At 45.5% G+C, this 261,964-nt stretch overlaps 3 protein-coding genes and 1 long non-coding RNA gene across 25 annotated transcripts; 3 read left to right on the top strand and 1 right to left on the bottom strand.

Moving 5' to 3' along the window:
* The first annotated feature begins 1,195 nt into the window (after nt 1-1,195).
* On the top strand, nt 1,196-61,576 carry WDR44 (WD repeat domain 44). Of its 2 annotated transcripts, none has more exons than XM_037908274.2 (20): nt 1,196-1,412; nt 17,905-17,938; nt 24,298-24,372; nt 25,080-25,737; nt 29,827-29,909; nt 31,060-31,155; nt 33,594-33,730; nt 35,270-35,353; nt 36,101-36,207; nt 40,763-40,914; nt 45,171-45,309; nt 45,444-45,508; nt 47,339-47,452; nt 50,856-50,978; nt 51,739-51,930; nt 52,189-52,290; nt 55,220-55,335; nt 57,693-57,820; nt 59,782-59,913; nt 60,458-61,576. In XM_037908274.2, exons 1-20 carry the CDS (start codon nt 1,336-1,338, stop codon nt 60,550-60,552), a joined length of 2,709 nt encoding a protein of 902 aa, XP_037764202.1. In that variant the 5' UTR covers nt 1,196-1,335; the 3' UTR covers nt 60,553-61,576. The 2 variants fall into 2 exon arrangements, with proteins under 2 accessions (XP_037764202.1, XP_037764201.1); XM_037908273.2 differs by having other exon boundaries at nt 1,223-1,412; nt 17,902-17,938.
* Nucleotides 61,577-75,189: 13,613 nt separating this feature from the next.
* DOCK11 (dedicator of cytokinesis 11) lies at nt 75,190-203,990 on the top strand. 18 transcript variants are annotated; one of them, XM_043523008.1, is made up of 55 exons: nt 75,194-75,345; nt 116,164-116,280; nt 116,529-116,618; nt 118,211-118,293; nt 120,977-121,046; nt 122,791-122,886; nt 127,119-127,253; nt 128,877-129,054; nt 129,408-129,487; nt 131,175-131,258; nt 133,775-133,915; nt 135,379-135,594; nt 136,470-136,604; nt 137,695-137,777; nt 139,665-139,787; nt 139,961-140,037; nt 140,585-140,769; nt 140,860-140,925; nt 141,369-141,461; nt 141,867-141,990; nt 143,020-143,141; nt 143,846-143,932; nt 145,592-145,681; nt 148,066-148,184; nt 150,869-150,938; nt 151,026-151,151; nt 151,863-151,934; nt 152,358-152,504; nt 154,436-154,519; nt 155,009-155,120; nt 157,098-157,136; nt 158,764-158,942; nt 160,125-160,241; nt 161,589-161,664; nt 162,924-163,036; nt 164,688-164,799; nt 165,843-165,909; nt 166,448-166,495; nt 167,164-167,306; nt 168,019-168,134; nt 170,367-170,504; nt 175,425-175,607; nt 177,182-177,295; nt 178,703-178,918; nt 179,012-179,069; nt 181,420-181,526; nt 181,684-181,806; nt 183,380-183,493; nt 184,404-184,550; nt 185,762-185,972; nt 187,797-187,987; nt 189,342-189,442; nt 194,147-194,285; nt 202,743-202,761; nt 202,865-202,991. In XM_043523008.1, the coding sequence occupies exons 1-54, from the start codon at nt 75,244-75,246 to the stop codon at nt 202,746-202,748; spliced, it is 6,165 nt and encodes a 2,054-aa protein (XP_043378943.1). In that variant the 5' UTR covers nt 75,194-75,243; the 3' UTR covers nt 202,749-202,761; nt 202,865-202,991. The 18 variants fall into 18 exon arrangements, with proteins under 18 accessions (XP_037764094.1, XP_043378944.1, XP_043378943.1 ...); XM_043523005.1 differs by lacking the exon at nt 202,743-202,761 and having other exon boundaries at nt 136,470-136,592; nt 143,849-143,932; nt 202,865-203,990; XM_037908164.2 differs by lacking the exon at nt 202,743-202,761 and having other exon boundaries at nt 136,470-136,592; nt 202,865-203,990.
* Nucleotides 194,641-202,979, bottom strand: LOC122461842. Its single transcript, XR_006284054.1, has 2 exons — nt 202,850-202,979; nt 194,641-197,048 (listed from the first exon to the last, which is right to left on the bottom strand). It is a non-coding gene; the product is annotated as an uncharacterized LOC122461842 (long non-coding RNA).
* A 7,916-nt stretch (nt 203,991-211,906) lies between the features above and the next one.
* On the top strand, nt 211,907-247,644 carry IL13RA1 (interleukin 13 receptor subunit alpha 1). Of its 4 annotated transcripts, XR_005226788.2 has the most exons (11): nt 217,888-218,148; nt 227,245-227,402; nt 229,264-229,399; nt 235,101-235,221; nt 237,416-237,597; nt 239,167-239,318; nt 241,177-241,312; nt 242,269-242,365; nt 243,310-243,394; nt 245,156-246,036; nt 246,483-247,644. XR_005226788.2 is itself a non-coding variant. In XM_043523003.1 (10 exons), the coding sequence occupies exons 1-10, from the start codon at nt 212,035-212,037 to the stop codon at nt 245,300-245,302; spliced, it is 1,254 nt and encodes a 417-aa protein (XP_043378938.1). In that variant the 5' UTR covers nt 211,907-212,034; the 3' UTR covers nt 245,303-247,644. The 4 variants fall into 4 exon arrangements, 3 of the variants coding, with proteins under 3 accessions (XP_043378938.1, XP_037764951.1, XP_043378939.1); XM_043523003.1 differs by lacking the exon at nt 217,888-218,148 and adding an exon at nt 211,907-212,074 and having other exon boundaries at nt 245,156-247,644; XM_037909023.2 differs by having other exon boundaries at nt 217,879-218,148; nt 245,156-247,644.
* The last annotated feature ends 14,320 nt before the right edge of the window (nt 247,645-261,964 follow it).

Genomic DNA, 261,964 nt, shown 5'->3' with positions numbered 1-261,964 from the left:
CACCGTTCCTAGGTGTTGGTACAGCGCCTAGCACAGCTCTTAGCACCGTTCCTACGTGTTTGTACAGTGCCTAGCACCGCTCCTAGGTGTTGGTACAGCGCCTAGCACCGTTCCTAGGTGTTGGTACAGCGCCTAGCACAGCGCTTAGCACCGTTCCTATGTGTTTGTACAGTGCCTAGCACCGTTCCTAGGTGTTGGTACAGCGCCTAGGTGTTGGTACAGCGCCTAGCACCGTTCCTAGGTGTTGGTACAGCGCCTAGCACAGCTCTTAGCACCGTTCCTATGTGTTTGTACAGCGCCTAGCACCGTTCCTAGGTGTTGGTACAGCGCCTAGGTGTTGGTACAGCGCCTAGCACCGTTCCTAGGTGTTGGTACAGCGCCTAGCACAGCTCTTAGCACCGTTCCTACGTGTTTGTACAGTGCCTACCACCGCTCCTAGGTGTTGGTACAGCGCCTAGCACAGCGCTTAGCACCGTTCCTATGTGTTTGTACAGCGCCTAGCACCGTTCCTAGGTGTTGGTACAGCGCCTAGGTGTTGGTACAGCGCCTAGCACCGTTCCTAGGTGTTGGTACAGCGCCTAGCACAGCGCTTAGCACCGTTCCTACGTGTTTGTACAGTGCCTAGCACCGCTCCTAGGTGTTGGTACAGCGCCTAGCACAGCGCTTAGCACCGTTCCTATGTGTTGGTACAGCGCCTAGCACAGCACCTAGGTGTTGGTACAGCGCCTAGCACCGTTCCTAGGTGTTGGTACAGCGCCTAGCACAGCTCTTAGCACCGTTCCTACGTGTTTGTACAGTGCCTACCACCGCTCCTAGGTGTTGGTACAGCGCCTAGCACAGCGCTTAGCACCGTTCCTATGTGTTTGTACAGCGCCTAGCACCGTTCCTAGGTGTTGGTACAGCGCCTAGGTGTTGGTACAGCGCCTAGCACCGTTCCTAGGTGTTGGTACAGCGCCTAGCACAGCGCCTAGGTGTTGGTACAGCGCCCGGCACCGCGGAGCCCTGCCCGAGCCGGGGTCGCTTGGTGCCAACCCCAGTGAGCAGCAGCCCCGGCCCTGACCACGGGCACAGCAAAGCCCCAGGCGGGATCCAGGCGAGCCTAGGAGAGCCCCGGCCCCGCCCAGGCTCTGCGGGGAGCACGGCCCCGCCCCCGCTCGGGCTACGCCGCGGCGTCCCCCGCCATTGGCCGACTCGCAGCGGCCCCGCCCCCGCCGGCAGTGGGCGGAGCCTCCGCCGCGCCCGCGCCGCTCGCGAGACTTGTGCGGCTCCCGCTGCCGCCGCCGCCGCCGCCAGCCTCCGCCGCCGCCTCGCCCGCTGCCTGCCGGGGCCCGGCCCATGGCGTCCGACAGCGACACCGAGGAGTTCTACGATGCGCCCGAGGACGTGCACCCGGGCGGCGCCTCCCCCGCGCCGTGAGTGCCCGCCCCCCCTCCCCGGAGTGCCGGGCCCCCCCGCCCCAGCGGGGCCCCCCACCGGAGTGCCGGCCCCCCCCCCCGGAGTGCCGGGCCCCTGTTCCAGCGCCCCCCCGCAAGCCCCCCCGCGCCGTGAGTGCTCGCCCCCCCCCGGAGTGCCGGGCCCCCGGCGCCCCCCCCGCCCCGCCGGGCCCCCCCGCCCCGCGGCCGCCCGCCAGCCGCCCCGCGCCGTGAGTGTCCCCCCCCGGAGTGCCGGGCCCCTGTTCCAGCGCCCCCCCGCCAGCCCCCCCGCGCCGTGAGTGCCCGCCCCCCCCCCCCGGAGTGCCGGGCCCCCGGCGCCCCCCCCGCCCCAGCGGGCTTCCCCCCCCCCCGGAGTGCCGGGCCCCTGTTCCAGCGCCCCCCCGCCAGCCCCCCCGCGCCGTGAATACCGGCCCTCCCCTCTCCTCCCCCCGCCCCCGCCGCCGGCAGTACGGCCCCTCCCCCCCCCCCCCCAGAGTAGGGCCCCATTTCCCCGGGCTTCTTCCCCTCAGCCCCGCCCTGCCCCCCCTTCCCCTTGCCCCTGCTGCCCCGGCCCTTCAGCTCCCCATTTACCGCCCGCTCCCCCCCCCCCCGTTGGGCCCTTCTGAAGGGGGGGGCGCCTGGGGCTCCCCCGAACTCCCGCCCCCGCCCGGTGCCCTCCCCCTCAGGCGGCGGGGGCTGGGGCGGCCCCTCCCCCGGGGGGACCCGTTCGCAGCGAGCGGTGCGCTTCCCTTTGCACCGCCCCAGCCCGGGGGGGGCCGGGTCCCCCGGGGCAGTCCCCTAGCTCCCCTGCGCCGCCGGCTGCCGGTGGGGAGATGCCGAAGGGTTTAGCCAAGCGTTTTTGTGAGGGAGGAAACAGCCCCAAGTCTTCAATCTGTTCGTCAGTGGGTGGGACGCCTCGGGTTCTTGGGGGAGTAGCTGGTGGTCACAGCTGGATGGCCCTGGGATGTTAGATAAGGATCTGACTTTACAAACTTTTAAAAATGTATTTTCCTAACTGAGGCTGCTTCCAAACTCTTCTGTCAAAAGGTCCTTTGTTCCTTGAAGAACCAGTCATGTTTGCTTTGGTGATTCAGATGTATGCAGTAGTAAAAACAAATGCAATAGAAATGGCTTCCTACAAAATAAAAAATGGGGTGAAATTAGCTATTTAAAAAAAAAAATTCCCTGCAATGTTTGCAAGTCAACCCTTGCAGCATGGTGCCAGTAGATGAGATCATGAAAATGGCACTGATTGGTTTGTATTCATTGTCCAAACTGAGAGAGAATCTGCATGTGAAAAGCAAATTAGATATTTATAAAGGTCATGGAAGGGTTAATAACCATGTAAGAATTAATAACATGAGTACTAGTTTTTAAATGCATAATTTTTAACTTCATAGTGTTCAATTTAAGGCCGCCTTATGAGCTGAGATGCAGAGCGTGAAAACAGTTTCGTGTTTATAAACACAGAGCTCATACCCAGGAAATACAGAGTTCTTGAGGCAAGCTACAGGTTTTGTTGACCTGCTTCGATATCATGTTTTATGCTTTTTTGTTACTTTTCTTTTATGTTGAACCTGGAGTTTAAGAATGCCTGTACACGCAAACAAGCCACGCAAGACTCTGCAATTTAGATGATGTCATCTTTCATTCTAGAATGTTTGTGCTACGTCATCTAGTTACTTATTTCATAGGATATACTCTTGCTAATGCTAGTTCAGTGTCTATTGTCTTGAATTAGAGAGGGTACCGTTATCAGTGTTACAGTTCAAACCATTACTGTTCAGTAAAACCAGGTTGCCGACAGTTGTAACCTCTGCTTGTTTGTATCGCGGGGTTCTTTTAAATTGCTACAGCTGCATACTGTTTGGAAAAACTCATAGGTCTTATAGGTTTGCTGTGCTTCAGAAACCGTTCTCTGCTACTGAAAACTTTAAGCATTTTTGTTCTACCAAAACCTATAAAGTTTTCATTTTTATCTTGAATATAAAAGCTCTTTAATTGGCTGCACTTGATTACACAATTGCTGTTGGGGAGAAAAATATCACACAGATGACAAATGGGAAATCAAAAAACTCTAACCCTATTCTTAATATCCATTACATATTTTTTTACATGCATATTGAGAATCGTCTCTATAAAATCATGTTTGTGTGCCCTGGCCAAGTAATGCATTGCCTTATATAAGGACAGAAATATTTTTATTACATCCAGTAGAAGTTGGTGGTAGGCATTACTTTTATATATAATCTAGGAACCACAGTGAACCATAGAAGTAAGGCAAAATCAATTATGTAGAAAATGAGGCTTTTTTTATGAAGTTAGTTTTATGCTATATGAACTACAATGTGCATGGTGCTTCATACCACGGATGTATACCAAATCTTTCTATAAACTGGTGTAGTGCTGTTCAGGCATTATAAACCATCTTATGGATTAAATAAAAATTTTATTTAAATGTAAAATCATAAAATGACCATCTGGAAATTAAGTGTATTATCTGCAGCAGGGGTAGTTGTGGCTTTAGCTAAGTAAGCTTTTATTACAGTTACTTGTCACAAACACCTTTTTTTTTAACTATATTTTAAATAGTTATTAGCTGGATCAGTTCTGTTTTGCACACAGTCTGAACCAAAAGCCGTGCTCCCTTTGACCTTGCAGTGGAAGACTTGTTGAAAGAGCAGTAAGATATGGAATCAATTCCATTTTTAAAACTTTGAGTTAGGGTTTTAGTTTTAACAGTCTGTATATCAACAAGCAGCCAGGTTCCAGAGCAAAGCAATTGATACTGAGTCCACTCTGTCTGCGCGCGCGCGCACACACCCATGTACTTTTGTCAAAGCTAGTGCATTCTGCAATATCAGCTTTTTACATGCACTCTGTCCTGGGCTATCTTAATGTCATAAAGAAGTATATTAGGGTTACTAGAGGGGGTCAACAAGCATGCGGACAAAGGAGATCCAGTGGAAGTAGTGTATTAGATTTTCAGAAAGCCTTTGACAAGGTCCCTCACCAAAGGCTCTGAAGCAAAATAAGCAGTCATGGGATAAGAGGGAAGGTTCTTTCATGGATTGGTAACTGGTTAAAAGATAGGAAACAAAGGGTAGGAGTAAATAGTCAGTTTTCAGAATGGAGAGAGGTAAATAGTGGTGTCCCCCAGGGATCTGTACTGGGCCCAGTCCTATTTAACATATTCATAACTGATCTGGAAAAAGGTGTAAACAGTGAGGTGGCAAAATTTGCAGATGATACAAAAGTACTCAATATAGTTAAATACCAGGCAGACTACGAAAAGCTACAAAAGGATCTCACAAAACTGGGTGACTGGACAACAAAATGGCAGATGAAATTTAATGTTGGTAAATGCAAAGTAATGCACATTGGAAAACATAATTCTAACTATACATATACAATGATGGGGTCTAAATTAGCTGTTATTACTCAAAGAGCTTTTGGAGTCATTGTGGATAGTTCTCTGAAAACATCCACTCAATGTGCAGCGGCAGCCAAAAAAGAGAACAAAATGTTGGGAATCATCAAGAAAGGGATAAATAATAAGACAGAAAATATCACATTGCTTCTATATAAATCCATGGTACGCCCACACCTTGAATACTACGTGTAGATGTGGTTGCCCCATCTCAAAAAAGATATATTGGAATTGGAAAAGGTTCAGAAAAGGGCAACAAAAATGATTAGGGGTATGGAATGGCTTCCGTATGAGGAGAAATTAATAAGGCTGGGACTTTTCAGCTTGGAAAAGAGGCAGCTAAGGGGGGATATGATAGAGGTCTATAACATCATGAGTGGTATAGAGAAAGTAAATAAGGAAGTGTTATTTACTCCTCATAATACAAGAACAAGGGGCCACCAAATGAAATTAATAGGTAGCAGGTTTAAAACACAAAAAAAAAATTTTCACGCAACGCACTGTCAACCTCTTGAATTCCTTACCAGAGGGTGTTGTGAAGGTCAATACTATGACTGGGTTCAAAAGGGAGCTAGATAGATTCATGGAAGATAGGTCCATCAATGGCTACTAGCCAGGGTGGGCAGGAATAGTGTCCCTAGCCTCTGTTTGCCAGAAGCTGGGATTGGGTGACAGGGCATGGATCGCTTAATGATAACCTGTCTGTTCGTTGCCTTTGGGGCACCTGCCATTGGCCACTGTCAGAGGACAGGATACTGGGCTTGATGGACCTTTGGCCTGACCCAGTGTGGCCGTTCTTATGCTCTTAGAGCTGGTATGTGATTTTTCTAATGTCACTAACCATGGTCATGCCTAGGCTGGATGTATAATTTAGTGGCCACCTTTAGGAAGCCTCTATAGAATAACTGGGAGACCTAGAGAATTACTGGTCTTACCCCATCTTGCTAATTTAGTAACCAGTTGCTGTATGATTTCCATGTAGAGCTGGTTGGAAAATTTTTGACAAAATGGGTTTTCATTGGAAAATGCTGATTTGTCAGAACTAAGGTTTTTTTTACAGGGACTTATCAGTTTTGGGAAGGTTTCTCTGGCCCAGATTGGATTCAAGAGAGACTGACCAATGTATAGTCAGTCCAGAATAGGCCATAGCCTGGTAGTTAGGGCACTCAAGTGGAATGTGGTAGATCCAGGTTCAAGTCCTTGTCTCCAATTTTTTGCAAAAATCTGTGAAAGATCTTGGATTCATCCCAATGCAGAAATATAAATTCTTGAAAAATTTTATGGGATGTAAAAACAGTTTCCCACCCAGCTCTAATTCCATCTCTATCATTAGGTAAGGAACATGCAAAACAGTAAAATAAAGGAGAAATATGATTTCTCACAATTTCTATGATCTGTCATTAATGTTTGTAATTAATACTTGGGCTCAGGAGTGCAAAACAGGAACTAATTTACATGGTGGAATACTCCAAATACATGGTTTTTCTTTAGCAGCAGGAAACAAGAGGCATAGCCTAATAAGTAGAACATGGGACTGAATTCTAATCCTCTTACTGATATGGTACCTCTGGCCTTGGACAAGTCACACAACCTTTCTGCTTTGCTGTCTGAAAATCAGGGATTATACTGCCTGCCCAGGTCACAGGAGTGTTGTGAAGACTGTTTTAAATAAGCTTTAAAGTGCTAAGTATTATTACTAGCAAAACCAAGTATGATTTGTTAACTAGCTGTATTTTCAAATAATATTCCCACTGTATTTAGCAGTCAAAATGCCTGCCATTATGTTTGACCCTCTCTGGGCACAAATAATTTAGAATTAATTGTAACATCTTTTGAAATTGGGCCCACTCCATCTGGCTCACACAGCATTTTTTGTTGCTACCTATATGATTCACGTGCTTCTGAGGTTGGATAAACATATTTTGTTTTAGGTAGTGTTCTGCTGTCCCTGTTGCTCTTGGAGATTTCTGTGCATGTGGGAGGAACAGTATTTGAGTTGAGATCCACCAAAGAAATACTGAGAGCGTAAGAACTGATTGGAGGCTCTTCCCATTCAGGGTATGTCTACACAGCAGCTGGGAGTTGTGGTTCCCAGTGCAGGTAGACATCTATGCACTAGCTCTGCTTGAGCTAGCACCTAATCATAGCAGTTTGGCCGCAGAAGAAGAGGTTAGCAGAACCATTCAGTACGAACATACAACGCCCAGGTAGTTCCTCTGATGCTTTGTTGGAGTTCTCTGCTCAGCATAATGAGTCCTGTGACAGCTTCTGAAGACTGATACTTCAGGCTATTTTTCTTGCTAATCTTTGCTAAAAACTTTTTCATGACTTAGTTCATTTGATCCTTGGAAAGAACTTTAACACACTTACACACAAAATATTCTGCAGTGCTTTACAGATCTAAATGTGTACGTATATCCTTCAGCATGGTGTGTGTGGGTGTGTGTATTTAACAACTTTAATGTGTCATACCTGAATTTTTTTAAAATGTTGTTACTAATACAACTTTCTGTGCTTATAAAGGTCAAACATAGCATAAAGTTGGGCCTGATGTGAACAAAAGTGGACAAGTAAATGGTCACTGCTGAGTCTGACTTAAACACAAACGTGAATTTAACAACTTAACAAAATAGAGGTTTAATGGAAGCAGACACATCACGTCTGTCTATACAAATGGCAATGTTTTAATGCCACTAACTTACCCACTGGGACAGCTATATTTAAATCCTCTTGTAAAGCTGTGCAGAACTTTGTGATTTTATTGCCTTTCCAGTAGACCGTATCTCTTGTTTTTTAGCCTTCTTATCAAATAGGACATCAACATTAGATAAATTTACTCCATGTCATCAATAACATGTCATATCAAGTTGACATATTGACCTTTTTTATATGACCTAATGTACTTAGTCAATTTAGGAATGCTTTTATTTACATCTTGCTTATATGACTAGATTTTTAAAAATTGTTTAAAAACCTGTGTAAGTGTAACAGACCTATGTAAATGTTATATACAACGAGAGAGAGAGTGGCTGTATACTTTCATGTTCCATTTTTTAATAGCATATCAGTAAGGGCAATATCCTCATATCGGGGGAAATGACTTAACCTCCCACCCCAAAATAGTTAATTTAGACATTGCAAAACATTCATGAGCACCCGTATCATTGCTGGGACAGACCTTTTCACAGTTCCTTTGTATTCTGTTTCTGCCAAGAGTAGGAATACATTTGAAGAGGGTTGGAGTTGTCCTTGGGGAGCATGACTTGGTCTGATTAACTGCATGTTCATTCATACACGTGCATTCAAACCCCAGGCTCAAAGTTAGGATGGTATTCCAGTGCTTCTGAGGGGAGACCCATCAGTATATGCAGGATTTATTAACAAAAAAAAGTTAGTGTTTATGGTTACAGGGATATGTTCTGAACATGAACCAGAGTCGTGCTGTCTTGCTGAGACAGCAGACAGAAGGTCAAACAGTAGCTCAGATACGTAGACTACACCACTTATATCAGTTGAATATTGACTCTCAAGTTTAATAGTGGTTTAAATGTCATTGCTAACAATTTCACTTCTGAACATGTCAGCAAAATAAGACTGACTTTAGAGGTGGGAAAAATGTATTAGGCCACCTACTTCTTTCCCTGAGGCCTGAATAAGATTTTCCCAATGTGTGTGTTCTCATGGCTTTTTCCAGACTAATTAGAAATGGCTCAAGCAATGTGGTTTCCATCATATAGCTAAGAAGACTGATCTTTAGAAGTTTTCCTGAGCCTAATTCTTTTTTTCCTAAATTAATACCATTATTCTTAGTTTGATCCCAGTGCTGAAGATGAAAGGATGTAAAGAGGGGAAAAAGCTACCTGTGGAAGGGGTGTTATAAATTGGGCATTGGTTTTCAGTTTGACACCTGTGTGGACTGCACACCCCACTACACAGGTGACAGTTCTTGTTGCTGAGTGCTTGCAGTGTAATCTCTGCAAAAGTTTGGTTTGGTCAGATTGCCGTAATAGCCTCAGGTTAGGTTTTTCACTGTTAAGGGTGTCCGTGTGTAAGTGTCTAGCTAAAACTTGGAGCTGATGGAAGAAATATGTGTAAATCAATAAACTTAACGTTTGATTGTTTCATATAACCAGCTCCTTCCCTCAGTTCGCTGGGCCTTGGGGAGCAGTGGCTTTAGCACTGCTCCCCTACTTGAACTGGACTTTGACATTAATTTCTGTCATTACCAATGAAACTTAGTCTAGTGACAACCACTGGTGTTTGAAAACCCTTTAAGTTTTGATGGTGGAGAAGAAAACACCCCAAGTCCTACTTGTGATTAAATTGTGTTGCTAAGCTAGAATTCTTTAGATCTAATAACTTAATAAAGATGAGTTCAAGCTATTTATTTTTCACTTGTGAGCTTGCTTGGTGTGTTAATTTTGTTTTTGAGCTCTAAATCTTAGTGTAATGGAAGGGCTATTGTATTGCCTAGAATGCCTCATGTAGCTTTTAAAAAAATGGTCTGGACTAAGGTATAAGCAGAATAGCTTTGAGGAATAGCACAAAGTTTCTGTTTTATTGTTGAAAATATCGGAGTAGTTATTTTTAGAGCTGTTTGTTTAAGCAGCTGTCAAGCTTCTTATTGCAGTACTATGTAGGAGTAGTTTGTATTTTGGAGAATGGAAAACTTGTTTTTCCACATCTGGCAGCACTGTTGGGCAGGCTGGGTTTAAACACCCCATACTGCTGCTCTTATTGATAGGCCAACTTTTCTGCAGATGTCTTCACTTATGATTTGGGAGGAGCATCTAACATTCCACAAAAGCCAGTAATTGGGATGTATGACTCTGAAGCACAAAGCCAGCACTTCAGGGAAAGCAAAAATACAAGAGGAGTCTGAGTATGCAAGGCCATTATTACACTGTAAATTCTTCAAAATAGTGACTTGATTTGGTATTTTTATCTGTTGCGTAGTGATATTCATAGTAACAGCATAAATGATTTTAACAGGAATCACAATTAGCAATAAGAAAAGGAGTACTCTTGGCACCTTAGAGACTAACAAATTTATTTGAGCATAAGCTTTCGTGAGCTACAGAATGCATCCGATGAAGTGAGCTGTAGCTCACGAAAGCTTATGCTCAAATAAATTTGTTAGTCTCTAAGGTGCCAAGAGTACTCCTTTTCTTTTTGCAAATACAGACTAGCACGGCTGCTACTCTGAAACCTGACTATTAGCAAGGAGGATTTTGTATGACTACGCTATTGTGCATAGTCAGTTGAATCTCACTTATGGGCTGCATACACTGGTGGCAGTGTTACTTGAAAACCTTACTATTCCCTCAAAAAATAATATTATGACTCATGGCTTTTAAAATCTTGTGGCTGTCATTTTGTTTAACACAATTTCAAGAAAAACCTTCTGATTGCAGCCAAATGTTAAGTGATGTCCTTAAAGAATTGTCTACTCCAATATCACTAAGACCCTGTGTGCATAGGAATATCTTTCAAAAATTTCCCACCACTGATGATAGTGGTTCAATTTTCTGTTAGCAATTTTGTGGAATGCAACTGCTGCTGTTTTAAGCACCATGTTGTCTTAACACTCAACTGGGGTCATCTCAGACCTCATTTCTTGCTTTGCATGCAACCGTGAATATCTTAAACAATGTCCACTGTGATTTATGTGGCAGAGTACAGGAACCTAACAGTAAGGATAGACTGGGTTTGATGACTGCAGACTCAGGAAACCCAACCAGTCTGGGAAGTATTGAGTTAAAATGGATGTAACATTTCTAATTCTCTGTGTGAGAAATCTATTGAGATGAGTTTGAAAGTGCTGGTCAGTATATGAAGTAAAAAAACGAGGAGTACTTGTGGCATGTTAGAGACTAACAAATTTATTTGGGCATAAGCTTTTGTGGGCTAAAACCCACTTCATCGGATGCATGCAGTGGAAAATACAGTAGGAAGATATATATACACAGAGAACATGAAAATGGGTGTTGCCGTACCAACTGTAACGAGATCAATTAAGGTGGGTAATAGTTTGTGATTCTATACACTCTTCTATGACAAACATCAGTTTTGCCTCCCAACACCGCTGTGGGATGTGTTATCTCCATTTTACAGACAAGGAGGCTGAAGCATAGAGTAAGTGACCTGCCCAAAGTTGCTCCCACCTCTCCTGCTGTGTTCTGCACACTTTTCAGGCCTTGTCGCTCCCTTTGTCACCTCATCCCACTCTCGCCTTTGTGCTTCTTGACGTGCTGCTCCTTATGTCTGGAATGGCATCTGCAAGTGTATCAGAATTTGTAACTTGCCCACTATATAATTGCTCAAATTTTTTCTTTTAACCTTTGTCTCTCCTTTCCCTTGCCCTTCCCTTTGTCATCTTGTTGTGACCTAACTTCTATTGTAAGACTGAACTTTTCAAAGGAGACTTGGGCTTCCAACTCCCATTGCGAGTCAGTAGGAGTTGGATGCCTAAGGCCCCTCTGACAATCCGTCTCAACTCCCTTGGGAAGCATCATGCAAAACAATGGTGCTATGTAAATGTTTAATATGGATAAAAATCCATACAAGTAATTGCATAGAATGCAATTTATCCTGGGGATTTAAGTGCTAAACTTGCCCTTCCGGATTGGGGACTTCAGTAACATTAAATATTCTAAACCAGATGTTTAGGGAGCTAAGGCATTCCCTCTAGCTGAGCCTATATGCTTCATTGCCAAAGTATATCTTCTTTCATTTTATTTGTAACTATGCTTCTGTGATGGGACATATGGAGAGAGTCAGTCTCTCAGATAACTGGGTCCTGGACTGAGTCCTGGACCATGTCATCGCCTATGAGAACATCTGCTCAGTGTGCAGCTAGGGTCAAAATGCCTAGATGATAGGCTGTATTAACAGAGAATAAAACTGAAAATATTGTAATGACCCTATATAAACAGATGAAATGCCCTTATCTGGACTACAGTTTTTAGGTTTGGTCACCCCCTTTGAAAAAGGGTATAGTGATAAAAGGGGTTCCAAGAATGGCAATGAAGAGTAATAGAGACATGAAGATTTTCAGGAGAGGAAAGTGATTCAGGCTCTTCAGTTCAGAGAAGAGGCAAGTGAGATGGTAGAGATAATGAATTGTATAGATAGGGTAATAAACGCCTGTGAGGGACTTTATCTCATACCATGAGAAAAAGGCGTCACCCAATGAAATGAAACAGTAGCAGACTTAATACTGATAGGGGGATACTTCTTGTGATCTACACACAAGAAACTTGGAACTTCTTGTTACAGGAGATTGGGGTGGAGCATAGTAGGATTTTAAAAAGGGATTTGACTTCCATGGACTATAAAATATCGTCTGTTACATTAACTAGGTAGGGTAAATATTTGAGGGTTTCAGCGCTCATGCTTTTAGGATGTAAGCCAACCACTAGTTTTCTGGGGTTACTAACTATCCCAAGGCTATTCTATTTTTGGAGTTTTAATCTTTGAAGCATCTCGTACTTACCATTATTAGAGACTAGGTAAAACGCTGATGTGACATGTATGGGAATTCCTTTGTTCCTATACTTATTTTAACCAGTATCTAAAACTGCACTCAGTGAAGAGGTAGCCAGTGCAGTGTATGGTGCATTAATTATATCCTTGTACTTGCTCGCCCTTCCTGAGACAAGCTTCTTTGTTCTCTATCAACTGACATTTCCAAATGTTTTTCAAGGGTAGTCCGGTAGAGTGCGTAGGAGTGATGTATCCTTGTGATTACAAAGGTGTAGACTACTGCAGTAAGATCTGCAGATAGAGGCTGCAATTATTCCTACCAGCCATAGGTCATAGGAAGGAGGAAAACATTACATGTCATTGGTGTCACATGGAAATCAAAGAGCAGCAGTGGATATGATGACTGGACTGGGCTGACTGAGGTCAAACATATACCTCCTGTACAAGATGGTCTTGTGGCTTCAGTCCAGTCCTCTGTTTCCCTCTTCCTTCCAGCCTCATCTTCCTCTTACCTAGGCTTCCCATCTAGTGTCCCATCACCAGCCGTTGGAGAGATTTGCTACTAGCCGTCGCAGATTAGCTACATGCCATTGTAGGCACCGCTTGCCATACCATCACCTCCATAAACTTATCAAACTCAATCTTGAAGCCAGTTAGGTTTTTTGCCCCCACTGCTCCCCTTGGAATGCTGTTCCAGAACGTCACTCTGACAGTTAGAACCCTTCGCCTAATTTCAAGCCTAAACTTGTTGATGGCCAGTTTATATCCCTTTGTACTTGTGTCCATATTGGCACTTTCCTAAAATAGCTTTTCTCCCTCCCTGGTATTTATTCTTCTGATGTATTTATAGAGAGCCATCATATCTCTCTCAGCCTTCTTTTGGTTAGGCTGAACAAGCCAAGCTCCTTGAGTCTCTTCGCATAAGACAGGTTTTCCATTCCTTGAAGCATCCTGGTAGCCCTTCTCTGCACCTGTTCCGGCTCAAATTCCTCTTTCTTAAACATGGGAGACCAGAACTGCACATAGTATTCCAGATGAGGTCTCACCAGTGCCTTGTATAATGGTACTAACACTTCCCTGTCTCTACTGGAAATACCTCCCCTAGGACTGCATTAGCCTTTTTCATAGCTACATCACCTTGGCAGCTCATAGTCATCCTGTGATGAACCAAAACACCCACGTCTCTCTCCTCTTGTCACTTCCAACTGATATGCCCCCAAGCTAATAGGAAAAAAATCTTCTGGTTAGTCCCTAAATGCATGACTTTGCACTATTAAATTTCATCCCATTTCTATTACTCCAATTTACAAGATCATCCAGATCTTTTTGTATGATGTTCCAGTCCTCCTCTGTGTTAGCAATACCTCCCAACTTTGTGTAATTTGCAAATTTTATTAGCGCACTCCCACTTCTTGTGCCAAGGTCAGTAATAAAAATGTTAAATAATATTGGTCCCAAGACCAGTCCCTGAGGAACTGCAGTAGTAACCTCCCTCCAGCCTGACAGTTCACCTTTCAGTATGACCCACTGTAGCCTCCCCTTTAACCAGTTCCTTATCCACCTTTCAATTCTCATTAATCCCCATCTTCTCCAATATAACTAATAATTTCCCATGTGCAATTGTACCAAATGCCTTACTGAAATCCAGGTAGATTAGATCAACTTGATTTCTTAGACAAAGGAAATGCAGTAATCTTCTCAAAGAAGGTGATGTATCATTGACAATGCAGGCCTAAATGTCTCCTGTTTTCACTTGCACTGAATTTGTCACGAAGCTGTTCAGTGGTGAAGACGTTAATCTTCATGAAGTCTCCACTCTTAGCTTGACAGTCTACTAGCTTGGAGCTGCCCAATAAGGGGAAACAGGGAGGAGGAGGCCTTCTGTAGCCTGGTCAGTTTTAGGATGAATAGGTAGGTTGAATGGATGCAAGAGCAAGTTCTGTAGGAGGCAGCTGGTATTTTCAGTTTTAGATATTCTAATAAACTGGTTATGTTTGTGGCTGTCCCACTGGCTCATTCTTTGACTCCTGCTTTGCCTATTAAACCCTTTTTGTTTAGGTGTAGTGACGATGGCAGTGATATAATAACTTAAGCTACTCTCTAAACATTTCATCTGTATTTAACTGAAAATCAGTTTTGTTGGAAAGAATTTTTATGAAATCTGTTACGCGGGGCTGAGCCTCTAACTGCTAAATATCAGATAATGGGATTATAGAGCTGATAAATTTCCTGGAGGAATATCAGATTATATTCAACAGCACATTCATAACAACAGTATTCATTTGCCTTATGCTTTTGTTTAGTACATGACATTTCATTGTTAATATAGCATAAAGAGACTTCCTAATTGAATTTTTCATGATGGCTCAAACTTCTATAATTGATTAATATTTGTACCAAATAAATTTCATGTCTTCCGTACATGTATTTATGAAATTGCTGCTGTTCAGATACAGAATTTGTAAAATCAGTGTCTGATGAAATAGAATGGATAGTTAATTTTAGGGGGCTGGAAAAGAAGGAACCCATTACAGAACAATATTAACAAAACCTCTTATTGGTAAAGGTGCCTACTAACAAGTTTTTTTTGTGATTGTACTTGTTACGCTGAGTTATAAAGGCTTAAAAATGTGACCCACTCATGCCCTGGAGGGACAAGTTCTGACATTAATTAATAATTGAAACGAAGTACACACAAGCCTAATGAACAGGTTTTTTTATTCTTAGTGCACCACAGATTGCTCTGAGAATTATGCCACCACAACCAAGAACCATTATGGCAGATCTGAATGCCTTATTATGTTGAATAGATGCCACAGCAACAAAAAAATTTTATCTTTAATGTGACTTTTATTCAGTAGCCTTATCAAATACTTGTTGTGTTATACCTTGTGATACCTTTGACATTCTTATTGTATTGTCTTTGTAGGCATTCTGTACGCTTCAGTAATACATCAGAAGTGGAAAATAATTAAATGGAACTTGTGTGTGTTTTCCCGAGAAACTGCAATTAATTATTTTGAATCTAAAAAAATCTACCCACGGAAGGCGGGAAGAATTAAATTGGTTTACTGTACTACTTACTTCATATAACTAGTGAAGGAATGTGAGGGGGGTGTTTCCCTGGTGTGTGTCCTTGCTTAGAAATAATCAATGTTAGCACTGATAGTTACATACATATATAACTCTGTTTAGTATTACTTTGTAAGAGGTAGGGTGTCCGAAATATCTTTGGCCAGAATGGTCATTTAGATTGTAAGTTCTTCAGGGGAGGGACTGTCTACTGTTGTGTTTGTACAGTGTTTAGCATAGTGGCCCCCCATTCTTGGTTGGTCCTTGTACACTACCACAATAAACATGTTTAATAATAATATTAAGGAACAAAATACTTCTTAAGATTTATGGCTGTAGTGACATGGTACTGCGTATGTCAATGCTCCTTTCTCCTTTTCAACTTAAAATCAAGGGGTTATAGTACAAAGTCCTACTAATTGGAAATACAAAGTGGTTAAGGATAGCTGCTGGGAAGAGGGAGTGAGGGAGGAGAGGGAAGTGAGTGAGTGAGCATCTTCCCAAGCAATATGTTAAGAATAGCAGTAAAAGGCACATACTGATATTTGAGTGAAGTATTGATTTATTGACCTGAACACCTTGGTCAAAATTTACTTCTAGTAATTGTACATCATAATCACTGAAATAAGTTACTATCTATATTACTACAAATATTCTGTATATCTCTGGAAATCTCTCTCCAATGCACAGATGAATTTCAAAAGCATATTGTTTTTTCCTATTAAAGAGATGCTGTCAACTTGAAATCTAGCCAATTTTTAAAAAGAGCTGAAAGTAGTTTTGTGTACTGTACCTTACTTTAATAATAATAATAAAAAACGCCACAGAAATCCCAGTCCATTCTTTGAAGGGCCTTCTTAACTAAAAGCAAAAACTTGACTGAAGTAAGCCGAGTAAATATTTTTCTCTGACCTTTCAGTTTATTTTTTTAGTTGTCTCTGGTGTAACAATGGTAGTCTTTTTAAAAACGAACCAAAAAAAGATGGTAATTACTTGTTTTTCAAGTTGATAGTGTCCCTTGAAACTGTCATTCTGGAAAAAAGATGAAGAAAAGGGTCTGGAAAAAACTGTTCTTAGGTCTTGTCTACAATAGAAAGGATTGGCTGATATGGCTGTACCAGCAAACCCTCCTAATGGAGTTGCAGCTTTTACTGCCAAGAATTCTTCTGCAGGTGTTATGCCAGTTTCTTGAATTAAATAAGCTATTACCAGCAAAATAACTCTTTTGCAGGCATAACTATGTTTACAATGGGGCTTTTGCTGGCACAGCTAGATTGGTTTAGGGATGTAATTATTTTTTTTCACACTCCTAACTGACATAACTAGGCCTAATCAATTAGCAAGCAAGGATTTGATGATGTATGTGGTTCATCAAAGGTGTGGTCACTGATCTCTGCAGCCAGTTAAAATTCTTGAGCAGTCTTTTTACTGTTGCTTCAAACTTTGATACTCTCATTGGAGGAAGCAAACTATGGGCAAACAGCCCATAATAGGCAGAGGTTATGGTGTATGTAACTTTAAGGGCCCTGAAGTCAAAACACTGACGCAGCACTATTCAATATAAGAGTATCTTCTGGAACACCAAAAATCAAGAACAGGTTCAGGAATTTGGGTACATTGCAGAAGTAAAATAAACCAGTGAACTTTCCATTGCTGTCAGCCTGAAGTATTTTTAAACCAGTGACTTGAAGATGAATAGCTCTCTGGTGCCCAATCCCTTTCTCTAATTAGGTTTATTAGAAGTTGCGCTTCAGATTGGAAGCTAATGTAGCTCTCTGGCTCTGAATGTAAACTTCCAGAGGCCAATTGTCCAAGCTGCTTGTCTCAGTCCTGTGGCTGGTGGGAAGGTGTTCTTATCACAGTCCATGCTAGTTGGAACTCTTGGTTGCTGCCTTTATGGAGAGGCTGAAGAATGAATGGACTTGTCAGAGATGACACACTCTGGGCTAAGGCACTTGACTGCTGTCTCTTGGAGTTTGCACTACTTTTCCTTTTAATGAGGGCTTCAGTTTTCAGTGATGCTTCTCTGTCATCTTTCATGAGCAATAACTCTATTAAAATCCCTCTGATTAGAAATGATAGCCACAGAGATGGGATAGCATCAGTTTTATAGAAGGGATGGAGGGCAGGAGAATCCTATTTCGGTTCTTAGAAATTGCTTTTGGCTGAGCATTTCAAAGGAGATTTAGGGAGTTATTTTCCCAGCTGCTGTCAAATTTCAAGTGACAATTGAGCATTTAACTCCCTTCAGCTTCTCTGAAAAGTCTTCACTGTGAGTGTTGAGGAACCTGTGGTATAATCACTTGGTCTTCGTGTAGAAGAGGCAGACACAATATTTTTAAACTGAAAATTCAGAGTAAACCACCAGTTTAGAGAAGACCTTTGTCATTGTGATTTTTGTGTAGTGAAACTTCCACTAAATTATCAAGGGAAGGATTCATTTTTGGAGCTTTGGGATTTTTTTGCATACTTTCATCTAAATCTTTTTTCCTTTTTTTCTAGCAGGTCACCGACAAAAGTTGGGTCCGATGTATTAAAGGTGTGTCTCTCTTTATATAATCTTAAATGTTTGTAATTTGACAAATGATTATGTAACATGCCTGACCTTAAGTCCATAATATTGGGTCATATTATATAGTTGCATGCGTAGGCAGAAAATGGCAAACTAAGGATGAAGCTTTTTCCCAAATCATACTTTCCTTGTTGTGGGTTTGTTGACGTTTTATGCTTCCACTTTTATTAAGTTTAAACTTTTCTTGTTTCCTTTGGCTTAAAAAAAAAAAGAAAAGAAAAATGGACCCGCATGCTTTGACTAAAGAGCTAATAAATGGTATCCTTAAATTTGCAGAGTTTTTAATTACTCAAAAAGTATGTAGAGGAACTGGACCCATCTTTTTTTTGTTTTATATTCAGATACAGGAGTATGTCAGAGTTTTGGTCACCTTGATTATATTGACTTATTTCAAATCATTGACTAAAATTTCTATTTGTATTTTGGTGACAGAAGGCAGTAAAGTGTTTTATGCTTCAAAAGCTACCACTTCAGGTTACATGAAAGCAAAACTCTAAATTTAGCTTATCGAGGCAGCATCACCACTTCCCACGCAGGTAATTAGTATGCTGTTTCTCTGCACAATGACAGTGCAGCTGAACCTCTGGCATTTATTAAGTAGGTCAGGAATTGGTATATGTACGGATACAATTCATTATACGGGTTGGGAGAAGGACCAAAGGCGACGCTATGCAATAATCTTTTATGTGGAGTAAAGCAGGACTGGCATTTTCTGTCCCAGAAGTGCTGGGTAATCCGTAGTGAAAATAGAAATATTTTGATTCATCAACAGTGGTAGAAAGTAAGTCATAACACTGTCCCACAGATAACAGCATATCTTTATTCATTCCACTGTAATGTGATTTAGGAGGAGAGATTTAGAAAAGTCATTGACTTAATTCTGTCATTACATTTATAGGTGTCTCACCTGATATCCTGCTTTAATTTCAACGTCTCCTTGACAATATGGTGTTAAATGTCTAAACTTTTCAGTAAATGTAGTTCCATTTAATTCTGACAGAAAGTAGTATGTGGATGTGGATTGAGTTGGATTCCATGTATCACTGGCTAAACTTTGAGTGAGAATATTTGGCTATAATCTAAATTTTTAAGTATATGCAGTGGCTGGGCACTACTGTTAGTTGCTTATGGGGTCCTCACCATGTTACTAATTTTCATTTTTCATTAAGGAGTATCTTCCTAAATCACTTCACCTTCAAAAGTCAGCCTTGTATAAAAGCAGACTATCAGTTTCACCACTTGGTACCATTATCAGTTCATTAAACTTGTGACCAGCCGTACAGTTGAAGGAGTTTGGGATCTTTCACAAGTCCAAAGTCTACTGTGTTAATGTCAACAAAAGTGGAAATTAATCTAGCAAGCTTGTTGAGGCACGGACTACAGTGGGATGTATTTGTGTCAAAATGTGTTTGCTTCTTGTCACCTTGTCAGTATGCATTTGAATAGCCTAAATTAAAATGTTGTAGGAGTTTATTATATGATGTCTTGTCACTAAGAGTAATTAGAAAAAGTACATTAAAATATACAAATATTTCTGTTATGGGGAAAATGCCTATATACTCTCCTGTTGAGTAATATTGCTCATTAATTAATTTTTGATAGAATAACGGCAGGTGCTTCTTTATTGTATATTAATGCACATTTCTGGGCCAACACTTAAATGTGTGTGCCTAAAGTTAGGGTTTCAAAAGGCAGCTGAGCTCCGCTGAAGTCACTGGTAACTGCTGAGCGCTCAGTAACCTCTGATGTGTAACCAAGCTGATTTGGGAGCTTGAAATCAGGCTCCTACTTTTCAAGAATTTGCCCTTATTTTCTAACTTTTCCAATTCTGATTGTTGGCGTGTATTATAGACAATTCTCCCTGTTCCTTCTCCGGCCATAAACATGTTGACTTCTGATTTTTAACTGAGATTAGTTAAGGGGTTTAATTGTAGACCAAACTGGCTCTCATTCAGCGGTTAAAATTTGGTCTGATATTACAATTTTTTGACAAACTTGATATTGCAGTAAAAGCTTTGTTATCCGGCATGTTGTGGGAATGGGGGGTGCCAGCCAGTTAACTAAGAGTTATACTTACCAATGGATTACCAATTTTCAAAGAATTGGAATACAATAAAATGAGTAAACATTCCTATTCTTGCCCTTTACAAGATGTGGACAAATATCTATTTTCTGTTTTAATGTCAACACAACTCTCTTAGGCTTCTCTCCTTTGCTTTTCACTGGTATTTTGGATGCTATAATGGTGGTGATATTTTACGATAGACACAGGACAATACACCAAGTAATAAACCAACCAATCGCAATGGCGGATGCAAACAGAACAGCATTCAGCTCTTCTTGGCTAAGCCCTACTGCTCTCGGAAATACTCGGGTTCCGAATAGCTCCGGCATTGGTCCTGGTTACTAGATGAAAGATTTGTGTTGGGAGGTATCAGAAATGCCCGTTTCTCGACCTTTGCAGTTGGTAAAGTGCCGGATAGCACAGCTTTTACTGTACTAGGTTACTAAAATCTAGAAAAAACAGACCAAATCTGCTTGCAAATTCATACCAGAATGGTTGTCATTTCAAATCTTTATCAAGGTACAGTAGTCTGCAAAATAAAGGGCCTCAGCCTCTGTCAAGAAACAATAAATATTGAGGTGCTGTAAAATGCAAAGTGCATGTACATGTTAATATATATGAAATGTCAGAAATCTTTTCACTTTGGCTCTGAATTCCAGATGAAAACTTCTAACAGTTCGAAGGCTTAATGAAATAAGAGGCCTGGATGGGGATGGGAGGGAGCGCTGTTCAATTCACATGAAAATCACTGCTTCCTCGTTTGCTCTGTCTTCAGACCAGAGGCGTAGAATAGCGTTGACTGCATCCGAGTTCAGAGAATCAAGTGTGTTCATTTTACATTGGCCTGCCTTCGTTTTACCTCTTTGCAGGTTAATCATTAAATTAATGGCTTGTCAGATGACTCTTCTCAGCCAGTCGTGCGCCAGGATTTGTCTCTTCTGTGTAAGAATAGCTGATACTGGCCTTTGCCTGTGGGTTTGGGCTTTCAGTGCCACTCTTTCTTTTTTTCCACACCATTGTAAGCCATATAGTATGTGAGTTGCAGAGTATCTAAAAGCTTACGGATCAGCATATGATCAATATTCTGTCAGCTCAAATGAAAACTAGCTTTTTTTGTCCACTTAGTGGTGTTGAAGAGGAGAGAGTGAATTCCTAATAAATTGCAATAGCAGATGTGTAAGGAACACTTCGACTGATTATACTGGAAAATTGATGTCATTATCTTTTTTCTATTCCTGAAAAATGTTCATTTTTGCTCCCTGGATTAAGCTTGAACAAATGGTGGTGGTCTCCTGAAAATACTGCAGAGAATGCCATATCAGAACAGCCAGTAACTATTTAGAAATGCTGTTCAAAATGTAATGACTATAATTAACTCGAATAGCATATTTAAATTAAAGAAATACTTTTTCTATTGGTCATTTTTTTTGTCATTGTATGAAAAGTCAACACTTTTAACGTTCAGTTGTAGGTCTTTACCCAATCTCTAAAATGTTCAAAATTAAGGTTAGTTACTTGACCTAAATAAGTGGCTAATATTTTAGAATTGGGTTCCAAATGTTTGCTTTAAGTTTTAGTGTATTTAATACACTTAATATATAACTTCGTTGTGTCAATTACACTGTTTTCATGGAGCTGCTGCTATGTAAACTTGCTAAAATTTATGCTACATTGTACTTTCTTGGCTAAGTGTGACTGGGGGTGAAACAAGGTGCTCTAAGGGTTGCAATGTATGTTTAAGATTTGCTCATAAAGTTAAAATATAACCAGTGGAAATGCTATTCAGATGAATGGTGCAAGATGCAAACTGCCCTACCTGTGAAAGTATTTTCTAACCACAACATTTCTTATTTTTGTAACAAGCAAATATCCCATATTTGTGATCCCATAAGGATCACACTTTTTTTTTTTTTTAGAAGGTTAGGGTTGGAACGGACCTCAGAAGGTCATCTAGTCCAACGCCCTGCTTGAAGCAGGACCAATCCCCAATTTTTGCCCCAGATCCCTAAATGGCCCCCTCAAGGATTGAACTCACAACCCTGGGTTTAGCAGGCCAATGCTCAAACCGCTGAGCTATCCCTCTCCCCAATGACTTAATGACTTTCATTTTAGGGTGGAGCAGTTTTGTCTGTCTGTGGAGTGGTAAACAATTGCTTAAGTATTTTCTTGTTTGTGTTCATTAAACTTCGTAATGAAATGAGTGTAATATACTGTTCTGCAGTTTCATTAGATTCCAAAAGCATCTGAGTGAACATACCTTTGTATTTAGCTGTATTAACTAGTATTGCTATGCCAGGTGTTAAGCAGTTATAATTAGGACAGAATACGAAGTTGTGAATTTTCAAGAGCTCAGAGACTTATTTGTGATTGCCAGATGTGATTTAACCTGGCAACTGCTAATCACATTACATTTGCTGTTGTGAGTGATGGTAGTACTAGGTTTTAAAAATGTGAAAATTCTGCAAGTACCTACAGATCACTTGTATTGAGCTAGTTTTGCATAATCAAGACAAACTTTATGTAAACTATTATAAATATAGCTGTGTTGATCCCAGTATATGTGGAAACACAAGGAGGTAAGGTAGTGTCTCTTACTGAAACGAATCTACAAATGACTATATACAAAAACCCATGTATCACCAAACTTACCTTCGCAGATCCAGCAACCGCTTCAGACACACCAAAAAAATCTGTTATCTACAGCCAGGCACTTAGCTACCACTGAATTTGCTCTGAAGAGAGAGTCAGGGATACACACACCTAAACATACTTAAAACTACCTTTACCAAGAGCAGTAGGTCGCATAATGGAAAGGGCCACCCAAATACCCTGGGAGAACCAACTTCAGTAGATGGGGGGGGGGGAAAGCCACTGACGGCTCACCCCTAATTGTCACTTACCACCCCACACTGGAGCCCTTATGGGGAATCATCATCAAACAATTACAAAACCATATTTTATGGGGACCATATCCTGAAAGAAATCTTTCCTGAACCCCCTTCTCCATCTTTCAGACAACTCCCAAACATTAGTAAGCTCCCCACGGACCAGGACACACCAAATCAAAGTGGCACCAGAACTTGCCAGTACAATGGCTACAAAACCTCCAGACATGTCTCCACTCCTATGATGATGAATACCACTCACAACGCACCTTTCAAGATTTATGGATCCTATACGTGCCTGTTACAACGTGGTGTACCTCATCTCGTGTCAAATGCCCCAGTAACAACTATGTGGGTGAAACTAGACCATGTCTGCCCTCTAAATGAACTCCCAGAAAAATAAGACGACAATGCCATCTCATCCATCAGCGAACAGTTCACAAAGTGATCGCTTCATATCTGACCTCTCGTTCCTCATCCTGACACATACACAACACCTTCAAAAGCAAGCCTGGGAACTTAAATTCATAATGCTGCTAGACACAAAAAGACATGGACTTAACAGGGACACTGTTTTCATGGCTCATTCCAACAATTTGCAACATACACCTGCATGCTAACCCTTACTGGTCCACTTCAAACCCCTTTTGCATAACAATCTAATCCTTATTGCTCACTAATCTCAAGTGACCTGCAACATGTTACCCCTTATGCTTACTGTCTGTCCCACTCTGATTTTTTTCTCTAGACCTGAAGAACTGTGTGTGGTTCAAAAGCTTGTACATTCCACCAACAGAAGTTGGTCCAGTAAAAGATATTACCTTACCTACCTTCTTATAAATGTTTAATTTTCCTAATTTTCATTTATTGCAGATTAAATATGCTTGCATTTCTTTCTCATAACTCAACATTATCTTCAATTTGGTTATTTTAGCAACCAAGTCAGAATATTATTTTTTGTGACATTTCAATGGGAAAACACTGGGTTTCATAAGCACAAGATTCTAATGTCTGTGTAGGATCATTTAGATGGAAGGAGTTTCTTGTGATAGGCAGAGATCTTATCAAGCACACCTAAAATAGCAAGAGAATAGAAAATTACTGAAATTAAGTGACTTTTTTTATTTCTCAGCATAGTGTATGTTGTCTATTTCTGTGATAACTCCAGTGTGACATACCTTCTCCAGTTTACTCTATGAACTACTACTTAAGCTTGTCAGTATGACAGCAATAAAACTGGTCTTCAAATATAGCGCGGCATGTTTGCCCCCTTGGGATATTTTGCTGCTTTGCCATTTAATTTGTATCTTTGCTAAATTACCTTTCATATGGAGGAATTTTATTCCATTCCTTATTACTGATGGTTGTTTTTACAGGAAACAGACAGCAATATACACAGAGTTGCAAATGAGGCCCTGATACAGGAAGTAAAACAAGATGACTCTAAAGAGGTTGGTTAAACATCTGTTTAGCAGTGTGTATAAAAAGTCTAAACTTAGATTTAAAGTCTTCTTAGCTGAATTAAAATATTTTTAAAATTAATTTTTAATATTTTTAGCAATATATTGAAATTGGAATCAGTAAGTTTTAAATTACCTTAATATAAAGTTTTTAGAATTAGTTATTGTAAACAGCCCAAATGCTGTTCATTTAGGGGAAATCAAACTAAATATGTTCAAATAAAATCAGGATTTGTGGTCACTAAATCATTTGGCTACTTTACGGTATAATAAATAAGGGGAGTGAGGGGGATGATAAATGTAAAAAAAAATTAATCAGATTTGATTTTTCTGTGTTTTGTTACAATCTTTTTAAAAATATAAACAACACTAAAAAGCAAGAAAATGCAGTTTACGTTTTCTGAAGTCACTTGACCCCATTACCACTCGAGTGGGTGTATTTCTGTATCCAGCTTCTAGCCCCCATAATTTTGTTTAAAAAATGCTGGAGGGTAATAATTATATTAATACATTAATATTAATATTTAATATATTATATTTATTGATGTCCTTATTTTCATTATAAAAGTGAGGTAACTTTTCCATAGACACTGAGACTTATCCTATGCTTGGCATGGACTGCCTGACAAGTGTGCTTTAGGAACTCTTCCTTCCTATATTTGTATGTCTTGGCAAACATATGTTTTGGGTTTTTTTAGATTATTGACAGTATTATAGAAGAAAGCCAAAAGGTACAACAGCTAGAAGATGATCCTTTGGCTTCCCAAGGAAAAGAACTAACTGATCAAACTTCAGATACAAATACTTGGATTCCTGGAGCAGATATCCTTAGTAATATTCCTGAACTACTAGCTACTGAATCAGCATTACAAGATGATACTCAAGAACCTGTGACTCAGAGTACATGTAAGGAGGCAGAAGTGGAATCCAGAGGGTTTTTTTTGCCTTCTGACCATACTGTTGAGCATCAAGAAGGTGAAACCACTAATAAACTAGCAGAAATAATAAATGCAGCTGAAGAGCTTAAAATCACTGAATCTTACTCACCGAAAGAAACATCTAAAAATGAGGAAGTAACAGAAGTGAAGCAGACAGATATTTTAGAACAGGTGACTTCCGATTTCTTACCTACCAAAGATCTTACAACAGAAGAAATGCCTCCAGCCAAACCCCCAAGGCAACTTAGTGTAGAACCTGATATAGTTGCTAGCACTAAGAAATCTCTTCCAGCACGCCCACCGCCTCCAGCAAATGTTCCTCCTCCTAGACCACCACCACCTGCTCGGCCCGCTCCACCACCACGGAAGAAAAAGAGTGAATTGGAGTTTGAGGTGCAAAAATTATCTGGTTTAGAAGGCAAGTATATGCTTTGCCCTAAGGTATTCTGTCCAGATTAGAGCACCAACTTTCTGTCTTTAGACAGTTGCCATTTTTCTGCTTTTCAGAAGTTACTGAACCTCTTGCTTTTCTTTTGGCTAGCTATCCTTGAATTAAAGAGGAGCAATCAACTGAACAATCACATGGCATTTTCAGATATCTACGTGAGTTAGGACCCCGAGGCCCTTTGAAAGTCAACAGGATTCGGGCTGTTAACTCACATATTTTCTTTTGAAAGTCTCACTCCATACTTCTGTCAGAATTTTTCACCTGCTTTTATTCAGAACAAATAAAAACAGAGCAAGAGAAAGCAATGGAAATATTTTCTCTGTTTTCTTTTCTGTGTTTGCACCATTTTGTGATCAGTTTCACTGTTCCTTTATCTTTTCCCTGCTTATGTCTCTTCTGCACAGCAACAGGAGTCTAAATGTTTTTTAAAAAGTAGTGATTATAAAGCCACAGATTAGATGTGGCATTCAGTTCTGTTTTTGGCTAGATGGCTATGTTTATGGCTAGATCTTTAGAAGTAATGTCTTTCTTTAGTATTCATATTGGACTTTTTAAAACTCTGTACACATGACTTTTAGTTATGGTTGTTGCCCATACTGTAGGTATCTTACTATCTCCTTCTACTAATGATGGTTGGATGTGCATATGTATTGGAGTGTCAGAAGTAAACATGAGACGCGGTCCTGAATCTAGCACCATGCCACTTTATACTAAGTAATTATGTACTGTCCCAGAGAATTGCCCAGCAACAGTGAGGACAGCTGATTAGAAACAGTAATCAGTTCACAAAGATCACATTAAACCTTCAGTACTAAATTTCTGATGCAATGGCTGTCAAAAATAATTTTTAGTCCGAACCAAAAGAAGCTTGATCTTCTGGCACTCTGTCAACTATTTCTGCATAGAAGAAGGCTGTCTTTTATGTTGAGAATAGTGTAGGACAGAAAACTGCAAGTTTGATAGGCTATAAAATATACTTTGAGCAAGATAGAACTCTTGTGGTGAAAGGTAAAACACCCAGCATAGTACACATGCATTTGTGTATATACATATAATTATAAATCATAAATTTTAGTTTTCCAGTAATGATTTTCCCCATATGTATTGTCTGAGGATTTGGTTTTTAAGCAGGGCACAGCCCTAATGAAACTCTTTGATGAAACATTCCATTAGGAGGAAAATTAACCTTTGCTCCAGCAAATAAAGAAATGGTGTAGTTTCAGTATGCCAGAAGTCAACTTAGATAAATTTTTGGGTGAATTTTAACCACTGTATGATGAAGAGAAGGAATTAGAGATGTCATATTGTAACTGTATAATTTTATATCATTACAGATTATTTCAGTTCCTGCTAATTCTAAAATTATAAATGACCTGTAAAATATTCTATAATAAATATTTATTTTCAGAGATTACTATGGGGGAAAACAGTTCAAGAGAGTTGGAAATTTTTCAAAGAGACATTATTAAGGGGACAATAAGATCAAACTATCCCACTGTGTAGGAAAGTTAGGAAGTAAGGATCTGAAACTCAAGAGAGTCTTGCAAAAAGTGGAAATAACACAATGAGATTAAATTAGCTAGAGACGTAAAGCATAACAAGAAAATATTCTACAAATACATTAGAAGCTAGAGGAAGTCCCAGGACAGGGTAGGCCCATTACTCAATGAAGGGGGGAAACAACAGAAAATGTGGAAATGGCAGAAGTGCTAGAAGACTTTTTTGTTTCAGTCTTCACCAAAAAGGTTGTTAGCATTGGATGTTTAATGTAGTGAATGCCAGTGAAAATGATGTAGGATCAGAGGCTAAAATAAGGCAGACATCTAAGTAATGTTTCATTTGTTCTTTCAAGTCACCAGGGCCTGATGAAATACATCCTTGTATACTCAAGGAGCTGGCTCAGATATCTCCTCAGTCATTAGCGATTATCTTTGAAAAGTCATGGAAGATGGGAGAGATTCCAGAGGACTGGAAAAGGGCAAATATGGTGCCAATCTATAAAAAGGGAAATAAGGACAACCAGGGGGAAATTGCAGACCAGTCAGCTTAACTTCAGTACCCAGAAAGATAATGGAGCAAATAATTAAGCAATCAGTTTGCAAACACTTAGAAGATTATGAAGTGATAAGTAACAGCATGGATTTGTCAAACCAACCCGGTAGCTTTCTTTGATGGGGTAACAAGCCTTGTGGATAGCCGGGAAACAGTAGATATGGTATATCTTGACTTTACTAAAGTTTCATAATGTCTCACATGACCTTCTCATAAAGAAACTAGGGAAATACAGCCTCGTTGGAGCTACTGTAAGGTATAAGTTCTGGGTCTGGTTCTGTTTAATATCTTCATCAGTGATTTAGATCGGGGTCTCCAAACTTTTTGAATCGTGCACCCCCCCAGGGCCAGCTCTAGGGAAGCAAAAAAAAAAGAAAAGAGCTGCTGAAGAATCAAAGGTCCAGGAGCACTGCTGCCTGCCGTGCTGGCGGCGCTTCTCCTGCCACGTGCCCCCAGGGATGGTCTTGCGCACCCCCTGGGGTGAGCACACCCCACCTTGGAGACCACTGATTTAGATAATGGCATAGAGAGAACACTTATAAAGTTTGTGGACGATACCAAGCTGGGAGGGGTTGCAAGTGCTTTGGAGGACAAGATTAAAATTCAAAATGATCTGGACAAACTGGAGAAATGGCCTGAAGTAAATAAGATGAATTCCATAAGGACAAATGCAAACATCATTTTGGGCTGTACTTGCAGGAGTGTTGTACGCAAGACACAAGAAGTAATTCTTCCGCTCTACTCGGTGCTGATTAAGCCTCCACTGGAATATTGTGTCCAGTTCTGGGTGCCACATTTCAGGAAGGATGTAGACAAATTGGAGAAAGTCCAGAGAAGAGCAGCAAAAATGATTAAAGGTCCAGAAAACATGCGAGAAGATTAAAAAAATTGGGTTTGTTTAGTCTGAAGATTGGGGGGAAGAGGGGCATAAGTTTTCAAGTACATAAAAGCTTGCTACAAGGAAAAGGGAGAGAAAATTGTTCTCTTTAACGTCTGAGGATAGGATAAGAAGCAACGGGCTTACGTTGTAGCAATGGCAGCTTAGGTTGGACATGAGGAAAAACTTCCTAACTGTCAAGGTGACGAAGCACTGGAATAAATTGCCTAGGGAGATTTTGGAATATCTGTCATTGGAGATTTTTAAGAGCAGGTTAGACAAACACCTGTCGGGCATGATCGTAGATAATACTTAGTCCTGACATGAGTGCAGGGATCTGGAAGGATTCTAAGTTTAAAGTAGCTGCTACATTATTGTGTCACTGGAGTGCGGTGTCTGCACCTGCAATGCCTGTCTTCCTCAGTAGAAATAGTTTCCTAACATCATCTTGTACAAGGGACAGAACAGCGAATATGGTGTATTCAGCAGCGTGGTCTATAGCAGGCTTCCCAGAGTTGTGCACATTGCAGCTGAAGCATGTATAATCTATATCTCCATGCTAATAAATAGACAAGAGCTGCTCAGGCCCTGGGGGGGGCGTTGGGGGAAACAGTAACATAAACACATGCTGAATCATAGAATATCAGGGTTTGAAGGGACCTCAGGAGGTCATTTAGTCCAACCCCCTGCTCAAAGCAGGACCAATTCCCAGTTTTTGCCCCAGATCCCTAAATGGCCCCCTCAGTGATTGAACTCACAGCCCTGGGTTTAGCAGGCCAATGCTCAAACCACTGAGCTATCCTCCCCACCCCGGTAGAGGGAGTAGAGATTAGTAGCAAAACTTATTTTCAGGCTTAAATGATCCCCTTTACTGGTGTTGGATTTGTTTGCATAAGAAATCTAATTGGCAATACAGATTACTAATACTGTTTGATATTTATTTCAGTTTGAAAAAGGTGGTGTATTAATGTAACTTTGACTAAATTATCTCTATCCTGGTATTGCAATTTTAAATAAAAAAATTTCTAGGGCATATAATACTATCATGATGCACCTTTTTCTAACCTGCAGTTGCTTTATAGTTCCTAGAGAGAATTTAACAACTGGTGGTCTCTTTGCTTTGAATACAGTGACAGAATGCATGGCCAAAGATTCTCAGCCTTCTTTGGATCTGGCAAGCGCAACCAGTGGAGATAAAATAGTTACTGCACAGGTTAGTGAACTGTTTTATTATTATGCATTGTGGTTATCTGGAGTCGCATTCATGTATCCGGGCCCCATTGTGCTAGACACTGCATGTGTGTGTACACAGACAAAACGAAAAGATAGTCCTTGCCTGCAAATGAAGTAAAATCTTTGGATGACCTTAATAAAGTATTTAGAAATCATACCGAATGGGTTCATTTAAATAGGCACTTTCACATCATAACAAACTTGGAGGAATCAAAGGTCTACATATGTGAAGCTAATATTGTATAAAATACAATGCAGCAAAAGGAGAATTAAAATAATAGTGACAGCATGTTTTTAATTCTTGACAGTCCTTTAATGCAGATAGAGCCTCCCACAAGTGTCTCCTGTGTCCTCGAGCTGACTACAGGTAGCAGCGCACTTAAATGCTTTCCCTTCCTTCTCCAGGTTCTCTCTAACCCCACCTACCTTCATCCCAACTAGTCCTGGGGAGAGCCAATTACAATAGAAAATACATTGACTTCGTCAATATTTTTTAGTACATCTCTTGCCAGTGAAGGGTTTTTTTGTCTGAATAATTTTGTCTCCCAATCCACCTTTTGTTTGATTATACAGTAGATTTTTGACAAAGTTGCTGCAGCTGAAATTGTGTCCAAATTCACCTTAGAGTTAACTCCATTATAGCCAGTGAAGTTGCCCAGGGATTTGTTTGATCCTGAACTTTCACCACAGGACGTAGCAAGAGAAAATGAGAGAATCGGAAAGTCACTTAAATATAAGCACAATCACCCTTGGGTGGGATAAAGGCAAGGGAAGCTATTCGATCTTGGGGCCCCATGTTTCACAAGTGCTCAGCATCCACACCTCTTTAATAGAAGTCAGTTGGAGCTGCAGGTGCTCAGCACTTGCAAATACCAGTATTGTGTATGTGGCAGGCAATCTGTATAGCTCTTCGTTCAGAGTTTAATTTCAGAATACTTTATTTATAAACATTACATGTACGTTTTTCAAATGGAAAATGATTATCTTTATTTTTCTGGAAATATCCTGTAATGTAATTGCCGATTTGCACTTCTGGAATTATAGTGAAACTAATATACTGAAAGAATGTTTGAAGTAAATACATATATTAATATGCATATATATATATCTATGCACACACACAACTGCAGGAAAATGGAAAATCAGCTGATGGACAAACAATACCAAATGAATTGCTTGGACCACAAAGACCCAGATCTAACTCTGGAAGAGAACTCACAGATGAGGTATTACTAGCACTTCTACCCAGTTTTCTTATGTGTGCTTTTTCTTTGCAATTTCAGAGATGGGTTAGAATAGTCATGTTTCATCACCCCTGCTCATGCACTGTTGAACCATGGTATCCTGAGGTGGGGAAAAGGAAGGCGCGGTAGGAATGGTGCAGAGCAACACTATTTTTCTTCACAGGTTAGGCGTTCCAGTGAATCAAGGGCTGTGAATGCTCACAAAGTGTTTAAATGTTTCTGGTTGAGCGTACTGGAATTCCAAGAGTGTTTGGCTGCATATTTTATTAGAAGATAGAGTATTTTCTGTTATACTTATGACTAAGGGTATGCTTATGTTATGGAATCCGTGACTTCCAAAGACCTCTGTGACATTTTCTGCTTCAGCCCCTGGGGCTGCGGGACAGGAGCTGGCAGCCAGCGGGGCCCCGGCAGGGTTCCAGTGACAGGCAAAAGCCTCCTCAGGGTCCCCCTTCAGGTTTCCAGCCACAGACAACAGCCTCCTCAGGGTTTCCCTGCAGGGTTTCAGTGATGGGGGGCCCTCTTCAGGGTTCCAGCGACTCACCGGGGACAGCCTTGCGGGGAGGGGGAAGAACCCTGCAGTTCCCAGCCACCATGGTGGCAGGGGAAACCATGGAGCTGCAGCAGCAAAAGTCACAAACAGGTCATGGCTTCCCTTAATTTTTGTTTATTGCCCGTGACCTGTCCGTGGCTTTTGCTAAAAATAACCATGACAAAATCTTAGCCTTACTTATGACTTATATTCTTGTGTGTATTCTTGTCCGTTCTGACGTTATAGGATTCCCTCCCCTCATAAATAGGCACTAGCTGTCTTGTTGTTGGAATAACACTGTAAGCTTTGTGTTTTCTTCATGCCTGTCCCTTATGTATCTCTTTCTTCATTCCATACCTTAAATTTGTACTAGTTATTGCAGCAAAATTTTAGATTCCATTCATAAGAGCATAAGAATGGCCATACTGGGTGAGATCAATGGTCGACCTAGCTCAGTATCCTGTCTTCCGACAGGTTTCAGAGTAGCAGCTGTGTTAGTCTGTATCCACAAAAAGAAAAGGAGGACTTGTGGCACCTTAAAGACTGTCAAATTTATTTGAGCATAAGCTTTCGTGAGCTACAGCTCACTTCATCGGATGCGTGCAGTGGAAAATACAGTGGGGAGATTTTATATACGCAGAGAACATGAAACAGTGGGTGTTACCGTACACACTGTAATGAGAGTGATCAGGTAGGGTGAGCTGTTACCAGCAGGAGAGAGAAAAAACCTTTTGTAAGTATAATCAAGGTGGGCCATTTCCAGCAGTTGGACACTTCCGACAGTGGCTGATGCCAGATGCGTCCAAGGGAATGAATAAAATAGGGCAATATATTGAGAGATCCATCCCGTTGTCCAGTCCCAGCTTCTAGTAGTCCAAGGTTTAGGGACACCCAGATCATGGGGTTGCATCCCTGACTATCCTGGCTAATAGCGATAGGTGGACCTGTCTTTAAAATTATTCTTTCTTGGATTGCTTTCCCCCACTCCATTCTCAAACAAAGTAGCATCATGAGTGGGACTTCCAGCAAGTTTAACTTGTCATACATCTAAAAAAGATGGAGGAAAATCTTTCTTCAGATCAAATTAACATCTTCCTAGTGTCATTAGGAAACATATGGCTTATTAATAAACTAAAAAAATGAATGGTGGCATGAATAAGCCAACCTAGAACTTAATCATTGCTGTCATGGGATGACAGCCCATGTCTAGGACATCAGTAGGTTAAAGTGCCTTTCAAAAGGTGTCCTTGTTTTGTCCTGACTAGGACTCAACTGTTCTAGCCCACAGGGCCCCCTGGTGAATAGAAGTTGGTAGTAGGCAGATAAGATGGTCCTCTCTCTTTTCCATTTGGACATAAACCTAAAGTAAAGTTTGAAGAGAAGGATTTCAGAATTTTGGAATTTGCATCTTATCCAATCTGCTCCCTTATTCAGTTTTCTAACTGTATAGTGGTACAATTGGCTATTAAATAGGGCAGTATCAGTTACCAAATATCGATTCAGAAATTGAAGGTAGTTGAGTTTGCATGTTGTAAAACAGAAGACAAGTTAGGTCTGTGTTCTGCAGAGGTCACATAGAATGCTTCCCTTCGCATATCTAAAATCTGTAACTCTACCCGTATAATCCAGTTAGTTGTGTCCTTTCTTTAAAGTGCTATCATTAGCATTCTACATGTCTAAATCAAGACAATTTAGGAAAAAATGGTTCATATAATGCAGTATTGTAAGGCATAGAGTGTACTGCAGAATTTCCCAGTAAAAACCACATACAAAATATTCTGGTATATAAGGTGTCCTTTTTTCTTTAGAATCCTCTAAAATCATTGTTTAAGTCTTAGGACTTAAGGCACCCATTAATGTCAGATTCTTCATATTTTCTTTACTGCAGGAAATTCTAGCGAGTGTAATGATAAAGAACCTTGATACCGGTGAAGAAATACCATTGAGCTTGGCAGAAGAAAAACTGCCACCAGGCATTAACCCCCTGACGTTACATATCATGAGGAGAACTAAGGAATATGTCAGGTATGAATGAAAATGGCTTCTAGCTGTTCATCTTGGATAGCTTGTGATATATTCTAATATTGCTGTTTTGTTTCTATACTCATTATTTTGTTTAAAGCCTTTTTTAACGGAAGTAAGGAAGTATGTTTCAACCCATCCATCTGTTTGTGTTGTGTATAATTTGAATGCTGTTACCTGGTTCTCTCTGACATTAGCTTATTTAGTTAGGTAACAGAGGATATCGAATGAAATACTGTATTTTTAGGATAACCAACTACTGGACAATAAATCTCTGACTGGATCTGCAGGTGTTCAGCATCTCTGAAAATCAGCCTTAACTCCAAACCAAACAGCAGTAAATATGCATAATGTTGTTTTGCTTCTGACCTGAACTGAATGCATTTTATTATATCCCAATAATAGGTGCCTAAGAAGTAGTTAAAATAAATTTATGGGAGAATAAATATTAAGAGGTCATTCATGCTTTGAAATTCTACGGGCACAATTACAGTTGAGTATTCTACAGTCTCCATCCTATTTAAGCAGGTTTATAATTTCTCCTTTGAGTTCTTGAATAAGTTCGGAGATTGTCAGTTGACCTTATGGTAAACTGTCGCAGATCATAGAATCATAGAATATCAGGGTTGGAAGGGACCCCAGAAGGTCATCTAGTCCAACCCCCTGCTCGAAGCAGGACCAATTCCCAGTTAAATCATCCCAGCCAGGGCTTTGTCAAGCCTGATCTTAAAAACCTCTAAGGAAGGAGATTCTACCATCTCCCTAGGTAACGCATTCCAGTGTTTAACTTGAATACACTTTGTATTCACAAATACACTGTGTATTTAACTGTGTACTTAAATACTTGATGCTGATCAGCAAGTCATATTTTAATGCAGAGATCTCTAAGCCCTTAGCATAAATGTCAGGAATTTGAACACTTGTCCTGTTTATAAATACGTATAACATTGGACAAAATAATTTTCAGACAGCCACATAAACTTGTGTGCGAAATTTTGCTTTGCATTATTTCTTCCTTCAGTATTGGCTTTCTTAGATACATATTTGCTTAACATCTACAATTGGAAACAAAGTACCATAATGGAACAGAAGCATCCGTAACATGTTGTGAAACAATAAAAAGTTGTTATACGTACAAATAATTCGTTAGCCAATTCATGTATTTAGTCTGCTTCAGACATTTTTCAAAACACAGACGAGAAAGAATGTGGCCTTTCAGGATATTTGAATGTACATAAGGTAATAGATAACATGTACCTTGAATTGGTCGCTCTGGAGAGAGATGTGTATGCAGTTTGTCTTAATCAAGGTACCTAATGCATTGTATCTGCTGACTACAGCTATTGCTTGCTGAACACGATGCTGAACTTTATTGGAGGATGTTGAACTTACTAATGGACTCCTAAATCAAGAGCTATCAAGATGTGTGATATAAGTAGGAATCTAAAGATATGGTTTAATGCTTAATAGAATGATGCTAACACTTTAATTTGTGTTAAGAGCTGTTACGGTATTTTGCATATAACAGTGTATATTTCACAGCAATGATGCAGCACAATCTGATGATGAGGACAAAATGCAGACACAGCAAACTGATTCTGATGGAGGAAGGTTAAAACAAAAAACGTAAGACTTTAGGCCTCTTGTTTCACTGTTTTATGTAAACTACCAGTGTCTTTAGAAGTACAAATGTTTTGTTTTCATGTAATCTGTACTCTGGTCACAACTTGTCCCCCCCTTTCATGTTTCAAAATGACTTCAGGACACGGATCTGAAATCAGTTATGACTACTACTACATATTAAAAATAGGTACCTATATTTTACCCTAATTAAATTACTGATGCTTACGAGCAAAAAAGCTGAACCAGCAGGTTTAAGACAAACAGAAGGAAGTTCTGCTTCACACAACACACAGACAACCTCTGTTACTCATTGCCAGGGGATGTTGTGAAGGTCAGAAGTATAACTGGGTTCAAAAAATAATTAGGTAAGTTCCAGTATAGGTCCATCAGTGGCTGTCAGCCAAGATGATCAGGGACGCAACCCCATGCTCGGGGTATCCCTAAGCTTCTGACTGCCAAAGCTGGGACTGGACAGCAGAGGATGGATCACTAGATAACTGTCCTGTTCTGTTCATTCCCTCTGAAGCATTGGGCACCAGCCACTGTTGGAAGACAGGGTACTGGGCTAGATGGACCATTGGTCTGACCTAGTATGGCTGTTCTTTATATTAAGATGTAAAAATACAAATGGAAAGAAATAACACTTTATTTCAAACCCAAAATGTTTTAGGGTCATAAATTGTAAATACTATATGTGATTGGTTTTCTGTGCATGGCATGAGTGGTGAAAAAATATCCTTGCATTTTAAGGACTCAGCTGAAAAAGTTCTTGGGCAAATCAGTAAAGAGGGCAAAGCATCTTGCTGAAGAATATGGTGAACGTGCTGTAAATAAAGTTAAAAGTGTTCGAGATGAAGGTCAGTGAAATAGAATCATTATCTAATAGATCTGAATCTTGTGTGTCCCTTGGGACAAAAGCCAGCTGTATAAGGGAATCTGGGATTTTCCTTTGAGGGGAAAATTAAAAATGAATTATGCTCCCACCAAATAGCTTCAACATAATGCGGGTTCTCGAGGCTGAGGTCTGTCTTGCAGTTCTCTGTATGATCTGACAGATGAATACTTCAGGGGTGGTTTTGTTTGCTTCCTTTGTGGTGTTACTGTTTCTTACACAGTACAAACAGCTGTAGGGAGGATGGCAGGAAAAGCTGTGGGGAGGGCAGCAGGAGCTGAATAATGATTTTAAGTGTAGCATAAAAACTAGCCTGTAGATGTACAGGAAATACAGGGGATTTAAAGACATTTAATCAATGTATATACTTAATAAAAATATAAAGAATTATGCTTGGTGGTTCTTCTAGTGCTGGTCCCCATGTGTATTCCACACCGGGTGTGCATGCACCCGGGACTAGAGATTTGTAGCAGGGAGTGCTCTTTGATCTGTGCATGCACAGTTGGTTTCCCCATGCTCCAAACCCTGGGCATAAAGGGTGGCATGGACCAATGCCACTCCAATTCCTTCTTACCACCTCACGGCCTGAGTCAGAATTCTGTGTTGACTATGGTCTTCCTCTGCTTTCAATATCTATAAGTGGTCTCAAACTGTGAGCAGCATTAACCTGGAGTAGAGGCCAAATCAGTTAAGCCTAAGAAACCCTCTCATAAGAGTGAGGAGTATAACCACAGGCATAAGGACAGATTCCCCATCCGCATCTGCCCCTAAGAGAAAGCATCCCTCCCCATCCCAGTACAAGCTGGGTGAGTCTGTGTGTGCAGATCATAAGGAATTAGGTCCTCCTAAACCTATCCAAAAAGGAAAGGTGCAACTGAAGAAGGATCTGACAATACCGGCTCTGGCCCACAAGCCAAAAGATCAGCACCCACTGCTCCTGTCTGGGAGCTTCACGCTGGACCCCATTCGACAGTTCTGGCACACTCCAAGTGGGATCCTCAGATTACCAGGTCATTAGAGGCTCTGGATCTGTCCGTTCCCATCTCAGGAGCTCCAGGTAGGAGTAAAACCTTTTCCTCGCCCGAAGATCTTTTCCCTCTGCCCTATCCACAATCTCCTCTTCTGTCAGCTTGTTCCTCCTTAGAGACATTTCGACACCACAAGAAACCCTCTGAGAGAGAAGATCCTCCCCTACTGCATCCGCAAGTCACAGTATTCTCCACCGGCACAGTTGGTAGAACAGGAGCCTACCCTTTCAACAGATGGAGCCAAAGCTCCAGATGAGCACACCCGATTACACAACTATCAAGCACTGTTAGCAAAGTACAGTTTCCTAAATTATTCTGAATTTCTGGAATTCAGAGACAAATATCCTCAGGAAGGCAGAGCTCAGCTCCAAGCTCTTATTGATGAAGGCAGGTTGTTGGCATCATTCCAAGCAGCTGTGGATGCAGCTGATACTGTGTCTATTGCCATCTCCACAGCCTTAGTCATGAGGCATGAATCGTGGCTTCGCTCGTCAGGATTCCCCATGGAGGTCCAGAATACCATCAAGGACTTGCCCTTTGAGTCTAATCTCTACAATGAGAAGACCAACGAATCACTACACTCTCTTAAGAACTCTAAATAAGCAGGAAGCGGAGGGTTTTCCTACACCCTGGTCCCAAAGAGGAAACACTTCAAGCAAACCTACAGGCCATGACCTCCTCCCCCACAAGCATTTATCACCGGCTCCCTTATGAACTACCACTCAAGCGACAGGGTTCAGGGACCCAGGTACGTGGCTTCTTCCACTTCTGTGATCACTGCCCAGGCCCACCTACCATGTAAGGATTTCTTTGATGGATCACTCAAGGACTGTATAGCAATATTTGATGCCATGACATACTGCCCCCAATCTTTTGGTGGCCGCCTTACCTACTTTGTTCACAACTGGAGGGCAGTAGCAAGAGACAAGTGGATATTAGATGTCATCCACTCCAGCAGCACAATCAAATTTATTTCACCTCCCACCACAAACCACCTTCCCAGCCTCTTCTCAGGGATCATACTCATGAGAAGATTCTTCATCAGGAGGTGAAACTTCAGGAAGGGACCATAGAACAAGTGCCACCACAACATCAAGGGAAGGGGTTCTACTCTCTCTATATTTCATAGTTCCCAAGGAAAACAAAGGATGAAGACCAATTCTTGATCTACATCAACTAGATATCTTATTTGCAAATCAAAATTTCTCATGGTAATCCTGGCAGAAATAATTTCCTTGCTGGAGAACACATGGTTCCTGGCCCTTGACATGAAAGATGCATGCTTTCTTGTGCATATTTACCAGTCCCACAGAAGGTTTCACAGATTCATGATAAGACAAGAGCACTACCAGTTCAGAGTACTCCCATTTGGGCTGGCAACAGCACCCAGGGTCTTCACAAAAGTCCTCTCTGTGGTGGTGGCAGAGTATGACACCCTGTAGCTCATGTTCACCACTTGCATGGTTGGTATGTGCTGTACAAAGCATGCCTTATGAGGTATCATTTGAAAACTCATAAGCTACTGAGCATCCTTAGCCTGTTAATGTGTATCGTATACGCAGTTATGAGACTTTGCTGTAATGTACTGAAACATGCGGTGAGTCTGGGGAACGTCCGCAGACTAGGTCCTTAAAGATAACAAAAGGACTGTCAACAAAGACCTTGCATGTTGTCTCTGAATATGCCTCAAAAGTCCTTGCTCACACCTTCTGTGTAACGAAAGTGACCATTCACCTGAAAGATGTCTCGACTCGCACGTACACCACAGACTGTCTGCACCCCAGCAGGGGGTGGGGGTGTTAAAATAAGAGACAATGGCTTCCCCATTTACCTCTCCTCCCCCACCTCAGACGCATGGAAACAAGATCATTCAGAAGACAAAGAGAAGCATCACTGATGTGTGAGGGGTGGTCCCAGCCTGCGAAATGTGTTGCAGCTTATGGTAGCCTGGGTAAAGTTTAGGAATTAGATTGCGATTTTATCATTTTATTTCCTTTTGTAACCAATTCCGACTTTTATGCCATTATCACTTACAATCTATCTTTCTCTAGTTAATAAACTTGTTTTAATATTTTAATCTAAGCCAGTGTTTTGAGTGAAGTGTCTGGGGGAATCTCTACTCAGGTTAACAGAGGCTGTGGCATGATCATTTCCTTCAATTAAATGAACTAATTAATGAGCTTACAGTTACTCCTACTTAACGTTGTGGTGTTGTTACGTTGCTGATCAATGAGGGAACACGCTCGTTTAAAGTTGCGCAATGCTCCCTTATAACGTTGTTTGGCAGCCGCCTGCTTTGTCCACTGCTTGCAGGAAGAGCAGCCCATTGGAGCTGGCTGGTGGGGGCTTGGAACCAGGGTGGGTCAGCCGCCCCCCTGTCAGCTCCCCTAAGTTCCCTGTGCGGCAGCCCCCCAGCAGGCTATCGATTGCCGGCAGTTCAGGTGTCCCTCCCCCATTGCCCTGTGCTGCTCCTGCCCTCTGCCCTGGACCTGCTCCCCGGAGCCTCCTGCTTGCTGGGGGCATGGGGGAGAAAGAGGGGTGCTAATGTCAGGGTGTCCCCCTCCCCCTGCTCTTGTACCGCATCTTTACAGAGCCGGGGGGACACAACAGGGCTCAGGACTGAGGGAGCTTGCTGGCAGCAGCTGCTGTCTCAACTTGCTGATCTACTTAAAAAGGCAATGTACTTAGAGTGGGGTCAGTGTACTTAAAGGGGTAGTGTGTGTGTGTCTCGCGTGCTCTTTCACACTCTCAGCCACACAGCACTTTGGAAAGTGGAGGGAGTGGTGCGCTCCAGGGGGATAGCGTGGGTTCATCATCACATTCAGTTTCCACAGGGAATGTTTGCTGCCACTGCCATGCGGTGTCTTCTCCCTCCATTCGTGCTGCCTTGTAGAGCGTGAGGCTACATTAACAACAATGTGTTAATCCCCGAGGGCTCAGCCAAGAGCTAGTTCATCATTTAGCAGTAAGGCATTCCCTGGGAAATATCCCACCCTCTGACTCCACCACCTCAACCAAGCTTCACAATCATTGCTGTGTACAGTATCACACAGTTTTAAACAATTTTTGTGTGTATAAATAAAATATAGCATTTTGTCTGGTGAAAAAAATTTCCCTGGAACTTAACCCCTCCCCCCCCCCATTTACATTAATTGTTATGGGGAACTTGGATTCGTTTAACATCATTTCGCTTAAAGTAGCATATTTCAGGAACATAATTACTGCAACGTGAAGCGAGGAGTTACTGTACTCTGATCAAGGGGGTGTTCAGCAGTGTAAGCAGATTAGTGTTCTTCCTTTCAGATTAGATTTAGACACACTAATACAGTAATAACCTTGTCCTGTTTGTAAGATCTTCAGAACTCATTGCTAAAAGAATCACAATTAATTCAAAAGCAAAATAATCTTCTGTTCCAAGAAAAATGATTGAGAAATGCACGCTGCTGGGATCATTGCTATCTAATGTACACAGTTGTGTTGTGTTCTGCTTAGTGTTCCATACTGACCAGGATGATCCCTCTTCAAGTGATGATGAAGGAATGCCATATACAAGGCCAGTTAAATTCAAAGCAGCACATGGTTTCAAGGGACCTTTTGACTTTGAACAAATAAAAGTAGTTCAGGATCTCAGTGGTGAACACATGGTAAGTTTATCTTTTTGGTGTCAAGTTCCACTTTGATGTAAATGGAGAGAATACTTCTGCTTGCTGAGTGTGGTCAGTGTGAAATCCAAGTGTATCTTCAGATTATGAAATAACAGAGTAGGGAGACAGAGCCTTTAAGACTTATTTCTTCTGTCTTATCTATGGGTGAGATTCTGCAAATGAATTTGTCTGGACTCATTCCTAACCCCCCAAGGAGCTATTTGCAGGATGTAGCCCTGTATATGCAGCAGTTAATGCAGTTCCGTTGCTCCAGTTAGAAGAGTATTATGCTGCTTTCTCATTCTCTTGATCTGAATGTTCTTGTGGGAACTGAGAGGCAAGAATCTCCTTCCCTTTCCAGCCTTCCTGGAGAGCCTTCATGCCTCAGGTCAATGTTCTATTTGAGTGCCACTGAATTAAGTCTTCAGCCTAGCATTGTAACGCACTGGTATTGGCGCAGTTCTTCAAGTGTGTGTATTATAGCGTAATGATTGCCCAACTCTTCCCTTTTAAAGACCTTGTTTTCAGTAGCTTATAACTTTGCCAAACTTCAACTGGGCTGAAATGCTGGGGGTCTCTATCAGGCTGCCTTTTTTTAAAGAAAATTTCAGGCAAAATGGTTAGGCAGTTTCCTAGAAAGCTACTAGGAAAACATGTTTTACCCATGTTAAAATTTTGACTTTTTTTTTTTAAATTTGAGATGCTCTCGCACCCTGTGTTTTGGAGCAGGGACTTTAAATTCAGGTGGCCTTTCTGTCAAGGATGTGCCTTTTGCCGTCGCTGGGAAAATCCACCCAAATTTGGCCAAGTTACAAGCTTCTGAAAACTTGCAGTTTGCACATGTTCAGTAGAGATTTGCTAGCGCTTCTCAGCTAAGTTCCCCAAATATGTCATCCGCACTTGACATGCTCCAGCCAAAGGTTGAGCAGAAATTTCCCTGTAAGTGCCGCTGTGGGCTGTTGCCTAGGTCCAACCCTGGTCTGCACTAGAACTGAGCAGGGAACTTGTCTTGCTGTGCTTTCAATGACCTCTCACTGTAAACAGACATCCAGGTTGCGTGGAGGAAGAAGCTGTCTGATGCAAATGCGGAGAACAGAAAATCTTGACTGTGACAGAGAAGAATAGATTGGGAACAGGTGCAGAGAAGGGCTAGTAGGATGATCTGAGGAATGGAGAACCTACCTTATGAGAGGTTTCAGAGTAACAGCCGTGTTAGTCTGTATTCGTAAAAAGAAAAGGAGTACTTGTGGCACCTTAGAGACTAACCAGTTTATTTGAGCATGAGCTTTCGTGAGCTACAGCTCACTTCATCGGATGCATAGCATATCGTGGAAACTGCAGAAGACATTATATACACACAGAGACCATGAAACAAAACTTCCTCCCACCTCACTCCCCCGCTGGCAACAGCTTATCTAAAGTGATCCTCAAGTAGAGCCATTTCCAGCACAAATCCAGGTTTTCTCACCCTCCCCTCCCCCCCCCCCCCACACACATACAAACTCACTCTCCTGCTGGCAATGCAGGAGAGTGAGTTTGTGGGGGGGGGGGGGGGGGAGGGTGAGAAAACCTGGATTTGTGCTGGAAATGGCTCTACTTGAGGATCACTTTAGATAAGCTGTTGCCAGCGGGGGAGTGAGGTGGGAGGAAGTTTTGTTTCATGGTCTCTGTGTGTATATAATGTCTTCTGCAGTTTCCACGATATGCTATGCATCCGATGAAGTGAGCTGTAGCTCACGAAAGCTCATGCTCAAATAAACTGGTTAGTCTCTAAGGTGCCACAAGTACTCCTTTTCTTTTTACCTTATGAGAGGAGACTAGAGGAGCTTGGTTTGTTTAGCCTAACAAAATGAAGACTCTGGGGAGATAGGATTGCTTTGTATAAATACATCAGAGGAATAAACACCAGGCAGGGAGAGGAGTTATTTAAATTATGGGCCAGTGTTGGCACAAGGAGAAATGGATATAAACCGGCCATCAATAAGTTTAGGTTTGAAATGAAACAAATGTTTCTAACCATCAGAGGAATGAAGTTCTGGAACAGCCTTCCAAGGGGAGTAGTGGGGACAAATAACCTAACTTGTTTTAAGACTGAGCTTGATCATTTTGTGGAGGGGATGGTATGATGAGGTTGCCTACAGTGTCATTTGGCCCTTCCATGGCTGCTATTAGCAAATATCTCCAGCAGCTGGAAATGGAACACTAGGTGGGGAGGGCTCTGAGAATACTATAGAGAATTCTTTTTCGGGTGTCTCACCCACATGCTTAGGATCAAACTGATCACCATATTTGGGGTCAGGAAGAAATTTTCGTTTAGATCAGATTGGCAGAGACCTTGGGCATTTTTCACTTTCCTCTGAAGCATGGGGAATAGATCACTTGCTGGTTTGAACTAGAGTAAATGGTGGATTCTCTATAACTTGAAGTATTTAAATCAAGACTTGAGGACTTCAGTAACTGAGCCAGAGGTTATGGTCCCACTGTAGGAGTAGATAGGTGAGATTCTGTGGCCTGAGATGAGCAGGAGGCCTTAAAGACTGAGACTGGAGGCTGGCAGGCAGGAAGGTGGGGGACGCTGGGCCTGGCAGCAGGGAGAAGCAGGACCCTAGAAGTCAGTGGATGAGGGGAGCCTGTAACTGGCTGTGTAAAGAGACTGGAGAGAAGGCGCTGGGGGAATGTGAGCAGAACTGGGTATGGCTGAGATGGGGAGCAGGGAGTCTGGAGGGGTGAGTAGGATTTCCTGGGTAAGGAGCTTGGGACGGGGACAAGAAGCCTCAGGAGTGGAGACTGGAACTCACTAGATGAGGAGAATGGGATTGGGATGAGGAGCCTGGGGTGGGGAGGAGGTGGTACAGAGGAGATCAATCTTGAGTGGGGAATGGGCAGAAGAGTACCCACTACAACAGCCCCCTCTCCAGAGTTTGGCATGGAACCCATGATTCCCAACTCTCACTAGGCCTCTGCTGTTAGCAAATGGCTGTGAAACCCACTGACAAGGGGTGTGTCTGAGTCCCCTGCAGCGCTCATTCACCCAAAGGATGAGAACCTACTTTGTCCTCAGTAACTCCATTAGCTCAAGTGGCAGAAGTTTGTGCAGTGAATCTAAAGGTTCCAGACCTGCTGACAAGCCATGTGGATGTCAATAAGGTGCCACATGATGGAATTGTTTTCTTTGTTTACTTTTTTAAAAACTAGGAAAATTACATGCAAACTATGTTACAAGAACATTAAGATTGGAAAGTCAAAAGTTGGAAAATGTCAGAATTAAGGTTGTCTCCCCAACCTTAATTCAGCCCCCTTGTGCGCATGCATTATGGTACGGTCGCTAATTATGTGATCACATACTATTTTTCCTGCAGGACCCCTGCTCATGTAGTACACAGGTTGGAACTGCTCTGGAGACGAATCAGGGTTGTGTAGTGAAGGAGGCTGTTGTCTCTAAGACCTTTGCTTCATTTGTTACAGAGGTGTAGTGCACGTGGCAGGGGACTGTAGAAAGAAAAAGGAGTGTCTCATAAGGCAGTTGAATGGTGCCCTGGAGAACTGGATTCTATCCCTGCCTCTGCCACAGTGCTCCTGTGTGGTGCAAGTCAAGTCACTTAAACTAGACTCTTCACGGAGGGTCACTAATTGTGCAATTTCCCTGTGCTTTGAACATATCAAGTTCTGTATAACACTATATATTCTGAAAAACCAAGTGGTAGTTATCTCAAATGGGGCACCCAGAATTAGTGGATACTTTTGGACCTTAATATCTCTCTGCCTCTGTAAAATGTGTATAATAATAACCACTCATCTCCCAAGGGTATAACATAATTTCACCAATGTTTGTGAAGCACTCTGATAGAGTGGTGATGCCATAGACAAGCTGATGAGAAGTTGTTAATTCTGTGATCCTCGCGGAGTTTGAATAGCAAGCAGGAAATAAGGCATGCGGCCACATATTGAATAATGAGGAGAAGTAAAAATTGAATAGCTGCACTTCAAGTGAACACTGTCCATCCTATGCACTGAATGAAGCAGAGGTCCTGTGTAAAAAGTAGTATGTGATGATGTAATTACAGACACTGTCATAATGTATGAGCTCAGGGGGAAACAAATTAAGATTGCCCAGGCAATCTGGTGTTTCCTAACTTTTTGGGGCTTAATAAAATGTTCTTTTAACATGATGGTGTGTATATATGCCTATTAATATGCTAGTTCTGGTATGGAAAAAGATACTTACATTGTTTTATTGTGAACTCTTATTTTGACAGGGTGCTGTTTGGACAATGAAATTTTCTCACTGCGGCCGATTACTTGCATCAGCTGGACAGGACAATGTAGTGAGAATATGGGTTTTAAAGAATGCTTTTGACTATTTCAATAACATGCGACTGAAATACAATACAGAAGGTACCTCTCCATTTCTCACTGGTATTTTAAGGGCATTAGAAATTCTAGAACTGTCTAGAGTTTTTCTTGTATTTGAAAAAAAAAAGTTCTACTTAAATAGTTTCTAACTTGCTGGCTTTTAATCTGTGTTCTAGGTCGTGTGTCTCCCTCCCCATCTCAAGAGAGCCTGAATTCTTCAAAGTCTGATACTGATGCAGGGGTATGTGTACCAGATAGTGTATGAGTTTTGGAAGCAATGTGTTTCTCTAATGCTGTAGATTTGCACTGCTTTAATCCAGAAAGCATGCCCCAGCTCCAGAGGAGTTCAAACTCTGAAGTCTCAATTCTTCAGTCTAATTCTACATGGTCTTCTGCGGGAGTTTCCCCTCAATAAGAATGCAGGCTTGGATCCTATGTGATAGGACTCAAACATTTATTCACTCAGTCAAAAACTAAGATCTGATTGAAGATGTTTAGTCAATGTGTGCATGTGATACAGGCAAAAAATAAAAGCAAAACTAGATAACTTGTTACGGTCTGCACATCTTCATTTTGATATGTTATTAATTAAAGCTAGTCCCTCAGTGGATCTTTGAGCTGAATGCTGGAAGTAATTAAATACAGATAACATTGAATTTCTCACCTGGCAATTTCTTTCACAACTTTATTTAAAAATTAGTCTGACACTGTATCCTTAATTCTCACTTAAGACTAAGATTTAGTCATGGGCATTTTTAGTAATAGTCATGGACAGGTCATGGGCAATAAATAAAAACTCTCGGCCCATGACCTGTCCATGAATTGTACTATAAATACCTCTGAGTAAATCTTAGGCGCTTTGGGGGGCGTCCCAGGGCCCCGCCGCTGCTCTGCAGGGTGGGGGGCAGCCTGAGCAGCTGGCTCCACAGTGCTGCTGCTGCTCTGCGGGGGGGGGGGGGGGGGGTGCGAGCAGCTGGCCCCAGGGCCACCCTTCATTCTCACGGGTGTGTGTGTGGGGGGGTGTGTGAGTGAGAGAGAGGAGGGAACAAAAAACAAGGGAAGTTTTAAGAATGGTGTATGTTTATAATAGATAGGTGTGCATACCCATTGTTTCATTTATTTATACAGTTACATAAACTGAATACTGCTTAGCCAATAAATCAGAATTGACCTGCCTTAAATATGCAGTATGTATTTAGACAATGTCATTTTAATCTATTCAAATCAGTTAAGTACAATAATAAGCATTAAAGTCCTGTGATTGACATTTGAGTTTTTACCACAGTTACTAACTAAGTATACTGCAGTAACATTAGTTCATGCTCAGTTTCACAGTTTGTCTGTAACTGCACTGAGTGTTTTAAAATCTTTTCTGAAAATGTATTCTAGTTTAAAAAAAGGGAATGTCATCTTTTGGTAAATCCATACCAGCATCGTAGACCACATCAGTGCTCCTGTGGGGGTGTGTTCTGAGACCTAGCTTTTAATCAAAGGTCCTATGCAGAAGCCAACTATTTTCCTTTCATTTTGCCTTTGTTTATTGCTGAAAAGCTCGCGTATCACTGCAGTCTCTAAATACCCCTTCCCAGTAAGCACTAGGAACCTTCATGTTTTTTATTTAGAATTTTTTATCCTTAATTGGGCAGTGAAAAAGTACAGTCAGTGAAATGTTAATAAAACACAATGTCTAAAACCCCAGGTTATGCATCCTAAAAAAGTATTTGATTAATGGAATTGCTTATCTGCCTTCTCCCCCTGTTGTAATGAAAAGCGCTGCAGTGTTTGACACTTTAGAATAACCAAAAATTCGAGATGTATGGCAGAACTTTGTGCGTTTTAGAGTAGTGTAGTTGTAAACTCAGTACACTGCTTATAGCACCATGTAATTTATTTTGAATGTTCAAATAACTGACATGAATCACTTATTTCTCGAATACTTGGTACTTAGGTTTTATATCTGTGCTCAGATATCTGCGGCACATCTGCATATCAGAAACAGTAACAATATGTTCTGTTACCATGGGTTTTTTCTGCTGCATTGATTGATTTTTGATATATTTATATCTGATAGGTTTGCAGTGGAGCTGATGAAGACCCTGATGATAAAAATGCACCATTTCGGCAGCGGCCATTTTGCAAATACAAAGGTCATACAGCAGATCTCCTTGATCTCTCATGGTCTAAAGTAAGACAGCTTTTGTGTAGACTATACAGAACTTTCCCTTTTCCCCCCGTGTTTTGCTGTGTTCCTTTTCTTGCACTTGCCTTTGGCACTTTATATCTAACCATTGAAACAACTGATTATTAGCCTGTGGACATAGGCACAGCCCATTCGTGAATTTGCTGATAAATGTCTAAAACACTTTGTAGCTGGTTTCCTCTTCTCTCATAGAGTATCCAGCATAAGAACATTATCTCTCATTCTAGCTCCGCTGCAGTTTTTAGGGGGCCAGATTCTGAGCTGGTGTAAATTGGCATAGTGTCATTGGATTCAGGGAAGCTGTGCTGGTTTACTCTAGATGAGGATCTGATCGCAGAATATTCAGTACCTTCAGATTGGCCATCTCTGTGAGTTCTAGCTGTGTTGTCTGTGTTATATCTAAAATGTGATCTTAGCTGCTGTTCTGTGAAGAGCTTAGTTTATTGCACCCTTTTAATTATTATATTATGGCTCAGTCTGTGTTGGCAGGAAGCTGAGTCCATTTGTGGCTTTACGTAATCGTATGAAAGATGGAATGTCCCACCACTACTGGCTGTAGTTTGGTTATCTGAAAATGTTGCTCTTCCTCAGTCTCCCCTATTTTTTAAAAGAAGAAGAAAACTGGTTATTTCAAACCTTTTTGACTGTTCACTGAAGAGCTTAGGCTACACAGAGAGGAGGCAGGAATGATTGTTACTATTTTTCAGAGGTTGACTGGCACTGGTTGAATGAGTGTGGTTGAATAACAGCTAATAAAAAAAAATTAAGTTGTAAATTCTTGCAGCTAATTGTGTAACCCTACTGACTTGTGTTGATGAGATCTTACTCACCATGGAGCTACTCATGTGTATAAGGGCTCAATAGCATAAGTAAAGGTGTTCCAATGCAGTTGTTAAAGTTTTCCCAGTTTCCATATTTATTATTGGATTGTCTGGAAGCAACTTAGATTATAAAGATTCAGAAATCAAGATTTTAAATTTACCATTGTCAAATCAAACACCTTAATTTCTGGAGACCATTACATTTCTTACTCAGTTAAGGGCCTATATTAAAATCACAGTAGTATACATTCAGTACCTGGTACAGAACACACCTCAGGGATCTTCCCAAGATACACAAACAAAGGAACCCAGGAAGACCCATCATATCTGGCTACAGTACTCCTACTGAAGGAATATCACGACTCATAGAAACTATCCTCAAACCACTCACCACCCAAAGAGCCAGCTTCCTCCAAGACAAAACTGACTTTCTCCAAAAACTCCACAAATTAACAACCTCCCTCAGAATTTATGTACAAGATAATAGACAACCCTCAGATATCCACCCAAAACACATCGCCAAATTCATCCATTTCATCCTCACCCATAACAATTTTATATTCAACAACAAATACTTTATTCAAACCCTGGGAAGAGTCATGGTTACTAGGATAACTTCTCAATATATCAACTTCTTCATGGCCCACCTTGAAGAATTTCTAGACAAATGCACCACAAAACCAGTAATATACCTGAGATACATCAGACGTTTTCATCCTCTGGACAGACGACTTGAGCTCCCTCATAAATTTCCACCACAACTTCAGCCACTAGCCATCCATTAAACTTTCTAGAACACCCACACTAGCATCAGCTTCCTGGATGCCACAATCCACTTCAACAGTGGAACCCATGGATTACCACGCCTACCTTTTACAGATCCAGTAACCACTCCAAACAAACCAAGGCATCTCTTATTTACTGCCAGGCACTCAGAAACCACAGAATAGTCTTCCAGGAGAAAGTCTGGAATATATACCTTAACACATTTAAAACTGCCTTCACCAAACAAGGACACTCTACCAGAGAAGTGTAGAGCATCATGGAACAGGCCACCCAAATGCCCCGAGAGAACCTACTTCAGTACAGAAATAAACCCCCCTCCAACCACACGCCCCTAGTTGCCCCCACCACCCCATGCTGGAACCCAAACAATGATACCCTCCACTTGATGGGTACCCCATCTGGAAAGAAATCTTTCCTGAATCCCCTCTTCTGTGATATGTAATCAGTACTGAAATAAACCTGAATTTGAGATGGGAGGGAAGGGGAATTTCCACTGATCTATTCTGTGGTTTCTGGTTCCTGCATTGTTGCTATTTTTGTCATCAGTACAATCCACTGTTCTTGTGCAAATTGTATAGTCCTTGAAGCCACTGCTGTATGTCTGCAGTTAAAATGAGAGAATCACCCAACCTTCAGCCTTGTATCACATTTTTAAAACCAAATTAACTTTTCTTGAGTTCTCTATACTGAAATTACAGAGCAACCTCTTAGGAATGCAGACATCTGGCCAAAGGAGACCAGGCAGTAGTCTCTCTGCCATCACCCTGGAGTTTGTTTCTTGTACCCAGGCTGTTTTTTCCCCAAATACTTTTTTAAGAACTAATTGTTATAACCATTTCATTGCCACTTTCATTGATATTTTTTCCTATTTTAAAAAATAAATTCTACCTAAATTTCTTTGTGCACTGATTTAGGTAAGGCACAAATCAGTAAGTATTTTGGGTGAAAATGACATTTTTATGAAAAGATCAAATGTTAAGCATGATAGGAGGAAACGATTAAGTGGTCTGTGGGAGCTTATAAACAACTTCACTTGGTATCATTTTAGTCTTGAAGTGTGAAATTTACAAAGGATGAAACCTTATATGCATGCTCTCAGTAATCTTGTTTGGTAAATATCTTAAAAAACCTACAGGCTGCACCTTTCAAATGCTGTGAAAATTATTCTGTTTAAGAACTGAAAATATTATAAAGAGAGAGTATTATTTTTCTTCAGTTTCGGTGAAAAGGAAAAGTTTATTCCTGATTATTCCTCTCCTGCAACAGCAACTTTGCAGTTCGTTTCTGTGGAGGTTATTTTGATGTCCTAAATGGGAACAGTTCTTGACTTTAAGGTAGGGAATAATCAGGAATAGATAAACTCTAAAATTTTCGTCCACATTTTTCTAGTAATAAACAAAAGGGGGGGACAGAGTATGATATAGAAAAGGTTTTTAAGTGATTTTCAGAATTCTTCAAGAAATGTAGGATACTTAAGAAAATAATTGTCGTTGGTAGGTGCCTCTGCACCCCATTTAGTAAGCTACTTGCTACTTCTGTTGTCTTTCCAGCCCCCCTCTGCCCCCTCCCCCCCAAAAAAGGTATTGTATTAAAATAAGTGTTTGAGCATTAGCATTTGGGGCGGGGGGCCTTTCATTAATACTGAGTTTCTACTGGAGTGCTGTTACCTGGAAATCCATGTTATAATCTGAGCAGGAAATATTATATACCAAACTGCAGTTGTGCTGTGTACAAGTATATCTGATAAACCTTTGAATTATTTTGTGCAATTTCTGCCACAGAACTACTTCTTGCTTTCTTCTTCAATGGATAAAACAGTCAGATTATGGCACATATCCAGAAGAGAGTGTCTCTGCTGTTTCCAGCATATAGACTTTGTCACTGCGATAGCTTTCCATCCAAGAGTAAGTAGCTGTATACTCTTTCAAATGAATAGAGGGGAATATTTTTGAAAGGGGATTTAGGCACCTCCCATTAACTGTCAAACCTAAAAATTGAGTCTCTGTAAAAGCTGGGCACATGAGTGCTCTTTGTGCCTCTTGAAAGTATTCCCTGTGCCCTTAAAATTCTGTCCTGAGCACTAGTTATTGCTAAACCCTAGTCCCAGTTGGCTGGCTGACATGATATAGCACATGAATTGTTCTTGTCTGCACTGACCGCTAATATATGGCTAGTACTGCCTTAGCTAACTTGATTGTAAAATAAATCATGTTTCAAACTGATAAAATTTCCTAATGTTGACAACGGAGTGGGAACACAATGCAGCACTCTCTGGAAATCCATCCCAAGCACTTTTGAGCTTCATCATGGACTCTGGAAGCAGCTGTGTCCAACCAGCCAGAAAAACATCAGTTCTTAGCAGTGTATATCCGAGAGTAAAGAACTCTAAGTAACACATTGCGCCTCTCAGAGGGAACAGTTAGACCGTCTTTGGATAGAAAACATTGATTATGTTGCTAAATTTAAAAAAAAAAAAACAATCTACAGGTGTGCATTGTACATCGAATGATATTTCAAATAGTGTCTGGGTCTTAATTCTACTAATTGATCTGTCAGTGAATTCCTGTTTGGGACGAATGGTGGGGCCGGGGATGGGGTTTCCAGTATGTATTTCAGTGCATACACATCCTTTTACTCCACAGCTTATGGTATCTGCCCTTTTAGGATGACAGGTACTTTTTAAGTGGCTCATTGGATGGGAAACTCCGACTTTGGAACATTCCTGACAAAAAAGTGGCATTATGGAATGAAGTGGATGGGCAGACAAAATTGATCACAGCAGCAAACTTCTGTCAGAATGGCAAATATGCAGTGATTGGTACATATGATGGGCGATGTATTTTCTATGATACAGAGGTAAAAACTTCTTCTGTTTTGTATACTGAGTTAATAATTACAGCCACAGCTTCCATTTATTGATAGGACAGTTTCACTTCTAACTTACATTATATTAGGTAAACAAGTTAGATTAAAGCCTTTTTTTAACATTCATTTACAGAAATATAAGCTTTCTAAACAGTTACTATTTTTCAAGTTCTAGCAGACTTCTTTATGCTGCCTGCAGTTTTATCTAATACTTTCCAATAATTAAGAATCTCAGTGTAATTTCTCTAGCACTTGAAGTACCATACACAGATACATGTGCGCTCCACCAGAGGACGGAACAGAGTTGGAAGAAAAATTACTGGCATTGAACCTTTGCCTGGAGAAAATAAGGTACTGTAATATAGTCCAAACAATCTTTCACATGCATGTTCAGCGAGGTGTTAGTCTCAGATACTCCGTATTCTTCCCAGGGCCTATGCTAATAGTTATTTTTCAGAGGTCCTGGATGCACACTGCCCCCACTGTCTTTTTGAATAACAGTTTCTGGGCACTACTGCGGTATAAACGTTTGCTGAGATGTAGTTCAGTTGATAATATGGTACCACAATCACAGCGGAGAGACAAATGCCATATTTAATATGAATATTGTAGCAATCTAAAATACTGAAATTGGCTGCTGATGTTACCCCGGGAAGTGCTTATATCTTACCTTTAGTATGCCTAACTTGTTTCCCATTAATTGGGTTTATTTTTGGAAAATTTGCTGAAATTACATGTGATTTCATACAATTTACTTAGAAAAGTTGTTAAACATGACTTAGAAGCTGCTATTTTAGGGAATAAGTTACCTTTGGTGTGTCCCTAGTGGGTCCCCTTGTTCATCATAAGGGATAAATTACCATGAATCAAAGAACAACACTACAGACTATTCAGCTTAAAATGAGAGAATTCTCAGCTGCCACGAACATCTGCTCCATCAGGGCTCTGATTTTCTGCTATGTCAACTCCTGGCTCTGGCTTAACTATTTATCACCTGCTGCTCTGTTGCTTCCATGGATGTACTCTAGACGTATACCAATGCTGTACGCAGCAGCAGCCCATCTCAAGGGAGTGCAGAAACCTCAGAAGTCTTTGGATCTGGATTGGGCAATGTTATGCTCTGGTTAATGAATTGGAGCAGTGGGGGGAGGTTGGTGATGAGCTATGCATGAGTTGTAGAATAATGAGAGCTTATCTACATGCACATTCATTTATTAACAGGTTACTCCCAGTTGTTCAGATATCCCAGAGATAACCTTTGAATAATCTGAATATAAAAAATGTTTCTATAGCAAGATTTGATGTGAAGGACATATCTGAATTTAAAAACCAGGGTTCAATTAATTGGAGTTTCTGTACTTCGCGTGAAAGGGACAAGAAAAAATAAATATGAATACTACTAAACAGCCAATAAATCTGACTTCAGGCACCTGCCTTACTGAAGGGGAGATTATTTTCTGAAATCTGGGGTCAATGCAAGTCTCTAAATATACTGCTCTTATGCAAAATAATAAAAGAAAAGTGTTTTAAAAAATGTCCTTAAATTCTCTAGGCCTATTTATCAATAATTTGTTGTCATTCTCTCCCATGTTTTCTTGAGACTGTCAAAGCCTGAACGATTTGTTCAAGAACTCTTGTTGATAGAAGTTAGGTTTTCCAATCAGGTAGCAGAAACCATACCATGTGACTTGAGTGAACAGCATACCTCACAGATATTAAATGGTGCAGTAGAATATTCTACTGAGTTACCTATTGATGCCAATCTGCAAGAAACCAAATTAAACAGATACATCTCGCGCTGTGTCCTGAAGGCTCCCAGATCTGGGCATGGTCCGTGGATGCTTTATAAGCATAACAGACAGGGAATAGATGAGCACACAGTCCCCACCTAAAGTACACCTGGCTTGTTGTGAGAGTTCATTTCATTCAAGGACTCCTTTTTAACTGCCACGTGGCATAGTGTGAGGAAACTCATAGACCAGATGCACCTGCTCACTTGCTAATGCGGTGGTTAACACAGAGTGCTGAATCGCCTCCCCCAGGCTCTCCCACTGCCTCCTTTCTCAATCACTATGGACAGTGGCACTATTCTGCCTGTCACTCAGGCCCATAACCTGGCTGTCCTCTTTGACTCAGTTCTCTCTGGGTCCTCACATCAAAGCTGTGTCTAAATCTTGTAGGTTCTTCCTGCATCACATCTCTCTAAGATACAGCCTTTCCTATCCCTCTGCAGAGCTAAAGCGCTTGCTCAACCTCTCATCTCGATAACTGCAGCAGCCTTCTCTCTGGCCTTGACACATGCAATCTTGCCGTATTCATATCCATTCAGAATGCTGTTTAAAGACCCTTTTCCAAGCCCGTTGCTTTGGCCATATCACTCCTGTCTTTAAATAGCTTCCCTGCCTCCCCTTTCCCTCGCTGATGAAACATAAGTTTCTTGTCTTCACTTTCAAGGCTCTTCATGGTCAGTCCTCACCCTGCTTATCTCTCCTTTGCTACGGAGCTGTGGACTCCCACCTCCAACCAGCCAAGGGTGCCAGCCTTCATCTCCCACGTGTTCAAATGTTCACTCAGGCACCTGTGTGCTTTCTCCCATGTTGGCCGTCATACTTTAGGAAGAGCCATTCCTGTAAATATTCCTCTGATTTCTATAAACATCACCCGAGCTGCCTCATTAACCTCCTACAAATCCCTCCTTAAAACCTCTCCTTTGACGTGATCCAACAAAAAACTTGACAATAATTATGCCACTGGTATGCCGAGACTGCTGCCTATCATGCTGGTCTCGTATTGTCTCATTGTTTCCTTGTATTCCCAGATCTGTCTCTTTGTTAATCTGTTCTCTTGTTTTATACTTCAGTTGTAAGCTCCTTGACGCAGGGCTTGTCTTTCTGTTCTGTGTTTGTACCTCGCCTAGCGCAGTGGGGTCCATGACTGGGACTCCCAGGTGATAAAGTAATACAAATAATGTATTTGGCTCAGTCTATAACCAACATGGGTGGGGATGTCCTGTATGTGCTGTTTGACATAAGACAAAAAATATGGAACTATCATTGTACCAGTTCTTCTGGGATGAATGTAGGTGACAACAAGGAAAGTGTCAATCTATTTAAGTACCTGGATATTCTGCTGCTGTGGTTTGAATCAGCTATGATGATCTTTTGGGTATGCTGCATTGTTTGCATGAAAGGTTTGTGCTTAGTATAATTTACCTTTTTCTGTTTATTTTCAATTGGAAAGCTGTTTCTAAACCTTTGCAACATTTTTATTTAACTTCTAGATATTAGTGACATCCAATGACTCCAGAATCAGACTGTATGACCTAAGAGATTTGTCCTTGTCCATGAAATACAAAGGTTATGTCAACAGCAGCAGCCAAATCAAAGCCAGCTTCAGGTAAGAAGTGGGAAAATTTAGAATGTGTTATAGCAATACACTTTGTGAATCTCCTAGAAATCTGTTAAGGATAACGTACAAAATCATCTTGTTGGAGGATATCTGTATGTAACCTAATATGAAACGGAGCAGCTTGAATGCCGGGTTGCTAGAAATCCCAAGTGAGTTGTAGGGGAGGGGAGAACCAAATCCACTCTGCAGGCAGGAGTGGTGGAGCTGCTCAGGGATAGAGAGCTCATGTACATAAGCTAATCTCCTTCCCTTACCTGCACCATTACTCCCAGTTCTTGAGTCATGTCCCATAATTGCTTCTACAGCTGGCACGCCACAGGCTCCAGAAGCCTCACACAGAAGCTAGGAAAGCTCTAGGGCTGGAATAAGCACTGTACTTAAAGAGAGGCTCTCTGAGGTGTTCCTTCGTTTAATGAAGAAAATCTCTTGGTGGCTGTTGATGTCTTGGTTCTTCCTTCCCCATCTGTTGTAGGGAAGCAAAAGGCTCTTGATCACTGCTATTGGTGCGTCCATCAGCAAGTTGCTTCCATTTCTCAAGTGGGGGAAATTCTCCTTTTCTTCCCCCACCTCATATTGCATTGGTGAGGGGAGGAGCATTTGGCCCAATAAGTATAATATACTCTCCCTGACTAAGCTCCTTTGAGCTTCTGAGTCCGCTTGGGCATGGAGGTGTCAGTTTCCTGCTAAAAAAACTGGGGACCTTGAAGGAAGAAGAAAGGGGGCCTTTACATGTATCATACATGGTAGTCAGGCCAGGCAAGTTGCAGAGCCCATCCCAGCGACTGCCAGATGCGGGGACTAGACGACAAGGAATGGATCACTTGATGGGTGACCTGTTCATTCCCCTTAAAGCACCTGGCATTGGCCACTGTCAGTAGACAGGATACCTGGCTAGATGGACCATTGGTCTGATCCAGTCTGGCCACTCTTATGTTCTTATACCTGAGAAGGGGGGTAGGTTTGAATAGCTGCTTAGCCCAAAATCCGCGCTGGGATTCTTATCTGATGTCAAAGGTGCACATCTGTACAAAAATAATAGGTATCCCCTTGTGGTGGTGGCAGCAGGGGGATGAATGAAGTTCCTAAAGCTGAGACGTTCATGCTAACAAGCCTGTACATTGTGTGAAGTTTAAATACGCTTACATTTAAAATCCAAAACTATGCAACAGGAATAGAGGGGTAGCACAGTTAAGTACTCTGGTTAGGAATTGCTTGTACTCCATTCACTGAGCCTGTTTTCTATATCATAGAATCATAGAAGATTAGGCTTGGAAGAGACCTCAGGAGGTATCTAGTCCAACCCCCAATCAAAGCAGGACCAACCCCAACTAAATCATCCCAGCCAGGGCTTTGTCAAGCCAGGCCTTGAAAAAGGCTGCATTATGACAGTCTGTCCTCATATGATCACATACTATTTCTCAAATGTCTGTAATTTTTGCAGCCTTTCATACCCAAAATTTGTGCTTCTAGGTACTGATCTGTTTGACAGATCATGAATATCTATATTGTACGATAGGCTGCACTGTCACTGTGTATCTTAAAAGTTGCTTATTTCAGGTTGCAGCCAGAAGCAGAAGAAAAACAGGACTGTTTCTGTATGAATGAATTTCCTCCCACTGAATGTAGTGAACTAGGATTGTGTAATCTCCTCCAGTTGCAGTAGCAGCGGGAGAGTAATTTCTTTGCAGCTGCCATTGTCAGCTGTTGGAGAGCATTTTGCGCAGAGGAGGCTGGCTAGATATCTGTCACTGTGCCTCGAAGGCGAGTGGACAGTGTCAGAAGACGGGTGGCGTACTTAATCCACCTCCCCGAGGGACAGTAGCTACATCAAGAGGAGAAGCTCTCTTGTCAACATAGCGCTGTCTACACCAGGGTTAGGTGGATATAACCATGTCGCTCAGGGGGGTGGATTTTTCACACCCCCGAGCGATGTAGTTCTATCCATTTTAAGTTTGTAGGGGTAGACCTGGCTTTAGACTCTGGGTTTCTTGTTTTAGGTGGCCGTGATGCTGCCACTGAAGCAAAGGAGCTACTTTGATTGTAACTTGTTTTTCCACAGTTGCTTACATTAGTTCCTTAATGTTCTAGTGTCCAAATCCTTTTCTGGATTCAGGTCTAATCACCTGTTACAATCCAGCTGCTGATAGGATGTATTTCTTATGATTTGACTGGTAACTAGCTTTATAGATGGTATTGGAATAATTTCTGATTTCTGTTCTGGACTAGACGAACAGAAAGGTGTATGCTCTTCTGCGATTTCATGTCCTTTTCAGGAAGGCAATGCAGTGTGCTGAGTGGAAGAGCCAAAGATTAAGGGAATAAGTCTTTCTCTTTTGTATCTTCAGCCATGATTTTACTTACATTGTAAGTGGCTCAGAAGATAAATATGTTTATATCTGGAGCACCTACCATGACTTAAGCAAGTTTACTTCAGTAAGGAGAGATCGTAATGACTTCTGGGAAGGCATTAAAGGTAAGTTACTGGATCTTTTATATATTTTGTTTTTTATCTAAACTTGTACAGTTTTAGGGATTGAATGTTTTTAATGTCTTTTGGCTTTTACTTTTGCCCGCAACAATTAAAAACTGTAAGGAAAGTCACACAGATTTTATTAACCTAATATAACAAGCATTAAGTTTATAGAAGCAAGATGTAATATGTAACTTTTGAGCGTTGTTCATAATGAAACTTTTCACTTGCAGAGCTGAAGAGACCCTTCAGAATATTTGACTGAGTACAACTGAATAAGTGGTGTGATAAGAGATGGATTTAAATTTTTCAAATAATCCATAAGGGTCAATCCAACTTCAGTCAGGGTCTGGACTTAGTTTTCTAGATGCACTATAATAATTCGTGCAGGTCAGCAGAGCTATTAGCTCAGTTGTAGAACTGTAGGGTCGTCAACATTGAAGAATGTGTTGCTTGGTGTCTAATTTATTTAAAATCCCAGGGGTTTCTATTGTATGGAAATAGCAAGATGACTCTAAGCAATTCATTTTGTTTTCAAACTTTAAGCTTTGTAACTTGCCTCTCCTTAAAATAAGAAAACATGACATCAATATAAAGAAAGTAAGAGCAGCAAAATACCCATCTTCTCCCTCTCCCCCCAGACATCTTGGTCGGGAGGGGAGTTAAAGTAAGAGGAGTTTCTTGTATATATGTTGTTCTGTCTGGGCAGTCATTCACATTGTGCATCTTAATTAATGGGATGGGTGCCTACAGAGACATTTTATTTCCTCAGATTTTTAAGATGTCAACAGTATTCCCTGCCTAGCCCCAGAATTCCCTGAAAATGCAGGTGATGACTTAGTTCAGCTTACATTAAGCTACTTGGGCACTCTGGCAGGTTTCAGAGTAGCAGCCGTGTTAGTCTGTATTCACAAAAAGAAAAGGAGGGCTTGTGGCACCTTAGAGACTAACCAATTTATTTGAGCGTAAGCTTTTGTGAGCTACAGCTCACTTCATCGGATGCATTCAGTGGAAAATACGGTGGGGAGATTTATATACACAGAGAACATGAAACAATGGGTGTTACCATATACACTGTAAGGAGAGTGATCACTTAAGATGAGCTATTACCAGCAGCAGAGCGGGGAGTGGGGAGAAAACCTTTTGTCGTGATGATCAAGGTGGGCCATTTCCAGCAGTTGACAAGAACGTCTGAGGAACGGGGGGGAGGAGAATAAACATGGGGAAATAGTTTTACTTTGTGTAATGACCCATCCACTCCCAGTCTCTATTCAAGCCTAAGTGAATTGTATCCAATTTGCAAATGAATTCCAGTTCAGCCGTCTCTTGTTGGAGTCTGTGTTTGAAGTCTTTTTGTTGAAGAATTGCCACATTTAGGTCAGAAATCGAGTGACCAGAAAGATTGAAGTGTTCTCTGACTGGTTTATGAATGTTATAATTCTTGACATCTGATTTGTGTCCATTTACCCTTTTACGTAGAGACTTTCCAGTTTGGCCAATGTACATGGCAGAGGGGCATTGCTGACCCATGATGGCATCTATCCCATTGGTAGATGTGCAGGTGAACGAGCCTCTGATAGTGTGGCTGATGTGATTAGGCGCTGTGATGGTGTCCCCTGAACAGATATTTGAACACAGTTGGCAACGGGCTTTGTTGCAAGGATAGGTTCCTGGGTTAGTGGTTCTGTTATGTGGTAAACACCCATTTTTTTTCATGTTCTGTGTGTATATAAATCTCCTCACTGTATTTTCCACTGAATGCATCCAATGAAGTGAGCTGTAGCTCACGAAAGCTTATGCTCAAATAAATTGGTTAGTCTCTAAGGTGCCACTAGTCCTCCTTTTCTTTTTGGGCACTCTGAAATTCTTGGTATTTTTTACTGTATTTACACAGCTGTATTTTAGAAAATTGATGTTTCTTGACATGAATAAATCTTAAAATGTATTTTCCCCTCTTTCTTTAGCACACAATGCCGTTGTCACATCAGCAATTTTTGCCCCAAACCCCAGCTTGATCGTATCATTGGAAACCTCTGAAAAACAAGAAACTGAAAGCAAGGGAGATGATCCTGAAGCATCAGACACTATACCTTCTGGTAGGTTGCTGATGTCCACCTGTATTTGGTACCAGCCAGAAAGATTAGAAGCCAGATTTGATCCACAGTGTATAAATGACTGGTCAGAATGTTCTTGAGGAAAATTGTATTTCATCCATTGGTATGGACATTTTTTTAATGAGGTGCTTTAATAGATATATTAAACTATTACTCTGTAGAAGCTGTTTAGCAATGTGCAGATGAGAGGAATCCCAAGTTCCTCATTAGGAACATATCACGGACATCCAGTCCCCGTTAGGAAGATGCATTTTTTTCCATTCAGACTGAGGACAGTGGGGCCCCATTGTGGTAGGTGGCTGTACAAACCCATAACAAAAAGACTGTCGCTTACCCAAAGAGAGCTTATGATCTTGGCAAATAACAAGAGGCAACTGCTGACTATAACAAATGGGGAATATGGAGAGGACAAGGTATGTTGTACCTGGTCTTCAGTTGAAAACTGCATCTTTCATTACAATTGGTAGCTTTGTTTTAATAAGCAGTTTTCTTTTAAAATCAACTAAATTCTTTCTTTTCCCTTAAGGTGCTTTGAAGACTGATCACACAGAAGTGCTTTTATCGGCTGACTTTACTGGAGCTATCAAAGTCTTCATTAACAAAAAGAAAAATGTATCTTAATTATTTGTAGCTGATAGCATTAAAATATGGTACCCTGGAAGTAAAATTCCACAGATGACATGGACAGAAGCAAAGTATCTACTGTAATAGCATCATGGGCTGATTTAGTTTAAAATCATTATTTTAAAGCTACTCAGTTATCAGACCTCTTGGGAAGCAGTCTCAACCTATTAACACCTGGGCTTGTAGAGTAGAAAGGAATGTGTAATAATAACCTTGCCAAACAAATAGGCTCAACGTTTTCTAAATACCATTGTTTTGCTACATAATTGTGAACATGCACAGATTTCTGCATGAAAATATGTTAATATATTCACACATGTGTGTGCCTTTTTGGTTACATGCACTAAATTGAACATAAATCGAGTTAATTTATTTAGTGGTGCTTATGGCCACTTGATGGGGGAGGGGAAAATAAATTTTAAAAAATGCTAAATGGTCTAGCTTGAAAAGAAAATGCAATCTCTTTGCACAAAGTTCCATTTCTAAGAAAGGTGATCTATTTTGAATTTGCGGTAGTTATGGTTCAGAATATCTAAGTTATGCAAGTTTCTGATGGGTCAGCAACCATGTGTTAAACGTTTTTTATAAATTTCTCAACTTTCAGGACATGTGAAAATTTTTGTTGTCTTTTAATTGTGGATTTAGATTCCTTTATATATATATATATATATATTTTGCACACTGGAGCACAATATTTCTATGTAAAGAATTCTCTCATTCCTTATTCACGAGCATCATGCTATGCTCACCTAAAATTAAGCTGCATTAGAAACAATTCTTATATTTTACAACAATGTAAAATAAACTGTTTACATATTTTTTTTAAGCATTGTAGTTTAAAAAAGTTTTAAGTTGTCTTTTTGTTTAGAGCTACTGAATTTGAAAGTCTTTGTAAATATTCATATAATGTACCAATGAAATAACGTTCTGGGCAACGTAACCCATGAAATGTTATTGATGGTTAAAATTGTTTCAGAGAACAAAGATGTATCATTAAAATTGGTCACAAATACTTGGAAAATATCATTCATTTTCAGATATTTTGTATGTTTGCCTCTTTGCCTTAATACAGTTTCCACCTGTTTTTTCTCAGATGAAAATTTTTTGGTTTAGTCATTCACTTGTCCACTCCACTCTCCGATTTTTTTTTCCTCATCTGATTTTAAATGGTAATTTCAGTTTTCTTCTTGAAAGAAGCAGTAGGGAACTGGAAATGGGTATTGCATGATCCTATACACACACTTCCCTTATGAGAAATTCATGAAGTCTTGACATTTGTAGTAGCATGGGGAAAGGAATGGGAAAGCCATAAAGAAAAGGAAACTGCATGCTTTAATTGCTCCAATTTCTTATTTCTACTTTGCCACTACTGCTGCTGTGAGTATGATCACAGTTTGACTGAAGTTAATATTGGAGGCAGTGTCTTAAGCAAGAAAGCTGATAGCTGAAAAGGACTATCATAAAGAAATCACTGCTTCTGACATCCCTGTTTACTAAATGCTAATATGGGAGACATGCTGTGGCATCAGGTTTGCCTTCAAGACGCTGTCACTTGGGATAAGCATGACTTACTACTTTGAAAATAAGTACTTGGGTAATGTAGACCAGCTAAAAGCCATCTTAAGTTAGGATGTTCTTAGTGGGTATTATTTATTCTGGTCTTTTCCACTACAGTTTCTTAATAATTTGAGGGAAACCTGAAGAACATGAAGAAAGCCGCAGCTTGTAATTCCTAAAATGAAATGAGGAGCCACTGTAATGAAGAGGGTGAATACACACTCTGTTCTACAAGACAGTTTTGCTTCCTGTAGCTAGATACTGGACTTAGTCTGTGACAACTTAGATTCTACTAGATTTTCTATAGCTTGTATGTTTTGGCAGTATAGGAATACCAAAATCCACTTGCTCACTTCTCTAACTGTAGTGCTATACGTCATCAAGCATGTTACCCAGATGTGAACACCGTAGGAAGAGGAATGCACCACTGACAGAGTCTCCTCCTTTAGGGAGCCTGTCCTTGCTAAGTTGCTGCAACCCTTTAATTCCAGCAACTTTACTGGATGACCAGGGAAGAGTGGTTCATGTGGAGGGAGCTCATTCATGCATCTTCAGCTGTGGTGCAAGCAAAAAGCCATCTAGTTAAAGGCTGACCTTGGTCATTACAGGTAAGTAAAAGAGGAGGATAAAGTGCTTCTTTAGTCCCTATGTTTCAGTATTGTTCAAAGACTAGACATGAGCAGGGAACAGATTCTTGTCCTGCAAGAATTTTTGACATTTTGAAAATTGCTCCTGTCCTGAATCAGAGGGAAAAATCAATATATTGAAACCTTGCACAAGCTGCTGATAATCCAAAAAATTTCAGCTTGGGTCAAATAAAATCTTGTTTCAGTTTTGATCTTTTTTTAAAATTTAACCACCTTAGTATGTGTTAATTAAAATGTCAAAACACCGTCTCCTCAGATCAAAAAATGTTTTGAAAAAAGGCTAAACGTTCCATTTCTGCCATTTTAAAACGCTGATGTTCTAATTGGGAGATTTGTTGAAACTGGCCTTTTCCCTCCACCGGTTTGTTTTATTGAATCTGCTTTTCTGGACAAAAAAGCATTTCGTCAGAAAATCCCCGACCAGCTCCGTTGGACAGCTCGTAACTGAAACAGTGTTGCTAACTTTACTTTCAACATCTACTTATAACCTCATTTGCTAGGATTTGTAAATAACCACGTGCTGCAAACTTAAGGGAAATAGTTGATTTTTTTCAGTCTCCCATCATCCAGCAACTGGAGGTGAATAGTACCTCAGCATCTTGGCTTCTCGCCAATATGTATTAGCCATTTGTACATGTAATCCCACTGAGCAATATCTAGCAACAAGTGAGGAACTGATTCTTTTTAAGTTACTTATTCTCATGCCTGAGAACCAAAGCTGATCTGCACAAACCACTTCAAACCTTCTAACTCTTTAAATCTCCATCTTTCCTTAAAGATCTGGAGGAGGAATTTTAACGTGATTGGGTTGTCGTTAAAACATACCATCCACTTTGGAATTTGATGAATCAAACATTCATTTTTCTCCTTAGCTGCTGACGACGCCATTAGAGAGTCATGGAGCACATCAAACTTAAGTATTTAATACCCCTTCATAAAAATCACTGATTACAGCGATCTTTAATTATCCAGTATCTGGCAGTAAGCGAAATAAACTCTCTCAAACAGACTATTTCTGATTGAGACAGTCTCATCAGACACCAGACACCTTTTAGTTTTGCATTCATTGCTATATATCTACAGTAAGTGAGATTGTGAGGTTCAGCTCTCATGGTTTCTGAACTATGTTGAGATTCTTTGAATAGTTTAGGTACATCAATTTAAAAGAAAAAAACACACGGCTTGTTACCACCAAGCTGTGCCCACATCCAGTCTGTTTATGCCTTGTGCCTTTGTTTTTTCCCTTGTTCTCTTGTCCCTGTTCCTTCCTACATCCATACCCGTTGCTGCATCTTACAGGGCTGGGCCTGTCCTCTGTACAGTGCTTGGCACAGAGTAGCACCTACATGCAAGATTGGGGCACCAATCAGAGAACTAATAAATATCAGAGCTACTCATTTTCACACTGCCTGAAGTTGGTGGATCGCTGAGTACTTGGCTACAATGTACACCAGCAAAATAACATACAGTTTTGTCCCTTCAGGCCTCTGCTCTTCGCCTCAGCACCACAGAGCTGTGGAGTGTACCAGCACCTCAGGCAGAAGTAATCTGGCCTCCCTCAGCAGCGTGAGGGTATCTGAGGCATCTGAGAAGCTGACAAGGAGGCACTTCCTGTCATTCCTGAGGTCTTCCTCCCATGACATACATCTCTACCAACAGACTAACTGGCTTCCTTTCCTCAGCAGTGGGATCAGTTGTGCAGGCAAAATCCCACCTAAAAATGGCAACTCTCAACTCCTCCCTGTCAAGCCAAACAAATCACGAGAGATGGATGGAGGAGGAGGGGAATCATCCTTGTGGGAAAGAACTTGTACTCAGAGGAAATCCCTGCAAAGAAGAGACGAGCTTGCCCCTCCGAAGAATCAGTCGAACAAGCCAGCTTGATCACAGATTCTAGAACACTAAGTCCCCTCTCCATCTCTGCTGCAACCAGCTCCTACCTTTAGACCGTGGCTTTTGCCTACTGCCTCCCAATCAGAGGGCAGGCTTTACGCAGCAGCTCGAGTGGGTGGCAAAGGTGCATGTTTCTCTAACACTTCTGTTGTCTTTCAGCGGCCACCATCACTCCCAACGAGCGTAGCGTCAGAGAAAAGAATTCACGTTTGTTTGAGTAATGTTAACAGGGTAGCCTGGAGCGGGATCTGGGTTTTCACAACCTTTGAACTGAGAAGCACTTGCATTTTGCTATGGCTAATTTAGGACCCGCCTCTATTCTAGTGGAGAAAGCGTGTTACGCTATTGAGCATTCAGGAGCCATGGGTGCCTCTTCCACAGCAGAAGGTGCCTGTAACCAGGCAATTCCTGGAGAGGAAACTGTTGCCACCATCCACTCACTTCCCAGATGTTCACAGCTGGATGGGAACATGCTGCTCTTGTGCATTAATCATAGAGAGATTTCAAGGGTGTGGATGAATATTAGGTTGTTTATTCTTTCCTTTTAAATAGTTTATCCTCACAGGGTGGATGGTAATGCAAAGGAATACTATTTACGCAATATTTGTTATATTACCCCCAGGACCCCATTGTGCTTGGTGCTGTACAACCACAGAACAAAAAGACAGTCCTTGCCCCCAAAGAACTTACAATCTAAGACAGGTGACAACAGATGGGGAGTAGAAGGAAACAATGGGACAATGGAACCAGGAAGCTCTTTACCCAAAGAAACATGTATACAGAAGAAAATAACTAAATCAATGTAGACAAAAACTTGTCCTAAACTCTAAGTAGCTGAGAAACTAATCTCCATCCAGAGTGTCGGTGTGTGTTTCAGGTGAGTCTAGTTTGTCCAGTCACTGCCCTTCTCCTGATCAAATGTAGGATAGTGCCCCAATTTGGATTGCTGTTTGAGTGACGAGTAGTAGGATTTCTCCTTCCACGATGCCAGGTCTTTAAAGCACAAGCCCAGTCTGATCTCTTAAGCTCCATGCAAACATGTCTCTGTCTCAGATGCCCTGACTCTCCCCTTTCCCTGTCAGTTTAAAGGCTAGCACAGTTTGGTGTGTGAACAGGACAGGCTTACAATATCATCCTTTGCACTGAATACAATCCAAGAAAGCTACAGCCCCTTATGGCTGAACACAAAGCCCTTCTCCTGCATCACAGGTATGTTGTCTGCAAGCCTGAACTGTCTTTTGTTGACAGCCATGGGACTTCTCACATTGCCATGATTTATTATTTGCATCCCAGTAATATTCACAATGCACTGAGCGCTGTCCCTAACACATGACAACTAAGTTCCTGCTTACTTATTCTAAGCAGCACTGTATTAGAAAATACAAGGAAAAGCATTAAATCGGATGCAATTACTAGAGGCACCAAAGACCTGTATATGCGTCTTTTCATTTATTAAAAAGAAAAGGGGTACTTGTGGCACCTTAGAGTACACAAGTCCTCCTTTTCTTTTTGAGATTACAGACTAGCACGGCTGCTACTCTGAAACTTTTCATTTATTGTGTCTTGCAGAAGGAGGAAAGCAGACTGGCTGTATGTTTCTAGGGTAACTATTTACATGATCTGCATAGGTGAGGTTCAGAGCCAGACATAAGTTATTAGTGAATATTCTACTCAATTTTTGTTTGAAATGTGTATATTTTTGTGAATATTGATGAGCTGTACGAGGTGGGGGGGATCAGTGCATAATTTATTAGAGAAACTTCATGAAACTTGGCAAATTTGAATAATAGTTGACCATCTAGCATTACTGCTGATGGTTGAATAATTAAATTATTTGGCAAGTTTTATGAAGTTTTTGTAATAAATTAAGCACTGATTTGGCTTATAGAAAAACAAAGAATATTTCAATAGCTGGTGTGCCTAAATAATCTGCATGGATAATCTGTAGATTTTATACAGATGGTAACTAGCAGTAGCGTCTGTGCATGAGAATTACTGGAGAAACAAAAAGAACAGGAGGACTTGTGGCACCTTAGAGACTAACCAATTTATTTGAGCAAAAAGAAAAGGAGTACTTGTGGCACCTTAGAGACTAACCAGTTTATTTGAGCATGAGCTTTCGTGAGCTACAGCTCACTTCATCGGATGCATAGCATATCGATATGCTATGCATCCGATGAAGTGAGCTGTAGCTCACGAAAGCTCATGCTCAAATAAACTGGTTAGTCTCTAAGGTGCCACAAGTACTCCTTTTCTTTTTACGAATACAGACTAACACGGCTGTTACTCTGAAACCTGTCAATTTATTTGAGCATAAGCTTTCGTGAGCTACAGCTCACTTCATAAGATGCCTGCAGTGGAAAATACAGTGGGGAGATTTATATACACGGAACATGAAACAATGGGTGTGACCGTACACACTGTAATGAGAGTGATCATGTAAGGTGAGCTATTACCAGCAGGAGAGACGGGGGCGGGGGGAAGAAACTTTTGTAGTGATAATCAAGGTGGGCCATTTCCAGCAGTTTACAAGAACAGTAGGAGGGGAAATAGTTTTACTTTGTATAATGACCCATCCACTCCCCGTCTTTATTCAAGCCTAAGTTAACTGTATCCAGTTTGCAAATTAATTCCAATTCAGCAGTCTCTCGTTAGAGTCTGTCTTTGAAGTTTTTTTTGTTGAAGAATTGCCACTTTTAGGTCTAATCGAGTGACCAGAGAGATTGAAGTGCTCTCCAACTCGTTTTTGAATGTTATAATTCTTGATGTCTGATTTGTGTCCATTCATTCTTTTACGTAGAGACTGTCCAGTTTGGCCAATGTACATGGCAGAGGGGCATTGCTGGCACATGATGACAGCTATCCCATTGGTAGATGTGCAGGTGAACGAGCCTCTGACAGTGTGGCTGATACGATTAGGCCCTATGATGGTGTCCCCTGAATAGATATGTGGACACAGTTGGCAACGGGCTTTGTTGCAAGGATAGGTTCCTGGGTTAGTGTTTTTGGTGTGTGGTTACTGATGAGTATTTGCTTCAGGTTGGGGGGCTGTCTGTAAGCGAGGACTGGCCTGTCTCCCAAGATCTGTGAGAGTGATGGGTTGTCCTTCAGCATAGGAGAAACAAAGCTTGTTTCCAGTAGATGGTGCTACGAGCTTAGAAGCTACAACAAAGATGCCAACCATTCCTTGCATTGATGGCACAGGCAGGCAATGGTTAGGTTGTTTGCTCGGTAGAGAAGGAACAAAGCTTAATATTTGTTATACACAACTTGGAGCTTCTGAATGGTCTTGACTTGCATCCCTGCTACTATTGACAGTTGCAGGCCATACTATACGTCACTGAAAAGTAATTCCCCCTGGATTTGTGCTAGGCTCTGTGATGTGAATACGATCGTACGGATGAGGTATTCATGATTTCCAGACAGCTGCCATACAAATCAATAGGTGCTGGTTTGTCCATTTGGTAGTTTGTGATTTTCAAGGTTAAACTCAACTCACTGCTCAAAATTTAACTTTCCACTGATTCCCCCTATTTCTTAGCAAGGTTTAAACCCTCCAGTATCTAAATACTGAGAAACCTGTTTGAAATCTAGATATATGCTCTTAGAGAAGCAAAGCGAGTAAAAGGCCCTCTGCCTAAATACTGGACGCTCATTTATCCCTTCCCATGGATGGACCACACGTGCTTTACAGCTATTGATTATCACTTGTATTTATTGTTTGCATGGCAGTAGTGCCTAGCAGCCCAGCCATGGACCAGGACCCCCTTGGGCTAGGAACTGTACAAACACAGAACAAGAGTCGGTCCCTGCCCCGGGGATGAATTTATCCACAACACCCCTGTGGGGGAAAGAAGTACTAACTAAAGCATGGAGAGGTGAAGTCCTCCAGGAAGTGTGTGGCCGGGCCAGGTGCAGACTCAGGAGTCCTGGGGCCCAGCTCTGTGCTGGGGCCACACATCCATTCCTTCTGGTATTTGTTAAGCAGCAGCGCTAAGGGGCGGGGCCTGTTTGCTTCCGCACTGGGCAGGCCTGGGAGGCCTCTGGTGGGAGACTGTAAATGTCTGAGAGTTTCAGTGCTGGGTTATTCAGTATGTTAATCACTGGTCGAAGGAGGTTACAGAAGTCTTCTATGGGTAAAAAGGAATCCACTTTAATGTATCCGAGAGCCCCTGCAGCAAAGGACAGGGTGGCCTGTCTAGGGAGGGAGCATATGGAGTCAAACCCTCAGGGCAATGCCTGAATTTCTCCCTCTCATAGTTCTAAGTAATGCAGTAAACGCTACGTTTTCAGCAGATAGTTGAGGTGGAGGTGGGGGGTTTCTGCCTGTCTCCTTCACGCTCATGCTGCTATTTGCCCCCTCGGGAACTGGCAACAAGAGTAGGGGGGGAAGACGGGATTCCTTATTAAACAGCCTTTAGGAAACGGAGCACAACCCCCAGTGCCGCTGCTGTCAGTGTGACCCCTGTGCCGTCGCAGAAATCCAGCAGGACTTGCACCTGCCTTGTACATGATGTAAAGCCCTTGTGGAGCGAATTCTTTGTTGGTGCTCATGAAAGCTGCCTCCAGGACAGCCCACCTGACACGTCCATGGGGGGGAGAGAGCCCAAGCGGCAGCAGGGCAAGGCTCCTCACGCAGTACAGTCACTGGGCCTCAATCTGTAGGGACCATCTCTGGGGATGGGAACAGGCCTCAATAAATCGGTCTCCAGGACCCGTTCAGCCCATGGCTTCCGGGCCAAGGTCACCAGCAAAGGAGCCAACTGGGATAGTGGTTTCTGAGAGACAGATACCACACACAATTGGACAAGGATCACCGTGCCCATTTCTGATGGTCCCTGAGCAGCTGTCAGATGGTGACGACTTATCAGATATGAAGACTTTTTAATTCCAGTGGCTGCTTTCCTGCATCCAAGCATCACATTGACCAGGGCAAGCTTTAAACAAGCAAAGACGTTGGGGGGAGGGGGGTGTAGCTTTCAGCTAGCGAAGAGCCAAACCCAGGATGCAGTGCACAGTGACAAAGATCTAAAACCAGTGTTACACAAAGATTGTTCCTTCAGGAAACTTCTATGCAGTGGGGCTGATTCATTCACTGCAATCACTCTATAGACTGAAGTCCATGAGGCTTAACTCCTGATGTAAATGGTACCCACCAATAAAAGTGAGAGGGCACCATTCTGTGTGGAAGGTAGGCAATTTGGTGACAGCAAAGGAGTTACACTTGAGAGCCATTCTTGGGACTAAGTTTCCTCACATCGGCAGGACTGGAGGGGGAGCTGGTTGAAAAAATGGAAACACATTTCACAAGGGTTTTTTTTTCATATTCTTCATTAAAAGTTTTCAAAACTTTTTCATGACAATCATTCGTCAAAATGTGGGCTTTTCCCCCCAACATTCTGACAACTCTGTGAGTTGGTTTAGGGGAAAAAAAGGCAAAAAAGTCATCAAATTTATTTATTTTGCCAAAAAATATTAACATTTTGAAAGTTTAAAAGATTTTGATTGGCTCCTACGTATTTGTATTTTTAATCCTGCCATATGTCAGAATGACACCAATGTCCACAGGTCATCAGAGAAAACTGAGAGGGAAATTTTGAAAAGGCTTGAAAATCTGGAGTATGAGATTTCCTTGGTTGCCCCCAGCAGGCCAGGAGCAGTCGGGTCAATAGTGTCAGAGAGATTTGCCACTCCGATCTGTGGAGACCTCTTTGCACTTCCCTGCTTGCTTACGTTGTTGCTCTCACCAATGGCCGGTCTTCCCCACTCCTTTCCCTGTCTCCCGTAGGTGGTTGAAAAGTACATCCCCTTTGAGGGGCCCCTGTAGCTCCATGTTGCTTCTGCTGCTCTCCTGTCTTTTGTCCACCATGGTAGCGTTCCATTATGCCTGTAGCTCTTATCCATTCTCATGCTGATTCCTTCTGGGGGAGCGTTACCTGCGGAACACGTCGCATTGAGACGCCACATGTGGGAGAACGCACCCCATCTCTTCCCTTTCACTTATGTTATGTTCATCTCCCAAGGACAGCCCCGTTGTTCCCTGTAGCTTCAAGGACTATTTAATCCAATTGCAGCAGGAAGCTGATGTGCAGCTGAGCTGACGCTCAGTAACTGGCCTCATGCCTAGCTGGTAACTCCACGAGAGACTTGGCACCTCCCTTTATAGGAACTATGGATGCTGTGGTGCTGATTTCCTGTCCAGTCATGTGCCAGAGCACAAGGAGTTGTGCTCCTTCTTCTCATTTTTGCAAACAAAGTTACACTGGGTCAACACACTTCAGACACTAAAGGGTTACGGTACAAAAGCAGCCCTCCTGAGCTTTGACGTAACAGCTAACCTCTACGTAAGAATGTACGTATGCCTGGGAACACTCTACTGCACATAGGAGCCAGCTCCCTCCTTTCCCCCGGGGGTGCTCAACTGCCACTCAGCCCCAGGCCCTGCCCCCACTCCACTCCTTCCCCCAAAGCCCTGTTCCCACCCAGTTCCGCCCCCTCTCCAGAGTGTGTCCCGTGTCTGCTTCCCCCCCACCCCTAAGCCTCTTGCATGCCATGGAACAGCTGACTGCAGTGGGCAGAAGGCACTGGGGGGAAGGGGAAAGCTGCCTGCTGATGGGTGCTAAGCACCTACGCTACTGGAAAAATTTTAAATGCAAAATATTTGTCTGTCATAAGTTCACCATTTCTCCCTCAATACTTTCTACATTTGAGGAGGTTAAAAAGAAAAGACCATTTCTTCTTTGAGATGGGTGTCCCTGTGGGTGCTCCACTTTCGGGGTCGGGGTATCCCGGTGCTGTCGGTCAGAGGTTTTTGGTAGCAGTGTCCATCGAGGCCACATGTGCATAGTAGTTGTCTTGCAGTGCCATTGGTGCCTTGACCAGCGTGCGCACAACTCGATCCCCTTGGTTCCTTCTCAACCGTCCTCTGCCTGAGTCAGAGCTCCATAGCTGTGTCGAAAAATAATTAGAAACAGAATTATTTCAGTTAGGTTTTTGTAGGTTACTAGTTTAGATATGTCACATCTTTTTGTTCTCCTTTAAAAAAAAAACAAACTTTCATTTATTATATTTTAAAAATGACCTTGGCGAGGGCCATTAAAAACATGCCTGGTTCACCAGGTTTCAAAAGCTGTTCCTTGTGCAAGGATGCTGTGCCGATTTCTGACGGCCACTCAGGCTACGTCCATTGCTTAGGTGAGTTGCACATACCACAAACATGCACTCACTACAGCAACCTCAAAGCTAAAGCCAGACGGGATAGAAATCTCTGCCTGAAACTTCTTCTCACGGAGAAATCCCTTCAGCCAACTTCTGACCCCAGGCAGCAGACCCCCTTAGCCAGGGCCTCTCTGGGCACATCGTCTTTGGAAACAAGTACTCACTCCTCCAAGAAAACAAGGAGAAGAGAGACATCGTCCCAGCAGAGAGAACTGTTGAAAAGAAAATGATCTCCTGCAAGGTCACTATCCTTGGTGCCGACCAGGCCAAGAGTGAATACCTCTGATGCACCAGGAACCTCCAGCACTGCCCGCCCCAGGGCCTCTGCCGGGAAAGTTAGGGCGTCGCGAGGGAAACACAAGCCAAACTCCTCCTTTACGGCCTGGACGATGCTGGTGAAGAGGACAGCACCACAGTCTTCTCCAAGGCCGATGCCCCCACCACCAGTGCCTCTAACAGCATCGGCACTGATGGAGAGATCCACATCAGCGACACCGGCATCGACCGAGGCACCACGTAAACAATCGTCACCGATCACCGTTACTGCACAAGGAGGCGTAACCTTCTCTTCTGAAAATGCTGAAAGGCCATTAAATAACCTCCCTGTTTGTCTAAACCTCATGGACAATATCTCTGAGAATCGGCAAATGGGCTTGCATTCTTCACTCATTTTTCCTTCCAGAGACTCCAAGCACAGAAAAGCAAAAGCAGTATTTCCTATGAAATGGTACTTCCTGCCCATTTAACAAACTGCTTAAAAGCCAAATAGCAATTGAGGGCATGCTTTACAAGTTACTAATAATGTTTACAATTATTTCAACTATAAGCGCTGCACTTTTGACCCCTACAGATAATCTAAATAATTCCTTTGTACCTGGAGTGGTTGGTAATATGAATACAGTAACAGAGAACGTCCTCTTCAGTTGTGCTTAAATGACAATACTGCAGCAAGCATGGGAGCTCTCTGAGTGCAACTCTAGCAAAACTATCCAGTTCAGGTTTGATACTTTTCATATCCTTAACTGTATATTAATTATATGGCTTAGCCCTAGGCCCCAGACACAATAAACTAAACACAACATAAATATAAATGTTAACATCAGCACAGCTTGGTAAAATAAATACAATTTTTTAAGACATACCCCATAAAAATACAAGCTCACCCCTTCTCCGGGGATCTATTACACCTTTACAGTCACAACCCCTAACCGGATCTACAAACCTAGACCAAGGGTTAGAAATACATTAGTGCAGTGAGCTCCTAAGGAGCCTTCTTTCACCTACTTTTTTCTTTTTTGGGGCCTACCCAGCAAACTGGAGGACAGCCCATGTTATCAAAGCACTAGTGTGTCACGGCCGCGTGTGCATTCGCACCTCCATGAGCGGAAGGCACTGCACCATCACACTGGAGCCCTGCACCTGTAAAGCACACCTGTCCTGGCTGAACGCTGGAGATCTGCCAGGGGCGGGAGGGAATATGGGTTCTGGGGCCAGTTTCTGGATGAGCCAGAGAAGCCTTCAAGCCCCACCGAGCTCTTCTTTTCCGCCTTGTCTCTCTATTATCCTGGGAGGAGAGGGCTACAGCTCCCCGGCCTGTGCATAGAGCGAACCGGGAATCCAGGCTGTCACCTTCCCCCTGGGGGCCTCTTCCTCCCAGAGCAGCCCTGGCCCCCAGCTGCCCGGCCAGCTCCCCTTCCCCCGGGGCCCCTTCCTCCCAGAGCGGCCCTAGCCCCCAGCTGGCCGGCCAGCTCCCCTTCCCCCTGGGGCCCCTTCCTCCCAGAGCGGCCCTGGCCCCCAGCTGCCCGGCCAGCTCCCCTTCCCCCTGGGGCCCCTTCCTCCCAGAGCGGCCCTGGCCCCCAGCTGCCCGGCCAGCTCCCCTTCCCCCTGGGGCCCCTTCCTCCCAGAGCGGCCCTGGCCCCCAGCTGCCCGGCCAGCTCCCCTTCCCCCTGGGGCCCCTTCCTCCCAGAGCGGCCCTGGCCCCCAGCTGCCCGGCCAGCTCCCCTTCCCCCGGGGCCCCTTCCTCCCAGAGCGGCCCTGGCCCCCAGCTGCCCGGCCAGCCCTCCTTCCCCCCGGGGCCCCTTCCTCCCAGAGCGGCCCTGGCCCCCAGCTGGCCGCCCAGCCCCCCTTCCCCCTGGGGCCCCTTCCTCCCAGAGCGGCCCTGGCCCCCAGCTGCCCGGCCAGCTCCCCTTCCCCCTGGGGCCCCTTCCTCCCAGAGCGGCCCTGGCCCCCAGCTGCCCGGCCAGCTCCCCTTCCCCCTGGGGCCCCTTCCTCCCAGAGCGGCCCTGGCCCCCAGCTGCCCGGCCAGCTCCCCTTCCCCCGGGGCCCCTTCCTCCCAGAGTGGCCCTGGCCCCCAGCTGCCCGGCCAGCCCTCCTTCCCCCCGGGGCCCCTTCCTCCCAGAGCGGCCCTGGCCCCCAGCTGCCCGGCCAGCCCTCCTTCCCCCCGGGGCCCCTTCCTCCCAGAGCGGCCCTGGCCCCCAGCTGCCCGGCCAGCTCCCCTTCCCCCGGGGCCCCTTCCTCCCAGAGCGGCCCTGGCCCCCAGCTGCCCGGCCAGCCCTCCTTCCCCCCGGGGCCCCTTCCTCCCAGAGCGGCCCTGGGCCCCAGCTGCCCGGCCAGCTCCCCTTCCCCCCAGGGCCCCTTCCTCCCAGAGCGGCCCTGGCCCCCAGCTGCCCGGCCAGCTCCCCTTCCCCCTGGGGCCCCTTCCTCCCAGAGCGGCCCTGGCCCCCAGCTGCCCGGCCAGCTCCCCTTCCCCCTGGGGCCCCTTCCTCCCAGAGCGGCCCTGGCCCCCAGCTGCCCGCCCAGCCCCCCTTCCCCCTGGGGCCCCTTCCTCCCAGAGCGGCCCTGGCCCCCAGCTGCCCGGCCAGCCCTCCTTCCCCCCGGGGCCCCTTCCTCCCAGAGCGGCCCTGGCCCCCAGCTGCCCGGCCAGCCGCCCTCCGGCAACACGAGCCCCCTGCTCCGCCGGGCTCGCCGCCCGCCGGGGAGGACGGAGCGAGCTGGGGATGCACTGGCCGGAAAACGCAGCCCCTGTGCGGGCCTGGGAAACACTGGGGCAGAGACCCGCACGTGGTGCGGGGGGAGGGCGGGGGTGTCAGGGTTGGGGGCGAGACCAGCACGTGGGGGGGGTGTCAAGATTGGGGCAGGCGCAGTAACAAGGCGCGGGGGGGGGCACCGGACCGCCCCCCCCCGCCAGCTCCAGCGCCCCTGCCCTGCCTCCCCGGGGGGGGTGCGAGGCGGGGGGGGCCGCGCCCCGCTCCCCTGCCCAGCCAGCCGGGGGAAGGGGGCGGCCCCCCCCGCCATCGTGACCCCGCCCCCGCCCGTGCCGGGGCGGGGCCGGCGGCGGGAGGGGCCCCTGCGAGCGGCCGCCGAGCCGGGCACCATGGCCGAAGTGAGGAAATTCACCAAGCGGCTCAGCAAGCCGGGCACGGCGGCCGAGCTGCGGCAGAGCGTCTCGGAGGCGGTGCGCAGCTCGCTGCTGCTGGTGAGCGCGGCGCGCCCGGGGCGCACGGCAGGGCGCACGGGCAGGGCGCGGGGCGCGCCCGGGGCGCACGGGCAGGGGCCGCCCTGCCTGGCCGAGCGGCGGCCGGGGGCGCCCTGGGGGGCCGGGGGCGCCTGGCCCTGCGGCCCGGGCACTGCCCCAGCCCCTCCCGGGGGTGCCCTGTGCAGCGCGGGCTGTTGGGGGAGCCCCTCCCCGGCACCCTGGGCGGCTCCCCGCGGGTGCGATGGGAGGGGAAGGGCCGCGCCCCGCCGGCGCTTCCTGCAGCGGGCGCCTTCCCGCCCCGATCCGCTAAGCGAGCCCTAGGCGGGGCTGCCTGGGTCGCCCCGGGCCCCGGGGCCGGGCGTGCCCTGGGGCTCGCACAGCGGACGTTACCCCTGGGCCGGCCAGAGCCCGGGTCCGCCCGCGGGTTCCTGGCCCGTGGTGCCCCCAGCCGGTGCCCTGGGGGAGAAGGGGCCGCCCTGCCAGGCTGCGGGGCGGGTTCCCAGCGGCCGAGCGTGGCAGTGGGGCTGCAGTGGAAGTCCTGGGCAGAGCCCAGCCTGGGCCACCCGGTTGGCCAAGCATCTGCAGTCTCCGGGGCCGGGCGGAGCTGGGTGACCTGCTGTGGGGACGAGGTTTTGTAGGGTGACTCTCCCGAGGGAGCCCGGGGTTCGAGCCAGACTCTGGCGTGGAATGACCAGTGTTCCTTTGAGCCGTCCCTGGGCTGGGGAGATTTTTCTGAAGGTATATGTGGCACTTAGCACATGGGCCAAAAGCTCTGCAATGGCCGGCGCGGGGGCCAAGTTCAGCTCAGTTGATGACCCTCAGTCCTTACTGCAGCATCCCTGCTCTTCCCGCCCTGATCCTCACCTCTCAGGCAGGAGTCGCCAGGCTGGATCAGACCAGTGGTCCAGGCCAGCGAGCCCAGTATCTCATCTCAGATAAAGGCCAGATGCTTTAGAGGAACCTCTCGTTAGGCAGAGGTGGGATAATCCGCCCCCACATTAGATATATAGCTTTTAAGGCCAGAAGGGACTGCTGTGCTCTTCTATTCTGGCCTCTGGCATAACTTGGCCAGAGCAGTGCCCTGAGATCATTCCTGTTTGATCCAGAGCAGATCTTTTAGAAAAACAGCCGGTGTCTATCCATCTATCCACCCACCATGCACTCACCCCCATATCCCCCCTCACTCCCATCCATCAACCCATTGCTGCACTCGTGTCTCACTGCAGTTCCCGTCCCTGTCCCCCATGGCGTCGACCACGCTCCGACTGGGAGCTCTGTGGGGCAGAGCCTCGTGCAGTGAGGCCCCACTTCCTGATGGGGGCCTGTCAGGGTTCCCTCCCCACTCTGAACTCTAGGGTACAGATATGGGGGACCCACATGAAAGACCCCCTAAGCTTATTTCTGCCAGTTTAGGTTAAAACTTCCCCAAGGCACAAATTCTTTGCCCTTGGACGGTACGCTGCCACCACCAAGTGATTTAACAAAGAATCAGGGAAAGGACCACAAGGAGTTCCTATTCCCCAAAAATATCCCCCCAAGCCCTCACACCCCCTTTCCTGGGGAGGCTTGAGAATAATATCCTAACCATTGGTCACAAGTGATTACAGACCCAAACCCCTGGGTCTTAGGACAGTAGAGAAATCACTCAGGTTCTTAAAAGAAGGATTTTATTTAAAAAAAAAAAAAAAAAAAAAGGTAAAAATCACCTCTGTAAAGTTATTTCCCATCCTGATTTTACAAAGTAACAAAAGATTCAAAAACACAGCAGAACTTCCTCTAGGCTTAGTTTCAAAGTTACAAAAAACAGGAATAAGCCTCCCTCCAGCAAAGGAAAAATTCACAAGCAAAACAAAAGATAATATAACACGCCTTGCCTGGCTTTTACTTACAATTTTTGTAATAAGAGAGACTTTTAGGATGGTTTATAGGAGAAGGAGTTTTCTGATCTGATGCTTCTCTGCTTCCCAAGAAAACACACACAAAAAAAGCCTTCCCCCCGCCAATATTTGAAAGTATCTTCTTTCCCAATTGGTCCTTTTGGTCAGGTGCCAACCAGGTTATTTGAACTTCTTAACCCCTTACAGGTAAGGGGGAATTCTAGGCTACCCTTAGTTGTATGGTTATGACAGGGTCCTGGACACTATCTCAGTACACCCAGACATCAACGAGGGACCACTTCTTCCTGCCCCACTAGGCACTCATTGCCCGTGGCGCTGGGACTGTTGGGGTGTCAGAGAGCCTGCCCTGCTTGGCACGTGGCTCGGGCAGGGCTGTTTGTGTCCTGCTGTCCACGGTGACTCCTGGGTAGTTGTTTCAGGGCCAGGTGTGAGTTGAGGTTGTTTATCCCTTGGGATGGAGGCTGTTGTGGGGGAGCTGGTTAGGGGTGTTGGCCATTGATCTTCCAGTACTTTCCAGTGGATTGTGTGTGTTTGTACTTCCAGAGCCACAGTAGACCCCAGGAATCCCGGCTCCCAGCGCTTCCACCAGCTTGAACACGTTACACCCCCTGAGCTGGGGATAGAACCCAGGAGTTCTGGCTTCTAGCCTCCCACCCCAGCTCTAACCCATTAGACCCCCACTCCTATCCCCAAGCTGGGGACAGACCCTGGGAGTCCTGACTCCCACCCGCTCTAAACCACTAGACCCAAGACTCCTCCCAGAACTGGGATAGAACCCAGGCATCCTGACTCCCAACCCCCTGCTCCCCCTGCTGTGATCCACTAGACCCCAGTCCTCTCCAGGAGCCCTAATAGATATTGACTTACATCCTCGCGCTCCGTCTCAGTCCTGGTTTGCAGCCCCCTGCTCTGCTGGCCTCTGTGGAGCAGCCCCAGCTAACTGCCCAATGGCAGGTTAGTCTGCGTGAGGGTCACAGGAATCGGCACCTTTGTGACCTATTCTCCTCACAGTTATGGATTGTTATTTCTATTGTGGGAGCTCCAAGCGGCCCCAAAAGGGAGCAGGGCCTCCTTGTACTGGGCACCAAGCAAACCTTACACAGAGGCGGTCCCTGCCCCAGACAGCTCACAGCCTAGGATCGAGACAACACGCAGACAGAGGGAGAGGGCTAGCAGCAGAGAAAGATGCCCGGAGATAAGAGGGGAGTCCCAGAGGTCTCCATAGTCACAGAAGATCAAGTGTCCAGAGGCGCCACTTGCCCCTTTTAAGTTTTTAGACAATAATCAGAAGAATTTTGTGTTCATTTTCAACAGCCTGTACTCTAGACTTGGGGAGCAGGCTGTCCCTGCCCGCCCCGTACTCTGGATATCTCTACTGTGTTCACTTTTTAATGTGTCTCAGGTGGCACGTCACCAGGATCCATCACCAAATTTGCTCCACTGGATGGATCATTAGCTTCCCCGGCCGGGGCCGGCTACTGACAGGGAGCGTGTCATGAACTCTGTCCCCTACTGAGTGTGTAGGCTATGGACTAAACATTAACAGCAGGGCTGTGGGTGATCCAGCATTTGACATTAGGATCAGATCAAAGCCTCTCTGGCTTAATTTGATCTGCTGCCCTATTCCTGTTTGAATTACATTAGGAGACAATTAGGTTTGACCTTGAACTTGACAGAGTGTTAGTCAATCCTACATACAACAATACAAGTACAGTTTGTACAGACGCTTCTCAGTACAGATTGTTTCTACGAATCCTAGCCTGACAGACATCTGTGGAATAAATGAAGAATTTTAGACAAATCTTTTAAAAACAAAGCGGCCAAGATTGAGATCTTTTAATTTAACAATATCTTCACGGACTCAGAGATTTTAAGGCCAGAAGGAAGCATAATAATCTAGCCTCGCTTCCTGCCGAACGCGGGCCAGAGAATTTCATCCAGCGATTCCAGCATCAGGTTTAATCTACGCTTCTTAGCAGGCTCCCATTCATTTTGCTCACTGTTTTTCAGGAACAATTCAGATGTACAAATGTTTTATGAAAGCTGATGGAACTTTTCTCATTAAAATAGTGATTATCTCTCTATTGATAGTCTGGTAGGTACCCGACTGCCTAGTAAGGACACAGTCCCTGCCCTCGGGGACTTACAAGCAAAACAGACAATGGATGAGAGATGAGATGAGAAAAAACCCAAGTCACTGAGCCAGTAATGATGTTCAGCACCCATCTGGCATGTTCTTTGTTTGGCTCACGCTCACATACACTCTCTCCCCCAGCTCACCTCTCTCTCTCTCTGTGTCTTTCACACACGTGTGCCCCAGAGCCCATTAGTGCGGGTTTGAGTGTTCACAGCCAAGTGTGGGGGGAACAGGCCGTTGGATTCCACAGGGCTTGAACCTGCTGTTTCTGCAGAGAGCCCAGCTCCTGGCAGCCGAGCAGCCAGGGACACACAAAGCCAAGGCTGGAAGTTGGGTCTCCTGTAGCTCTAACACTAGATCAGCTGTCAAAACCGGAGTTCCAGGCTGAATTTGGGACAATCCCATAAGCTGAAGCCACCTTCCCCCTGGGACTTGGCACTCTGCTTCTGGCTGGGAGCAAGCCCCTCGGTTACGCGAGGGGAGAGACTGTTCCACTCTCCTCCAGATCTCCCCTAGCTTGGGAGGGGATATCGCTCACGCTGCCCATAGCGATCAGGAGGAGGAAGAGAAGCAGGTAGCAGAAACTGGCCAGGAGGAATGGCGAGAAAGGGGAAAGCCTGAAGGGCCTGGGGGGTGAGGAGATGGGCGGGAGCCATAAGGTCTCCCGGGCGTGCAGGCGAAACGGCCTCATGTAAAAGCGAAGCACAATGTGAAGCTGCTTGGCCCATGCTGTGCCTTTTGGGAATGGTGTGAACGCACTTACCTGGCCTCCTCCGGCACTCACCATATGAACAGCTTTCCGAGGAGATTGTCATCACGGGCTCCGTATGGCGGGAACTGCATTTTGGGCTCAGGCATCAGCAATGGTTCATTGTAACAAGAGACACACAGTGAGCCTGGGCACTCGGACGGCTCGCAGGTCCTGTAAAAGGTGCCGGTACTGAGAGCTGCTATCTCGGAGCACAGCGTAGGTACAGCATGGGCCGGGGCAGTGCCTGCTTCCCCACGCAGCCCTCCGACCGCGCCTAGCTTGGCAAACCCAGGGCTGGTCGGGCACCTCAATGGCTGTATAATCCTAGGCCTGTCTGAGGCCGTCAGCCTGAGTGCCAGGGAGGTGGGGGAGCTTGTGACGCTGACACTTCCCATAGGAACTGGCCTGAGACCTCACTGTCACACAAACCTTTTTGGATGCTCTGAACCAGACCAGATTCAGACTAGTGACTGCGGAGTGCAAAGATCCACATCTCGTTACCCGTGCCATCAACCACCCACTGCTGTGCAGTTACAATGCAGGAAGTGAGGATTAGCCAGTCAGAGCTCTCACCTGAGTTCAGTACTCCACACAGCACAGAACAGCTGCAGGGGTGGCTCTTCCACCGGCTGCGGGGAGATGCGCCCTTGGAGAATTTCTGTTTGTGAGCCCTTGAGTAACCCAGTCTCAGAATCGCTGCCCTCCCATGCTGGTCTAAGCAACATCTGAGCATCTTCAGATCAGTCTTAGCACTTAACCACCTTATGATCCCGTAAAGGACAGTCATACATAGGGACTTGGCCCATTGGCCACAGCAGCTGACGGGAGTCTTTCCAGCGAGCATTGATCAGGCCCCAGAATAGAAAATACACTGTGCCTTAGAGTTAAATTTATCCCCCTGGAGGAGCTGACTGCATGGGTACACCAGGGAGAGTCCGTCTAATTCGCCTCCAGCACTTGGTGAATATTTCTTTGTCACATAGCTTCTGCAAATAGGTTTAAATGCAAACATCTTACTGAGGGTTACAGAGCACCTGGCACTGGCCGCTGTCAGAAGACAGGATACTGGGCTAGATGGATCATTGGTCTGACCCAGTAAAGGCTCAGTATGGCTGTTCTTACGTACAGAGCTTTTAGCAGCAGGAAAATGGTCTGGTTTTATTGCGGCATAACACTGCTCAAAAGATGACATAACTCCAGCTTGACAGGGACTGCTGAGAAATATACCCCTGTGTAGGCTAATCTCTCTGTGTGCGTCTCATGTTAAGTAGTGTGTTGGTTAAACAGCACCCTCAGTGTTCTTGCATTGTTGGATTTTAAGGCAGTATTGTTTCCATTTTCACGTTTCCAATGAAGCCTAGCTAGTAGGGCGAGAGTTTGAATGCGTGTTGTTCCTTTTGTTTTGTGGTTGAACTGGGGTGAGATCCTGCCTTAGCGAAGTCAGTGGGCATTGTCATTGCCTTCAGTGGGGTTGGGACTTCACCCCGGGCCTGTGAAAGGGAGGAGCTGCGTACTGCCCCAGCCACCATCCGGTGTAATTCCAGCTTCCTCCCCCAGCTCCGCTCTAGCGGGACGCAGTCTTGAGTTCAGGATTCTTGCTCCTCCAGTGCTGGGCTCTGGCGGAAGCAGTTCTGCATTGGGTGAGGAAACCCCCCAGAGTCAAGCTGGAATCCTTACGAACAAAACCCAAAGAGCCCTGACCACCTTGGGCGGTGGAGACCTAGGGGAGCCCTCATTCTTTCTGCAGGCTTGAGGTTTTTCACACAGCTGTAGGGTGAGATTGTATCAGTTACAGCCTTTAACATTCCCTGTGTTTGTCAGGCTGTAAATGCATGGCTGGAGTCTTGGCAGGGTGACTTATAAACAATGTCACTATTTTAATGCTTTTGCTGTACTTATTTAGTGGTCAGGCTGCGGTATAAATGGCATGCAATGGCAGAGCGTGCTGCTTAAGTGCTCAGTAGTTCAAACCCCTCTTAATCAAATGTTTGGTCGTGAAATAAATCCTGGGCCCCCAAACAGTAACATGTTGCCTTCTGAACTGCAGCTTCACACCCAGGATGTAAAGCGAGAGCACCGTGCGGTGAGGCTAAGGGAGGAATTGTAGAATTCGAGCCTGAACACAGTGAAAAGAGAGAGCCAGGGTCTCATGCGGACCAGGATTGTTTTGGCTGAGCTTATCTGACCTACACATCATAAGTGCTAGTATGGTAGTGTCTAGGGTCTCTCTTCCCCCCGTGCTCAGGATGTAACTTACGCAGAATGGGAGAGTCCCCCAGCCAGCAGGGAAGGAGAGACCCTTTTGGCCCAGCCCTGCTTGGGGCTGTGAAGAAGAGCACACAAGAAAACCGGCCGACAGCAGTAGGAGCAGTAGAGGAGAACTGGGTACTTCTGCTGTAGGAGTTATGGAGCGGCATAGGGAGACTTGGATCAGGCTTGCCAAGCATGGGCTGCAGACAGGTTCTTGCTGACCATTTCAGTGACTTCTGTGTGCCTCTCCTCCCCCCCTTGGATCACATGAGTCTTGGCTTCACCATGGGAATATTGCTGGCCATTGCAAAGAGCCTCGCACTTAGTTTAATAATGTAAAAGTCCTCAATCAGAATAGGATCCAAAATGCTGTTCCTGGTGGCAGGGGCAGCAAAGTGTACAGAGGTCTGTCTTAGGAAAGCAAATCAGCTACCCCCAGGTAATCGGTTTCTCTTTGTGAAACTGTGGTATGGTGCTGAAATCCTGATGGTCTCAAAGTTCATGCATCTCGTTCCCCTGGTGAACACTAATGTATTCTGAAGGAGCAGAGCGCTGCAGGGATGGGGGAGTAGATAGCTGTTCCTGAAGCACGTTTCATGTCTTCCAAAGCGGCTGTCCCGTGCGGTGAGGGAGAAGTAAAGTATAGGAAGTGTTCAGATCAGGAAAGGAGGAATTTGGGCAAGTATAGACAAACTGTTTCCCTGATGGTGTTGCCAAAAATAGTCGTCTGGTGGCAACTTTAACTCTGACGGCATTACTCCTACTTTTCTTCACGTCGTTCTGCCGTGGAATGAATTGAAGACACAGTCGGTATGTTACCTTAAGGATTTATAAAATACATCATGGTTGTAATACAGCATATTAGCTGAGAACCAGCAGCTGCACCAACCCGTTCAGAAACCGCAGCCAGCCTCCTCCTCCGACTACGGTGCAGTGCTTTACCTGAGCACGCTGGGTGGTCATGCACACGCCTACGTGCACACGCGTGTCTGCGCGTTTGTGAACATCTCTGCTGGCAGAGGGCTGCGTGGGTTTTTGCCATATTAAATCCTGCATCTACTCTCTCAGCTGTTATGTAGATGCCTGAGATGTGCTCCCTGACACCTGGCTCTTAGAGAAGTGGCAGAAAGCCAAGGGAAGGTCATTTTTGTTCGATCCAGCCTGGGCTCGGTTTGTACATGTGGCTCAGTTTCCAACAGAAACAATGTAGGAGACCAAACCGGCCTGTAATGATGGTGTTAGGGAAGCTTTGACTAGAGGCAAAAACATTTTATTTTTTCTTTGTGCGTCTCTTTCAGTTTAATCTGTGTGATTGGCTGCAGGATTTACACTCATTATATAGTACACTGGAGAGCCCGTCTGCAAAGAAAACAACCTTCCAACTGCGTAAACCCTTGTTGTAATAAACTAACCCCACCGTGAACGTAGACGGTGCTGGCAGGGTGCTAGGCTGGTACAGACAGACAAGCGAACGTGGAGCCTGCCCTGACGGATTTACTGTCTGAGCAGTCACTAGGTAGGTCTAATATTGACAGCAAACGGGTGCATTACAGACAAAGGGTGAAATCCTGGGCCCATTGAAATCAATGGGAGTTTTGCCAGCCATGTCAGCATGGCCAGGATTTCACCCACCCCCTACACATCAAAATAACGGGGGGCCCGATTTTGCCACCTTTACTCACTCCGAGTAACACCTTGCTCCAGGGGTGGTCCCACTGACTTCCATGGGGTCACTCGAAGGGTAAGGCCACTCAGAGACCCGGATTCGGGAAAGCACTGAAGCACACGCTGAAAGTTAATCACACGCTTTCCTGGCTAAGGGCCGCAGTGAGTTAGGGTAGCGGAGCGTGCTCTCAGGCGATTGACACAACACAGAGGGGCAGTTTTGCCCTGGCCTCCCCGTCCAGTCTGAGCACCGTGGGGGCAGAAGGGGTGTGTGCGCACTGCGGAGGTATGAGCTAGCGCTGCTAACATCACATCCCCCTAGTGCCGTTCAGCTTGGGTCCCACCTAGAAACAGCAAAACACCACCCCCAAATCTGCCAATTGGCGAAACCCCTGGCTGCCACCACCACCTTCCCTGGCCCTCTGCTCCCTTCTGGGACTGTGCCCCCTCACAGCTCTGCCCTGTGTGTGAGATCGAGACCCCTCTCTGCTACTGCAAGAGGTTCCACCCCCCGGCCGCCTAGGCGGGCAGTAGGCCGGTGGGTGGCCGTGACGGTGCACGACCTGGTGAATGGGCCCTTGGTGGTGGTTTTGGAAGCTGGAGCCAGTTCTCCAAAGGTGCTAAATCTTATCCCTTCCTAGCATGTTTTTCAACTTGCCCCCGGGACAGGAAACCTCTCAGCCCCGGGAGCTGAGACCCTGACTATCCCGGCTGAGAAGAGAGCCCGCCCCAGGAAGCCCAGAGGGCTGGATGTGACAGGTGTACCTGGGCCTGCCTTCTCTCTGCTGGCTGCATTCACCTGTTGAGTTCCGGGAGGTGGGAGGGCGCAAACCCACCCACCTCCAAAGCCCCCTCCCCCAGCCTAAGGGGAGAAGCTACCAAACCTGAGGCTCAAGCAACTTCGGGGGACACCTAATGAGAAAACAGGGTCAGGAATGAGGGTTACAGGTTCAAAATCAGGGATCTGGAAGGGGGGCATCAAGCAGAGAACCCCAGGCAGTGCCCACTGCTGAGTTTTGGTTAACAGCTGACTGCACCACAGAGACACCTGGGCGAGAGACGTGGCCAAGGCGTACAGCCTGAGCAACGTCCCCAGGTGGGCTGGAACCACCAGCCTTTCCGTTAATAGCTGAGTGTGTGGCCTGCCAGTGCACCACAGGGACACCTAAAGGCACCAGCATCTCCTATTTCCTAGGCAGGCATGTTAGGCAGCTTCGCCCTGGCTGTGTTCACGTGAACAAGCAGGGCACTGAGCCTGACCTGAGTGTCGCCTCACCGCTTCTGAGAGAAGGATTCTGGTCTGCAGCGGTTCTCCTGCACCTAGGGACAGGAGGGCAGAGGGCATGGGCCCTTCCCACCCATGCACATACATGTCCCATCATGTTTTGCCACCCAGGATGAGACTTCAACATTGCTGCGGCCTGGGTTTTGAATGGCTGAAGGCTATAGAACACCCGTCCAGGCAGTGGGGTGCACACCGGTGAATTGCTACTGATGGGCTCTAAACAGACTATTACTGTTAGTAAAAGGAAGACTCTTCTCCTTGGTTCTGGCTAACGCTGGTGACTGTTTTGTGCACTGATGAGCAATGGGCTCAGGCTGCCAAATTCCATTCTGGATTGGAAGCACCCAATAGCCAGGGAGGCATTTGGATCTGGGGTGTTGGTCCAGCTCATTGTAGAACGTGGGGCCATTGGTAGAATCCCCCCAAAGATCGAGGGTGTTCAGACCCCACATGCTCAGTTCTAATATAAGTCGTGGTGGCTTTTTTAGTGTTTCCTTTAAAGCCTAACGCGCTGCTTTATCATCTCTAACAGGGTTGTAAAATTATCTCATCCTTATTATTATTATTGGCAAATATCTTGGCAAAATGGTGAGAATCTTTTCAAATCTCTGTGGTTGGGAAGTGCAATCCCAGTCCGAGAAATCATTTGGACAGCGACCAGTTTTCAAGTGCAAGTCGTTTTCTAATCCCTTGGTTAATCCGTCTCCTTGTTCCCATTCTCTCCAGAGCACAGGAGCAAACTCACACGCTTTCCTGCTGCCTTTTCAGAAATGCTGGGAATTCTCTGTTTCCCTGCAGTTGCCTCCTTCTGTGTCTGGTCTGGCTTCATTCTCTCATTACCTTAAAAATACCACTCAGCGCTCTCTCTTCCTGGTTCCAGGGTCCTTGCTCATAGCTCAGACTGGTCTGCACAGCACTCCCCTGGCTCCTGCTGTTTCTCTAATGGTGTCTAGTCTGTTCTTGCCTGCCCCTTTCTCACCCGCATTAACTCCTCTCCTGGTGCCACGTGAAATAGCTTTGTCTCTGGCCCTATTCATTTCTTGCTGATCTAGCGATGATTCAATACCAGAGCTCTGGGGGCTTCTCGGGGGAGCAACTGCAGAGGGAAAATATTCTCCCTCTTCCAGAACAGCTGTTGCACAGAGCTTATGCTCCCAGCATAGCAGGGCTCCAGCTGCTTCTGGCACCTCTCCCGCAGCCTCCATGGAACCAGCCCAGGCTGACCCATCAAGTCCTGCCCATAAACCATGGTGCTCTGCTCCCGAACAAAGGGAACAAAAGCAAAGCCCAAGTGAGAGTAAACCCTTGACATGCTGTGGCCAGCACCTCGGGCAGGAGCAAACAGCTGCTGGGCCCCCATGTGATTTTCAGCGCTCAGGTCATCTGAGCCCAGTGGCTTGAGCACTCGGGGGTGGGGAGCAAAGGCTCTCCTGGGAATTGGATGGGGCCCAGCCCGGGTTAGGGGAGCAGCGCTCAGCTGGTGTATTCAGAAGGGCTGCATTTCTTGGAGAAGGTTGTGATCAGCTAAACAATGAGGTGTCCGTGGAGGGATGGTTTAAAATGGAAGTGACTTCCCAGTGACCGGTTTGGGTCCAATTCTCCACTCCCTCCTATCTCAGTAATCATTTACCCCTGCAAGCTGCTGCTAAGTCAGAACAATTTACTGCTCCCTTTGCCTGCACCCAGTGCTGGTCAGGAGGATCTGGCTCTTTGTTCACCCTCAGGAAATGCTACGACATGCACAGCTACTTGTGTTGTTTGGGAGAGAGATGGAGATTAAATAGCTGCAGAACCAGCCCAGGGTAAGGCCGTTTGCTCTCCAGCTGCAGACAGGGTTTTCTTAGATCAGCCATGGGCTCATGCCCGTCTGTGTCAAACTGACTTTATTAGTTTCCAAAAAGGCTCTCTCCTTTTGGCCTAGCTCTGTCACTTTGTCAGGGAATTGCAAAAGGGGTTTAGACCAAGCTGGTCCCATGCCTCCTGGGCTCCTGACAAAACACGGCTTGATCTAATAGTAACTTTAGTAACATTAAATCTTTTAAATTATGTGTCTTCAAGAACCAAAGTAGCTAACCATTTTCCAGCCCATTGAAAACCAATTCCACTGGAGATTTAAGCACCTGATTTCTTGCCATTGAAGTGAATGAGAAAACTCCCTTTAAATCAGTGGCAGCAGGACTGGGCCGGAAGTAACTGGGAAAAGCTCTTCACTGCTGCACGCAGAGGTGAGCTGGCTCTGCTGGGTGAGCTGTCCAGGGAAGTTAACGAGAATCTAGATTTTAAAAATTATGATCTGTGTTTAAAAATAGTAGGTAAAATGTAGTGATGGTAACAGAGCATTATCAGAAGCAAATACAGAATAAAACAGTGTAAACTCCCCTATATTGTAACAGGACTTTCCTTTTTCGCAGTACCGCACAAGCATCCGTCCTCACAGCACCCAGGAGGAGGGAAGTAGTAGTATCCCCTCTTTCTGGCTGAAGAAACAGAGACACAAAAGGTCAAACCCTGTTTGCCCATCTCTTATATTGTCTCCGGGGAGCTGCTCTCGAGAGTAAGATGGTCATGCCTAGGCCCCCAGTCAAAGATCATGCTAAGTGCTGTCGAGATAGAGAGCCGAGGGCGGTCAGTGCCCAGAGAGCTCACAGACAGACTAATGCGGGGGAAGGCCTTGGGAGGATGAGATCGTTGCAGAGCAAGCAGAGTTGAGCAGAAAAGCTGAAGTGGTGGCTCACCAGTGTCGAACTCACGCCGGTTGTGTGTGATTTGTAGGGATCAGAGATAAGTGTGGCCTTGGCTCCGCCCCCCCCATGCTCTGGTCTGTGCATCTCACTTGGCTCCATGGAGCCGTAATTTGCTGCTGGGTCCAGCTGTGATTCCACTGGGCAGAACGTGGCCTTTGTGCATTCCTGATACATAGAGATTTTGTAAATGGGCGAATTGTCTGGACCTGGAATAAGCTGGTAGCAGGAGCATCACCACTAGCACTGTAACACAAGCATCAAGCCCTGGCATCCTGCTTCCAAAACCTTTTCTTCATCCCTGCCATGAGGAGGGCATTGAAACGGGACGGGGACACATGCCTGGCCGGATCCGCATTGCTGACAATACGCAGCGGGGCGGTCAACCGTTTCCTCGTGGTATTGGGGATATTTGCCATTCATGCTCCAGTTCTGGGCTGCTGTTTTGTTTGGATTTTTTGCTTCTGGTGAGCTTTGCAATTTGTTTTTAATTGAAATGTACGCTTCCAGTTGTCACAGAAGAAACGCAGCATCTGGGTGCCAAATGGATCTTCCTGTGGTGTGTGAAGAGAGTGGCATTTTGGAGACGCACAGGGGTGTCCAAGACCATCTAGCGTGACCAGTCTCTTTCCTTGCCGCTGCCACAGTTTGCTCTGCAGCGATGCCCTCCTGAAGCTCTAGGTGTGGCCTGTAAAGAGAAATGACACATGAGGAAGGCTAGCAAACCGCTTCAGTGGCAAGGCTGCCAGGGACTCAGTGGGCATGGAAGGGGATAATAATGGGGCATCTGAACCCACAGTCTCGGCAGCAGCCGTGCTTGGGGAGGTGGAGTTAAAAGGATGAGTGAATCCTGGTAAAGGGAGGGGGACAGGGAGGTTTAATGGGGAGGGGGAAGGGTGGGTAGAGTTCAGTGGGGGAAGAGAGATCAGTGGCAGGAGAGGGAAAGAGATGGGGAGGTGTGCGAGAGACAGTGGGAAGAGGAAAGCAAGGGCAATGCTCAGCAGAGGGAAGGGACAGGGTAACACAGGAGAGAATACGGGGTTAGGTGGAGGAAGAGGCAGATGAGAGAGCCCGGAGAGGAGAGGAGAGAGGGGCTGCATTTTACAGGGGAGAGGGAAGAGCTGCAGACGGGTCTGAGAGACCAGATGGAGACGAGACCAGAACAAGGCGGTGGGGGGAACCAAACACCGAGCCAGGCTCTCAGGTCAACAAACTGCAGTTATTTGTGCTCCTCTGCATGTCCCACGCGTCTATGTTCAGGGGACAAGGGCGGATTGCCCCTTACGTTGTGGGCCTGTAACGGGATTCACTCACCGCTGTGGCACCTCCTCATGGCTGGGTCTGGGGATGAGCACTCATCCAGACTAGCGCCCCCTTCTGTTGCTCACTGGCCCCACAGCCCTCTCGCTCTCCAGGACTCGGGGTGCTCTCTCTCCGGGACTCAGCCCTCCAGCCGGGTCACTGTAGATTTCCCCTTCTGGGGGAGCCAAGTCCCACCGGACAATCTACCCGTGTGCTGTCTCAGGCAGTCTTCAGTCATTCCCGCCCTGTGCTACTTTCACAGTGGCTGGTAGGGGAACCCAGGCCTGCCCGCTGCTCCGGTTCCAGCCCCGGGGCCCTGTCAGTAGCCACCAAGTTTGCACAGTCTCCACACTTGCTGCTCTTTCCTTGGGCTTCCTCCTACCCACCTGTTTGTGCCCAGAGGTGAAAGCAGGAGCACTCCCTGCAGCCTCTTTCTGCCCTCCACTTCCAGGCTTTATTCAAGTCCACCTGCTCCTGCCCAGCTGGGCTTCATCTTCAGTTAGTGCTTATTGGTCAGGCCTGACTCTGCCCCACGTGCGGTCAATAAGGTCCATGACCCTTTCTGAGGCACTTTAACTCCATCAGTGCTGGTGTGGGGTAAAGACCCCATCACAGGGCCCGACCCAGCTCTGATTAACAATAGTGGGTAATTGAGGCATGGGTACTCATCTCCAGACCAGTTCCCTACACAGCCCTGCCTCGTTTACTGCCCATCCTGTGGTGCATTGCAATGCATTTGCGCGAAGGGTGAACGGACACCCTACACGCAGTCGTTTTCTGACTCTGCGTGCTTCATTTGGTGGCTTGAACGTTTTTGGTGGTGTTTGGACTGGAACTTCGTGAATGCTTCTCGCAATCCAGCCCCTGAAGGGTTGTTCACACGTGCCTGCAGTAGGAACAGAAAAGAAAGGAACATTGTTGCAACTAGTATTCGGTCTGCACCTGGATTAATTTAGCCCGCAGACCAGGCTGGGCAGGCCAAGCAGCAGCTGGCATGAGCAGCTTCCTGGAGCTGGGTAAATTGCTCTCTCTTCTGTGAGATCTTATTTTTGTGCTGCAGTTTCATGGACGTTAAGCATGCTGTTAAGGCAGCCCGTGTGTGTGTTTCCTGGCTTCTGCTACAGTCTTGCGTATAACCTTGGGAAGTCACTTAACCACGCGATGCTTCAGTTTGCACAGCTGCCAGGGAGATTTCTGTCATGTCACCTACCTCCCAGGGGGGGTCAGCTAGTTTGGAGAGCTTCCGGGCCCTTTGTTTGGCCAAGCTTCTGAACAGCTCCTTGACGGGGAAATGGGGGTTTTCTGTAACAAGCGGAGGGTCAATGTGTCATTGATCGTTCGATGATGTCTGGAGCTTGGGTGCTTTGGAGCTGAATGCTAAATGTAAATTCCAAACCACGTCAATAAATGATGAGGCATCATCAATGTCTGTAAAGCTCTCTGGGATCCTGAGATGGAAGAGCTTTCCTAAGTGCAAAGTAGAAGTAGGAGTACTGATGATGATTTCCCTGATACAGCATGCTTCTGTGTACAAAACCAGATTGAAAAATCAGCCCTGACAGAGATCCATGTGTCCAATGGAAACACAGTCATTTGCCAATTTCTAATCCTGGCCCCGCTATATCCAGAGGAGACGATCAAAACAGTGTTTTGTTTACATTCCTCTTTGCTCGAAATAGCTGTAACTCCACTCAAGTCAGTGGAGATGCACTGATGTTCACCAGCTCAGGATCTGCCTCTCTGTCTTTGACCTATACAAGCGGGAAAGCCATGTTTGGTTTAGCTGGGGGCCAGATTCTACCCTGGGATATGTACTCTTGACTTCGTGGGAGCCAGACATTGTGTCCGAGAGCGGAAGATGCCATAGCGATTGGTGACTAATGGTCATTATTATCTGTGCTGCAGAAGCGTTCAGTGACCCTGCTTGGGACGAGTGGTGCATTGTGCTGGGTGCGAGGGAGAACAAGTGAATGCGATAAAGAGGAGGGTGAGGGTAACAGGAATAGGATCACGTGGTCACATTGCTGAGCTGTTGGACAGCTAGAGGTACCACATCGTCTCAGATACACATTTAAAACCGAGACCTTGTCTGTGCCAGGGATTTTCCATGATTCCAGCACTGGGTGCCAGCCAGTGATGCTGATTCGAGCTTAACCTAGGCCTGGTTCTCCATTCATCTTGTGCAGTCATTTTCACTTGTGCAAAGTGGGTGTTGAGCACGGTGGCGTTTTAACTCACTTTGCCTTACTCGCAGTGTTGCCAGTTCTCACCATTTTATCTTGAGTCTCTCATTATTTGTTGTTTTTTTTCTTAAAGCCCCAGCTCCTGGAGTCAAGTGATTGGGTGAGAATCTCTGCAGTCATTCGAAAAAAAAGTGAGGTTCCAGCCTTCCTGGTTGTGGAAGAGAGCCCCCAAATCAGAAGGGAAATGAAAAGAACCCCACACTTGTTATTTTTAAATCTCATGACTTTAAGCCAGTCTCTGGATGTTGTGATTTTTTGAATGCCTGGGGTTAGCCCCACTTCTGGTGTAAACAGCCACACAAGGTGCAAGACAACAGAGAGTTTGGCTCCTAGTGTAGACTGGCAAGGAGGTTATTTGCAGGGGAGGAGCTTAGCCCAGCTTGGAACTAGAGTAAATACGGTGAGTATGCTCAAGGTTGTGCTGGGCAGTTACATCGCGGCTGCCATCAATGTCTGTAACCAGAGCGGATCCCCAGAGTAGACAAGGCCTGACTGAATCGGATCTGCTCCTCAGCCTCACCCCCATTGGCTAGCTGGTTTTTTTGAAGGCATCCTGGCAGAAGCGGGTCTTGAGGCGAGTCCTAGGACTGGCCCTTAGTGCCCCCCCCTTCTGCTGTACTGATAGATTTGCTGCTTCTGTGTAGAGAGCTGTTTCTGAAATTAACCAGAGAGAGAGGTTTGGTGGTGAAGGACCAAGGCTTCCTCTTGTTCCAGGGCTTTCTGTGTCAGCTCTGTGCGGCTCCTGTGCCTAGGAAGGAGAAAGTGACTCTCTGACTTTATACCATGAGGGCAGCATACTGGGGGCTGTATCAGCCTCTCGGGGTCTGTCTACACTACAGTTAAAAACCCACATCTGGCCTGTGCCAGCTGACTCAGGCACGCAGGACCCAGGCTAAGGGGCTGTCTAATTTCAGTGTAGATGTTCTAGCCTGGGCCCGAACATCTGCACTGCGATCAAACAGCCTCTTAGCACGAGTCAGCTGGCAGGGGCCAGCCATGGGTGTCTAGTTGCAGTATAAACACACCCTCTTTCTCACCACTCTTCGAGTGTGATGCTCCCAGCAGCATCTGTGCAGACAGAAAGGGGGTGGTGAATGTTTTTAGATCTTTAGAAGATGTCCCTGAAAAGAAATATTGTGAATGGCTGGTCTGAGATGGCCCAAAGGAGAGCAAGAGTCATCTCCTGTATTGTAGATTAAATATTACCAACCCCAAACATGCAGAAATCATGGGTCAGGCTCCCAAAACATGGAGAATTTAAAAAAAAAAAAAAGTGCATTTAGGTGGTTCTTATTTGGTTCTTGAGTCTTTAGGTCACACTCTAATCATATCGTCTGCAAACGTGAGGGCGAGAAACTTGCTTGTTTAACTGACAGCCGAGATCCCCACATTTTAGTGGGCTAGCAGTGGTGCCACTCTCTACCGTTGAGACGAGCTCACAGTTTAATTGATTTTTCTAAGTGTTCTAATATCCACAGCTTTAAACAGATTTTCTTGAAAACGGCTCTGGCTCCTGGGAATCCAGGATAGTGTTGGTGATCAAATTTGAGGTCATTCAACCGAGCGATTCCTGACATACAGCCTTCATAGAATCATAGAATATCAGGGTTGGAAGGGACTCAGGAGGTCATCTAGTCCAACCCCCTGCTCAAAGCAGGAGCAATTCCCAACTACATCATCCCAGCCAAGGCTTTGTCAAGCCTAACCTTAAAGACCTCTAAGGGAGGTGGTGGAATCTCCTTCCTTAGGTAACCCATTCCAGTGCTTCACCACCCTCCTCGTGAAAAAGTTTTTCCTAATATCCAACCTAAACCTCCCCAACTGCAACTTGAGACCATTACTCCTTGTCCTGTCATCTTCTACCACTGAGAATAGTCTAGAACCATCCTCTTTGGAACCACCTCTCAGGTAGTTGAAAGCAGCTATCAAATCCCCCCTCATTCTTCTCTTCCGCAGACTAAACAGTCCCAGTTCCCTCAGCCTCTCCTCATAAGTCATGTGTTCCAGTCCCCTAATCATTTTTGTTGCCCTCCGCTGGAAGCTTTCCAATTTTTCCACATCCTTCTTGTAGTGTGGGGCCCAAAACTGGTCACGGTACTCCAGATGAGGCCTCACCAATGTCGAATAGAGGGGAACGATCACGTCCCTCGATCTGCTCGCTATGCCCCTACTTATACATCCCAAAATGCCATTGGCCTTCTTGGCAACAAGGGCACACTGTTGACTCCTATCCAGCTTCTCGTCCACTGTAACCCCTAGGTCCTTTTCTGCAAAACTGCTGCCGAGCCATTCGGTCCCTAGTCTGTAGCGGTGCATGGGATTCTTCCGTCCTAAGTGCAGGACTCTGCACTTGTCCTTGTTAAACCTCATCAGATTTCTTTTGGCCCAATCCTCCAGTTTGTCTAGGGCCCTCTGTATTCTATCTCTACCCTCCAGCATATCTACCACTCCCTCCTTCCTAAAAAAAATCACGCAGCTTCAACATTTAAGTGTCGTTACAACTTTCTGTGCACAAGCCTTGGGCTCAAACTATGGCTCTGATCCTTCCCAAATGGATTTCAAATGGCTGCTTTGGATTGATCTCAGCTAGTGTCTGGCCACCGCTGCCCCTCTCAGGAAGCAGTATTTTTAAACTTTAATCTGTATGAGGAGAGATTACCAAAACTGGGACTTTTCAGCTTGGAAAAGAGACGACTAAGGGGGGATAGGATAGAAGTCTATAAAATCATGACTGGTGTGGAGAAAGTAAATAAGGAAGTGTTATTTACGCCTTCTCATAACAAGAACTAGGGGTCACCAAATGAAATTAATAGGCAGCCAGTTTAAAAGAAACAAAAGGAAGTATTTTTTCACACAACGCACAGTCAACCTGTGGAACTCTTTGCCAGAGGAATTTGTGAAGGCCAAGACTATAACAGGGTTCAAAAAAGAATTAGATAGCCATTGGTGGACCTATCCTCTATGAACCTATTAGCCAGGATGGGCAGGGATGGTGTCCCTAGCCTCTGTTTGCCAGAAGCTGGGAATGGGTGACAGGGGATGGATCCCTTGATGATTCCCTGTTCTGTTCATTCCCTCTGGGGCACCGGGCACTGGCCACTGTCGGAAGACAGGATACTGGGCTAGATGGACTCAGTATGGCCGTTCTTATGGGGCAAAAGTTGGATCTAAAATGTGGCTCAACTCAAACTGACAAACCAGGAAAAATCACTTCCCCGTGTGCGGTGGCACAGGGATTCTGCTGCAAGTCCGAGTATGTGCAGGCAGCCTGTGGTCACAAGCAGTGTGTGGTTCAAGGTGACATACTGTGGCTCTTAAATCTGGGGGGCTCTGCCATCCACAGACTCCCCTGGGGCAAGGCGAATGCCCGGCAAGCTGTCCGGTTTTGACTGCTCTGAATCACTGGAGCAGTGCAAAGCTGTTGGAGCTGAGGGGTCGGGAGAGATCATCAGGCCTACAGTGGCTGCAACCCAAGTCCTGCTAGCTGCGGGAGGCATTGCTGACACTCTGAGCAGACTCACTGCCGTAAAGAAGTGCTTTTAAAAAACGACTCCCAGAAAAAACAGCGGCTTGGCCTCAGCACAAAGGCCCCACGCCTTAGCAAGTGCTGTGCCAGGTTCCTGTGTGCGCCATAAAGGCATAGCACTGTCTCTGCCTGGTTCCTAAAGGCCGTGACTGAACGAATACCAACCCCACTCCACGGGTACTACAGCAAGCCCTCGCTGTGTAATTAGACGTCAGCACTGTGTTTAAAGACATGGAAAAGCTCCAGTTTCTAGAATCCCCTTTGGGGTGTGGTTCTGAGCAGGGCTTCGCTGGCTGGTACTTTGTGGGCTGCTTTTCAGTCGGAGTCGGCCAGGGAGTGCCTTCAGCTCGGCGCTGGCTCTGCCTGCCTGGGGCGCTCCCGGGGTGAAACGAAGGCAACGTATGGCCCCGTGCTGTGGGCCACATCCTGGCCGGCATGTGCCTCTATGCATGTGCTGGAAAAGAGGCAGCCAGCTGGGTTAGGCTGGGGTGAAAATGCTCCGACTCCCCACAAACCTGAACTTGTAAAAGGTGCTTTAGGAGTGGATCCCTGGAGAGGATTTCCAAGTGGACTCCGGTATCAGAGGCATGATCTGCTCCTTTTAGTCAGCGTGTCCCTGCTCTGGTCTCAGCCCCGTGTCCTGCACCGGCTGTTTACGCCGGCAGGAATCACCCGGACCGGGGGGGAGGTGCTGAGCAGAGATCGCGGCAGGGCGGGGCATGGGTGCACCGTTACAGCTGTCCTTGCACCAGGCATGACCCCGCTGGGGACGGTGCTGCTGCAGATGCCAGGATCTAAGCCCGTGTTTTCAAATGGAAACCGAGAGTCATCGTCACTGGGCAAATTCTCTGAAACTGCCCCAGCTGCCCCCCTCATCCCAAAGCAGGGACTTTCCATCCCCCTGGAGGCACCAGCCAAAGCTGGCCATGCTGCTGCTCGCGCTGTCCAACAGGAACCTTGGAGGAGAACAGGAAAGCTGTTGTGTTTACTCTGTTCTCATTAAAATCCAGGCCTGGGAAGAATAACACAGCAGGCTGCAAGCATGGGGTGAGGTGAGCTGGGTTAGCCAGCTGGTCTCCGTGACCCCGGGCACTTGAGCCTTGCGTGCCCCGTCAAGTCCCAGCTTAGCCCTCTGCTCCCTGTAGTCTCGGCTCGGGGGAGCAGGCAGGGTAGGGTTACAGGGCGTGAGGGGCAGGCAGGAGAGCTGTACAGTCTGTCGGGGCCAGGTGCTGGTATAAAAGAAGAAGGCAGGGAGTGGTGACAGTCTGGGGTGGGAGAAATGGGCTGGGGGGGATACTGCTACTTGGGCCTCCGCTAGGGGGAGTTTTTGTGTTCAAAGCCCTGGGAGAAGTCCTGCAGATGGCGAAGAGGTGCCCAGATCAGATACTACAGTGATGGGCATGGTGTAAGACCTGGAACAGAGGGGAATATTTGCCATCTTACTGTGCCCCGCCCAAGGGAGGACTTGGTTTATATGGTGCTTGGTGAGGAGAGCCATCCTGTGGTGACAGAGGAGAGACATGCTTTCCCACACTTTAGGCAGCAGAAAGTCCAGTTCCCAAAGCCCAGTTTTGGTGGCATGTGGATGGGCTGCCAGAAGGCTCACAGGTGCCTGAGTTCCAAGCTGTCTGCAGTCCCTTGCACTTCCCTTTCCAGCCCTGCTGTAGACCACTGCCCAAGACACATCATCTCTGTAAGGACCATGGGCAGGGCTCTGGGATTCTGTGTATAAATACAGGCCCCTAGCTCTGCTCCACGTTGTCCCAATTTGAGGGAGCCTGTGCTCTGGCCTCTCTGCAGGTTTGGGGGGAGATGGGACAGGAGCAAAAAACAGGGTGCACCCATATTTTATAACTGGCCACAATGGTGATTGCTTATGAGGCCCTGCGCTATACAGCTGTGTGGATGCTTGTTTCACATCCTTAGGATCCTTTGGTGTCAGTAAGTGTTGTTAAATGACAGTGGGACAAGGTGAGGGAGGTAATATCTTTTATTTGACCAATGCTAGTGAGGGAAACAAGGTTTTGAGCCACATAGAGCTCTTCTTCAGGTCTGGGAAAGGAACTCCCAGCATCACAGAAAAATGCAAGGTGGAACAGTATTTAGCATAAGAAGTTATTATATATTGTAAGGGACTATTCAAGAAAGAATGCTCGTTAACACCTCTGCAGTCAGAGGGCAGAAAGAGGGGGTTAGTGGGTTACAGGTTGTTGTAATAAACCATAAATGCAGCGTTCCTGTTCAGTCCATGATTTTTGTGTCTAGCAGAGTAACCAATTTAAGCTCCCAGGCTCGTCTTTTGAAAGTGTTGTGCATTTGTGGGGTTTCCTTTGGGGATGAGGACTGAGAGGTCAGCTATAGAGTGATCACTTTGTGAAAAGCGTGCACCCACGGGTGACAAAGTGTTTTTGTCTTTTATAATTTTCCTGTGCTTCAGGGGGTCCATTAAAACACCTGGAGCGTATAAAGGATGGGGTTAGGCCTATTTCAAGTGGATCACTACTTCGGAATCCCACTTTCCTTTTCTAGAATGTATAATCCCTTTGTAGGAAGAATGATGCTGTACTGCATGCATTGCATAGATGAATGGGTGTTGCCAACTCGCATGAGGCTTGATGTTTTTCTTTCAGCCCCAGCTGCTGGAGTCAGGAATTATATAAGAATCTCAATTTGGTGGTGGTGGGTTTGGTTTTTTGGTAATGAAAGTTTTAGCTCTAATGGCTGTTGTGAAAAGTTTGAAAATGTGACTAGAGTGACCAAAAGATGGCTCAGGAAGCGGAAGGCGAATAAAAAGAACCCAAAACTTAGCAGTTTTGTAAAACAAAACAAAAACCTCGTGATTTTTAATCCAATCCCATGAAGTCTGCGGAGCCTGATTCAGTATTTCTAAATGTTTGGTGCTGGAGATACTTTTCTTCTGTTATGATTATTTACTTAAAAATGCCTCACATTTCCGTAGTGTACTTGTTTAAAGGTAGATTTCCTCGGATCTCGATTCAGTGTAAACTCTTTCTTTCACAAACAAATTGCGTAAACAAAAGCTGAGATGTGATGTCTGTGGTTTTTATATGCTTATCTATCCAGGTTAGTTACCTCTCTCGGAAGTTGTTCCCCTTCTGAAATTCGAGGTTGCAAGTTTCAAAACCAGTGTGAGTGTATTATGCATGCATACGCCTGTTCTTTCTTGAGCATCACTGACTGGGCCACTGCGGTTAGTCGGTCCAAAATGTTTAATTATATGTTGTCATATATAATATATAAAAATGCACCCTTTTCAATCTGTTCCTCAGCTTAACTTCTGCCTCATGTTTCGTCTAGTTGGTCCTTTGGGATCTATTTTAAAATTTAGTTTGCACTGGATTTGCAAGGCTTTATGAGATGCTCCCTAGAAATGATTTCGTACATAAATCAATGCATTACAGAGTTACAATAGAGAAAAGAGAAAGTAGATATACTGTAAAAGCTGACTGACTGATCAAGTTTTTGTGAGCAACAATTGCATAGCCTGATGCATATTTTTAGATTTGTATGTGATCTGTGTTGTTTCCCCTCTTTTGTCCAGCTGCCACTCTTAATATTCAGATTATTGGTGTCTCTGTTCAGGATGCCATCTCTCTCTCTCTCTCTCGTGTGTGTGTGTGCAATGAATGGATGTGTTTAGTTGAGTCTCATTTCAGATATTTCTCCATCGAGTCACAGTGAGAAAACGTGACATCTCTTGTTCACAGGCTCATCCACAAACAAAAGATTTTTAGTGCAAGATTTGGAGAAGAAGCTGCAGTCAAGGTTGACTGTAGTAGGGGAAGGATCATCTACTGAAAAATAATGTCCGTGTTAATGGGTTGGCATTTGTCCATCAAGAAGTGAAAGTCTAATCTAGTCTAGTTCCTACACTGGGGGTGTGGGTTGAGAATAACGAACTTCCGTTCTGGAGCAGGAAATGTGAGTTGACGGTTACTGATGACTCTTTCATACGCTGTCTAAGCAGACTGCTGGAATTGATTAATGGCAAAGTAAAAACAGCTTTTTGGTCTGTGTGTTACTGCTGCAAGCGGGTGATGGACAATGACTCTTCTGGGTTGGTTTGTTTTTAAATGCGAGCCACTCTGACATGACTGATGATGTGAAAGGATTTGTTATATTTGTTCCCTTAACGTACTATTTTGAAAACCCTCAAACCTTTGTGAAACAATCTTTTCTGCAAATTATGTACAATGCTGTAACTTTATTCACCATCTGGGGTGATTTGGAAGAAAAGGGATACTAGGAAAGAGGCCATTGCGGTATGTATCTATTAATAAACATGTGTTTGTAAGAAATTCAGCAGGTGCAGAAAGGAGGCCATTGGAGAGAGATGGTTGTACTGGCCTGGAAAGTTTGAAATGGAACTCTCCTTTCCTGTTCTCAATCCCATGAACTCTCCAATTGTCATTATAGGGAAGCTCAGGAAGGTTGAGCTGGTGGCATTTAAAAAAATACTATTTTCTTTTTAGAGAAAGTGTGCCAAAGACCTTGTTCTGAAAAGAGGTGTAAAGAATTCCATCGATTTTGCAAATGGATATAGGACAGGTCTCTTTGTCTGACTCCTCGTCAGCCTCCGGAGTCCCTCAGTCTGTCCCCTGGATGTATCAGTCATTCACTTACCCGTTTCCTTGAGTCCTCTGTGATTGTTCCCCATGGCTGTACACACCCTGGGGCCCACACGCTTCATGTTCGGGTGTCTGTACGTGGCTCAAGCTAAATAGGGTTTGGGCAGCCGTACAGGCGAAGGCAGGTTCCGTGCAGAGACAGAGCAGCTTTGCTTTCGGGTTATTTTCCGTGCTTTCTCGCTCTTTGTATCTGCACCCAACCAACGGCAGAGCCTGCCTGGCTGGGCAAACCGAGTTTGTGTTTCAATGGAGTAATGCAGCTGAAGGCCCTGTCAAGATGGAGGCTAGCGTATTTGAAGCCACGTTGTTCCCTAGGGGGATTCCTAGGCTCTAATATGGTGGCCACCATCTTGGACGACACACCGAGGCCCTCCTGAGCTAACAGCAGGAGCTGCTAGAGCAGAAGAGTCAAGGCTCTGTAGTTGGGGGCTGTACAATTCACCCCCTTGGCTTGGCACAGAGAGGGACCTGGAACGCACGCAGACTACTGGGTTACAGTCACATGGCTTCAGACGCGCTGGTCTGGATTCAGTGCAGCTCTCAGGAGTGTTAAGCTAACTTGACTGAGAAACACACATCCTGTCTGTCCAGACATATCCCTTGAGACCACCTCCCTGCTGCCCCCCACGTGTTACCTCTCGCCTTGTGTCTGTGAGCATGAAGCTCACACTCCCTCTAGCTGGCCAAACACGCTACCCCGGGAGGTACTAATGCAGGATGCCTCTGTGCTGACCTTCCCCTTGCGAGCTTCAGCACGTGGCCTCCAGGTGAAGGTGAGGAGAGACGTGTGAACCCAAAGCAGTCCTATCGACCCTGCTGTAATAAGGGGACACAGGCCCTTGTATTTTTCATCAGAGCTTAAAATTATCCTCTGTCAGTGTCTGTTAGCCAGGAGCAATTTGCTCAGCATTGTGCAAAAGGACAGTGACCAGAGACTGCTTCATCTTCTCCTATGGAGAAGCTCCAGATTTCTGCTGCTGACCTAGTTTGGCACTATCCCCATAGGCAGCCCTGATTCCTCACGTGGCGAAGAGAGATCAACACTGAATTTCTTTGCCACCAATGGAGTCACTGAGGTAGAAAATTGCTGAGCTTTATGGTTTGCTTTGCTCTGCTTGATGGAGGCTTTGGTGTGGGACCAGACTCTTTAATGGGAAGATGCTTCACCTCATAATCTGTACAGAATGAGTGTTGTAACCAGGTTGGGAAACGTTACTCCATGGAGCAATGTGTGTAAGCTTGTAAATTTAATGCAGCCCAGTGTCAACACCTGCCATATCTCTGACTGTGACCCACCTTTCTCTTTCAGTGGGACTGTCTTGATTTTCCCTGAAAGAAGACAGTGATTTTGTTGCCGAGGTAGCCAAGCTCCTTTGTGCTACAGTGTCGGCTGACTCTGTAGAGTCGGCTTCTAATTGTATAATCGCTTTAATGCAATTGCTTCTCCTCTTCTGTCACAATTCTGTTGGTGCCTTCTGCGGATGTAATAGCAAGGGGCGGAAACATTTACACCAGGAGGTGTCTGTGGTCTGCAGTTTAACAGAGCTCAGCAACAAAACAAAGACTTTTGAAATCTTCTTTCAGGGCTTAAAAAGCTTCGTCTCCAGCCATGTTAGATCAGCACTCTTTGGTACATGCCGGAGAGCAAAGATATATTTTTGATGTCTGTCTTGCCAACCTACCAGTTTGCCCTTATAATTTGCATCAGGTACATAAAAATACTTCTCTCTAACTGGGTGACAACTTGTAACCGAGGAATTCAGGTTCTCCTGGATCATAGCTGCGCTGTGGGCTAACAATCAAGTTTGTTTACAAAGACTTGACCTGCGTCTTTCAGCTTCACTTTGAAGGCATTGCTCTTATGGCTTGTGGCAGCCAGTTGGGTTGTGTTTTGGTGATAAGTAAAACTAATGTGATGTGTCTCTGCCATGTAACCCAGTGGAGTTATTCAGCAGTATGGGTTCCTGGGCCAATGCAGGCTGCAGCTGATACAGGGAGGACTGGATGGAGAGTGATTTGATGCCCTTGAAAATTATGTGGTGCTATCCTTCATTGAAAAAATGTAAACTGACCTCAGACATTGTGATTTTGTGTCTATTTCATGCATGTGAGTGGGCAGCTTCCATTCAGGCTTTAGGTGATTGAGAGCCTTGAGAGAAAACTAGAAAGCCCTAACCCCCTCTCCGACCTCCCTGCCTGGCTGGGCATTGCAGAATCTGCTGGTTAAGGGATCACACTTCTCACATCTTTGAAAAAAAGGAATGTAAAACACCCTTGGCTCTTGGTACTGAAAAGCCCAGCCTGGCAAACCCTTGTATTTTGCACTTGTCGGTGGTAGGGTGACCAGACAGCAAGTGTGAAAACCTGGGATGGGTGTGGGGGGTAATAGGAGCCTATATAAGAGAGAAACCCAAAAATCGGGACTGTCCCTGTAAAATCGGGACATCTGGTCACCCTAGTCGGTGGCTGGACTAGATGGTTAAGAGCTCAGATCCGTAGGTCTGTGAAGTTTCCCCGCATACAGCTGAAGGTCTGTTCCTGAAAGGTGCTGGGTTTCCTCAACTCTCCCTGAACCCTCCTTGCAGGCCAGAGCCGCAGGGGGAACCCTGCCATCCTGATGCTATAAATAAGAGGGTGTAAGTTACATCAGATGCTTTGTTGAACGTAATTAAAATCCGAAGAGGCCCCTTAGCACAGAAGAGCGGAGGAAACGCTGGGTTATTTTTAGGAGCTCAATAACACCAATTGCTAGTGCTGTACAGGTGTAAAAGTCTCTTGTAAGAAGGGCTTGGGTTCATGTTTAGACCTTGAAGTCTTTATAATTCAGTTGATACCAGTTCCTTTAAAGATGCCCGTGCTCTAGAAACTGACAGGTTTCAGAGTAACAGCCGTGTTAGTCTGTATTCGCAAAAAGAAAAGGAGGACTTGTGGCACCTTAGAGACTAACCAATTTATTTGAGCGTGAGCTTTCGTGAGCTGCAGCTCACTTCATCGGATGCATACTGTGGAAACTGCAGAAGACATTATATACACAGAGACCATGAAACAATACCTCCTCCCACCCCACTCTCCTGCTGGTAATAGCTTATCTAAAGTGATCATCAAGTTGGGCCATTTCCAGCACAAATCCAGGTTTTCTCACCCTCTGCCCCCCGACACACAAACTCACTCTCCTGCTGGTAATAGCCCATCCAAAGTGACCACTCTCTTCACAATGTGTATGATAATCAAGGTGGGCCATTTCCAGCACAAATCCAGGTTCTCTCACCCCCCTCCAAAAACCACACACACAAACTCACTCTCCTGCTGGCAGTTTCCACAGTATGCATCCGATGAAGGGAGCTGTAGCTCACGAAAGCTCATGCTCAAATAAATTGGTTAGTCTCTAAGGTGCCACAAGTCCTCCTTTTCTTTTTGCTCTAGAAACTCTCACTCAAAGTGAATCCCTGCAGCCCCGTTACACTGCTTCTGCAGTGTGACAGGCTCTTAAGGTGGACATGAATTACAGTCACCCCCACTGCTGGAGCAGTAGAAAGGGGTCCAAGTGTGAAGGAGAATGCAGGCTCAAGACTAGAGTTTAGCAACAGAGTTACTGATTTACCTTAACTGGCACTGCAGCAAATGTTGTTACGTGGAAGCAGCTTGGCAAAGAGAAAGTCCGACTCTATTTTTGTGCATGCAGGATATAAAGCTGCAAGCCAGGAAAGTGGCTTTTAGGATGTTTCTGCCCATCACTAGCAAGTATTTGGCACATTGTCCCAGTGCATTCTGTTTGACTGAAATAAGAGAGCTGTCCGGGGATGCTAACCAGCGACTACATTCAGGGCCACTTCCTGCCATCAGCGCTCAGTCCCAGCTCGGGCAGTGACGTCTGAGTAAAGGCTGCGGGCTGTTGCCATAAGTACGTGAAGTCAAATTCAGCTCCCATCCCCTCACTCTCATCACACTGCTGTGAGTGTGGAAGGCCATGACAGCCTGGGACCACCGATGCCGTGGGCTGGGGGGGAGGAAGACTGGAGGGGTGGGAGGTGGGGTTGGCTTTCATCCCCACAGTGTTGCTGTGGTATCAGCATTGCCAATCTAAGCATTCAGAGAGAATGGCTTGAAAACCGTGAGACATTAACAGCAATAAATATCAGGTTCTTTTGATTTGCTTCCTTGTTTTTGAGCTTTTGGGGGTCCCATTTTCAATCTTTTCTCTGCAATTGTGAAAGCTAGTAACTTCCTTTGTTTTGTTTTTTTTTGGTTTTTTTTTTGGTTTTTTTTTTTTTTAAACAAATGTTAACTGAGACTCTCACATAATCACATGACTCCAGGAGCAAGGGTCTTACAAAAAGCTATCACAAGACTTGTAATAAAACAAACACAAGATCGTAACACGAGGACTAGGGGTCACCAAATGAAATTAATAGGCAGCATGTTTAAAACAAAGAAAGGGAAGTATTTCTTCACACAACGCAGAGTCAACCTGTGGAACTCTTTGCTGGAGGACGTTGTGAAGACCAAGACTATAACAGGGTTCCAAAAAGAGCTAGATGAGTTCACGGAGGATAGGTCCATCAGTGGCTATTAGCCAGGATGGGCAGGGATGGTGTCCCTAGCCTCTGTTTGCCAGAAGGTGGGAATGGGCGACAGGGGATGGATCACTTGATGATTCCCTGTTCTGTTCATTCCCTCTGGGGCACCTTCACTGGCCACGGTCAGCAGACAGGATACTGGGCTCGATGGACCTTTGGTCTGACCCTGTCTGGCCGTTCTTATGTTTTAAAACCAGAGGCATTGGTAGCACTTTGACCGGCCCCTGTGGCTTCACAGATCCCTGCCTCGCTGGGGGAAACTGCACAGGAACTACTGCTGCAGTCCACACAAGCTGTTGAGCGTCTGTGGTGGAGCTCCTTGTCCTGCCGCGGTGCACCCGACCCGGGGCCTCGTCCTGGGAAGTCTCCCGAATCAGCTCTTCCATGTGGCTGTGGTTCGTGCAGTATAACACGGCCTGCGTAATTCTCAGAAGTTACCCACTTGCGAGAGTGCACAGGCTCTCTGGCAAACACCTCTTGTTTTCCAAGTTGCTAGTCTGTCTGGTGGGCTCATCATGTCTGCGTCTGAAGGATTTTGCCAGCATCAGCACCCCGCCGGAGCTTGGCGGAATTCGTTGAGGGTTGTGTGCAGGGTGACGCACACATTTCCAGAGAGCGATTTTGATGGCACCGTTTCAGATGTTTGAGCTAATCCACACTGGCATTACTGCACGAAAAGAACGCTGAATGGAAAATCAGGTGGGGGCAGTTAGACACCGGCTTCTCACAGGGCCTCTCCATTGCCAACCCAAAGCTCACCGAGGCAGCGATTCAAAGAGCGTACATGAAAACCTGTGTGTGCTATTCACACGGCATGGAATTCCCTGCTTGCTGACGAGCCACGTGAGGCCAGGCACCACTTAAGGCAGGAAATTAGGGCTTAAACAGCATGGAGCCCCTGTGGTAGCCTCCTGCAGGGATGGGCTGGCAAACCTGACGCAGCAGGTTGCAGAACTGGGTCCTGAGGTTGAGGGAGGGGTGTTTTTCTGTTGGCGCACATGCCAGTTCGAGGAAGCTTGAAGTGAAAGGTGGATCTTTTTTTAAAGTGCTGTAGGAAACTTAAGATCTCCTTGTTACTTATCGCATTAAAAATTAACCCCAAATTACTTCCTGATTGAGCCTTCCCCAGACGTTGGGACATCCTATGCAATGAGCATTGTTCATCCTCTCACAGCCTTCTAGTCAACCTCGCTTGGCCCCAAATGTACAATTTGTGAAAACCAATTGGAGACAGAGTTTGTTTTGTTTTTAAAACCGAGTGGGAACAGCTGTGTTTAATCAAATGGGAAACCTCCAGGGGATACTGCAGCCCTTGAAAATGAAACTAACTTTAAACCAATGTGAAAAGCACTTATTTGATTTCAGTTGTCCACAGTGGGGAAAATGCAAAAAAGTAAATAAGGAGCAATAAACAATGAGATTCACGCTGGATATTTAAAATTCTTTCATTTAATAATCAGACTTGTTAGGAATAGGGAAACTCATTTTCATTTACAACACATGATATAAGTTAACAGCAGCCCATTCATAAAGGGGAAAAAAGGCAGTATAAAGCCAGTATTTGATAGCCTTGTTTTATATACATCGTAAAGCATGTTTTGTAGGGTAACATCTTAAACATTAGTGCCACTGGAGACAGATTGGCATGACTGCCCTAGGTTATTGAATTTATTGAGTATTCTTTTTGACCACAGCCCTAAAAGAACAAATTGAAGGATCCGTTTTCATCTTACTGGACACGTGGACCTTCTCGTAACGTGAATTGGAGTTATTTGCAGGTGTTAAAAGGAAATAATATCTCCTTATATTCAAGCTGGTGAGATGTTATTGATAGAAGTTAGCTAAAAATGAGTAAACAAAAACCATAAATAATAGCAATTTTATCCTTAAAATAGCATAATCAGGGGTATTTAATTTGTGAGCGCATAGAGAAACGTTAAAGAAAAATAAGTTTTCTAATATTTCCTGGTTTTATAAAGGGAATGGTGTACTAATTTTCTAATACCACTGCTGGTAAAATCGTTTTCCACAGCACATTGCATTGTTGGAGAATATGCAAATCGTATCAAGGTATTTCAGTTTTAATCATATGACACCACTTCCTTTTTTGTGCTTAGGCAACGGGGCCGCAGCACTCTTCTTACACAAAATGGCATTTCTGCCTCTTTGGTTGCAGTTATTGGGAAGTATCCTTTGTTTGCTAAGGATATGTCTACACTATGAAATTAGGTCAAATTTATAGAAGTCGGTTTTGTAGAAAGCGCTTTTATGTTTTTATACAGTCGATTGTGTGCGTCCCCACACAAATGCTCTAAGTGCATGTAGTCGGCGGAGCGTGTCCACAGCACCGAGGCAACTGTCGACTTCCGGAGCGTTGCACTGTGGGTAGCTATCCCACGGTTCCTGCAGTCTCCGGTGCCCATTTGAATTCTGGGTAGAAATCCCAATGCCGGATAGGGCTAAAACATTGTCGCAGGTGGTTCTGGGTACATATCGTCAGGCCCCCGCTTCTCTCCGTGAAACCAACGGCAGACAATTGTTTCATGCCTTTTTCCCTGGGTTACCCGTGCAGACACCATACCACGGCAAGCATGGAGCCCGCTCAGCTCACCGTCACCATACGTCTCCTGGGTGCTGGCAGACGTGGTACTGCATTGCTACACAGCAGCAGCTCATTGCCTTTTGGCAGCAGACAGTGCAGTATGACTGGTAGCCGTCGTCGATGTAGTCCTGGGTGCTCTTTTAGCCGACCTCGGTGAGGTCAGGGCGCCTGGGCAAACATGGGAGTGGCTCAGCCAGGTCGTTTCCCTTTTAAGTTTCGTCTCATGGCGATTCAGTCCTACCGGCAGTGCACTGTCTGTTAATCAGCAGCCAGGAGAATACGATGGCCAGCAGTCCTACTGCACTGTCTTCTGCCGGGCACCCAGGAGATGACGATGGCTAGCGGTCGTACTGCACCGTCTGCTGCCAGCAAGATGTATAAAGATAGATGAAGTGGCTCAAAACAAGAAATAGACCAGATTTGTTTTGTATTCCTATTCTCCTCCCTCCCTCTGTGAAATCAGTGGCCTGCTCAACCCAGTTTTGAGTTCTATCCTTGAGGTTTTGAGTTCTATCCTTGAGGGGGCCATTCTGTTTCTCGCAAAGCCACCCCCTTTGTTGATTTTAATTCCCTGTAAGCCAACCCTGTAAGCCATGTTGTCAGTCGCTCCCCCCCACCCCCCCGCCAGAGCAATGGCAAACAATCGTTTCGCGCCCTTTTCCCTGGATTGCCCAAGCAGGAGCAGATACCATGGCACAGCAAGCATGGAGCCCGTTCAGCTCACCCCAGCAGTTATGACCATTGTAAACACCTCGCGCATTATCGTGCAGTGTATGCAGAACCAGCACCTGAAAAACCAGGCAAGGAGGCGACGGCAGCGCGGTGATGAGGACATGAACACGCTTTTCTCTAAAACCGCGTTCCCCCGCAATTTGGAGATCATGGTGTTAATGGGGCAGGCTCATGCCGTGGAACACCGATTCTGGGCCCGGGAAACAAGCACAGAGTGGTGGGACCGCATAGTGTTGCAGGTCTGGGATGATTCCCAGTGGCTCCGAAACTTTCACGTGCGTAAGGGCACTTTCATGGAACTTTGTGACTTGCTTTCCCCTGCCCTGAAGCGCAAGAATACCAAGAGGAGAGCAGCCCTCACAGTTCAGAAGCGAGTGGCAATAGCCCTGTGGAAGCTTGCAACGCCAGACAGCTACCAGTCAGTCGGTAATCAATTTGGAGTGGGCAAATCTACTGTGGGGGGCTGCTGTGATGCAAGTAGCCAAAGCAATCAAAGATCTGTTGATATCAAGGGTAGTGACCCTGGGAAATGTGCAGGTCATAGTGGATGGCTTTGCTGCAATGGGATTCCCTAACTGTGGTGGGGCCATAGATGGAACTCATATCCCTATCTTGGCACTGGAGCACCAAGCCGGTGAGTACATAAACCGCAAGGGGTACTTTTCTATAGTGCTGCAAGCACTGGTGGATCACAGGGGACATTTCACCAACATCAACGTGGGATGGCCACGAAAGTTTCATGACGCTCGTGTCTTCAGGAACACTGGTCTGTTTAAACGGCTGCAGGAAGAGATTTACTTCCTAGACCAGAAAATAAGTGTTGGGGATGTTGAAATGCCTATAGTTATCCTTGGGAACCCAGCCTACCCCTTAATGCCCTGGCTCATGAAGCCGTACACAGGCACCCTGGACAGTAGTAAGGAGCTGTTCAACTATAGGCTGAGCAAATGCAGAATGGTGGTAGAATGTGCATTTGGACGTTTAAAGGGTTGCTGGCGCAGTTTACTAACTCGCTCAGACCTCAGTGAAACCAATATTCCCATTGTTATTGCTGCTTGCTGTGTGCTCCACAATCTCTGTGAGAGTAAGGGGGAGATGTTTATGGCGGGGTGGGAGGTTGATGCAAATTGCCTGGCCGCTGAATACGCGCAGCCAGACACCAGGGCAATTAGAAGAGCACAGCAGGAAGCGCTGCGCATCAGAGAAGCTTTGAAAACCAGTTTCTTGACTGGCCAGGGTACTGTGTGACACTTGTTTGTTTCTCCTTGATGAAAACCTACCCCCTTGGTTGCCTCTAAATTCCCTGTAAGCCACCCTCCCTCCCCCCTTTGATCACAGCTTGCTTGCAAAAGAAATAAAGTCACTATCGTTTAAAAAACAAGTATTTTTTATTAATTGATTATAAAAATAGGGAGATAATTCACAAGGTAGCCCGGGTGGGGTGTGGGAGGAGGGTAGGAGGGAAGGAAAAGGCCACTTCAAAACTTGTTGAATGCCAGCCTTCTGTTGCTTGGGCTGTCCAGTGGTGTGGAGTGGTTGGGTGCCCGGAGCCGACTCCGCCCCCCCCCCCCCCCCGTTCTTGGGCATCTGGCCATGGAACTTGGGGAGGAAGGAGGGCAGTTAAGCAGGGGCTGCAGTGGCAGCCTGTGATCCTGCTCCGTTCGTGAACCTCCACCGGATGCCGTTTGATCCCGCAGTAGCCCCAGCGTTGCCTCATGCCTCTTCTGATCTTCCTGCCGCCACCTCTCCTCAAGTTCATCGGCCACTGTCCTGTGCTCTGCTATTGTGTCCCTCCACACAGCTCTGTCAGTGCCGGACGACTGCATGAGCTCAGAGACCATTTCATCGCGGGTGCGTTTTTTTCGCCGCCTTATCTGAGAGAGCCTCTGGGACGGAGAAGGGAGGCTTGAAACATTTGCAGCTGCTGGAAGAAAAAAGGGAGTGAAGTATTTAAAAAGATACATTTTACAGAACAACGGCTATACTCTTTCACGGTGAACAACACTATTTACATTACGTAGCACATGTGATTTTGGTACATGGTCGCATTTTGCATCTTTTGTATTGAGTGCCTGCGGCTTCGGTGTTAGAGATCACACACGCAGGGCCGGGCAACAGAATTCGGCTTGCAGGCGGCCATGGTAAGCCATAGTCTTTCGGCTTCTGCAACCTTCGTAACAGCAGCGCTCTCCTTTCCCATACCAAGCAAAGCACGTTGAGTTGGCCATTTTGTGCTGCAGTTTTCCTGTTAAGGTGCAGCAGCAGAAACCAAACTAACCCCCTCCCCCCATCTATTTCTCTGGGATGATCGCTTTTCCCCTCCCCCCACCGCCTGGCTGGTATTAGGGAAGATCCCTGCTAGCCAAACGCGAACAGCTCAGCGCCAATGCCTCCCCCCACCGCCCCGCGTGGCTAACTGCAGGGAGGATTTCTTTTCAGCCACAGGCAAACAGCCCAGTAGGAATGGGCACCTCTGAATGTCCCCTTAATTAAATTCCCCTATTTCAACCAGGTTACCATGGACAATATCACTCTCCTGAGGATAACACAGAGAGATAAAGAACGGATGATGCGTGAATGCCAGCAAACACCGGGACCATACGCTGCCAGGCTTTGTCATGCAGTGATACCAGATTACTTGCTACTAGCATGGCGTGGTAAAGTGTCCTACCATGGAGGACGGAATAAGGCTGCTCTCCCCAGAACCCTTCTGCAAAGGCTTTCAGAGTAGCTCCAGGAGAGCTTCATGGAGATGTCCCTGGAGGATTGCCGCTCCATCCCCAGACACGTTAACAGACTTTTCCAGTAGCTGTACTGGCCGCGAATGCATCTCAAGTCCTCAGGGCTACTTAATCATTAAAAAACACTTGCTTTTATAACATGTATTATATTTAAAAAGGTACACTCACCAGAGCTCCCTTCTCCGGCTTCGTTGGGTTGGGAGGGTATTTCAGCCCAGGTGATAAAAAAGATCCTGGCTGTCGGGGAGAACGGTGTGCTGTGCGCTCTCCCCAAGCTGCTGCTGCTCCTCCTCATCATCTTCCCCATCTGCAAAATCCTCAGCCATGGCGGAGAGTATCCCATCCTCAGAGTCCACGGACAGGGGTGGGTTAGTGGTTGCGGGCCCCCCTTAGAATTGCATGCAGCTCAGCATGGAAGCGGAATGTCTGGGGCTCTGTCCCGGAGCGTCTGTTTGATTCTTTAGTTTTCTGGTACAATTGTCTGAGCTCCTTAAGTTTCACGCGGCACTGCGTTGCATCCCTGATGTAGCCTCTGTCCCTCATAGCCTCTGAGATTTTTTGAAATGTTTTGGCATTTCGTCTTTTGGAACGTAGTTCTGATGGCATGGATTCCTCTCCCCATACAGCGATCAGATCCAGTACCTCCCGTTCGGTCCATGCTGGAGCTCTTTTTCGATTCTGGGACTGCATGGTCACCTCTGTTGATGAGCTCGCCTGACCAAACAGGAAATGAGATTCAAAAGTTCCCAGGGCTTTTGCTGCACTGGCCAGTGCATCCGAGTTCAGAGCGCTGTCCAGAGCGGTCACAATGGTGCACTGTGGGATAGTTCCCGGAGGCCAATACCTTCAAATTGCATCCACACTAACCCTAATTCAAAATGGCAATGTTGATTTCAGCGCTAATCCCTTCGTTGGGGAGGAGTACAGAAATCGGTTTTAAGAGCCCTTTATGTCGAAAAAATGGCTTCATTGTGTGGATGGGTGCAGGGTTAATTCGGATTTAACGCTGCTAAATCCGACATAAACTCGTAGTGTAGACCAGGCCTAACAGATCAGATGTATGTACTGAAACAAAACTATATTCTAAGGCGTAAAGCCAAATTCCGTCATAGTGTCAGCAGGTGCAACTCCATGAGATGCCAGAGAAGGAAATCCTCGGGTGTCGCAGGGCAGAAATGAAAATGGGATCTCAGGAACCATGGAGATGGGTGCAGTATGAGAACCAAAAGAGACACCCAGCTAGGCAGCCTCTCCTCCCACCATAGAGGGAGGCCAGAAACAACTGTGCAGCTGGTCAGGAGAGGAGGAGGAGGGAATTCTGGCCCAACTTCATCAGTCCTTAATCAGACAAAATTCCCCTTGACCTCAGTAGGAGTTTTGCTTGGGTAAAGATGGCAGAAGTTGGCCTTTTGTTACTAATGTGGCTGCTGCCTTATGGACATGGGGACAAAACCCTGCATGGACCCCAGGGCAGCGTTTGGCCTGATCACTCCCTCAGGTATAATGCTATTGGATACTTCAGTGCTGTCTCCTTAGAGCCTTGGGTGTTTGCTTTAGCTGGGTATCATCCTGTCGTGGCATCACTCTCGATTTTTTTTAACACCCCCACCCCCAAATCTTAATATGAGCGTGTTTATTTTAAAGAACAAATAATGGCATGTAACAATGATGTTAACCCACTATTACATTTCATTAGATCGGTCTGCCAAATGGAATCAAGATACCATGGTCTACAGTGATTACATAATACGTAACGTGACTGTGTCCTGGCAACTGCTTGTAATGACTTTGTATGGAGAGCAATGGCAGGGTTTTAATTTACAAGCAAATCCTTGAATTTCTGCAGATTAATTCTCCGTAAGAATTTGGAGAATGCCAAACCCTGCGCAAGTGGGGATTGCTGCACTAGGAAGCACAAGTAAAGACACAGCTATGTCTACCAGGAGCCTATCAATGTCCTCCTGCCACAGCGTGTGTGAGATCGGGAGAGTCAAACTGCAGGTGAAATGCGAGCGTTTGGGGGTGTGACGTGCCTGGCCTTGTTGAGGTCTCCACCATCCCAAGGGCTGAGTGCCTCTGGCAAGGGTGCAGCTCTTGAGGGAGTGCGGCAAATGTCAGGGTGTGCTCAGGGTCTCCTGGGATCAGGCCCAAATGGGTGTGAGGAGAGCGTTAAAGTTCCCGTCCTTCAGGAGGCTCTAGCTCGTGCTACAAAGGGTGGTCCCAGGATTGTGCGAGCACAAGTTTCATTTAAAGCCGACATTGCACCCCACTTCCATTCTGAGTCCCATCAAGTGCTCGCTGGCGGGTGCCAAGGATCTGATCTGGGACAGTCCATCTGATACGGCTGGTGTTCCTGTTTCTCAAAAGCAGTGTTTCCAGAGAGACTCTTCGAGGTAGTTCGTAGCCAGCCAGCCAGTCCTGGGGCCTCTGACTGATTGCCAGATGTCAACACAGTGTTGCCAACTTTCACTATCGATGGTGTTTTCCTTAAATCCCCAGCTGCTGGAGTCCTGTGATTACGTGAGACTCTGTGTTCATTAAAAAAAAAAGTCAGTCTCTAGCCTGTACGGTTGTAGAAGAAAGCTTGAAAATACGACCCCAGCACACTCTAAAGACTCAGAAACCAGAAGGCCAAGAAAAAGAACTTATTATTTATGATTTTTTTAAAAAAACTCTCAATATTTAAGCCAATCTCTTGATGTTTTAGGGCCTGGCTCGTTTAACATTTGGGGTTGTCAGTCCTGCTACTTGTGTAGCATTCTCAGTGTGTTCTGCACGGCTGTTCAGAAATGCATTTGGGTCTGATCCTGTATTGTGCTCAGCACCCACAGTTCTGTGTTTGAAAGCGAAATGGGGAGTTGTGAGTGCTAGGAGCCCCTCGTGCTGAGGCCATTTGTCTCTGAAGCAGAAGCTGTTATCTGTGAGGCTTTTGCACAGGGCAGTTGCTGGAATTTTGATGATCACATGCAAAATATAAGCTGCTGAATGCTTCACTTCTCATTCTTTATAACAATTCTTCTCTTGGGCCTGACCCTCTATGCCTGGCTTAAGAGAAACTGCCTTGGACCTCAGTGGGATACTTTCCTGTAGGATGGGATGGTGGCTCAATATTTAATTACATGAAAGTGGGCCACAACCAAAACATGCCCATGAGTCTGGAGCAAAGTTTATTGCTGGTTAAAAATAGCATGTTGATGCTTCACCTGAAAATGCTACTCTTGTGACGTGGGTTATCTCCGGTTCCAGAGTGAAACGTAATCAAAATCTCTGCGGAGACGGATTAAACAGCCTCTGTGGAGGGGCTGTTTAGTGTTACACTTTTCTCCTAACTCCCCAACAGGGCCAGGCTAATAGACTGAAGTTCATTTTTCCATTCAGTGTGATCCTTCCCCAACATCTATAACCTTTGAAAAGAATTTGGTCTAAAGTTTAATTTTCATAGCTCTTGTGATAAGCGTCCGATAATTGCTTATGAAATCCAAAGTCTGGGCTGGACCTGGAGTAAATTTTCCTGTTCGTTGCTTGTTTTTGTCCCCCTTTTTTTTAGCCTTTGTTCATTTTTGGTGCTCTCTAATCTGGCTAAAGGAAAAGCAGCGAATAGCATAGTGGTTTTACAATACCTTCGCAGCAGTGCTGTGGGCTAACGCATGCTGACTCCCAAAGGGGTCAGATAAAAACGCCTTGCCAAGGATAACATAATAATTTGGTTTTTCTCTTCAGCAACAGCAATAATCGGGAAGAAAAAAAAAAAGGAATGGCCTTCTGTGGCGGGCAGTAAATTGTAAAGCTGCATCTTCTGACAGAGCAATGTAGTATGTACGTGACAATACTGCTGTATGATCAAATATGCAGCTGTTATCAATTCGGTGATGGGCAGATCTGTATGGTGCTACGAATTACACCTGGTAGGACACGCACACAAGTGCTACGAATTACACCTGGTAGGACACGCACAGTTCGAATCTAGGCTGAGGCACAGAAATAAAGTCCACAACTGCAGAGTTCCCAAAAGACACTAAGTTTATTACGCTCGAGCATGGTGCCCCCCTGCTAGCCAGGAGGGGACCCCGACTGCAAATTATACAAAGGTTATATACCTTTTAGCAAAGCATGTTGCCCTCATGCATCGGAAACCTTAGCCAATAAACAAACCCTTGTCTTATCTACCACCTATCCCTGCTTGGTGCATTCCTCGTGCTATACCAGTATGTTAATTACACAGCATGGTCCTAAAGCCATGCATCAGTAACTTTTATTATTAGGATGGGAGGCCTCACATCAAGGCCAAGAGACAGGGAGTTAGAGACTGACAAAAACCAGATACTGCAAATCAAGGCAGGCTGGAGACAAGGAGGAGGATTTTCACATGAATTCAGTATCTAAGGATCACTCCTCCTGGTGTATGATGTGCTGGCATTTAAACAATGGTGGGTCCCAAACCAAAATGGAGTCACATGTGCTAATTTTTCCTTAACAATGGAAAAAGGTGGAGCAGTCATTGCTAGCGAGATGTATTTATCAATGGTTTGTAAAGGGCTTGACTGTGCTCTCTCCCCAGTTTTACCCAGTGTGACCCCCAGGATTTCAGTGGCGTTACTCCTGATTTACCATAGCCCAGGTCTTCACCTAAACCTTAGCCACATTGCTCAGAGCTGTGAAAAATTCACAGCCTTATAGCTAAGCCAATCTAAGGCCTGGTGTAGACGCCGCTAGGTCAATGGAGGAATTATTCTTTCGACCTCGCTACTCCCTCTCGGGGGGGCGGAACGGAAAGCCCCCTCCGCCGCTGTAGCGAGGGGCCGCGCTATGGCACTCGAATGGCGCAGCTGCCGCGGTGTGGCTCTGCTGCTCTCGTGCCTGGAACGTAGGCAAGCCCGCGGTCTAAGCGAGAGCAAAATCCGGCCCAGCGATTTTACAATCGCTCTTGCCGTAAACTCTTGCCTTGCAGTGCGCCTGGGGGTGTGATTTATTGCTAGGCGTGCAGGTTTCAAGTGTTGAAAGGGATTATTGCGTTGATCTTCCTTTCCATCCTGCAAGATTCCTAGTAAGAGCTCGGAACAGCTGGTTTGCTTTCGTCTTGGCAAATGGCAGGCTTCCCGAGGCCACGTAAATCTTGTCAGCTCACATCACATAACAAGCCTCAAACAGGGAAGGCTCAAGCGACGCCAAGTGTCGGAGTCTCATTGCAGCGGGGTTCGACTAGTGCAGGTACGTACCGTGCCTTGCAGCGGCTGTAAAAGCACGACCGCCAGCCTGTCCAGGCAGCTTGTTTTCCACGCTAAAGGAAGAGAGGGAGTGTGAACCGGGGCGCCTAGTGCTTAAAGCCATCAGGATGATTCAGGTCTTTCTGTAGGCTGTTGCGTGACCATGGGCATGTCACTGAACCTCTGATTCACCCTGGAGGATGTGCATAGTAATGTTCACCTACACGGCAGGAGGACTGTAAGGCTGATGTAATGAGTAATTCCCTGGTACCGGGCTTTGAACTCCTCAGGTGAACATTGCTGTGGAAGCGCAGATTGCTGTGAGTCACTAATGTGATTTGAAAAGGGCTCCTTGCGTAACCCAGATTCGGTAGCACCCAACCTCAGGGGCAGAAGTGGAACTGATGACTCGTGTTGGGGAAGTGAATCTCAGTTCTTAGTTGAGTGTCTCAGGTACAACATCTGCAATTTTTGTTCACTATCTCTTTTGTTGTTCTGCTTTTATTTTCCTTCAGGAAAAAACCAAAGTGATTGAACCCCTGGACTACGAGAATGTGGTCCAGCAAAGGAAAGCCCAGATCTACAGCGATCCTCTCCGTGATCTGCTCATGTTTCCAATGGAAGATGTGTCTGTGAGTTTGTGTTGGCTCCCTCTCACATACAAGGCCTAATCCACTCCTCCGCTGACCCACTCTCACGGTGGGGAACCCCCTTTGATTTCAGTGTCCACTTCTACATTGGTTTCAAAGGCCTTACAGCCAGGTCAAATGGGAGTGACCAGACCTTGAATCAGGCCCAGAGTATTTATTATTTTCACTGAAAATTTATAAGGGCCCAATTAACTATGAAATCTCTTTTTCTATTCCCTCCCTCCCTGCAGATCTCGGTGATAGGTCGCCAGCAGAGGACTGTCCAGTCTACGGTGCCAGAAGACGCTCAAAGGAAGGCTCAGAGTCTCTTTGTCAGAGAGGTAGGGTGCAAAGGCCTTTGACATGCAGCGTTGCAGCTCCTTGTCCTTCAGGGGAAATAATCTCCAGGCGGCTCTGCAGCTAATGGCAGATAAGGCTGTAAGTTGCTTTGCTGGCCTCGTCTGTGATGCAGGGGAGCTGTACCTTCAGGCCTGGAGGACCAGCTCTTGTTTTCTATCTGGCAGAAGCAGTTTATGAGCCACCTGCTGCCCCCAGCTCTGTGGGGTGCAGTACGCACCCCCACGGCCTTCGGGGGGGAGGGGAAGGCAGAGGCTTCACTGCTTCTGCCTGCGGTGCCTCCGAGCCGCTGGAGAGGCTCCTGTGTGTGCGCCGGCAGGAGCGAGACTGGGGAAGGGAGACACCCGAGAGCAGCTGCTCTGAGCAGCACCAAATGGAAAAGGACCCGGCGGGGACTCCCCTTGGCCGCGGCAGCTGTGCCCTTGAGCGTGGTTCCTGGGCAGCTGCAGGTGGGGACTGGTGGGGAGCCCAGCTCCTGCGTGGCCAGCGTGAGGGTCAAGGGGGAACCCCAGCAGAGGTGCCATTGGTGGGTGACTGTTTTGAGACCCCTTTAAAGGAGCCTGACTCTCTCGGAGGCAGGTGCTCGGCGTGCTCTGAAAATCAGTGCACCAGGCTGGGCGTTCAGCCGCACTGGCCAGGTCTGACGGCCGCGGCAAGCGCAGGTTCCAGCACCCGGGCAGCTGGCGAGAGGCTCAGTGTGCCTTGTAACTGGGCAGCTCTCCTGACCAGGCCAGGCGCACCTCGTTTGGTGTAGTGAGGAGGGTGGGGCTGCCCTGGGGAGCATGAAATGGGAGAGGGTCCAGGGGCCGCGAGCTCAGAGAAGGAGCCAAGCAGGATGGAGCGCCTCGGGGAGGGGACACCCCAGAAGGAGGGAGCGGCGAGAGGTCCCTCGTCAAGCTGTGAAGCCAGATCTGGCTGGTGAGAGGAGGAGGCAGTCGTGGGTCACCCACAAACCTCCGCCGGCCAGAAAGGGCTGGATACTTGGAGCAGCAGAGGGAGATGCCTGGCGGCTCTCCGAGCGAGAGAGCTGAAGCCAGAGGGCCAGAGAGGGCTGCAGGCCGGGGAGTGGTGGAGGGCTGAGCCTGTCGATGTCTCCGGGCAAGAGCTAGAAGCAAACCTGGGACAGAAACAGGGCAGAGGAGCCTCCCAGCTAGAGGGACTGGGCTGAGGACTAGTGAGGTGACTGCACCGGTCGTGCCATGGCCTGCCACAGGAAGGCAGCCCATGAAAGGCTTGTGACATGGTGGAGAATGTGTGCAGGTGACCGGCCCCTTGGAAGAGAGAAATTGAGGCAGGGGGCCTCTTGCAGATTCACCCTGAGCCCGGGAGGGGGTGCTCTGGAAGCAGCCATCCTATCACATGTGTATCTAGGTCTCAAAGGAATGCTGTGTTGTTTAGTTTCCCCAGTCCAGGATAAATGAAAAACTCCACAAAGTCTTTGTCCAACCTATTGTGTATGCTTGTTACCTTAATGCCAGCCTCAGCATCTCACTAGTAGCTCTTTTTTCTTAAGCGTTGTGCGTGTTTTTGCTTAGCGTGCTGTGATTTCACAGAACATGCATCATTCTCCTTGCAGTGCATTAAAACGTACCACTCAGACTGGCATGTGGTGAACTATAAATATGAAGAATACTCGGGTGACTTCCGGATGTTGCCATGGTAAGTGATCTCTCTCTTCTGGGATACTAGGAAGTCTTAATGACCTTGCTAGACTGTGGTTTGATCAGGTCTAAGTTTCAGCTTAGAAAAGAGACGACTGAAGGGGAAATGATAGAGGTCTATAAAATCGTGAGTGGTGTGGAGAAAGTGAACAGGGAAATGTTATTTACCCCTTCACCTATCACAAGAGCCAGGGGTCACCCACTGAAATTACTAGGCAGCAGGTTTAAAACAAAAGAAAGCACTTCTTCACACAATGCACAGTTAACCTGTGGAACTTATTGCCAAGGGATGTTGTGAAGGACAAAAGTATAACTGGGTTCAAAAAGGAACTAGATAAATTAATGGAGGATAGGTCCATCACTGGCTATTGTCCAAGACGGTCAGGGACGCAAACCCATGCTCTGGATGTCCCTAGTCTCTGACTGCCAGAAGCTGGGACTGGACAACATTATGGATCACTCCATAATTGTCCTGTTCTGTTCGTTCCCTCTGAAGCACCTGGCTGTTAGAAGAGAGGATACCATTGGTCTGACCCAGTCTGGCCACTCTTATGAAATATTGTTATTGATCCAACAAGCCACTAATATTTTCTGTTCCCTGAAGGTTTGCCCCACCCCCGTATCTTCTCATGAGATTTACTTGCCCTTTATTTAGGGTTTGCAAGCCAGAGGCCTGTGTCACTCAGACTGTATCGAGGAACTGCAGGAGACACTACAGGGGTTTGTTCACATTGTATCTGTCAATGTGCAAACATCCTCCTCCCATCAGCTGATATGACAGAAAGAGCCTAAATTCAGGGCATGTGGCAGAATAAGTAGCTTCAGCGCAGACTGCTCATCCCGAATCAGGAATCCCATTGTCTCTGAATGCTGACAGTTACCGCGCGCTATACAGCATTATTCCTTGCTCAAGTCAATCCTGCTTGTGCCTAACATGGTGGGGAAATCCCAGTCCTGTGGGAATAAGAATATTGCCATCAACACTGGCAATGCTGAAGAGAGCTTTGTGCATTAAAATGCCAGCCCTTGTGTTATTCCAGCCAAAGGCTAATCTCATTTCATGCCTCCATCTTCAGACAAGCACGTGCATGTCTGATCGATGGGTGGTTATGTGCTGGGTGGGGCCAGTTTTGCCCCCATCCCTTCTCAAACCGCTTCAGACAAAGCTCTGGTGGTATGCTGACAGCCTCGTCTTGCTAATGACTCCTCTGGAAAGGCAGAGCTGGGGGACAGCTGGCTTTGCCTGCGCTGTGCGTGGTTTTGAGCTTGAAAAGTTTTGCTGTCCTGAATTGAGACGAAAAGTCAAAATCTGGAAATTTTTGTGATCCGAAAAAATAATGGTCTCAGGTGGATCAAAATGTTTTAGTTCTGGAATTGTGAACATTTTGGTTCAGTTTCAGCCTTTTCCCTTTTAATCCTTTTCAGTCTAAGTGGCTTACATTTTGAAACAGAGAGTCACTCTGAACCGGAAACCTGGAATTTTTCATTTTGAAAACATCCAAAAGAGATGGCTTAACAATTTCAACACCTTTCCCCAAACACGTTTCTGGTCAGGAGGTTCATCAGAAAGGGCCTTGTCTTGCAAACAGGTTTGGTTTCCACAAATTGGCATTTTTCGGTGAAAAAATTTTATGTCAAAAAATTCCCCACCAGCTCGACGTGCAAGAGGCCTGCTGCATGCAGGTGGCGTGAAAGCCATGCACGAGAGGATGCCACTGGTGCTTGAATTACATTCAGTTTGCACATGCTCTTGCTATCTGGTCTTTGTTGGGTTTTGCAAAATAAATGATGGGCCGGTCCCTTGACTCGGTCCTGCTCATTCAAACCAGCAATAACTGCACTGAAGTTGGCGAAGTTACACTAGTGTAACAAAAACCAAAGGAAGAAGCCACCCTACCTCCAGCCCTTGCTTGCCTCGCTCAAACAAGAAGTGCCAATGACGTAAATGGGACTACACAGGTGAGTAAGGCAAGCAGGATTTGGCCCTATAAAGGCTATGGGCATTCTACAGGTAGAGCAAGGTCATGGGCCACCCACCTGTGGACTTTGGTCGGAAGTCAGACTTCGGTCACGTTTGGTCAGGAAATCAGGCTTCAGAATGACTTGGAGGTTTTTTAAATGTAAAGATCTCTTTGGTGGTCAATTAAGGCACCAGTTCCTGTAGGTTTCACTTGTACTGAAGTGTATGTTCAGTGTGAAGCCCAGCTTCGGTGCGTGTGAAGAGGGCATGGGGGGAGGTTCACGTACAAGCTTTGATTGAGACTTCTGCATGTTTATATCATTTTCTCCCAGAGAAGCAACAAGATCCATAGATTTCAAGGTCTGAAGGGAACCATTATGATGATCTAGTCTGGCTTTCTGCGTGGAACAGGCCAGATAATTTCTCTCAGGATTTCTCCAAGCCCCGTAACTTCTGCTTGAGCTAAAGCATATCTTTTAGGCAGCCACCTGCTTTTGACACGTCATGGCGACACACACAAACGTATGGCCTTCCATTGTCCTACCTCCTCCCTACTCATCCACATCAATTTTTGCAAATAATATCTGTTGTTGAGCCTACTCATTCCATTGCATGCATGTACATGCCCAGCAGTGACAAGAGGACCAGTACCCATTCTTTACTATTGTCCATAATTCTTCCCTTTTGTGTGGCTGTCTTACATACTGTGTTATATTTTCAGCAAATCCTTTAGACCGGAGAAGATTCCAAACCATATATTTGAGATTGATGAAGACGTTGAGAAGGATGAGGTAAGGGGAAGATAAATGTCTCCGTAGCACTGTGCGTTCCAGCTGGAACAATTCACACCAGGCAAAGCGCCAGTCTGGAATGCTCTTGCTGGGAAATCATACACTGATGGCCCATTCCCTTTTCTGAGCGGTTGGGACAAGGCTACAAACAATTATTCATCTGCAGGTGTTACAAGATAATCTCTTAGAGCCAAGAAGCTTATGAATTAGTAGGCATGTGCTTCCTTTCAGTTCACCGGGATGTTTTTCCCTGGATGCTTTCTTTGGCTCTCCATCTGGTATTGTGCAGCAGTACGAAACGGAGAGGCCAAGAAAATTACTAAGCAATTCTTTGTGTGAAGGTTTTAATTAAATCTACTTCAATCAAAAGTGAACAGGTAGGTTCCATGTGTAAAGAAATCTTGCAAAATGATGTTGCGGCTCGTTTAAAGGCACAGGGTCTGACTCTCTTCTGCCTTGCAATGGAAGTTGTTAATAAGTTTTAGTCTAAAATTGTTGGACACTGTAGCCTAAATGTGTTTAAATTTGATGTGGCCATGAGGCATCACAGCTGATGAATTTATTAAAGGAAAAAGGCAGCTTGTGTTTTACCAAGGCTGAAGATTTGAAAGTGATGTTTCGTATGCATTTTTAATGACTGCTGAGCATGTCCTGGATGTGCCTTTTAGCGGCAGACCGGAACGGCTCTTTATAGTCGAGAATTGATTGTTGGGCCCAACCCTGAATTTCCTGGTTGTTTTGTTGGCTTGTGTCATTAGCTGTGTGTAGTTCTTTCCTTTAATAGCTTCTCACTCTATCTAGATGCGGTATTGTGCAGTAAGTTACACAAGGTGCTTTCCCGAAAGAAAAGGACAAAAATAAACCCTCAAAATATAATAGAATTGTTTTCTTTTAAGCAGTTCCCCAAATAAAATACTCCAATGAAAATACTAAAGTAATTTGAGGGAGTGTGTCCATACCCCTTCTTAGCTGAACTGTAATTCCTCATGTTGGCTTGTGTCTGACCAAACATGGACTGTGTTCTTTGTAATTTTCCAATAGTGTTTTTGCATGAGGATTAAGTAAAAGAACTTCAGTGAAAAGCAATGTGTTCCTGGAAAAGGGTGAACTGTCAGCAAGGAGAAATCCCGGACGTTAGTCACAGACATAAAGCACTGTGAATATTTCCATTGTCACTGTAGAGTCTTGAATTGTGAGGCTTGGAAGCTGCTCTCTAGGGGGCCAGGAGGCCTAGGTTCTATCCCCCACTATGCTACTGACTGGCTCTGAAACTTTTAGCAAGTTGCTTCCCGGCCTGTGAAATGGGGATAATTATGCATGCCCCCGCGTAGAGCACTGTGAGATCTACACGTGGAAAAACACTGAGTATGATGAGCTGGGCAGATGCTAAGGTCTGGCTTACACCGAAAAGTTTTACCGGTATAACTGGTTTGGGTAGGGGTTGTGATTTTTTTTTTTTTTTAAACTGTAGTATTATACCAATAAAAGCTCTCAAGTGGATGCAGTTATACCAGTATAAGGCTGACCCATGCCGGTATGGATATTCCCCTTTCTGTACAAGAATAGTGGTGCCATTACAAAACTGTATATCGATATAACTGCATCCATGTTGCGGGTAATACCACTTGAATGATTAATTCAGTGCAACTTCCTCCATGGGGACTTTTTGCATGTGACACAGTGGCAGGGTGAGGACCTGGTTAGCACTGACATCACCTCTTTCTAATCTCCTGTTTTGTTCCAGGACTCGTCCTCATTGTGCTCTCAGAAGGGTGGAATCATCAGACAAGGCTGGCTGTACAAAGCAAATGTCAATAGTACAATCACTGTTACCATGAAGGTGAGCTTAATTCCATATGCTGTCATGCCAGAGCAGTGCGGGGAGGGTTCTCATTTACACCGTGGAGCTTTGTAGCCAAGTGTCTACGTTCAGATCCAAACTTCCAAGTCTGGCTGCTGGGTTTTGGTTTGGGCCCCTCTGTAACTGTCTTACAGAGCCTCCCTCTGGACGAGTCCCTTTCTGCAGTGCGATCTTTGCTGAACCCTGACAAGCAGTGCATAGACTAGTCGCTTTGGATCACGAAGGGCAGGCTAAGAAGAGAGGTAGGTTAAAGCAAACCCATGCTCGCCTTCTGAATCAGCGCCCAAGGCCCAGAAGAGCAGGACAATTGAATTAACCAAAACAGCTGGCCTAAAAAAAAAAAAAAAGGGCTTTTGAATGCTGGTTTCCTTGTATGCACATGGCCAAACTTTTAGACTCTAAATAACAAGTGTCTGTGCTTAAAGCAGGGATGGTGTCACTGAGATGATACAGTAGGACTGACCTTCTGTGCAGCAGCTGTGTCTTCAGCTCTTCTTTTTATCGGATACCGGATACCGTGCAGCACTTCACAGCTCGGACTTCCCTACAGAAGCTCAAACCAGTTGCATAAGTGATTTTGCTCAGCCAGGGATCTATTTGTTGTTTCAGCAAACAGCTGCTTTGTTACTTGATAAGAGAGACTGATCTGGTGATAACACTTGGGTGGGTTCCAAATTACAGCAGGAGCAAGACTCAGGAGAGGAAACGTTACGTTCTTTTGCTCCCGTTGGGATACTAAAAGCTCTCCAAAGTATTCCATGATTTTGAGTTTCTCAGTCTGATGCCTTGATTCAGTGAGGTGCAGAAGCACATGCCTGAATTGAAGCCCGAGCTGTGATCATCTAGTCTGACCTCCTGCATCGTACAGGCCAGAGGACCGGTAATTTCTGCACTAAGCCCATAACTTCTGGTTGCGCTAGAGCATATCAATGTACAGCCTAGGAAGTGAGGCACATGCTCAAGGATGTTGCTGCCCGGGAGGCCGAAATGCTCAGCTAGAGGCATCTCAGGCCTGGTTTTCAGAGGTGCTGAGCAGCTGCAATCCCATTGATTTAGCTGGAGTTGTGGGGGTGCAACACTTCTACAGATCTGGCTCAAGTTATCTATAGGGTGACTCAAAAATCAAGGGACCCAAAATTAGTGCCCATTGGTGCAAACGTTGGTTCTGATCACTTCTCTTCCTTGCAGAAGACTTCTCTAATGCCTGTTGCTAGAGTTCTGAGAAAGCAGTAGCACCTTGAAGGTCTGAAGCCATCCGTACTGGCACAGTGAAGCATCATTATGGTGTTGCAGAAGGAGCTTTGCCATGATCTCAGTTCCGATTTCCTTCATTACAGTGATATGCTTGGCAACGAATGGTGCTGGCTGTTGCTAAGCATGTGCAGAATGTTTTTCGTGGTGAGCCAGTTTATGAGCAGAACTTAATTAGGCTTATGGTTTACTGCGTTTGCTTCAGAGTAACCTTTTTCTTTGCAGTGCATTTTCTTGCAGACACATTCTCCAGCATGACTCTGGTTAGCTTGGATTCTGTTGCACACCAGTCCAGTTTAACCCAGGGCAATCGCTATATCAGGACCCTTTTTGTTTTCTGGACCTCCTCAATACCCTGGCTAACCACACAATTGTCTAGCAACATTTTTTGTTGTTCTTTTTGCTTCATCTGAAGCTTTCACAACTCCCTCCTGCCAAAGGTGGGATACTGAGCCGGCTGTACTGATGGTCTGATCTGATATGGCATTCGCTCTGTTCCTAGGTCCCTGCAAGTCATTCCAAAAGCGGTACAGCATTCTGACAATTCTTTGTAACAGCAGGCCTGCAAAGGAAAAATCCATATAAATAATGCAGCGTATTTGTATCTGCTGCTTGCTTCTGCACTTTCCACTGGAAGGATGTTAAATGTTTCAAATGTTTTGCATGAAATCAAACATCCCATGAGAAACTTATTCTCCTGTCTTCTGAACATTAGTTAAACACACATCTATTTAATCTAAGATTTTCTGTAGCACCCAGCACTGAAGTATCGAAGGCCCCAGTTCAGCAGAGTGCTGAAGCAGCGCTTACCTTTGAGCTCCTGCTTAAGCCCACGCATACTAAGTGCTTGCTGAATCAGGGCCAAAGTGCTTACACTATCCTCTAAACTTAAAATTCATCAGCCTCAAGTCCTCAGAGCTCACATACAGTACTCATCTAAACACTGGACTCAGTGTTACATTTTAATGGATTAGATTTAATTCACTCTTCCTATTCTGTGCAATAAGTGAATGGCCTGATCAAATATGTGATAGATTTACTATTCATGGAGGCTTGAAATTACTGGTAGAACCTGATCGGTGTGTTCAAATGCTGCATTGATCCATATTTGTTCCAGGCACTCATTACAATGAGAATATTTTCAAAGTCTCAAAATGGGAGTGCAAGTGGTATTTCTCTTTCCTGACCTCCTGTGCCCTACTTTCATGCTGCTTTTAATCATGGTCTCTAGCAAGAAGGAAATACATTTCTGATTTGTAGCAAACCTGAGAACATCTGAGGCTACTTTTCCAACTGCTGAAATTGCAAAAGGTTCCTAGGCATTATGTGTCAGTATTTACTGCTAAGCAGACTCCAGGAAAGGTGCGTTGTGTGAATACTACCTAGGGCAGGAGCACATTTGTCTCATCTTTGTTGTGTCTCTGTAGCTCCCAGTATATAGTAGTTGGATGGATCACAAACATCCTGGCCTTAATTTGGCATCCCGTACGGTAGGAGCAAGAAGTTGCAGATGCAACTAATTGTGCGTGTGGTCTTATGCTCTCATTGACTTGCAGCACAAGATTGCATCTGCAGCATTGGAGGGCATAGTCCAGTCTGTATGTTTGTAGTCGTAACTCAGGTATGGAGACACTTAAGACAAACTTATTGCATTTAGGGGTGAGTGAATGAGTCATGAAACTAAACCAAGGCTGGTCCATAAAAGTTACTCTGTGTTCTCCAAAAAGAAACACAACCAGTTGCGTGGATCCCATTCAGATTCTGTCACTGGACTGTTTGCCAAGCTGTTGTTACAACATCTGTCTGACAACTGGATTGCAACTATTACTGAGATCTTTATCATGAAGGGTTCTGGAAGGACCTTCTGTGTGGTGGAATGAATCTCCGGATGCTTGCTCAGCTGAATGGTCCAGACCCTAATGTAACCACCGGGCTTTTCTTTTTAGAGCGGAAGGGGATAGGAGCCAGCGGAGGGGAGGGCGTGCCGGCAGGATGAAGACTCTGCATTGAGGGGAAGGGAGGCCCAGCCTGTAATCATGCACATCTTCCCCCCACAAAGATATTAATTCAGGGCTTGCTCCTGCAATGTGCTGAGCACTTTGATCATGATCCAGCAAAACACTTAAGCAGATGAGTAATCCTATTGATTTCAGTGGGGCTGTGGACAGACTCAAGTGCTTTGCCTGATCAGCTTTGCTCAGCACCTTGCAGAAGTGAGCCATCCCAGAGAGGGTGCGGAGGGACAGAACTAGGTGCCAGGTCAGATTCAGACTCCGACTTTAAGCTCAGAAGGGACCATCATGATCTTCTAGTCTGACCACCTGCACATGGCAGGACACAGAACCTCACTTCTGTAATAGACCCCTAACCTCTGGCTGAGTTACTGACGTCTTCAAATCATGGTTTCAAGACTTCAAGTTGCGGGGAATTCACCATTCACACGAATTTAAACCTGCAAGTGACCCCTGCCCCAGGCTGCAGAGGAAGGCGAACCCCCCCCACCAGGGTCTCTGCCCATGTAACCCGGGGGGAAATTCCTCAGATTGCCAGCGTGAGAGGGACTTCTTTAGTTGTGGAATCCAGCCCTGCTAAGGAGTTTTGAATTACCCCATTGAGCGAACAGTCTCAAACTGCCGGAGGTGAACGGAGGGTCAAGGGAACTAATCTGGAATTAGGTGTGTGAGACGCAGGAGCTTTGGGGGGCTGTATTTCAGCCCTGTCTGTGAGTGTGCTGACCTGTGAAACATGTTTTCTGTCCTTTCCGCCTTCCAAAGCCTGAGTATGAGAACATCTTTAGGTTTAATAGTAACCTGGTAAATGTATAGCACAGAGAGACCATCTGGTTTCCCTAGCGGGGTATCGTACAGTGACCGAGAAGCCAAATGCTGAAGATGCGTGCCTTGCTGGCTGTCTGTGGCACAGAGTGACCCTTGTATGAGAATGGCTTTCTGCTCTTGCAGGTATTCAAGAGACGGTATTTTTACCTCACGCAACTGCCGGATGGTTCCTATATTCTGAATTCCTATAAAGACGAGAAAATTTCCAAAGAATCCAAAGGCTGCATCTTCTTGGATGCTTGCATTGACGTTGTTCAGGTAGGTTGACCAGGGGTGAGTCCTACCTGCTTTCGTCCCTGTACGTGTGCTTCACCAATCTCATTCGCGCGCTCTGCCTGTTCCGTCTGCCGACCCGCCAGCCTGACCAGCAACGCCATCACTGCGGCTAGCAGGGGGTGGGCAGAGCCTAGCGGTGACCATGTAAAACCTGGGCTTCGCTGCCACCGGGCCTTCCGCCTGTTCCCCAACTGGCTGTGCCATCCATACTGAGACTGTATGAGCTCTTTTTCTTCATGACTGTCCACTGTCCACCACCAAGGGGCCCTGTCCCCTGATGGGGACTTCTAGGCACCCCCGTTGACTTCAATGGGACTAAAGGTGCTTGAAGTACATGCAAGATTGAGGGCAAAAAAACTATTCTGTGCAGTCAGATGTTCACCCCAGTGTTACCTTCATCTGCCTTCCTCTCTGTCTGCACCCACTGGTTGTCTCTTGTCTTAAATTAGGTCCGGATCCTGTACACACACAATTCAATGGGACTACTCACACATGTTAAAATAACTCACCCATGCACAGGGTTACAGAAGCAGGGCCTGAAATTGTAAGCCTTTCCAGGCAGGTAGAGTCTCTTACTGTGTATTTGAACACTGTGGTTTGCTGGAGGACAATTATAATACAAATAATAAGAGAATGCAAACGAGCTGTGTTTGCTTCCTGTAGCTTTTGTTAGAGAGGAGGAGGAGGAGTGGTGAATGGTAAAGAGTGGTAGTGGAAAATGTCCCCAAATTGCAACATCATGGTGTCTTCTGTGGAAAACTGTTTCAGCCAAGTACTTTGATCATGTAAAAAACCCTGCTTTGGAAAGGTCCATCAGGCATTGGTCACATGCACTAGCAGCAGTGTATGGAAAAACACAGCTTCTGAAGACTGAGACAGTTTTTATTCCGGACCTTGTTCTGTCTATTGTGTAGCTCTCACAGGGCGCATATGGGTTTGGGCTAATGCTCAGGTGAGTAGTGCAGAGTCCATGCAGGTTCCAAAGTGAGTTTCCGTAGATTTCTTTGTAGCCATCAGTCGTGACTCTGGGCGGCATGGACTGTACTTTACATGTTGCATCATGGGATTTGTCTAGACTTCTCACTGGAATATGCTACTGTGAGACGAGCAGCGGTTGGAAAAGTGAGCTACCATGAAACCATGTTAGTTTGGTTTTTGATTAATGCTTCTTGCTATAGCGCCGGGCAGAAGTTCTACTTGGTGGGTTGGACGAGTCTTTAAAATCAAGCTCCTGGGTGTGCTGTAAAGCTTCCATGGCACTTTTTTTTAATAAGTGAAGGAATTTTCTCTTGTGACTTTGGCTCAAGTTTCCCTTCACACTAGTGTGCAACAGGCTGCCCCTTGGCTGCTTGCTACTTTCCACCCCAGAGCTAGCCGCATGTCAGTGGGGCTGAGCAGTGCATGTGTGCGGTTAGTGATTGCCCTTTGGAATGCCCCGGAATGACAGGTGCTATGGAAGTAAGGCATTTGTAACAGTGTTATTTTTGCGTAGTATGTTTCGTCTGGGAGAAGCTTCCTAATAGCTCTGCACTGAGCTGAGCTCTAAAGTGAAGGCAGTATTAATGAGGTGTAATGCGCAGCCCGCTCTCTTGTTTGTTTGTGCAGTGCCCCAAAATGCGCCGCTATGCATTTGAACTCAAGATGCTAGATAAGTACAGCCACTATCTGGCAGCCGAAAGTGAACAGGAAATGGAGGAGTGGCTGGTAACTCTGAAAAAGGTCATTCAGATCAATACGGAGAGTTTGGTTCAAGAGAGGAGAGACACAGTGGAGTCGGTACAAGGTCAGTCTTTAAATCACTAGATCTTTCATTTCACCATTCCGGCGCTGACGTCGTCGTTAGGGAGCATGGAGGTGTTTACATTCTTTCCTGCATTAAAAATAGGCATTGTAGCAAGTAAATGCTGACGCTGAGATTTGGCTGGTAGCACATACACTGTAGTGGGTGGGATAAAAGTGGATTTGACATTTGGCTCTCCTGCTGGATGGGAAACCCATGGCAGCGTCTCAAGAGCGCCAATAAATTGTCCTTGTGCTATTGTAAGTGAGCGGCTCAGGAGCAGAGCCCGGAGGCCTGATGGGATTAGAAGGCACCATTGCTGTCATTTGGAACATCTGCTTTTCATGACTTCACAGATGATGACTCGAGCAGCCAAGGGAAATCGGAAAACATCCTGGAGAGCTTGGAGAGAAGCATGCATCCTGAGCTGATGAAGGTATTGTGTCCACAGTGGTCATTTCCTCAACTCCCACAGCTAACTTGCAGCTGGCACTGCAAAGGGACTTCCCACTCGACACTGTTAAGTGACTGAGGTTAAGGTCCCTACAGCAGAGGTCCCTAAGCTGTGCTCTGGGGAGAGCTGGGCAGCCACGGGATGTTGCTGGCGCCAGCTTCGCCTCCTTGTGTACAGATCCCATCAGGGTGCCTCAAAGCACCGAGCTGGAGCTGCTCCCAGGTCTGCTGCTGAGGCTACCGCATAAAGAGCTGCCTGTATTCTCATCCCAACTCAGGCACACCACCGCCGTTGCTGCTGCCCAGAGCCAGCTGCTGGGACAGGGATAGGAGAAAACCCCGGGAGGGGGGGCTGAAGCCAGGAGAGGGCAGGGGGAGGGGTATTGGGGGGAGGGTCCGTGTCTTTGGGAGTGGCAGGGAAGAAGGAGGCTGGAGCAGAAACCTGGAAGGAGCTGCAGACAGGAGGAAGACAGGGCCTCAGTCTGAGAATTTGGTGAGCTGGTGCTCTTGTTCCTTTCAGGGAGCTATTCATGGGAGGCAGCTGCAGGAGACTCTGCCAGTGCTGGTTCCTACAGAACCACGCGTGTGCCCGGCCCTGTGGCACAGAGCTGGAAAGGGGCTGGAGGCCTCCGAAAGGTGGGAGGGAGGGAGTGGGAGTGCAGTAGGAGATGAGGGGTACGCGCATCCCAGAGCAGTGCTGTGTGAGAGCCTTCAGAGTCAGGGTGAGGAGTCTGAAACCCCATGGGGACAGGGTCAGAGCAGCCGTTTGGGCTGCAGCTCGTGGAATATATTGGAGCGGATGAGATGAGAGGCGGAGAGGCCGCGGAAGTTCTGGGGAGAGGTAACGAGGGCTTGCAGAGAAGAATTTTGTGGGCGGGGACAGGGCAGATCTCGGAGGGAGAGGCCGTGGAGGGAGACGTGGCTGGATTTGGTGAGAGCCAGGAGGTGAAGAGAGGGGAAGAGTCAGACAGCCATGAGGCTGTAGACACGAGTGACTCCGAGAATGGGAATGTTGCCGATGGCAATGGAGAAAGGTCGGGAGGGACGTGATTTGGGGAGCAAGCCGAGAAGTTCAGGTTTGGGCGTGTTGAACATCCCAGAAGACGTGGCCTGAGCGTGGATGTGGGGGGTGGGAAAGTGGAAGGGTCGGAGGTAACTGACCTGAGTCATCAAGGTAAAAGGTGCCACCCAAGCCACAAAAGAGGATAACTCAGCTGGGGGAGAGGGCGTCGAGCAAGGGACAGTGGATGCATCTGGAGATGGCGGGGAGAAGAGGTCGCCAAATCTACCCCAGGGACATGCAGTGCAGAGGGGGGAAGAAGAGATTGGCCTCCAAAGTGGTGCAATAATATTGACAGCTTCACTCCTGTTTGGCAGGGCGGGGATGGCTCGTCACTACTCTCTGTGTAGGCCAGGCGCAGGTATTTGGTAGCCAGCTGGCTGTGTCACTTAGAGTGACCCTGTCACATAGCCAGGCCATGGGACCCCGATTCCTCCTGTTTCCCGGCGCGGCGTTCGGTGGTGCGGCAGGGCACCAGTCATCAGTCAGCTCTGAACAATATTGATTTCTTTATTTTTATTACATCTTGCGTCCATTCCTCCCAAAGACAAACACTTGCTTCTCTTGTGGCCTGGTCTCCTCAGTAATGTCAATGCTTTCCTTGTCCTAGTATGGAAGAGAAACTGAACAGCTGAATAAACTAAGCAGAAATGATGGACGACAAAACCTCTTTTCCTTTGACTCGGAAGTCCAGGTAATTTCTGCCCCCCCTTAGAGTCTTCCAGGGTTCAGCCATTCTGAAAAGTCCATTTGGTGTCATCTGCTTCCTTCCTTCCTCGGGTGGCTATGGTCACCTCCGGCAGCAATGGGACTTGTAGGAAGATGGTAAAATGACTGGGAGTCAAGTCACCTCTACAGATAAGGCCGATGAGAGAAGCAGCAAGCCCATGTCTCTGCTGAGTCCTTGTGAGATATGCCAGCCGCTCAGGTTCCGGGTTTTGGAGATACCAAAGCTCAGAACACCTCTCACGTCAAGGAAGTCTTGATGGCTGCTGGCACACGGAAGCTCCCAAACCACAGAGGCTGTTCCCTGTTCAGACTCCTGTCTGACAGCTGCAGAATGCCAAATTTGGTCTTTCCCCACTGCTCCTTTCTGGGGACTTAGTCTGATTCCATGATAGCCCTTAATTTGACCATGTAGACAGTTGACCCTTCTTTAAGTAGGCTGTGGGAATACATCTGTTTGTCTCTAAATTTGTTCTTTACGAACTTTGAAGTTTGGGCTGTGGAAAAGTGGCAAGAATGAATCTCTATTTACACGGATAGGAAAGAGTTAATAGAAACGTTGATACAAGCACAATGATAATGTGGCTTGAGCTCAGTACCTTTGGAATAGAAGGGACAACTTTGCCCACTGCACAGTCAGGGGAATAGAGAGAGACTGCCCCAGCTCCAGCAGAGCCGCCATGTGGGATGATGGGGGTCCGAGGTCCTCCCCAGGATGGCAAAAGGAAGGTTCGGCATGCACGCTAGCATTTCTCCTCGGTCCCTGAGGCCAGCGGGATGGAGCTGAAGGCACGCGTGAGATTTAAAGGGTATAAGCTGCTGCTGTTAACACGACTTTAGAAACCTGTTCCGTTTATTTCCTAGTTTCTGATTTTCTCTAGCTTCAACTCAATATGACCTGTTTCAGAGTAGCAGCCGTGTTAGTCTGTATTCGCAAAAAGAAAAGGAGGGCTTGTGGCACCTTAGAGACTAACCAATTTATTTGAGCATAAGCTTTCGTGATCTACAGCTCCGATGCATCCGATGAAGTGAGCTGTAGCTCACGAAAGCTTATGCTCAAATAAATTTGTTAGTCTCTAACGTGCCACAAGTACTCCTTTTCTTGTTGTCAATATGATCTATTAGAGCCCAGGAGGGTGAGGATTCTGATTTAACGGGAAAAATTCAGAGTCTCCCAAGAGTCTTTCTTGTACCAAACCAAACTTTCCTCTCGGGCCTTCTTTAGGATGATTGCACCGGGGTCTCTACATCCCTTGTGGCAGCCATGAGGTTTGTTTTTAAAAGGGACTGTTGGCAACACCCCAAAATACTAGTCGTGTGATTCAGAAGGGGAACATCCTTGACAGTACAGTACAAAAGATCTTTATTGGCTGGGCTGTCACTGAACTCATGGTGCCCTTCTCCTGGGCACAAAGAGGTCTGTTGATTCTGGTTCAGAGCAGACCCCGTGTGTTCTGCGGCTTGGTACGTCTGCGATCGTGGACACAAGTTCAGTTTTGTGGCGCGTGTTTACACGCTTATCAGGCTGATGTTGAAGCAATTATGTGATCGCAGCAATGGGCCTGAGAGAGGGCAGGGTCTTCTGTCTGCTCGAAAGAGAATCAGAAATAGTTTTCTAAAATAAGTTAATGATTGCAGCCTATATTTGCTTAGATTACTCAGAGGGGGAAAACAGCCCTCACGGAGCTATACCACGGGTCTCCTCAGTAACTGGGGGGAAATGATCGCATGTACATCAGCCCTTCAACACACTGTTATTTTGATGTTCTGGATGCAGTCCTACGTCCTTGCCACACAGCAAGATGGGTCTGGTTAAGGGAGGGAGTTGTTATCTGGCTAAGGGTCATGCCTAAAAGTCATCTTGTCTGTTTCTTCCCGTTCTGCACCGTCTGTGAACGGTCGCTGTGTGGGCACAAACCAGTGACAGGACTAGCTGGGCCTCCTCCTATGGAGGAGGTGACTGGATTCAAGATGGCTTGAGTTTTATTGCAGCAAATCTAAATCAATTGCCCATCTTGACTGTTTATAACCAGACTGGTCATTGCTGCCTATCAAAAATGTCTTCCAGTTTGTGAGCTGTTGCTGGTTCTGGCAGCTCTGTCTATTAACTATGTGAATGATCTCGTCAACCAATAGAGTCCTGCTAAGTGGTAGAAACTCTTTGAGCATTCCCGCTGCACCTACGCTGTTTTCACCTCCAAGCTCCCTATGTTTGGACATTTGAGTGGATCCTCAAGGTTACAACTAAAAGGCAGAGAGCAGAACTGATTTAGTTCTCTGTACGGTACAAACCAGACTGCCAGAAATGAATTCCTGTCCTTAATGCATGTGAATAACAGGCACCAAATGGGCTCTCAGTTTGTGAATGTCCTTCACTTTTTATACCATCTTTTAATCATGGTAAAATAGCATTAGCTATAAGGTAATCCCGTAACATTTTTGTGAAGTTCCCGTTTTCAAGGCTGTGTATCCTTTGTTTCCTAGAGGCTGGACTTCTCTGGAATTGAGCCAGACGTAAAGCCCTTTGAGGAAAAGTGCACCAGGCGCTTTTTGGTGAACTGTCGTGATTTAACCTTCAACGTCCTGGCTCACGTCTGTGACCGATCCGAGGGCGCCCCCACAAACGTATGCATATTTTCATGGGAAAGTTCCCTTTCTTCTCTTGGAGCTATGCCTAGACATAGACAGTTACCTTCCCGTTTCTTCTGATCAGCAACAGACACTGACCGGGGGTGGAGCTGGAAAAAGAAATTAGGCCCCAATTCTGCTCCCAGTGGCCTGTGGACTGACACAGGGGGTCGACTGGCACAGAGCTCGTTGTAGGCCTGGAGCCTGAGTTGGCATCACTGTGACAGTATTTCACCAATATGACGGAGCGGGATGGAGACACTGCTAACAGAGACTTCAGTCCTGATGCACCCAGGGCCAGTGGGGACTTCAGATTTTAGCCTGCAGAATCAAGCCTGGAGATAGCAGAGATGTACGTCACTGCTCAGCTCAGTGCTGGATCAGGCACGCTGCAGTCTTACCTTCACGTGGTAGCTTTGTCCTCTACAATCTTTCTGAACCAAAAACGTATGGGATTGTTGCTACTTGTCAAGGCCTGGAGCTACAAAAGTCCAGCATGAGGTCTGATGTAGTCCCCCATTGTGGAACTCACTTCAGACAGTTTACATGCAAGGTGAGAACAGCTAGGGAAAGGTGATTAGTTTATGCTGGAAGCTTTCTCTGTGTGACTCTGCCTGACGTGCCAAGAAATATGTAGAGTCTCTTGCTAGAACCCATTTGAAGTCAGGCAACTCAGAACTGAGTTCTTTGGGACTTTGTGAGATGTGAAGTAACATGCTAAAAATACACATTCTTAGGCTGTGTGTACACTACAGACCTTACCGCAGCACAGCTGCGCCACCGTCAGGACTCCCGAGTGATCGCTCTATGCTGATGGGAGAGAGCTCTCCTGCTGGCATAATCAAACCTTCCCCCTGTGAGCAGCGGTAACTATGTCGGCGGGAGAACGTCTCCCGCTGGCATAGCACTGTCCACGCCAGTGCTTCTGTCAGTGAAACGTATGTTCTTTTCACACCTCTGGCCGACAAAAGTTTTACCGACAAAATGGCTAGGGTAGACATAGCCTTATACTGAACTTACATCCTTCAAACAGCTCTTACAGGCTGATCAGTGTTTTCATCTCTTCCTGACATTCGTGTTCCACCATTTGTATAAATAACCCGCTCCTCTTCTTTCTGTCTGTTAACGTCAGTGATTTTAAAATGGCACTGCTCAGCTTTACTAGATACAAATGCAAGAAGATCCGGCAAAGCTGTGGCCTTAGAGTGCTTTATTTGGATAGTTGGAAGCAAATAAACTATTGGTTACTTATGTAATTCTTTCACAGTGAAATTCACCCTGCGTACATGGCCTCCACAGATTGTAAGTGGTGCACAGTCCTTGTGGAAGGGTGAATTTCATCCTAAGAGTTGAACCGAGACTCAAAGAAACAGAGGTCACACTTGTGTATCTGGCAACGAATTTCACATACACCTAGATGTACCAGGCTTTTTAACAAGAACGTTCATTCAAATTCCCAGGTCGAGCCTTTCTTCATCAGCCTGGCATTATTTGACGTAAAAAACAATTGCAAGATCTCAGCTGACTTCCATGTCGACTTGAATCCTCCCTCGGTCCGTGAAATGCTCCTGGACAGCTCCACCCAAGCAACTGGTGACAGTCACCCCAAGGGGACTTCGACCAATGAGCACCTCATTCACGGAATTCCCGAATCTCACCTTCGCTATATAAAGCAGGTGAGGAACTGACTTCCTGTTTTCTTTCCTTGTTGTCATGGTATGTGCAAGGAAAAAGCTTTGATGACGTTGCAACTCTTCAGATAATGTACAGCACATGATTGATTATGTGGAGTGCTGTAGCATCTAGGGGCCTTTGTCATGGACCAGGACCCCACTGTGGTAGGTGCTGTGCAGACACAGCACAAAAAGATGGTCCGTGCTCCGAAGAGCACAGTCCCAATTATCCAGCCCTCGCTCGCCCGTGACCCTCTGTTACCTGAATGATCACTGAGAAAACATGCAAACAAAAGTCGTAGACATTTTTCCTGATTTTTATCAACATTTTGAAATTTAAAAAATGTCACCAACTCTGCCTGAAATGTAGCCACCTGGGATTTGCGAAGGAGCCAGTGAAAGTGCCTGGAAGCTGGGCATCTCCCTCCTGGAGGCACCTTTGACTCTCCCAGTCCATAATTCAAGCATACGCTGTAGCTTTTCTCTGAGGGGGAGGTTTCATTATTGAATCCCCTCCACCCAGCTCCGCATTCTGCTGGGAACCCAAACGGTTCTGACTTTTACCACGCTTGGGGCTCATAGAAAGAGCTGATGAGCCATTTAACCTTCCAAATCCCGCAGCTAGCGCCAATTCTGAGAAGTACCGAGTGCCGGCCCCATCCCAGTGGCCTCTCGGGCTTTGGCCCGGCTCAGACCGTGACAGCCTGCTGGAACCGGGCACGTGGCTCCAGTGCCCTGTCAGTAATGGACATGTGCCATGAATCTGCATAGTGCCAAAGCAGGGAAGTTACCAGGCTCCATTCTGATTGGAGCCGGAGGAAAGCGCGGCCGTGGGAGGAGAAGTTGCCTCTGACTTTCTGCTTCACGTTCACTTTCAGGGAGTTTTCTCCGTGGCAAACCCCCACGTGGAGATATTTCTTGTTGCCCGTGTGGAGAAAGTGTTGCAAGGCAGCATTACACACTGTGCGGACCCGTACATCAAGAACTCCGACCCGGGGAAGGTACCGGATAAGGTTATGTATGGCAAGGTCTCCGAAAGGGCACTGCAGGCCACTCCTCTGATAACCTGGAGCTGGCTAGTCTCCACCGGCTTGTGATACTCTGAGAAGCATGAAAATACACAGGGGATTGTTGTTTCTTGTCCTTTCTGGCAAACCTTGGGCTCTTCCTGCGCCGTTAAGGTGACCGCTGCTCTTGGCATTTCTGGCCTCACTCTGGGCACTGGCATCACAGCTGATGTCAGCTCGGTTCTCAGAACAGAGCTTGGCTGTTCAGAGACATGCGGTAGATTTTTAAGATGAGTTTAATTATTTCCCCAGCACGCTAGAACGGTGCGGGGCCTGATGCCGCATTGGCCTAAGTTGGGTGTGGAACTGCCGTGCACGAGAGAGACTCGGCCCTGCTCACAACCAGCTGCCTCGGGTTGCTCCTGCAGGTGGAAAGAGCTGTTTTTAATGAAAATGGTTCCTGCACCACAGTCTGCGGGGCTCAGAACCAGGCAGAATATGGCCCACCCCATAGCCACGCCCACTCTGCACACAGCTCCGCCTCCTTCTCCTTCTCTGCTTGGGTGCACAGGGAGTGTGCTGGCCAGTGTGTGCAAATGTCAGCAGGCTCTGGGGGCCCTCTAGTGGTAGCTGCCATGAATTGCACGTACCCCAGCTGGGACCTGAACCCTCCACTGAATTCAATGAAAAGAGTCCGGTTGACTTCAGGGTGAGGGGGGGCGAGGCTCCGGGTGGTAAAGGCTCTGTAACCCCCTTGCGTACAGCGTAGGTTAGTGCAGGATCACGGAGGTCAAATTTGGAAACTCCCTAGTGATGCCCTTCTAGCTCTGTCAGGTTAACGAGTTATTGAAGCTAATTGGTAAGACAACTGGGCCCTAAAAGGCATGCTGATCACATACAGCAGTGAAATAGACATGGTGTGAAGTCGCAATGGTCTTAGTCCTTGGTAGTCAGCTTCGATGTTCGAACTTGCTACCTGGCTGTATGTTGCTAGGACGCTGAGAGCTTTCCTTCCCCACAGCTGTGGCTTTAATTCTTGTCCTATGAAGGTGTGACCCCATTGTCACCTTGTTGATCCTTTCTCTTGTTTTTCCAGACTGCCCAGAAGGTTCATAAGTTGGCTAAGCAGGTGTGTAGTCGGCTTGGGCAGTACAGGATGCCCTTTGCTTGGGCTGCCAGGTCAGTTGTCCTGAAATCCTCACGTGTCCTTCTGAAGTTGTTGTTGTCTGTGTTGTTTGTAAATCAGGCCACATGGTGATGGGTTAAGGGCCAAACTCTTCAAGACAGGGAGGCTGCACAAGTGTAACTGAGGGCAGAATTTGGCCCTACGTATTGTCTTTCAGAGCCAGCATTTCAATTGGCTGGAGTCCTAGATCTAGAGCGAGATTATAAAATAAACAAAAGTTCTGGGGAGGGCTATAAATAGAGCTGGTCGAAACGTGGAACTTCTGTTTTGTGGGAAATGTTGACATTTTGAAATTTTGTTTTTGTTCCATATGGGAACAAAAACATTTGAAATTTCCCAGGAAAATGGAATTCCCATACAATTTCTGTTTTGGAAAATGTTCATTTTGGAATTCTGAAATTCCATTTTGAATTTTGTTTTCACTTTTATGTGTAATATTTTTATGTTCTTTCATTCCATGAGAGTAATAGTAGGGCCAGACTGTTCACTGGAACACAAACAGGAGACACTTTGATCTGGAAAAGAAAATGTTTCAATCGCTGCGATGTAGTGTCTGCCTTAATGATTTTAAAAATAAAATAGAATATTTCAGCTCTTAGATTAGGTCATATTGTGCACCACTACTGCTGACATGGCAAGAAATAATGTGAAAATATTTTTTAAAAATGAAAAACATAAAGTAAAATAAAATCTAAAACAAAACTTCCCCGAAAATGAAAATTTCAAAACAGAAAAAATGCATTTTTCTTCCCCCAGGAATTTTCATGACAAGCAACACATTTGTTGAGGTGTCTGGATTTCAACAGCAATGGCATTTTTCAACAAAACCATGTGGGTGAAAAATTTCCAACCAGCTGTAGCTATAAACCCTCCTGCTTCAGGTGTGAGCTGACCTCTGCCTACTGTGGTCAGGAGCGAACTTCCTTGGGTACAGGTTATCCCGTAACTGCTAGTGCCAAGGTCTTGCACCTGCCTGTGAAGCAGCTAGTGCAGGACACTGTCAGCCTCAGGACAGGATGGTCCACTGGTCTGATCCCGTCTGGTAGCCCCTGTAGTTCTTTTTCAAAGAAAGGACTGAAGGGACTGCATGCATGTCCTCTCCGCTTCAGTGACTCTGCCCAGGAGACAAGGGCTGCAGGACTGGACCTTTAGTTAGTGGGTTTTTTGGGGTGGAGGTTAACTCGTTCAGTCTGGAATTCTGGAAAGTCCCAAGAGATGCCACCTGGCTGCAGCTCCTCCCTTTGTTTCCACTTAATTAGTATTCTCCTGGATGACTGAAGAAAGACCGTGATCTGTTCCCCCTAATATTCTTTCGTTGAGGGTAAACATATAGCGAGCCAAGCTGGCCCTTAGGGCAGCGCCCTTGAAGACACTGATGTAAATTCATCCCACTGTCTCCTATTCCTGCCACTAGGTTGCTATTTGGTCCTAAACCAAGATGGTGATGACTCTTGAATGTCCGCGTGGGCTGTGGCTTGGTACATACATGTCGGTTCCTGAGCAGTGTTTTCATATTGCAAGGACATGCTGAAGAGCTTCCATAGGATGCTGCTCATTCCTTTGCAGAGAGCTAGCACAGATCCTACACACCACCGGGGTGCTGGTTAGAGTATTTGTGTTGCGTAGACCTTGTGTGTGTTGCCTGCACAGGAGTGAATCTCACCCTTTGAGCTTGTCCCCAAGCCCACTGAAGTCAATGACAAGATTCCCCCGACACAGATGGGCTTTGGGTCAGTTCCTTCTCCATACACTGTTAATAGCAGGGCAGAGCACAGCACTTGGGAGCTGCAGAAGCTGAGTGTGTCACAGACTGGTGTGCGTAGCCACACAGCTCCCTGATACTAATGCTCGGGAAATGTGTCCACTTTTGTTTTTTGCAGGCCAGTTTTCAAAGACTCTCAAGGTACTCTGGATCTTGACGGGAAATTCTCTCCTCTCTATAAACAAGACAGTGGCAAACTCTCTAGTGAGGATCTGCTGAAGCTGCTGGCAGAGTTTAGGAAGTGAGTGTAAGGAACTGGTGTAGCGGCTGAGTGGGCATTTGAATATTCTTTAAAATAGTGTGTGTGGATGCGAGAGTGTTTCTAAACCACCGGTAGAGATCAAATATTTGGGGCTAATTTGTTCATGCTTGAATTTTCAAGATTGGTGAGTTTGTTCTTGCTTTCTAATACAGGCCAGAGAAGACAAAACTCCAGGTTATCCCAGGCCACTTAAATATCACTATTGAGTGCATCCCTCTGGAATTCTCAAGTAAGAAACAGAAATCAGAAAGTAAATATTGACTACGCTCACCATGCTGGTAACATTTATAGCGCGCTTCTCTAGAATATGGCTGAGGAATATCTAGAATTTACAGTGTTAGATAATGAGCAACTCACGTAGTGAAACTGATATTTTAAAAAGAAAAGGAGGACTAGTGGCACCTTAGAGACTAACCAATTTATTTGAGCATAAGCTTTCGTGAGCGACAGCTCACTGGAGCTTAACAGCAAAGGTTTCTCTTAAGGAACACATCCATGCACTTTTGTTTTCAAGCTTTAGGAAATCAGCAGCTCTGGCTGCACTAGTCTAATGATCCATTGAAGGGGTGGCTGTCCTGTGATTGACAGGAGAAGTTGGCCCAGTAGCATGGAACAGACTCTACCTTGGGGCATGTACCCATGGCTCTCTGACTGCAGTGAGAGCCCTGGATGTGATGGCAAAGGCAGAATGTCAAATGTGCAGTGGCACGTTGCATTTGCTGTCTTTCCCATGTTTGTCAGACACCCACTTATCTCAACTTCTCCTTCCTCTTTAGATTGTGTTACTGCCTCTTACATCCCTATAAAGCCTTTTGAAAAGGGCCATGAGAACATCACCGTTGAGGTGGAGGAGTTTGTCCCAGACGTGGCGAAATACCGTTATCCCTTCACTATTTACAAAAATCATCTCTACGTGTACCCCTTGCATTTAAAATATGACAGCCAGAAAACATTTGCAAAGGTGAGTCACGTGGAACACGGGCCATACAGACGCTCACCACATCTCCGATCTAAAACTTGTAGCTTACTCTCCCATTCTTCTTCAATCCAGGCAAGGAATATCGTGGTCTGCATGGAATTCAAGGACTCAGATGAAGCTGATGCCCAAGCTTTGAAGGTTGGGTCATAATCCATTTTTGAAACCATAAACAAATGTATATAGAATTGGGCACTTCATTGGGTTAATATGGCGTAGTACTGAGTGTCTCCATAAGAACCCAAGAATGGCCATACTGGGTCAGACCAAAGGTCCATCTAGCCCAGTATCCTGTCTGCCAACACTGGCCAATGCCAGGTGTTTCAGAGGGAATGAACAGAACAGGGAATCATCAAGTGATCCATCCCCTGTCACCCATTCCCACTTTCTGGCAAACCATCCCTGCCCATCCTGGCTAATAGCCATTGGTGGACCTATCCTCCAGTCAAATGGTCTCTCCGAGCTGAAGAAGAGCATCTAGAAAAATGTCAGTATTTTCTCTTTCCAATGTATTTCATTATTCTGGTTGGCAAATTTGAGTGACAGCTGCCTTTGATCCAACATGTCACTTGCCTTCATTCCAGTGTATCTATGGCAAGCCTGGAGGACCCCTCCTGACAGCAAATGCCTACGCCATCGTGTTGCATCATAACCAAAGTCCAGAATTCTACGATGAGGTAAAAACTCAACTCTAGAACAGCTGCGGGAAGTAGTAGCCTTTCATGGGTTTCCCAAAGCCATAGAGAACTTCAGCACCTCTTTCTGTACAGCTGGATATGGAACGGGGGGGAAATAAACATCGGCCCATCTGCTCAGTGATTTTCAGTTTTTAATGTCAGTTTGTTTTCTGGTCTCTTGCTTTCCTAGTATGTGGTGTTATTACTGTAAGATTATTGTCACAATGTACAAGTAATACACAGTTGTGATGAAACTGTTACACGGTCGAGTTCAAAGATGTGCAGTAATATCTGCAACACAATGTGTGATTCTGAAAATGACAGAAAAACTTCAGTAAATAAGAGAGCTTACAGTATAACTTGACAATTATAAATCCAGTATTATCTGTCATGGTATCATTTTAGATTAAAATTGAGCTTCCAATTCATCTCCATCAAAAGCATCATTTGCTCTTCACCTTCTATCATGTCAGCTGTGAAATTAACACCAAGGCATCAATGAAAAAACAGGACTCCATTGAAACTCCAGGTATGTTTTCTCCTTAAGATATAGCCCTTAAAATCTAAAACTCAGCGATGGGAATAAATGTAAAGAGCTGAATAAAAAGAAAACACTGTTTGTAATTTAAGGTACTAGTCTGTTTTCATCTTCTTATGAACAAATGAATCATGTAACCCCTACTACAAAAAGCAACACAATGGGTTAGTGGCTACTAAAATACAAACTACTGCCTCCATCCTAGAATCATAGAATATCAGGGTTGGAAGGGACCTCAGGAGGTCATCTAGTCCCACCCCCTGCTCAAAGCAGGACCAATCCCCAATTAAATTATTCCAGCCAGGGCTTTGTCAAGCCTGACCTTAAAAACTTCTAAGGAAGGAGATTCTACCACCTCCCTAGGTAACGCATTCCAGTGTTTCACCACCCTCCTAGTGAAAAAATTTTTCCTAATATCCAACCTAAACCTCCCCCACTGCAACTTGAGACCATTACTCCTTGTCCTGTCATCTTCTACCACTGAGAATGGTCTAGATCCATCCTCTTTGGAACCACCTCTCAGGTAGTTGAAAGCAGCTATCAAATCCCCCCTCATTCTTCTCCTGTAAACTCTTCTGCATATTCTTACCTTTACTTGCATGAGAAGTCCCACTGGCTGCAATGGGACTACCCATGGGAGTAAAGTGGCAGGCTGGTGCAGGATCAGGGCCTATGTGTAACTTTCCCCATTGAGGTCCTATTGAGCTGGGCATCTGTGCCTGCCGTCCTCCTTCAAGCAATGCTCACTGGGGGAAGTTCACCACTGTGAATTAAGCCAGCACAAAGGCTATTTGCCACGCAGCCCCACTGAGGGTCGCAGTTGGTGTCACGTGAATTTCAGCCGCTGACTCTGCGGAAGGGATTTTGTCAGAGTAAGGCGGGTGGAGGACAGTTCCCAGTCGCTGGGTTAGCTTCCCTGGGCGGGTGAGTCTTGGCCACGGCTCCGAGTCTCATGAGAAACCGGGCTGAACGCACACCTGTGCGGGTGCGTTAACCTCTGCTCATTGGCTCTTTTCGCAGTGGGATTTGCCTGGCTCCCTTTGCTGAAGGATGGTCGCATTATCACCTTTGAGCAGCATTTACCCGTTTCAGCCAATCTTCCACCTGGCTACCTGAGCCCTGGGGACATGGAGTCGCGCAGGGTAGGAAGAGCTTTTAAAATACACTTAAACATAGAGAGAAGAAAGCTACGTCTGTTACCATTTCAAGCCTTGGGTTTGCATTTGCCCCACAGATCATCTTAGCCATGCCTGTCCATCCAGAAAGTCCTGCCCCAACTTCACCCACCATCAGTAGGCTGCAAAAGACCCCTAATGCACCATGGTGTTACTGCCTGGGCCTTAGACAAGTACAGGCTTTGTAGGGGACTCCATGTGCTACGTCCGTCTCTCTTCCTGGTCCTTTATTCCATGCTCACCATGTGAGTCCCAGTGTGTCTCCCCGGGTACAGTGTGGAGTGGGCAGGTGTGTGTGGTACCTGGCTTGTGGGCACATGTATTATGTGGATTCAGTGGCTGATGAAGTGCCGCAGGCCACGTTCCCTGCTGCAGGCTGGGAACAGAGCGGCTGCAGGGTGCACTCTGGGTTGAAGGACGACTCCATTCTCCTATGCCACACAAAGCCCGTTTCGCCAGACTTTGTGCAGGCAGTGAGCATTTAAATGCAGGGCTGAATAAAGAGCCAGCTGCATAAAGCCTTGTTCTCATCTGCAAATGTCTGCAACCAAGTAGCTGAATATTTTCTGGTTTCAGAGTAGCAGCCGTGTTAGTCTGTATTCGCAAAAAGAAAAGGAGGACTTGTGGCACCTTAGAGACGAACCAATTTATTTGTTATTTCCTGTTCGTAGCAGCCGAGCGTTGATGTTAAATGGGTCGATGGAGCAAAGCCACTGTTGAAGATCAAAATCCACTTGGAGTCAACCATTTACACCCAGGTAAGTGCACCGTCTCATTCCTCACCAGTAGCATAGTGGTAGCAAGACCTTGTAACGATGAGCTTGGAGGGAGCGTTGGAATTAAATGATCTGAACTACTCTGTTGCTGCTGGGTTTAGGGTATTAAGAAAGGGATCAGAGCTCTGCAGCATAGAACTGGGAGAGTCTATGTAATAGCAGGTTACGGCTTGTTTACTCTCCTCTCCTTTCTTCTGGACTGGGAGCGTAAGGAGCAGTCGGAGCTGAGAGAGAGCCCCAAGACGTGCTGGCATTCCCTTTGCTGGTCACGCTACAACCCGCAGGCGCGATGGAAGCCTGAGTCGCTGAGCTGGTTGGAAAATGCATTTTTCCTGTAGGCAATTTTGTCTTTTCATCCCCAAAAGAAAAGTTTTGGGGTCTTGACCAAGTGTCACACTTCGCCCCAGACAGCACTTTCCGCAACAACCTTCGTTGAGTCACAAGCCCCGTTTCTCGTAGGAAAAATGGAAAATTGTTCACCTGACCCTCCTGAGTAGGTCAAACTCGTGAGGACAGGTTTCATATCCCCAGCGCCTGACCCTGACCCTGAGATCATCGCTGTGCCTGGGCGAGTGTCAAGGGAGCTGCACTGTGTGTGCAGCAATGCTGTGGTGTCGTGGGCCATGTTCAAGGCCCTGTCGACACTAGGGGGACTATAGCCCCAGAGCTGTGCCAGCATAACCCTATAGTGTAGACGCAGACCACAGCCTTGGAAGGGGTTTTCCATCGGTGTGGAACTCCACCTCCCCGCTGAGTGGCAGCAACGTTCTTCCATCGACTGAGCTGTGTCTACACCGGACGATAGGACAGCAGAGCTTCGGTGCTCAGAGGTGGGGATTTTCCACACCCCCGAGGGCTGGAGCTAGGCCAGGCTGAGATTTGTAAGTGTAGACCTGGCCTTGGTGTGCAGCTGGCTCATTTTAGCGTGGGCTTTTTATGCCTTTTGTGATGTTTAAGCATGCGTTTCGCTCTTAACTCTGTGGCAGTCGGTAGCAACAGCACAAGCCCACGTACACTGCACCCTTCGTACAAACTGTGCCCCCAAATCTTTTCAGAGGTAAATACCCCACTAATAAACTGTAAGATCAGAGGGAGAGAGAAAGGAAGGGACATAGGCAGGGGAGAAAGGGGGGGATCAGTGAGGCAAGCGGACACAGCGAGGCTGTTTCAAATATTAGGAGCTAGGAGGAGAAAGCTTTTGCCCCACCAGTGCTGGGACTAAGAAGGGGCAGGAGGAGGCTGATGCTGAGCAGACTGTGTGGGGAGGGGCTAGCCAGAAAGACACAATCGTGATGCAGATTGGTACAAGCCTACCGAGGCCACTGTTTTGCATTAATGCTGAAAAGAACAGGGAGCCAGAGGAGTCCTTTGAAGAGGGTGGCTATGTGGCCCTGCTTCTGTGGGCATCTGAAAAGGCAGGGAGCAGTGTTCTGCATGGGCTGGGGTCTAGGGAACTGGGATGTGGGGAGGGCAGTTGACGAGGTCCTGGCAGGGCTGAGATCAGGCTATGCCACGCGCCGGGCACTGTTGCAGAGGCGGATAGAGGTAGGTTTGCAGATCTGGGAAATGTGGGGTAGGAAAGACTGACCAAGGTTGAAGCTGATTAATTGAATTTTGTTTGTTTTTTCATCTCTCTTTCAGGACTTGCACCTGCACAAATTCTTCCAGTACTGCCAGCTGGTTCAGGCAGGAACTAAAGTTGTTCCAGGAGAGCTTGTTAAATATCTAAAGGTGAACAGTGTCTTTCCCTGACCCTTTTTACTGTCCATTGGTGAATACCCAGGTGGCCTTTCAAGTCACTCAGTCACAACTAAGTATTCCATGTGGAGTATGCAAGTGGGGCTTTAAAGGCTCCTGTGGGACAGTAATAGAGTTACTGATCTCAATAATGCTTTCTAGTATGTGCATCTGTAACTCTGGATACCTATGAGTCAGCAGCCCCATGCCGAGAAAGAAAGTAAGTGGCTTATCACTGGAGTTAAAAGTCCGGTATATGTACGCTCATCAGTATTAGTCCCTAGTTACTAGAACACATGACGCAATGCTTCTGCGCTATATGCGCCTTACAGTGCGGGCGGCGGGCGTAGCTTCAGTAGCCACTTCATGTTGTGTTAAAATTAAATATCAAGAAGCTAGAGAGAGACCATTCACCAAACGCAATGGCGCGCTGTGTTACAGACCAGTCCAGTCCTTCCCTGATTTCAGGGAAGCCCCCCCCCCTTTTCTGATGTCATTTCCTGCTCTGCCCTATCTCTTCGTACTGCAAACGCCTCAAGGCAGGGACCGACGAGCTGTGAAGTGCCATGCGTCTCCTGGCACAGCACAGATAATTGGTTCTGCTCAGATGTCTGGCACACACTGCAGCAGGGTCTGTTTTTAGGGAACGGCGGAGCCCCTGTGAGAAAGGACCCTCCTCTCCGCACCCATTAGGGTCTGACCCAGCTCCCACTGATGTTGACAAGAGTTTTCCATTGACAGCATTGGAAATTGGGTCAGACCCTCAAAAACTAGAATGAGGCCAAGGTCACTGTCCTTGTGAGATCCTGAGCAGCGCATGTTAAAATACAACGCCCTCCTTCACCCGAGTTAATGTTCCCCGGGTTCTGCTCTTTCTGCGCTCTCCTCTCTGCCTGCGTGATTCGCTCAGAAATGCTCGCCGCTGTTTTCACGTTCATTCTGATTTTTACGAGGGTGTGAACGTAGTGGCATTTGTGCAGCTTCCGAGCGCCCTCTAGTGGTAAAAGTCCAAATAGTGCCCATTGATACTGGCAGTTTCCCGTAAACGTGGGAGTAATTCTCTCGACTGGCAGATGTCACAGGCACATAAGGCACAGAATGTTTCCTGGTATCGCAGGTGGGTTTGCTACATTGAACCTAGCTGGCATCAATGACTTCCCAAAGGTGTAATGATCGTTTATATTACACCTGTAATCTCAAGCTGCTGTAGGTACTGAAGAGGCCCTTGGATTAGCGTCGTCTCTTATTTTCAGAAATTTATAACCTGTGTACACCATTTTTTTTTTGCCAGCCTGAAATTTGGCCCCTGTGGCCAATAGCTCAGAATTGAATTTTAGTTTTAAAGGAACCCCAATCCTGATGCAGGTGAGTGATCCCACTGAAATCGCAAGGTGGGTTGTAGGATCAGGCCCAAGTTTTTATAAACAGTAACTTCTGGACAGAACAAAAACTTTCTGTTCACCCCTTCTGATAGCTTTATGATAAGAACTTGTCTTCAAGTGTGATTCAATAGCAAAGAGATAGATCATTTAGCGTGAAAAATCATTGGATCTATGTCATAGATCTAAATATTGGTTTAAGGAATAAAAATAATCACACCTTTAATAATAATGGCGAGCACTTAAATAGTAGTTTCCATGTTCAAAACACTTTACAAACATAATCTAATGAAGCCTCAACCCCCTGAGATAGGCAAGCAGCGATTGTTAGGCCTCTTTCACAGATGGGGAAACTGAGGCAGAGATGTTGTCACATTGTCAAGGCCGTAGAGGGAGTCCGTGTCTGAGGCTGAGCTTAGCACCTCTGAAAATGAGGCCACTTTTATTTAGGTCCCTAAATATGGACTTGGGCCTGGGGAATGGCTGAGTGACGTCAGTGAGTTCATATTTAAACTCACAGGGTCAAACTTTCGAAAGCTCCTAAGTCCCATGTTCAAAAGTGGGCACTTGGGAGCCTGAGTACCCTTGCACATCAGTGGGAGTTAGGCACCAAAGTGCCGGAGTTGCTTTTGAAAGTTTTCCCCTAATCACAAAAAGAGAGTTGGGATCAAAACTTCAGCTTTAACCGTTTGGATATATGGGGCCCTTCGGAGCAAGCACGTGACTTCTTGTAAAGGCAGCTGAGTTGCTCCAAGACAGCGCTCAAGCTGTCCGGGCACATCTGCGGGTAGTATTTATGAGCCCTGGAAATGATTTACATTTGCTGGTGTGAGCAGCTGGCTGGGTAATTCCAACCTCTCCTTCCTTCTTTCCAACTGGGAAGAGGCCTGGCCTTTATTAATGCCTGCACTGGTGCTAAAGTTTCTGTGCAAAGTAAACACAGGGCAACATCTGTAACACATCAGGCTAATAGCCATGTGTTTTGAACCTTTGTTCTAGTGTTTGCACGCCATGGAGAGCCAAGTGATGATACAGTTTCTACCGGTAATTCTTACGCAACTGTTCAGAGTCCTCACAAATGTGAGCCAGGAGGATGAAGTAGCTGTCAACTGCACCATGTAAGAGTCTGCTAACCAGTGCTGCTTTCTTCCATTATAAATATGAAGCTGTAATTCAGACTTTCTCAAAGGAATTCTGACATTCCATCATCAAAAAAAGGAAAAACTTAGCATTCCCGCAACTTACGTTTCTCTTAAAAGTCTTACTGAGCTCCACAAACAGAGCAGGAAGTCAGCTTGCTTTAGCAAAAGATCTTGCCTTTATTTAAAAGTATTTGGAGTTGAAGTCAGAGATCAGGGGAATTTGATTCTCCCTCTTTTTTGTTATTTTACTTCTTGGCTTCAAAACTTTGTTTTTGGAGGGCCAGGCTCTTTCTGAGCTGTGCGGAGTAGGATTTGCTCTTGTGAGTGGTCCTGTTTGGGGCAGGAGTAAATGTTACTCAACATGAGTAAAGCTTGCAGAATCTGACCCTAATTGTCTTGAGGATCCTGACATTGTTTGAGTGAGACTAGAGTCACTTGTCTACTCTGAGCTGTCACTTCCCACCAGGTCCTAGAGCCTGAATTAGAATCGGTTCGACTCTAATATTATTAAGAATCACTTTCACAGCACTGCTTGTTACGGGCTGGGACATGGGCGGTTAGGCGTAGAGGTCTGAGCGGGATGCCAGAGCCCAGAGTCCGAGCTGAAGGTCAGAGCCGGAAGAGCAGGGACAGGAACCCCGAGCTGGTCAGGGAAGCAGGCGCTCCTTTAATCTGGACTCCTGTGGGCGGTGCCCCTGGGGGGGCTAGGATTCCATTAGCTGCTTAGCCCACCCTGTGCTAGTAAGCTGCTGGATGGCTGTTGGGATATGAAGGCTGCCCGGCGACCCAGGGGCCCCAGGTTCAAGACCCATGGATCCTCGTGCTGAACGTGCATGGTGCTGCATGGCCATGTATAAAGTCTCATTCCCCTTAATGCCCAGCTTATGGTTAAGATGCAGGGGCGCCAGGTTTGTATAACATTGGCGGTGCGGGTCCGAGTCCTGCTACCCCACTCCCTCGCCTAAGGCTCTGGGAGGGAGTTTGGGTGCGGGCTCTGGGCTGGGGCAGGGGGTTGGGGTGCAGGAGGAGTTGCAGGGGGCGGGCTCTGGGAGGGAGTTTGGTTGTGGGGTCTGGGCTGGGGCAGGGGGTTGGGGTGCAGGGGGCAGGCTCTGGGAGGGAGTTTGGTTGTAGGGTCTGGGCAGGGGGTTGGGGTGCAGGGGGCGGGCTCTGGGAGGGAGTTTGGTTGTGGGGTCTGGGCTGGGGTAGGGGGTTGGGGTGCAGGGGGCGGGCTCTGGGAGGGAGTTTGGTTGTGGGGTCTGGGCTGGGGCAGGGGGTTGGGGTGCAGGGGGTGGGCTCTGGGAGGGAATTTGGTTGTGGGGTCTGGGCTGGGGCAGGGGTGTAGGAGCGGGAACAGGGGTGCAGCGCTTACCTTGGGCAGCTCCCGAAAGCAACCCGCACCCCCCACTGACAGCAGCTCCTAGGCCAGGGGCCGGAAGGGTCTCCAGGTGCCGCTGCCCACAGGCACTGCTCCCGCAGCTCCCATTGGCCACAGCTCGGGGCGGGGGCAGCATGTGGAGACGCCCCCCCAGGGGCTGCAAGGACATGCCGGCCGCTTCCAGAAGTGGAGCGGGCGGGCAGGACGGCGCCCTAGCCCCGTTGCGCTGCTGGTGATGGCAGTGGGGGCCCTTTTAAATCGCCCGGGGGCGGCAGGCGGGGCTGGGGGAGAGACCCAGCTCTGAACTTCGGTGGAGTCGGGCCCCCATGCTGGCATATTGGTGTAGTGCGGGCACCACGGGCCCATACACCTCGCCGCCCCTGTGCAGAAGAGTCATTCAGGAGGAAAGGGTCTGGAGAGGTTACTGGGGAGTGGAGCCGTGGAGCGTTCCTGGCAGAAGGGTCTGGAGGAGAAGACTCAGTGCGAAGAGGAATGCGGGTGGGCGTTGCTCAGCTGGCCCCTTCCAATGACTCTGCTGGGTTGATTTCAATTTTGGAAAAAATAGATCTGAGAAACCCCAGGGCCAGTGGGAAGGTTCCACAGGTTTTAAATCTCCAGTGAAAACTAGCTTGTGTTAGAATTTGAAAATCCCCTTGCAGTGTTCGCAAGCCCCAGTCTGGGCGAGGGGGTGAAAGCCAGAGGGCAGCTGGCTGGGCTGCAGGTCTCTCTTGCCCCAGCTGAGAGAGACGCAGAGAGGAAACCCCAGGCCTAGCAGTGAATAGTAAAGTTGCTTTTTAAAACACCTTTTGCTCCTGGGGATCTAAGACCCAGTCAAAATGCAGGTAAACCAAGTGGCATGTTAAACATCTCTGGGGCCTGGTTCACTTGTGACACTAGTGCCTCTCCACTGCAGTGCCTTATGACTTACGCCAGTCAGAGAGGAGAATCAGGCCCATAGAGTTTAGCCAAACGCTGCAGGCTTGCACACATTGGGAGTAGAGGGCAAGGTGGCCTCTGTCCTGCCCTAGCCCCCTCTCTCTCACCCCCACTGGAGTTTGAGGGCATTCCGTCAGGCTAGAATGTCTCTGGGGTGAACCTCCTCCTGCCAAAGGGCTCAGACTCAGGAGGTGTGTCTGATCACACCAGCCGCAGGGCCTCTGGCTGCTAGGCTACTGTTGCAGTCGGATGAAGCCCGAATGCTCTCTGTTCGCCAGCTGGATGAGCTAACACTTGCACATCACCGAGTGCTCTGTAGTGAGCAGAACCCTATGGTTTGTTTTTGTAGGGTTCTTCTCCACATCGTGTCCAAGTGCCATGAGGAAGGTCTAGATCATTACTTACGGTCCTTCATAAAGGTCAGTCAGGACAATGCTCTGGTCCGGTAAATTCCTCACCGCGAGAAAGCACCTCACTGGCCTGACGATGTCCCTGTTCCTTTGTAGTACGGCTTCCGTGCAGAGAGACCCAGCGCCTCACAGGCGAAGACGACCCATGAAATCCTGGCCATCGCAATGGCCACAGTGCTCAAGCAGTCAGCAGATTTTCTAGCCATCAATAAGCTGCTCAAGGTAAAGGGGTAGCTGGCCATTTACTGTAAACTGTCGGAGAAGAAAGGGGGAAAGGTCAGGGGCTCCGTGTTACAAAGCCGCTTCTGCCCTCTCAAACCCATCCACAGGATCAGAGCCTCAGTGTGCCGGGGCGAGCCTTTGTAATCTGTTCCCAGGCCCCCCTCCTAGCAGATACTGATCCCTGCTCTCCCTGCTGGAGAGACAGCTGTGACTATGATTCCTAGTATGATGCACCTCGTGGATTTCTCCGTGTGCAATTGTACTCATTCAGCTGACGTACAATCTCGCTCCTTTCCAGACTCCACTCAGGGGGAGTGTTCCTTACAATGCTGATTTTGCATTCCCCAGGAGACCCCGCATTTCTGCCTCCTGTAGCCTAGGAACACTGCCCTTTCTGTGCTCTCCCTCTGTCCATGCGTAACGTTCTTTGGACCCAGTCATGCGCTGCCTTACCCCCCATTCCAGCCCCAGTGACGTCAGCTGGCCCTTCCTATGTGCCTTTGCATAACGACATAGCCCCTGCTCCTGCAAATGGATCTTCTCCAGGCAGACCCTTGCACCTGAGGGAGACCCGTTGATATCAGGGATGCGCTTGGTTTAAACTGTCATTCGTATTACTCCTCCAGTCATTACAGTCCTGCATTTTCTGATTCAGACCAATGCGCTCGATCTTGCTGGGAGATTGAACTGATCTCCATTTCTTTGTTCTAGTACTCCTGGTTTTTCTTTGAAGCGCTGGCAAAGTCGATGGCAATGTACCTGTTAGAGGAAAACAAAATCAAGGTAAATGTGACTGCCCATGACCCGTACGAGAGATGTCACAAGGCAATATTCATTCAGACAGCTACTTTGCAAACTTGATCTTCAAAAAAAAAAAAAAGTGTAAATCTTTCTAAACAAACCAGAAAACACCCAGCCAGATTCTTTTTTCTTCTCTCTCCTCACTTCCCCTCCACTGTAACTTTATGTCGCTGTAAACATTTGTGGTCTTTTTCTTATGGTCAGTGCAGCACAGACCTCCTGTACTTGAGCTAAAGGAGTAGCTCCGTTAGTTGGTAGCAGTAGTAGGCTATTCTCCTGTAGTGTCCCCGCCACACTATTTTCTGGTGTGTAGCTCAACATTTCTTTCTGTGAGTGATTAAAGGGAGCTTGCACAGTGACCCGTCTCAGACCTGATTGTGCACTGTGGTTTGTGTTTGGTTTCAGCTTCCCAGAGCCCAGCGGTTTCCTGAATCCTACCATCGGGTTTTACAGTCACTGCTTCTTGCCCTAATTCCCCACGTGACTATTCGCTACAGTGAAATCCCCGAGGAGTCAAGGAGTGTCAGCTTTAGCTTGGCCAACTTTCTGAAGGTCAGTCATTTCCTGCTCTCTCCCAAGCTTAATAAATAAAAGATAGCTACCACTGAACAGGCTGTGAATTCACAAGCCAGGCAAACATGGCTTGGCTGCATCATCCCTGCACATCCCGTGACTCAGGCTCTTTCTGTCATGGTTAGCTTTTGTTGCAGGTAAGAAGCACTGAGGATTCTCCACTTTTAGTATGGGGCCTGCCATCATACCTAGCAGCTGTGCCAAAGCTTTGATTAAAATGAGAGTGCACACATTTAATTTATTTGAGCATAAGCTTTCGTGAGCTACAGCTCACTTCATTGGATGCATGCAGTGGAAAATACAGTGGGGAGATTTTATATGCACAGAGAAAATGAAACCGTGGGTGTTACTGTTATACCAATAAAATAAAAACCAGCAGGATCTTATTAAAGGCAAAATACCACATTTATTGTGAATACAGAAAGACTCATAGTAAGCAGTTAGTTATAGCTATAACATTCCATTCAATCTCATATTTATTCACACATTCATTCATACAAACGCACACACAGGTTCTGCAAGGTTGTTTATCATAGTTACCAGCCTTAGAGCTGCTCATGTCAAGCCACTGGCCAGGTGGCCTGGACATGAGGAGGGAGCAGGGCCTCGTCAGATGCTCATCTGATGCTCCTGGAAGTTGGTTTGCAGAATCAGACCCCAAAGTTCTCACTTTCTAGAGTCCATTTTTATAGGAATTTCTTCCTATGCCAGTCTGTGGGAATTGCTTCATCATGCTGTTGCTGAATCAATCAGCAGATGGCACATTCCTGACGGCTCCGTGCTGCCAGATGTTATCTTGTTCTTTGGTTCTCCCATCCTTGAGGCTGTTGGGTGGATTCCAGTCTGCCCTCCGGGGGTCCTCTGGTTATTTCCACTTGACGCCTTCTTCGGCCGATGGACACTGGATTCTTAGGCTGGCACCTCCCTGATCATTCAGTTATTATCTACACCAAGTATCCATCCACATACATCCTCTATCTCTATTTTAATCACAATTGTTAACAAAGCGAGATGAATACAACAATAGCAACAGCACCCAGAGACTCCCCGCCCTTTTGTTGTATTCATCTCGCTTTGTTAACAATTGTGATTAAAATAGAGGATGTATGTGGATGGATGCTTGGTGTGGATAATAACTGAATGAGTACTGCTTTGAGTCTCTCTCTGTGTGAGTAGTTATTGTTACAAAGAATTGCTTTGAGAACAGACTCTGTCTTAGAATGTACTAACACAATTAGCAGCTTGCAAGTTTCACACACAGAGGGAGAGAAACAGTACCAAAAACCAAGAGACCTCTTAATTAGTAATACCCTGGAATTTAAATTTAAACTATGGGGAATCAAACTCATTTGTGATTTTAATACAGAACTACTTTAATATGATCCAACATTGCCATACACACTGTAACGAGAGTGATCAGGTAAGGTCAGCTATTACCAGCAGGAGAGGAAAAAAACCTTTTGTAGTAGTAATCAAGGCGGGCCATTTCCAGCAGTTGACCCATTGTTTCATGTTCTCTGTTTATATAAAATCTCCCCACTGTATTTTCCACTGAATGCATCCGATGAAGTGAGCCGTAGCTCACGAAAGCTTATGCTCAAATAAATTTGTTAGTCTCTAAGGTGCCACAAGTCCTCCTGTTCTTTTTGCAGATACAGACTAACACAGCTGCTACTCTGAAACCTGTCACACGTTTAATGTTTCTCTTGCCCCTTCAGGGCTGAAGTGAGATCATCCAGTACATTTCAGAGAAAAAAGTTTATAGATCACATGGGACTTGAGTAGCCCTGCAGAAGGACTTGACTCTTGGCAGGACTCTTGGTGAATTGACTCTTGGGGTGTAGAGAAGATTTAGGATGGTGACGTTCTTTTCTAATGATTGCTGACATGCTTCACTGTGCTTTCTGCAGCGCTGCTTGACATTTATGGACAGAGGGTTTATTTTTAACTTGATAAATGACTATGTTTCTGGATTTGGCCGCAAAGACCCTAAGGTGAGCGTTGGATTTATTGTGATCGCATGTTGGGGGGGGCGTTATTTGTCAGCATCAACCAGAGCTTTGCAGTAATTATTTTGCACTGTAATTGGCTGCCATATGGACACAATTGCTGCAATATCAGCTAAGTGTAGAGGTGTCTCCAAGAGCACCAATACCGTTCTAAATTTTCAAACAACCTGAGAGAATTGGAGCAACCAAACTCCAGAGATGCTAGGGAGTATCAGGCCCAGGGTAGCAAGAGAGGGTATGGGAGACAAAGAGCAGGGTAGCAGAGGACAGGAGGTCACAGTGGCTTATAATGACTGGAGAGACGAAGGAAGCAGGATATAAACCAGCCCTAATCAGTTACTGATACTATGGAGACCAAGCTGGTCTCATGCAAACCCTGTTCCTGCGCTAAGTCCGCAAGCGGTGAACAAGAAGTACATTGAATGCCAACTAGCAGTGAGCTAATCCAACTAAAATCTTATGTCTTTTATCCAGATACTGGTTGAATTCAAGTTTGAATTTCTGCAAACAATTTGCAATCACGAGCATTACATTCCTTTAAATTTACCGATGATCTTTGCCAAACCAAAACTTCAGAGAGTTCAAGGTACGTCCTTTTCATATTGAATTGGTTAGAGAGCCCTAATTTATCAGCCTTGATGGGTTCCCTTGGTGGCATTTGGTTTTAATTTTCTGTAATGATCCTCGGTGAGCCCCATTTTAATTCTCATGTGTCTGTGTGACGGGGCCCACATAACTACAGACACTCTCTTGGTCAACACGTTCTGTATTTCCTACATTTAAATAAACCCATAGAGCTGCCCTAGAGAAATTCTCTCTGTTTTCTGAACAGGGTTCAGTAACTATGTTGAATATAGTGTAGCTAACTGCCCTTTCCCACAACCTCCGAACTCCGTCCCCAAGGAGGATGGCTGTTCCCATCGGGGGGGGGGCACTAGCCTGTTACACGGGAGACCTGGTTTAATGCCCTGCCATGCTGCTGGCTCAATGGGTGACCAGGTCTCTCTGCCTCGGGGTATATCTATACTGGGGGGGAGAGGGAATCAAACCTGCGGTGGCAAGTCTCAGAGCTCAGGTCTACAGATTCGGGCTCACGGGGCTGGTGCTACGGCACTAAAAACAGCTGTGTAAACATTCCTACTCAGGCCCCGAGCCCTACCCCCATTTCTGGGCTTCAGAACCAGAGCCGGAATGGCTGCATGGCTATTGTTAGCGCTGTCATTTGAGCCCCGCAAGCCCAAGTCTGCAGGCTCTGAGACTCGCTATCATGGGATTTTCTGCAGCGTAGATGTCTCCTCGGTTCCCCACCTGTCCCATGGAGATAACAGCACTGCCCTACGCCGAGGGAGCTCCAAGGCTAACTGCGTTCAGTTGGAGCGCTTGGGGACAGATCAGCATCTTCCTGTCTGTTTTCTCGCATTACTTACCTCTCTGAGCGGCCCAGCCCAGACTAATCTCCGTCACACTCACATAAAGCTGGCCTTTTGTCTGTCTGGCCCGGTGTAACAGCATGCACTGCTGGAAGTGGCTGGGAAAGAGAGGAGATGTGACACACTGGGATGTCTGCTGACTGCTTACGGTTAACACAATAGGACAGGGATGCTCTGACTTGGTTAACATACATCTCTGTACTTGCAGCATTCAGACTGAAAAATGAAAAGCCACTAAGCTCCCACCCTGTAGTTCACTGCCGCCAGTGTCTGCTATGATATTCTATTCTATGATTCTGTGATTTAAGTTATTTTCCTTCCTTTTAAAAAAACGTGCATATGTTAATAAGTGTGAATCGGTTCACCACAGTCACCAGGATCTGGCTGACGTGAGAAAGTGGCACAGCCCCCTCCTCAAATGTGCGCACGACAGAAGTGGCATTAACACGTGCCCATTCTGCCTGCCCTGGCAGAGGTGCATACGGGGGCGTGTCCGTGGTGAAGTGGGCATGTCTGTAGGTGTAGTTCATGGAGTATGGAATTGTCTGAACCAAGGGAAGAACCCTTCACACCACCCCTTTAGTACGGTGTTCGCACTAGAGAAAGACTAGTTTGCATAGGGCTGGGAACAGGGGATGTGGTGTGAGCAGACACGTCACATGCAGACCATGCCCGCTTTGGGTCACTCTCCGTTATCTCTCAGAGGCATCTCAGAGCAGTTTGTCTGTGGCTTCGCAGGGCAGGGATAATGAGAAGTCAGTTTTCACATCTCCTCCCTCCCCGTGTAGGTTTCCTGAAAGACATCTGTGTTTCATCAGAATTTGGCATTGCTCTTGTAATCAGAACTAACACTGGCCAGTTTCTGCAGGTCGCTGTCAGCCAGCTAAACAATAGATTAGTAGAAACAGAAGTTACAATGTGTGAAGAAGTGGGTTTTTTATCCACGAAAGCTTATGCCCAAATAAATCTGTTAGCCTTTAAGGTGCCACCGGACTCCTCGTTGTTAATGTGCTAACAGTGTGTAACAACACCATCAAGACTGTCCCCTGCCCAAGGTTGAGGGCAGGATTACTTAATACTGTTCAGTTTTGCTGTATTTTTATTTGTTCCTTTTCTTTTTACATATTAGTTAGATTTTTTTTCATTTGCTGTGGAACGGTTCACTTCAGTAGGTAGGTTCGACTGGGATCACTGAATAATCTAATGTCAAATTAAATACACAGCTTCAAATCAACGCGCTTGCTTGCACGCAGCTAACTGACATAACCATGGTGTGTGCTAGACGCAGACTTTTACTAAAACAACTAACAATCGATGCTAGAGAGTTTCTCCAGCTTGCTTTCTGTTTTCTCCTAATCAAGAATTCACAGTTCAGTTAACGGTGTATTGGATGATATGGAGCAGCAGAATTTAAAATACCGATTGTTTCTGTAATCAGCATGATACAGCTGTTGGAAAACCTAGGCTGGGATTTTCAAAGCTGTCCAGACACCCCAGGCCCAACCAGGTGTATCAGGGGAGCCTTCCACATTTGCGGGAGTGTCCAAAAGGCATCTGAGCCAAGAACAAGGTGGCTGTCCACTCTGGGGAAAGGCCACACAACTTGTGTCATGTCCACCAGACTTGGAGCTTGCGGGATATTCCAACTCTGTGTGTGCGAGCATTAGAGGAGAGAACAACAAGAGCTGGCCATGGTGAAGTTAAACCACCCGAAGCAGTGAAAGTCTGGGCTGCGTTGCTCCTTGGTGGCCGAGGAGCTGCAGAGGCGGTGTGTTGGGAACAGCAAAAGATGTCTGCTGGCGGGGGTGAAGCCATCGCAGCTTCTGGCAAGCAGGGCATTAAACCCCCTGCCCGGTTAGCTCCCCAGGCCCTCGGGGGCATATTGAAAAGCCTGGTGTTCTAAACCAGCAGCAAGGACAGGGGATGGGCAGGGAGGATGTGTCCTCAAGTGCCTCCCGTATGTTCTAGCTCTTCCTGCAGCTTGATCCTGTACAGGAGTCGCAAGAAGCTGTCTCTTGTGTATTGGGACTCTGGAGTATTTTAACCTTTCCTTTGCTGTCTGACCAGGGCTGAAGGAGACGGTACTGCCATTGTGGATGCAAAATAAACCAGCGCCCTGACTCAGTGTGCAGATTCCTTCCCAAGCCACTGCGCCAAGTGGCCTATTGTAACTAGGCATCACGGCTATGAAGTGTCCCATTCCCCCACCCATTAGCCATCGCCTGCAGAGTGTAGCACTCACTCCAGGGCTTGAGCTTCTCGCTTGCTTGTTAGTTCTCAGTAGCATAAACAGCCCCCGAAAGAGGCTGTGTCATTACGATAACCCCTCGAGTGGGCTCGTCCCCAAGTGCTAAGTATCTCTGGGTCTTAGCAAATCTCTTCCATCCCTGTTCTCTGTGATTCTAGGACTTCCGTAAAACTCTGCTGACCCTAGAGAGGTAAATTTAACAAGGCTCTCTGAGGACCTTTAGGTCCGGCGCTGCCAGAACATGGTCATGAAAGAGAGAAGCCAATATCAATGTTTAATCTAAACAGGAGGAGCTGGTGGGTGTCTGTGACCTTTAATGTAATTGAAGTCGGTGGGCAAAACCTGTGGTCAGTTCAGTCTTAATCAGAATGTTGCTGCATTGAATAATGGTTACAAAAGTTCCAGGGCTGTTCATAGTCCCTGAATCACACCAACCTAGAATGCTTTACAGAGGGGGCGGCATCTGTGTTACGAATATATCATGATTGTGTTTTCTTTCTCTAAAACAAAATATTGCGAGCACTGCTCAGTGTTTTGCTGTTTTGTTGCAGATGTAAATCTTGAATACAATTTAACCGATGAGTATTGCAGGCATCACTTCTTGGTAGGGATGCTGCTGAGGGAAACAGCTCTTGCTCTGCAGGACAATTATGAGATCAGATTTACAGCCATCACTGTGTTAAAGAATCTGTTAATAAAGCATGCGTTTGACAATAGATACCAGCACAAGGTAAGGCATGACTACTTTGACGATTCAGTGTGTCTTTGGGTGCGATGCAAAGACACACAACAAACTTTTGGTTTTGCAGAGTTCATTAGTATTTTATTACTTTTTAAAGACCCATTTGGAATAATTGACAGGAGCTTTACTGTGTTGTGGGGAAAGTTTAAGATGAAAATAGCTTAATCTTCAGTTAGTTATTCCCATTGGTTTTAACCATATTGAGCATTAAGGTGATAAGGCCTTGATTCAACAAGGTACTTAAGCATGTGATTAGCCATGGGCTACCTAAAGTTAAGCATGTGCTTTACTGGACTAGGATTTAATTTAACATCCTTGTATTAAATATGCAGTAATCTGAGGAGAGAACCAATCTCTATTACTCTAAGATAGCTTGATGTTTTTCTATCGTCGATCTCACACTAAGATAAAAGGATTTGGGTGAGGTTTGGTTTCAGGTGCCCACATTGTGTTCATGATGCCTTTCTTACTCCAGGGGTTTTATGGTAAAACATTTTTAAACGTTGGAACCGTCTTCCCCATGACTTTCCTGTTACTGATTTCTCAAATGCAGGATTTCTGCCAGCGTAACTCCTCTCTCTTTCGGGAGAATTAGGTAGTCAACATTTGGTATCGGTTTTGTTTTGCTTCTCACTGATCTCTGTTGACTTCTGTAGTTTAGAAACTCTTAGCTGCAGTGCTCAGTGGTTGGCAAATCATGTTGTAATAATCATTGAGATTAAGGAAAAGATCCCTGTCCCTTCTCAGTGCAAGATAAGGGAACAAAAGCCACAACTCGTTAATTCAGTGGCATTTACTGGGTACTCGGTGCTCTTGCAAATCAGGCCTCTTATTTAGAAGAAGGATGGTCTAGTGCTTAGGGTGCAGCCGGAGACTCAGGATAGTAAGGCTCAATTGCTTGTTCTGCCACATACTTCCTGTGTGATGTTGGGCGTGTCACTTAGCCCTGCTGTTCCCCATCTATAAAAGAGGGATAGTAATATTTCCTGCCTCATAGGGGTGTTGTGCGAATTAACATATTAAAGGTAGTGATGGAGCAGTAGCTAACTCTTTCTAGGCTATTGCAATCAGCAGGGATCATCATGGAGAAGCTGAGGAGCTTAACTGTGTCACCCACATTTGAAGAGATTGGTGGTTATCTTAACAGTTTGTGCACTGATTGTCTTTCAGAACCAGCAGGCGAAAATAGCCCAGCTGTATCTGCCACTGGCTGCACTGCTCCTAGAGAATATCCAGCGAGTGGCTGGCCGGGACACCCTATACTCCTGCACGGCCATGTCTAATTCTGTGAGTAACGCTACCTGCACCGAGGATTGGCAGTTCTCTTCCTCGGGATTTCTAGCTCAAATAGAGCAGTCACCATCCAAGTGTCCCTGTGTTCCCCCTCTTCACTGGGCACCAAAGATCCACCTCACTCTCCTCTTGTCTTGGGGCTGATTGAGGCTCTCCCATTCTCCACCATACGTGACAGAGCAGGGCTTTTCCCTAGCTTAAGCACTTGCCACCAGACCCAGTCTCCTTGAAGTAGGTTTATTTGTCCGAACATAAGCACACTCCACACAAAAACAGTTCCTTGGCTTGCCCTTTGTCTAGTGTTTCGCAGCCTCCCCTCCCAGGGGTCTGTGGTAATCCTGCTCTTTCAGCTTCACTGCCAGTTCTCTGCTCTCAGCCAGCTTTGCTTCCCTTCTGGAACACCGGCCCCAGAGCCACCTTCTTGGGCCCCTGGTCTTTTGTCCCAGGAACCCACCACCAGAGTTAGCGCCACTCCTTTGTGGTTCCGCTCCCCCGGCACAACCTGCCCCAGCCACTCTTCCTCCTCTTGGCCTCCAGCAGGCCTTTCTAGTCCCAGGGCTGGCCCTGCCCCCTTGAACTGGCTCCATTGGGCTCACCTGCCCTGACACAAGAGCACCGGGCCTGGTCTTCCCACGGGGACCAACCCCACCGTTCCATTAGCTGTCACCCTACCCGCAGTTTTTAGTATGTTTTGCCGGTAGCCTGCTCCGTTTTGCTTTATAAACAAATAACTGCACTCTCTTTTCCGTAGCCCAGTTTGATCTCGCTTGTTTCATTCATTTCACATTCCTTTTCTACTCCGATATCAATCTCTCTGCACTGCTAGGTGAGATTGCTTCGCCCTTTCATTGGCAGTTTATAACATTCTTTTGAGATCTACCTACGCTTGAGGAAAGTGGGTTGTCGCCATGTGTTAATGTAAAACCATGTCCTGCTCTCGCACAGACATGGATTTACAATGGGAGTTGTATATCCATATCTGAGTTTGGCCCCAGGATGAGCTCAGCCTTGCAAATTGTCCCTGCCCAGTTATTCAGGGCAAGTAATTTTTTTAGACTGGCAAGTAAAATATCAAATTTTTAGAGCTGGTCAACATTTCAACAGAAATCTTGGGGAGAAAAAATTTGACACAACTTTTGTTAAAATGTTTTACTAGTCTTTGAACAGCTCTGCTAGTGTTTTCATCCTCCTCCTGGCAGAAGTGAGTGAGGAGATTTTTTTTTTTCTTTTTAGTCACACTATATATTTTTCAGTCCACATTTTCAGCACTGATCTAGTTGGTAATCACTGTTCTACTTTGACATTGCTTTTCCATCACACACATCTCCTGTTGTTTTGCAGGCATCCAGAGAGGAGTTTTTGTGTAATTTTACATCCCCTTCAAACAGATCGAGTCTGATTGTGGAGAAAGATACAGGTAAATGAGTTATTTAAAGTGTAATTAAAGTATCACTAGCACCAACTAAAAGCAGCTGGTGGAACCAAACATCACTTTCCTTGTCTTCTTCCAAATGCACAGGAAGGAGACAGGAGAACAATAACTCAAATGTGGGCTGTCCTCTTCATCTTCAATGAGCCAGAGTTTTAAGTGATTAAAAATGGCAGAATTCTGCTCCATTCCTTGCCCAGAACAATAGTATGCCCACCCTTTGGGAGGGACTTTGTGTCCTTAAGGTTACCAAGGGCTAGATTTGGCCATGCTTTGACGGAATAGCTCTGTTGAAATCAGTAGGACTGCTCGTGGTAGCAAGGGTCTGTCTATGCAGTGGTCAGAGATGGGATGCATGGAGCTCACGGACACATACCCACCCTAAATTCAGTCTAGTTAGCATAGCTAAAAGTAGCAGTGAAGCCCCGGCGATGCAGGCTTCGGCACAGGCAAACAACGTGTGTGTGTGTGAGTGTGTACGTACACTTTAGGGTCCCAGCGGATTTGTACAGCCCTTCCTGAAGGCCTGAAGTATTGCCATGGCTTCCCTGCCCTTTTCAGCTCTTCTAGCTAGATTAGAGCTAGTGCAGGTCTGCCTCTTGGGGCTGGGATCGCCTCTCGAGTTGCAGTGTAGACATACCCGCAGTGTCCTAAGCATCAGTATCGTAACCAATGAGATTACTCCAAGGGGTGATTATTGCTAGATGGAAACTTTTCTTAAATGTTTTTATAAACGACTTTGTTCTTGGGGGAAGCCATGAGAAGTATTAAAAGAATAGATTTCCCTCATTATGCTCAAGAGATAGGTGGTCTGCCAAACTCTGCAGCTCAGATAAATTCAGTGGGAGCTGAGAAAGGGCTGGTGGAACTGATCCATTGTTAATATTAAACAGTTATCAAATCAATTGTCAAAAGGCAGAGTCTGACACCCTTACTCACACTGAAATCCATGGGACTACCAGTGGAATAACGTGTTACTCAGTGCGAGTAAGTGGAACAGAATCTGGGCCAGAACATGACACTACTATTCTGTTAAACAACTGCTTAAAGTTTTGTACGTCTTTGTCTAAACTCTGCATGACCCTTATCAATTCTTTCTGGATTAGTCGTTGCTCCAGTGGTACTCAGATACATGCCATTTGTTCTCTGCAAGTCACGTATCCATCCTCGGGCATCTTTCATGAAGCCCCTTCCCAGCGGTCTGTAGTCGCTAACGGTGCCTTTGTGGGTTTGTTCTTTTCCTTTAGGCTATGGTACAGCACTTCCGAACGGCCACAGTATGAAAAGAGAGGACTCGAAAGGATCTCTGAGTTCAGAAGGGGCAACGGGTTCTCCTGATCAGTACAACACCGGGGAAAACGTAATGCATGTGGGATGACAGAAAGCAATAGCACATTTGGGCTGTTCCAAAAAAAAAAAAAAAAAATCACCATGTTGATCGTTCTCTTGCAAACCAGTTTCAAAGCAGACAGAAAATGATACTTGTGTTTTATAGAGGTCAGACTAGATGATCTACTTGTGCCTTAATCTATTGATCTAAAATACAGTGAATGATTTATAAAAGGTCAAAGTCAGAATTCATAGGGAATGTTTCTACTCCCTGAGTAGAAACATTGGCTGTCCACATGCACACACACATCCTCATTGACTTCCGTGGGTCATTGCACATTTGACCAAGGCCTGATGAGTTCTGTATGTGGACTGAAAGCAGAGCACCATGGTGCTTGCCTGCCAATGATCGTCACTTTCAGGGGAGAAGACGCTTAGAGGACACAGCTGTAGGAAAAGCAGCTCTGTTTAAAAAGCAGCCACCACCTCACTTTGCAGGAAATAACGTTGGTCAAATGACCCAGGGAAGAATCTGGCCCCAAATTTTAAGAATGCAAGTTCCCTGCCTGAGCCCAAGTTGCATGCACAGAGACTGGGGATTTGTCCCAGCTTTCCTGTGACCAGCAGGCATTTGCACATGTACCTGGGGCAGACACGGAATTGCTACGTGCTCTTTTAAAAACACAGGCCTCTGTGACTAAAAAGGCAGCGGGAGCGAGCTCTCGGAGCTGCCACCGGTTCTACTCGTGCATACTCAGAAGGGAGTCTGCAGAGCTTCTGGGTGGGAGAGGCGGGGCCTGGTGAAGGTCCAGTATCCCCACCAAGAGCCCTGAAGCCCCAGTTCTGTCAAGTACTTGAGCACTGAACCATTCCTAGTCGGCCAAGTATTACGCATGTGCATAAGTCCCATTGGAGAGAACATCCAACTCTGCTTTGCAGCAAGTAGTGTTGGTCTTAGCACAGCTCTTGTCAAGGGACCCTTGTTAGCCAGGAGTCCTCTTTGTTTTTCAGAGTATCCAAAAAATAGTTCTCTGTTAATAGACGTGATGTACCAGGGGTCAGTTTTCCAGCAACAGAGGTGCATGTCTTTAGAGCTACATGGTATAGTACGTGGAGTGTTCTCTGATGCCATCTGTGCACCTCCTGTTTTCCAGCACTGAGTGGAAAACTTAGTAGGTTGAATTTGGCACATACAAACAGCGTGATACTCATTCTGTGTTGTGCAGTGACTCATGCCCCTAGCCTGTTCCAGAATCAATCAGAAACTAAAAATTTCTGTCCATTCTTTATGACCCTGGGGCTCAGCTGAAAAAAAACAAACCAAAAAAACCCCTGTGTGGGGCTTCAGCCAGAACTGACTGGCCCAGGGAGCTGAGAGGGTGTGTGCAGTTCCATTCTGCACTCGGTCCATGGCAGGGATCGTTCACTCGTCATTCCCCTTCAGTCAGCCGAGACCTTGGCAAGTGCCAGTCCCTGCCCGTTTTCACAGTGGCTTGGGTGACATGGGAACATCCCGCCCCTCACACGCAGATTGCAGCCACCAGCATATTTCACCTAGGCCACCAGTTAGCCATCAGGTGGAAGCGGCCTCGGGTCGGGGCAGCCTAGGCTACATTCAAAGCAGGGACCCGGCTCTCTGTGCTGCAGGATGGTTTTCTAACATGTATCTTTGTGGTGATTAGAGCCGGAGAAGTTCCACGAGGAGTAACGTGTCCCATCACAGTAGGCTGGACCAGTATGAGATCAGGAGTCTCCTAATGTGCTACCTCTACGTCATTAAAATGGTCTCTGAAGGTTAGTGACACTCACCGAACTGTGTGCTTAGGGAGATGGGTCTGCTCCCTACCACTGCCCCTGTATGCCATGGCGTGTAGCAGCCGTAAAGGCGAGGGGATCTCCCCCAGCACAGGAGCAATGCAGGGCCACCAGAAGCAGCCGTACACTTCCTCACCTGACAGGCCCCGGTGTGGGGGGCAGGAGGGGGCACCCCCAGTGCTGCAGAGATCTTGGAGATTCTGCAGTGCTGCCCGCAGGTAGCCCTAGAGAGGCTGCTGGAAGTTAGACACTCTCTTCGCCCTCCACCCAAGGTTGTGCCACTCAGACACCAGCATGGGCCCAGCGTCTGGTAAAGCACCGTTGGTCGGATGGTCTCCATACCGTATATTGTAGCAGGGTGCGTTGGGGCATCACAGAAGTTATGCGCCCTCTGTTTTCATTGGCTGGCCCTCGTGTTACCAGAAATGTACAGTAAGTGAACTCATTTCTGGGGGGAGGGCTGCACCTCCCCTTGCTAAGCCCACAGTCAGCTAGGGCTGCCAAGGCCTAGGACTAGAATCAAGGGCTGCGAACTCCGGCTCTTCCCACACTGCTGAGTTGAGGGGGGAGCAGAGGGATCCCAGCTGGAGCTTGGTTAGGTAGAGGAGCTCCCATCACAGGAAAGAAGACGAGCCTGCGGGTACCACATCCATCACTGGGGAGACAGGCAGATCCCAGACTTGCTCTGCTCTGTCTTATTTCATCATTTTCAAAAATCCATCTGTGGGGAAGGGGAGTGTCTGACCCTGACTGCAGGAGGAGAGCAGCTGAGGGGCTGTTCCCCTCCAAGGCTGGAAACACGTTCACTGCAGCTTCCTGCCCCATTGCATTGGACGAGCAGGCTTGGGCAAAGGCCTCCAGAGAGGTAAAGAATCAAATGGCCAGTATGAAAAAACACATGCTTGTGTGGCTGCAAAGATAGATTTCCATGGGCCACTGGTCACAGGCTGATTTAGCCTGCAAAGACCCCCTGTGACGGTCTTAAATGTTATACATTCTTAGCGGGTTTGTTTCATTTTCAGATACACTTCTCGCCTATTGGAACAAAATATCACCCCATGAGCTGATAAATGTCCTCGTACTTCTGGAGTAAGTATCAGGAGATTGTATCTATGCTTCAAAGTGCGCAATGATACGTTTGTTATATAACATAGGTAGGTAAAATGAAACCATCCCTCCATGCACTGCACACGGTACATGCTGCTCCATTGCACACGAGATGCAGCTTACCAGGAGGTAGAAAAGTTATTTGGTATAATATTGCATCTCATGAGGAATGATCTGGGATCAGCCATTGCAGACTGTAGGGTAACAGGTAGCCCCGTGAGGCCAGGCTGGCAAGCTGATTGTGATCGGCACTGATTCTGTGCGAAGAGCGTTCCATTGCATAACAGCAGAGAAGGTGATCGCATCAAAGGCCCTGGAAATACCAGCACGGTCTCACTTTCTATTGTGTCTGGCGGCACAGATGGGTGAGTAGATAGGAGTGTGTTTGGAGGGGCTGAGGGCCTACATGCTGAGCACAGGTTTAAAATACAGACACCCAAACCCACGCACGCAGACACGTACTGGTTAAAGTGAAACAGCTCGGTATCCTTCCTGACATTTACAATGTTTTTCTTTCTAGAGTCTGTTTATTCCACTTCAGATACGCAGGGAAGAGAAATATAGCCAGGTATAGTTCTCTTTTTGCTAGTGGTTTCTTCCCCCACGCCACCTGCCCCATGGTGGCTACATGAGAATGAACAGGGGAGCACTCATGTCCAGTGCGGAGAGGGAGCTGTTGGAGAGCCCTGCTCACCCTGTCCAGGGAGAGGAAGTGGGGGGCTTCCTTCCGCTTTTAGCAGAGAAGGGAAGCTACACTTCTCTCAGTGGTCTCACTTTTCCTCCGGCTCAGCAGAGGGCAACTTCAGCTCTCACTGGTAAAGCTCAACTTCCCAACCGTTTGTCTGATCCCGACAGCCCTTGACTGAGATTTATTTTTATAGATTTCTGCTAGAGTGAAGCTGCAAGCTTTGAAATACAAGTGGTGGTTCTCAGTTCACACATCTGGCTCTGGGCCTGATGCTCGGAGGTGCTGCAAAGCTGGTTATTCTCGAGTTTTAGGGACACACCTGCCGCTGGGGCTACTTGGCACAGTGCTCCATTGGGCAAGCAGGGACAGGCCATCCCTGTTGGTTTTTTTGTTGCCTGCCCCAGGTGCCACTTTAAGCCCTGCTGGGTGTTGGCATGAGCTTGACAAGAAGATTGGACTCAGGTCTCCCTGCTTCACACTCCAATGGTAACGATGCCAGCCCAGTGCCACTGGCCCATCCCAGTCTGCATCTTGGGTTCTCCTTTCAGGGTTCACGATGCCTGGTTATCAAAGCATGTTGGAGTTGACAGGAAGTCGCAGACAATGCCTGCCCTTCGCAGCAGAGCTGGCCTCATGCAGGCCCGGCTACAGCACCTGACCAGCTTGGAAAGTTCATTTACGCTCAATCACAGTATGTGCAGAGACGGGGCTGGTAACGTCGGTTGATCGTATTAGACGATTGCATGCTGCCACTTGTGACGTCACTTCCCTTTTGTTGCGTCAGGCTGCTTGGCTTTGCATCTTTCCACGGATCCCCTCGCTTCCCTGCAGCCCTTTGAACTGCGGGGAGTGGCAGGGGCTTCATGCCAAAGGGTGTGTTAAAAATCACCCCTGTTTAGTCTGTAGATGGAATTTTCCTCTTCCAGTCTCGCTTCCGCTTCCTGGTTGCCAGTAGGGACAGGTGGTGCTCTGGTGTCAGTGAGCAGAACAGACAAGAATGCTGCATCCTGCATGGCGTTTGGCCATTCGCCCTGTGCAGATCCCCAGCACAAGGCCAATGCCAATGGGGCTTGCGTGGGATTTAAGTGGGGTATAGGCCTTGTATTGGCCCTTCTTCATGTGGGTGAACTTCACACCCCCCCCCCCATGAGAGAGCCTGCCCCGCTTCTGCGCCAGGAATCCAGCTTGGAGAGGCAGCTGTTGGACGGGAAGTGCTGAGGGAAGTGGCAAGAGGCCACTCACAAACTTCCCTCCGTGTGGTGAGGAAGCTGCCCTTGCCTGCCATGGATAAGGTGCATTTAGGTCTCAGGAGGGCTGGAGTTATAACCCTGTGTGTGCCTGAGCTCCACGCTTGCATGTTGTTCTGGAGGGTTCCATCACTTTCCTTTACTTCCTGCTCCCAGATGCTGGCACTTCAGAAGCAGACATTGTGCACCAGGCCTTACTGGAAGGCAATACGGCCACAGAAGTGTCCCTAACAGTCCTGGACACCATTTCTTTTTTCATCCAGTGTTTCAAGGTGAGCATTGAAATCAGCATCGTCCTTTGGTGTATTGCAGACCCCCCAAAACAGTGTCAGTTTGAAAACCCTGCGTCAGACTGAACGCTCTCCCATGTAAATGTGCTTTTCCTTTGTGCTCACGATCATAAAGACGTACCACACAGAAGTATAGTGCAAAGAAAGAAAACCCAAGCTGAGTCTTAGGCATTTATACTTTTATTGACAGAGTTAGTTCAATAAAATGAGTAAATGTATCCGGGTAGTAGACATGTTTAGGAATTCAAACAAATAGTAAAAGCCAAGAACTCACGCACAGTATTGCCCATGCTTTGTGTAGTTGGTCAAATACTTCTCTGGGGCCAGATCCTAGCCCATGTAAAAAGTGCTACACAACTGTACCAGGATGTCTGTGATACAAGCTTGTTATTTTTTAAGAGCTGTGGTGAGAGACATAACAGATAAGTGGTTCAGCTTTTGAAGTGACTTCTGCAAATGTGGTAATATCGTTTGACTTTTTATCTAGTGTAGAAAACAAAATCTCTGACCAAATAATATAGCTTTGGGGGGACTTCCCGTTTTTCTACCATCATTTGTCTGTACTTATTTACCCAAGTCGCTGTAGAGCTGCTATTTGTCTGGCTTAAGAAATAGCATATTCTGTTATGCCTGAGTATCCCAGTCACTTACAGTTCTTCTTCGAGCGCTTGCGCATGTCGATTCCATTCTAGGTGTGCGCATGCCCATGTGCGCAGCCACCAGAGATTTTTGGTGTAACTGTATCTGTAGGGTTGGCTGTGGCGCCCTCTGGAGTGCCGTGCTCATGCGTTGGTATATTAGGCGCCACTGGCTCTACGCCCTCTCAGTTCCTTCTTACCGCCCGTGGTGGCTAGTCGGAGCGCCTTTCCCTTGCCTAGCAGGGGTTAGCGGTTCTTCTACTTCAGCGGCCTGTGTCCGACTGATCTTGTTGGGTAGCAGAAAACCCTCCACCAGAGTGACCTACCTGGCCAAGTGGAAAAGGTTCACATGCTGGACCTTGGACCAGGGTATCCGGGCCGAGCAGGCCTCACTGCAGGCAATCCTAGATTATTTTCTGCACCTCAAGCTCCAGGGGTTGTCCCTGTCTTCAATCAAAGTCCACTTGGCCGCTCTTTTGGCCTTCCACCCTCTGCTCCAGGGCAGGTCAGTCTTCGCTCATGACATGATGGTTTTTGAAAGGTCTGGAGAGTCTCTACCTGTATGTCAGGGATCCCATCCCTCCCCTGGGACTCAACCTTGTGCTGTCAAGGCTCATGGGTCCCCCCTTCAAACCTCTGGCTCCCTGCTCTCTTCTTCTCTCCTGGAAGGTTTTGTCCCTGGTTGCGATAACGTCTGCCCACAGGGTCTCTGAGATCAGGGCGCTACTTCGGAGCCACCTTACATGGTGTTCTACAAGGACAAGGTCCAGCTGCGGCCACATCCAGCATTTCTGCCCAAGGTAGTTTCACAGTTTCATACAGGCCAAGACGTATGCTTACCTGTCTTCTTTCCAAAGCCTCATAAATTGGAAGAGGAGCACAAGTTGCACGCCCTGGACGTCAGGAGGGCGCTTGCCTTCTACATCGACGGAACTAAGCCATTTCACAAGTCGACACAGTTGTTCTTTATGGTGGCAGACAGGAAGAACGGTACCTGGCCCAGGTGCTGATTCAGGATATCTGCAGGGCCGCTACCTGGTCCTCCATCCACACCTTTACATCTCATGACATGCTTACCTAGCAAGCTCGAGAGGATGCTGTCTTTGGCAGAGCAGTGCTGCAAGACCGTGAACTCTGAGCCCACCTCTGTAGATACTGCTTGTGAGTCACCTAGAATGGAATCGACATGAGCAAGCACTCGAAGAAGAAAAAACAGTTACCTAACTTCTGTAACTGTTGTTCTTCGAGATGTGTTGCTCATGTCCATTCCATTACCTGCCCTCCTGCCCCTCTGTCGGAGTTGTCAGCAAGAAGGAACTGAGAGGGTGTAGGGTTGGCGGCGCCTAATATACCAACGGATGAGCATGGCCCTCCAGAGGGCTCAACAGCCAACCCTATGGACACCACTAAAGCAAAAATCTCTGACAGCCGCACACGTGGGCGTGCACACTCCTAGAATGGAATGGACATGAGCAACACATCTCAAAGAACAACCATTATGGAAGGTAGGGAACTGTTTTTCTGAGGCACACACGCTGGGTATTTCTGCAGAATGAATTCTCTCCTTGCTTTCCAGAATCAGCTCTTAAACAATGACGGCCATAATCCACTTATGAAAAAGGTTTTTGATATTCATCTCGCCTTCCTCAAAAACGGGCAGTCAGAAGCAGCTCTGAAGCACGTCTTCGCTTCCCTGAGAGCTTTCATTAGCAAGGTAGGTGCAGAGGTGACGCGTGAGGCAGTCCTGTGCCCCCGAACCTTTACATGGTGCCTCCCGCCCCTACTGACGCTTACGAGATGTCTCTGGGTAGGTGGGGCAGCTTTAAAGGTTCCAGTTAGAATTCATTCAGGCTGGGGGGCAGGAGGGAATGGCCCTACTGCAACCTTCACTGCCGGCCTGCACTGCTCGGGGGGACCTTTAAAATAGAGATTCTTAGCTAATGGAACAGCAAGGCCAGATGAAGTCATCTAACTTTAAACAGCGGTCAGCAATGTACGGACACTCATCGGGGCTGGGTAAAATAACGGGGGACATCACCAGGAGCTGAAGAGGCTGTCCTGACTCTGACTCAATGTGCACAAGTGTGGGTCAGAAGTAACTCCATTGACCTCTGCGGTGTTCCCTGGGTCCTGTAAGAGATCTGTATCAGTCCCACCAAAACGTTGCTCTTCCTTGAAGCATTTGTGCCAACAGGCAGCGTTAAAATGAGTTATCCGCAGGGGTGGGTCTAGCACTCAGGACCTGCTGCATCTATGGGAGGTAGCATCACGCTCACTTTCTCCGGCAGCTTTTTCAACATTCCAATAGTTCCATTTTGCACAAAAGCAGCCCAAGGTTGTGTTTGAACACAGCAACTTCCTCCCTTCCCAGCCAATTGTTATGCAGTTCAAATGAACAGGCAAATCCACACCTGCCCTACTGGATCTCCTGACGAGATTCCAAAACCCCGAGCTCCTGGAGACTTACCCCAGAGCTAAGGCCTTATGCCCATAGGTTCCAAAGCAAAGTGAAAACTACGGTGGGCCAAGTTCCTTGCTTGTGTCCATGAGAGTAACTCGTTGACTTCAATGGAGTCTTGACCATCTACAGCAGCTCTGAATTTGGCTGATATATTTTCAGAGACTTACAAAATTATTTTACTGAAGTTTTCTCATTTCCCCTGAGATATGTTGCTTCTGTAAAATGAGATACAGGCCCAATAGATAGCATCTGCAAGGAAGTATTTTCTCTGCTAGCTGTACTCACATGGGTTCAAGCATCCTTCTTCTACCTCTGTTAGACTTTAAAGGTCATTTCTAACTGCCGAGTGACTAAAGTGGCCAGGGCAATTGTCTCTCAAAGACAGGTACAAGGTTGGCTTTTATGTTTGCAAACTTGTTATGGGATCTGAAAGTCCCAGCATGTTGTTTTTGGTTTGCGCACCATCACCAGTAACTTTGTTCCCGCTACGGTGTATTCTGGTTGTAGCTCTTCTGCAAGTTGGATGTGTATGTTCCCTCCAACTTTCACACCTCCTCTAGTGCAGAGATAATGGTAATGAAGCAGGAAAGAGCCTCCTGTCGTGGTGAGTCTGTAAAGGTAGTAGTTAGGAAAAAAATCTTTTTAATTTCACCCATACTAGATATATTTTACCGCTTGTCTCAAAAGTCTTCCCTGCTATACTCAACTCAACTGGGCAACGTGACAGGGAAGAGACAGAGAACAGAACTGGTGCGTGAAAACTGAGCTCACGCTGTGCTTAGTTGTTTAAAAAAAGAGGAAGAAGCAGCTCTGTTTCTTTCCTTAGTGGAAACTCCATAAAAATCAATTATTCTTAATTGTTTATACTCTTGGTTGCTGCCAGTCCCTAGGTCGCTGGGGAGAATGCTGACATAAAACACACATCTCCTATTCGGGAGTGGTCCCAAAATGAAGGGTAATGAAGGAAACATGGCTTTTAAGGGGCTAATTCACTTGATCCACAACAGGCTTGATTCTCTACTATGTCCAAGTGGCACTGAGAGGGGGGATGAAAGGGAGCTGGTTGCAAATCCCTACTCCCTTGCTGTAACTTAAAGCTGCAGGGGAGCAACTTTAACTTTTGTCACTGGCAAAGGTCCCTGAGAACTTCCTGCCAGCGGAGAGTCAGGAGAAGCAGAGACCCACTCCACCATGCCCAGGCTCCATCTTTCTCACCCCTCTGGCCTGGCACTCTTCCTCCCTCTCCTTATGCCAGGTGGGGGCAGCTGGCACAGGAGGCTTTTCCCACAGCACAGGGGAAATTCTCTGGCCACTTTAAGGCCACCTTGGGCTACTCGTCTATTCAGGCCCAGCATGGAGACACTTTCTCCATGGATGTTGCTCAGACGTCCCTCTGTGGGGCATCAGGGATGCCATGAGCTGTGTGCCGCAAGGCAGAACCCCACTGGACCCAAAGCATGCTGAGCTGGGGGCCCCGTGGCACTTCTTCAGCACTTCCAGACCTGAGGATCTAGATGCCCCTCTGCCGACAGGCACTCCGAACTCATTGGGGCAGCAGTACCTCTGAAGTCAGTGGATCTAGGACAATTTACACCCACTGAGGATCTGCCCCATAGATGGGAACAGCCAAGTTACCCCCTTTCTGGGGGGAATGGGTTCTCTTTGTATGACAGAGAGCTGCCTTCCCACGTCTGACATGCTGGAGGAGTGACTGGCGAGTATTATAGACATGGAAAAGACTCTAAACTCTAAATCGATGAAGTGAGCTGTAGCTCACGAAAGCTTATGTTCAAATAAATCTGTTAGTCTCTAAGGTGCCACAAGTCCTCCTTTTCTTTTTGCGGATACAGACTAACATGGCTGCTACTCTGAAACCTAAACTTTCTGTGTCAGTCAAAGACTACACATTCCTGCAGGTCTCAGGGTTGTGTGTGGAATAACGCCATGCCTGTGGGCCAGAATCAATTCCTAATATAAATACATCACCCACTAATCCTCTCATCCCACTGTTGACTTAACTTGATCGTAGGGGAGCTGCCTAGTAGACATGCTTGAACTGTGGTTATCTCCTGCCTTTGCTAGTGGAAGAGGGCAATGCTACCTAAGCAGCAGTTAATCTTTAACCGTTGGTTTCTTGTGTACACGCTTTGTTAGTTCTTTGCTGTTACACTGGTGTGTTTTTTCTCTTCTTCCCAATTTTTTTCCTTAAAATGTTGATTTTGGCCAAAGACAATGAATATAAGGCTTATTTGCTGTCTCGCTCACTATAAGCTACTATAATTATTATTTGTGTTACCAACTCAACGGAAGAGATCTGCCCCGTGCATAGGAGGTCAGAGCTCCCCTACCAATGGTTCAGTCTGTCGTAGAGTAGAAAATATTTGATCTTTCAGCTGTTGACTCTTCTTTGACAAATAATGCCATGAGGCAGTCGCAGTCCCCGGTGGTGCTGATATTACCATTTACTTGATCAAACTACAAAATAAATCAAACCTCCTCTTGTAAGCTGAGCAAGTTGCTCAGAAATCATGTGGCGGCAGAAAGCCTAGAGCGCCACAGCGACATCCCCCCAGTTCATTTCCTCACGGACATTTTGAAAATGTCTGCCCAATATTCTGGCCACCGAATACAGCCTTTAACAGAGCTCACAAGTCCCCATCCCTTCAGCAAACTACTCTGCTCGGATCCACCCGCACACCCCAGGGTGTCCCCTCTTCCTCTGCCAGGAAGAGCAAGAGAAGAGACGAGTCCGTGGCATTCCCCTGAATTGGCGTGAGCCGGGGCACTTGGCCTGAGGTGGTGAGTCAGCTGCTGAAAAGGCTCATGCCGATGGCAACGCAGGGTACATCTACATAACAGCCGGGCGGGTGCTACCCAGCGCGGGTAGATGAACACGCACTAGCTCGGTAAAGGTAGCAGTGTGGCTGTAGTGGTGGAGATTCAGGCTACCCACCCGAGTACAGCCCCGCCTGATCCTTGGGGAGTAGACTCAGATGGCTAGCCCGTGCAGCTGCGCTGGGAATTGCACCGCCCGGCTGCTCCGTAGATGCACCCTCACTGGGCAAACCCCCTGACACTTTGTCGCCTAGTACTGCAGAGTTTAACGTCTCCGTGATGTCTGGGGGAACGACGCCCCCTGAGAATACGGCTACACTGCAGTAGAAACCGCCCCGCACCGAGTCTCGGAGCCAGGACTGTGGGGCTGAGAATTGCAGAGTAGACATTCGGGCTCAGGCTGGAGCCCAGGCTCTGGGAGCCTCCCCTCTCATGGGGTCTCCAGACCTGAACATCTACTCTGCACGTTTTAGCCCTGCAGCCTGAGCCCAAGTCAGCTGACCCAGGCCAGCTGTGGCTGTGAGGCTGGTTTTTGATTGCAGGGTAGGCATACGCTGAGCATTTGTGCGTGTTCCAGGCCCACAGACAAATCCTGCCCACTCCTCAGTGACTATCTAGCCCTCACCATTTGCACGAGGAAGATCCTTGTGCCACCCCCGAGCTCGCCTCGTCTCTGAAGCTGCCCTGCTGCGGTTTCCTTGTGGCGGGCTGGAAGGTAGCATGCATCCCCCTTCCCCCTGTCCTCCTTCCAGGTCATTTCCCTGCTGCGACCCTGGTCCCACCATCAGGCCCAGTGAGTTCTGGGAAGAAGCAGATTGCAACTCCAGGCAGCCAGCAGAGAAGGCTTTAGCCACAATTCACTCTTGTTTAGAAATTTGCTTGGATTACAAATGTCCTAGCTGCTGCTATTCCTCTCCTGCTGCTCCACCTCATTCTCAGTGCAGAAAATATCTGAGGAGATATACTTCCTCCTCAGGAGAACAGTCTGTGTTTGTTTTAACCCTCATCCTTCCCTTGCCTACTGCTTCCTTTGCCTGCTAGCTCCGTTTGGGGGGATCTGATGGAGATTTCAAGCTCTCTGGGACAGGATGTGTCTCATTCGTGTGTCTTCAGAGTTCCACACAAAGTCAGGGCATTCTATAAACATTCAGCAATTAAAAATAAGCCCCTGAAATTCATTCCCACGAGTATTTATAGAAGCCAAACACCAATCTAGGCCCGTTTGCATTCAGACATGAAGACAAAGCATGGGCCTGCGTGTGCGCATGTGTATGTGTGTGTGTACTGGGTGTGTTTCACAGGGGTGTTTTTTTTAACATTGGCACACTTCTTGTTAAGTTTCCCTCAGCATTTTTCAAAGGAAGGGTGACCATGTGTGCAGCCTTGTGCTATGAGGTCCTGAAGTGCTGCACCTCGAAGCTAGCCTCCACCAGGAATGAAGCATCGGCACTCCTGTATCTTTTGATGAGGAACAACTTTGAGTTCACTAAAAGGAAAACCTTTCTGAGAACACACCTGCAGGTCAGTGAAAGGTGAACTGCTGCACAGAGATGCACCTCAATGCTTAATCTCCAGGTCAATCCTGCAAAGACAGAGAATGTGTCCAGCGTGACTCTGAGCTTCAGCATGACAGATTAAAATATTTACACTTAGGACCTAGCTGTCATCCAGCGCTTGTCATCAGCAGATCTCAAAGCACTTTACAAAGGAGGTCAGTGTCGTGCCTCCCCATTTTACAGCTGGGGAAAGTGAGGCACCAAGCAGGGCAGTGACTTGCCCATGGTCACTCAACAGGCAGGGCCAGGAGTAGAACCCAGAACTCCTGGGTATTATGGGGATTTATCAACCTCAGCCTGTCCTATTCTTCAGGGAGTCTGAGAAGGAGTTTGACTTTCTTTAAGCAGGCTAAATCTTGCAGTCCTTATCTGGTCAGAAATCCCATTGATTCCAGTGATTTCCCTGGGAGTTTGGTCTAAGTCGTGATTTCAGGATTTGGCCCAGGGTCCTTATGGATGAAATACGTTTGCTGTTAGAGTCAGAGATTATTGATTTTCAGAATATGCTTACAAGGCTCGCCTCTTTGCCAAGAGATGGGTGAAGAGAACGGGGGTGATTGTCCATGGTCAGGTGGGAAAAGTCCTGCCTGTTGGAATGGGGGAGGAATTCTTCTGGGGGGTTGTTTCTGGCTTTTGTTGTATTGTTGTTTTCAGTCATGATAAAAGCAGCCAGAGGAGCAGATGGGCTGCAAGCTGTTATAAATCACAAAAGAGATAAATATAACGTAGCCTCTAATAGCTACGGCCCCAGGATTTGTTGTTTGTTCTAGTCCTAATCCTCGTCCTAAAAATGTGGCACGCTGAGAGCAGAACTATGTCCTGTGGTGTAAAGATCATCAGATTTTGAAGAGTAAACAAGGAAATGAGACCGGTTATGATTAAGGTTATGATTTAATCATGAGTATTTTAAATAAAAGTAATGAACAGGTCACGGGCAAGAAACAAAGAATCACAGTCCGTGAGCTGCCCATGACTTATTCCACAAATAACCCTGACTGAATCTTGGAGGGCCGGGGGAGGAGCCCTGGTGGCCCATGGCACCAGCTGTGGGAAGGCAGCCTTGGGGGGCTCACAGCACCAGCTGCTGGGGGACCTGCTGCCACTCAGGCCACCGCCAGGGGGGAAGCTACGGGGGGCCAGCCGCTGCTGCAGCCACCCCAGGACTGCTGCCAGGAGCCACCGAGCTGCAGCTGCTCCCGCCGCCCCCAGGACCACTGCTCAGGTGGTCCCCTGGGCCACCCACGTTGGTCGCTGCTCAGGCGGTCCCCGGGGCCAGCTGCCCAGAGCAGCAGCCGGTGCAGCTGGTCCCGGGCCTCTCCAGCAGCGGCTGGTGCATCTGGTTCCAGGGCCAGCTGCTTGGGCAAGCCCTGGGGTCAGCCACACTGTCTGCTGCAGAAGTCACGGCGGTCGCAGACACTGAGCCCTAGTTACGATTAATTGTATTCATTCTGTTTTTGAAAGATTTTTGACTGACAAACATCTTTTTATACAATTGTGACAACAAAGCCCATGGATGAGAACCTGTCCCTTTTCCAACAGATAATAATTGCAGTGAGCCAGTTAATAGCAGATGTGGCACTAAATGGAGGATCGAGGTTCCAGGAGTCACTATTCATTATTAACAACTTTGCAAACAGTGACAGGCCTATGAAGGTAAATTTGATGAATTAAAGCAAATAATAAGTTTGCACCAAGTATGTGGTCTGGGAAATGTACACAGAGATTGTAGTTAAAGAGTGAATGTTATGTATTTATACTATTTACTCCTGAAACCATCTGCCGAACTATGTGTGTTGAGTGAGAGGAAACAAACATTTTGGCTGCAGCGATTTGAGCTCTCTCTCAATGACTATGACAGCTGTGTCAGTCTAATTGTTGGTTTATTGCAGCTGGGTGGGAGGGAGAACTGCAGTTGAGGTTACAGCTTTGTATGTAGCATCACTTTCTGGTCATCTGAAGATCTTCCCTAGAATTTCCAACAAAGGGAGGGAGAGAGGACCAGGTGTTTCTCATGTAATAAAGCTAACCATTAAAAATAAAAAATTGAGACAGTCACTCTCTGTAAAAGAGGTGAAATGATCACCATATTATTTTTGCTTTGCAGTCTACCTTTTTTGGAAAGCAATTGCCTTCCTTAGTGCTAAAGTAGTGTGAATAAATTCTGTCTGCTTCAGTAAATATCAATATACAATGCTTGCAATCTGGTCACATTTTACAATATGTAACTGCCGTTTAGGAAAGGAAAAACCTGGGAAATGTTTTAGAAGACCACAGTTTTCCTATTATTTAAAGATGGGGGAGGAGGAGAACCTAAGTAGAGTTATGGCCTATGATAGAATGAAACTGGTCATTGGAATTGGTAGGTAACGGGCAAAGATCCTTAGTTCTGTTCTGCACAGGAATGTTTATGTGCATTTGAAGTTCACTGAGCCACGCTTTGTTTGCTAACTGTATTTTACACATGTGGACCTTTAAGTAATGCACTTTTCAGGGAAGGGAGTATGTCTGTTTATTTCTAGTTTTTACTTAGCATTTTTTTAATACTGGGCACACTTTTAGTACAATATACAGAAAAATGATAAACCACGCTAGAGAGCGAACAAGTGAGGCAGGTGTTGACTCGAGTGAAAAATACTTCAGGAACTAGTGAAGGCCCAATTCTGTAGCCTGTACTCACGTTGGGTAGCACTTGCTCACCCACATGCCAGTCCAGTAGGGTATGTAAGCATAAGTAGTCCCACTGAAGTCCATTTGGCTACTGTTTACATGAGCAACTCAAGCAGAGTTGCAAAATTTGACCCTGAACAAGAGGATTCGCAGACCCAAGGTGAAATGCATTGATTGCATAGCAAAATGACACAGTATAGGATTAATATATCAAAAGTCCAGTCGGCATCCTCTCCTGTACCTTGCATGTGAAAATTGCTACATGCAGCATACATAGCATTTAAATCCATTGCACATTGAGTAAACTGAAGGGTTGACATCTGTCTTTCTATAGCAAAACCTCGAACATCTTTATTTCTGTGTTTGCTTCTAATTCGATTTGTTTTGTGCCAGGCAACTGCTTTCCCCTCAGAAGTCAAAGATTTGACCAAGAGAATCCGTACTGTGCTTATGGCTACCGCTCAAATGAAAGAACACGAGAAGGACCCTGAAATGTTGATCGATTTACAGTACAGCTTAGCCAAGTCCTATGCTAGTACCCCAGAGCTCAGGAAAACGTGGCTGGACAGCATGGCAAAGATCCATGGCAAAAATGGAGATTTTTCAGAGGTAATCTGTCAAATTCCATTGAAAACAGGTGGTGTGGAGAGGCAGAGATTCCAACTGACGTGGTAACTACTCCTGTTTTGTTGTATTTTGCAGGCTGCCATGTGTTATGTCCACGTAGCAGCCCTTGTTGCAGAGTTTCTTCACAGAAAAAGTAAGAGTTTACTGTTGGGGTGGGGAACGCTGCAGCCTTTTTTTGTGTCCATCTTTGAGTTTACAGGTCATCAAAATGTTTTCAAGATCAAATTCACTTAATTTGGTAAACGACTGTTGTCAGTTTATACTGGGTTCTTCTAAAATAGTGAACGAAAGCTGTGGTCCTCAAACTATTGTACTGGCGACCCCTGTCACACAGCAAGCCTCTGAGTGCGACCCCCCTTATAAATTAAAAACACTTTATATACTTAACACCATTATAAATGCTGGAGGCAAAGCGGGGTTTGGGGTAGAGGCTGACAGCTCACGGCCCCCTCCCCCCTCCCCATGGAATAACCTCGCGACCTCCTGAGGAGTCCTGACCTGCAGTTTGAGAACCTCTGAACTAAAGAGAAAACTACAGCATAGGAATTTACACATGTAAATGCCAGTCTGTCTATTCAAACACGGGACTGAAATGTCCTAATCAGTGTAAAAACTGGCTCCCCAGTATTCTTATCATGCCACAAGTGTCACTGCATAGAGTTCAAAGCCGTGTGTCCCTTCGCAGCGGGCGTACAGGCTAAGTGCAGTGAAAGCGGAATTGGTCTACGCCCTGTACAACTAGATAAAGAGCCAGTGGTGAGAGAGGACATTGTGGCTTAGTGCAGAACAGGAAGTGGTGGGCAGACTGGTTGGTTTTAAAATATCACCATTTTGCATGTAAAAACACATTTTTTTCTTTCGAATACCTCCGTGCTCTGACCGTTAATGTACTGCACTCCACCTGTCGGCTCCCTCTGATCTTTTAATCTAAAGGGCGCCATTGAAACTGAAGTTGGAATATCTCTGACTGCAGCTGATCTGCAAAAACTAGGAAGAAGGGAACAGAGACCAGGAAACGCTGGTTTTCAGCTGTAGTTCGCAAAGGTGATTGATGGCACCTTATTGGCATACTGGGGGCCAAAGTCCCATAGAAGTATATATTTTGTGTTCATCAAAAACATTTCTGGTTACGTATACAAAACGTACATGATTGCAAATGGAAGGGTTGTTACAAAGCTGGATACTCTCCATTCATGTGAGTGGAAAGAAAGGGAGACTGAAGCCAGCAGGAAAAGAGTTCCAAAGGATGCATGAGTTAATATTGCTACTGAACTGCATTGCTCATCCATCACGTGTGCAGGAAAGTGACACTTTTGCCATGCCCAAGGAAGTATTCTCAATTTCAGAATCCATGCCACTAGAAACAGGCAGCCCTGCGCAGCCATTGCCCTGCACTGCAGCACACAGCGCTGCCCATCGCTCAGCGTGCACGTTCAGAACGCAAACACAGCCTGCTCCTTCTCTCTTCTCCGGTACATTGCAGCCCCCCTTAGTGGTTCACGGATGACTCTGTGCAGTAGTTGTTAGGTGAGACACGCGTTCATTGCTTTGTGGTAGAGGAAGCCAAGGCTACTGGTGGAGGAGGGCGTTATTCTGGGAAGTGGGGCCCCCTTACCAGATGGAACAGGCTGGCCAAGTCATGGGTGGTGTCCATCAGCAGGCGAGCAGGCCAGCTGGCCCTGCCATCAGACAGATCCAGGCTGTCGGATTAAGCCACGGTCTCAGAGGATGTGCAGGCTGACAGTTTGTTGAACAGTATGGCTGACTCAAGGGGCAATGTGTGTCCATGCCTCAGTGATTAGTTAATACTCCCCCAAATTCCTTGCAGCTGCAGAGGGGTCAGCTGGAGGCCACACTCTCTAACGTGCTGATTCATCTATTTTGGTTCTGTTCCTCCCTTTGAGGTACAAAGGCAGAGCAGCCTGGAGACCTTTGTTGTCCCTTTTTACTTCACAATCGACTCTTTCGCTGAAGTGTTTTTGGACATTATTATTTTTATTGCAGTAGCACCTAGAGACCCCAGCTGAGATCTGAGCTCAGTTGTGCCAGGTGCTGTAGTTGCCCAGGCAGTCCAGGCCCAAACCATCTAACAGTCCAAAGGGACAAGACAGACGAAGGTTGGGGGGGAAAGTGACGTTGAGAGAGGGGAAGGGACTTGCCCAAGGTCATCCAGTCTGTCAGTGGCAGCACCGGGAATAGAACCCAGGTCTTCTGACACGCATATAAGTGTCCTATTTGCTAGCCCACATCGCTTCCCATGCTAAGGCATGATGGTATGTATTAACTATGCTAAAACATAAGCCATTGTCTAACCGATAACATGAAAGTAAGTTTAGCTTTTCATGCACAAATGGACCAAGTACAATGGGAATCTGCATGACAAAGATATAGCATGGGTAACCATAGCACGGTATTCCATACGCCACATTAAACTGTTTGATAATATTTGAATTCTAACTTACTTTTCTTTTTGCCTTCCCTAGAATTGTTCCCTAATGGATGCTCAGCCTTCAGGAAAATTACGCCCAATATTGATGAAGAGGGAGCAATGAAAGAAGATGCTGGGATGATGGATGTCCACTACAGCGAGGTGGGATTCCAAAGTGCAGAACCTTAGATTGAATAAGAATAATTCTTTAAGAATGAGTCACCCACCCTTGGGCTGCTGAACTGTTCTGATGTCTTTCACGGTACCTCTCCCTAAGATTACTTAGCTATGAACAGCCTCCATCTTGTGCTTCATACAGGAAGTCCTAGTGGAGCTGCTGGAACAATGCGTAGATGGCCTGTGGAAGGCAGAACGTTACGAAACGATTTCAGAGGTGTCCAGACTGATCATTCCGATTTATGAAAAGCGCCGTGAGTTTGAGGTAGCTATTTGGAGCTTGGCTTTGTGTTAAAGAGAATTCCCCAGGCTGCTAGTAAACAAATTCTTAGTTTGTGAGTGATGAGCAGATGTGATGGGTTGTATCATTTCTTTTGTATACTCTGTATTATTGATTAATATTAAACAAAATAAGTTAAAGCAAGACTCTGGAGGCTAATAGTTCCCATGAGATGTCGCAGACAGAGATCTCTTAAATAGGGACCCAATTCAGCAAAGATTATAGCTACATCCATACCACCCATGCCCATAGAAGCCCCTGTTTCTGGGTGCCCTTAGACTTGGGAAGGCTTCGAAGCTTTGCGGATTTTTTAAAACTGAATGAGTCCCTTCCTTTGACCTGGGGGTAACTGACACTAATGGGGACCCAGAGCTTCAGCTGCCCCAACGCAAACATTTCCTCCTGTTCCCAGATGAATACTTGTTTCTCCCGTGCTCCTGGATCTTTCTTCCAAGAGGCAATACAGCCCAACGTGTCCAAGCCCACCACAGCAGGACACCAGCCAGGAGAAATTAGTTGTGCCCTATACAATTACCTGCTGCTCTGCTGCAGACTTCCTGCTGCAGACCATGGAATTGAATCACTAAAAGCAGATGATCAACCAGACATTAAAACTGTGCCTTCAGCATGTATTGACTTGCTTAATGCATAGTGCTTGCATATCTTAGTGGTTCACAGGCCAAAGTACCAGGCAGGCACATTCCAAAATCCATGTCATTTTTGGCTGTAAACCAGACAGAAGAAATGCGAGCTATGCTCCAGCATGCAGTTGTATGTGTTACTTTCCCTCAGAATAGGTGCAATGCACAATCAAATCTGCAGGGAAGGCATTCTTGAGGACAGGCTTTCAGTGATGCCAAATGATTTTCTGTACCCCATGGGCCACACGCTGTCCCTGGATGATCCCATTGGCCTCACTGAGAGCAATGCCTACATGGCTGAGGGCTGAATTTGGCCCTATGTGTGAGTCACAGGGAACATTCAGGGACATCTTTCATTTTCCTGTGGCTTTAGGAAAGGTGGGGGAGTGAAAGAATGCACTGAAGTAGGGTGGGTCGAAAAATGTTTCTCGGGGATTTCAAAGCTCTGTTTTGCAGGGTTTGAAATGGATCCATTTTCTGCTTTTCCTGGAAGATTCCACAATACTTTGTCGCCATTTTCATGTCAGAATTTTTACTGAAATCTTGTTCGGAATAGTTCTCCAGCGTTTGTGTTTACTGGAATCCTGGTCTTTGGTAAACAAAAATGTTGGACAAAGATTTTGCATATTATTTCAATAAACATTCTGCTTTAAAACATAAAAATAAAAATGTCACCAAAACTTTCAGGAAAACCAGAAAGTTTCAAATATGTCGGCAGTTTTTCACAAAAAGTTGAGTTTTCAGAAAAGGTCGGTTTTCACTGGAAAAACTTTGAGTGTGAAATATTTCAAGCAGCTCTGCTTTCTGCTGAATCAGGGCAAGAGTGCTCAGCACTTTGCAGGATCAGCTTTGACTTCCTGCTCACATAATTCTACTTCAATAATGTTGAAACACACCTGCCTTTTTCTGCTTTCCAGAAACTTACTCAGTTGTACAGAACACTTCATGGCGCTTACACTAAAATATTGGAGGTGATGCACACAAGAAAAAGACTTCTAGGAACCTTTTTCCGAGTGGCCTTTTATGGACAAGTAAGTACATAGATCAGCCTGCCAACTAACCTGCCCCAAGCACCCTGTCTTTGCTCAGCCATTTCATTCGGGAAGCATTCTTGTTTCACTGACCACTCGCTTCTTTAAGATGGTTCTGTATTTTGCTCCCTTGTGCTCTTTTATATAGTAAACTCTTCAGTACAGGGCTTCTGTGCCTTGTTAATGTGTTATTACAAAGCTTTATGACACTGGGTGGGATTCTCAAAAGCAGCTGACTGATTAAGGATACAAGTCCCATTGATTTTTAATGACATTTCTCCTCTTAAGTGACTTAGAAGCTTTTGAAAATCCTACCCTGTATAAATATTACTGTAATGAGTTAACAAATAAAGTTTAAAAAACACTTTGGATTACTCAAGCAATACAGAACCAATAGCGATCGTGGATATTTTCCTCTGCAGAAGATCATTGTGACTTTTCAGAATATTAGCACTGGTGTGTTCAGGGGGGAGGTCTGCTTAAAAAGTTGGGGCACAATATGGCCCACTGTTGTTATGGGTTCGACATACTCCGGTAGTGGCTGTCTCTGCAATGCACATAGTCTGATGTCTCTCACGTTGGACTTCTATAAAACCAAGAACAGAATCCCTTTTAATAAAATGTACAAGGAGCAACAGCTGGCGTTAGTTTTCTATATGCTGGGATCGCTATATTTACAGTAATGTGACTAAATGATATTCAGCCTTATTCCTGGTACAAGTTCCAGATTTTCACTTTGAAAGTTTCACCAACTTTTTAGATATTACTACACAGAGATCGTTTTAACATATAAACGTATCTTATCTGATAAGTTTTTAAAAAAACATTTTAAAATGAGCTTTTTAAAATAAAATGTTTAATGTAATGAAATCTCTCCATTCACCACCTATGTCTTTCTAATTAATGCTAGACTTTCTTTGAAGAAGAGGATGGCAAGGAATACATCTACAAGGAACCCAAGCTGACGGGCCTGTCAGAGATCAACCTGAGGCTTCTTAAACTTTATGGAGAAAAATTCGGAGCAGAGAATGTAAAAATTATCCAAGATTCAAATAAGGTGGAGTTAAACGGCATGTGGTGTCACTGAGTCTAGACAGCCCTGCTAACAAAATGCTTGGAAGAGGGAGCTCTAGGCTGTAGAGCAGAGATGATCAAAGGAATGGAGACTCCATTCTAACATCCCAATCCTTTGGACTGTCAGAAGGGAAGGAGACCAAAGCTACATTGTCCTCCTGACTCCTATAGAACCCCTTCCATGCAAACATCTCACAGTCGGGGCCCTGTGGGGTTTGGAGGAGGCAGGTCTCAGACCAGAAGGAGATGGATCTGGAGGGCTTCCAGGTGACAGTGAATGAAGTATTAACTCATGGTCTGCAGCCTCTCCAGACTGAGCCATGTAGTCAGAGGCAGAGAGCAGGGAGCAGCATAGAGGGGCTGATGCCCATATGGTCGGGGACAGGATTGGCTGTGGGTTCTCAGGACTTGCCAGGCAGGCATGAGATGCCCCTTGTCCCTTTTGCAAACTCCTCCCCTTTACTAGGACGATGCCTTGGGATTTCCCTCGTACATGTTCCATTCACGGGAGTTCCTCCTGTGCAGCAGGTCCTTGACCTGCCCATTCTGCTGCAATTGCACATCGCTCTAGCAGTAAATTGTGATTTTTTTACTGAGCGTAAATGTCACCGTGTTCTGAACACAGGAACTACTTGCAATAGCTTTGAAATGCCTGTCACCGTCACAGGGTGTGACTGTGTCTTTATAGTGCTATGTGAGCAGGGGAGGGCCGTTACACTGTGAAGGTGCTGGGAGTTCATCGCATAAGCAACCTGACACTGTCTGGCAGAGCTCCAAAGGAATTCTTGTGAGTGAAATTCACCCAAGGCAGCAGGGTCAGTCCAAGGCCTGTGTGCCACTTAAGCCCTTGAAATAGCATGTAAGTGGAACTAAAGTGATGTATAAGATTCATAGAATATCATGGTTGGAAGGGACCTCAGGAGGTATCTAGTCCAACCCCCTGCTCAAAGCAGGACCAATACCCAATTTTTGCCCCAGATCCCTAAATGGCCCTCTCAAGGATTGAACTCAATACCCTGGGTTTAGCAGGCCAATGCTCAAACCACTGAGCTATCCCTCCCCCCCAGGATTTGTACTGGTCCTCTGCATGGGGTGAATTCACCCAGGATGGATAAATCTGTGAATATCTAAACTGGTCATTAATGTAGTTTGTGCCAGTTTCCTCTTCTAGTAAATAACTCTCTTCTGTCATAGGTCAATGTCAAAGATCTTGATCCCAAATATGCTCATATTCAAGTGACTTATGTGAAGCCCTACTTTGAAGACAAAGAGCTCTCTGAAAGAAAGACTGAGTTTGAAAGAAATCACAACATTTGCAGATTTGTGTTTGAATCTCCTTATACCTTATCTGGGAAAAAACATGGCTCTGTGGAAGAGCAGTGCAAAAGACGGACCATTCTAACTAGTGAGTATGACCTTCTAAATATTAGGGAATAGGAATCAGCAAATATTATTTTAACACATAAATCACAGCTGACTAACCTCCAAAAAATGGCAGGAATACCCCCTAGAACTTAGAATTGTTCATTTTGATTTGTTACATTTTATTGCCACATACAGAATGTTTAAAGTGTCAGCTAATTACAGTACAGTATTAACCCCTGGATCTCAAATTATTCCTGTGGGAATTCTGCATCATTGTGTGGGCACAGAATTCATGTCCCCCACAGATTTCTTTGCTTCCCCGCAGAAAAATGACTTTCTGACGGGAAAGCAAAGGGAAGCGGTAAGAATGGTCACGTGCCCCTCCCCAGCAGTGTGGGCACATCCTTTCAGGCTCCCAGAGCAACCAGCGGAGAGGTAAATCACTGTGGGGGCAGAGGGTGGAGGAGTCCCCTGTAACTGAACTCCCACCCTGCCGAGCCCCACCCCGCACATCCGCCCTCCTCAGCCCTGTTTGGGGCTGGGGACACCCTGGCCAGTGGCTCCTATTCTGTGCAGGGCTCAGCTGCTAGTCCAGGCTGGGCTGGGGATGGGGAAGGAGCACACTTCCCCAGCACAAAGCGGCCAGGTCAGACCCACCCCCATAAATCTCCTCTGGCTCCACCCCCACACTTCCTGCCCCATCACTCCTCAGCTACGGGGGAGGAGGGTGGGGTCACTGTATGGGGAACTGCTCCCCTGTCCTCCAAACCCTCTTCCATCTGGGCACCCCATATACCCAGTACCCCCAAGAAGCCTCATTCCCCACACCTACAACCCCCCTGCCCCATAACCCCCACCCTGTTGAGCCCCAGCCCACTGCACAAGGCCCTCCCTGCGGAACCCTGCCGAATCCCTACCCCCTGCATCCGGTCCCCCACCCCTGCACTCAGATCCCACCCCCACCGAGCCCCACCCCCTGCATCCAGCCTTCCCATTCGTGCACCCGGACCGCCCCCTGCACTCAAATCCCCACTTCAATGAGCCCCATCTCCTGTGCACCTGGATCACCCCAACAAGCCGCCCACACATGGACCCCCACTCCCCTGAGCCCCAACCAGCTGCACCTGGGACTTCCCTGCAGAGTCCCATTGCCCTGCATCCAGATCCTCCCACCACCACTGAGCACCTGTGCGTCCAGATCCCCCTGGCACCCGTACCCCCCCACTGAGCCGCCTGCACCCAGACTGCCCCACACAGAACCCTCTCACCCCACACCTGGATCCCCCCACACTAAGCCCCTCCACACTTGGATCCTGCCAGGCTGAGCCTGCCTGCCCGCACCTGGTGCACCTGGCACAGAGGGGTGGGGCCCAGCCCTGGCGCTGCGTCAGGGTCACGTGCAGCCTCACAGCCGATTATCCCTGTCCTGGAGTCCCTGTCCCACCTCTGTGCAGCTAGTGGTCTGTGCTCCCCAATGCCATGCTGGGGCCTCCACATTTATTTATTGACAAAATTTGCAGAATTTTAAAATGCATTTACATTTTTAATATTCTGTGCAGAATTTCTAATTTTAATTGGACATGGACTGAGTCTCCATATTGTTTTAGATCTGATTTATTCAGCCTCACCCCTTCCTCCCCCTCTTGTTTGTGATCGTGTCATGCCTAAACACTATGGCTGAAATCCTGACTCCTCTTGAAACTCAGTGGCAAAACTGCTACTGACTTCAGCACAGCCAGGATTTCACCTTTGCTCTGTGAGATCCTCAGGGCGGGGCCCTGGCTATATCTGTTCCCTGGGCCTGTGGGAAAGGGTCGACTGAGAAGACTTTCAGACTGTACATTCTGTTTGATATGTTTAATAGCTTCAAACTCGTTTCCATATGTGAAGAAGAGAATTCCAGTAAATAATGAACAACAGGTTAATCTCAAGCCCATTGATGTTGCTACTGATGAGATAAAAGACAAGACAGCAGAGCTGCAAAAACTCTGCTCTTCCAGTGAGGTTGACATGATCCAGCTGCAGCTCAAGCTGCAGGGTTGTGTTTCCGTTCAGGTAAGGCCCGTCATTAGCACAACATCTTGAAGTCCTTACTCTGTTGGCAGAACAGCTTATTTACTTTCCAGAAATCATTAACTAGCTCACTGGAGCACTGAATGTAGTGCTTACCACTGTAAGTCAATGGAACTACTCAGGGGGGTAAACACTATACCCAGTTCTGTTTGCAGAATCAGGCCCATTATTTGTTTGTGACAGGTGTTGGTTATATTTAACAGCTCTGAAAGACTGACCTGGAAATGACAGACAGAAACAGCATCATGAATCCTGACCTGTCCCCAATCTGAGACATGGTCCATGTGTCTCAATAGGTCACTCCCCAAAAAGGAAATGAAGGGATGTAAATTTCTTCATTTTTCTTTTTGTATGTAAAGATCATAAATAGAAAAGTAAAGTCTAGCACAACCCTTAAAGCAAACCGTTGTAGCTGATAAACTCATATCATGCATTCTTTTCAGTGTATCTAGATTGCTGAAACTTCAAACCTGTGTGTAAAATTTTCTAATACAGATAGCGTTGTTGGTGCTTTTCTTCTCTGAAAGTGATTTTTAATAAAGTAAGCAGCAATCAAGATTATGTCTAGAATGTGTAATCACATGAGACTGTAAATATGAAATAACAGCAAAATAATGGGATGAGATGATGCAGACAATGAATAGACTCTAATATTAACGTAATGCAAGTTCAGTAATTTTTAGTTTACAGAGTGTATGTTTCTCCATGTCTATATAATAAAATACATAATATTGCCCCAGATATCTGTATGAAATGCAAGACAGCCAGGGCCTCTTTCATGCATGTGATATGGGAGTGGTGGTAATAAATAAAAAATTGGAAAAATATCCTGAAAGAAATAACACAAATATTAGCAATAGAATTTGAACAAGACTGAAAGATTTATATTGGGAGCTGGCCTGTTAAAGAGATTCAAACCAGGAAATATATCTAATACAATGTTTTTAAACATTTTTTTTAAAAAAAGGGAAATGTTAATAACATCATAATATGTAGTCAATATTCAATATGTTGCTTAATATTGTTAATTCTGTATTAAGATATACTTATCAAGACAATATCATCATAATAATGTCCTATTGTAAATGTCTCAGAAGATCAGTAAATACATTTTTTCCATCCCAAAAAGTAAAGCCTAACATTTTGAACTACAGGTGCCTTCTGTTCTGGTACATAAACAGTACTACAGCATTGCTATCCCATGACCATATAGAAATGCACACCTAGTGGCATGAAGTAATATCTTAAGTAATATTTCTAATAAAACAAACTGATTATCCTCTGAAATTAACCTAAAAGCTGCAGCATAAATGAGTTCTCACATTTTGGGTTTTAGGTTAATGCTGGTCCGCTGGCCTATGCTAGAGCTTTCCTGAGTGACAATCAGTCCGGCAAATATCCCACTAAGAAGGTGAATGAGTTAAAAGAAATGTTCAGGTAGGTTACTCAGTAATTGAATTAGCCTGCTGGCAGCAATGGGATATATGGTTTTTCTTATGTTTTTAATGATCAGGGTTAAGATTTGTAATACTAATGCAAAGATTTGCTACTGTCCTTCTGATTTTGGAAGGAGACTGGTTTCCACTTTCCTGGCCCAAAAGTATCCTGACCATGATCATAGAATCATAGAATATCAGGGTTGGAAGGGACCTCAGCAGGTCATCTAGTCCAACCCCCTGCTCAAAGCAGGACCAATCCCCAACTAAATCATCCCAGCCAGGGCTTTGTCAAGCCTGACCTTAAAAACTTCTAAGGAAGGAGATTCCACCACCTCCCTAGGTAACACATTCCAGTGTTTCACCACCCTCCTAGTGAGAAAATTTTTCCTAATATCCAACCTAAACCTCCCGCACTGCAACTTTTGAGACCATTACTCCTCGTTGTGTCATCTGCTACCACTGAAAACCGTCTAGATCCATCTTCTTTGGAACCCCCTTTCACGTAGTTGAAAGCAGCTATCAAATCCCCCCTCATTCTTTTCTTCCGCAGACTAAACAATCCCAGTTCCCTCAGCCTCTCCTCATAAGTCATGTGTTCCAGTCCCCTAATCATTTTTGTTGCCTCCGCTGGATGCTTTCCAACTTTTCCACATCCTTCTTGTAGTGTGGGGCCCAAACTGGACACAGTACTCCAGATGAGGCCTCACCAATGTCGAATAGAGGGGAACGATTACGTCCCTTGATGTGCAGGCAATGCCCCTACTTATACAGCCCAAAAATGCCTTTAGCCTTCTTGGCAACAACGGCACACTGTTGACTCATATCCAGCTTCTCGTCCACTGTAACCCCTCGGTCCTTTTCTGCAGTACTGCTGCTGAGCCATTCGGTCCCTAGTCTGTAGCAGTGCATGGGATTCTTCCGTCCTAAGTACAGGACTCTGCACTTGTCCTTGTTGAACCTCATCAGATTTCTTTTGGCCCAATCCTCTAACTTGTCTAGGGACCTCTGTATCCTATCCCTACCCTCCAGCGTATCTACCTCTCCTCCCAGTTTAGTGTCATCTGCAAACTTGCTGAGGGTGCAATCCACACCATCCTCCAGATCGTTATTTAAGATATTGAACAAAACCGGCCCCAGGACCGACCCTTGGGGCACTCCACTTGATACCGGCTGCCAACTAGACATGGAACCATTGATTACTACCCGTTGAGCCCGACAATCTAGCCAGCTTTCTATTCACCTTATAGTCCATTCATCCAGCCCATACTTCTTTAACTTGCTGGCAAGAATACTGTGGGAGACCGTGTCAAAAGCTTTGCTAAAGTCAGGGAACAACATGTCCACTGCTTTCCCCTCATCCACAGAGCCAGTTATCTCGTCATAGACGGCAATTAGATTAGTCAGGCATGACTTGCCCTTGGTGAATCCATGCTGACTGTTCCTGATCACTTCCCTCTCCTCTAAGTGCTTCAGAATTGATTCCTTGAGGACCTGCTCCATGATTTTTCCAGGGACTGAGGTGAGGCTGACTGGCCTATAGTTCCCAGGATCCTCCTCCTTCCCTTTTTTAAAGATGGGCACTACATTAGCCTTTTTCCAGTCGTCCGGGACCTCCCCCGATCGCCATGAGTTTTCAAAGATAATGGCCAATGGCTCTGCAATCACATCCGCCAACTCCTTTAGCACTCTCGGATGCAGCGCATCCAGCCCCATGGACTTGTGCTCATCCAGCTTTTCTAAATAGTCCTGAACCACTTCTTTCTCCACAGAGGGCTGGTCGCCTCCTCCCCATGCTGTGCTGCCCAGTGCAGCAGTCTGGGAGCTGACCTTGTTCGTGAAGACAGAGGCAAAAAAAACATTGAGTACATTAGCTTTTTCCACATCCTCTGTCACTAGGTTGCCTCCCTCGTTCAGTAAGGGGCCCACACTTCCCTTGACTTTCTTCTTGTTGCTAACATACCTGAAGAAACCCTTCTTGTTACTCTTAACATCTCTTGCTAGCTGCAACTCCAGGTGTGATTTGGCCTTCCTGATTTCACTCCTGCATGCCTGAGCAATATTCTTATACTCTTCCCTGGTCATTTGTCCAAACTTCCACTTCTTGTAAGCTTCTTTTTTGTGTTTAAGATCAGCAAGGATTTCACTGTTAAGCCAAGCTGGTGGCCTGCCATATTTACTATTCTTTCTACACATCGGGATGGTTTGTCCCTGTAACCTCAATAAGGATTTGGGGGGAGGGATAGCTCAGTGGTTTGAGCATTGGCCTGCTAAACCCAGGGTTGTGAGTTCAATCCTTGAGGGGGCCATTTAGGGATCTGGGGCAAAAAATGGGGATTGGCCCTGCTTTGAGCAGGGGGTTGGACTAGATGACCTCCTGAGGTCCCTTCCAACCCTGATATTCTATGATTCTTTAAAATACAGCCAGCACTCCTGGACTCCTTTCCCCCTCATGTTATTCTCCCAGGAGATCCTAACCATCAGTTCCCTGAGGTTGTCAAAGTCTGCTTTTCTGAAGCCCAGGGTCCATATTCTGCTGCTCTCCTTTCTTCCTTGTGTCAGGATCCTGAACTCGACCATCCCATGGTCACTGCCTCCCAGTTTCCCATCCACTTTTGCTTCCCCTACTATTTCTTCCCGGTTTGTGAGCAGCAGGTCAAGAAGAGTTCTGCCCCTAGTTGGTTCCTCCAGCACTTGCACTAGGAAATTGTCCCCTACACTTTCCAAAAACTTTCTGGATTGTCTGTGCACCGCTGTATTGCTCTCCCAGCAGATATCAGGGTGATTGACGTCTCCCATGAGAACCAGGGCCTGCAATCTAGTAACTTCCATGAGTTGCCGGAAGAAAGCCTCGTCCACCTCATCCCCCTGGTCCGGTGGTCTATAGCAGACTCCCACCACGACATCACCCTCGTTGCTCACACTTCTAAACTTAATCCAGAGACTCTCAGGTTTTTCTGCAGTTTCATACCGGAGCTCTGAGCAGTCATACTGCTCTCTTACATACAATGCAACTCCCCCACCTTTTCTGGCCTGCCTGTCCTTCCTGAACAGTTTATATCCATCCATGATGAACTTACCTAATCATAGTCAGAACATCTTGGCTCCTTCTAAACCTGAGACCATTGCCCATCACGCTGACCCCTACTGACTCGTTGTTTTTATACTCCCCCATAATCAGTCTGTCTGTATCCATCCATGTGTCTCTTGTCTTAGATGATAAGCTCTTTGGGGCAGGGACTCTCTCTTCTTTCTGGATTTGTACAGTGTCTAGCACAATGGAATGCTGGTTCATGACTAGGGCTCTTGGTGCTACAATAAATAACATAAAATAATAATAATGATAATAATTAATAAATAAATACACCAGCAGTTGCTGCACACTAAAGCTGACTCTGTTTTTAAAGCTAGAGCATTCATGAGCTATCAGGTGCCCAGTCTCAACACCTAGACAAAACTGGTTTTTAAAAGTGGGAAATGTCTCGCTAAAAACCAAAGACTTGGTGTGTGTGTTTGTTAATTTTTTTTATTATGCTTCATTTCCTGATCTTTCAAGAGAGACTTTTCTCGGGGGACTGTTAAACTGGAAAGAACTTTAAAATATTTAAATAAATCCATTTACTGTCCATGTGGTTCCATTACTCTTGCTTCCATTGCTACTTTTGGAAAGATATTTGATTTCAAACAAGAATTTGTTTTGCATCTGTCTGTTTATCAGTCTACCTACCTACCAATCTATCCTGGCATTCTCTCTGTGGTCTTAGAATTGTGCCCAACGATCTGCCTCCCAAGAGATAACTAAAGAGCTAACTTCCCGTCCTCCATCCATTTGGGGCCATTGTAGATTTTTCCCCACTTTCATCCTTCCCTCTCTCCTCCTTCCTACTAGTCTGCCTTTGGTATCTAGAATTCCTCTTGAAGCAACGAGGCACACCCAGCCTGCTCGCCTGTTGCTGCTGCCTCCTCTGTTGGGTGCAGCTGCCTCCCGCCCCACACAGCTGGCCAGTGCACAGGGGGAGTAGGCTGTTGACACTTCTTTCCTGTCCCCTTTGGGGCACTGGACACCCAGGGAAGTAGTGAGGGAGCAGCCCCTTCAACTGTACCGGAAACTTATGCTTGCCACGAAAGAAAGAGGGAAGACATCTTGTACCCCAAACCCTGCTGTGCAGTCTTATGGTCCCGGCAGCTCTACCCCTTTCATAACAGCCTTTGAAAGTCAGACACTGTTATTTCACCACAGCCTCAGACAGGGAAGAAGTGGTCATGTGAAAGAGAGAACTTAATCTGAGAAAAAAGAACAGGAGGACTTGTGGCACCTTAGAGACTAACAAATTTATTTGAGCATAAACTTTCGTGGGCTACAGCCCACTTCATCAGATGCATAGAATGGAACATATAGTAAGAAGATAGATAGATACATACATACATACAGGGAACATGAAAAGGTGGAGTAAGAGGCTAATTAATTAAGGTGAGCTATTATCAGCAGGAGAAAGAGTAACAGTAACAGCCGGGAATAGAATACAAACATCCTTTTTGCTCAGTGCCACCCAAGAGAGAACCTGTGTGTTGCTTTTTGGATTAGATGTAGCCCATGGGGTGAATTTGTAAACAAAGTCATACATATCTGTTTGTTTTTTTGGCTCCAATCTGCAAATCTGAATGAGAAACAATAACGCCCAGTGGCTATTTCTTTCATCCCCAGGAAGTTTATACAGGCCTGTGGACTTGCTCTGGAACTCAATGAGCAGCTCATTAAGGAAGACCAAGTAGAGTACCATGAAGGACTAAAATCAAACTTCAGAGACATGGTGAAAGAGCTTTCCGACATCATCCATGAACAGGCATGTATTTAAAGAGACCCCAAAAACTATGCTGAAATATTATCTCTAGCCTGGCAGCCCAGTGTAGTGAAATCACATTCTGTGGGCAACTTAGTGATAAGAAGGTAAGAGAGGTATCCTCTGATTCGAAAAATTCTACAGAATCATTTCAGTGGAGGACTCACTCCCACCTTCCCCTGCCCCACAGTGGCCAGCTCCAGGTCCTCTAGTTGGTGGGAATTTTGATAATACAATGTCTTCAGAAATGGGTCAAGCTGGGTATCGTTTGCAGCCCTTATTCAAGCCCTTTCTTCCACACACACAGTGGTACCAAACATGGCAAACCAAGAACAATTATATAGCTACCTATCGGAGAAAATGTTGAAAAATCAATGTTTTTTTAATGATACTCTAACACAGGGATGCATTGCTTACATTAAAAAGGACACTGATCTCTGGCAACCCTAGGGAAGTTATCCTTGACATGTACGACTGAAAATATTTATTCATCAAAGTCATCTCCATCTAAGGCATCACTGCTAGACCCATTGTCATGCTGATCCTCGTCCATATCACACTTGGACTTCTCTGTACAAGGAAGGCTGCTGGCTAAACATTTGCATGGTGGTGAGCACCTGGTCTTTGTGCACAAACATTTGATTAGTTGAAGGACTGATTGGGGAGCGCATGGTATTTCAAACATGACTAGTGTGATCAGTCCATCCTCCAATACCCCTTCATGCCTGATAGGGGATGGTAGTTTTGGATATGTTTGATCATCCCAGACCCATTCCATTGCTTGATAATTTGCCCTCTAGATGGCACCCCTTCTCAGTGGCAGTTTTGTTCCGTCTGCCTTCCTCTTGGAAAATGTCTACCAATGTAACTCGGCAAGTGTCGTAATGTTGGTCTTCAAACGGCAAACTCATCATGTAAACACCTCCAGCGTACTTATGACCTCATCAGTGATTGTCTCAGCTGTTCCAAGCACCTCCAGAGCCGGGATAGAGTCTTTGGAGGCTGAAACAAAAGCCTTCCAGTAAGATAATGTGGTCTTCCCAACCAACCTCCAGTAGTGTCACATTCTGAAAGGGCGTGGAGACCTGGCAGAGTGGCAGCTTTTAATGGTCCGAGTGATAGGAACAGGTCTCTGAGGGATACACTGCGATTCTGCTCCTCAGCAGCAGGCACAAAAACAGAATCTTCTGAAAGTCTTGGGTAGCATCTCTGTGACATACCACGGTGCAATCCAGATCAGTGAGGGGCTGTCTCACCATTGTCCTGTAACCTTAGGTACCTTACAGTGTCTTGGTGCTGTAGCTCCCACCTGGGCTGCTCACAAACAGCCTTCCAGCATGCCACCCATGTCCTGTGTGTCTGTGCATAACTGCAAACTTCCAGCCACACTTGGGTTACTTCTGCAGGGTGACCCCAACATATTCCCAATCGCAAATTTCCCCCCTAAAATATATGTCCTGTGCTGCTCAGCCCTCTCCTAGACAGTTCAGATATATTAAGTCCATTATTCCTTTAAGGGAATAATATACGCTAGCTTGTTATCTTAAATAGTTACCCAGACACTTTAAGATAAACACACTGATTAGGTAAAACAAGTTTAACTATAAAAAGAGAGATTTTAAGTGAGTACAAGGAATGAGGCATAAAAGTCAAAATGATTACTAGAAAAACAAAGATAACACCTTCTAGTGCCTATCTTAACAAACTATATTAGATTCAAAGCAAAATTTCTCACCACATGCTTCCAAGAGTGTTACTGACCAAACTCTTCCGTTCAGGGCCCCTTCCCCAGAGTCTAGCGGCTGTTTCTTTCGCCTTCTCAGGTGCAAAATTATGAAATAGACAGGGGGAGAGAGAGGAACAGGTCTCTTGGGGTGTTTGCTCCTCCTTTTTATAATTTCAATTCTCCCCCTTGGAAAACATTTCTATCTGAGAACCAGGAGATGGAGGTCTGATGGAGGAAGGACACCTCCAGCTGTTTTTTTGCTAAGATGCAGATCTCTTTGTCCATGTCCCCTTTTCTTGCCAAAGAATGTCCACTTGATAGGTTATGTCCCATCAGCTTGCCCTTTGTTTTAGAGAAACTGGCTTAGCCCCTCCTCAGACTTATCTGGGAAACACACTTCAGTCATGATGTCAGCTTATGTTCATAACTTTACACATAATGTTGCTACATGCATTTTACCATGATATTACTGATCAGCAAGTTATGAGTTTTCAGATGATACCTCTCAAGGCATACTTTGTACAAAGAGTATTACAGTAGGGTGCGAGTATGGGGTGCATTCTGTCACAATTGCACAGAGCGCTAGAACATCTGAGTCTTAGTGCAAAAATTTGGAGTTCAGATGCACCTCTCTTTGTGGTATTGATGGCACGCAAGATAATTCTAGCGTCAGCCTCTTCGTGAGAGCAACACAGAAACTTCACTGAACATGCATGGCAGCAGCTTCATAATGCCATGTCTCACATGTGGAAACTGTGCATAATGAATGCCTTTGGGCTAACCACAGAAGAAGCAGGTGTTCTTGTCTAAACACAGACCTTGGGACTTAGTATAAGGCAAGTCTTGCCCACAGCTGGCACATGTCCCATCCATTTTCCTGTTGCTTGATGTACTTTCTCTCCAACCTTTCCATATACAGTTTGTGTGCATTTCTTATAGCATGTAAGGTGCCACAAACGTTATGTGTTACCAGATCTTCAGTGGTGGTATCCTCCAAAGATTCGGCTACTAGTTGGTACTCTTTGTCTTCCCATTGATATCTAAAAATGATCAAGACCAAAGTTTAAAAACAAGGATTTTCTAATAAATTACTTTGGGATTGTATGTAATGTATGTTATATGCATTGTTGTATAACTATATGCATGCTATTTGAAGATGGATTCTGACGTCTTAATCAGTGCTTCATTACAACTCTTTTGGCAAAATAAGCAAAGCTGATAATACCACTGAACTGCTTCTTGTTTGCCAGTGATGGCAAATCAGCTTGATGCATTGCTTCCATTTACAGTAATCTGTAACATTAAAAAAATGATTCAGGTGTCCTGTTCTGAGCATTAACTGATAACCCAGTACTGTCAGTCGAGGGCCACAGTGTAACTTTGTGAGGGCTGCATGTTTCCCATGCCTGTGGTAAAGTATAATTACAAAAACATTGATTTTTTTAAAATCATTTTGTCAAATATACAGCTCCATAATTATTCGAGTTTTGGTATGTTTGGTACCATTGTTTTGGTGGCAGAAAGGGGACTGATACCCAACTCGACCCATTTCTGATGACACTGTATTACCAAAATTCCCACCAACCAGAGGACTTCAAGCTGGAAGCGGCGGGTGGGCAGAGCCACATTAACCAGTAGGCTGATAAGGCTATAGCCTGAGGCCCTCCTATTTTTAAGCCTTACTGGTCAGGCAGGGGGCACAGCCGGGGCCGGGTGTGGGGGAGGGAGCTTGCAAAAGAAAGGCAAAGCAGCCCTCTGTGGCTTGGAAGGAGCTCAGCCACACTGCCAGGGATCCAGTTAACACTGGTGACCGGACACTAAAAATCCGGTTACCATGGAAACCTGTGCCAACCATGGGTGTAGTTTGAGCAGGCATTGTCCCCCCACTATGCCCCCCACCCCCGATTTCTCCAGAGCTCTGCTTAGCTGTCAGGGAGGGAGGAGGCTCCCTCTGTCCCTCTCCTGGGCTGAGGCTGGCAGGCAGCTCCAGGATGCTGCCTCCTGAGTCCTAGTGCCCATCACCATCATCTTCTATGTGTGCTGGGTCCCGTTTCCGGACAACTGGTGAGCACCTGTGGGGGGGCGGGCCGGGGCGGGGGGAAGGGGCAGTACCAGAGCGGTAGGTGGGAAGCTTGCACAGAACCTGCACACACTCTATCTAACTCCAGCCAGGACGATTGCCCCTCCCATGTATAAGGAACGAATTCCCACACATTTGTAGGAAAAACAATACAAGACATCCCATTCTGGATTCCAGTCCTTGAACTTTTACAGACCCTTCCATCGAGGGGCATCAGATGTATGATGTGCTGTGTTCAATACTGTAGTGAACTGTACTAAAAATCAAAGACATCCAATGTTTTTCTTTGGTGTATTTTTCTGTACTGGGATGCACAGGCCACCAAGTTCTTCCCTTATGCTCAGCCTAGTTCCACAGGCCAATGCATCTTTGTACTTTTAAGGGGTTGCAAAAGCACTGGAGGAAGCTCAATACACAATGTTGTAGGTTTCTCCCTCCCCGCTCCCTCAAGGATTTTAAATCCACTTCTTAGCAGGCTATGATAGAAAGACTGGCTGAATAGGCTAAAGGCAGGTTCTGTCCATTTGCTGGTTCTCCAGACATTCAATCCATCATAAAAGTACCTCACATTTGATTTCTTTTGAGTTTAATTCCAAAAACTTAAAGCTAAATAAACCTGAAGTTAGTCCTCATTTTTCTGCCCCAACTCAAACGAACTTCTTTCCCGACTGGAAAATGTTGGGTAAGCATGGGATGTGTGAGATTCGAGATGGGAATGAGAACACAGGCCAAGTCCTGCTGACAGTTATTGACTTCAGGGAGAACAGATTTTTGCACAAGAATAGATTTTGGTTTCTCTGCTTTTTCACACGTGGTATAAGCAGAATCTCATTCACTTTCATCCCCTAAACTCTGAGTACTTAAGGGAAAAAATAAGCAAGGTTTGCTTGATTTATACATGCACATGAAACAGGACACTCTGCCTTCATTCTATACCAGCCTTAAACACCAGACCTAATGTAACAAGGGGGTCACAACAGCAGCCTTGGTTGGACTGTTCTTTTGAAAGATCCTTAATGGTTCTTCTAAAATGCTGATTTTCAATGAAGTCTTTTTGTTCAGGGGGGCAGAGAACACAACAGGGAATAGGTCTGTTTTGTCAACTCCTAGTCATTCAAAAGCTGAAAGCCTTTACATTAAGTTTGTTTAATGTTTGTACAGTGATTTTGAAGAGCTAACAGTACAGAAGTGCTAAATATTATGACTGGGCAACCATCTAAAGATCTGTGTCACTTCTAGCTGTTACCTTTTTCTTACAGAAAGCTTAAAACAAACAAATGCAAACCATAGGGGGCTGGTGGACACAGAACTCATGCTTTAAAAAACTCATGTCAGAGCTGCTGATCACACATTCTAGAATAGATAATACTTAGCCCTGCCATGAGTGCAGGGGACCGGACTAGATGACCTCTCGAGGTCCCTTCCAGTCCTGTGAGTCTGTTCTATGATTCTGATTGTGGAAGAGCTGGTGACAGAATGGCCTGATGTAGTGAATTACTGGAGATTAACTACACAAACTGGGTTGCAGTATACTGTGCTTTAGAGTGCAGCCTTCGCAGATGCAAATAACTAGGATCCTAGCCATGTATAGGCTGGCAGTTTTTGCAAGAGTACAGTAATAAGTCTTGGCTTGCTGGCAACTTGAATAGTTACATCTTGCCTATATAAATTCCTTCCCTCTTTTTCTAATGTTTCTGCTTCTTGGCCTAAACAGCAGTGTGTGTGTTAAACAGCATGTAAAACCCAGGAGGAAATGAAGTGGGTATGTGGGTGTTATACCATTAGATATACATGCACTGTAATCACACTTTGGGAATCTTCTGGGTGAAAGGTGTTGTACAGATGTAATCTATGATCAATAATAGCACAGTGTTAACAGATGCAGAAGAATAACTTGTACCCATCCATTAACATGGTATGAAATCAAAGGCCAGTTGGCTCTTCGAAGTGATCTCTCTACCTCTGGGATCATATCTTTAATTTATAAAAGAAAGTTAATATAAGAAAGCTACAGTACCAGGTGTCTAAAATGAATAGTTGTGTTTGTGTTTGTAACTTCTGATTGAACAAGATGTTCTCAGAATTTCCTAGTCATGTTATGCATAATAATTTCATCTCCTACAGGTTAGAGTACTATATACAGTATAATTTTAACTGAACATGTGAAATCAAAATTATTTTACATTAAAATAGCCTGGGAGGAGGGTCTGCACACAATATATAATGATTTTTGTTTGATTAAACAGTTCCCTTCATTTCTGTTATAACTGTACCACTTTATATTCATATACATCATCAGGTCTCTTGAAAAATATTTCATCAAATTCAGTGGTGACACAAACAGTTGTGTAAATTGATAGGAAAATGTATGTAAGTGGCAAAGTATAACTTGCATCAATTTGGCATTTGCAAACCGAGTGCAATTTACAATAGTTTGGTGTCTGTGGAAGCCAACTAGAACCTTGACATAACTGGATGTTGGTTCAGGTCAGTGGGAGTTTCCCTCTCTTGTGCTGGGTCTGAATTTGGCCCTGGGAGTGTTGGGGAGGAGGAAAGTACTAAGGGGTGGGGAGTGTCTGCTTTACCTTACATCTTCTAGTTAGTTGCTTCTTCTGCTACCTGCCCCCTGCTGTGAATTCTCCACATATTATAACCTGTTTATTTCACTGCTGAATTTTGCCCAGAAACTTTCACAGAGTTGCACCTGCTTACTCCAGTCTTTTTTCAAGTAAACATGACCAAGCTATTTAATTTACATGCAGCTGCCAGAATTTGAGGGTTTTTTAATTCTGCAATATTCAAATTGAAAACAAATCAGCCAGTACCACACCTTGGCATCACAGCAGGTAGGGGGCTCTTAGAACAGAGATGCATTGTTAATATACTCCCTATTATCTGAACACATTTAAAAATGCACCATCTTGTTCTCTTCGATGAATGGGGCAACATATTAATGCATTATCTGCTGTTTTCAGGTTAAGTGCTAGCTAAGAATATTAGTTTTCATTAATGAAGATTCTACATTTTGCATTATATAAAATGAATAGCCCAAGATTTCTTATATACAAAATTGATCTTCATGTTCGTCTTACTTATTACATGTAGATAATGGTTGGCTTTGAATCTTTTGTGCATTTAATAGCAACAAAACGTCTACCAGTTTTACCATAATGAAACTCTTCTGCAGAGTTCCTCAGTTAAACACAGAGGAGGAAATTGGGTTAGTTTTGAGACCCAATTTAAAAAAAAAATTGGTTGCTATACTTTTTTTAAAAATCAGCCAACAAACAAATATTGTCCCCTATTTTGACATGGAAGGGAGAAGGGCAACCCAATAGATGCCCCCCTGAGGCCCACTTTCAGGTCATTTACGATAGTGAAGGGAAGGGAAGCTGCAAGAGAGAGAGAGATAGGGGAAGAGAAGGGTAGAAGCAAAAGTAGATGGAGAACTGCAATTAGAGGACACAGGGAGCCACAGAGAGAAGCACAGTGCTGGATGGCCCAAAATGGGCCAGATTCTGAGCTCGGTTCCATCAGTGGAAATCCTTTGGCTTACCAGTGCCCCCACAGAATGTACACTAACCCCCCAGTTACCTATCCCAGTAGGAACTCTCTGAAATCAAGGTACAGCAGATAGGTACTATGTTGTAGTTCCCACTGTGCCCTGACTTTTTTTGGCAATAAATGCAAGATTGGTGACACAAACGTTTATGAATTGGTGTTGATTTTGCCAAATTTGGCAGGGGGGAGGTTTTATATTTTTGGTTTGAAACACACTTTTCATTGCTCACAATCTAAACAAAACATTTCATGCAGAGTCACACAAAACATTTTATTCAACTCTAAACAAATTTTTACTTTTGAATTCTCCAAAAATTTTCATTTTTAATTTAACCCGAAACAATTTTTTGACTTTTTTCAAAATTGCCAGTAAACTGAAAAATCCATTATTAACCCAGCTCTACAGCCATGCTCTCTAAGAGAGTACCAAAACCAGTTTCATCATGTCTATGCCTGCAACTATGCTATATTCACCACTCTTCACTGACATCCATTGTCATCAAAGGGTCAATTTGCTTCTGCAGGGAAGGCTCAGAACTTCCACCTATTTCAATGGGATCTGAGCACCTAGAATCTTTCTACCACCAGGTTGTACAAGCAAGTGGGTTCCTATCTGTATTTGTATTTACCGTTCATCCTGACAGTTGCATCACAGAATTTAGGTTTATTTTCTAAACTAGAGAAGTCTGCAAAGCTACTGAAATCAGACTGAGAAATATCAGTTTCTGGAGCTGTGTGTCCGTTTCATTTTGTACATTTTTAAATGCTGCAGTATAATGAAGTTTGGTTTCTAGGTCATGTGTATAGGTCATGAAATCATACTATACAATACTGATTTTGGTTGAACAACATCTTTCACAAGCAGCTTTCTGTTCTTTGGTAATAAATTCCTGATTGCCGCTAAAATAACATTTGTTCTGAGCTATTGTTAAAATATACAGGTATAGCAGTAAGGAGTTCTTAGACTCTTGCCTGTCTTTAAGCTCAACAGTCTCTTCTCCTGAAATCTACCTAATAATATATATGCATCATGCTGTAGTTACTGAATAACCATTCTTTCTTATTTCTTTGTTATGCTGCCTTTGCAACCCAGCTTTGAAGACAAAATTGGGGTAATGCTATGCCACTTTTGCTTTGTGTATCTTTTAAAATAGTGATATCATGAGTGAATAATGAGTTGAAACTTGACTTAATTACTACCTTGGTTTTGTTTAGATGTACCAAGAAGATACGATGCATTCTCCCTGGATGCACGACTCCTTACATGTTTTTTGCGCAATCAGCGGAACATCTGGTGATGGAGGTTATGGCTCGCTTAGATCCACTGCCGAAATATAAAGAGATTTAGAAGTAAAAGTGACACTTTACAGATATTTCTCAGGAATACTTGGAGCTGTGCAAAGTTTGTTAAAATTCAAATGAGTGACTAGTATACATTCAGTATCCCCCTCCCCCAAATTAACATGCTTTCAAACAGTGTTCTCGCTTATTTTGCTGAGCAGCATTGAAAGTGCCCGGACAATTGCACCACTGTGCTTGTTTTGTACTTTTTTAGTTAAATGTATACAGTACACTGAAAGGCATTTATCAAAGTATGTACTGAATTGCTTAATTATGAGTTGAAATTGTAATGGTAGCCTGTAAAGTTGTAATATGGAATATAATAAAGTGTAAAACTGCTTTGTAAGTAGAAAGTGGAGTACAGCATATAGAAATTACCCCTGTGCAATATTTGCTGCTATATTCCCAGTCTCGTGGGCATGGGGTATGCAGGCTGGTGTGGAAGTCAGCCTGCCCTCAGAGCACTTGTGAGCAGGAGCGGTGGTGCCAGCCATGGTGCAAAACGTTTTCACTGCCCCATCCCGCAGCAGTCATGCCTCCAATATATTTTTAAAAGGCTGAATGGTACTGTGGTACAGCACTTCCTAGAAGCTGGTACCTAGGGCAACAGCCCTGCTTGCCCATCCCTAGAAGCGTCCCAGCTCCTGAGAGAGCCTGTCTTGCTAGAAAGTGATTTAGGCTGTATATGCTACTTATGCACCAAGAGGCATTACTATACAATAGCTATACTTACTTAGTTTGAATCCTGCATATATCACATTTAACACCTAATGCAGACACCACATAGTCCACAAATAGATGGTCTGTCAGGTGAATCGGGAATCCTTGTTGAGCCTCTGGGAGACTTACCTCAGCTGGCTTTTTGCCTCTCGTACACTGTCTGCTTGAGGAACCATCATTATGACTAAGCAAGATCTCTGATAATACAATCCTTTGTTTATCTAACTCTTCCTCTTTATCATTCATGGGATAGAAGCTGAATAAACCTTGAGAGATCCTGTGTGATGGAGTTATTACATTTTATGTATAAGATAAGTAAATAATTAGAGACCTTAAAGTGGGTCTGGGAGTCTAAAGTGCTTTAGCACCTTTCAGAAAATTCTAATGTCGTGCAAGGTCTATTTTAAAGAAAGAAAGGTTTTCACTAGAAATTTTCAGACTGAAATAACTTTTATTAACTAGACTTTTTACATCTTGTGACAAACCTCAGTGTTCATTCCCCTATGCAGGATGGATCTCCTAGAGTTGTATCCCTCAAAACAATTTTTCAGATAAATGTTGCTTTTTCTGGCAGATGGTTGAGGGACATTTAAATACAAAGGGATTTAGTCTTTAGTGAATTTCACATGCCCTCATACAGCATCTGTGTCTCTTTCATATCAATGGGACTTATTCATATGTGGGAAGAGGAAAATGGATCCTCAAACTACTCAATAATTCCTTCATGCATTATCTTTCATCCAACAACAAATGTAATGTCTTTATTTTCAAATCACTCCTACTATTAATACAATTCCATGCATCCTACTGTCTGTAGCGCTTTTAATTTTGACATGAATAAAAGCAGGTGCATAACAAAATGCATACAAATATATACAAGAGACTCTAGCTAGGTTTTGACATGGGAAAGGTGTCTGAGCACATTCAACCCTATGAAATGCTAAACCTCTAATCTCTATAATAAAAGTGGTCTATAATAAAACTAGCAAATAGTCCACACCCTATGTATGGTAGCTGTCCTTTATGGGGAGCTATGTCCTAGCCTTCCCGTAACTGGCCCAGGTGGCTGATTAGTAAATAAAGGTTACCTAAATTCAGTTAGAAGGGAATACTCCAAGGGGCGACAGGAAGCTCCTGTGGGGAGGAGAAACTGAACCTAGAGGGTGAGCTCTCTGGGGAACCCACCAAAATGTTGAATCTATAAGAGGTGCTCCTAGAGAGGGAAGCCTCCTATATGGAGGACTGCAATCAGCCAGCATCCAAGGGGAGCTTCTCTCAGCCAGGAGTCTCCTTGGCAGTGACCAGAAGCCTGGCCTGGAAAGGATCACCTGCTGTCCCTGGAAAAGAGTCGCTGTGGATGGACCTCTGACTTCAGAGAAGGATCTTACTTCAGTGAGGTAAGAGGCCTAACACCAGGTGCAGAGACTGGAACCAAGAGACCCCCCAGAGGGAAGTGCCTGGGTAGAGAGAGCTCTGGGCTCAGGTGTGGGATGGGTAGACCAGGAATGACCTAGTCTCCCAGCTGAGATGTTGAAGTGAAAGTTTTGTTCATGTCTTCTGTTGCATTTTCTGTTAACAAATGAGATCCTCCACAAGGAGGTGCTCTTTAGCACCTGATGGTCTGTTTGGCCTTGTTGATACCCTGGGCGAGGGGAAAATCAACTAAGGGCTCATCTGCAACCCCATGTCTGCCTGCAAGGGGACATGACAGGTAGCCTGGAATGATGACAGTGGAAAATGGCAAAAATTAATAGAGTGTCCTGGGAAGGAGATTGAGAGTTCCATTACTTTTAGTAGTAAGCAAAATATAGATACTCCTGTTTCGCAAACAGATCATGTTTCTGCTTGTACGTGCTTGTGTTCCAGCCAGGATCCAAATTTAGTTTCACAGAAAGAGGAAGAGAGATTAGTACATTTAGTTATAGTCATTACTATCTTGGTCATCAGCTTTCTTTGAGGAATGTTTAAGGACAGATAGTGGGCGTATTCCAAATTATGCTTTGAAAAGATAAATATGTTTAGCAGTGACTGCAATAAATGGCCTTATCTGTCCATTAATAGCAGCCAGCAGTACTGAAAACATGTTCTGGTACACAGGGACAGAAAGCAAGGTAGCGAAAAAGTTTCCAAGCTATAGGCACTGATGCTATCTCAAATGCCATAGCCACACTAATAGTTATTGCTGATGCTGTTCTTGGTGATGACAATGTGATTGTTCCTGGTCGCTTTATACTCCCTAGTGTTCCCAGCTGACATTCTGGAGAGAGTTTTCAACAATATGTATTATGCCACCAACATACACATGTTCAGGAACAAACAGGTAATATGCAAACACTCAACTGTTTGCAGGCAAACTAAATATTTTGTGCCCACCTCCATATTTTTCAGACACAACATGCATTTAGGGTCAGAATGAGCAGGGCATGGAATGCTGTCAATGGGCATTGAGGGCACTCAGCTTCTCACAATATCAGGAGCCATTTTGATGTTTTGTGTTGTGAACGAGAAAAATAAGGAAAAAAGATGTAGAAAAGGTATCTGTCAGCACTTTTCTTTGAGAGTATAACTATCATAGAATCATAGTATATCAGGGTTGGAAGGGACCTCAGGAGGTCATCTAGTCCAACCCCCTGCTCAAAGCAGGACCAATCCCCAACTAAATCATCCCAGCCAGGGCTTTGTCAAGCCTGACCTTAAAAACTTCTAAGGAAGGAGATTCCACCACCTTCCTAGGTAACGCATTCCATTGTTTCACCACCCTCCTAGTGAGAAAATTTTTCCTAATATCCAACCTAAACCTCCCGCACTGCAACTTGAGACCATTACTCCTTGTTCTGTCATCTGCTACCACTGAGAACAGTCTAGAGCCATCCTCTTTGGAACCCCCTTTCACGTAGTTAAAAGCAGCTATCAAATCCCCCCTCATTCTTCTCTTCCGCAGACTAAACATCCCCAGTTCCCCCAGCCTCTCCTCATAACTCATGTGTTCCAGTCCCCTAATGATTTTTGTTGCCCTCCGCTGGACTCTTTCCAATTTTTCCACATCCTTCTTGTAGTGTGGGGCCCAAAACTGGTCACAGTACTCCATATGAGGCCTCACCAATGTCGAACAGAGGGGAACGATCACGTCCCTCGATCTGCTGGCAATGCCCCTACTTATACAGCCCAAAATGCCATTGGCCTTTTGGCAACAATGGCACACTGACGACTCATATCCAGCTTCTCGTCCACTGTAACCCCTAGGTCCTTTTCTGCAAAACTGCTGCCTAGTCATTCGGTCCCCAGTCTGTAGCAGTGCATGGGATTCTTCTGTCCTAAGTGCAGGACTCTGCACTTGTCCTTGTTGAACCTCATCAGATTTCTTTCGGCCCGATCCTCCAATTTGTCTAGGGACCTCTGTATCCTATCCCTACCCTCCAGCGTATCTACCTCTCCTCCCAGTTTAGTCTCATCTGCAAACTTGCTGAGGGTGCAATCCACACCATCCTCCAGATCATTAATGAAGATATTGAACAAAACCGGCCCCAGGACCGACCCTTGGGGCACTCCACTTGATACTGGCTGCCAACTAGACATGGAGCCATTGTCTAAAGTCAAGGAACAACACATCCACTGCTTTCCCCTCATCCACAGAGCCAGTTATCTCATCATAGAAGGCAATTAGATTAGTCAGGCATGACTTGCCCTTGGTGAATCCAGGCTGACTGTTCCTTATCACTTTCCTCTCCTCTAAGTGTTTCAAAATTGATTCCTTGGGGACCTGCTCCATGATTTTTCCAGGGACTGAGGTGAGGCTGACTGGCATGTAGTTCCCCGGATCCTGCTCCTTCCCTTTTTTAAAGATGGGCACTCCATTAGCCTTTTTCCAGTCATCCAGGACCTCCTCCAATCGCCATGAGTTTTCAAAGATAATGGCCAATGGCTCTGCAATCACATTCCCCCAATTCCTTTAGCATCCTCGGATGCAGTGCATCTGGTCCCATGGACTTGTGCTCATCCAGCTTTTCTAAATAGTCCTGAACCACTTCTTTCTCCACAGAGGGCTGGTCACCTCCTCCCCATATTGTGCTGCCCAGTGCCATAGTCTGGGAGCTGAACTTGTTCGTGAAGACAGAGGCAAAAAAAGCATTGAGTACATTAGCTTCTTCCACATCCTCTGTCACTAGGTTGCCTCCTCCATTCAGTAAGGGGCCCACACTTTCACTGACCACCTTGTTGCTAACATAAAAACCCTTCTTGTTACTCTTAACATCCCTTTCTAGTTGCAAGTCCGTTTGTGATTTGGCCTTCCTGATTTCACTCCTGCATGCCCGAGCAATATTTTTATACTCCTCCCTGGTCATTTGTCCAAGCTTCCACTTCTTGTAAGCTTCTTTTTTGTGTTTAAGATCAGCAAGGATTTCACTGTGAAGTCAAGCTGGTCGCCTGCCATATTTACTATTCTTTCTACGCATCGGGATGGTTTGTCCCTGTAACCTCAATAAGGATTCTTTAAAATACAGCCAGCTCTCCTGGGCCTTCTCCTGTGACCCAATCATAAGAACAGCCATACTGAGTCAGACCAAAAGTGCATCTAGCCCAGGAACTTGTCTTCCAACAGTGGCCAATGCCAGGTGCCCCAGAGGGAATTAACAGGTAATCATCAAGTGATCCAACCCCTGGCAAACAGAGGCTAGGGACACCACCCATGCCCATCTTGGCTAATAGCCATTGATGGACCTACCCTCCATAAATTTATCTAGTTCTTTTTTGAACCCTGTTATAGTCTTGGCCTTCACAACATCTTATGGCAAAGAATTTCATGGGTTGACTTTGCATTGTGTGAAGAAATACTTCCTTTTGTTTGTTTTAAACCTGCAGCCTATTAATTTCATTTGGTGACCCCTAGTTCTTGTGTTATGAGAAAGAGTAAATAACACTTCCTTATTTACTTGCTCCACACCAGTCATGATTTTATAGACCTCTATCATATCCCCCCTTAGTTGTCTCTTTTCCAAGCTGAAAAGGCCCAGTTTTATTAATCTCTCCTCATATGGAAGCTGTACCATACCCTTAATCATTTTTGTTGCCCTCTTCTGAACCTTTCCAATTCCAATATATCTTTTTTGAGATGGGATGACCACATCTGCATGCAGTATTCAAAATGTGGACATAACTTGGATTTATATAGAGGCAATATGATATTTTCTATCTTATTATCTATCCTTTTCTTAATGATTCCCAACATTCTGTTTGCCTTTTTGACTGCCACAGCACATCGAGTGGATGTTTTTAGAGAACTATCCACAATGACTCTTGAGTGGTAACATCTAATTTAGACCCCATCATTTTATATGTATAGTTGGGATTATGCTTTCTAATGTGCATTACTTTGCATTTATCAACACTGAATTTCATCTGCCATTTTGTTGTTCAGTCACCCAGTTTTGTGAGATCCTTTTGTAGCTCTTCGCAGTCTGCTTGAGACTTAACGATCTTGCGTAGTTTTGTATCGTCTGCAAATTTTGCCACCTCACTGTTTACCCCTTTTTCCAGATCAGTTATGAATATGTTCAATAGGACTCCTGTTCAGCTAAATTGCTAAGTAATGTGGTGGTGACACCCAGTAATATACAAAAGCTATCTCCAGAGAATTCTAAAATCTAGCTTTCCACCAAGAACATTACCTGTTCCTGGTTCCTCCTCGTTGGAATCCATAATCTAGCACAGGAACTGGGAGCAAACTCACACCTCCGGTGAGCCAGATAGAGGACATTTCACTAAGGCTCACTAAAAGGATTATAGAAAGAGGACAGGAAAAACTAGTGGTACACTCTGCACTTCAGTGAATCTTTTACTTACTGAGCCTGATTCTGCTCTTGTTTATACCAATATAGAACTAGAATATTGTTTTTTAAAGTTAATAGCTATACCACTGTAAAACTTGTCAGAGCAGAATTAGGTCAAATGCGTACTTGTATATACTTCCCACAACCCCAGATTACTATGCTAACCCCCCAAAATGTTGAGCTACTGTAAATATGGTATAGTTCCCCTAGAAATGAGATGACAGCAAACTGACCTCCCTCCTCACCTGGAGAAGATTCAGGAGGGTAGTGATCCAATTTTTGCTGCATCTTGCAGTTACAGATTCTGAGCCCAAAGTCTGTTGTTTTGGAATATATTTACCCTGACTGCCCACTTCAAGTATCTAAAATTAAGGGGCTGGATGGTGATCTCAGCTACTTCAGGGTAAATCTGAAATATACGTAGTTATCCTGGCTTTACAATTGGTGTATCTGAGATCAGAATGAAATCCCATTCTTATTGGATACTTGCAAGCTTGTAACAGCTGATAAAAGTTAGACATAGCTTTTTCTGTGCTGTGTGGCTGGGAAAATGGATCCAGCTCCCATGGGGTTAAGAAAGGAAGCCTGACATTGACAGCATTCAGCAACTGGAGCAACCTTCTGGCAATGCTTCTGCTGGCAGTAATTGCTGGAATTATTTATGCAAGGAATTATCATGACACTAATTTAACCATAAATTAATTTACTAAAGCCAAATGACATTTATACAATCATTCTAAATATGTCTAAAAAGCCTAAATAATAAGCAATTTCCTACACCAAACAGTAACAAAACATTTATAACCATTTGATCAAGATGCTTACAACTGGGCTAAACCCAGGGGTATTTCGATCTACAGTAGTCTGCTCCAACTTGATCAGACATGTATTAGCAATTCACTAGTGGTGTTATTGCCTGTTGCTAACTTAGCTAAAAACCAGGTTTGGGGGCAGTTTAGGGTCATTGCTAGTTCAAATGCACCATTCTTTCTTATTATTAGCTATCCCTGTTAATTGGAGCCGCTACTTCCATCTGTCTTATCAGTTACCTTTTAGGTCCAATTAAGCCATATTCTTTCAAGGCCTTCCCACAAAGGCTAACAAACCTGCACTTTACATAACCTATAAAAATGTGTACATTTAAACTAATTTACCCCTTTATGTCCTACAGTAACCCTTCCTTTCACCCCTCACTCAGCTGGCACATTGCCTCTTCTGGGCCCTCCAGCTGCTGTGGAGCATTCATCAGCTAGGTCACTTTCCGGGACTCCAGGTAACAGTGCTGCACCCAAGACCTGTATTCCCTCGATTAATTGCCTCTGAACCCCCAGGCCTCAACAGTCACACAGCTCCCCAGATGCCATCCCTCTGTATAAAGCTCCTCAAGTTTTGTTTAACCAGTGGAGGTCAGGGAGACGGAGACTATTATCCTTTGTCTCCTTTCTTTCCCTCACTGTCGAGTCTCCTGCTGCCCACAAACAAAGAAGGGAAAGAGACTATAACTGGCTCTACAGAGATATCTCCAAGTCTTGCAAGATCCCTACATAAGCAACCTCTTCAGGGAGGAGACTACAATTGTTTATATGGGTTATGGTCATGGATATTAACAAGGCACCAGCTATTTGTAGTAAATAATATCTATCAAGCATTACTGCAAAATGAATTCAATGGTACTGACTTTTCATCTGGAAACCATACATATACAGGTTATAAAAGCCTATATAGGAAAGATGCTGTCAAAGCCCTCCCTCATCCTGCAAAGACACATGCTTAAAGGATCAGGACCTAAACTAGTAATTAATAACAACTCGTTCCATGTCTGGTTTCTATTGTTATTTTCTCTTACATGCCACTTATTGTAGCAACCAAAACAGAAATTCGGAGGCTTTCTACCAGACTACATTGTAAATTGTAAAACTGGTATATTTTAAAATATAATTTACTCAGAGAGACTAGCTTTTTTGGTAGTTTTACATTTTATACGATTGTACACCCTAACCTGTATTCTTAATTGTCATTGAATTAAATTGTGCAATCTATTCTGTGTGATTTTTGATACGGGGTGCAAGAACATATTTTGAGAACCAAAAGGGTGCAGGCTGTAGTAAAGTTTAAGAACCACTGCTTTAGGATATGACTACACTGTGCATAGACACCTACAGCTGGCCCATGCCAGCTGACTTGAGCTAAGGGGCTGCTTAATTGAGGTGCAGACATTCCCAACTCCCCTCACAAGGTCCTAGAGCCCAGGCCTGAATGTCTAAACCACAGTTAAACAGCTCCTTAGCCTGAGCCCCCTGAGCCCAAGTCAGATGGCACGGGCCAGCCATGGGGTTTAAATTGCAGGGACCTCTCAGCTAGCCCTGTTCTGGAGAGAAGCCCAGCAAGCAGGTGCTGAGAATCAGCCAACTCAGTTGTACGAAACTAGCGATTGGGACTGATTTCCAGCTGAAGGATACAAAGGAGAGCTCCAAACTCCCTAAGAGAGTTGATAGGATGCTTGTTTGCGGTTGTAGTAGCAGAAGGCTGGGAGAAGGTAAGCTAAAGTAGCCATGAACCCATTAGGTAGGGGTGAAGATCAGACCCTTGAGCTACTAAAGGGCCCCACAATCTCACTCAGGAACAAGACTATAGCTTTTTGTTTGTTTGTGTGGTGAGGAATAAACTGAGCCCTGAGAAATAGGCTACAAACTGAACTGTGTATGGCGGAGTGCTTGTTTGTCCCAGGCTAGTGATTGGGTCTACTGGCCTAAATTTCAACAAAGCACAGGAGTAAGGTCATAGTGAGTAATTCAGTGCAAGCAAGTGTGGCTCATAAGTTGAAAGCCACAACAGAAAAAAAACCTACACAATGCATTGCTTAAGTGAGAGATTCAATCTATGAATCTACATCTTTGAAATCCACTGGAGTTATGGAGTCTCTAGAAAGGTGATCAATGGGTAAAATGTTTAACATTGTAGATTTGGCTCATACAAAATTGTTCAATTTGCCTGATGGACTGCTATGGTGTTTAGATGTTGCTTGTAATGATTAGAATTGAGAGCACTGGCTGTTGGGAGTCTGAGGGAGAGCTACTGAGGGTGCAGCAGCAGCTTGGAAAAGAGGTTTCCACTTCAAAAAAAGAAAGTCCTGTTGAAGTTTACAAAAAGAAAAGGAGTACTTGTGGCACCTTAGAGACTAACCAATTTATTTGAGCATGAGCTTTCGTGAGCTACAGCTCACTTCATCGGATGCATACTGTGGAAACTGCAGAAGACATTATATACACAGAGACCATGAAACAATACCTCCTCCCACCCCACTCTCCTGCTGGTAATAGCTTATCTAAAGTGATCATCAAGTTGGGCCATTTCCAGCACAAATCCAGGTTTTCTCACCCTCCGCCGCCCCCCCCTCCCCCCCCACAAACTCACTCTCCTGCTGGTAATAGCCCATCCAAAGTGACCACTCTCTTTACAATGTGTATGATAATCAAGGTGGGCCATTTCCAGCACAAATCCAGGTTTTCTCACCCCGCCCCCCCCCACCCCCACAAACTCACTCTCCTGCTGGCAATAGTTCATCCAAACTGACCACTCTCCTTACAATGTGTATGATAATCAAGATGGGCCATTTCCAACATAAATCCAAGTTTAACCAGAACGTCTGGGGGGGGGCGTAGGAAAAAACAAGGGGAAATAGGCTACCTTGCATAATGACTTAGCCACTCCCAGTCTCTATTTAAGCCTAAATTAATAGTATCCAATTTGCAAATGAATTCCAATTCAGCAGTTTCTCGCTGGAGTCTGGAGTTGAAGTTTTTTTGTTGTAAGATAGCGACCTTCATGTCTGTGATTGCGTGACCAGAGAGATTGAAGTGTTCTCCGACTGGTTTATGAATGTTATAATTCTTGACATCTGATTTGTGTCCATTTATTCTTTTACGTAGAGACTGTCCAGTTTGACCAATGAACATGGCAGAGGGGCATTGCTGGCACATGATGGCATATATGAGAAAACCTGGATTTGTGCTGGAAATGGCCCAACTTGATGATCACTTTAGATAAGCTATTACCAGCAGAAGAGTGGGGTGGGAGGAGGTATTGTTTCATGGTCTCTGTGTATATAATGTCTTCTGCAGTTTCCACAGTATGCATCCGATGAAGTGAGCTGTAGCTCACGAAAGCTCATGCTCAAATAAATTGGTTAGTCTCTAAGGTGCCACAAGTACTCCTTTTCTTTTTGCGAATACAGACTAACACGGCTGTTACTCTGAAACCTGTTGAAGTTTGTTACTACCTTGCCTGACTACTCTAACAATGGCTTGGTTTTGTTTAAGGAAAACAACATGGCCCAATTTTGTTACCTTTATTCACCTTGATGTAGTACTTTGCTATGCATGTTAAAAAAAAATAATTGTTTTCAGTGGGACTATTCATGCAGTAAGGCAGTACTCAGCATGAGTAAGAATGGTGGAATTTGGTCTTCAGTAACATCTTTATTGTCTTACTGAAACACAAACTATTACTTTCATGAGGGTATTTAATCCAATCAAAATATTTGTATATTCTGAATTCTTCTCTTCAGGATTTATGCTGCCTTTGATGTGCTGGCATTCCTGCTGGGATTTACACATGTACAATGAGCAGAAACATTAGAGGTGGGGCTGGTAGTACCTCCTATTAAGGCTACTCAACATTTACTTACCCTTATAAAAGCCTGGTTTGGCTTGCTTATAGCTTTACCAAACTTATAGGCAGGGTACTATGGAAAATAGAGTATCAAAATGTGTATAGAGCTGAATTAAACCTGCACAGGCAATCTTACTTTAACATTTCCTCACTTTTGGGTGCTTGACTTTGCAAATTAATAATATTCTTTTAAAATAGGGTGATGGTTTTTTCCCCATGTAATACACATTCTATCCTACAAACTGCAAGAACAGGCTGAATTTATAATTAATCATACAGTGATAACTGTACAATAAAATGAAATATAGCAATTTACTTTGGACAGAAACAACTGTTGGGCTTTTTGGCCCTTGGGGAAGGAGAACATAAAGAATGTATGGAGCCAAATTCATTGCTAGGGTAATTCTACTGTGGACAATATAGTGACATGGGATGAATTAAAGTCCGTGTGCCTGGGAAGAGACAACAAGAGGAAAGAAAACAAAAGAGAAAAATTAGAGTCAAAACTGAGGGAGGAGGGGGAAAGAGCTAGAAAATAAAAGAAAAACAGTCTACCAGGAATAGTGTTTCATGGTAGTCCCACAAAACCACCTCTGACTCTAGTAGAGCTTATAAATGTGTCCAAGAAGACTGTCAGCGGTGAGAGAGGAGGAGGCTGGGAAGGGAAATGCAGGGATTTATTCCAGGAATTGAAACCACAAGAGGCCGGACAGGAGTCAACACCAAGGAGACCCAGGAATCTGAAGTCTCAGATTAGAGAGTAATGAATGTGGGAAGGGACGTGACTGCCATCAAATACGTGGGAGAGTAGGAAAGCACGGTATGTTGTTGGAGCAGAGAGGAATGCAACATTCTGGGAGCTGGGTTGAGAAAATAAATGCAACAAAGATCTGGGAGGCAGGACAGAGGGTCGAGGACTGGAGTAATCTGTGATGCTGTTGCTGCTCTGAGAAAGAGTGAGTGGATGGGGGGTGGGGGAAAGCAGAAGTGAGAAACTATACAGTGTAGTGCTGAGTAAGGGTGGAGACTGGGAGGCTGCCATATAGCTCAGGATCAAGCCCTTGTGCTGTAGTTCCAGAAGCTCTGCGCCAGCAGGCATTGAGTGCCCTGTCAGAAACCTAGCAGTGAAAGCCTGACACATGTTCCAGTGTGTGTAAATTAAGCGACAGTGTTTCTATTTTGCTTGTCTTGGATACCATTTTACAGAGGTTAGGAGGTTCCCTACACCTGCTTCTTTTGTTATCCCACAACAATTTAAAAAAAAAACTCAGAGGAAAAATGCACTATTAAAACAGCATATTCCACACCCTGGAAGAATAGGGTCAGCTTCCCTTTTCCCAAAATGGCTGTGAACTCTAATGAATACTTGCAAAACTCTTCAGCCGGGAAGTTGAGTAAGTCAGACTACAGAATGTTAGTTTTACAGGTTTAGGAACAAGGAGAATTTTAGCTAATTCACTCTTAGGTCCACCAGCAGTTTAAAATTATTACCCAAAGTTCTGTATGGGCTAGACTTTTATCATTTGTCTTGTGGTAACACCGAGCACATTAGATTGCTAGTTACTACACAAACAACACAAAAAATGGTTCTTGTCCCACAGAGTTTACAATCTCCTTTAGTTCTAATCTCATGTGTGTTCAAGGTGTAAATCAGGAATAACTCTCAAAGTCAGTGGAATTATACTGAGGCAATACTGGTGTAAGTAGGGCCTGGGCTACTCCTAAAATTTAGGTTGACCTAGCTACATGACAGGGCTGTGAAATGTTGTGCCCTGAGCATCACAGTTAGGGTGACAAGTTTCAGAGTAGCAGCCATGTCAGTCTGTATTCGCAAAAAGAAAAGGAGTACTTGTGGCACCTTAGAGACTAACCCCCAGGGTAGACATTCCTATATCCACAGAAGGATTCTTCTGTCAACCTAGCTGCTGCCTCTTGGAGAGCTGGGTTACTTACATTGATAGACAAACTCCTGCCATCAATATAGGAAGCACCTGCACTATGGCGGCACAGCTGTGGGACTGTAGCTGAAGTGGCTGTGCATATGCTAAGAATAGAATCAGGCCCTCTTATTGCAAGGGGCTTGTGAAGTCAGGCCAGCCTAACACCTGGTGTAGATGTGGCTAGGTCAGTGGAATTCTTCTGCTGTCGTAGGAACCATCCTTCTGAAAGCTAAATAACTACATTGATGGAAAAAATCTTTTGTGTTGCGGTCAAAGCATCTACACTGTGGTGCGACAGCTGCAGGCTGTAGCTGTAGCATAGGGTCTGAACGCTGAAGCAGAGGTTAGGTGTCTGTGGACCGTTAGAAAGTCTGCCTAACACCTTGTCAATATAGGAACTCTCAGGAAAGTTAATGTGAATCAGCTACAGGTGTGGAGTCACCGGGTATAAGGAGTAACTAGTTTAGTCCTGAATGAGATTAGCCATATGGTTTAACATGCTTTAATTTACGTGGATTGACTTCACATCTTTAGTTGACTCTGGTTACATTTCCTGCCTGTCCCTGTGTAGACATGACCTAAGGGTTTGTAGTAGTGGGTCGGTATGAGGAAAAATGTTTGTAGTACAAGGTGGGTAGTAAGATGGGGGGGCGGGGGTGGAAAATAAAATGAATTTGCAGTAGTGGGTGGACAAGATAAATTCTAGGGTCTCTGAGGGTATGATGGATACCTCTAGTGCTGGATTTCTAAAAGGGGGGCTGTAGTGGGAGGTGGCCATAAGGGGCCATACGATATGCAGGAGCAGAGACGACTGGCAGAGTGGCCAGGCTGGTGGGTGGGCCGGGGGGTGTGGACGGGGGCTGATGGCCGGGCTCGGGGCGGCTGACGGGCCTGGGGGCGGCTGAGGGGGCCGGGCCGGGGGGTGTGGACGGGGACTGGTGGGCGGGCTCGGGGGGGCTGGGGCGGGAGGGGGTGGTGGTGGCCGGGGCGGCAGAAGGGGTTGGGTGTGTGGGGCGGGATTGGGGCAGCAGTGGCAGGGCCGGGGGGTGTGGGGAGGGGGCTCTGGGCGGCAGCCCTGTGGGGCGGGCTCGGGGCGGCTGAGGGGGCCGGGCCGGAGGGTGAGGGGACGGGGACGGGGGGCGGCAGCCCTGAGGGCGCCTGGGGGTGTGGGCCGGTGAGCGGCAGCCCTGTGGGGCGGGCTCGGGGCGGCTGAGGGGGCCGGGCCGGGCCGGCGGCTGAGGGGGCTGGGGGACGGGCTCGGGGCGGCTGAGGGCGCCGGGCCGGGGGCTGAGGGGACGGGGACGGGGTCGGGGGGCGGCAGCCCTGAGGGCGCCTGGGGGTGTGGGCCGGTGAGCGGCAGCCCTGTGGGGCGGGCTCGGGGCGGCTGAGGGGGCCGGGCCGGGGGCTGAGGGGACGGGGCTGGGGGGCGGCAGCCCTGAAGGCGCCTGGGGGTGTGGGCCGGTGAGCGGCAGCCCTGTGGGGCGGGCTCGGGGCGGCTGAGGGGGCCGGGCCGGGGCGGGCCGGCGGCTGAGGGGGCTGGGGGGCGGGCTCGGGGCGGCTGAGGGCGCCGGGCCGGGGGCTGAGGGGACGGGGCCGGGGGGTGTGGGCCGGTGAGCGGCAGCCCTGTGGGGCGGGCTCGGGGCGGCTGAGGGGGCCGGGCCGGGGGCTGAGGGGCCGGAGCCGGGGGGCGGCAGCCCTGAGGGGACGGGGGCGGGGGCCAGGCTGGGGGCGCTCAGAGGGCAGAGGTGGCTGGGCCGCTGGCCCGCCCCCCCTTTCCCGGCGGAGGCCGCTCCCTTCCCGGCTCGGGTTACCTGGGCGGGCCGCCGCGCGCCTCTTCCCGTCTGGCCCGTCCCCGCAGCGCTGGGAAGCGGGGCGGCGGCGGCGGCGGCGCTGCCGGACGCGGACATGGGCGCTGCGGTCCCCGCCGGAGCCCGGCTCTTCCTCGCCCTGACGCTCTGCCTCGCGGCCGGGGCCGCGGAGCCCGAGGGGCGGCCAGCAGGTGCGGAGCGGGGGGGGGCGCGGGGCCGGGGCGAGGCGGGCAGCCTGGGGGGCCGCGCTGGAGGGGCCGGCGGGGCGGCCCGGGGCCGAGGGGGGATATGGCGGGGGCGTGGGGCGGGGCCGCCGGCCGCTGCGGGGGCTGCAGCTGGCGGGTCACCGCGGTCACTGTTCCCCGGGCGCCCGGCCGGCCCCTTGCCTTGCTGCCCGGGCGCGGCGGTGCCTGCCCCCCCGCTCCTCGTTCACACCGGGCGTGTCACGTCGCTTGCCTCCGGGCCGGGAGCTCTCTTCGGCGGGATCGTTCCCAGGGCTGCAGCCCAAGTCAGCGCCCGCACCTGGGCGGGATCGGGGCCATCCGTCTCCCTCTTTTGAAATAAATTTAAAAAAAAAAACAACAACCTTGCAACCTGGTCAGCCGTTCCTAATCCGTTTAATCCCGCCAGCTACACGCGTGTGGTCCTGCAAATCTTTACTACTGCAAGTATTTTTGTTCCTGTACAACTCTTTGTAAAGACAGGAGGTAGTTGCTGTTTGCAGGATTAGTCGCGATATTTCTTTCAGGGTGTGATCATTAGATTGCACCTTCCCTTCAAATAACTTGGACTTTTCAGCCGAAACCGCCTGTAGATCGTGCAGATTTTGAGTGATGTGCAATCTGAATTAGGATTTCAGACCCTCTGCTTCCTATATCATAAAATAGTGAGGAGAAATTTAAGATTCTGATCTTCCTTCCTTTATGATGGTATTTCAAAAGAACCCTAACATATCTGACAGATTTCAGAGTAGCAGCCGTGTTAGTCTGTATTCGCCAAAAGAAAAGGAGGGCTTGTGTGGCACCTTAGAGGCTAACAAATTTATTTGAGCATGAGCCTTTGTGAGCTACTTCATTGGTCCGATGAAGTGAGCTGTAGATCACGAAAGTTTATGCTCAAATAAATTTGTTAGTCTCTAAGGTGCCACAAGTCCTCCTTTACTTCTAACATATCTGGTGGCTTTAAACTGTATCTCAAATTTCTGTGGCTGCAGCCACAACCACCGTAAAATAAAAACACTTTTCTAAAAATTTCAAACCTGCTTCTCTTGGAAGTAGCACCAAAGTTTACTTAAATTGAAAGAATTAAAGAAAAAAACTGTTCGTTTATTCAGCACCCTGGTTCTTTACTTTGTGCATTTGATACTATTTTCTGTATAGTTCGTTTCCCATTGCTTTTTCTGAAGCAGGGTGCTCACACAGTAACAGGGAAAACAAGGTTTTTTAAAATTATTTTAGCTTTCTCAGATTAATAGGAAAATACAGCTGTAAACCCACAAAATCAGCAAAGAAAGATTTGAGAACAAGTGTCTGAATCTACCTCTAATTGGGGGATTTTTTTAAAGTGTCTAGAATTTCATGTTGACTGTCCCTTTAACTAAAGAAATTCAGTGGAAAAACGTTGTGAATGTAATGTGACTGAAAATGTAAATGAAAATTAAACAATCTAAATTGTAAAGGATTTCCTATTTACATAGGATGAGTGTAAATACTTAGTCAAAAGACCACATGCTTAAATGTATGTAGAGACTACATTCGATCCCAGTGATGATCCCTGTGTTTGCTTTTCCATCAGAATTTTTTTCTTATTAACAATCTGAAAAGTAAGTGTGTGTATGTGTGTGTGGTAAATACAAAGGAATAAAATTCAGGAGTAAATTCCATTATATAATTTTAATTCTAAATAACTTAATTAGTTCTTATCTTCCGTGTGGGATGTTAGCCTTATATGTAGATTATTTACTATACTAACTCATTGGAGTACTGCAAGTTGCTTGTAAGTAGGGACCTGTATGCCAAGGTGGAGCCCAGCTGAAGTCATTAAAGCCTCAGATGTTAGATAAGGATAATTTTGGTGGAGTGCAGAGGGAGGGAGGCAGAGGTTCAATATTTAATCAAGCTGTATTTAGTATAAATGGTGGTATTTCTGATATTGGGGAGTTAAATATTGGAAACAAAAGTACATCAGTGAATCAGTCCCTGCTACAGTTAATCTTCCTGGAGGTCTTACTGATGAGATCGATAGATAGATCTTGAGCAAAAATAAAATACTTCTCTTTAGGTTTTTGAAATGAAAAAAATCTTGGTCTTTGAATTGAGCCATTGATTTTCTTTTCCTATTATTGTAAACTTTTTTCAGCTCAAAGGGGTGCCGTTTTAATTGTCACTAAATCACTGTGCACACCTCTGGAAGAGTGGAAATAATGAATAATTATATATTTTTTTAAATATAATGTATTGTTCTCCTTGAGAGTGTTGGAATCCCCTCACGATTATTGATAAGTACTTATCTTTGATCTACTTCTTCTTTCACTTTCATAATTACTGTTAGGCTGCCATTACCAGCTAATCTAATATTAATCTATCAGACTTTCTATAGTAATTTATTTAAATTAGATATCTTAATTGTATCCTCAAAAACAACAAGGAGTTCGGTAGTCTTTTTGTGATAAGACTAACATGGCTACCCCTTGATGATTGATTTTTATCACGTATATTTAAATCATGATTTACCAAACTAATATTAACATTGGGTGCCACCTGTATGTAATAGTATGTATTAATATTGAATCAGGTTGGTTATTTTCTACTTGATTTTTAACACTTTAGTGTGGAGTGAAGTAAAATCCCATTAAATCATTAAGTTGCTAAATGAAGAAAAATTTATGAGTAGAAACACAGTTTTGCAGAGATATTGGTTACTTTTACTTTTGTATTATGGTATTTAGCCAGAGAGAGCAATAAGGAAAGAGAGGCCATGAAAAAGGCATGGAGATCCCAGGCATGTATTTATATGTATTTTATAAGTTAGATCCTTTCAGCTAAAGCTGATCTGCTTATCAAACTGAGGATGGTAATTGGGATGATGCAGAAATAAAACATCACAATGGGGACTGAATTTAAAAGCAGAGGTTTCTATTAAGTAAACCATCCTGCTGTGTTATCCACCAGCTCTGGGGTTCTAAATAATCTTGCACCCATCACATGTCCTGAGATGTGGCTCCAAAATGGAAGCTTCCAAACCATACCAATATTCGAGAGGAACATGTTTGCTTGCCCAATCTAGTGTTTGATCATAAAGCTGTCATGCATCCCTGTTTCCTTCCCCCCCTCCCCCCAACCATACCTGATCCTGTCAAAGTCAGATTCAGGACTCCCATAATTTGTCAGACCACTCTGTTTATTAGCAAAGCGCTTTGCCAATGCACCCAGATATGTGAGCCCCTCTCTAAGGCTCAAGCTAACTTATTTATACAGATAAGCCAAAGCCAATTTAACATAAGAGACAAAAGGAAGCAGAAACTGACAAATATACATACATAACTTATTTGCATGCTAACGTTTACCAATCTCCTAGCTCAGTAGGAGCTCTAAGTTAATTAGTTTGAGGACCCATTGTCTCACACTCCTTAATGTTTCTCTTTCTGACAACTATATTTCAACAAACCTTTCAAGTAGCATTTCTTTAATGAATTATAATTTCAATATAATTCATTCTACTTTCACAGTCCCAAACTAGCATCCAGACTTTGGGAAAGGAACGTACGCTACTCAGCTTTTACCAGAAATTAAATGCACATAGAAATGTAACTTAGAATTTTTTGACGACTAATGCAAGTATTTTGCATCAGAATTTAACTATGCTTTACATGGAATAGGTCCAAATTCATAAAAGTTGAAAAGATTGTGGTAATTGCTGTTCAAACCACTGTCTGGCTGATATTTTAATAATAAAAGTAATGAGCAGAACTTGAGTAATCACCGAAGGGGTGTATTCTGTACATGCTTTTTACATCTAAGCCATTTTTTCTTCAGAGGTTGACGTAAAAGCATGAGACCTGAAAATTACTTTGGAAGTTTTAGGTTAAATTAGTTATGCTAATAAGACTTAGTCAAGGTTTATATCTTGCAAACACAATTTCAGCTTCAGGCAGTGTGAAATAGTTGTATGTGAATTTAAAATACCTAAAATTAAGCTTTACTAAAAGGAAAGCTGTAGAATTTTAAAAGGAGTGTCTATTAAAGTTCTTAGCTTGGAATTATTTAAAGACACCTTGGGGTGCGCCCCAAAAAACATGCCTCCTGTGCTGGTTGCAGTTTATTTTAGGGGCTTAATTCTGCAAATACTTCAAGATGTGATACTACTGTAGAAAGTCATATTGAAAGACTTAACTAGAACTACTAATTGATTTAGTGAGATCACACTCAGTAGTGAATGTTTTCAGAACAGAGCCCCAATAGGGCATGTCTGCTACCTTCTTGTGGCATCCCCCATAAGCAGTGCAAAGGGAAAAGAAAGCAAACAAAATGTGGAACAGGCTAACGTTGTAAGCCACATTCAGCCTGAAAGGGCCATTTTCCAATGGGGTCCCTTTCAGGGCCAGCACCGCAAACCCTAGCACTAGGGTCGGTTCTCAAGATGCTGTGTTCCAATATTGAGGGGATGTCAACAGCAAAGTTACAAACTCCACCTACATACAAACCTTGAAGCACATGTAATTTTGCTTCAGGAGATGCACTCTACCACTGATGTGCAAGTTTCAGTTCCAGGCTACACTGTCATGGCTCATCACCATTGCAGTCAGTATGGGATGACATCTTATGTTAGAGAAGAGCTGTCCACTGTCACAGTATCAACATCTGGTCCAAATGCCATCGCAGGAATCGAGGTGAATGAGTTTGCACTAATTATCTACAAGCCTCCATCAGCTAACTGGCCAGCCTCTACTCCACTCACCTTTCCAAGTCTTTTCATTTACTGTGGTCTGCTGGGGTTACCCTGAAAACAATGCAGATGGAGAGAATCTAATGGAATGGGCATCAGTCACTGACCTATAACTCCTCTATGATCCAAGGCAAACCCCCAGCTTTCACAGTAGGAGATAGGCTACAGGCTCTTCACCCAAAATCACCTTTTCATCTTCCAGGCAAATGCCTCCAGTGGTCAAAGAGCAGAAAGTATTTGAAGCTTTTCTGAAATCTCAGCATCTGTTGTCCTTGACCACCACAGGCTTGCTGACATTAACAACAAACAGTTTACAGAAGGCCTGATGGAATTTTCAGAAAGCTTGGTGGGAGGTCTTTCAAGCAGAACTAGATACATTTATAAGCAAACTGGCCCCCGCACCCGGGATCCCTAGGGAGGGCTCTGTCCACCATTACAGATTTTTTTTTTTCTGAGAACCCCCGATACATTTCACGAACCTCCAAGTGTTCATAAACCCCAGTTTGGGAACCACTGCTCTACATAAGATTGAAGGGACACTCAGCCAGGACGCACACGCTCTGGCCACTTCCCTTGGTCAGTGGAGACTTCCAGTAACTGAGTCTAAGATGGCAGCCCCAACCTTCCAGCTGAAGGATCGCCTGGCTAACTGACCCCTTGCAGTCTGTGGTGAGGCTCGCGCCCTCCCTTTCCAGCCAGTTCTCACTTATTTAGGAGCTGGCAGCCTGAGCTCCGTGACCATGACTTCCTGGCGGAACAAGTTTAAGCTTTGTTGTAGTTGTGCGTTGTTTGCCTGGACTGCTCAAGACCTGAATGCTTGTGGGAGGAACTCTTTATTGAGTTGGCTTCTTAAAAACTTTCATGCTGGTTCACGTCTTGTACTCCTGGATGAAACATGTAGGAGGCTTAATCCAAGTGATATGAGCTACAGAAGTGAAATCTTGGAAGAGTGTTGCCATTTACATAATGTAATAAAATTAATAATGATAAATAATGTAATAATTGTGTGTAATAAGCAGGGTGGATTTGATTTAAATCACTAGTCAGGAAGACTCGATTTAATCATGGATTTCTACTTAAAAGTGCATTCTTGTTGGTTGTTATAACCTCAATACATATTCTTCACAACTCAGAGATAGATGTAGGTTTCATTCTTAAAAGGTACACACTATACATTTTAAAGTGATTTTATTTTGAAAACTTTTCAGATTAGTTTTACAGCTGTATCAGAAAATGAAGGATTGTTTGGTTATTTCATTTACCAAAGTTAATTGAAGCAGATATTTATGAAGTCACTGGGAGGTGAACTATCTCCAATTCAACAGATTAATCATTAATATTTGGAGGATTTTCTTGCTATGCTGCATTAGGAGGAGAACATCACCAGACCAACATTTAAATTGTTTTATTTAACTAAAACAACAACATTATGTATTCTGGATTTTTTTCTTCAACAGCAAACCTACAATATTTTAACAAAACAAGGATATGAATTTTTGAATTTAGTTAAGCGTTCAAGTTTTTTAGAATCAGGTTTGTTTTTGTTAAAATTGTTAACTAAAATAGTTAAATGAAATTTTTTAAAAAAACAAAACAAAAATTAAATCGACTACGTCAGCCAGGTCAACATGAGAAACTTAAAATATTGGCTTCTGCAGCTAACAGTCGTCTTCACCTTCATTTTCCTGTTTGTTCATAATCTGGCAAAGAAAAACAAGCTCTCCTGCATTTTCAGGCCCAAACGATTTCTCAATTTGGAATGAATTAATCCAAAGGAAGAAAATAGTCTTTCTACACCTGCAGAAGAAGCTACTGCTGTTAAAAGTGAGATTATCACGTCAACGGTCTCTGAATCCAAGTGCTTGAGTGACTTCCACCAGTTCAATGGTGTGACTTTCTTTAAAACGTCATCAGCAAACATATATTTCTTGAATGGTTCTTATTCCGAAACTGGGTCTCTTTTATGGCCTGCTGCTATTATAGGTTTTTCCCTTCTAGTGAGAGAATGTTATGGTAGATCTCAAATCAATGGAGGCTACACTCAAGACTTCTGGAATATGCTGCTCAAACAGTTTCACTTTTGTTTCTACTGCATGTCCCTCTCTTCTTACATTTATCTCTTCTCCTTATCTAGATCTATTCCGCACCCAACAATCTTCTATTCATTGAACTTTCTGAAACTTTGCACTTTTAGGGAGAGATAAGGGAGTGACTCTGTACACAAATTTGCAGAGGGACAATAGGGTTGAGGTCTGTTGTTTCTCACCTCTATATATTTATTTATTTTAAAACATTTTTGCTGTTAACAGGCCCGTTATCTCTGGAGACAAATCCACAGTTTGAGAACAGCAAAACTAAGCCTCTCTGATGGTATCTTCTAGACTGAGCACTGAGTCCCATTGGGTAGATAGAAAGATTAACCTAAATAATCTATACAGAAGCCTCTGGAACCTCATAAAATGGGGTCCGTAATCCATGGACTATTGGAACTCATTTACAAAACTTTTTTCTTAAACATTACATGAATATATTGTCTCATACAATAGAATTAGAATTTATAATCCCAATTCCATGATGAGATATCTTGGAGCTAAAATGTATCTTTATCTTTAGATAGGTTTTTTCCTCCAAAAGCATTTTATCAAAAAAATCTGATATAAATAAAAAAAAATCAGATTTTTTTTTATTGATTTTTATCCATCCTGGTAATAGGCGTGTCATAAAAAAACAAATTATTTCCAAGATCACTGCTTCTATAATTTATGCTCAGGTAAGGGAGGAAATCCCTGGAAATATTCATTTTTAGGAGGGGGTTTGTGAGATTCGATATTTTCGTGAAAGGGGTTCATGGGTGGTTAATGTTTGGGAACCACTCTTCTGAGGGGTAGTAGTGTGCTACTAGCCTATGCCAGCAGTAAATTATTTCTTATCGCACCCTGGTCCTACCTATTGTGCACTTGAGTTAAAGATCAGGTGAATCCATGGAAGGTAAAGTTTTTAATGCCCTCTTACTCACTAAGGTGTGTGTAAAGTCCAAGCCACAATCTACCCCAAAGGTTGTAATTTGAAAGACTAATTTTTTGAAATTAAAACTACTGGATTATGTCTCTAAACACAAAATAGGTATCTGTTAATACACACAACTTTGTTCTGAAGCACTTAGGGTTACTATAAACTCACAAAAGGCTCCAAATAAAAACTTCAGCCACCTGCCAGGACATATTCTCTGTTCCTTTGCCTGCAATCGCATCCCTTGTTACCGTAACTACTGTATGCCACACACTGCAGCCTTAACGTTGTCTCCCCTTCTGCCTTTGTGTACCCAGCACTTTCCCAGATTAATTTGTCCCATACTAGTAATTGTGGATGTTTGGTGTAGTAGTTGGTTATGTTGGGAGACAGTGACTTGGCAAAGGGTTGTTTGTAGAAGAGCATGTAGGCTAGCATCTCGAAGGGGTAGAATGAAGGTAGCTGTGCTATATGGTAGTTTTAGGTGAAGGAGTAAAGGATATGGACTGTTAGGTAGCGTCACTTTTGTTTCTTCGCTTTTCTAGACTTGTTAGGCATGTGTTTTTGTAGCAACCATAATTGCCTCTGCTTTTGTTTAATCCGATGGCTGGATGTTGGATGGGCAGACCTGTGAGGGTAAGGACAGAGAATAGTTCATCTGTCAGCCTCTGTGCAAACACTCTCACATCAGCAGCCATCCATAAGCCCTTCGCTGATGCCAAATAAAATCTGACCAAAAAATGTAATTCCTGATGGAGAAGGTTTTGTGTGCACCTGCCGACCCAGTCAGCCAGTATGATTTGGGGAAGTAAGAGGAAGCATTGATTGGGCAAATATTTCAGTTGTGTTGCTTTACAGTTAGTGTGAACCATTGTAAAGACAGGATTTTTTTTAATCAAATGACTTTTTAAAAATATACTGGGTTTTATTTATCCTTTATTTTAGGAGGGTTGTGAAACTGAAGCAGATTTACATTTTAAATCATTGTAATATAAACCTCTTAGGATTTCAGCTTCATTACATGAAACTTAAAACATTTTCTGACCAGCTTTAATTTTTTATTTTCCACAGACTTGACTTTACTTTTTTATTTTTGGGGGGAAGAGGGGGTCAAAATGTGAGAGTTTCCAGCTGAAAACTTGATTTTCATTTTTTGACCAGAAAGGGTGGGTTCTTTTTCAAGATAACTGTCAGCTTTTGGTGGAACATTTCATTTAATTAAAATGAAATTTCTGTCGAAATAGTCCTGATGGAAAATTTTTCGCCAGTGTTAATTAAATTACTTAGAGCACCCATGAAGTATTTATTTAGAACTTTTTCCTTTGCTTTTATAGGAAGAAAAGTTCTCCCACCTCCATCCAACCTGCATTATTCATTTGGCCAGCTCTGTAAACTGAAATGGACATGGAATCCCCCAGAGGGCATGAACAGTGGCTGTGATCTAGAATATTGCAGTGAAATTTTGATTAATGGCATCCCACAAGAAAACAGAGTACGTTTTGTTGTTGTTTTTGTTTTGTTTTTTCCCCAGCTCTTTGAATTCCACAATATTCCAGTAAATGTTTATTCTTACAATGAAAGGAAATAAAATTACCTGTAACTGTTCTTAGATGTTATACACTTTATAATGGATCTGCATACTTGGAGGTCGTTTGCAGGGCTGTGCGAATAACTAGTTTAGATTTGGTGGCCAAACGAGGGGGTAAAAATTATCTTGACTTTACCAGAAACAAACCAAAAATTTCGACAAAACAATTAAAAAAAATTATTGATGGATTTTTACCTTTTTTTAATAAAATGGAAGTAAATTTTGAAATGAAAAGTTTAATTTGAAAATGTTACTTTTTTTAATTCGAAACAATATATTGACTTTTTAGCGTCTTTTTCACAGAAATAATTTGGTGAAATCAACACAATTACAAAATATTTTGGTTTCAGAGTAGCAGCCGTGTTAGTCTGTATTCGCAAAAAGAAAAGGAGTACTTGTGGCACCTTAGAGACTAACAAATTTATTTGAGCATAAGCTTTCGTGAGCTACGGCTCACTTCATGGGCTGCATTCAGTGGAAAATATGAAGTGAGCTGTAGTTCACGAAAGCTTATGCTAAAATAAAAATATTTTGGTTGACCCAAGTAAACGCTTTTTGGTGTGTGGGGGGGGAGAAATTAGAGAGGGTTTGGTCTGAAAAAATCTCACCTGCTGCAGATATGATGTCATGATGGGTTGTGGAATATTCAGAGCTCAAAAGCAGTAGCCCGCCTCATTCTTGAGCAGGGTACTTTAGTAGTAATTCACAGACAGCATAATAGAAAAGACTCATGCATCCATTAAATTAAGTATTCTTTTTAAAGGTACTTTTAACCAATACATACCAAACTGTCTTCATCTTCAAGCTACACAAAACTGGGTTTCCTGAAAGGGTCCTGTACCCTGACTCTGAACCCCTCAAAGTGGGCTCCGAGTCCAGAAGAGAGACATCAGTCGTCATCTTAGGTTAGATAGTCATATACTTCCAAATTATAACAAACTTTACTTTTTTCCTGAACTGCCCCCAAGTGACTGTGTCTTGGATGTAGTCAAACCTGATATGATGCAAGTCCTCCAGGCCCGGAGAGGATGCTTCATGGAGACACTCTGTGATTACTGAACGTTATTGCTGAACATTATTGCTGTGACAGCTGCCAAGTCCAGGATATCCTGCTCCTTTTAAGGGAAAGCAGTTCATAAATTTGTTTTGTGGCTGCGGTTTTTGCGTTCTGATCTGCTGTATTTGGAATGTTAATGGCTGTTTGACTCCCTACCTGTTCAATGATTGTTTGCTTATATGCACCTTTTTTTCTGTTGTTACTCTGGCATGGGCTTTGAGTGTTTTTTTCCTTCTGTTAATGTTTTGTGTGACTATGGAGTGGTGAAAGGTGCTGGATTGACCTCCCTATATTTTTTAAGTCCTCTGTTTAGACAGAGGTAGTGTAAACTTCATGACTTTGCCTTATCAGATCTGGAAGAATGCCCGTAGTAAGAAAAGTCTCTTCCATACTCCATTTTGGATCTCTGTAGGTTGCCAGTCAGTCCATGTCTGCGGGGAATTGGTTCAGACTCTGACACTCTCTCTCTTCTTGAGTGGTATGTTTGAGTATGCCTGCCGAGAGATCATCACCTTTTGTTTTTGCTGAATGGCTGTTCATTGCTTTTGGTTTGGATTTTTAAGCATCCTCGTTGTTCCTTTAGTTCTAGAGCTGGCTGTGAGCCTTTTGATTTGTTCTAATATGTTTTTACATTAACTATGGTTTCCCTTGTCCTTTGTGTGTTTACTGTTTTTGGGCATTTTAAAGTTTTTTTTTCTTTAAATTTAGGAATGGAGTAGGAATCTTTTTCGTGAGGAAGATGTATCCTTGAATGAGGAGGCTCATTTCAGAGTGAGAAGTGAATGCAAATCTGATAATACAAGTGAACCAAGCAACTGGGTGGAGATTTCTACTCCACCAAAAGGTACCCATTCTAAAACCTAGCCTTGAGCATGTTACCTTCTTTATATCTGACGAAATACACAGCTTCTTGCTTTCTGGGATGTAGTACAAGAAAGCTGAATCTTTAGAAAAATAAAACTCAGTTAAAATCTTAAATTAGCTGAAAGTGTCTGTATTTTTGCACATCCCAATACACTTGTGAAGTGAACTGTACAGTTCTCACCTGCCAGGACATTAGTTCAGGATTGTTTGTTGTTTATATTATTAGCTCTTACAGGAGAAACAGAAAATCCTGAACACCAATCCTGGCAGGTAAGTAAGATAGCAAATTAGAGAGACAAGGTGGGTGAGGGAATGTCTTTTATTGGAACCACTTCTGTTGGTGAGAGAGACAAGATTTCTGGTTTACGCAAGCTTTACCCAAAAGCTTGTCTAAACTTGAAAGCTTGTGTCTCACCAACAGAAGTGGTTCCAATAAACTGTATTCCCTCATCTCCTTGTCTCACTAATATCCTGGGACCAACACAGGTACAAGAATACTCCATACAACTGGGAAATAATTGTCATATGTTTTAGTTCTTAAAGTGTGTGTGCCTCTGCAATATTGAAACCTACCCTGTGTGCCCTGCTAACAAATTTGATTCTTTTATTCGCCTCATTTTTTAAAAGATGAATTCAGAGATGAGAAGTTGAAGTGATTGGGCCAGGGGAGAATAGCTAAGGGAAACACATTTTCTGGGTAGTGTCAGGGACGAGACAGGTGTATGGAGGACTGATCAGTAATAGGCCACAGGGCAGAGTCCAGTTGCTTGGGAGTAGAGAGAGCTGCAGGGAGAAGTGGGCAGGAAAGCAAGTGACAGTAATGGAAGCAAAAAAAGCAGGTCAACTGGAAAGAAAAGTAAAGTTGCGGTGAGACACTGAGATGTGGAAGCTTTCACTGATTAAAGGGAGGCCGTGTCCTAGGAGTACTGTGTATCCTTTGGTCTAAGGACTGTTCTGATGCACCCCAGGGGTGGACCATTAGGAGTGAGTGAGCTAAACAGACTTTTGTTTTTAAAAAGCTATCTGCATAGACATCTGTCACCTTATGAACTAAACACAATTTTAATTTTCCTGTAATAAACCTTCAAGTAGTCGCTTCCGCAGAAGAAACAAGTTTAGGAGCAGAAGTGAGGTTGAAGGCTGGGCTCTTTATGGAAGTAACATATATGTGTAGTGCCTGAAGATTATTGTGGTGTTACCAGATATATTTATTTCTTCTCTAAGATGTAATCCGTTAATACAATGTGAGACAGAGTGGATGGAAGGAAATGAAGAAATTAAATTTAAAAAAAGAAACTCTTCAACCTATGCAATTTTGCCACTTTTTGTGTGAGTGACATGAAATTAAATATGAAGAACCTGATTCTATAGCTGTTGTACCCACCATGGGATATCCTGTTAACATCCCAACTCATGGTGGCTATGTAATCGTTTGTTTCTACCATTCTGTCACTTGTTTCCTAGTGTTTTAAATACTGTTGAGGTATCTTGGAGGTACAGTAGTCATGATTAAAACTTGACTTTGACTCACTTTTGCCACTGAATAGTATTTTAGAGACAGTTTATTTCCATATTCAAAGTACATGAAAATAACACTGATACCCCAATGACTGTGGGTGAGCACTGATGGTTTCTAATGGCTGCAGCTGTCATGCAGTTCATGGCTTTGCAACAATGTTCCTTTGACTGTCAAGGATTTTAACTAACCCTAAAGCACCTGCATTTTATTGGAATACGACTTCCCTGTTTCACCATCTCATTCTAGCTGTAAAATTATTGTTCGCACTAGTTCAGATTAAATGAAAGCAACAGCTTAGGCTTTTCTGGGTCACTTATGTTTAGAAGGAGCCTTGCACAGGTTCAGGAATGCCATGCTGTACAAGTGAGTGACTTTCACTTGCTGACTAATGAAGGCATTCACTGTAGCCTGAGAAGCCCATTGTGACAGGTTGGATCACAGAACCCCCCCTTGGGAATTGCCAACTGATGTGCCAAGGCTACTTCTGCTCCTGCTTTCCCTGCCAGCGTGGGACTCCAGCACCCTGTCTTGATGAGCCAGACACGCCAGTCTGCTCCAACACAGACCCAGGGTCTGAACCACATGCCCCAAAGCTGCAGACTTAATTGAAAGCAACTTAAGAAGTGTTCCTGTCTTTAACACTCACATGCGCAACTCCCAGTGGGGTCTAAACTCCAAATCCGTTTTACCCTGTATAAAGCTTATACAGGGTAAACTCATTAATTGTTCGCCCTCTATAGAGAGAGATGCACAGCTGTTTGCCCCCCCCCCCAGGTATTAATACATACTCTGGATTAATTAATAAGTAAAACGTGATTTTATTAAATCCAAAAAGTAGGATTCAAGTGGTTCCAAGTAGTGACAGAGAGAACAAAGTGAATTATCAAGCAAAATAAAATAAAACATGCAAGTCTAAGTCTAGTACAGTAATAAAACTGAATACAGATAAAATCTCACTCTCAGATGTTTCAATAAGTTTCTTTCACAGACTGGACGCCTTCCTAGTCTGGGCACAATCCTTTCCCCAGGTACAGCCCTTGTTTCAGCTCAGGTGGTAGCTAGGGGATTTCTCACGATGGCCGCCCATTTGTTCTGTTCCACCCACTTATATATCTTTTGCATAAGGCAGGAATCCTTTGTCCCTCTGGGTTCCCACCCCTCCTTCTCAATGGAAAAGCACCAGGTTAAAGATGGATTCCAGTTCAGGTGACATGATCACATGTCACTGTAAGACATCATTACCCACTTGCCAGCACACAAGTATACAGGAAGACTTACAAGTAAAACAGAAAGAAAAGGAGTACTTGTGGCACCTTAGAGACTAACCAATTTATTTGAGCATGAGCTTTCGTGAGCTACAGCTCACTTCATCGGATGCATACTGTGGAAACTGCAGAAGACATTATATACACAGAGACCATGAAACAATACCTCCTCCCACCCCACTCTCCTGCTGGTAATAGCTTATCTAAAGTGATCATCAAGTTGGGCCATTTCCAGCACAAATCCAGGTTTTCTCACCCTCCGCCCCCCCCACACACAAACTCACTCTCCTGCTGGTAATAGCCCATCCAAAGTGACCACTCTCTTCACAATGTGTATGATAATCAAGGTGGGCCATTTCCTGCACAAATCCAGGTTCTCTCACCCCCCTCCAAAAACCACACACACAAACTCACTCTCCTGCTGGTAATAGCCTATCCAAAGTGACCACTCTCCTTACAACGTGCATGAAAATCAAGGTGGGCCATTTGCAGCACAAATACAGGTTCTCACACCCCCCCTTTTTTCCAAAAAACACACACACACACACTCACTCTCCTGCTGGTAATAGCTTATCCAAAGTGACCACTCTCCCTACAATGTGCATGATAATCAAGGTGGGCCATTTCCAGCACAAATCCAGGTTTTCTCACCCCCCCACCCCCCTCCAAAAACCACACACACAAACTCACTCTCCTGCTGGTAATAGCTTATCCAAAGTGACCACTCTCCTTACAATGTGTATGAAAATCAAGGTGGGCCATTTCCAGCACAAATCCAGGTTTTCTCACCCCCTACCCCCCTTTCCAAAAAACACACACGCACAAACTCACTCTCCTGCTGGCAATAGCTCATCCAAACTGACCACTCTCCCCACAATGTGCATGACAATCAAGGTGGGCCATTTCCAGCATAAATCCAAGTTTAACCAGAACGTCTGGGGGGGGGGGGGGGGCGGGTAGGAAAAAACAAGGGGAAATAGGCTACCTTGCTTAATGACTTAGCCACTCCCAGTCTCTATTTAAGCCTAAATTAATAGTATCCAATTTGCAAATGAATTCCAATTCAGCAGTTTCTCGTTGGAGTCTGGATTGGAAGTATTTTTATTGTAAGATAACGACCTTCATGTCTGTGATTGCGTGACCAGAGAGATTGAAGTGTTCTCCGACTGGTTTATGAATGTTATAATTCTTGACATCTGATTTGTGTCCATTTATTCTTTTACGTAGAGACTGTCCAGTTTGACCAATGTACATGGCAGAGGGGCATTGCTGGCACATGATGGCATATATCACATTGGTGAATGTGCAGGTGAACGAGCCTCTGATAGTGTGGCTGATGTTATTCAGCCCTGTGATGGTGTCCCCTGAATAGATATGTGGGCACAGTTGGCAACGGGCTTTGTTGCAAGGATAGGTTCCTGGGTTAGTGGTTCTGTTGTGTGGTATGTGGTTGTTGGTGAGTATTTGCTTCAGGTTGGGGGGCTGTCTGTAGGCAAGGACTGGCCTGTCTCCCAAGATTTGTGAGAGTGTTGGGTCATCCTTCAGGATAGATTGTAGATCCTTAATAATGCGTTGGAGGGGTTTCAGTTGGGGGCTGAAGGTGACGGCTAGTGGCATTCTGTTGTTTTCTTTGTTAGGCCTGTCCTGTAGTAGGTGACTTCTGGGAACTCTTCTGGCTCTATCAATCTGTTTCTTCACTTCCGCAGGTGTGTATTGTACTTGTAAGAATGCTTGATAGAGATCTTGTAGGTGTTTGTCTCTGTCTGAGGGGTTGGAGCAAATGCGGTTGTATCGCAGAGCTTGGCTGTAGACGAGGGATCGTGTGGTGTGGTCAGGGTGAAAGCTGGAGGCATGTAGGTAGGAATAGCGGTCAGTAGGTTTCCGGTATAGGGTGGTGTTTATGTGACCATTGTTTATTAGCACTGTAGTGTCTAGGTAGTGGATCTCTTGTGTGGACTGGACCAGGCTGAGGTTGATGGTGGGATGGAAATTGTTGAAATCATGGTGGAATTCCTCAAGGGCTTCTTTTCCATGGGTCCAGATGATGATGATGGCATCAATGTAGCGCAAGTAGAGTAGGGGCATTAGGGGACGAGAGCTGAGGAAGCGTTGTTCTAAGTCAGCCATAAAAATGTTGGCATACTGTGGGGCCATGCGGGTACCCATAGCAGTGCCGCTGATCTGAAGGTATACATTGTCCCCAAATGTGAAATAGTTATGGGTGAGGACAAAGTCACAAAGTTCAGCCACCAGGTTAGCCGTGACATTATCGGGGATAGTGTTCTTGACGGCTTGTAGTCCATCTTTGTGTGGGATGTTGGTGTAGAGGGCTTCTACATCCATAGTGGCCAGGATGGTGTTATCAGGAAGATCACCGATGGATTGTAGTTTCCTCAGGAAGTCAGTGGTGTCTCGAAGGTAGCTGGTAGCGTAGGGCCTGAGTAAAACAGAGCCATCTACAGTCAATTGTCCTGGTTAATGGGAGCCTTCAATATTCCAAACCACCATTAATGGCGCACACTTTGCATAATTACAATAGGCCCCCAGAGTTATATTTCATATTTCTAGTTTCAGATACAAGACTGATACATTTATACAAATAGGATGACCACATTCAGTAGATTATAAGCTTTGTAATGATACCTTTACAAGAGACCTTTTGCATGGAGCATATTCCAGTTACATTATATTCATACTCATTAGCATATTTTCATAAAATCATATAGAGTGCAACGTCACACCCGCACTCTGCCTTTCAAGTGGGATAGTGGAAGGTGAACAATGTCAACTGCTAAGATATTCACTAAACAAAGGGAGGGTGCTCTGATATTTGGGAAAGAAAGGCACTTACTGGTAGAAAAAAATCTTTCTAAAAAGTCTTTGAACTTGCATTCCAGGTGCTGCAGGCACTGCTGCTGTTGGCATAAATTGCACTTGGTACAACTTAGAGTACATGGTCTGTACATGGCTTCCTGGACAGAATGCAAGTGCTAGTACCAACTACACTCTGTACTACTGGTTTGTATTGATTGGTGGTTTGTTTTTTGTTTGTTCGGTTTTTTTTCCCTGCTTTAAAAGTACTCTGCATACCTCTGACTTAATAATAATAATAATAAAAAATAAAAAAATATTATTTTTATTACCCTTTGCCCTGAAGGATCCCAAAGCTCTAATATAGAGACTATAACTGTGAGTCCCATCTAGCATGCTGGCTCTTTAGAGCTGATTTGCTTATATGAAGCATTTGGCCTGCCCCAGAAACTCATTTTTTAAAAAAATTTATCTGTTGGTTTTATCTTCCATCTTTAAGAAACTGATTTATTCCTGGAAGTTATGGAGTAGGATGCCACCTTAACATCTCCAACTCACTTGCCAACTGTCTTCCATAAATAGTCTTCTGTTACAAGACAACAGAGTTGTGGAGAGAGAGAGAATTTGGCACGGATATTTATATACACTAACCAGTGCGCACACCCCTATATTGATGTCTTTCCTGAAATTTTAGACTTCATTAGTTTCTGCAGAGATATAAAGAGACTTTTTTTGAAAGCTTTCAGAGTTCTTTTTAGTTTTAAATTTACATTACATCTTACTTTCTGTTGACTACATAAAAAAGTTGTCTTTCTCACTCTAATGGTAGATACTAAAATTACTAAGTTTTCTGCAAATGTATTTGGACAGCAAATACCAGGATGTTTGTTACTTGTTAAGCTAAACACAGGGAGAAATGACCTTTTCACTGTCCAAAACTATTCACCTCAACCCCTTCTTGCATGTAGCAATGGTAACCTAGCTCTGGGCCTAATTGGAAAAAAGAATTTAAATTTCTAGTGGACTATGCACCTTCTTGGAGTAGCATTTTACACCCCTCTCCCACAATCCTTTCCTGCCCAACCCATGCTGGGATCGTGGATGAATGTGAATATAAGGCCTCTCAGCTGCCTGGGTTGTTGCCATTAGCTGGCAACAAATTCCCACCAGTCCAGAGTGGTATTAGCTGGAGTAGAGTCCAGCTGGAAGGAAGGAGTACAATATTGATATATCTTTATACTCAAATTTTCCTGAAAATTCAGGGGTGGTTGAAGGTGGTAGGCACTCAACAGGGAGGTGGATAGTATGGGGTGGGATGGAGTTGGGGGCCTGAAGGTGCATATGTGAGAGAGACTGCAACAGCTTCCCCACCTCTTACACATGGGGGCAGGCAGCATGGAAACTGCACTCCTGTTGTGGTACCAGAGACAGACTTTTCTTCCCTGCTCGGGGAGGGGGCAGGAGGGAAGACATCTACAGCAGCACTACCCCAGCTCCTGTGGAAGAGCCAGGAGGTCCCTGCTGTGCTCGCGTCCATAGGGTAAGGTGGGGAAACGAGGAGGAAGGTGTGCAGGTGGCGGCAGTTCTCTTGGGCAGCTGGGGAAGGTGGGTAATTAGTAGCGTGGGTGGCATGGGAGGGACTCTTGACTGGATTAGCCAAACCCTGGGTGACTATAAAAGTGATCCCCAAATTGTGGGGCCCGTCCTCTTAAGGGGGTGCGGAGGAACATTTGGGGGTGCACAGCAGGGCCCAGGCCAGCTCCCATGGGGGTGGAGAAGGGAGAGGCACCCTGCCCTTGGCCTCCAGACCTGCCACACTCCCAGCCCCTGACCACAGTCTCTGCTCCTGACCATGGCTCCGGGGGGCATGGGCAGATTACATTAGGAGTAAGGGGGTTGTGACTGAAAAAGCTTGGGGTCCTGCTAGTAAATTACAGGAGTAGGACTCGCTGCTTTCCATCATTGAGTGGACTAACTTCCCTTTTCGGGGTGGGGGAATGTCAAAAGGAATCAATCAGAGGTGGAATTCTTTTTCCCTGGGGATGTTTGCCCTCCTGGAACAAACTATTTTGAACTAATATTTTTTTAAACATTTTAAAATATAGTATAGAGGTAGCAGAGTTGTCTGTAATGCTTTGAGTTAAAGGGCCCAAGACTTGCTTCTGTTTTGCTGCAGCTTTGTACAGAAAAATCAGTGTGTTTCATGCTTTGGCATTCCTTGAAGTATGAGTGAAATGACACCGTGTGTGTTCAGTCTAATCCCGTCTCTTATTGCTCTAACCTAACCGTCATGCAATGCCCACTTTGACAATTTTGTAAAGCCAATTTAAAAGCACATGTAACCATTGTTGCCCTGGTGTTTGAAGTTAAAACATGATATGTTTACATTTTATTCTTGTAGGTATGATGGCCTGGGAAATAACCAGCAGTGCCAGAATTATATCTATGGAGATAACTTTGGATGTAATTTCAGTCTTTCCATCCAAAATTCCACACATGTGTATCCAACTATCAGTATTTTGATCAGAGACAACTCGGAGGAAATTAGGCCTGTCTGTGCAAACAGAAATCCAACAACAATTGGTAGGTTTAAAAGATTATGTAACTTTGCAAAGAGTGTTAGGTTTAAATATCAGTCAAAGAAAAGGGAATGGAATTTGTTTTGATTATGTATTGTTCAGTGCAAAAAGGAACAGCTGGTTTAACCTGACAAGAATACACCCAGGATACATATCTGTATGTATTCTAACAAGAACATTATGTAATGTTCATAAATTGTGCATGAACACACAAGATTCTCTTGTAATAGGCTGATCATCTTATCCAGATTAAATTGCATCAGTGATGCCTCCGAATGAAACTCAGCACAAAACCACTTTACACTAGCCAAAGATCTGGCCCTTCATCTACAGGAATGGCCCCACTATATTCCGTACATGTTAATCATCCTAGATGTCTCAGGTCTTCTGGGAGTTGGGGATAGGTGAGTGGATCTGGATAGCATTGGAGCCATTTAAATCCATTCTCTTCAATCTTGAATCCAAAGTTTTGTATTCCCCTGGATATGAGTCACCGGCACTTAGTGAGAACAGCAGGTGCATCTGGTCAGCTATCAGCTTGCAGTTGAGACTTCTTGCAGGTACCAGATTTTTGCAGTAATAGTGGGAGATTTTTAGGGTATTTTTGCCCCTGTGTGTGTTATCATTCACCTAAACTACACAGCCCCTTGTTCTTAAGGATCCTGGTCTTTCAACCTTCTTGCCAGTCTGTGGCATTTGAAAATTGTCAGGGACCTAGGATTTGTACACAGCTTCCTCTAAATTTATTGTCAAGTAGTCAGTTATTTTTGACAAATGAAGGGCACTTTTTGGTGTATCTTATGCCACACTCTCTAATGTTGGAACTCTGTGGCTAATCATAGCTCTTTGTGGTGTGATGACTAGCTTCTGAGAGGCTCTATCCTATTGCAAGGCAAATGAGCTCATTCAGCATGTTGCTTCTTGGCAGAATATTCTTATTAGTTTGACTTCCTGGTGTGAGAAATTACACTGTATTTTGAAATACCAAGGACTTGACATTACTGAGTAGTGGTTTAACTTACACAATTTTTGAGCCTGCCATCTCACAGTCATGTTCAAATTTCCTAATAATAAAAGCATCATTTTAGTGGTTGGCTTGTCTTTAACATGTTAGCAAATGCTTCTGTGTAAACGGAACTTCGGAGCATGGCCATCCATGCTCCAGACAATAAGACTAGTGCAGAACGATACAATGATTGCATCTTATCTGCTACTTACTTTTTCATGAGATTTGATTTGGGAATTCATCAGAAGTGTTGTTGATCCTGATACAGGGTGACCAGACAGCAAGTGTGGAAAAATCGGGGCAAGGTTAGGGGTAAGAGGTGCCTACGTAAGACACAGCCTGAAATACTGTGACTCTCCCTATAAAATTGGGACATCTGGTCACCCTGTCCTAATATTGAATCTGTCAAGCTCTTCCCTTACTTTTCACTGTCCTAATTGCTGTGCGTGCATTATGCCTTATACTGCTGTATCTAGTGACTCTTTCTTTTTAACTGGTATGGACTTTAATCATATTATAAATGTCAAAATAAACTTAGTTCAAAAATTTGGATTTTTTCTATTTCAGTAAAACCTGGACCTCCAAGGATTGTAACGGCATCAATGATCAAACATGAAATGCACATAGAATGGCAAAACCCAGGCACCTTTCCACCACATTGCTTAGTTTACCAAGTAGAGCTTAAAGACAGCAAATCGGGCTCCGTTCAGCAACATGATGTAACTTTTTTTCCATTAATTGTTTACAATGGCACTGAAATTTGTTGCATGTGTTTTTTTTTAATATCTTCTTCAAACTGTTCAATGGCAACACTTGAGTTGCTATTAAGAGTGATAATTGTATGCAGAGCAGAAATGTGTACGTTTTATTAACTTACTTGAAACTGCATATGTGGACATAACTGGTTTTCCTCTCATGAAATGTGGTTCAGTAATATGACCATGCATTGAAACTAATGCCAGTTTTCTGAGTCTCTTGCCTTAGCTACCCATTTACCATAGCAAAGGCTTGGTATGTACGTAATGTACTCTGCAAAACAGGTACACTTCTGAACGGGGTAATAACTCTTCAGAAACATACAGCACAACTGCATTATCCTATGGTCTGTCTCCCAGTCAGATCCTCATATTCATGTACTCTGGTTTCGTGACTTGATTATCACAAAGAAAATGAACATGCTGATTTGTGGTTCTGTGCATGTAGTAAGCAAGGAGATTTGAGGGTAAGGGAAAGCGGGAAATAATCACACACAGAAATCAATACAACTGCACTGATATCAATGTGTGGGTATGCACTTGCTTGTGTATGCCTATATCTGAGTAACCGAACTAGGTGTGCCATTAAATCAGTAAGGAAAACAGCTTAGTATGCTAGGTTTCAGAGTAGCAGCCGTGTTAGTCTGTATTCGCAAAAAGAAAAGGAGGACTTGTGGCACCTTAGAGACTAACCAGTTTATTTGAGCATAAGCTTTCATGAGCTACAGCTCACTTCATTAGTATGCTATCTACTAGTTTCAATGCTTTGTAACTTGGCAAAGCAAGAGTCCTTTCCTGAGGACTGTGTACACAATAAGTTATAAACAAAACTGAATGGTCCACACACCAAAAAAGGCACTAGATGAATTTGTTCAGTCTTCCCTTTTATTTCTCCCATAGGAAAAATGAGAGAAATGGATGCGGTTCTCAAACTTCATTGTACCGTGACCCCCTCAGATAACAAAAATTACTACACTACCCCAGAATGGGGACTGAAGCCTGAGCCCGGTGGGGGAGGGCAGAGCCCGAGCCTCACCATCCCAGGTGGGGGGCCAAGGCTGAAGCCCAAGGGCTTCAGCCCCAGGCAGTAGGCCTGTAACCTACCTGAGCCTCGCTGCCCAGGGTGCAAGTCAAAGCCTGAGCCATGCCACCCTGGGCTGAAACCCTCAGGCTTCAGCTTCGGTTCCGGGCAGTGGGGTTCAGGCTTCGGCCCAGGGCCCAGCAAGTCTAATACCAGCCCTGGTGACCCCATTAAAATGGGGTCACAACCCCCTTTGGAGTCCTGACTCTCAGTTTGAGAACCACTGAGATTGGGCATTTGTCCTAACTTCCATGGAGAATTTGGTCCTTTGGGCTCAGAATAAACATGAAGGTTCTCAGGCATTTCACTTCTCACAGGGATAGGGGCAGACTCTGGTGTAGGGAAAGCTTGGGCAGCAATTCTGCCGTCCTGATAGATGGAGGGGAAGGCAGTAGAACTCATGCAGGTATTTGGGGGAGCTTGTAGACCACCACTCCAGGCCATTCAGCCTCAGTTTAACCTTTGATGCTAACACTGGGGTCAGCTAGTTTGAACCTTGATTTCTGAATGACCTTGCTTCGGCAGTTTGGATAATTGTTTAAGGCCAATACATACTGTGAAAATCTAAATTCCTTATTTTACCCTTTTATTTTATGGAGTTCAAAAATACAAAAGGCAAATGGGGCTTTAGTCAAAACATTCAGTTTGATTATGTTAAAGCTACACAATGAAACCAGTTTGCAAATGTCATGTATCCTGTCACAAGAAATAAGTAAATAACTTTAATTTCTTTATTTTAAGATTAAAGGCTACACTGAAGCTTGGTTTCCCAGTGTTCATCCTAACACTGTGTACGTCGTCAAAGTGAGAGCAAGGGTTGAAGGAACATGTTACAGCAGCAATCGCTGGAGTGACTGGAGTGAGGAGAAGAGTATTGGTAAGAACACTGTTTCTTTGAACTGATCTGAATTTTTTTTCTAACTTCAACTTCCAGTCATTAGACCTCTTATGCTTTTGTCTGCTAGATTAAAGGGCCCCAGAATTGTCAGATTCTTTCTACCTGCGTAGGTACTTACAGCTATGACCAAGTTCCCTCTTAACCCTCTCTCTTAACACTTCAGTCTCTCCGGGTCACTCAATTACAGACCTAAAAGTTGCAATATTACAACAAAAAAACTTTAAAAACAGACTCCAAGGAGAGACTGCTGAATTGGAATTAATTTGCAAACTGGACACCATTAACTTAGGCTTGAAGAAAGACTGGGAGTGGATGGGTCATTACACAAAGTAAAACTATTTCCCCATGTTTGTTTTTTTCCCCCCTACTGTTCCTCACACATTCTTGTCAACTGCTGGAAATGGCCCACCTTGATTATCACTACAAAAGGTCCCGTCCCCCCGCCACTCTCCTGCTGGTAATAGCTCACCTTACCTGATCACTCTTGTTACAGTGTGTATGGTAACACCCGTTGTTTCATGTTCTCTGTGTATATAAATCTCCCCACTGTATTTTCCACTGCATGCATCCGATGAAGTGAGCTGTAGCTCACGAAAGGTTATGCTCAAATAAATGTGTTAGTCTCTAAGGTGCCACAAATACTCCTTTTTTCCTTTTGAGGATACAGACTAACACAGTTGCTACTCTGAAATCTTTGAAGATCGTTAGCTTTACTACGTGAATTTTCATAGCTGTTGCTGTTTTTCATCTGTCACATTTTGAAAAGTTAGTGGTCACTTTCATTGCTTACAAAAGCATTTGTGAATTTGTAAGTTGGAATATTCTTAGGAGTCTATCATGTAGCCTGAAAAGAAGTGTTTGCATTAAACGTTTTCATTATTCCTGAAGCACTTTGCTCTCTAAATTCTTTGGGATTTTTTTGTTTTGTTTTCCAGGTGAACACACAGACTTCACATTCTATATTGTTTTAATACTCACTGTTCCATTAACAGTAGCAGTCGCTACTATAATTCTACTAGTGTACCTGAAAAGGTAAATATCCATACCGCTTTTATATTAAAATCTGTTAGTGACTGACTTGACTTTTAGAGTTACATTGCAGTCAGTCTCTGCTTTAGTTTACCTTTCATGTGTAGCATGTATGTTTTGACAGTGGTTATCTTCTCTTTATACCTCTGCGTACACAATTAATATGGAGGTGCCAATCAGAGCTCTAGAGTTGAGTTTGAGTTGAGGTTTTTTATGGAACAAATATGTTCTGGTTGCAGTAACACTGTGTGTAGTTTATCTCCCTAAAAAAAAAGGAAGTTCCTCTCACTCAGTGGTTGCAAATGCAGTAGGTGCACACTTGCAGCTCCCATTGACTTCCGGGGGAGTTGCTCAGAGATATCCAAAGACATAGGCGCCGACTTCCACTGTTCCCGGTGGGTGCTCAAACCCCCACCCCACCCCACCTGCCCCTGGCCCTGCCCTCATTCCACGCCCTTCACTCAAATCCCCGCCTGTGCCCCACCTCTTTTCCGCCTCCTCCCCTGAGCACATGCTTCCCCCCCTCCCTTCTGAGAAGTCCTAAGTGCCGCCAAACAGCTCTTTGGCAGCGGGAAGCACTGGGAGGTAGGTGGAGGAGCGGGGACGCGGTGAGGCTCGTTGGTGGGGAGGGGAGCTTGGCTGCCAGTGGGTGCAGAGTACCCACTAATTTTTCCCTGTGGGTGCTCCAGCCCCAGAGCACCCGCGGAGTCGGCACCTATGTCCAAAGACAAAATTGGGCCTGTATGTACAACTCCTTTTCCATTCATTATTGGGGGTGAAGGTGAAGGTGGAGGTGGAGAGAACGGGGCATGGTCTGGGAGGACAAAAGATGGTCAGAGAAGACAGAGTCCAGCTGACTTTCACTATAACATTCTAAATGCAACTTTGAAATGTTCTTCCTTTGGTTAATTGTTTTCATCGAACACTTTTATTTCTCTATTCTAAAGGCTCAAGATACTAATTTATCCACAAATTCCTGACCCTAGAAAAATTATTAAACGCATGTTTGGAGAGCAAATTGAGGACTTCCAGGTTAGTATCTGCCTGTTGGCTGTCAAGTGATCTCTCAGAATTAAGTCGTCTCTACATTCCCACCTCCTATATTAGTATTTTGCCTTTACATAATCTAAAAGAATTTTAAAGAGAATTTTACGCTATACATAGACCAAGTATTTAAGACCATGAGAATTATACAAAAACAAGTACAGTCTAAAACCAAGAGTTTCATGTCCTCAGTTAAGTTTTTTTCTTAAGCAGTGTAAACTTTTTCCGACTCACTAGTTTACTAAATGCCATTATGCTATTCAACAGAGCTTGTGCTTTCTCTTCCAGTTCCATGAAATGGTTCTCTTTGCAACTCAATTAATCTGCTTTTCCAATCTCCCAGTCTTGAGTAGCCCTACAGAGACACACAAAGAATTGGTGTATGGGGTTAATTACGTGCTACTGTGAAGTCAGAGGCACTTTGCACCTTTGCAATTGTTATCCTGGTTATGCTACATTTAATTGTGTTTAAATCCCTTTTTCTCTCCTCAAATCTCTGGGCCAATCCAGACACCGCTTGTAGTTCCTTCCTGCCAGCAGTTGGAGAGAGCACTTTGAACCTTTCTGGTGAGGCCATTCCCAGTTTATAGAGCAGCTATTGGCTCACCACAGTGAATTGTCTCTGTCTTCTGCATCTGGAAAATAAACTGTCCTTGACAACTTTATAGGGGACTAAAGAACGATTAAGAAGGTCTCTTCCTGGAGCCCTTGTAGGACTAGGACACCCTGGGCTGAACAGCTTCCACTGAGGGAAGTACTGGTGGGCTCTGGCTCCCAAGGGGTTTCAGATGACTCTGTACAGCCGTGGTCTCCAAACTTTTTGGCATGCGCCGCCGACGGAAGAAGACCGGAAGACCTGCTGCAGGTGGGCCGCCAGAGGGGAACACCAGCCTTGGACTTGCAGAGCTGCCGCCGAAGGAAAAAAAACAGTGGAGTGCCATTAGGAGGGCTCCTGCTGCTGCGTGCACCCCCGAGGATCATCTCGCACACCCCCTGGGGTGTGCGCGCCCCAGTTTGGAGACCACTGCTCTACAGAAAAGACAGGATCAAGTAGAGGAGAGAGCTTCTTCCTCCTGCAGCCTCTCAAGTGGGAGGGAGTTTGGGCAGTGTGAACCCAAGAAGCCCCACTCCCCATAGTGATGGGCAGGCTAGATACTCCCAGTGTAACTCAGCCCAGTGTGGAAGGCTAGGTTCAGACTCTATGCCAGCTCCCCCTGGGTCCAGGCTACAGCATGCAGTGATCACTGAGCCTCTTCTAATGGTGCTTCTAGTTCTACCAGTGTTAGAATTACTGCAGTGTTCCTCCCTATCACTATTCCCCTGCTGCCTTCTTCTGATCCCAGCAACAACAGCCTCCCACCTGTATGAGCTCAATGTCCATGGGGAGAGTGGGGAACACACCCCATGTGCAGCTTGGCAGCATTGTGGGACCCAGTCCTGACCTCTGGAATGTCCCGCTTGCGTGCCTGCCCCTCTCAGATAAGCAGCTGCAGCAGGGGGAGCTCTCCTGAGACTCTGGCCAACCCTTGGCACCAACCGAAGCCCCATCACTTTCCTAGGAGGAGCAACTACACCCCCACATTCCCCCTCCATAGGACATGCTCTTGGTCCTGAGCTGCCTCTGCTTCCCCCTCTGAGCTGTACACTGCATACCCTGTAAAGGTGACTATTACTGCTAACTAAAAGAGAGACCGAGCCCTGAGGACACTGAAGATCTTCTGTAAAATAATGTGTTGTATTCTCTTTCAGAGCTGTCCAGGGGATGACTTTTTGAATGTCCGTAAGCCAGCTATGGAAGAGGAAATCCACTATTTAGTTTGGATAGAGAATCCAGAGAGCTCCACATCTGATAATGAGGACCGAGAAAGACCTGCTTTACAAGTGAAAGCCTTGTGAGGAAGACTTCTTTGTTGCTCTTTGTTTACCTCAGAGGATTTCTGAATATTGACAGTGACTTGTCTGCAAGGCAGACACCCACATTCCAAACAGCAAACACCTGCTGAAAACTCACCTCTCTGGTGACACTCGCAAGATAAAATGCTGACCGTTGCCACCTTCCATCTCTGCTAAAAATGCTACCCAGAGCCACCACAATATGCATGTACATAAACCATGCAACTGGACCCACAGCAGTGCCCCTCCTCCTGCCTAAGCCCAGCTCTTCTGACTACGTGCCTTTCTTACTTCTGCTCATGCCTCACATTTGGACTGTAAGCGGTTTGGAGCAGAAACTGGTTCTTCTGTGAAGCACCTTGCTCAGTTCGGTGAGAAGTAAAACAATAAACAACTTGTTTACAGCTTATCACTGCTAGAACATAGGAACTGCCAAGAGATCGGGTGGACCATTTAATCTGGCATCCTGTCTCTGACAGTGGCCGATTCCAGAGGAAGGTGCCATAAATCTTTGAGAGTATTTATGGAATAACTACCTGTCTGTAAAGGAAATTTTTTCCTAATGCCACCTGTTAGTGGCTGCTGAAACCAAAGAGGACCATTTATATCCTTTCTTTAAAATATAGGTATATACACAAGTCTCCTAGCATAACAGTGGATGTTGTCACTAACCACACAAGTGTTTTTAATCCTTTTTGAATTCTACAAAGCTCTTGGCCGCTAATATCTTTTTGACGGTGAGTTTCATCAGTTAATTATGCTTTGTTTAAAAACCACTGCAGTCTCTCACTTGAAATGTGTAGCCTTTCAGCTGCTGCGACTGGTTCTCTCCATGTGTACCTCTGTATAACCTCCCATGCTGGGGAGAAGGTGAAAGCCCACTTCTTGGGAATAAACCTCACTCTTCCCCCTGGTTAACATAGTGATCCTATTTTGTTCTTGGTTTTCTCCTCTGAGAACTTGAAAGCTATTTAACTTTCTGACTTTACTTCAGCCTGTCTCTGCTGATGGTATTTATCTTTAGTGATTGTACATCATAGACTTTAAGGTCAGAAGGGACCCTCATGATCACTAGTTGATTGTTCATAATATTCTCCTAAACTATGTTTGAGGTTGTTTTCGCCATGCTTTCCTGCTGTAAATTCTAAGCATAACCTAATGTGTGCTTTTATGTTTCAAATAGGGTTACTCCCTGGCCATTATTATGCCTCCTAAAGATGGGGAGAAAGAACTGCAGGAAAAAAATCATATCAGCTGGCCTTACGTGGTGGATTAGGGATTTTCTCTCTCCTCTAAATCCCCTTGGCAGCCTCCACTACGAAGTGCAGTCCAGTTAGCTGATAAGAGACCTAACTCTAAACAAATTGGAACAGGCCACCTCAAAAGTTTCATTGGAAGCCATTGGGACTGGAAGGGACCTCATGAGTCAGTAAATCCAGACCCCTGCGAGCCCAGGCAACCCTGTCAGATCATCCTCTTCGTATATGTGTCAAGCCCCAAAACAAGGATGCAATCTCAGGGATTTTAATAAAAGGTACAGCAAAACGCTCAGCCTCTGGAAAACTCTAACATCAGCTAATAATAGGTTGTTCCAGAGGGAGAAGAGTTTTAAAGAATATCCTGTCTGTTAAATTCCCTTTCCAAGCTTCAACCCCACCCCCAAACATTCATTGTATATATTCTAAAGATATTCCCTTTACTTCTCAGATCTTACCATAGTTAAAATGATCTACCTCAACTAGAATGGTATTAGCTCTGGCATCACGGTGGACTAGGAACATCAGACGACCGTGTAAGGGAGAGCAATCGATAGCTTTTCTGTAAAGGCTGGATTTTTTTTCTTACCAATCAAGGAAGAAAATTATTGGCACTTTGCCACAAATTCTTTTGAGTTAGCTTCTGTGGTGTTTCTGGCAAAACTGAAGCTTATTAAAGAGAAGAATTCTGTTTGGTTTTGTGTGTTTTTTAAGAAGTAGGGTAGTGCTAGGCCAAAAGGAACCTTTTTTTTTTTTAAATGAAGAGATAAATGTAGGTCCTGATGAGGATGTTGTGAATAATTTTTTTGTTTCCTGACTGAATAGTGAAGATACTTCCCGGTAAAATAATGTTTTGTGTCTATTCCGTACCATACCACACCACAATGCAATGTGAGTACACTTGAATTGCTATTTTTTTTTCTTTGTCCATATGCCATTTTTTAGTAGACTTCTTGATAAGTTTGGGATTTTTTTTTTCAGCTTTTGTAATGATGTGAATCTTCTAACGTTTGTTTGTTTGTTTGTTTTCCTTTATTATAGTTACTTGATTGTAATTTTTGTTAAAAGGATGAATAAAAATATATTTGATTAACTGTTGCATTTCAGTTTAATTGAATAGCTTCCTTGTATTTTAATCAGAGGGTAAATCGAGAGACTGAAAAAATGGGAGCTGTTTAGTTTAGAGAGAAGATAAGTAAAAGGGGATGTGCTAGAGGAATGCAGAATAGTGAATGGTACACAGAAGGAAAAACGGCCATTCCCATTTACTATTTCTGGTGTAAACAAGCTAAGATAATGCAGAAGCTGGCATTTTTCACTTGGGTGTTCAGGCAAAAAGAGGGGCTGTACAAAGAGCCTTAGCTATCATCTTGTGTATTTCCATTTAAGTAGTCTGTAACTACGTCAGCATATACTGCTTCTCAGTAATACAATAGAATATCATACAGACATCTTCAAACTTCAATGTGTGTCACACTGTTGAGAAGATCAAGTAGGGTTTAAGATGTTTTAAATCATAGGGGGTTTTTTATTACTGCCCCGTATTAGCAGCAATTTGGGTCTCACATTTTGTTACCAGGAACCTGTTAAAGTCTGATCATGTTTCTTCTTTAGGCAGAAAAAGCAAGTACGCAGTAGGGGTGAGAGGGAGAGAAAAGACTGAAAAGTAGGAAAATGCAGCTTCTGTCTGATGTTTGCAGTTCCATAACTAGAAAACCACAGACACGTATCCACAACTGGGACCTGGCAAATATTCTACCAGAAAATTAGGCTGCTTAGGGATTGACAAACCAAAAAACAAACTGGTCATAGCAAAATGTTGCAAGGTTAGATTTGTCCTCGCTGGCCAAGTTCAAATCTTCTCAGATGACCATGAACAAGGCACACTGTCCGACAAGAGGGTGATGATAGGAACATTAGCATCACTGTTTGGAATTCAGCCACCTTTTTGTAAACTAGCAAAGGAAAAGTTTCTGAAAGTTAGGAGTGACTGAAACCAAGGATTAGAAAGGAAGACACTAGTTTAAATGTAGCAGTTGTTGGAACTTTTATGATAACAAAAGTGACAGACAGTGGGTATTGCAGGCTGGAAAGAAATGGGTACATAAAAGGAGCATCCTTTATAAGAAGTATAATTAGAGATTAAATAGATAACAACCTTTTGTTACCTTTAGAGCTCTGTGCACATGTGGCAACAGAATCCTGTACAGTTTGAAATGTCCGTCATCTGGCCCTCCCACAGGAATCTAGCCATGTAAATACTACTTCCTGTCACTTTTGACATTGATTTGAGATGAAATGGGTCTCTTCTTGACACTAGCACTAGGTGGCAGTGCAGTTACTTTTCATTCACATTGCAGCTGGAGCATTCTACCCACTTTTTAGTGCAGCTGACGCCCCCTTTCTCCTTGTAGAAAATGTTAAAAAGTGCCAAGAACTTTTTCAAAAGACAAGGAGTACTTGTGGCACCTTAGAGACTAACCAATTTATTTGAGCATAAGCTTTCGTGAGCTACAGCTCACTTCATCGTGAGCTGTAGCTCACGAAAGCTTATGCTCAAATAAATTGGTTAGTCTCTAAGGTGCCACAAGTACTCCTTGTCTTTTTGCGAATACAGACTAACACGGCTGCTACTCTGAAACCTGTCAAGAACTTTTTAGAAAATGTCATTTAGGCTGTCTTTAAAAGTACACAGCTCCCTAGCTCTTTAAATGACAGGACAGTTGTGGACCCCGTTAATAAAAGTGCCTTTTTCCAAATTCACTTAATCCACTTTGGAAGTGCATTAAGATTAAACCAAAAAAAGGAAATTCTTGCCCTGGATTAAAAGGGTCCATACGCAGCGTTACTCCGGAATAGCTATCCTACTTTAGATTCACACCCTATTTTACACCAGAGTAACTTTCATGTAGAGACATTCCCCCCCAGAATAAAGGGAATTTGAAAAGCACAGAGCTGTTAGTGCTTACTCATAACTAAGGAGATGACTAGGTCATGGAAGTCACAGATTTCATGACTACCGGAGCTTTGTGACTTCTTTGGCTTCAACTGTCCGTAGCTGCGGCTGGAGCTGGGGCTGTGTGCCCAGGGCTGGGGCCATGCACAGCCTTGCAGCCGGAGTTGGGGCTGTTCTCCCTCCAGCCCCTATGGCAGCAGGGCTCAGGCTGTCATTACACACACACTCACACACCCCGATTATTTTTAGTAACAGTCACAGACCAGTCACTACTCCCATTAATTTTTGTTATTGTCTGTGACTGTTACTAAAAATAACCGTGACAAAATCTTAACCTTCCTCATAACTAGTTTTCGATGTGCTTTTATTCCATTAAAGAACTTCTCTCTGTCACTCATTTTGCAGGGTTTTTTCCTTTGAAGAAACAGTAAGTAGAAAACTGAGACCTTGTCACTTATGCTCTAGACTTTTAAAAGGTTACATTCACCTTAGCTTAAGTCCAAAATCTTGATAGTTGGTGGGTTTTTTGTTTTTTTTTTTTTAATTAATCCTGACATGAGTAGCACAGGTTTAATAACTTATGTACAAATTCTTTGCAGTGTTGTGAGCTCAACCATACCAGGGATGTGCTAGAAAACCACAGGCCTATGGCTACAGTATAGGACGAGAAGCCAGGAGACCAGACTGCGGGGGCTTCCTATGTCACCTGGGCAAGTCACTTAATCTGAAGTCAATGGGAGCTTCAGGGGCTCGGTACCTGGAGAAATGTTATTCCGGAATCTGACTTTAAGCACCCCGGTCTCTAACCTTTTGGTCGAGGAGCTTAAAATACAATATTGATTCCCCCCCCCCCCTTTATTAGTATTTAGTGCGTTTCCATTCTGAGATGATTTGTGCGCCGTCGTCAGTCTCACTTTGGATGCTATTTTTCCCGCTCCACAAACCTATCCAGCAGATAAGGCAGAAATGTAATTTCAGAGTCCGTTAAATGTGAGAATGAGCTCCTAGCATGTTTGATTTTTAGATGACTCCAGAATGCGAGGCATTGACCTGCTGACATTAGTTCATGTGTACCTAGGTTAAATCACTCCTCTCCCTGTTAGCTGGCCAGTGCTGGAATGTAATCTAAGTACTGATCTGTAACACTGTGAGACCTGCTTAGAGAAGCAAAGTTACTAGATAGTTACAATGGGTTCTTATTACCCTATCTGAATGTATTGATCTCGTATAATAGGGGGCTGGAGGAAAAACAAGTGGGAAGGCAGCACAATGATGATGATACCCCAGCACACACTTGAAAGACGAAGGGGAAAGTTGTTAGCTTTGAGGATCCTACTCTCGCCTCTGATGAAGTGACAAGCCCTGTTTTGCCAAGGCTGGGAGCCAAGAGATGAAAAGGGCACCAGACAGTTGAAAAGCCCCTCCCAGGAGAGGTAAGGGGGCTGTCCTGAGGAACAGGCTGTGTGAAGAGGTTGGACCTACAAGGCTGACATCAGGAGCTGGTGATCTACTGGTAGAGGCTGGTTTATTGTTTTAGGTCTGTTTTCTCTGAATGCTGTGTGCAAATCAATATACTTGGCTTTAAGGAGGCTGTCTGGTCACTAGATAAACTGTCACTGCTCCTGGGGGGACTAGAGCTGCAGATATTGCACATAAGTCAGGCCTGCTGAGGTAATCATGGTAGGTCACAGGAGACCTCCATCCAGGGCCTGATCTGAGAGTGACATGATTTCACCCCTACTGAGGTGACAATGTGAGGCCTGAGAGGGGAGTGGCCTCAGGGGACTGAGCCCTGGTAACTGACCGGTGACCACAAATAAGTCACTGCAAAACCGGGCATTATTTTCACTTGGTTGCTAAGCCAAGATTTTTGTCTCCTCTGTCTTCAGTCCAAATTACTCTACCAAATATGGTAAAAGGCCAGCATAAGCTTGTGCTAGGGAACAAGAATACATGGAGCGAGGTAAGACAGGGCACTGTGTACATATACACCAGATAGGACTGGAACGTTATTTATCACTGTTTAGAGTTCTCTCAGGGATGTTTTAAAGGTCTTGTCTGAAGAGTTAGCACATTACAGAATGCTGTAAACATGTGGCAAAAGTAAACATCATAATTTAAAAGATGCTTCTGTCTACGTGGTACTTAAAAGTGCACATGGCAAACAAACGGAAGTATTTTTTTTCACACAATGCACAGTCAACCTGCAGAACTCCTTGCCAGAGGATGTTGTGAAGGCCAAGACTATAACAGGGTTCAAAACAGACCTAGACAAGTTCATGGAGGATAGGTCCATCAATGGCTATTAGCCAGGACGGACAGGGATGGTGTCCCTAGCCTCTGTTTTCCAGAAGCTGGGAATGGGTGCTAGGGGATGGATCACTTCATGATTACCTGTTCTGTTCATTCCCTCTGGGGCACGTGGCACTGGCCACTGTTGGAAGACAGGGATAGTGGACTAGATGGACCTTTGGTCTGACCCAGTATGGTGGCCAGAGGTGAAAGTAAGCCGGTCTGGTCCGGTGTACTGGTAAAAGCCAGTACACAGCTGACTGCACTGGCAGGGCTGATGATGATGGGGGCCAAAAGGCAGCTTCCCTGGGACTGGCAATTTAAAAGGGCCCAGGGCTCCCGGCAGTGGCTGGAGCCCCAGCCCTTTAAATTGCCCCCAGAGCCCCAGGGGTAGCGCTGGCAGGGGTAGCCAGGAGTCCCGGGCCCTTTAAATCGCCACCCAGTGCTGAAGGGTTGGCTGGGAGAGTCTGTCCCCGGACCCGCCCCCGCCTCTTCTGGTTGAGCTGCCCCCCACACCTTGCTCAGGATCCCGGCCACCCTGAGTACCGGTAAGTCCCTTACGTTCCTTTCACCCCTGATGGTGGCTCTCATGTTCTTATGTCCTCTCTGTTCAAGCATGGGAATGAAAGTGGGAAGGGTACACGGAGAGAGAAGACAGCGGCTGTGCTAATGCCAGTTACTGCTGTGTAAGGGACCTACAGAACTGAGCTCAGGTTTTCAGATTAATGTCCGTGACCGGTGTTGGGATATTGTAAAACACCACGGACATGTCCCAGATTAATAACAGTGTGTCTCTAAAATCCATTAAAATCTAAAATGAAGGGCACAGCAAAACAGGAGTATAGAAGGTATACACTGCGTATAAAATCATCTTCACACCCAAATACTTTTGCACCTTTCTCCCCCTCCCCTGTCCCCCCACTAAGCATTTTCAGTGCTGCTAATTTATTACAATAGAGCCGTCTGAGCAGGTGTGGGGGTGTCCGGGATTTTGGCACTAGAGCGAATGGTGTCTTCCTAGAGAGTAGCGCAGAGGGGACTTCTGTGATCCTGAGTTAGTTAGGCAGTAAACCTCACTTCCTCTTGAGGAGACCCTGCCCGGAGCCTGGAAATGCTTTGAAACTCACTATAAAAGAGAAGGGTTTATAAAAATGGAACTCTCCAAGCTGCTCGCAGAACATGAAAAGGCAGAAAGAGAAATGTCCAAGGATGCAGGCCCCAGGGCTTGTGGGCTGGGCTATCTGGAGAGTGGGAAAGAGATGAGCCCCAGGTACTAGGGGCATGTACAGGAGAGCTGAGCGGAAGGGGACTAGAGGGGAGAGAATCATGTGCTGGGGGGGCAGGGTAAAGGAGAGAAGTGATGGGAGGGTGATGGAAAGTAGCCAGCATAACTGAAACTCCTATTTGTCTCCTGCGGGGGCCCTGGAATGCTCAGCCGTAGGGGGCACTATGCCCACCGAGATGTATGCCCCGTTTGTTTTGCCCTGACTGTGGCACCCTGTCTCCTGTAAGACGAGGGGTGCAGGGAAGACATTTGGTTGCTGGTTCTGGCTGTCTGGCATTTACTGCCTTGGCCCTTATGCTTCCTGGGAAGTGGGATGTTGCCTTGGGCTTTTGTCAGCTTGATGGGAGAAAGAGAATTCCGTGTTACCTCAGGGCTGCATCCTCTTCTGGTGTACATGGGTGCCTCGCCATTGCTTGCAGTGGAATTGTGCTAACTCACCCCAGCGGAGAACTTGGCCCTGAATTTTCATATTTTCACAGCTAACAAGGCAAATCTCTCTCCTGGAATGCTGGGTTTCTGTCTCCGCCATCCTTCGCCAGATTTACTTGGCTGGTCTGAATAATGGGAGCTGTGAAATTGGCAAGCTAATTGGTGAGTTATCCCACATCTCTGCTCTTGGCTGTAATTATTTTTCTGTTCACAGAAAGGAAGCATGTACCTTCAACAGACTGAATAGACAGTGAATGTTTTTGTTTGTGCTCCATTCTCCTCCAAGGATAAGCTACTGCACACAGCTGGTAGGTAAACAAGGTCAGCTGGGTACGTACAGTGGATGTCCAGAAATTCTCCCTGGGTTAGTCTCAGACCAGCTCCTTGTATCATTTCAGCTGCGCCTGCACCAGCAATGGTTGAAGCACGAGTGTAAGCCATGACATCAGCGTTTGTACCACCATGGCACTGAGCAGTGAGTTTCTGAAAAGATACAGCCCAGACAAGGCCATTGTAAACAATTCTATCATCGGGTGAAAGTGAAACAGAACAGGCCAGCTCCTCACTGACACCTGAGTTTAATTTAAAAAGGGAGAGGGAATGCTTAATGCAATCCAGGAAACATCAGGGCAATGACACAGAGGCACTGCAAAGAATTTTAAATGAATGTCCTGGGATTCTTCCCTCTGCAGGTGAAGGAATATTTCTCCAAGGCCCTGTCTACAGCAGGTTGTTGTACACGTTTCCCACTGTTGCTAGCCCCAGTTAAACGTCTGGGTGATAGTGTCTTTATGGTTAACACCTTCAATAATGCCAACCCCGAGCATTCAGAAATCACAAGATGTTTAAAAAAGTCACTGTTGGATTCTTTTTTTTTTGCCTTCAGGTTTCTGAGCCTTTCTGGTGCACTTGGGCCATGTTTCCACATTTCTCCACAGCCAGCTGGGCTAAAAACTTTTTTTTTTCAAGGAAAACTAAGATTCTCAAGTCATCACCTGCCTTCAGGAGCTGGAACTTTCAGAAAAACACCAAATACCGCAAGGCGTACAATAAAATGCAAGAGTTGGCAACACTGGGGCACCATGTTTATACCTGCTCTGTGTGTGAGGTAATGCTGGCAGCTGTTGCAACCTGGTCTATCCACTGCAGCTAAGACTGGGGGAGCTGCACCCAGCCCAGCTGTGAGCTTGGAATCCTTTTGTTTGCGTCTCTTCAGCGAGGGGGTCATATTAAGAAAAAATCAATTGGAAATTGAAATCAGAGGACAAGCTGCAACATGGCTCTAAGAAGCCTGATGCACAGCAAGATTCTGGGCAGGTGCTTGAGGGAAATTGAAGGGACCAGGTGTTACAAAATAATAGGAGAGACTAATTAGCATTCCCCGACCTCTGGAGGCAGCAGGAGGATGTTGCTGTGGGACATGGAGGTCTTGAATCCCTGCATTCATCTGGGCACTATTGCCTGAAGTGTACACGTTTTTGGATCATACAGGGAGATTTTTTTAAGCTGTAGGCCAACTATCTGTGTGTTTTACTCTCTTTTCTGTGCGTTATCTGCACAACCAGCAGCTCTCAAGAGGTTCTGGGACCATTAACAATAGTATTAGAGGCTGTGTTAATAGCTTTGAAAGCCATGTTTGCAGTGTAATTAAATTGTGTACTGAGCATCACCTTGCCTTGATTCATGCAGGTAATTACCAGGCTACTTAGCTCGTCAAAACAAGCTGCTGCAGCCAGTAATGGATTTGCACAGTAATAGTGCCCATGTCTAGAGGAGACACTAGGGGACAGGATTCTCCCACCAAGCGAGGGCTCTGGTTTATTGCACTGAGTTGTTACTTCCCTTGCTGAGGAGTTCATCTTTAATGCACAGTGATAGTAACTTGCAAGATGCCTTGAGTTACCATTGTTTGCATGTCCAGTAAATACATCCCCTGTAGCTCCATCGGCCCTCAGGCTCGGCATGCCTGGCCGGGTGAAGAGGCCTTTGGACAAGCTGTGGTATTTGGCCTTCAGACCTATGGATGGGCTCAGTTACCCAGCAGCTGTTTCTTTACACTAGGGGGGTCGCACACCTCATGGCTTCTGCTGGCCAAGCTCATTACACTCACCGCGGGCCCTTCCATTCCCCCCACAAGCTCCTCGGGTGCCCCCCTCCCAGCCTCTCTATCAAGGGGACTCCCTGCAACTCCTCCCAATCTCCCCCTGCAGCTGCTCCGCCTGCCCCATTCCCACCTTCCCAGGGTTATGCAATCTCCCCCCAAGGTGGGATTGTGTGTGCCCCATTCTCTTCCCTCTCCTTAGGGTCCCTTCTTCCCTCATTGCAGGGGCTTCATGTACCCCTTCCTCTCTTTCTGGACTTTCCTTGGTGTAAGCAGAATCAGGATGAGCTCCACCCTGACATCTGGTGGTGAGTTGTGGCGGGTTGTGGAAAAGAACTTTAGGGGCTGATCTCATTTGCATGGGCATACCCACCCCGCCTAGACTGAGCCCATAGCTGCCCAAATGGTCACTTTGGCTGCTGTGGGATCCCCAGTTTCTCTGTTATTGGGGCAGGAAGAATAAATTGTTATTATCCTGATTATGTGAATCAAGGACAGTGGAACTGTACTTGGCCTTTTGTTATGATGGGGGGGACTCGCCATCAATTAAGTAACACTTGCTAGGCAAGGGACATGGGTTCCAAAACTCAGTGAATTGAGAGAGGCTGGGGATAGGTATTAATACCTGGGGGGTACAGGCCCCTGGTGAGGGCCTTACATGCCAATCAAATGTTCTTCTTCCTCCTCCAGTACTGTGGAATGTCAGAGTTAATTTTGATTCCATTAGGAGTCTAGTTACAGGCTGCTGAGCTGAATTCGCTTTGGGCCAATGGTGCACCAGCACTGAAGTTCCCCTACTACAAGCTGAAATCACAAAAGAGCTGAAATTACTAAAAGCTGAAATCACTGAGTGTTGTGTTAAGTAGTGGGGGAGCCTGAAGATATATATTGTGGAGCAGTTTGCGGGAGAGCTGGAGCAGTTCAGGGGTGGGGGCTGGCAGAGCAGAGTGATTTGTGGGACAGCTGGTAGAGTGGAGCCCCATGGAGAGGTGGGGCAATTGGTTTTGGACCATGTAAGGTGCCCCTTAACCCTCCCATTTCCACCCCATTCCCTCCTTCCCCCCCATGCTAAGGGTTCTTCATCCCACCTGTATCAGGGTATCCCAGTTCCCCCTGCCAGGGCAAATGGGGGACATGCAGAACCCCTATGTCCCTGCTTCACCCCCTTCCCCCCCCTCCACCCCTTAGTATTTAGCTGGGAAACAAGTCATTCAGCATGGTACGCTCTGCTGGGAGGCTGGGCAGAGTTGAGAGAGGAGTACAGTTATGCCTGAAGGCTTAATGAGTGCCAGCAGCCAGTTGTTTGGTCTGTTGATGCTGTGCTAATCTGATAGCAGGGGCTCCATGTGTCTTCCTTTCCTGCTTTTCATTTTTCTGATTCCCCCAAATCAATAGGCCCCTTTGCTATGACACTGGACATGCCTTCCCCTGCCCTGAAGAAGAGCTGTGTGTGGCTGGAAAGACCGTCTCTCTTGCCAGCCGACATTGGTCCAGTATAAGAGATTCCCTCCCCCACCTTGTCTCTGGACCATTCCCCGACGTTGGTGTTGATCAATGCAACATTGCAAAGTTATTACATTACAGACAGAAACGCCATCATGGTGAGCAGCCGGCCAGCTACCGGGAAGCCTCTGCCCCCTACCAAAGGGATGTGGGGATGATGGTCCTGCCTCCCCAGTTCTGGATGGGAGTGAGGGATGGGGTGATCTTGCTCGTAACTTCCCAGGTATTGTTGCCTCCCCAGATTTGGGGGGGAGGGACAGCTCAGTGGTTTGAGCTTTGGCCTGCTAAACCCAGGGTTGTGAGTTCAATCCTTGAGGGGGCCATTTAGGGATATGGGGCAAAAATTGGGGATTGGTCCTGCTTTGAGCAGGGGGTTGGACTAGATGACCTCCTGAGGTCCCTTCCAACCCTGATAAAAAAAAAAAAAGATTTCTTATTCTTGTTACCAGGTGTCTCCTGCCCCTCCTCTCTCCTGTCCAGCAGGCCCTCTTGTTGTGTTTATTATTTCTTCTAGTGGCCTCAGCTGGGCGCTGCGAGAGAGCCAGCGAGTTTAGGGTCTAAGCAACACAGACAGAGGGCAGGGAGAGATGCTGAGACACAAAGAGGGGAAGTGACTTGCTGGAAGTCACTCAGCAGGTCAGTGGCAGAGATGGGAACAGACCCCGAGTCGCCTGATTCTATTGCCCTGATTGCAGGGAGCTGCCTTTCATTGTGGTGCGAGGGTTGTTAAAAGCAAAGCCAGGGAGTTTCCCTCCAGAGCTGCTTTCCAAACACGCTGCACCTGCTTTGGGTGGTTCAGCTACTAGAAGCAGGTGCAGCAGGTTTGGTAGGCACCTCTGGAGGGAAAATCCCCCAAGAACTTTTCTCAGCATTACCCCAGTTACTGTTCATCCCTCTGCACAGCTGGCTTTTGCAATCTCCCTGGATTGCCACCCTGCCGCTGCCACCCCCAAGTTGTTCCTCATTTCCTATGCAGGGCTGAAGCTCCAACACCAGCTCACGTTGACTATGTGATTTAAATATGGAAATGTTTTTTTCATTAAATCTGGTGGCCAAGGGTGAGACGTGAAATTCGTTTGGCCGCTGAACATTAGCCAGCTGCCCTCTGAGGGGGGATGTGGTGGGTAAATATGGACAGAACCACATTTAGAACAGAACTTTGGGTGTAAATGCAGGAATGCAAGTGCCTAGTGTCCACTTGTAAACCCCATTCAGCAAAGAGCAGCTGCATTTTATTACTAAACCTTACATGCCCAAGCCACACTTCCTACAAACCTAACATGTTGGTTTATAAAAAGAACAGGAGGACTTGTGGCACCTTAGAAACTAACCAATTTATTGGAGCGTAAGCTTTCGTGAGCTACAGCTCACTTCATTGGATGCTTTTTTGCGGCTACAGACTAACACGGCTGCTACTCTGAAACCTGTTGGTTTATGTTGTCTTTTCTTCAGTGCAAGCTCTGATGTCAGTATCCAGAAATCCTGCCAAACCTGCCTATCATGCAAACAGCGGGACGCCAATCTGCCCTGACAGTTTCTCTTTCTATCCCTTTGACCAGTTCAAACATTAGCAGAAAGGCAGTTGATTGTTGAGTTCCCTACTAGCATTTCAACTCACTAGATAACTTCGTTACACTGGCAAACCAAGCTGAGAGAAAGTAAGTAGCAAGGTGGTTAAAAATCTGGTGCTTATACAGGAGCTCCCTTGCTAAAGGAGCATGAGACAAGGTGGGCGAGGTAATTTTTTATTGTAGGATTAGTATCTGTTAAGCTAACTAGGGCAAATGCCTCAATTCACCAACTACTTGAATCTCTTTGGAAAAGTCCTGTCGTCTAATTATTTCACTCCATTACTTCTAATGGTTCAGATAGACACTTGGAAGAATTCTGTAGTTCACACTTCATCTCCCTTGCTTCCTTCATACTACCAAACTAGAGAGGAGTAAGTCAGGGAATCCCAAACTTTTTGCCTGCGTGACTCCAATTTGGAACTTACTGTTTCCCATGACCCCAGACAGCAACAGAGTGTGACGGGTTGCCCCCCTTTAAGGTGCCTCCTGATGTACTGGGGTACCCCTGAGCCCACCTGCTCTGCCAGCCTCGGCCCCCTTTACCCTGTCTTGCTGAGCCAGATCCCTAAGCCTCCTCTAGCACACACAGGGGCAGGGCCACACCCAGCTGCAGAAAGACACAGACACAGACACTGAATCCTAGAATCATAGAATATCAGGGTTGGGAGGGACCTCAGGAGGTCACCTAGTCCAACCCCCTGCTCAAAGCAGGACCAATCCTCAACTAAATCATCCCAGCCAGGACTTTGTCAAGCCTGACCTTAAAAACTTCTAAGGAAGGAGATTCCACCACCTGCCTAGGTAACCCATTCCAGTGCTTTACTACCCTCCTAGTGAAAAAGATTTTCCTAATATCCAACCTAAACCTCCCCCACTGCAACTTGAGACCATTACTCCTTGTTCTGTCATCTGCTACCACTGAGAACAGTCTAGAGCCATCCTCTTTGGAACCCCCTTTCAGGTAGCTGAAAGCAGCTATCAAATCCCCCTTCATTCTTCTCTTCCGCAGATTAAACAATCCCAGTTCCCTCAGCCTCTCCTCGTAAGTCATGTGTTCCAGTCCCCTAATCATTTTTGTTGCCCTCCGCTGGACTCTTTCCAATTTTTCCACGTCTCTCTTGTAGTGTGGGGTCCAAAACTGGACACAGTACTCCAGATGAGGCCTCACCAATGCCGAATAGAGGGGAATGATCACGTCCCTTGATCTGCTGGCAATGCCCCTACTTATACAGCCCAAAATGCCATTGGCCTTCTTGGTAACAACGGCACACTGTTGACTCATATTCAGCTTCTCATCCACTGTAACCCCTAGGTCCTTTTCTGCAGAACTGCTGCCTAGCCATTCGGTCCCTAGTCTGTAGCGGTGCATTGGATTCTTCCATCCTAAGTGCAGGACTCTGCACTTGTTCTTGTTGAACCTCATCAGATTTCTTTTGGCCCAAACCTCTAATTTGTCTAGGGCCCTCTGTATCCTATCCCTACCCTCCAGCGTATCTACCTCTCCTCCCAGTTTAGTGTCATCTGCAAACTTGCTGAGAGTGCAATCCACACCATCTTCCAGATCGTTAATGAAGATATTGAACAAAACAGGCCCCAGAACCGACTCTTGGGGAACTTCGCTTGATACCGGGTGCCAACTAGACATGGAGCCATTGATCACTACCTGTTGAGCCCGACAATCTAGCCAACTTTCTATCCACCCTATAGTCCATTCATCCAGCCCATACTTCTTTAACTTGCTGGCAAGAATACTGTAGGAGACAGTGTCAAAAGCTTTGCTAAAGTCAATACAATACATCCACTGCTTTCCCTTCATCCACAGAACCAGTAATCTCATCATAGAAGGCAATTAGATTAGTCAGGCATGACCTTCCCTTGGTGAATCCATGCTGACTGTTCCTGATCACTTTCCTCTCCTCTAAGTGCTTCAGACTTGATTCCTTGAGGACCTGCTCCATGATTTTTCCAGGGACTGAGGTGAGGCTGACTGGCCTGTAATTCTCAGGATCTTCCTTCTTCCCTTTTTAAAAGATGGGCACTACATTATCCTTTTTCCAGTCGTCCGGGACCTCCCCCAATTGCCATGAATTTTCAAAGATAATAGACAATGGCTCTGCAATCACATCTGCCAACTCCTTTAGTACCCTCAGATGCAGTGCATCTGGCCCCATGGACTTGTGCTCGACCAGGTTTTCTAAATAGTCCCAAACCACTTCTTTCTCCACAGAGGGCTGGTCGCCTCCTCCCCATACTGTGCTGCCCAGTGCAGTAGTTTGGGAGTTGACCTTGTTCGTGAAGACAGAGGCAAAAAAAGCATTGAGTACATTAGCTTTTTCCACATCCTCTGTCACTACGTTGCCTCCCTCATTCAGTAAGGGGCCCAGACTTTCCTTGACTTTCTTCTGACCACTGAGCTCAGCTCAGAGAAGACTCAGATTAAGGGACTTGCCCCAGTGCTCAGGTACCCACCTCCCTGAGAGTGCAGACCCAAATGTATATTCTTCTGAGCTGTATAGAAAGATCTGCACAGCACAAGCTCATAAAAATTTGCCCCCTCCCTCAATGTGAAGAGAGATATGCCCCCCCCCAGTTAGAAATTGCACAAACTGGGTTTAATACCAAACTAAACAAATTTATTAACTATGAAAGGCAGATTTTAAGTGATTATAGGAGACAGCAAACAGAACAAAGCAGATTACTGAGCAAATAAAAGAAAACATGCATACTAAGCTTAAGATCTTAAAGAGACTGGTTTCAAGAAATAATTTCTCACCCTAAATGTTGGTTTAGGCAAGTTGCACAGTTTCTGTAGCTTTGAGTTCCAGTTAGTTCTTCTTACAGACTGGACCCCTATCTCAGTCTGGACTTACCCCTGCCTTTCCCCTCAGGTACTTTCAGCAGTCTTTCTTCTTGGGTAAGCAATGGAGGAGAGGCCAGATTAACTCCCTCCCCAGCCTTAAAATGGATTTACCTAAGGTGGTAAACCTTTGTTTGATCCCCATCCCCCTACAGAGGAAAAGTACCAGCAGTGTCCCAGGTGGTATTTTGCATCAGGTGACAGGACCACCTGGCCTGGTAGTGTCAATGCAGCACCCCAAGAAGCTCCTCAGGCAGGTGGAAGATTAGTATCTTCAGAGTTCTATTGGCCTTCTTAAATGGCTCATTCAGGATGGTTGCCTGCTGTCCGGTGGGCGTTTCCCCAAGTACACACCCAGTTGTAATTGTTACGTAGTCAATATTCCTAACTTCAGAGACAGAAATGATACAGCCCT

Source organism: Chelonia mydas, chromosome 9 (assembly GCF_015237465.2).
Source record: "Chelonia mydas isolate rCheMyd1 chromosome 9, rCheMyd1.pri.v2, whole genome shotgun sequence".
NCBI classification, from domain to species: Eukaryota; Metazoa; Chordata; order Testudines; family Cheloniidae; genus Chelonia; species Chelonia mydas.
This window is presented reverse-complemented; position numbering and strand designations above follow the sequence as displayed.

Coding starts and splice junctions, on each gene's coding strand:
- WDR44 (XM_037908273.2), top strand. CDS start 1,336: ATGGCGTCCGACAGCGACACCGAGGAGTTCTACGATGCGCCCGAGGAC. Junction 29,910..31,059: donor ATAAAATAGTTACTGCACAG/GTTAGTGAACTG, acceptor ACACAACTGCAG/GAAAATGGAAAATCAGCTGA. Junction 59,914..60,457: donor ATCAGACACTATACCTTCTG/GTAGGTTGCTGA, acceptor TTTTCCCTTAAG/GTGCTTTGAAGACTGATCAC.
- DOCK11 (XM_037908162.2), top strand. CDS start 75,244: ATGGCCGAAGTGAGGAAATTCACCAAGCGGCTCAGCAAGCCGGGCACG. Junction 143,933..145,591: donor AGTCAACCATTTACACCCAG/GTAAGTGCACCG, acceptor TCTCTCTTTCAG/GACTTGCACCTGCACAAATT. Junction 177,296..178,702: donor ACAGTGACAGGCCTATGAAG/GTAAATTTGATG, acceptor GTTTTGTGCCAG/GCAACTGCTTTCCCCTCAGA.
- IL13RA1 (XM_037909023.2), top strand. CDS start 218,055: ATGGGCGCTGCGGTCCCCGCCGGAGCCCGGCTCTTCCTCGCCCTGACG. Junction 227,403..229,263: donor GCATCCCACAAGAAAACAGA/GTACGTTTTGTT, acceptor CTTTAAATTTAG/GAATGGAGTAGGAATCTTTT. Junction 237,598..239,166: donor CAGAAATCCAACAACAATTG/GTAGGTTTAAAA, acceptor TTTCTATTTCAG/TAAAACCTGGACCTCCAAGG.